General features: G+C 42.2%; 10 protein-coding genes and 1 long non-coding RNA gene across 39 annotated transcripts; 4 read left to right on the forward strand and 7 right to left on the reverse strand.

The window, feature by feature from the left end:
- Nucleotides 1-4,793: 4,793 nt before the first annotated feature.
- On the reverse strand, nucleotides 4,794-21,652 carry ZNF207 (zinc finger protein 207). Of its 12 annotated transcripts, XR_009963596.1 has the most exons (14): nucleotides 21,456-21,652; nucleotides 19,823-19,949; nucleotides 19,236-19,374; nucleotides 18,467-18,637; nucleotides 18,075-18,150; nucleotides 17,537-17,584; nucleotides 15,383-15,483; nucleotides 14,151-14,311; nucleotides 13,242-13,334; nucleotides 11,828-12,070; nucleotides 10,968-11,130; nucleotides 10,606-10,789; nucleotides 10,304-10,383; nucleotides 4,794-6,213 (listed from the first exon to the last, which is right to left on the reverse strand). XR_009963596.1 is itself a non-coding variant. In XM_062612682.1 (13 exons), the coding sequence occupies exons 1-12, from the start codon at nucleotides 21,494-21,496 to the stop codon at nucleotides 10,629-10,631; spliced, it is 1,524 nt and encodes a 507-aa protein (XP_062468666.1). In that variant the 5' UTR covers nucleotides 21,497-21,652; the 3' UTR covers nucleotides 10,039-10,383; nucleotides 10,606-10,628. The 12 variants fall into 12 exon arrangements, 11 of the variants coding, with proteins under 11 accessions (XP_062468666.1, XP_062468667.1, XP_062468664.1 ...); XM_062612682.1 differs by lacking the exon at nucleotides 4,794-6,213 and having other exon boundaries at nucleotides 10,039-10,383; XM_062612683.1 differs by lacking the exon at nucleotides 4,794-6,213 and having other exon boundaries at nucleotides 10,039-10,789; nucleotides 18,467-18,634.
- Nucleotides 21,653-22,316: 664 nt separating this feature from the next.
- On the forward strand, nucleotides 22,317-28,210 carry CUNH17orf75 (chromosome unknown C17orf75 homolog). The gene is made up of 10 exons (XM_062612701.1): nucleotides 22,317-22,544; nucleotides 22,810-22,890; nucleotides 23,512-23,637; nucleotides 24,049-24,189; nucleotides 24,378-24,435; nucleotides 24,710-24,829; nucleotides 25,329-25,393; nucleotides 25,507-25,643; nucleotides 26,168-26,271; nucleotides 26,758-28,210. Exons 1-10 carry the CDS (start codon nucleotides 22,411-22,413, stop codon nucleotides 26,965-26,967), a joined length of 1,176 nt encoding a protein of 391 aa, XP_062468685.1. The 5' UTR covers nucleotides 22,317-22,410; the 3' UTR covers nucleotides 26,968-28,210.
- Nucleotides 28,211-30,967: 2,757 nt separating this feature from the next.
- Nucleotides 30,968-98,144, reverse strand: RHBDL3 (rhomboid like 3). Of its 12 annotated transcripts, none has more exons than XR_009963597.1 (10): nucleotides 90,534-90,706; nucleotides 72,048-72,131; nucleotides 58,323-58,481; nucleotides 48,494-48,718; nucleotides 47,627-47,775; nucleotides 43,149-43,261; nucleotides 40,789-40,889; nucleotides 36,912-36,972; nucleotides 32,609-36,282; nucleotides 30,968-31,642 (listed from the first exon to the last, which is right to left on the reverse strand). XR_009963597.1 is itself a non-coding variant. In XM_062612698.1 (10 exons), the coding sequence occupies exons 3-10, from the start codon at nucleotides 72,048-72,050 to the stop codon at nucleotides 36,011-36,013; spliced, it is 1,083 nt and encodes a 360-aa protein (XP_062468682.1). In that variant the 5' UTR covers nucleotides 72,051-72,131; nucleotides 90,534-90,557; nucleotides 97,995-98,144; the 3' UTR covers nucleotides 32,263-36,010. The 12 variants fall into 12 exon arrangements, 9 of the variants coding, with proteins under 9 accessions (XP_062468682.1, XP_062468677.1, XP_062468684.1 ...); XR_009963599.1 differs by lacking the exon at nucleotides 30,968-31,642 and having other exon boundaries at nucleotides 32,263-32,792; nucleotides 35,896-36,282; XR_009963598.1 differs by lacking the exon at nucleotides 30,968-31,642 and having other exon boundaries at nucleotides 32,263-35,692; nucleotides 35,824-36,282.
- Nucleotides 98,145-100,652: 2,508 nt separating this feature from the next.
- On the reverse strand, nucleotides 100,653-126,643 carry RHOT1 (ras homolog family member T1). 5 transcript variants are annotated; one of them, XM_062612668.1, is made up of 21 exons: nucleotides 126,458-126,642; nucleotides 123,561-123,619; nucleotides 121,349-121,430; nucleotides 120,368-120,411; nucleotides 119,519-119,572; nucleotides 119,094-119,146; nucleotides 118,442-118,550; nucleotides 117,816-117,917; nucleotides 116,321-116,419; nucleotides 115,810-115,918; nucleotides 114,774-114,894; nucleotides 113,982-114,066; nucleotides 113,440-113,585; nucleotides 112,737-112,837; nucleotides 112,383-112,513; nucleotides 111,955-112,038; nucleotides 111,070-111,189; nucleotides 110,538-110,740; nucleotides 108,988-109,110; nucleotides 103,279-103,422; nucleotides 100,653-101,796 (listed from the first exon to the last, which is right to left on the reverse strand). In XM_062612668.1, exons 1-21 carry the CDS (start codon nucleotides 126,492-126,494, stop codon nucleotides 101,679-101,681), a joined length of 2,124 nt encoding a protein of 707 aa, XP_062468652.1. In that variant the 5' UTR covers nucleotides 126,495-126,642; the 3' UTR covers nucleotides 100,653-101,678. The 5 variants fall into 5 exon arrangements, with proteins under 5 accessions (XP_062468652.1, XP_062468653.1, XP_062468654.1 ...); XM_062612669.1 differs by lacking the exon at nucleotides 119,519-119,572 and having other exon boundaries at nucleotides 126,458-126,643; XM_062612670.1 differs by lacking the exon at nucleotides 103,279-103,422 and having other exon boundaries at nucleotides 126,458-126,641.
- A 624-nt stretch (nucleotides 126,644-127,267) lies between these two features.
- RNF135 (ring finger protein 135) lies at nucleotides 127,268-134,960 on the reverse strand. The gene is made up of 6 exons (XM_062612679.1): nucleotides 133,294-134,960; nucleotides 132,461-132,547; nucleotides 131,737-131,928; nucleotides 130,895-131,054; nucleotides 129,644-129,745; nucleotides 127,268-128,823 (listed from the first exon to the last, which is right to left on the reverse strand). Exons 1-6 carry the CDS (start codon nucleotides 133,930-133,932, stop codon nucleotides 128,288-128,290), a joined length of 1,716 nt encoding a protein of 571 aa, XP_062468663.1. The 5' UTR covers nucleotides 133,933-134,960; the 3' UTR covers nucleotides 127,268-128,287.
- A 154-nt stretch (nucleotides 134,961-135,114) lies between these two features.
- ADAP2 (ArfGAP with dual PH domains 2) lies at nucleotides 135,115-141,653 on the reverse strand. 2 transcript variants are annotated; one of them, XM_062612703.1, is made up of 10 exons: nucleotides 141,367-141,653; nucleotides 140,194-140,324; nucleotides 139,421-139,512; nucleotides 139,198-139,283; nucleotides 138,784-138,893; nucleotides 137,968-138,114; nucleotides 137,746-137,829; nucleotides 137,280-137,342; nucleotides 136,322-136,396; nucleotides 135,115-136,109 (listed from the first exon to the last, which is right to left on the reverse strand). In XM_062612703.1, the coding sequence occupies exons 1-10, from the start codon at nucleotides 141,458-141,460 to the stop codon at nucleotides 135,894-135,896; spliced, it is 1,098 nt and encodes a 365-aa protein (XP_062468687.1). In that variant the 5' UTR covers nucleotides 141,461-141,653; the 3' UTR covers nucleotides 135,115-135,893. The 2 variants fall into 2 exon arrangements, with proteins under 2 accessions (XP_062468687.1, XP_062468686.1); XM_062612702.1 differs by having other exon boundaries at nucleotides 136,322-136,399; nucleotides 141,367-141,650.
- A 2,352-nt stretch (nucleotides 141,654-144,005) lies between these two features.
- Nucleotides 144,006-161,292, reverse strand: ATAD5 (ATPase family AAA domain containing 5). Its single transcript, XM_062612663.1, has 23 exons — nucleotides 161,178-161,292; nucleotides 158,443-160,208; nucleotides 158,034-158,121; nucleotides 157,316-157,480; nucleotides 156,665-156,803; nucleotides 156,179-156,263; nucleotides 155,536-155,717; nucleotides 154,496-154,653; nucleotides 154,070-154,223; nucleotides 153,533-153,826; nucleotides 153,261-153,357; nucleotides 152,388-152,467; nucleotides 152,153-152,298; nucleotides 151,902-152,052; nucleotides 151,293-151,463; nucleotides 150,204-150,331; nucleotides 149,654-149,747; nucleotides 149,366-149,430; nucleotides 148,350-148,530; nucleotides 147,428-147,615; nucleotides 146,333-147,162; nucleotides 145,087-145,251; nucleotides 144,006-144,906 (listed from the first exon to the last, which is right to left on the reverse strand). Exons 1-23 carry the CDS (start codon nucleotides 161,241-161,243, stop codon nucleotides 144,828-144,830), a joined length of 5,472 nt encoding a protein of 1,823 aa, XP_062468647.1. The 5' UTR covers nucleotides 161,244-161,292; the 3' UTR covers nucleotides 144,006-144,827.
- Nucleotides 161,293-161,783: 491 nt separating this feature from the next.
- Nucleotides 161,784-176,297, forward strand: CRLF3 (cytokine receptor like factor 3). The gene is made up of 8 exons (XM_062612704.1): nucleotides 161,784-162,011; nucleotides 164,439-164,646; nucleotides 166,047-166,134; nucleotides 166,594-166,771; nucleotides 168,246-168,468; nucleotides 169,149-169,281; nucleotides 172,790-172,902; nucleotides 173,197-176,297. Exons 1-8 carry the CDS (start codon nucleotides 161,805-161,807, stop codon nucleotides 173,448-173,450), a joined length of 1,404 nt encoding a protein of 467 aa, XP_062468688.1. The 5' UTR covers nucleotides 161,784-161,804; the 3' UTR covers nucleotides 173,451-176,297.
- A 1,751-nt stretch (nucleotides 176,298-178,048) lies between these two features.
- On the reverse strand, nucleotides 178,049-203,584 carry SUZ12 (SUZ12 polycomb repressive complex 2 subunit). The gene is made up of 16 exons (XM_062612666.1): nucleotides 203,084-203,584; nucleotides 200,169-200,215; nucleotides 200,014-200,078; nucleotides 195,559-195,627; nucleotides 193,620-193,669; nucleotides 190,983-191,068; nucleotides 189,318-189,549; nucleotides 188,445-188,547; nucleotides 187,480-187,585; nucleotides 185,765-185,942; nucleotides 183,309-183,400; nucleotides 182,729-182,872; nucleotides 181,944-182,101; nucleotides 181,301-181,499; nucleotides 180,805-180,884; nucleotides 178,049-180,478 (listed from the first exon to the last, which is right to left on the reverse strand). Exons 1-16 carry the CDS (start codon nucleotides 203,403-203,405, stop codon nucleotides 180,133-180,135), a joined length of 2,277 nt encoding a protein of 758 aa, XP_062468650.1. The 5' UTR covers nucleotides 203,406-203,584; the 3' UTR covers nucleotides 178,049-180,132.
- A 741-nt stretch (nucleotides 203,585-204,325) lies between these two features.
- Nucleotides 204,326-212,591, forward strand: LOC134160546 (uncharacterized). The gene is made up of 2 exons (XR_009963593.1): nucleotides 204,326-207,638; nucleotides 211,990-212,591. It is a non-coding gene; the product is annotated as an uncharacterized LOC134160546 (long non-coding RNA).
- Nucleotides 212,592-214,940: 2,349 nt separating this feature from the next.
- On the forward strand, nucleotides 214,941-224,384 carry UTP6 (UTP6 small subunit processome component). 2 transcript variants are annotated; one of them, XM_062612648.1, is made up of 19 exons: nucleotides 214,941-215,098; nucleotides 215,198-215,282; nucleotides 215,854-215,895; nucleotides 215,983-216,075; nucleotides 216,702-216,749; nucleotides 217,579-217,642; nucleotides 218,180-218,298; nucleotides 218,892-218,969; nucleotides 219,343-219,424; nucleotides 219,900-219,981; nucleotides 220,604-220,785; nucleotides 221,400-221,479; nucleotides 222,169-222,246; nucleotides 222,416-222,595; nucleotides 222,682-222,762; nucleotides 222,946-223,055; nucleotides 223,142-223,208; nucleotides 223,498-223,570; nucleotides 224,114-224,384. In XM_062612648.1, exons 1-19 carry the CDS (start codon nucleotides 215,007-215,009, stop codon nucleotides 224,269-224,271), a joined length of 1,794 nt encoding a protein of 597 aa, XP_062468632.1. In that variant the 5' UTR covers nucleotides 214,941-215,006; the 3' UTR covers nucleotides 224,272-224,384. The 2 variants fall into 2 exon arrangements, with proteins under 2 accessions (XP_062468632.1, XP_062468633.1); XM_062612649.1 differs by lacking the exon at nucleotides 215,854-215,895.
- The last annotated feature ends 45,407 nt before the right edge of the window (nucleotides 224,385-269,791 follow it).

Genomic DNA, 269,791 nt, shown 5'->3' on the forward strand with positions numbered 1-269,791 from the left:
TGTTCCATGTATTCCTTATCAGAACTGGGAAAGAAGACTCCTGAACCACATTAGAGTGGACAGCTGGTGTAACGGTGCATCAGAAGTTGAGCTACAACTTAAGAACGTCCACCTGGATATGAAAGCTCTGATTCCTGTATTGTTTTGGTCCCATCTCAAAAGAAAATAAGCTTTATTCTAGGGAGAAGTACTATAATTAATTGCCATTAAAAGCTTCACAAAGAGATGATGTTCTACCAGAGCTCACATTAGGATCTACCATGGACAAATGCACTTTTTGTTGAAAAAATACTAAAAAACACCACTATTCTTTGGTTATCCCCACTGATCGCCAAGCTGGTGTACAAGTAGTGCAGGTCATCATCCAACCACTGCCAAAACTGAGACTTCACAAAGTAATTCAGCAGCCAAAGCAATCAGTTACTTATTCCAACTTAGTACAGAGCATTGCATTAAGCATCAACTAGGGCCGACCACAGAAGTTAAAAAGAAGATGCATACATTCTGTTAATAGGACAATGACCTCACAGCAAGGTATCCCTGTTTTTCATGCATATCTGCCGTTAAGATTTAGGAAATACAGGCAAACGGAAGTTATACAATTTTATTGTACAACTTGCCTTCTTTTTCTAGGGAGAAACACCTATGCAACATTATTCAAAAATTTGCATGTAGCTAGTTTTGCAAAGCAATTTAGTGTGAGTAACAGAACTGATGCAGAGAAGATGCCACAAGATGGGCTTCAAGTGTAATTATTCTAAAGCCTGGGAAGATACAATCCCCTTGAAAAGTTTTATGTTAGTAGGGTGAATTCTGCAGTGTCAGGTAACACTTCAAAATTCTAAACTAAGCAATACTGATGGAAGCATCAGGTCTCTCATGAAACCACTCTACGCAATTCAGATGTGCTGACAAACTGACGTGTCTGTTCAGCTGCCCCACTAGTGTGATCTTCCCAACACCTAGTTTCTATATAATTAGCCACTAATGATGTCAAAAGCCCCTCAAATTCACCATGTGGTAACATGCCCTTGAGAAGTGAATTATTACATCCATCTGTGAAAATATACTATGTACTACAGCACAGCAAGTTTTTATCTCCTGTGCTGATATGTAAGTATGAAGTACACAAAGCTTAACTAAAAACGTGCAGATATTCTGGAGAAGGCTGCATCTTTTAGCCAATCACAAATGATCTCTCCTATTTTCTAAGGTGTAAAACACTCCATAAAATAAACAAAAATTAAAAAAAAAAAAGCCAAAATTTCCAGGAATATGGAATAGGGCAGAAGAAAAACAAAAGAGGCAGAGCAGTAACTCTAGAGTAAGATAAAACAGCTGGGCAAAACCACATTTGCAAGAAGCCTCTGAAGTGCTGAAATGGACTAACAGAAAACAAAACAATAAAAGCAGAGAACAAGCAGATCCTGGCTTACCAGCCTAACAAAGTAAAACCTGTTGTTAGGAGACAGTATTAACAATGACTAAAGAAAATAAAAATTACTGCTATGGATTCTTACCAACACAAATGCTTATTCCCCAACACATCAAATACAGTATCCTATAACTGGTTCACTGGTAAAACAGCCTCTTTTTTTAATACGCATGTTACTGAAGAAGTAACTTCAACTTTAGATCTTCATGCTTTTCAGTAACACCAATGGCTATCTGTTAAGTTTCTGTATTAAGTTTTCCTTCTACGTGGTTGCAGATGTTACCAACAAGTGTAGTTAAAACCACTGCAGATATTAAAAAAAATAATCTAGCTGTTCACTCACTACTGGGAACAGTGGTAGATAACAGATACATTCACATTGCAGAGACCAAAATTCCCCTCATGTATTTAAGTGGTATCATTTGAACAAATTATTTCAAATAGGAACATCAGGTACTTACAGATTAAACTAACCTGTACTGGCAGTGCTGTGGAATTTTTCTTCTCTACCAGTAAGTAGCAAATGCTGAAATTCTGCTGCTAGTTAACAGAAACACAAATTGTATTAAACCAAGAAGTTTCACCCAGAATTTAGTTTTTCATTTAAAAAGCTGCCAAACTTCAATTACCACAATTTGTTGCTTAAGAAAAGCATATGAAGTAAAGGCAACCGTAAAACTACTTTCAATTTGCCCTTAATTTGCTGCCATAAGTTTAACAAGGTAATCCTGTTGCCTACCGCAAACAAAAGAAATCACAATACTTACATTGCCAGGTTCCTTCATTAAACAGTCTCAAAGTGTGTTTTCTTATTCTAGACTTTACAAATGAAAGAGCAAAATGTATTTTCTTCCACTAAAATTTAGGGGAAAGAAGCTGAAGAATTCAGTGCAAGTAACATATATGCAATTAATTCAAAGAAAAAAAAAAAGTAAAAAGCTCTGCATGACATCTTTATCTCAAAGGATTATGTAATTTCCTAAAATGGAAGACAGCTAATCAGCTACCTTTGGCTGTATGGGATTAATTTCTGATAATTCAAAGTGCTGTCGGCAACAACCATTTATACACATTGGCTATTAAGGGCAGCAGAAGCTGAAATTCTCCACACAGCCCCTTTCTGAATAGCACTTGAGAACACAGTTAAGGTTTAGACAAAAGAACTAAGACTTGAGGTGTCAGAAGTAAGAATCAGTAAAGTTACTGTGAACTTGCTCAAAAGGTGCAAGCGTAAACACCAACCCTCACAGCCAGTTCATACCATGGACTGACTCATCAGAATGCTATGAAAAAATGACTAAGGACAACATCCTGGATCCTGGGGTACAAGCCTCAAACTGTAGTTTCTTCTACTAGAGCCTTAATGAGACTGCACTCTGACAGTCAAGAGGCTGCATAAAGCTGCTGTTCACAGCGTGTAAGAAAACTCTCACAAAGGTTCTCCTAAAACTTCAAAAAAGAATCTCATACACATTACACTGTAGAATCACTTCAACTCTATCTTGATCCCTTGGAAGGCTGCCTCAAAGCTTTTGTTGAACTAGTATTTACCTACCCCCACCATTACAGGAAAATATGGTAGTCACCAATAGCAACATTTTACAGAACCTGGTCACTACCATCATTTCACTTGTCTGATTATTCTGACTCCAAATGTACAGACTTTTTAAAACATTATTCTGGAAGCAGCCTATTCCTCAGGCTACAATCTTCATTAGGCAAGGCACAGAACACATTATGAACTCATCACACAATTCTAAAACAAGCCAAAATCTCATGCGTTACACACTTTATTTGCCACATGTCCCCTTTGCTTCTCTCGTTAAAAACAGTGGGTGCAAATTCACTCAATTTAGCAGAGTATCAGTAATTCCTGCCCTTAAAAAAAACCAAACATTAAAGGTCATATACCTCTACTTAAGCTTTAACCCCACCCCAAGCTCCAAGACCAACTTCCATTAGTACCTATAAAAGTCACTAAAACACAGTCATCAATAGAAAAGAAATTCCACAACCAGTGAGATGTATGACTTCATGATACACAGACTGCTGCTATCCTGACAGCTGCAATACTGACATGTCAGTAAAAACACACCACTGGCCTTCAAAATAAAGAGATCTCTTTTACAGTGTCAATTTTTTTTGGTCAACTATCCCCCTCAGATCCACACAAGGAGGCAGGGAGGAAAACATCACTAACAGAACTTCACAAAAAGAGCAAAATGTGAACCATGTGCACTGGATGAGGATTCCACAAATTGTTTTCAAGATGTCAGGCCAGCTGGTCTAATAGCTGAAGAGATACCCCCAGCAAAGAGCACAGAGCCAATATGCCACTCTTGTGAATAGAAAGACTTCAGCACTTCATTGCACATGGCTCTTGAAGGACAAAACAAAAAGAAAAATAAAAAAAATCACATCGACTTGCTACAAATTTAGGGACAACCATTAGTGTGTGGTAACAGATCAGAGTAACATGAATGTAATCTGCTCAAGCTACCAACTCCCAAAGAGGGAACAAGACCAAAACCTGGTCCTGTCCAATCCTTTAGAGACTCATAAGAAAGGAGAGCAATGCAAAGGATGGAAGTGAAGCATGTGTGAAGTACCCGCCAGAAATAACAAATGATACTTGCAGTGCAGCAGGAAAACTCGAAGAGTCAAAACCCCTGTAATTCGTACAATGACACACTGTGGAGTTGTCTTAATGTCAAATGCATCTTTCCTAAGTAGGGAGCATGAAATTTGTCTTGGAATTGTCTATAAGCACCTTCAAGAAAAAAATATCCACAGCAATGTTGTGTGGAGTAATGCTGTTTTGCTCACAAATCATGCCAAAACACAAATAATTGGGTCATTTGCTCCTAAGTATTAGTACACAGAGCTTAAACACAGTGAAAACAGGAACTGCATCTGGAGACACTTCTTCCATGAGTTTATCAAACCTAGATATCATCAACAAAAACAGATCCTTGTCTCTGAACTGGAAACTTTTAGCTGTCACCAGGGTGTCAATTTATAAAATATAACCCAAGTGTGGATCCAAGTAGGGTACTCTACTGTACACAATATGCATCTGAATTTCAGCTTTCTGTGTTTGACAGCAAGCTGATTTATGAGAAGCCAGATAAAAACTACCTAATGCTGCATCAGTCTTAAACAGAAACTGATAACAAAGTTCAGTATCAGACATCTGAGATTTGCCTGTGTTTGAGTTTCCAAGAGATTCAGATAGTTAAAGCAAGAAGTACAAGCCATACAGCTTTTTTTGTTAGTTTCATTACACATTCTAGGGAGATAAGCACTAAGCCAGATGCTCCCACAGACTAAAAACGTGAAACAAATACTAGCTGCAGTAGTGTATTTTCACGTGGTGTTCTCATCTTCACTGTGATCAAGGGTAGCACCACAACAAGAATTAGAAAAGCAACACCACACTCAGTAATCATTTTGAAACCATTAACAGAGGACATGCCAGTTTTCCAGTCAGACTGGACTATTTGGGGGGGCTTCTATAGGAAAAATGCAAAGGGCAGAGCACAAACAGGAATGTGAAGTTCACTCTTGTAACTGTGAATCTCAACTCTGTCTTTTAATTAAAGTTACTGGAAATTCACACTGGGGTTGTTACTTAGCAGTCTATCCTCATCAAAAAACACTACACATTTTTAAAATACTTCAAAAAAAAAAAAAAACAAAGTTATAAAACCAGACCCCAAATTTGTTAGTTTCCTATTTCACTGCTGACAGGCTGCATGACCTCTATGGACAGAACTTGTTCTTCTGAAGCTGAAGCTGTCTTTAAGCAACTTCAAGCATTCAAAGCTAATACATCTGAATGAATGAGCAGCAACACTAAAGCTCATTTTTCTCAGCAAAGGGTAAAAGGTTTTGCTAGTCACTGTGTGAAAGAAGGAAGTTCACATAAGCATATATGGAAGCAAATTTTGAACATGCAATAAAATTTCACAAGGTTTCAAAAAAGCACAACTTTCTGTATTGCTGCAATAGACAAAATGTTGAGACATTTTGTGTGTTTGAGAGACTAAGGAAGAGATTTTTCCTGCAATTGATGAACTAAATCTGCACCATTTCTCATTTTTCTATTCTTCTTTACCAGCTTGAATCTCTTACTTCTTCACAGGGCTCTACATTAATATTTGTTCTGGTGCAGCTCGCATATGCAGCAGTATTAAACCTCCTCCAAACTGTATTCTGTAATTTAGACTACACAACTTTATGACTATAAATGTCACTTACTAGCTAAAACCTAAGTATTTTAAGTACTTTGACAGATATGTCTCCTCAAAAGAGGAAACATTAGTAATTGCTATTTACATGACACTAGTTCAGAGACTACACAAAGTCACATCACCAAACCCAAAACCAAATACCGCACAAATGCAATGCAGGGGAAGAGGGGGAGGGGGCAGTGTGGCTGAAGGACTACCTGAGCAGCTGCGAAGGAACCGTGCTCCGGAAAGAGAAAAGGTACCCAAACATCTTAAAACATGTTCCCTCCCCCTAAGACTCTTAAAAACACAATGATAATAAAAAGATAAATATTAATATAGAGCCCATCTACCAAAAGAGAATAAAAAAAACCTAAATTAAAATAAATTTAGGGGCCTTCACCAAACTTGCTGCAAGTTTGGGGACATAAATATCCAACAGCCATAAAGCTGTGAAAGCCCCCAGAATGAATAAAATAAATCCCACTTGCCTCAGACTGAACAGGGCAACACTGAGACTCTGCCTCAGCCTGTCCTATGGCAGGGCTATAGGAAGAAGAAAAATTTAAATTTTAGAAAAAACATGACCCAATTAAGTGAAAGACATGCATTCAAAGTCAACAGAATTCCAGTGATCAAGCTAACAAAATGATTGCTATAGCACCTATTTTGGTAGGCCCCAATTTACAGCCTGTAGCTATACCTGAATTGGACTAGTTTGCTTTGTATCTTGATCAATGGAACTAAAGTCAGTTGTCTTGGGGCACTTTTCCCATAACTGACAGTATTTACTGTACTAGTTCACAAAAAGTAGAGTTAAAGATCCCACCAGCCACTGGAAATGTTCACCCTCACCTTAGTACTTATGTAGAAGCTAGACCAGTACAATTATTAAGACATTTACTATTACATTTAAGTGTCTTTAATTACCACTTTAAATTGCAGCGCCAGCTCATGGACTGGTATATCAGAGTCCCAATTTAACTGAAGAGTCATAATGCCCTTCTTGCTCTTTATAAAACTGAAGTAACCTTGTTTGCAGAATTCTTTGATTCCTATCAAGTAACTGCAGGTTATACATTCTTTTCAATTTTATCCAAGTTTTCAGAAAATAAGTTATATGGTTCTATGTAAGTACTGTTCAAGAGCTCCGTATGCTAAAATAATTGAAGAAACCACAGAGGGCAGATGCAGCTAAATGTTTCTAGAAGCTTGTGTATATTCTCTCATGCATGCACAGAGCGAGGAGTAGTTATCCACTGAAATTATAACATATATCCCAGCCTCAAATTTATTATCAGCACCTAAAAATCTCCTCTGTAGAAGAATAAGAAGTCCTTTTTAGTCTATACCAGCCAGCTAAATCTTACAGATTTTATTTAAAGCAAACTTTGCCAAAGGCAGGAAGATATTCCACAGGAAGCACAGGACAGTCTTATCAAGACTTGGGAAAGCCCAGGCTTCAGAAGATTCCTTCAAGCCAGTATCACCCCTTTTGCTCTAAAACTCAGATGCGAGATCAACTTCTCATAATGATATTGAGAGACCATGCTTAAAATAATTTAGAACCTTTTAAACAAGTCCTGGATGCCATAAACTCAAAGTATTTTGCTAAATATTTTCCCACCTGAACATTTTCTTCCAGCCTGTTTTTTTGTAGTCAATGTTTGCATTACATTAAAATTTAAGGCTCGATCAAAGCCCACTTGCAAGTTTTAACTCTAATGTAATATCTGCCATGGCAAATTTTGGCAACAACTGAAAAATAGAGGTTTTCCCTATGAATTGTATCAACAGGGTCCTGCACCAGATATGACAGATGCTTTTCTGTAATCAGAAAGACTCCTGCAATTTCTTTCCATGGAGAGATTAACTAAAGCAAAAAACCTGTTTGCATGGCTGCATTACATCAGGGATTTTGCTGGCCCAATCATGTTGATTAAACTTTGTACTATAAATCAAGCCTTAGTTTTTATGCAAGCAATTACAACATTCCAATTAGCTTTCCCCTTTTGGGGAAAATGCACCATAAATCCAACCCTCTGAAGATTAAGAAGCAGTATCCAAAGAAATGAAGGCAGACACCAATAGACAACATATGCACTGAAATACCTGCCTGCTTACAGAAGAGCTCAAAAAAGAGACACAAGAGTAATTAAAGATAGCCACATTACAGCTCTTACAGCACAGGAATGACAGGAGCAGGAAAGTACATATCCACACAAAAAAGCATGGAGAAATCCTCCACCTGCTTGTTAAAGATTTATTAGAGTCCCATATAAATAATATGTGGCAGTACTTGGTTGAGGAATTATCATAACATTACTACAAAGGAAAGTTCAATCTTAAAACGCATCCAAGCTCTAAGTCTATGTAGTATTACTGGCCACAAAATGGTGCTATTATTGGAACAATAAGACATTCACTATTTAAAAGACAGGAATTCTTAATACAACTTGCAGAATATGCTGAGTTAACAGTACATGCAGTAAGGTTTTAAAGTATTTATCCCAGGAAAAGTAGGGGTCTGAAAACAACATACAGAAAGTTAAGGAAAGACACCAAGAGAAGGTATTTACTTTACTAGGGGCAGGAGGAGAAAACAGCCTTACAGCAGCAACGCGATCTTCAGAAAAATCAAGTTCTACAGGTTTAAAAGCAGAAGTTCAGATCAATTTATAATCTATTAATTTAATGTGTACTGTTACAAAAAGGATGAATGCAAGACATTGTAAAAATCTCTCCAGTGTTTTGTAACTGTCCTTATTAGAAAAATAGAAGAAAACTAGAGTATAAAAGCACTGCTTAAGCAAAACAGGTTTATCTGTTAGACTTCTGTATAAAGCAAGATGAAAAGCTAATGAAAGATCTGACATCAAGGCTCACTCAGCACATTCACAAGACAAATGCTGCACATCTGACAGGTGATCAGCAGACACCAGTGATCAGAGAGAACTGCTTCTCAATAGAGGCTTGGAGTTATGGTCTTAAAACTGCTAAACACTTCAGAAAGAGCACTTCAGAATTCTTAATAATTACACTAAGGCTATTCAGCTGCAATGGGACTGCAGCAAACGCTCTAGTGCTTTCATGAGCCATTCCATGACCCCAGATTTGAAACTGAGATGTACTATTATAATGTACCATTTTAGCTGCACTGTATTTCTGGATTATTAAGGGACAGTACAGATTTAAGACACATGAGGTACTTCAGTGCAGCTAAAACCCCCCAAGACTTGCAAGAAAAAGAGCCATAATGCTCCGTATTATAATTAAGTAAAAACTCCATCTACAAAACATCCATGAAACATTAACTGACACAAAAAAACTGATAATCTTCCTAACCTACCCTAGAAGAAGAGATATCCCCATAAGTTAAAGTGCACAGATAGGGCTTGAGGCTGGAACATGTATTTAAAGTTGACCTGCAAATGAAAAATTCACCACTCCTTTTTTGCCGCCTGCTGTGAAGAGACCAGGGAGCCTCTTGCTTTCCCTCCAAAAAGTCTGGCTCTATATTTTCATTCTCATCAGAAATACAACATACTAACATAATGATGTTACACATTCAGAGAATTACAACCATGACAGTAACTTATCACTCTACTCTTACAGAGGGGAAGACCTCTCCAGTAACTGTTCTTAGTACTGATTAAAAGGTCTGACACTTCTATTAAATGGCTCAAGAAACTCGGGCATCATCTGATCACAGTATGCAACTGATGGTTTATCTTTCAGACTGTTGAGAGCTGAAATTCTGAACATATGAAGTAAAAATATACCATATAACACATTACTCTTGTCCCTCTGTCTTTTATACACTGGGAACGTGAAGCTACTCTTTCTCTTTTGCAGGTCAACTTCAATACAGAAATTGGAAGTCACTCACCCATGTGACATGCACCTAAGCTTCTAGAAACCTTCATCTAAAAGGCTCCTGAAACTCATTTCTGTTTGCACATTAAAAAGAGTCAGCTGAAGAGTGAACTAACAAGACACACCTGGCACTAGGATGCATCTTAGAGCAATCACTTCTACATCCTACAAGTAAGTGCCAGGACTAGAAATCATTTAGAATTTATTAAGGACAAGAAAGCACAAATGAACAACCATATGCATTAAGAGAAGTTACAACCAAGACTTAAGATGTGCCTCCTGCAGCCTCATTTTTGAGGAGTCAGTTAATAAGTGTACAGGTCTTTGTCTACTAAGAAGTGCAGCTAAGGAGTGACTTAATTTTAGAACAAGGAATTCAGATTTTACTAAAACAGCACCAATAACTGCGTTCACTACACCAACAGCTACCATGGCATGCATCTGTACAAACCTTTCAGGCAGTTGTCCACAGCTGGTCATGAATAAAAAGGCATATAAATTTTTCTCTTCTTTTATTACAATGAAGTTTGTAACAATACAGAAAAGTCACACGACCTTAGTGGGTCAGTTTACTTAAACCCTGAAACAGGAGGAACTCTAAATACATTAAATATTGTTACAAGTTCAGACTTAAATGTACAAGTAGTTGGGAACAGTTACAGCCCTCACCAAACTATGTTGGGGACATGAAGTCCAACAGCACTTGAAGTGCTGTGAAGGCATCATTTCACAAATAGCAACATAATGTTACAGAACTTGCCTTTAAGGTGGTATGTTCATGTAATTCCAGCGCCTTCACAATTTAACGAACCATATTTACTATACTTCACTTCTAAAAACCTAGATGAAACATGAAAAAGAAGCCATACAGTATAAATTGCAACATCAGGAAAAGTTCCTGTTATTATTCCAAATAATTTTTTTCCCATGTAAAATAAGAATGTCCAATAGCTCCTTGCATGTGGGAAGATACTTATTTTTTTAAAGTCACAATGAAGCCTTAATTGACGGAAGCTCGGCTATATTAACAGCACAAGATGAGAAAAGGTTTAATCTCCAAACCTATTAGAGCGTGTGTAGTAGCATCAGTAGCGGCCACCCTGCGACATTACAGGAGGTCTCATTCCCATTGGAGGTCGAGGAGGTCCACTCTGGTAAGGGGGCACCATCGGAGGTCCCTGACCATATGGAGGCATCGCTCCAGGAAGATATCCTGGCATGCCCTGATGATGAGCACCATACTGACCTACAGACAGAACATTTAAGATGCAAAGAAGATTTTAATTAAATAAGGGGCAGAAGCTGCATTTTGTGAAAAGCTTCACCCACCTCCCCCTGACAGCAGATGTCACCGTAAGTTTTAGAAGAGTTTCTAGCATAGACAAATCTTTACAAGAAAACAAAGCTGGGAAACTTATGATTACCATGAGGTGGCATGGGAGGTCTCATTCCTTGTTGTTGTGGAGGAATTCCTGGCTGTGGTGGCATCATACCTCCAATTGGTCCAACTTGGGGATTACCCAAAGAAGCCTGTCCCGGTCGAGGAAGATTGCGCTGATACTTGGGCAACTGTGCCCTTCTCTCTTCCTAAAACCAGGAACAGACAACTGTAACAGACTGCAAGCCTAAAACTCCCCAAAAGCAAAGTAAATAAAAGTGTAACAAAGTAAATTACCAGCACTAAACTATTTCAACTAGGAGTTCAAAGACCGCTACTAGAACACTACACAGTAACATTTGGATTTTTCTCCCTTCCTTCCAAGTTACTGTATTATTACCAGCCAATCTAGCATTTCGCACACAAGCTCTCTTCCTTCCTCAGCTGAAGAAAGCCTTTTCCCTACAAGCTGAGACAAAAAAGCCAAACAAATCTAAAGATATATAAACAGAAACTAAGGTTCATTTGTTTAATCCATAAATTCCATATTTCTAACTGCTGTAATAGCACCGAACCACCTCAACTATTAAGTCTTCTGTCCTACACTCATTACCTATATCTATTTAACTTCACACTTAAGTCACAAGAGGAAAAAGTCGGTACTATATTTTGGGTTGAGTAATTTCTTGGCTAGATCTACAGCAAGAACACTGCAATATGCCAGTGAGCACCTTGCAGCTGAAGACGTTTTCTCAGTACATGGTTCTATGACATTAATTCTGCACAGCTTGTACTCTCACCATTAATAAAATACATATAACACAGACTACAGAAGAAAATGTATTAACCAGCCATATCAGCATAAATAGCATGTTCCAGTAAGACAATGAAAACATTTTAACTTACCAGTGATATATCCTCATCTGGATGGATCAACTTACTGGTTGCACTGGTGGTTGTGAGGGTAGCAGGCTTACTTGTTATCGATGTAGCTGGTTTAGCTGCAGTACTGTTTGTCGTGCTAGTGGTTGAGGCTGTAGACTGTGTGTAAGCAGGGAATGTAGGTTTTGGGGGTTCTGTTGTTGTTGCAGGTGTAGAATTCAAAGGTTTGAAATCAGTACCAACTGGACCTGGAACAGCTGCTGCAGCCTGTGAAACAGAGAGATCAGTATTTATTTCTCAAAGCACAAAAGACCTGAAGCGATGTCTGTTAGACCTCTGAAAACTTCCAGTGAGATATGTAATTATAACAAGTTCGACAAAAGTAAAGTTCAGCTTGATTGCATACTAGTGCAACTGAAAACATGACAAAATAAAACCCAGTATATACACATATACATAAATACACACTGGAAAGTCTAAGACTTGCAGGTCAAAACCCACAACTAGAAAAAAAAGAAACAATAACAAAAAGACCCCCCCCCACTATCAAATTTTTTACCTCAAATACCAATTTCTGTAAATGTCTAAATCTTTCCTGAATCACTGTTCTATTAAGAGGCTCTAAGGATAAATTCATTGTTCTCTCACTAAATGAGCATACTTTAGCAACCATTAGTGTACAGTACAGCTCAAAGTGTTAGTATTCATTAAAATTAGGTATTTAAGAAATGTTTGAATTAAATATTTAAGAAAGCTCTATTATGTCAGGGTTTTTAAGCGTTCTCTCTATAAAAACTCTGCAGTATGGTCACAAACTTACTACGTCTCTCTACAGATCTTTAATCTCACTTGGGAATGAATGATCTGCTGAAGACAGGTATGAGGTTCACTACAGATTCCAACATTTCACCTTTCCTACTTTTTCCTCAATAAAACTTAGACAAGTGTGCTTTACCAAGCTTTCTGTGGAGACACAGCAATCTCCAAAGCAAGCTTTAGTTATGAGAGAATGCTTTCGTTTCCAGTCACAATTATCTGACCGTTCCAATCAAAGTATGTCAACTTTATGCACATAACTCAAATTACAGAATTCCCTACATTATGATGTACCATAAACAACATACACTAAAAAAGCCTTCACCATGCATCAAGCTAATCACTGCCCACTAAAATGCATTTAACTGCTTTCATGCTTTTTTAACCCTTTAGAACCAGGATGTAACATTTCATTCTTTCATTCTAAGAAAAATTGGGCACTTTGACATTGCTTATTAAGATGTAACTCTCAATCCAGGACTCTGCAGTTTTACCAGCTAAACATAATCAGGAATATACCAAGAGATTATCTGAAGATGTTTAGTCAATTTTAGATTTTACAGAACGGTCCAAAGGGTTAAGTTGCAAAGCAATTTGTTTTTAACTGTGACTTCCTGCGTACTTGTGCTGTGCTAGGAAACAGAGCGTTAGAAGATGCTGACAGACTTTCTGAATTGGAGGAAGCTGCACTTGAGCTTGTGACAGGTGTCCCCATCTGTAGCATAAAAGAAAGGAAATAGTGAAAAGTCTCCAAACAAATGGGTGGAAAGTATCCAGATGAAAGGATATCTTATGCTAAGTCTTTTCTTACAAAAGGATTGTGGGTTTGCAAATAAGTATTTTCCCTGCAGAAGTCCAAAATGCAAACAGCACACTATGAAGGCTTCTGCAACACACTTGAAAGCAAGTAAAAACTTCAGGACTTACACACAACAAGTGCAATCAAAGCGTAGAGGTCACAAGCTACTCCCCACTTCCCTCCCCAAAACATTTAAATGAATTTTTGCTACCCTAACTTACTCCTAAACCTTTTAAAGTAAAAAAACTCCTAATTCAGGCAATGTTTAATCAATTTAACAAAGCTACAAAATATATTAGTCCATCTATGGGTAGACAGCCCATTATGAAAAGAACAGGAGAGAACAAGTCACGTCAAAATTTATACTTGGGAAATTTTAGGTAAAGTTCTATGTAACCAGGTTCCGGTAGCTGACTAACACAACCCTTTGCCCACCCAAAACACCCTTATAAATGACAAACTAAAGGGATTAGAGAAAGAAGTGTTTTGCCTACTCCTTTCTTCCCCACGTGCTTACAGAACTTCTGTTTGGTTTCATGGCTGTTGTAAGACAAACAAAAGAATCTTTTAAAATTTATTCAAGCACTACACTGAATTAAACTTTGAATCAAGACAAGCAAGAGACTTAACCAGTCATTTCTTGGGCCTCCTAAATAATAAAGGAGAGACACTGTTGACACAGTGGCAATTTGAAGACTATAACAACAGATTCCAGGCTGTGAGGTACCTTACCTGCCCTGCACTTGGGAAGAGTGGTTTAGTAACTGGAGGCTGGGGAGCAGGTGCAGATGCAGCAGGAGCTGGAGGCCTGTTAAGTATTCCTGGTGCTGTAACAGGCTGCGCTTGTGTCATTGGAGGCATCCCAGGACGAGGACCAACAGGCGGTGGCATACCTACAAACAACAAAGAATTGGAAACATCAGGCTGAAGGAGATTTGGAGAATTCTTTTCACAGTACTTTTTAGAACAAAGTCTACCCAAAGAAAATGTATTTTTAAGGCAATAGCAAAATAAAACATGACAAAGGGTAATGCCAGCAGTCACCTACTGACATCCATTCATAGGCAGTAACCTCAAACACTTCAGACAATACCGAAGTTTTGTTTTCAACTAGAGCTTCAGTGATGTTTACACAAAGAAGTTTAAATCAATGCAATTAATGCAGCTGCTGCTGACAACATACCATGCCTATGCTGCCAAGTGCAGGGATAAGACTGCCACAAAATGCAGCAGCTGCAGCCATTATGAACAGTATCACAACCATCATTGAAACACACATCAGCTTTGCTGTTGAGTCACAGTGCAACAGTGACACAAGGCTACTTTTGTAGATAACTACAATCACAATACATGCACTTTGTATGCACAGAGCCCTACGAGAAGTTCAAAGATTATAAATTAACAGCTCACATCATTTCCATCATGTTACTGTGCGGGATTACTAGGCTGTAACTAGTGAGAAATACAGGTGAATCGGCAAATCTCAAGCCACCACAGCATAGCTGCTGGTCAGGTGGAAGGAACACTGAGAACTTAAGGCTGCTTAAGAGCTATACAAGCTCAACTAACATCTCTTCTAGCTATGGCAAAAGGCCAAATTCCAGTTAGCTCCTTCACACAGGAGGTTCAGGACTTGAGTGTATTACCAACATTATTTCTCATTTCCCACAACATTTTCAATCATTACAATTTTCCAGCTGCAGCCATATTAAGAGGATGGAGAGCAGGCAACACAAAAGCCACAAGAAAGTGCAGTAAGAAAAATATATTCTGCTTTTTATCTTCACAGTGGCAATAAACACAATTTTTTTTTTAATCAAAACCTATAAACCAAGCCCTTCATCTGTGCACAAGAGTGGCTTCTGTGGCAATCAATTCACACCAAGGTAATAGCGTAAGTCTGTATATTCTTTATATAAATCCTAAATCTCAGTGAAAAGAAAGAAATACAATTTAGCTCTCACCATAGTACGAGTTTGACAGCCCCGACCTACCTGGTGGCATACCAGGCATAAGAGGTGGTATTCCTGGCCCAGGAGGCATCATTCCACCCATCGGCATCATCCTATTGAACAGAAAATAAGCACTGGTATGAACACTAATGATAAACTGTTAAGAAAACTGGCATATACCTGTATTAGATAGAAAATTTATGGTAGATACATCATTTCAAGAACCTCTCAACAGAAGAGATTCAAAACCAGCTCATTCCACAGTTAAAATGTTTTTCTTCAAGAATGACCATAAATACTGAAAATCTCCCAAGCACCTGAACTTACTGCAACTTCATTTCTCAAGCTTTTAGTATTCTATTTCCAGAATATGTCCCTCTTGACATCCATTTCAGACTATTGGTTTTATCAGTGTTCCAAGAACCTGATTTCAGTACACTCAGAAACACTGAAAGTAGAAACAGCAGCTAACTCCAACCACATTAAAATCGCTGTACATCTGCTATTGCTCCCTCCTGACACTGCAAGTCTATTCGTGGATATAGCACCCTCATTCTATATAAACATATTCTCATTCCTCTAGTGAACAGCAGACAACCCAAATGTGTAAAACTATACACAAAATACTGATAAAAGGAGAGCAGAGAGCACAGCGTAAGAAAGTCTGAGTTTCAATTACAGTAAATATTCCCTATACTAATGATAGAAAAGTGGACTTGTTTAACAAGTCCTTAGTATGGCATATTTTTCTTTCATATTAAAAACAGGCTTGGGTTTTCCTTCAGTTTTGGGGTTTTTCCTGCCTCTACCACAAAGGAAAAACATGACTGCTACTGCTGAACCCAGGACACAACCCCCACCTCCAATTTTGGTTTTTAGGTCTGGGGGTTTTTACTGATACCTGGAGGAAAAAAAAAAACGGTCTGTATTTCCTAACAAAGGTAGCATCTAGAAGACTCCTTTTATCTTATGTACTAAGCCACACTATAAATTAATAGATGTTCCCCATACATACAACCCTTACTATAAGCTAATTTCTTCTGCACAGGGCTGCGACAGTGTCTAAAACACTACGCTTTTAAACTGGCAAGTTATAGATGATTACGTACAACTCCTCTACAAGAAATACACCACGTGTAGCTTAAGTTTGATGAAAATTTCCAAGACACTAGACGCTGGATTAGGGAAAGAAATAAAGTAATGCTTAAATTAGCAATAGAAGCAGCCAAGTGCAGACCAAAATCCCGCTGAGAAGCAGTTTGTCTGATAAAGTCAAGCCACCTTCACCACTGCTGTTTCAAAATTGAAAAGATTGCCGTAACAGGTGAGCATTAATTCTGCAAAGCAAACTGGTGCCCGGGCTCTACTTTTAGTCTCATCTGCCACCGCTGAAAAGGAACCCCCAATGCAAAAAAAAGCAGTAATGATTGGTAACACAGCACCATCACCGCTTTATTAGGTCAATGGCTGGAGAAAGTAGTCAGTCTTGCCACCCACTTTGACAACTGTTAGATTCCCGCAAAAGCAATGGGTGCTCACTGCCTGCTGCCACCAGAAAGAGCACTGAGAATCTGCAGGAGTAGTGCTAGAACTCAAGTGTCACAGAATTTTTGGCAAGTTAATGTGTGTCTTTTCCTAGATGACACTACATTCACCTGAATGTTAATGAAGAGATTAAGGAGGCCAAGGCACCAGCAAGACTGAGATGATTCTGTTGTTTCTACGCAGAAAAGCTACAGTCACGATAACCATTCACATGATGGTCAACTATGTCATGGTATTTTAATTCAATGACTCTTAAAACAACATTTATGTCTCAGCAGAGAATAACCTTTCATCTCAGTGAGCTTTCAAACTTAGAAACAAAGTTCCTGCAGTATGCCCTACAGCATAAAGGATTAAGCACATGGAACTCAAGAGAGGCTGCAAGCCCTTAAGAGTGTATTCTGCTAATATTTTGTAGAATATGTTTCTCAGAGATTTGCAGTATTCATTTAGATGGAGCATAAAAACTTCACATAGTACATAACAGCAAAACCCAACCATTTTCCCCCAATTCTTAGGCAATATTCAGAGGTTTTCAGTAAGACAATTTCAAGCTTATCAAAAACATGACATAAAATGGCATAACGAATGTACCTAGAATTACATTAATGAGATGCTTACATGTTTCCACCACAAAATGACTGCATGTATTTTCTCTGTTGATGTAATCTGCGAAAATTTATGACAAAATCAAAAATCTAACTGTGATTTTCCAAACACATTGTGACAGGGGATGGTGTCAACCCCAAACAAGCATAAAAACCACAACATCTTACTTTTGCCCAAAATACAAGAAAAATATAAACCATCCAGTATCCTTATCCTGTTAGGTTAATGACTGGTAACCAGATTTACAACATACGCGCAACACACAAAAGAACAGTGTTTCACAGAAGGCTCTAAACCAACACACCAAGACCATACATGATTATACTACCACCCAATAAAGTTAGGAGAAAGGCAACATACTTTATACACAAACTCAGAGTTTGGCCATATTTTTAATGTTGGTTTACAGCCATCCACTTCTTTGGTTATCTTAAGGTTACAGTGCACAGAGATTCCTACGTGCATTTCTCTAATTATCTTTTATTTTTCTCAGTTTAAAAAGCACAGTTTGAACATGTAATTGTAATATTAAGTCTTTCTTGCTACTCACCCCGGTGGCATTCCAGGCATAACTGGAGGCATTCCAGGCATCATAGGTGGAACACCTGCCATTAATGGTGGTATACCTAAAAAGAAAACCACATTTTGAACAACTCCAGCAATACCCAGTCAGTAACAAATATCACTTAAGAAATTTAGATGGGATAAATGCTTTATAGGAAGCTCTACAAGACTGGGAGTTTCCTGGAATAGCACTGCTTACAAACAATGCAATATAAAATATTATCTGCAAATCTGATTTAGATTCCTTTTTCTCAGTCCTGCAAGAGTTTTCTTAGCAGTCTCCAAAGAACATGTGTTAAAATGGGCAGATTATCCTTCCAGCACACAAGCAGCAAGTGTTTCTACTCAGCTTTTCAGTGATTAGCTAAGACATCTCACCTGGAGGCATCCCTGGTGCACCTGGCACAGGAGGCAAACCTGGTTGTGCCATTGGGGGAATGTATCCCTGCTGGGGCTGAACTTGCTGGGGTTGAAATGAAGTTGAAGCTGCAGATTCATCATCTTCATATTCATCAGAGTCATCCTGTTGTTTCTTTTTCTGGCTCTCTGCTGAAGAATACAAATGACAGTCAAATAACGGTCAAACTGAAGGCAAATTGTATTCTATGAAATTCATTTTCTCTGGGTTATTCTAGTTGGAACAAAACAGTAAAATTCAAATCTTATGAGCATGTTCAAAAATTCATTGAATTACAAAGAAGAAAAATTATGTAAGCCTACCTATATGTTCAAACAATAAAGGGAAGGGAAATGACTCACACCATAATGACCCTCAACATACCTGGGGACCTTCATTCATGCTGTCCAGAATAAACCAAAGCAGTTCAAAGAAAGGTACACTTAAACAGCAAATAAGTATAAGTATTTGAGCATCATCAGGCTTGTAGCACCCTGCCCTTCAAAAATAAAATCACCACCTCCATATTCATTAGGTAATTGTCAGAGCTGCAAAGGCAAATGCAGCTACTTCTGAACAGGAAAGGAAAAACATCTCTCAACTTTCTATATGACTGGCAAATGTGTCAGAGAATGCACTAAATCCAACCCTTACTCTTCTGAGAGGTGAGACCTGTGTAACACAGCTAAGCTTAGTATCAGTAAGAAACAGACTAGGAAATACGAGGTAGCTAGCTAGATTGTACATTACCCTGAGTTTTTTGTTCAAGTAACCTCCTCCGTTCCTCCATATCTTTTTCTGGAATGCCCTCCATACCATAGATTTCCAGTTCAATGTCTGTTCTTCCAGGAATCGCATTTGGAACAGCATCTATTGTTTCCTTATGTACCTAAAGAAACAAAGAAAAAAATGTCCTCCTGACCACTATTCAAATAAATTGCACATGCTCATCAGCCAGCTTCAAGACAAACAGGAAGATCCTTCATGGGAAGGATCGCTCTGGCCAACCATGTTATTAGCGTGTACTTCCTCATCACTGTTAATTATTAGTTTCTAGAACTAGTTTATATAAACTTGTCTTCTGAACTAGTTTATATAAACTTGTCACCAATACAATTCCTTCACTCCTACACCCCCAAAATGACAGCAGAAACCTCTACTGCACACTTCATGACTGCTGACACAGCAGGACTCCTGCTCTGGAGACACACCATTGCTGTCTTTTTCTCATCGATTTCTAAGACTGGAAGCTCCAAACCCCCACCTTTATAAGTCCACTCTTAATTCCAATTCTAGATACTGTTAAGAAAAGCTCATGTAAGTCTAAAACTTCTTACCTGCATGCAATGGATAGCTAATCCAGGTCCTGTATACAGTTTCTTATGACATATATGGCATTTAAAGTGCTTTGCTTTTTGATGCTGTATAAGGATTTTTTCATCATCAAAATCCCTGTTACAATACCTATTGAAGACTGTTAAGGAAACATTTAATCCTGAAAGTGACCCTCTATCTAACACTAATTAGCATCACTATGATTAAATTAAAAAAAATAAACTCCACCCCAGGAAGCATCTCTGAGCATTCAAAGCATGACAAATATTTCATGGATGTCTGTAACCAGACATACCGTTGAATATTTCCCTCTTCAGATTGGTGCAAAACTGGTAAGACCTGTGCACGTAATCAGAATCATCATTTGACTCCATAATCTATTTGACAACATGCTTTTCAAGTCCGAGCTATTTCTAAGTGGACTCATTCCTTCTCTACATACCTATAGATTAAAATAAAATTGCTGAAGCACTAAAGGAGAAATAGACTTGAAATCTACAAAAGTGACACTAAATACTTAGAAATGCCTATTTAATAACAAGCATCAATAGCCAATGGTTGTAAAAGAGAACAAAGGTTTTCAGTAAAATTCCCTTCCTTCTCCAGCTATCCGACCATAAGTTCTTCTGATGCCGCATAATTTGCTGCAGACATTAAAGAATTCTGGTTTTAAACAGAAATATTTTAAGCAAAGGACTATGTGGACACCTATGCGACAGAAGAGTCAAAATGCAATTTCTGCAGGTCAGCATTAATATTTCAGCAAACACTTCACACGTATCTTACTACACAAGACAAATACACATTTGTTATTTACTGGCTGCTCCTCATTTACACAACATGTTCATCACCTCCACCAAAACCTTAAATATGTTAATATCTAAAATGGAAACAGAAATGCCTTCCAACATAAACTGGTAAAAGATCTCAAAGCTTAGAAATTCCTTTATTAAACAATTTTAGACTGGGCAGAAGCACCACCACCACCACCCCAGCCCCCACAACAAAAAGGAGATTGCAAAGGAGCGATCGAATGAAAATACACCAGTATTTTTAGATACCGAGAAATTATACATGACTCTGATGCAACAATTACAAATATAAAACCCCTCCACCCCCCAAAAAGGAGTTTTTACAAGTCTCTTACAACCACATCCGCCCCACTTCGGGTGTTTACGAGAGGCAGTTTTCTTCCGTTAAGATCCTTCCCACAGTGAAAAAAGACGGTTCTCCATTTCCCCCCCGACCCCAGCAACCCCGAGAGACCTGGCCACAGGAGAGCCAAGGTCAGAGGCCCGGGCGGCTGCGGCCTGCCCTGGCTTCATAGGTCGGACATGAGGCCGGGGCCGAGGCCTCAAGCAACGGAGGCGGGAGCGGGCGGACTAGGCCGCGGGGTGGGGAGCAGGGGAAGGACAAGGGCCAAGCTCCATCCCCGCGCTGAAGAGCTCGGAAATGAACCAAGACCAAGCACAGAATCAAACCGTAACAGGGGTAGCGAGAAAGCAAGCGCTCTAATCCGGCAGTAAGGAGCCGGGGGAAGAACGGGAAAAGTCGGCACAGAGACCCGACCGGGCCAGGCCGTTCCCCCACCCCGCTCCGCTCCCCACACCCGCCTCGTCCCACAGCGAAGGATACCAGCACCAAGGCTTCAGCTGCTTCTTCTTCTTACGGCCCATGGCGGCAGCGCCCCTCACCTACACGGAAAGAAAACAGCCGAACTTTTCCCTCCGGAGCCGCAACGCCCGCAACAACCCCTCACAGAAACGAGCGAGGCAGGCACAAAATGGCCGCCACGCTCCCTCCTGGCGCTACCGCCCCCGAGCTCCCAGCCTGCACCGCCGCGCTGAAGGCAGGGTGCCCGCTGACGCGCTCCCTCCTCCTCTCGGGTTGCCCCATGGCGTCTCGCGGTGGCGCCCGCCGCCATTTTATCGCAGGGGTGGCGCTGAGGGGGTTGTGGTTAATGTGGAGGAGAAACTGGCTTTTCCCTGCGGAATCAGGCGGGCTAGGAGCCGCTGCCTCCTAACGTGGCCGGGTTACACGGTGTTTTGGTGGCGGTTACGTGTGCCCACATAGCTGGCTCTTGGTAGGGAAGCCTAGGGGTGCGAGGGAGCCCAGCTCCTCGAGAACCCCTAGAACTGACGCGGAGCGCCCGCTGCCTGGCCAGGGGCTGGTACCCCAGCGCAGGTACATCCCGTTAGGATGCGTCAAGTATCCCCGCGGCTTCCTGCAGTGGCCCTGCCGCAGACTGGAGGCGAGAGCAGCCTGTTAGTCATGAGGCTGAGGTAACGAATGTGCTGTTTAACAGGAAAGCAGAGTAGGCTTTACAAACCAGGCAGCGCAGCTCAGCCTGCCAGCGGTGATGTGAGCAGGTCCAGCCACGCTCCTCGCCCCACTCGCCCTTCCTCCTCCTGCCGGGCCCGCTCGCTGCCTGCCCGCTGCCGTGGGTACACCCACTGCGGGGGGAGCAGCCGTCGCGGTGCCCCCGCCTCCTCCCGCACAGCCCAGCCTCCGCGGGGGAGAGCAGCGGGCGGCGAGCGGGTGGAGGCGGCGGCAGGGCCCGCGTTCCCCGCGGCACAGGCGGCGGCTCGGGATGCTGCCGGCGCTGCCGGACGGTGACGAGCGGGAGCTGGAGAGCAGCGAGGAGGGCGGCGGCGCGGGCGAGGAGCGCCGGCCGGAGCGGCACGGCAGCACCTACCACAGCCTCTACGGCTACCGGAGCTGCAGGTGAGGGTGTCGCTGGCCGCCGCCGAGGCCTGGCGGGGCGGGTGCGCGCTGGGGTTGCCCACGGGAGGCCGTTTGCGGGCCTTGTCAGTTCCCGGCTGCTTGAATTCGCGTTATTTCCCTCCCCGAAGGGATTGTTTTCATCCCTTAGTGTCCAGATACTCTGCCCCTTTAAAACGCCCTCGTGCCGTACCTTTCCTGCAGCCCCTATTCCCTGTTGTGTGTGTTAAGGCTGTAAAATGAATCAAAGGGATGGCTTGATTTTCAGATCCTCGCAGCAGGGAGCAGGCAGCGGGGATGGCAGTCCCAGCAGTGCTGCAGCACAGACACCCTCCAGCGAAGACTTCAGGTAAATCCCATCTGCAGAACAGCATAACCGCCTGTAACACCCCGGTTTTATGTCTTTGCTGTATTGCAAATAGTAAGCAAGTACATTGAAGTCACTTCAAAGGAGAAACCTCAGTGAAACCATGGTATTTCGTTTCTGGAATACCTAGGGATTGAACACTACAGAGCTCAAATAACATACTAAACACAAACTCATATTTGAATTTGAACTGTTTTCTTTCCTACTAATACTTGACATTTCTGTATTGACTTAAGTCTTCATGTAGATAAAAGATAATTAAAACGTATTAAGCAATCTTAAATGGACATCTTATCTTTCCAAAATCTCTGTAACGGGGTTGTTGCTCCATGTTATAACTGGGGAAACGTACGAAGAAAGAGTGACTTGTTCATAGCTGCTGAGAAGTTCAGCATCAGCTGACACCATGACTCCAGACTTCTGGTCTAGTGGCCAAACCACTGAATGGGTTTCTGATGGGCCAGAAGTCACAGAGTGAGTTACCTGTAAGCCAGAGAGCTCACAATAGTCCCCCTTATTGCAGCAGGGGGTTCTGTACTTGTTCAGAGAAACAGAACAGTAACATTTGCTTTTTACTAATGATTTGTTATTGTTTTTTTAAAGCCTCTCCTTGCTGGACACTAATTTACCAGCAGAAGCAGAGACTGAACTGCGCAATTTTATCTCTAAGCGTCTTACTAAAGGAGCTCTGTTTGAAGGAATGGGGAATGTAGCATCAGTGGGGCTGAGGTAAACTTCAAATGTTATTTGTGAATGGGAAACTGTAAGAACCACTCGCAGCATTGCACATCTTGCCATCTGCTGCTGCGCTTGGGTTTAATCCTGATTCCATGTCTGTTGATGCTGTTTATAACAACTTTATGCAATGGCTCTTCCATTATTTTTGAGAAAAATATTGTAGTAAATAATTTGCTCTTTGAATGCTAAAAAATACTACATGTTTATTGCTCCTTCCTTTTAAACTACTCTGACCACACCACAGAGGAAAAAAGTGAAAGTCTGAGAGCTCTGTATTTGATCATAGGAGCCACCAGTTCTACCCAGTGAAAATTGTTTCTGTAAATCATGTATGCCTGCTTTTTGCATATATTTATTGTGATGTATCTGTAACAAAATAATTCTTTTTTTTTTCCTACATAGCATACCAGAATATAAAGTTGGTTGTTATTACTGTCGTTTCCAACAAGAAAATATTCTAGAAATGGCAACACTAGAATCAGACATCACTGTTCCAGAATACGTGGTTTGTTTCTTAGGTGGCTCAGAGAAAGGTCTAGAACTATATCCTTACCTTTGACTTTATCTGCGTGGAGGGGGAGATGATGTAAAAATTATGTTCCCATTTGTCTGTTTCCTGCTTGAAATCAGCTCATTTGCGCACACCTTCCAGTAACTGAAAATAACAGCCATTACTGAAAGGGAAAAATGCAGGTCTTAAATGGTGCATCTCATTTTCCTTAAGAAGATACTTTCAGACTTGAGCTGGACAAATATATCCAAAGTCTGAAGATAAACCTTGATTTGGAGGTGAGGCCTAACTTTTTTTTTCTTGAAGTGGTGAAAATTACTACTTACACAACTTAATTATTACCATAATATTACAGTTTTGTCTATTTCCTAAAATGCCCTTCATTGCTGATCAAGTGTGCCTTAAAAAGTCAAACTCATTATTTTGGTTTACTGTGGTTTAAAATCAAGAAGATTCTGACATCCCAACATCTCAGGTTGAATAATTAGTAAGCTTCTATTTGTGTAGAAATCTAATTTGTAGCTAAAGTTTTTATGTTTCAACTTGTTACAGCAAAAATCTTTGGAGACCTACGTTAACCCCTACTTGAGAAGCTGGTTTGAGAATGCCGTATGCCCTATTCAGAGAGTGGTACAGCTCTTCCAGGAGAAACTTGCCTTTTTGTTGCATGCTGTAAGTGTATTCAAACTGCATCACTAAAAGAGGTTCAGAAGCAATCTCAGTGACTCTAGCACGTTTAAAATCTTTTTGCATTTGCTTTTCCAGCCAGGAGTAAATGAGGAACCATTCTTTCTCTTCTGTGTTTTTTTAATTCAGTGCAAGTACTTTTTCTCTGCTTTATTGCTAAGGAAGCACATACCAATTTCTTCTGTCATTTTTTATAGTTAAGTCATTTTAAATTATGTAGTACTGTGCAAGTTGAAATTAGAATGAGAAAATTAGAAACAGCATGAGAAAGCTGTCACTGCTATAATTCCTCTGAACCAAAAGGGATGTTACATTGTGGATGTGCCTCATGTAATTCACTGGGAACAGAAAATAAATTACTCCTAGCTCTAGTCCCTGAGTCTGAGGCAGCTTTAGATGGAATAGCTAATAGAGTATAACTGCTGCATGTCTTCTGAATGCAAAACCAGGTGCAATGACTGCAACTTCGATTTTTTCTTTTAAGGCTTTGAGTTATACTCCTGTAGAAGTAAAAAATGCAGATGAAAGAACAGAAAAAGACATCAGCAGGTAAAGATACTTTGAGACCAAGGAACCTGTGAGTAACTTGGCTTTTGTCTATGACAGCTTGCTGTCCAGGAGCTGTAAAGAAGCAAGCAGTTAACAAGAGCTTTTCTTGTCAGGTTTCTGGCTGCTGCCAGCCTCCAAGGACTTGTTCAGGAAGGCACCATGACCTCCTTGTGTATTGCCATGACTGAGGAACAGCACAAGTCAATGATTATAGACTGTAGTGGACCTCTGCCTCAACTGCATAATGCAGGTAAGATTACAGCTATGAATACTTCATGGTACTCACTCACTTGAATCTACCAGCTGCTGAGAGATGTGGATGTTAGAGGTAGATAAGGGTATTCAGAAGCTCAGAGGTTCATTCCCAGAAAGGTTGTATTCTGGCTGGAAATAAGAACAGCTCTTTTCCTGTGAAGTAGCAGTTTGTTTTACCAGACACACTGGAACTCTAGTTTGAAAATGGTTGATAATAAAATCCAGGGTGCATTTCACTTGTAGATCATTTAATTAAGACTTGTACACTTCTGGGAAGCTGCAAAACTTCCTATTGTATAGACAAATGTTCTTAAAAGGGATTCAACAATCAGAACAGACTTTCACGTAATCGCTGTAGCTGTGTTTGCTTTTCTTTCCATATGTAAGACTTATTTCCCAGCCCAGGTATACTATTATCAGTTGTTATGTGAGAGTGATTAAACCAGGTGAATGCAGCTACATAGTCTCTGTTGAGCTCATTTACCTTTTCTCATCTCTGTGTTTGTGAACCTGTAACAGGAAGCAACAGATTCTGTGAGGACTGGATGCATGCTTTTGTGAATGGTGCTGAAGGTGGAAATCCATTTCTCTTCCGCCAGATTTTGGAAAACTTTAAATTGAAGGTACGTGTTTGTGTATGTTGAAGACACCAGGGTTACTGAGGGAGCAAATACTCCTTATGCAACAAAGCTTTAGGTTATTTATGATCATTAAATGATTAACTCTGATGTTGAAGTTGAGGACTAGCTTACTGTAGTTGACAAGACCAGACTGTAAAGTAGCATTAAAGTTCCTTCAGTGAGTACTCCAAAGGTGTTTTCTCATATTTAAAATAAAGCCCATTTCTTAGGTGATCTGTTGCAATAGGAGAACCCTTGCTACAAGTTTGGACATACCAGGTTGTGATGACCACATGTTTTGCATTGTTACAATAACAATGGTAATAGGTACCAAAGAAAACTCTATTTTTACATTACTTTCGAGTAGTAGTATGAAATTCCTATTGGAAATGCTTTTGCTTCTTGTGCTATTCTTCCTCTTTTCCACATGATATTATGATTTATTTCCATGTAGAAGGATAAGAAAATGCTCTGTTACTCTTTTCCCAGGCTATACAAGACATTAACAACCTGAAGAGGTTTATCCGCCAGGCTGAAATGAACCACTATGCCTTGTTCAAGTGCTACCTGTTCCTGAGGAACTGTGGCAGTGGAGACATTCTTCTGAAGATTGTGAAAGTGGAACATGCAGAAATGCCAGAAGCCAGAAATGTAGTGACAGTCCTTGAGGAATTCATGAGAGAAACATCAGTGGCTTAAAACTATCCTAATTATTCTGTACTCGTTTGAGGGCATTGTATAAATCATTCATTTCTTCTGTGCAGCTTAGTTTCACTATTGCAGGATTTTTAATTTGTATTTAAAAGTATTACCTAAGTCAAATCTAAGTTGCCTTTTCTCTTCTTTAGAGAAAGCAGTATGAGCTTTTTTTTAATGTGTAGGTATCAGATCATACCAACTCCTGCAGTTTTCAGTGCTTACCAGATTTCCAAATGACTTGCTCCTTCTCTGAGGAAATCATGACATTTGGTTTTTACAGTCATTGCACAAAAAAAGCAATCCCTGACCTGATAAGCACTGTGGTATTTTAAGTATTTTAAGTATCTTTAAAACTGTGTCTAATCAGTAAGATCTGGACTTTTGTTTTAATATATAAAGAAGCACAAACATCTGGATAAATCTTACAAAATGAATTAATCATACTTGTTTATGTAAAAGAACACAGGTAACAAGTCTGTGGCTGGTTTCAATATTCTACTTTCAAATTGGCAGCTTGTTCTGCTGGCAGTAGATATACGAGTTGTTAACTGGTATGAAACAGAACTGCCTTAAGACTGAACAGAGCTTTAGGAGTCTGTGTGTGTATGTATGTATACATACACTGGCCAGATACGTTAAATCCCCAGGCTGTTTGATGAATCCCCTTCTTCACTCATTTCTGTTGTGATCAAGACCACCTTTGTGTGTTCTCAGTACTCATTGTGCATAAATATAAATACATGTTTTTCAATTGTGGAGAATTAACCCTGAACATTTTACAGATCAAATATTAACTTTATATCAATCGAAACTTCTTCAGGAACTCAAGTAAACTAAGTTGCCGCATGAATTATTCAGACTTTAAAACATTTCACTGTATTTCAGCAATGAATTCTTACCTACATCATAGGACATGTAGGCAGCAGAATACTTGAAGGAAGTCTTTGGCTACAGCTGGAATCAGAATTCCTGAGGCCTCTGAGTGACCACGTAAACAAGGACTATTTCTGCAGACGTCGTAGAAGCAAAACTCTCCATTGCTTTCCTTTGTAGTAGAAGGTGTTTGAACGCCTGACTTCAGACATTTGGACAACTCTCCCTCAAGCAGGAACAGTCCTGCTCATGCAGTTTGACTGTTCTGCCAGTGCTCTATGCTGTGATGACAGAAGTTGAGTGCTTTCCTGTGACACCCCTGTCTTGAACCTATAATAAGGTTTACAATAAACCACATTAAAATCCTCAATAGTGTGCCTACATTATATTATAAATTAGTATTGACCTTGATGTCTCCTGTTTAAAACCCTTTATTCACACAATGCAGAGGAGCTGCTACTGTCAGTGACAGCTGAGGTGACACATGACATATATGGGCAAGTCAGAGAAAAACACAAACGTAGTTTGAAAGAAAACAAACCCCCTTATTTGTAGGAGCTCTGTGAAGTAACATTTTTTTTCCTTGAGACTACTTTATGCATAAGTCTGTATAGCAGCGCTGCTCAAGAAAACGTGTCTCATTTATTGGTCTTAGACGTTTTTAACAAAGTTGGAGCACTGACTGTAGTAGTTGGTCTGTTCAGGAGCTTAGGGAAGAGCTCAGTGCTAAAATAAACACAACAAAAGAGAAGTTGGGTTGAAGAACAGGTAGCTATGATCTGGTAGGAGTATAGGAAATGGTTGCACTAGTCCTGTCCTATGCTGGGTGGAGGGTGAGGCCAGAGCTGCTTGGGACCCAGTGTTCTATGCTGAACTTCGTATTTACAGAGAGCAATGCTGTGGTGACAAACTGCTCCTGAGATGCAGCCACTATTGCTTTGCCCAGTCTTAAATCCCTGGAATTTTTCAAGAATAAACTGGCTGAAGTGCTGATCAACCTGCACTATCTTCTCACAGCTGACCCTGTCCCGAGCAGGATGTTGGACTAGAAATCATCTGAGGTTCTTTACAACCTGAATTATCCTGTGACCTGTACTACACTCACTTAAATAAGATTTGTTTTGTTTGCTAGGTAAATGATCATAAATCACTCATCAAAATCCAGGTATTTTCAACCATAACTGTAAAACTTTGCTTAGTCTTGTTGCAGCTTCTCCTCTCCAAGGTAGTGCATTGCTCAGTGTCAGTCCCACTGAATTTGTACTTCATTACATGTGGGCAGCTTCGGTCAGCTTTCTCTGTTGCAAGTTCTTTATCCTGAATTTTCTCAGCACTGCACATGGCTGGCATTATGAAAAACGTAACTTCTTTCTTTCTGCAGCCTTTGTTTAAACATCATCTCACTTCTGCCAGCTCTGCAGGGACTTTGCCATTCAGTTACCTGACTACTAAACTCAAGAAGCTCACAGGTACACACACACACTGAAATACACCCTAGTAGTTCATGAAGTTGCAGGTTTTTACTGGCATCATCCCATTACAAATTCTACTTTCAAAAACAAAACCAAAGGAAATTAAAGAAAAGCATAATAAATAATGCAGAAGCAGCTGGTTTAGCTGCATGAATACCTGGAGAGTATTACACACTTCCTCCTGCAATCAGCTATTCAAAGCTCAGGATGAAGCACACAAAAGGACACAAGATGCTGAGATGTGCACTTAATTTGCAAGCCTGAAAGATTTGTACTGTACATCTAAGGGTCTGATTTAAAACCCTTGAGGGGGGAACAACAGAAAAACAAAAACACCAACAAACAAATGAACAAACAAAAACGCTCAAAACACTCAAACCCAACCAAACCCAACCCTCCCCAGCCCTAGGAATGCAAGCTTAGATTTGACTCCTACAGACCTCTTGCAGTTTGAAAGAGCAGGAGCTGGTTTGTGTTTGGAGGTTTCTCCCCTCTTTGCTCCCAAGAGCAGTAGCATGTACAAACTAATCAGTATTTCACTTTCCAACATTTATGAGCAATGTTTACGATACAGAATATGATTTGAGCTACAGGAATAAAATGATAGTGTCTTTTATGAGTCTGTGTGATCAAGGATGAGTATCAAGGATTCAAGCTTTCGGCTCCTCTTCTGCCACAGAGATCCTCGAATTGACAGTATTTATGTCCTTTCTAAAGTTATTTTAGCCAGCAAGAAAAAGTTATAGTGCTAGCAGACAGTAACACATCCTGTTTTAACTGCCAAAACCCCACAAACCCACTTTACCTTCTTGCTGAAAGTCCTCAACTAGTGAATAAAGAAGTTTAAGTGTCTGGAAGCTCAGGTAAGTGCAGAAAACTAACATCAAGAGCTGAGTCCCACATGAGGTAGCAATGATCTACCTCCCCTTAGGAGAAACAAATCTGACAGCAACTACTGCTAGCTGCATCTTCATTTCTTTAAGTTTAATTCTAACCCAATGTTTGCCAACAAAAACACAACAGATTTTTCAAAATAAGCCTCCCATTCCATGCTAATGGAAGGATTTTTACTTCAGTTATCTCAAAATAACTGAATCAGTTGGAGGTTTGCTGCAGAACTTCCTGGATATCTTAGTCCCACTGCTGATTAAAGAGACAAGAATCTCAGTGTTGGCCCTGAGATTTAAAGACATTCAGTAGAGACTGATGTTAAAAAAAGAACAACCCTCCACCCCAAGAAAGCATTTTAAACAGTCTAATGTACTTGGTCACCAACTTCCCTACAGTTCTGAGGTCACTACTGCACTAACACAGCAGTTATCAAATGGCGAGAAAGACCTCAGTTTCTATACAGGTCCCAAGCCAGTTATCCTTGTTGTATCTCATGGAGAAATAAAGCAGCAGCCCACCCTACCCTTCATCTTTTAGACAAATACTTTTAGAAATACATAAAAAAGAATTATCAATGCCATTATTAAAAGATTACATTGCAAAGCTTGAAACCAATCACTCTTCTGTTAAATACTGAGTTAAGTGTAGACAAGCATACAAATTTGTCTTTGAAATGCTTCCTGGTTGGGTTTTGGCACATAGAACAGCTCCATTTTATATAAAACAAGAAAAAAAGAAACAGAAAACAAACAAACAAAAAAAAACACCAGCAAAAAAATTTAATGGATTCTGCGCTCAAATAATATTGTTACAACAAAAATATACAGAATGTGCACGATACAAAAATATTTGGAAACATACCATAGCCTCTTACCTTGCAAATATCATTTTGTTTTACTAGCCCTTAACGGGAAAGTATCATTTCTTCAGTATTTTAAGGCAGAAAATTACATTGCTTAGTGCTCTGTGTTTAACACTTGGCTGTGTCGGTAGCATTATAGTGTAAGCAGAAGAAAAGCTGCATAAATCTAGCTTTATTTGCAAACTAAACAGACACTGTGGGGGAGTCAGAAGACAGTCAGTGACTAACCTATCTATTAAACTTACTGGAAATTTAAGGTACTTTTGCTTCTTAAATCAGGCCTAGGGAATATTTTGTGCTTTGTGGTGTAAAGTACCCTGAAACATAATTTTTTCTGTATTACTACTGGCATTTCAGAAATACCTCATTAGAAAGCTTTTTCCAATTAAAAGCCAATGATCAATGGTGAAATTAAAAACACATTTACCTTTAACCAAGCTTGGTTTCTGCCTTATATGTGATTCTTTCTTTATAGAGCTGAAAAATGCACTGTTTTCCTTTATAACCAGCTCTCAGCATCAGTGATTGCGGAAGAAATTTTTGAGTCGTATCACAGAGCACTGCAGAGCAGCCACTGCTATAAAAGAAACACAACAGCAGCAATATTCAAAGAGGCTGAAACCCCAGAGGTGCTCGCCTTTGCTCTCCAGATCCCAGCTTACCTCCAGAGGTTGCCGGTGTTGAACTACATCCATATCCTCCAGTTCCACTTTGGGTAAAGCCAGTGGGTGGGGTTTCCAAAGCAGTTGAGCTGAGCTTGGATCTATGTAAACAGACTTTGAGCTCTTTACTCACTGAAGTAGGTGTGAAAGTCCCACTGAAGTGTGTGTGAAAGTCCTACCCACCATCCTGTGAGACTAAATATTGGCACAAAACAGCAGTAGTCTTGTGAGGTCAGCAGACAGCTGTCATTTTAGCACCAGCTCTAAATGTGTCAGATTCCACCCTTCATAGCCCAATTCAAATTGAAACTATCTCATCTGGGCAGTATAACCCATCAGAAGGAGCAAGGTCCTGGGAATCTCTCTGCTTTATTTCTAGTCTAGCAACCTCAGACAATAATAATTTCTCTGGCTTCCCCCTCTCCCATTGATAAAATACTTCCTACTGCTAAAGAAGCAAGTAGTGAAGAACCACAGTATGCCACCTAAGTGCTAAGATTTCTCATGGGACTGATGGGACTCCTCATGGGACTGATGGGAAAAGAGTGAGTTGTTGTTCTAAGAATTCCAAGTAAACTCAAAAGTAAATTCATCAGCATTTTACAGCTCCTCTATACCTCATTCAGAGATGGTTTCTGGTAACTTCCTTTCCCATCACTCCAAGCCTCCCCCTCCTCCTTACCAATGTGTGCAAAATTAATCTCTGCCTGACTCCAAGCATCTAGGAACCAAAAGTGCAATTGCAAGCCCCGTCTTGTGCTGTGCTGTGCCGCGCTGCCGGCAGATGTCCCTGAAGGAGCTCCACAGCCAGCACCCCGGCTCTCCCAGTCTGCTCTACTGCTCCCTGCACTCATCCTGAACCAGGGCTGCAATATTCTTACTAAAAGGGAAGTCCAGCACAGGTGTGTCCTCACTCAAGGACGCAAGCATAAAATAACTTCCTCTAACGTGCACTGTTCAAATCCATCTGTCGGTAACAGTCCTTGCCTTCTGTTCTAGCACTGCACATCCGTAAGGTTCAATAGATTCACATTTTCTCTGACTGATGTAAAATCCTGGCAGCAGCTGAAATAAGACCAAAAGAATCACCAAAACCAGACCCTCAGTGGACGGCTCCTTCAGGAACAAGTTGTTGACTGAGACAAGTTGGAACCACAAATGAGCAGGATGGAGAATATTACGTCTCTGATATAAGCCAGCAGCTTCAAGGACATCTGGAGGTAAAGGAAAAGCCTGGCTGCTATTAGCTCTCTGGTGCTGCAGCACCATGGCACTCCAAGTGCATTAGAAAACAACATAACTGGATTACCTGATACTCTGTAAAAACATATCAAGTTTTCACAGTGTCATCTTAGTGATGAAAGAAAGAAAATTATAAAAGCTTAAGCACTTTGTGCTGCTCCTGACTCCTTGAGCTGATAGGTTCTTAGCAGACAACAGGCTCTGTGTACAACTTGCTCTATGGGGGGAGGGGGGGGGAATTCAGCTCTGATGAGCAGGAATGTGAGAGGGTTTCATATCTTCACCCACAATACATCTAACACTGCTTTGAAGTCTGGCCTTTCTGATCCCCAGGGCTGCTTGTAGACTTGCTCAGATAGGATATAGGGACACAGAATTGAAGTCAGAAAGATGAACAGCAGTTTAAAAGAACAAGTTGTAAGCTCAACCTCAGAGCTGTTTTCAACCAGTTCATGCTAACTATGTTCATCTATGGATAGAGAAATAAAAAATGGTGCCTGGATTACCCTGCTCAGCTCTCTCCTACTCCTGAGCAGAGGCAAAGGTACGTTGGCCAAAGTCAGGCTGATAAAGAAGCTGGTGGCCCTTGAACTTGTAGCTTGCTGCTTCACCCTAGAGCACACCACTGCCAGGAAGAGAAATCTTTATGGAGGAGAAACTGCTGGGCACCAAGTAGCTTTCAGATGAGAAACCAAAAATACAAGTCAATTGGTGTATACTGCACACTGGTTGATTACAGGTAAAATACTCTGGGATTTGTTGTAATAGAAATTTTCTACCAACATTTTCAAAGTTTTCCCCAAACTTCCAAAGAATTCCCATTTCTGCTCACATCTGTTTTAAAGGCATTTGTAGCCAGAAGGCTTAGCAACAGGTGAGGAAAGGAATGTCCTCCTTACACGTTAACCATGCTCCTGTCAATATTGTCCTAGCTCTCCTGCTTGCCTGCTGCTCCCCAGGGAGATGATTTCCACTGCTACAGGACTCACAGGGCCAGCACCTGAAATGATGCACATGTAAACTCTCATGACTGCTTTGATCTGGACGCAAACTGCAGAGATGAAATGGCACAGGAACCAACCCCTTTCCCCAAAACAAACAGAACTGTGACCCTTATGGCCTCCTCTTGTTCCTTGATCTGATGACCCATGAACACTGTAGTACTACAGCAAAGGTGCGATTGCCCTCAGAGATCCCATTCCTGTGCACAAAGGTTTCTTTTGCAGGTAAGGCTTATTCCAGGCTGTAGAAATACTTATTTTCTGCCCCCTTACTTCCCCCAGGGCAACAGGAGTTGTACTATGCATACCCTGGGAGCAGAACTTCAACCTTCCAGACCAGAGATATTTCTCCAGTAAGAGGCAAAAAAGGGGGCAGCTGACAAACACTTGTGAATGCCCCCTCTAGAAGGAGGTTCCTCCTAGTTTGTGATATCTGGCAGCACTCATTGCACAACTGAGAGAATAAAGCCCATGATACAGAGACATTTTGCTACAGAGCAAATGCAACTGCTACAGTGCCTGTGAGATATGCTGTGGAAGGCTCTGGTGGCTGGTGCCTGGGCACCAGTATGCAAACAGCAAAAAGGAAGAGAGAAACTAGTCTAGAGAGACTCCTATGGCTGTTTTATCCAGGCCATTGAACTAGGTGGGTAAATGGGAGAGAAAAGGAGGGCATCCACAGTCCTGGACTGTAGTTTGGCAGCTCTCTAAAGTGAGATGAAAAATAACATAAGCACCTTACAGAGAAGAGTCCCTACAAGCACTGTTTGTGCCATGGAAGTTCCGGTCTGATCCTCAGATCCGGGCAGGCAATCCGGGCTGTGCTACAGACCAGACACAGATTGCTAAAACCTGGCTTGGCCAAAGTTAAAGAAAAAGGCATCATTGCAACTAACTGTTGCCTGGAGCCCCTGAACCGCTTTTATCAATTTCACAATAATCACTGCAACACAGTAACACCCTGTCCACTTCAGTGGGAAACCAGTGGTACGCACAACCTGATGTAACTCCAGTGACTTACGTGGACAGGTATGGTCCCAAATAGACTGTATGGCTGTAAAGACTAGCTTGTTCCTACCCTGCACTGCTATAGGTGATTCTGGTCCCACTTTTCTAGTAAGAGCCTGCTGGAAGAGTTGAGATCCTTGCTAGGAGCTCACTGCAGGCTAGGTGTTAGATCAATGTGTCCAGGAATAAAGTGAGAAGAAAACAGCACCTGATTGTCAGCTGATAAAAACACAATTGAACATTTGCCCTCCTTTTGCTCCATCCCAAAACAGAACCCCCAACTACACCCTCTGCCACAGCAGGCTGGGGAGGGGGGATAATGAATTAAAATCAGGTGAAACATGCACAGCAAAAGTCACCTCTGGCTGGGTGTCCACAACACTCTAAGATTCCCAAGGTTTATAGTGCAATTTCATTTGACCTGTAGTTGAAGATCAGTCTCCATCACTTTGGGTGATTGAGTTCTGCTGATTCCTTTGAAAGGTGCATAATACAGGTTTCACCATAGGCTAAAATATCTTAGAAAGCATTCAAGTAATTAGACAGTGGCACTGGTATGGCTGAACCGTCAAATGTGTCCACAGAAACCAAACCCAAACAGCCTTGTGGGTACAATGCGAGTCTCTCATGAGCAAATGTCTGCTTGCTTCCCTTTTAGTGTTCAGTAACATTGAGGAGATTCCTTCAACCACTGGCCGTAATTCCAGCACTGACCTGGAAAATACAAATATCTTGTACAAAATCCTGATGTGTGCTAACAAACCAAGTGCTCAGTGCCCAGGTGTAAGCTGCCCTATGGGAGCCCTGCCAGTGGAGCAGGGCCAGGCCAGCCAGTTTTACAGTACCTGCTAGACTTGTGAACAAACTGACCAGCCCATTCTTTCATGAGATCTTCAAGCATCTCCTCCAGCACACACCTGTGTTCGAAAGAATCATCCTCCCCTAAGTTAAATATAAAAATAGATCCTCCATCTTCATTCACTTAACATAGCTGACAGATGACTTCTGTTCTCAAGTTTCTGTCCCATGTTATCAAGGAGGGGGAGGTAGCTTTAGATCCAATAGGCTGTAGGCAAAAATGTTCCAGAAGATGGCAAACAAGACAAAAATGACATAAATAGAAAGGAAGATCCACCATAAAGTCTGATCTTGGAGTCTCTGCTCATAGTTCCTCAGGATGATGACACCAAGGGTGATTCCAACCATCACCCCTCCCAGGTGAGCCATGAAGCTGGGGTGTGGGCATGGGGGGTAAGCAGAGGGGTGGAATCGCAGCCACACAGCTCTTCCAAATTCAAAACTCACTGGAAGAAAGAAGGAAAAAGCAATTAATTATCTAGGTCCACCCCATCTTGCAGACAGCACTGCATCCCTGAAGAGATGGAGAGGGAGAAACTGACCTGTATGGTGAGCATAGGGAAGCTGGGAAGCTATGGCTATGTAAGGATTGTGGTGCATGCACATGAGGTCTGGGTTTGTGGGAGTGTAGACAGGAGGGGGAATAGTCCCCTTCCATAATTTACACGAAACCACAAAAAAAATAAGTTAAGACTTCGAAGACAATTGGCAAGATGCATTATACACACATTCTGTTGCCATCCCATTTGTGAAGTGCTCTAGGAAACCTAGGTATTATCATTGCAAAAGTACTCCTTGTTTGCAGATTCAAAGATAAGACCGTTTATGTCCCAGAGCTTCCCAAATGCCACAAGCAACAGTTGTTGGCTAACAACAAATCCTCATTTACAAATGCTTGCGTTGAAAGCCCAAACCTGCATTTGAGAGTGTTGTAGTTTCTGCTCTCAGAAGGTCCAGCTGCTGGTTCCTATCAAAACTGCTGCAAAAGTCAAACCCCTCTGAATCAGCATGAACTCTTCTGACAAGGACAAACAAACCAGGATTGTGTGTGTGCCAAGTATTGCATGATACTTACTACAGATCAAGGCAACAGCCATGCGCAGCAGTTTGAACTGGCACTTCATTCCTGACCAGTTCTGGAAAAGAGACAAGGGAAACAATGTGATGCTGCATGCAAACCTGGAGGAGTTTTATATCCAGAACTACAGTGGAAGAGCATCAAGGATAACCATTCCTGAAACAAACCCCTTTCACAGCCTTTGTCACCTGGCTGTGAACTCTCCAGTCACCACACCAAGCACAGATCTGTCAACGCCAGAGGACATAACCATAATGGATATATTGCAGATATGACCAAGTTATGGACAGTCCAGAGCTTCTTTTCCTGGCAGTCTTACTGACTTTCCTTGCCTGACATCCAACTGTGTGGCATGGTCCTTGGCTGGCCTTACCATTCTCTATTCTTCAGAAAGACTCATTTTTAAAATGTTAGCATAATGTTTCACCCTAAAGTCTGACTTCTGAAAATACCTGAATTTACCTACCCTGCAAAACCCTGTTGAATTAGACTGCATCAAATAAAATTATGTCAAGAAGTGGCACAGCTCATCATGATTCATGTGGAGGCACAACATTGTCCCTGTCAGGCAATTCCTCAGTGCATTCAAGACCTGCTGTGCTTTTCCAGGGCTACTGCCTGTACCTCAGGCTCCCTGAAATTCTGCAACTCAGCTATGCAGCAGAAACACACAAATAATAAAGACCTCAATAAAAGCATACTAAGGGAACAGTGCCATAAGAAAGCATGGATTTGGCCTCCTCTGCCTTCAGGCTTGGCCGTTAACCTATACAGTGGAATAAGAATCTCTGAATGATAGTCAGAAACCATGGGAGAAATGTTTAAATTCCTCCTTTTCCACTTGCACAGATTTCCAAACGGGAAATAGAGATCGTGTCCTGGGGAACTCAGAGGTATTATTATACACACTATAATTATTAAGTGTTTAAGTGAAATGCTGCCTGTTGGAGGTGGTGTGAGATAGCAAGCTAGCTAAGCTGCTTGTGAAAAACTCCCTGCTCATCACACTGAAGGAATAAAAAAATGCTTGTAAACTTTAATGGCACCCAGTGACTTTCAGCCTGCTGAATATTCTGCAATACATATTACATATCTTCAAGTTTTATGTGGGATCTGTCTGTAAATCACTTCTGTGACTGCAAAAATGCAATATCTACAAAATAAGTAACTCATTTTCTCTCTCCACAGAGACACCTAACCCAGTCAGAAGGCTCTGAACTCATGCTGATTAATGCTGTGCTGCTTCCATCAGTTTTCATTTCCATGTAACTATTCTGAAGTTCTCCCCTCACTCTTTTCCTTTGGGTGACACACTTTATTGCTTCCCCATTGGTTATTTTATGTATTTAATTCACAGAATCACAGAATGGTTTAGGTTGGAAAGGACCTTAAAGCTCATCCAGTTCCAACCCCCTGCCACAGGCAGGGACACCTTCCACTAGAGCAGGTTGCCCAAAGCCCCATCTAACCTGTCCTTTCTTTCCTAGCCATGCCACTGAAGGTCCAGCAATGGTGCACACCATCAGCATCCTGACATACCCTAAACGTGACATCAGAGAGCAAACCAGACCTTCCATGCTATCATATGCACTGCAGAGCAGGAGAATGAGCAAGACCAAAGGGATTCACATCTACTCAGTATATCCCAGACAAACTGTACCAGTATCTGAGCTTTTTCCAATATACTGCTATTGGTTTCACGTCCTTCCTGTTGTTCATTTTCCCATTCTATCTCCAGGGGAAGAAATGAGTGCACGGAGTGTCATGTTCTGGTGGGTATCTCTTAAAAAATATATATATTTACTTAAATACATATTTACCTATCTTGCATGAGGCAAGATTTAAAAATCAACCTCACTGCTCTGGGACCAGAAATGAATGGAGTGGATCATGGCTCCCAGGTCCGGAGGGAGCTCATTTTGCAGTCTCGGCTCAGATTCAAAAAGGCTCTGCTGTCTCCCACCCAGTCAAGCTTTTCCCCTTATTGCAGGCAACCTGTTGTGCTATGCCAGGAGTAGAAGCTGTGTGCTCTTGATTTCACTGCTGGCACTGTGCTGCCTTTTACTGTATGTCCACACTGCAGTGAAAAGTGTGGCCATAAGTTCTGTCAACCTTTCTTGCATTTCTGAGAAGGAATTAAGCTACAGTCCATGGCCACCCTCAAGTCCTGCTGTTCTGGTGAGAGCTGTGGCTATGGGCATCGTGCTGAAAGGAGCAGTTCCACAACGATAGGAATAGATTTTATTTGGATCCAGTTCATGGCTGCCTCTCATCTTCCCTCATGATCTTCCCTCCCCTCACAGCCGTCCACCCTCTCCTCTCCCTTCATCATCTTCCCTCATGGCTGTCCCTCATCTCCCCTCATGATCTTCGCTCACGGCCACTCCTCCTCTCCACTCATGATATCCCCTCATGGCCGTCACTCAGTTCTCCCCATGATCACCCCTTATGGCTGCCCCTCCTCTCCACTCATGATATCCCCTCATGGCCGTCACTCAACTTTCCTCATGATCACCCCTCACGGCTGCCCCTCCTCTCCCCTCCTGATCTTCCCTCATGGCTGCCCCTCCTCTCCCCTCATGATCTTCTCTCATGGACAGCACTCCTATGCCATCATGATGTCCACTCATGGCTGTCACTCATTTTCCCTCATGATCTTCCCTCATGGCCACCCCTCATCTTCCCTCATGGCCGCACCTCATGGCCGCCCCTCCAGTCCTCTCATGATCTCCCCTCATGGCCGCCACTCCTCTCCCCTCATGATCTTTCCTCATGGCCTCCCCTCATCTTCCCTCATGGCTGCACTTCATGGCCGCCTGTCATCTTCCCTTATGGCCGCACTTCATGGCTGACCCTCCTGTCCTCTCATGATCTCCCCTCATGGCTGCCGCTTCTCTCCCCTCAGGATCTTCCTTCATGGCTGCCCCTCCTCTCTCTTCATGATCTTCCCTAATGGACGGCCCTCCTCCCCTCTCATGATCTCCCCTCATGGCCGCCGCTCCTCTCCCCTCATGATCTCTCATGGATGCCCCTCCTATGCCATCATGATCTCCCCTCATGGCCGTCCCTCATTTTCCCTCAGGACCTCCTCTCATGGCCACCTCTCCTGTCCACTTATGATCTTCCATCATGGCTGCCCCTCATGATCTTGCTTAATGGCCGCCCCTCCTCGCCCCTCATGAGCTCCCTTCACGGCCGCCTCTCCTCTGCCCTCCTGATCTCCAAGATTTCTTTTTAAAAGGAGGAATGTTTTCATTCCTTTGGGTACCAGGAGGCACAAGGGAAGAGAAGATTCAAGGGACCCTCCTTCAACAGTCTTGTGTCTTCCCAGCGTGCTCAAAGCACCTGCTCAGGACTGTGCTCTACCAGCAAATGGCCAGCATGTCTTTCAGCATGAGGGAACAGCACATCTAGAGACTAAGGAAGCAGCGAGAGAGAAGAGGGGGAAAGAAAAGCAAAAACTCCACCAGAATGGAAAGGCAGTAGAAGTAATTTCAGATGAGAAGAGAGGCAGCAGATAATGAAGAAATATAGGTGCTAGGGTAGCAATTGCTAAGTAGATTTGGAGGAGACCAGTGAGTAGTGAAATAACAGGACCTCTGGCAACGTTTTGTCAGCCTCTGCAAGTAGAGATGATAGCTGCTAAGTCTTGGGCTACCAGCATCTTTGGCTTCTGGCAAGCTACCAGTCATCAGGGTACCAAGCCACCAACTGCAGTGTAACATTTCCAACCCAGGACCACACCACTGAGAAGACTCTTAACTGGGGCAAGCTCTGAATGACCAACAGCTGGGTCAGGCTCTACTGCCAAACCCTTTGGGCCACCAGACACGGCTCACTTCTGAAGAGGTTAGACAGACATTCTGGTACTCACCATGACTATGTTGGCCAAGTGGGCTGAGACAAGAGCATACACGCCTCCAGAGGAGCCCACCACAGGCGCAGTCATATCAGCTACTGACACTGCCAGGGACCCTGGGAGAAGGAACAAGGGCTTGTGACAACTGTCAGACAAATAAACACACTTTCTCCTGCTCTACATCCGTGCTACTGCCAGTTTAGTGCTAATTGCTGCAGGTCTCTGAAAGAGAAGGAGGGGGGAAATCAATTGGCTTGTGGAGCTAATTCAATCCTGTAAAACTGCCAAGACAGTCACTGATTCTTCTGCACCTACTTTAAAAGCAGCCAAGCAAGGTAGCATTTTCAAACCTATACTGCAGAAAAGCACTCACACCCTGGTTAAAACAACTAAGAAGCAGGAGACAGATGTCTATATCTTGTTCCTCACCTGATGATAAAATACAACTAGCTCCCAGCTGGCAAGACAAATATTTGCACTGTGAGAAAGAACTTGTTACTTGGCACAGGCCTCTGATCAAAGCACAGCCTGTTAGGTATGAAACTTTAGAGTAAAACTAGCTACAAATAACCTGGGTGGAGGCAGTAAACACAAGATAGCAAATGACAGGTCAATCACATAAAGGCCCCACAAAACTATAGTCCAAACATAGACACTGCTTCTCCTTATCCCAGTTGGAGGCTGGGATATGCTAAAGCTCCTTTCATTGCAAACCTGAAGAGTAATTTAAGAGATAGACAAAGGCAGACAAGGTAGGGAGAATGAAGGTCTTAGCGATAAGCAGGAAGGAGAAACAGATTCTGGGTCAAGAAAAGTGCTGAGGTTCTACCAGCCAGCTCTGCTCATAGCTCCCTCCTTTGCTTTATGGCCCTAAGACTTCTCAGCTCTTAAACACTGCCTCTAAGGAAAAAATTAATGAGAAGTTAAGAAAGAAGTAATGAGAACTTGGAGTTAAGTCCTCAGACACTGCACTGAGTCTTGCAATCTCAGCCTCAATGTGTCTTAGTAAAGCCAGATAAATGAAATTAAATGCATAAAAGCAGGGAGTGGCCATTGTGACCCATGTCAACATTTTACTGCTTCTTCCTGATTGTTTAGGAGCTGTGTTATCTTTACACTGACAGATCCTCAGCATAAGTATGCCTCTTCTGACACATGTCAAAGGACAAAGCATGTTTAATAATTGCCTAACAACTCAAACAGGTAAGTGTATCATGGGATGCTTTTCTGTGTGGGACTGTCTGGTCATATTTGTAGTTCCAACCTCCATTAAGAAAGGAAGTTTTCCCTTTCCATTGGCACTTTCTTCCACAATTTATAGATTATAAGGCATGAAAGGCTAATCTGTGAGGATGTGGCAGCTTGTCTGAGAAAAAAATGGGGTCATTTGTATAGCATAAATGAACCAGTAGTGGTGGGTGGGCTAGTGAGCCTCATTCAGGCACTGGCTACAAACTTCCAGAGCTCTGGGCATTCAGCCCAGCCTAACCCTTAGCAAAAGCTGCCTCTGCCTCTGTGAACCACGGCCACAGGCAACTCACAGTGCCCACCTGGGCTCAAGTGCAGCAGATTCAGTGCTCACCATACCTTGCACAGATGCGCTATGTGTATTTACATGTATACAAATGAAGCCTCAGGTTGGTAGGTGGATCTGTGTAGAAAAGTTTGTCTCGAAAGCTGCAGACTGGGGACCACTTTAGTTAGTGCTTACTAAAATAACAAGCTAGATGGTGGAGCTGGTCTGCTAACTCCTTTCTCTGCATTAAATAGTGTTGTGCTTGTACCATCCCTAGTCCTGTGTCCTAGTCTAATTATTCTTTCTGCAGTGTCTCTTCTGGAATGTAGGATTTATTAGTACCTGATGCTGCCCATTTTACAAAGGCTTTATCTGCTCATTATGGAAAATGATAAAATTATGTAGCTGGAAAAAAAACCACCATAAATCTTTAACTAAGGCAGTCAGTTGTTGTCAGAGTTCCCCTGTGAAGCTGTTGATTGTTCTCACACCCTCCTCCTGTTTTAATTAGATGTTGATCTATTGTCAGCTAACCTCCATCACCTCCAAACTGCTGGAAATGCCAAACACAAATAAAAGCAATACAGCACAACCTAAAATTCAATCAAAGCCCATGGTTTATGATTATATTAATTTCCAGATTCCTGCGCACTGCTCACAACCTACAACCAAATACTTCTTGCTTACTCAGGCTGCAGAAAGCTGTAGCATATTTCCCACTTCCAGCCTCCAAAACAATTTCAACACACAGATCAGTGGACTGCTCCTCTTCTGCACCCAAATGTCACAAAACATTTCCTACACAAAAGACCATTTTCAGATTACTTCTCCATCTGGGCCACCCAGAAGTGTCACCTACCTGCCACAACTCCAGCAACGTACACAAAACTGATTCGTGCAGCTCCATGCACCATTTCCAGGGGAACTCCAACCAAGAGCTGGAGGACAACGTTGAGTCCAAGGTGTTCTATCCTGTGGCAAGGAAAAACAACAGTTGTCCTCTTTGCTAAACTCTTTTGTCTCTCTTCTCGAGCCTCGAGACAAAGGTATCTTGGAAAGGAAATCAATGAGCACCTGCTTCATGGAAGTAGATTATAACACTGGGTAAAACCTGAAAAAAATCAGACTGAGAGCTGCAATGTTTCTTCCCTCCTTGCTGCTCATTGTCTTTCACATCCATCCAGGTCCATTCAGACAAAGACCTCACAGCAAGTTTAAGCCTTAGTGAGACTTCTTTTTTTACTTTTATTTTTTTTTAATTTTTATTTTATTTTTGTTGTTGTTTGAAGAAATCAAATGATTTGTCCACAAAAGCAGCAAGATGGCAGCAGAGCCTGGAACAGAAGCCCAGAACTTGACCTGGTCCTCCCTTCTCCCCTCCTAATAACACAGCCTTTCCCTGAACATATTGCGCTGCTATGATAGGGAACAGATATTAAGTCAAGAGCAAAGATAAACCTAATATCCAAGACAGCTGCCATTTCCTTGTGACACATAATGCTGCTTTACTGTTTGTGCTGCCTGACCACAACCCTTTTCTGATGTGCCTGCTTCAGTGTGGTCATGGTCAGAATGGGGAGCAGAGGGCCACAATGCAGAAAGCTGAGCTGAGACTGGACCTGTAGAAAACCCCACTGTGCACATTGTGCAGGACCACTTGCAGCCTAGAGGTAGAGTGTGACAGCTAAGATTAAATCTAAGCATATTTGTGCAGACTCCAGTGCAGCAGTTTTCTCCTGTGCTGAATCAATAGTTTGAAAACAAGATCTTTGTTGCTCTAATAAACAAAACTTAACTTAACAAAACTGTCCTGCTACTTTTCAAAGTTCTGTACAAATATTTACCTGTGCTTTTGCTATCTACAGGATCTTCCAGTGAGGTGACAAAAGCACCAGGCTGCTGAACAGTGCCCTTCTCAACATTGTGCTAGTGTCTGAGATATACCCTGGGCCCCCAGGGCTGTGACCTTGCTGAATGACAAGGTCACACTGGACCCAGTGTGGTAGACTGTTCTGTATGAAGAGTGCCTGAGTCTGCTTACAAAGTAGGGGACCTAAATGACAGAGTGATACCCTTAACAGAGAAGGGGCATCTTTTGGGGTAAAGAGTGCAAAGTAGCTAATGCACTTTTAAATCTACATCCCCCTTTATACAAGAAAAGAATTGCTCACAGCCAGCCACCAGCAATCTTTGGTTTAAGGTATATGGATTTTCACTGTTTTGATCTTACTTCATGTTACCATAGCAATTTCCCATATACATCAGAGATAAACACTATCAGAGAAAAATACTGATGGTGAGACGCAGTAATGACAGAACAGTCTTGTAAATGAGATTTTAAAGTTGGACCGGAAAGAACTGCTGGAAATGATACAGCAGGAAACACTCCTTTCTGCAGAGCTTAATAGGTTTGTTCTCACTGAATGACTCTCCAAGGATAAATTTCTCCCCTGCACGAGCCACTCAGCACTTCAATGTGTCATTATGGGAAACTGCTGCATGTAACTGAGGGGCTTTTTATTGCTTTGCTCAAGACTTGAAGCCACCAGGCATGGGCATATTCTGGCACTTGTTCTGATCCTGCATGTTCACAGCACTTAGGAACAAGCAGCAAAGGTCAAACTGAGATCACAGAAGAGTCAAAGCATCCAAGTGCCCTTTCACAGAGGGGAGGGCAGAAGCTTTGGCTGGCACATAGTCAACAAGGTGGCATCTGACACTTTCACACAAAGCACCGGGTCTTGTTTTTTCATGGGAACCTTTTGTAAGAACTTGGCAAAGTTTGTCCCAGACTCTGAAGTGACTGCTCTGATTCACAGCTCTTCTTAAAAGACTTTGCAGGAGCAATCCCATTCACTTCTCCTCCCCATCACACTAAAAGCTCTGAAGGCTCCACAGTCGATGAGCACCCATAAAATATAATTAGCCTTTGCCAGTGCTGAATGCGTCATTCTTGAAATGACAATTTCATTGATTTATTAAAGACTTTCTCCTTCCCTGGGACCAAACAAATGGGACTGAGCATCAATGCAAGTCATTAGTTATGGCAGTGTTACAAATGCCTGGGCCCCAGATAGTCAACGTCTGCTTTCCATGAAAGCAGAAGGGCAGAATTTACAACTTTGCCTTTTCAGCCCTGGACAAAGCTCCCTGCATCAGGACCAACACACAGCCCAGGCATTTCTGGCATCTTCCTAGAGGCACAGCCAGCCAAGCCTTAGCAACTGCTGTCTTCTTGGACGCCTTCTGGCTGTCACTTGCTCTTTGAAACCCAGACCCAATGCACTAAATTAAGGCGCATTCCACATTACCATTTTAATGTCTCAGCTGGAAGCAGGATAACAATAGAGCCCATGGCATTGTGTTAGCCTTTCATTTGAAAACAAGAGGAGAATGATGGGCTTCCACAAACAAATGTTATTACCTTTCCAAGATTTATCTGTTCTCTTGATATGAAAGCAGCTTAATACAGAGAAGTTAGCATTAAATGAACATTTAACATTAACTCCAGATACTGCAGATAAATCATGAGCTTTATTGTTCCAGCAGGACTCTCCATTGTTCTGAAAGCTACATAGCTAAAGAACTTGGAATCCATCACAAAGACAGTGAGTCTCCTGCACACCACCTTCCCCACTGGTCATCTCTGAGCCTGCCACAGATGTGAAATAAACATGAGCTATTTTTCAGGCAGTAAGTGTGAAGAATGCCAGAGTACTGCCTACCACAGGAAAGGAAAGGGTGATGAAGGTTGCCCAGGTTAGGAAAGCAGGCCACAATGATACAGGAAAACATTAAATGCTGAACAAATTGTCCTCATGCAGGTGCTCCTCTTCAGATGTATCCCAAAGCGATCTGCAGTTACCCAAGTGATACAGTAGAACATCACCATCACCAGAAGAAAACCCAGGTACAAATTAGCTAACTTTAGTTAAAAATGAAGTGTTTAATCCTTTTACAAGCCAGTTTTCCCCACATCCTCAGTGATGAAAATTTCCAATTCTTTTTTACCTAACCAGTCTCACATCTAAGCCCAATAGTCTCTACTGGCAGATTGAAACCTATATACAATGGACTCTGGAGGCGGATTTAGCACACAAAGCACAGATGTTGCCCTTCCAGAAGTTTCATCTGTAACTTTTTTCCTACTCTCCCCTCGGGAGGAGTCTGTTCTGCCCTACAGTTTTTAGTCAGAGATCTGGGGCACATCTTGTGCTCAAAGGCAATTACACACTGAGGCAGTTATTCCATGGCAGAGAAGAGACATCAGCATGTCTTCCATCAGAGACATGGAAAAGGGAAAAGATCAGCGTGATCTTTCTGGCCTTTCATAGAATATTGACTGATGGGAATATAGGCTTTCTATTTCAGAACAAAGGGTCTTTATCCAGTTTCAAACTATAAACTACTGCTAGAAAGCTTGTTTCTGTGGTTTTTCAATGACAGAATTAAAGAAAATTGCAATTATCTGCCAGGAATGTGTGAAGATAATGATCTGAGAAACCACGCAGAGGGTGGAGTGTTTTGTACAGGGATGAACTTTCCTGTGCCACTCACTCATCACCATGGCATCACAAACATCACACAATTAAGTCTCTGACTCTTGGGAGGACTAGCACAGTTGAGAAGCACAGTTAGAATCCCCATGCCTTATTTCCTCTTCCAAAGCCAGCTACATACCTCTCATGGAAAGAAGGAGGATTCATTTTACTGTGCACTTTCATTTTGCATTTTGCATTAGATGGACCATTCATTGTCTATCTGGTCAGTCAAGATTGGCAGCTCTTCAGGAACCCTGGTGTTGGTGCAGTGTGTACAAAACGGGAGTTCAGTCTTGACTTGGGCTTCTAGGCATTATCTCAGTCCCTACAGAAGGGACAACATCACCAAGTGATGACATATCAGAGGCACAGGGAATTTAATTGACTTTTCCAACCTCAGCTAGGAAGCCTAGCAACAATACACCATGTAGGTGTAAATACCAGTCCAACCTCTTTGCAGATTTATTCTACCACTTGCACAGGAGGGACACTGGGCTTCGACATGGTGAGTTTTAGGAAGCACACACTGGAAAGTGCACAGTAAGAGGAAGGTGTGGTCCCAGTACTGCTAGGGAGAAGAGCAGCATCGGTTAAGTTCCTTATGCTGCCTCCTCCCTTCAGAGAGCTGTGAAGGTTTGCCCCTCATTGCCCAGCACTCCAGAAGAGCTTTAGACTTTTATATACAATTCAGAATTGATTTTAAAACATTTATTTCTGAGCTGAATCTGCTGCTTTCTCCTCCCTCTCTCTGGGGAACCTGAGCTGTGGTGAATCTCTACAGTTTGTAAGTACTCACCCTGCATGCATGAATATGTAGGTTAGGTACCTCCAAGCCTGAGCACGGAGTTGAGGATGGTAAAGTAATGCATTCTTCAGGTATAAGGGATGGCTGACTTGTAGCACAAATCTGTCTAATACCACTCCGTTGTAAAGAAAAAAGGCAACCTAGAAAATCAGGGAGATTCCTGGGTTAGGAAATGCCTTCTCTCACTGAAAAGCACTACTTTGCAGCCCAAAAGCATGGAGAAAAAAATCAAATGTACAGTATTTTTCTCCCACTTGACAGCTTCACACAGCAGGAAAGTTCCCCGTTTGAGGAATCTGCAACACATTGGTATAACTCTATATGAAACTTTCTGTAACACACCAGCCACTGAGTCATAAGAACTCGGCACCCTACTGATCAGTGCCATATTATACCCTTCTCTGTGCTCGACTGCATTACCCAGCAGCTGTGCAAAGATCTCATTTTGGCAACAAATGAGTAGGTCAGAATATTTAATCCAGTTTTTCTTCTCTCCTTTTTCTCTCCATTCACAGAACAGAGGTAACCATATAGGAATTTTTCTTCTAATTCCATTACTTATATTACCAGTTTCCCTATAACTGTCCAGATTTTCACTCCTCAGAAAGTTTTGTTAGAGTTTCCCAAATTCTGTAGTTCCATATACAAATCGTTTCAGTGACTAATAACCATCCTTGGAGACACACAGGATCACAGTCTCCACTTACACACATATACAGATAAGCCAAAATGGCCATCAGCTTTGTGCTTCTCCTTGTCTGAGTCCAAATTAGTCCCAATCCAGCCCTTGTTCATGCCCCAGCAAAGCTTTTGGCAGTATGAGGTGGTTTTCCAGAGAGACTGCATGAAGGTACTTGCCTCTACAATAGTGATGGTTATCATGAACCAGGGTGGAGGGCAGAAGGTGTAGCTGTCATAGTACCACTTGCGGTCTATCTCTCGGGGCAAGGTTTCATATGCAACATGCCGGATGAGCCTCTGAGAAAGGCTCAGCCCTGTCTCCTCCAGCAGTGCCTTGCTGCACAGCCTCCGGTTCCCCTGCAGGATGGCTTGCCGGAAGCTGTTCGACCTTTTGTTGCTCATCTGGGTAAAAAGAAAAGGAAGAAACCATGAGGACAAAGCAAGGCCTGGCACAACCATCCTGGGAGATTACTGAAAGATCCAGGCAGACAGGAGAACCACCACTGGGCTGGTGCTTTAGGAACCACATATCAGGATGATTACAGGGTGACCTACACGGGGTGCAAGCAAACCAAGTACCAGGGTCTGCTATTAAGATGCCAATAAGTGAAGTTAGGACAGAGAGGAGGCTGCTGATGCACCTGGCTGAGCTCTGTAGCCCATTCTCCAATCTTCCATCTACTATCTTCACCATCAGTTATCATGATCCACACACACTCCTGTATTCTCCTTCCCTCAGCTCCCCCTGCTCTACAACACTTCCCTGCACTTGTCATCTCTTGGGGCAGAAAATTTATTGAATGTAGCAGCAGGTACACTCACAGCATCTAACCCTTGTTGGCAGGAATTAGCTCTGGGCAAAGAAAATTATCCCTTTGTGTAAAACAAAGCTGCATGAGCAACAGCAACAAACTAAACTGGTGTACAGGCTGCCCTACCTGCTGTAAACTTGCAAGAGGGAAGGATTTCTTCTTTTAAAACAGTTATCCTCAGAGGGGGCAGGTTTTGGGACGGTGCAGGCTTTGGAGGATACAGCCGATGTGTATGTGCATTATCGTCTTACATGCATAGAATGAGCTGTCTCTTTCTGAGCATACACTTTCTTAATTTGGATGCATAATTAAAGAAATGCATTTGCCAATCAGGCAGATGGGGTTTTCTGCCTTGCCTGCGGCAGGGAGGGAACAACAGGTCTGAGAGAGCTTGCTCCAAGATTGGGATAATTGCTAATTAGCCCTGATGACAAACAAACCTGCTGCATCGGAGTCACTGGCTGCACTGGCTGCATCCTTGGCAGGGAGGTTTAAAAAGGCTTACTATGCAGAAAGACCACTGTAGGGGTGCCTTTTACAGTAAAAGGCAGCAAAGCAAACGTAGCAGCCTGGTCCTCCTTCTGAATGAGCTGATAACTCATCTCGGAAACCACTGGCATCTTCAGCCTGCCAGAACCAAACAGGAGATGACGTCCAACAGCACTGCCTTACAGTTGTCTTGGATCACACTGATTTCAGCCAATATCCCAAAGCCAGCAAAGCCCAGAGCTTGTGCTCTCAGTGCCCAGCAGCTGGGTAATTGTTCCAAGCTGGACCAAGCTGCTTAAAACACAGTAATCACTGCAGGGAGCCACCTCCTGTTAATCACTGGAGGAAGGCAGAGGGGCATGCAGGGTGACAGCACTGTGACCCATTCTCCCAGCAGCTGCCCATCCCTCCTCAGCCTTCCCTTTGCAGCCTGTCCTTCCAGTGCAGAAATTCACCAATGTGAGCAACACTGACACCAACTGATCCATTGCCATTTTTTTTAACACTGGGAAAAAATCTGGTGTTGATCTTTTTCAGTTGTTTTAGTGAGGAAAAAAGGCTCACCCTAAAAGCTCTCTCCTTGGTATCTCTCCTTTGCTCTCTTGTTTCCTTTGCGCATTGATAAAACATTTGTAAAAGAAAATTTCTGGCAAAAGAAGCAGAAAAGGTAGAGAAGGAAAAAAACATCTGTCCACAAAAATCTTTCTTCCAGTTTTCTCAAGTCAGGTTCTGGAGGATGGAGTCCTGTCCCAGGATAGAGCATCTACTGGGTATCCAAATTCATCAGCTCTTTAGCAAAGAGGCAATAAGAAAACTGCCTGCAAGTTAAATGCAGCAGGTTGTGAACTGCTCCAGTCTTGCAGAACATACGGAGATATCCAGATAGCCCTGCAGAGAAGGACCTGGGGGTACTGGTTGATGAGAAACTGAACATGAGCCAGCTTCAGTGTGCACTTGCAGCCCAGAAAGCCAACCGTATCCTGGGCTGCATCAAAAGGCGCACAATCAGCAGGTCAAAAGAGGTGATCCTGCCCCTCTGCTCTCATGAGACCCCACTTGGAGCACTGTGTGAGGTTTTGGTGTCCTCAACATAAGAAGGACATGGAACTGTTGGATCAAGTCCAGAGGAGACCATGAGGACGATCAGGGGCTGGAGCACCTCCCGTATGAAGACAGGCTGAGAAAGATAGGAGGTACCATGCATGAAGAGAGATGGAGGATTAAGTCACTACTGCTGCTGTCACCAGCTCTTGATGAGAACACTATTCTGTTCCTCAGACTGACTTTGGAAGACTCAAATCTTCCCAAACAGAGTCTCTCATGTATGGTCACAGTTTGAATGACTGGATTTCAGAGTTCCACAATATTGGCATTTATGTGTCAAGTATTTAATCATCAACTGAAAGAACACTGGGCCCATTGTTGGCCTGCACATTATTGCAGCACCAGAAGCTCAGGGCAGTCCATCCCATTTCTCTTCATGTAATTGATCTGGGACTTCTTTATTGAGCATGATATTAAAACTTCATGCAGATGGGTACAGCAAACAGTATGTGGAGAGCCAAGGCAGCATTGGGGAATAACACATTCCCTCAGTCTTTCGTGCCTTCAAAAAGTTATTATGCAGAGAGAAAGAAATTTCCCTTGTAAAACAGCCAAACTGACATGACTGGTAACCATGTGCAGCCACCTCTGCCCTTTGGTATTACCACACCAAAACAAAACAAAGCTTACTGCTACAGCTCTGCTCTGAGGGTGGGTTTGATACATCTGCCAGAAAGGAAAGTTTTTCCTATTTAGATTATTTGAACCTGTCTTCAACATTGAAAATGTCAAACTTTAGGAGAAGAGTCCTTACCATATAGTGGGACTGTGCCAGACTTTGGTGAAGTACAAAGCCCTGCCTTTGTTCAGCACAGATACCACTATAGAACTAGTGTCAGATAATCTGCAACTTGCAATGGAAGCTGTCCATTCCCACTGGCAAGCCTGTTTCTCTGTGTTTCTTGGCCATCTGTACTACTGTTGCTGCCTCAGATAATCAATAGCCAAGTAAGTCATGTAGCATTTCCACATCTCCAGTTTCATGGCCTGTGTGGGGCACATAACCCTTTTTATGTTTTTTATTCAGCGTCACTTAGGAGGTTTTGAAAAACATGGATTTCTGCCCATTACATGCTGGCATCTTTGAGCATGCTCTACAGCTATTTTTAAACACATACAACACTGTGACAGGCAATACGTTCAGCTCTCCAGCTCTGATCTTCCAAGACACAGAACACTAAATCAGAAGTTAGCACAAGCTTTTTAAAAGCCTCTGTCAGCTCCAGTTTTATAACCCACTTTACTCACAAATGCAGCCTCTCCAATCAATTTTGCTTTCAAGATTCACATTTATTTCCTTCCCTCGCTCCCCACTTCTACAAAATGCTAATGTGGGTAAAGACAGCTCCTCATAACATGCATAACTCAGCATCGAGCTCATCTGCAACAGATGTTCATGTCCTCCGAGCCAACCTGGTGGCACTTTTAACAAACAGCATCAAATGGGAAAACAAAAAGCAAACACCAACATCCTGTTTTGTTCTGACCAAGCAGTGGTTTACTCTGGGGATTGGAGAAAAGTTAGAGGCAGGAGAGATCAAATGAATTATGATGGTTGCTGGCTGGGATTTTCCCTGCTCAAGGTTTTGTCTGGACCTCTCTGTTACATGTGCCAGGCTTAGACCTTCCAGCTCTTCCATTAGAAAAGGTAAAATACAGTCAGGTTTCAAGGTTAATTGCAAGAACCCGGCTTGCAGGACAAGATTAACATTGTGGTTCAAATATCATTGTGTGAAAACACAGCAAGCTTGAAACTTCAAACCCCCCAACACACATTCTACTTTCTATTGGTGCTGAGAAGGATTCTGCAACTGAAATTAATCCAGATTTAATCTTCTGAAGCATTGTTTTAAATACCTTAATAGCATTTCCAACTCGTATGTATTTTAGACACACACACAAAATAACCATTTCAGCTGACATCATGCTTCTCAAGTTTCAGCTGCACTTGACTGAACACAGCTGAGGAATCACGGTTAAGGATGGGAATTTCTATGCCAAGTTCCCTTTTAAGTGGCATAAGGATTATTTGCCAGACTAGTTCGCCCAGAAGAAAGTTCCTTCTGCTGCTGCTACACGTAGCCAGTATCTAATGGACTCGAATCAATGTATTAGCTGAACACACTCCAAAAATCAGCTCTTGCATCCCAGTTATCAAATTCCAAGATACTCATCTGGCCCTCTGACAGCTTTTTTTTTTCCCCTCAAGAGATACACATGGCTCTTGGAACGTCAAAAATCACCAGTTTCTTCCAAAATGGGAAGGAGAACAACATGAAGGCAGTGTGAGGCACATTTATCAGGAGGGGTATGCAGCTCCTGGCAATGCTCCCTGGAGTAACAACTTTGCACTTCAATACACTTTAACACACTGAGAGGCAAGAGATGGATAAGGACATGATCAAAAGGGCACTCCTTCTATTAAGAAAACCTCCTCCTTACAGTAGGATAATATTAGATCAAATACTGCAGTAAAAGTTTTCCAAGCCCTTTTAAATTAAATATTTATTATTATACCTCTGAATAAAAGCCAGGAAGAGAGCTCAGGACACAAGTTTCACTTTCAGCCAAGACAGTGAATCAGGGACAGAGGAAGCACTTAAAGGGGTGTCCTACTGGAAACTGAAGGACATCCCAGAGGACTCTAGATGGGAGTCCCCTTGATGTTTGGCAGAGGATCTGCCCTGGTTCAACAGCACAGCTAATTGGAAGCACATAAAACCTGCAGCTTTGCCTGCAAAGACTTTCCAGATTAGAAACAGTGAGAACAAAACTACAACCAGCAGACAAAACTACTAGAACTGAGGTTCTGGGTTATTTTGCAATAGCCTTTGAAGAGTAAAACACTAGAAATTTAGAAGAAGGATTTACCAGAAAGAGGAGATATTCATTTGGGCAAACTTTTCTCTTGCCTGGGGATTTCAAGGATTGGAGATTTCAGCTTTATTGTTTATCTTTCCAGTGGCTCAGGTAATAAGGAATTATATCCAGTTCCTACAAAGCCCTGTTCACCTCAGCGTTCTGTGCAGGCTGTCAGCTGGTGCAATAAAGGACATGCAAGTGGAATTTATAGCTACTTTATGGCTGTGCTACAAAGTACCTCCTAGTACCATTAAAAAAATATTAAGCAAACCATGGTTTAAGGGACTCCCTCCCCTCCAAGAATACACTATGTAACTTCTTAAAGCTCACCTTCATGAAGAGAACAGAGCCCTCCTGGTGCAGTCACACACACACTCACAAAGCCAAAAGATAAAACTCAACATTTTCTCTTTTGAAAAGTTCTCACTCTGTAGCTACAGCTCTTGCTTCATTGCTCCCCTCATTTCAGCTCAAGCCAGGCTGGAGGCAGTATTCCAAGCGAAAGTGTTACCATTGCAAGCACTGGCAAGAGTTACCTTTCAAAGCAGAAAGTATACCCATGAAATATCTGCAGGCAAATGCAGTGTCCTCACAAGGGACAGAACCAAGCCTTGCTTCTATCACTGAAGTGGCTAATAAGAACAAATGGCCTCCGGCCATGCAGTATTGAAGAATGTCTTAAGATGGAATGGATTTTGCTTTAGTCTCAGTATAAGCTGTGATTTACTTTTCTAGCAAAAGTTGCTTTATTAAACACAAGGTACTGTAAAACTTTTCCTTGTCCAGAGCAAGTTCCCTACCTGATTTTCACAGCAAGAGAATATAAGCTCTCACCACAGCTGAACTGGATCCATATTGCCCCCTCCATCAAGCAAAGTAACATCTTAGAAGCTAATATTGCACCCCTTCACTTCTACTCACATTGTCTGTCAAGAGGGTGAGGAAGGAGATCCAGCCTGTCCAAAGCAATAACGCACATTCTCAGGCAGAGAATACAAGGAACATTTAGCCAGAGAACAGGTAACTGAGTTTCTCCAGGGAATCACTGGTCTGCTCTTCAGCTCCGTTACAGTTCACAGGATATCATGTGAAGCAGTCCAAGAATGCCAGCAGCAAGTGCTGTTCAGCAAGGATCCCAGCAAATAACATCTTGGCTATATCACCTCCTGGCTCACCTCCTCTCTAAAAGCAGCAAAGTTAGTTAAACATCTTTGTTCATTATCTCCTCCTGTGGCTTATGCTGTTCAGAGCCAGAATTTCCACTGTGCATTTTTAGCATGTCTCTTCACACTCAGAAGAGCAACCAGACAACAGACATGCACAAGATGTCTCCACTTGTACAGGAAACACTTATTATTCTGCACTGTTTCAGACGCAGGATAAGCATCTGAAACTGCTTTCTGCCATTCTTACAAGCTCCAGTGTACAAACAGAAATGGATATGATTGCAGCATTGTGTTTTACAACTGCATGCAAGGAATCTCATACATATCTGATTTTTTTTCAGCCCTTTCTGTTTGCAGATCACACCAAGACTCTTCAGCTTCCCTAAATTTATTCATTACTTAAATTATTTACTGAAAGATTTCTAGGATCCATTCTCATCCTGTAAAATTTGTCATTCCAGGAATTTCAGTTGCTTTGCTGAGAACAGACATATGTTTTGTGTAGGTCTCCTGATTGAGGTAAGAAATCCTAGAATTATATTTCTGGTGCATCCAGAAGTTTATAACGTACTTTTGACATCAGAGGATAAAGCAGTCCTTTAGTTTAGCTAGGGGATCACAGTGTTTGAGAGAGCAGAGAGTGTTCTTGGTGGTCCTGATGCTGTTGGAGTACATGGGGGTGAGCATTTTTTTACTGCCTTCTCTGGGACATGCTGTAACTCGGAGGAAACAAAGTGTTAACACTATTGCTCTGTGCAGTTTGTGGCCTGTAATGCCTTCTGGAAATAATAATTTCACAGAGTTACAGCTGCTTCTGTGGTCACAAATAGCATCTCTCAACATCAGACTCTCTAGTAAGTAGCACCCTGCAGAAGAAATAGCATCACATTATGTCAATGTTCCAGGGAACCCATCAAAGATCAAGGGTTCTACAAGGCTGAAAAAAGAGCAGACTCTCCCTGCTCAATTTTTATCAACATTAGCAAAGCTGTGAGAAAAGCCGGAGAGAACAGCATATCTCAGGAACTGACCATTGAAGACCAGACTTCTCCTGATGTCCAGTGCTTAAACCCTGCTCTGGGCTGGGTTCTGCGAATCTGAGCCTGCTTGTACTGGTTTTAGCTGGAACACAGTTAATTTGTTTCATAGTAGCTTGAGCAGACGGCTCACAGGCTCCTTACATCCCCGTGTTTGGAAAGCAACCAAAAGAGCTGCTTGTGAGACACACAGAGGAGTCTGTTTCCTTCCACACCTCTGCTCTGTGCTTTGCATTATGACTGCGTTCTATTGCATCTCTGATACCCAACCCCACTCCTGCTTCAAGGCCTTTCCAGTGGCCAGAGCTTTATTAATGCCATTTTACCTCTCACTCAAAGTTTCAGTACCTTAAACACATTTGGGAGGCCATGAGATTCTCTGATCATGTCAGAGTACTTGTTCATGAATATTGATGGAGAAAAGGAAAACACACACACAAAGAGCCATGCCCGAAAAACCTCTGTGGATTCCATAAAAGGTCAGCCTTTCCCTTCCCCACATCCAGCACCATCATTTCTGGGAGCAGATCAATTCTTGCTAAGCTATGGAAACAGACAATTTAACCTGAGCAAAAAGCAGAGATGGCTGATGATCATCAAGCACAAGCATGCACTTCAACATCACCACACATAGCTTCAGGACTGACAGCTATAAAGTGAAGGAAATCACTAATTCCGCAGTGGTTCTGTGCCAACTGTTCTGTTTCTTTCCATTGGGAAGCTCAAAAGGCAGGTTTGGGAGCAGGAAACTAGGGAAAAGAGAAGGAGCCCTAGAAAGTTTGGATGTTGAAAATCAATAGCAACTAGAGGAGGAATCAGGAGATGCCATTTGTAAGTAGTTTAATGTTCTGGCATTAGCATTGCCTATCGATTAGAAAGTGCAAAAATATGCAGATGAGGATAGAAGAACAGAAAAATCAATGGCTTCTTTACAGGAGTCATTCAGTAGTAGTGAAGGAAATTTGCCATTTTGCAGAAATCACATCAGGTGGGTGTGAGCTGGCACCATCCCCTATTCCCCAAACGAGGAGGATGCCCAAACCTTCCACCTCCCACCTGCCTCTGCAGCTTGTGCTGCTCCCCAGCTCATGGAGCAAGGAAAGAGGAGAGGAAAAAGCTCAGGTCTGTTCCTGAGCCTGTTGCCAACACGTTGGCTGGCCCTAGGCCATCATTTCTGTAAAAAAAATTAGATGATACCTCTTCCTGCTAGCTAAGTGTTGTGCAGCTCAATTAGTGAATGCTGGCATGGTACTTTGAGTATACCAAACCGTAGAACAAGCAGCTGTTACTATAAATACCTTGACCACACTGTTTATTAAGCTGAAGCTGAGGGAAACCTCACAGTAGTTGTGATCTGCTTAATAGTGGCTACATCTGTTTTGCTGTGTACCTAAACACATGCAAGGGACTAATAAGACAGCTTGATTAGATACAGCAGATCTGTGTCACTGCATCACAGTAATTTCACCTTCACACTGCCCATGGCCTAAGTGAGGCTGTGACCTGGATCCTTGACAGCAGTGCCCTGTTATCACACTTTTCTGATTCATGTGAAGACAGGACATATGGAAGACACTTTCTTTCTATCCCCAAACCACATGTGTGAGTGACCATGACAAATGGAAGGATCAAATCCCCATGTTGACTGCAAGAACAGAGAGATGCAAGTAATTACACTCTGCATCAAGAACATATCCAGCTTTCCAGTGAAACCTTGGAGATGGCACTGACTTTGTCACACAGGTTTTTCTTACTGCTGGACTGAATCTGCTGGGATTCAGGTGTGGAATGCCAGAGCAAGAATAGGGCAAAGCCCCTGAAATGTCCACTGTTCAAGATACCTGTCTTGCAAACAGCATTTCTAGGCCACCCTAAGCATCTAACAATACATGTCTACATCTGTGTTGACTCGCCAAACTGCCTTGACAAGAAACAGAAAGATCCTTTCACTAATTGACTCATTAGCAGAGATAGAAGCATCAGCTCATGACTCACGCAGTCTGAGACATCTCACCTGGGATAAAATGAACATGACCTAGAAACACTTTATTCCTGTTGCTCTTGATGCCTACAGCAGTGCAATATGACTCCACCCAGCAAGTCAACACAAAGTTATCTATATATTTTTGTCTGGAAGTGGTGAAATCTCTAGATAACACAGGAGACATCCAGACTGACAGACCTCTGCTTGCAAACAAATGGGGCCTTACGACAGCTATGAACTGATACTGACAGCAAAAGCCTCTGAACAAGTAGCAGCCATTGCTTCATGTTGGTCTTCAAACAGCTCCCGCCATTTCTTCCCATGCAAACTTGTTTCCCTGGAAAACTCGGCAGCAACTTGACTCTTGGCTTGAGAGCTCAGTCACTACTGAATGCTTCAGCAAACCCATACAGAGTGTGATGCAGGGACACAGCAAACACCAGTGCCAATAGAGGAAGAAAGGGAGAGAGAGAAGGAGGGAGACAGTCCCTCAACAGCCAATGCTTTAAGCAGAACCAAGGACTGACAGGCTCTACCAGCCAGAGCACTCACCAGGTTGACGAAGTCCTGGTAGCAGATCCTCCCCTCGGAGTTGCTGTCTGCCAGGGCCAGCAGGACCTCCAGCTTGTGGGGGTCCAGCTCTGAGCCGTGCCTCTGGAGAAGGGAGCGGAACTTCTCAGTGCTGATGTAGCCGGTGTTGTCAGGATCAAACTGGGATAGGAGGGGAAAATGCCAGAATTAACTATTCCACATTACACACAACTCTGCCCTCCTATGCATTCATCACCTGCTGCAGACACACAGGGACCCAGGGGTTGCTCTAGGTTTTGTTGACATATTCCCCTGTAATAACCCCATATCCAGCTTCCTTTCACTGCCCAAAGCACCCTGCTGCAGAGAGGGGTGAACCAGGCACCTTCATCCATACCATCATGCCGTCTCCACCCAAGCTTCAGCTAAGTCTGCTCCCTTCAACTTCCTTCCCTCTGCATCATCATTTCTCTTGGCTGTTTTTCATATCCCTACCTGGGCTATCAAGCAAACCAGAGATGCAGTCTGTGAGATAATACGTGCTGAAAACAGTTTTACTCCTGTATTTCCTAACACAATTGTAACAGAAGAATATGCCATCCCTCCTCAAGCCCTTTCTGCACTCAGTGGTTCTTTCAGTCACCTTTCCAGGTGCCTTCAAATTGTTACATGCTTTCACTGCTGAAGAGCTCTCTATCTTAAGATGGATTGGAAAGAAAGTCTTTGAACAGGGAACAAACCAGATGAACATCACTTCAAACCAGAAGTGGCAAGGCAGCAACATGCCATTTTCAGAACATAAACCAAAGTCATTAACAGGAAAGTCCCAGGTGAGATTTGGAGTGAACCCCACTCTGAACAATAACATCACCATTTTCCCCTCAAACTGAGTGGTTAATCTAAAAATACCACTGACCAAAAGGAGACAGCTTTGCAAGGCTGCTCTAACTCACAACTGCTTCCAGCGGCCTCTGTCCCCCACTGAGCTCCCCAGGGCACTCTGTGAGGGGCTGCCAGCTCAGAGGCTGGCTCAGCCCCAGACCCAGCCAAGCCAGTGCTGGCCCCACGCCAAGCACATTGCTTTTGTGCTTTGAAAACCAGCAGAGGAAGCTGCCAGACCAGCCCGCACTGGATGTGGTACAGTCTGATCTCTGCCAGCACTCTGTTGCTGGGAGATTTGCCTTTGATTTCCCAAACTTGGCTGTGAGGACGCTGGTGCTCGCTGGCCTCCTTTTGTAGATAATGATATCAAGCTTGTTGGCTGGTTTGAATGGCTGTCAGGGGACAGGGTGGTCAGGAGGGAGTCTTTTCATGGAAACATTTGGGACATAAAAGGCCTTGGCAGAGCCAAAGAGGTCCTGACAGTCCTGGTTCTATCCTAACGGAGAACAAAAGCTGAACAGGCGCCGGGCCTCAGATCAGATGCAGCAGAGTAAAGGCTGCTTTGGCAAGGGAGGAGGTGAGAAGGGGGATGTGGCAGAGGCTGCAACCTGCCAGCAGCAGGGTTGGCACTGCTCTGCTGTTAAACACACCAGCCTCAGGCACGGGCAGCTTGTTTGGGGGGATGCAGTGCCCATGTGAGAGGATCTGGCTCTGTCCTCTTCCAGCCCGAGCACCTTTGTCCTGCTGCTCCTGGGGACTCTGCTACCACCGGCTGCTTTGTTGAGCCTAAGCTAAGGAGAAGAGGTCACAGTCCCTGGCTGGAGCAGAGCTGGTCTGCTGTTCTGTCCAAGCAGCAGCCCCTCGGTGAAGAAGCTGCTGGGGCAATTGGATTACACAAAACAAGATAAACCAAGTGACCTGTGGGCAGTCAGAGCTGGGCACTCTTCCCCAGCCTCAGCCGAGAGCTGTTCTGTCCTTGAAAGGTGGCCTGGATGTACCTTCCTGACAGCTGGCCCTCCGAGCCAAAGGTGGATTTCATCAGCTCTTTGCTGTTAAACAAGGGCTTAATATTAATCCCTGGGTAAGTTTAACTCCCCTACTCCAGCCCACTCTAAAGTTAACAGATCACATTCTAAAACCAACCACAAAATCAGAGCTTCTGCACTCAGGCTCAGCTCTGATGCTTTTTTTGGCTCTTGATGGGACTCCCAAGCCAGCCTGATTTGAAGTTTTGCAGTGCTCAATCCCAGAGGCACAGATACCCAGGAAATAAAGTATTATTAGCATAATACCTGAGATGACCTTTCTAAGGGGAATTTGCAGAAGCTGGGAGATGAGTCATTCAGTGAATGGATCTAACACCTGCAATCCCATAGATACTGCTGTGTTCACTCTTGTTTCCCTGAAAACAGTTGACCTAACAAACATCTTACTTAACTGCACCACTTTATCTTGACATTTAAGATGTTAGAATCTATCTTGTCCAGGACAAATCCATTTGCTCCCTGAGGGCTTAAATGCTTCCCTGCTTTGAGGGCTAGGTTCAGTGACTGAAGCATAGGATTCTCCCCATGTTGTGTGCTCATTGTTTTGTAGGAAAAACCAATGGCCACAGCCATAGGGAAGGTGGCTAATACTTATTCCTTCAAAGGGCAAGAAAAGACAGAGCTGAAGCACACAAGGGCTGCTGAGATCACAAACCACTTTTCTAGACTTTGTTCTGCTTTAAAGCATTCCAAAAAGAAACATTTTGTAACCAAGAACAAAAATTACACAGTCAGCTTCAAACCAGCCCAGAAGGACACACTGACTCCAGACTCACCACTGCTAGAGCTGATACAATCCCATCATTCAAGACTGTACTGTCCATACCTGCTGCTGGCTTTGCAAATGGACAGACAGCTGAAACCTGTCTGGTGGCTGCAAATGAGCCTCTGCTCCAAGGATGCTTCTTTCTCATACCAAAAGGCACCAGCATTCCTCCTTCAATTCACTGCCTTGCTGCTTGTCCCACCAAAATCAAAGCAGTAGCAGAAGGTAGCTAGTACTTTCAGAACTGTAAACAGGCCAGGGAACCTGTCCTCCTCTTTCATGTTAGCATGTACAATTTAGGGTTTGGCACTAAGTTAAAGGTACTAATTAGAAATGGGTTTGAATTAAAACAGTGGATCTGAACAGCATGAAAGAGTAAGAGAACAATGAACAAGTAACATCTGAACTAAAAAGGCCCGCCTCAGAGCAGGACTAGAGCACTGCTTCTACAACCTGTTTTACCCTAAACCCCAGCTGTGAGGGAGTTCTCTTATTTATGTTTAAATATTTTTTTTTTACCATATAAAATCTCATCTGTCATCACAACACTCAAAATCCACACCAACACCCCCAACTGCCTCACACCTTGTTTCTGGTATCACAGCTAGCCATAAAAAATCAAGGGGTTGAGCTAGTCCTGCAGAACACGTGTCCCCACACATGGCAAAACCAACATGCAATGGCACACTCAAAACACTTGGGTCCATCAGTTATAGAAGAGACAACTGACCTTTGCTAGACGCTTCATGTATTTATCCATGGTGATCTCACTGAGGGTCAGTTGTCCCACATGCCCAGCTGACCACCTCTGTGTCACCGTGAGGCCAGAGGCTGACTGGCAGCCAGCAGCGTGGCTGCGCTGAGCCTCACAGCTCCCCAGGCAAAGCCTCCCAGCAGCTAACTCAGCACAGTGCCTTCCTGCAGCAGCTACTTCTGCCTCTGCCCAGCTACTTGGGCTGACAAGCCCAACACAAGGGGTGCAGGGATGAAGAAAGCCATTTGCCCCCCCTCAGCCTCCAAGACAATAGGACACTAACGGCAATTTCATGCAAGGTTTCCTCTGCATTTCAATGACAATCATCCTTAACTCCCCTGATCCTCAGCTAGGCTCTTCAGCAAAAATGTAAATATGCTAATGACCACAGCAGCCATCTGACCCAGCATCTTAATTCCCTGTCCCAAATCAAGCTATTTTTGCCTATTTCTCTCTTATTTTAGAGCAGACACGCCATAAACTGAAGGTCCCCCAGTAAAACTACAGGACAAAAATAAGGGCAGGAGAGGCCTGCAAGCTCTGATGGAAATAGGAAATATGGTTAAGAAAAGAAAAGAAAATCTCAAATTGCTTCTCCTCTTTAATTAAAGACACATCAGCCACGGCTGAGTGAGCAAGTAGGGTGGAGGCTGGTGCTGCAGACAGACAATGGGTGTCTTGGGAAAACACAGACATCTCTCACAGTGCAGCCAGCTGCTCCTCTACTCCATGGCAAACAGCCCTCTGGGGCACCAGAGCAGCTGAACTGGGCACAACGTGAGGCTCCTTTAGCTGCCTGGAGGATTGCAGATGTTGCAGGAACAGAGAATTCGTTACCATCCATGGTTTCCTCACTGAGGGGCTTTGTCTTGGCATCACCCAAGCCATAACTTGTCTTCGCAATGGGCAAGGCTCCAAGCAACTTCATCTACTTTGGAAGTTGGCTTTGAGATGGATCAGTCCCTTGAAATCCCAGTCATCTATGGTCCTGTGGTATCATCACTCCTGGAAGAGCCTGGCGTGGCAGTCAGGCCTCCTGGCACTGTCCCAGCTCTGATCCAGACCAGGATAAAGATTCTGGAAATAAATTGCCCTGAGCTTTAGCTTCACCTCCTGCTGTACGGAAATGACAACTCCTGCCTTATTTCCCACCAGAAAGGAGCTATCAGTAGTTTGCCTGCGTCTGGTTCACGTGTAGGCCCTTTCCCACTGGAAACAGGGACTCAACTACATGCAAAAATCTCCAAGGCTTTAAAAAAACACTCTGAGCTTTGCTGGACTTGAACTCAGACCGTTAGATGGCATAGTCCATTGGCAAGCTTCGGAATCAACCAGGCCATCTCTAAGGGCCACGTTGTAGTTAAATCAAGAACCTCCAAGTCAATACATGGAGTTGACAGATTCCAAGATGAAGCTGTGAAAAGACATTTAAGATAGGCATTGAAAGTCTTCTCAAGATGGTCACACATTTTACTAGAACCCATTCATTCTCTCTCTTTCCTCAGTCTTTGGGGTCATGCTGTGAGATGATGTGTGGGTTTGGGTTTTGTTTTGTGCTTGCTTTTTTATTTTGCTTTTTAATAAAACAATGTGGCATCAGTATATGTAGCATTTGCTGGTTTGATGAAGATTAAAGGAATAACAAAACAGAGGAAGAAAGTCTGCCTTGCAATCCAAATGAGAGGGCAGAAAGCAGGGGCTGTTATAACAGGAGTTTCATCACAGCCTGGTGGTGATGATCTTCCAAGCAGTTTAATGATCCTGCTTTCTTCCAACAGTGAGAGATGCATGTGAGAGGAGAAACCCTAATCCAGAAGAGAGGAAAGCGAGTGAAAGTTAAGTGCATATCCCTCCACTTTGAAATCCAGCTCCTCATCACTGAACGTCACCTAATCTGAGTTGCCTGAACACCTATGGTAAACCATTAGTGCTGGCTCCAGTGATGCACACTCTCTTGCCCTGTAAATAATGAATTTATCCACCACTGCCTGGACAATATAAAGTGATTAAGTGCAGCAGTACTTTAGTCCATGTTGGATTGCTTTGACCTGAGGTGAACCCGAGGGCTGGAAACATCACCCAGCTCTCAAAAGCCAGATTGCATTTAAGCACACAGGATATACCCTCACTTATTCACCAACCAGGACCCCCAGACAAGGGCTGTATAGCACTGACAGAGTGTGACTCGATGAGGACTGCAATGGCAAAGGGCTATTAGAAAGCCATGAGGCCAAGCAGCACAGGGACAATATGAATGGAGCTGACCTTCTGCCAAGGTTTCATGTATAGAAGCATAGCAAATTTACAAAGCCCATGACAGCTGGACATCACACTAAACTCCTTGACTCCACAGAGGTTCAGACCCCTTGTCCAAGCCACCATAGGCCAAGCAAATCCTGCTTTTAGAGACTCCAGGAATTTGGGGCTTGCTAGGGAAGCCTATCTGTCATACTTGGCCACCTACCTAAATCCACATTTCTGTCTCTATACACTTTTTAATGCAACTCTCTCCCCTATCCTCCCCCTGCCTGTGGGTTTCTTGCTGCAAGTCCTTGCTAAGGCACTAAGAGAGGATAGAGCTAAGATGCACTCACAAAGCCTGTTAAGCTAGCTTCCAGTCCTCTGCTGCCTGGACAACCCACCACGCTGAGCCATCCCAATGTGTCTCTCCATATCAGCCTCCTGGCAGAATACCCACAGGAATCAGCTCCAGTCTCAACTGGGGAACTACTCACAGTGTTCAAGCCACCCAGAACTAAATTATTCAAAATATGCCACTGCACTGGCTTTGAAACCAAAGCTGCTCCCCAGAAAGAAGCCAGGGTAAATTGGAGCTCCATTACCAGCAGCACTGACAGGGAAGGAGATGCAGCACTGGAAGTGAGGGAGATAATGACCTGATTAAGGAGACAGCACGGATGGCAGGAGGTGCCCTCCATTATGCCACAAAGCTTAATGCAGAGAGACATGTTTATAGACTGAGCCTTCTTCAGCTCTGCTCCTTCCTGTTTTATTATTTATGCAAGTGCATTAAGACTAATGGGAAGAAGCTGAGGCACTCTAAAAAGCAGTGTTTGTTTTGGTTTTTAATGTGAAAATACAGTATTTAATCTTGACCCAACACTGGGCACCTTGCATGTTTCACTGGATAGGTGTCCTCAGCTGCAGCAACAGGCTGGGCAGGCTGTTCTGACAGCACCAGCCTATCCACACCTTCCTGAGATTGTGGACAAGATGAAGCCTACAAGTTATCAGTCCCCTAATGACTGCCATGACCAAACCCACTCTAACAGTTAAAACCTTTTCTTAAATCCTTAGGGAAAGAGGTTTAACACTTTTTCCAGATCTACGTGTCAGTACTGGCCCAGACATTGCTAACTGTACAAATGCCCCATCTCTTGCTCTCCCTTTTGAATTCCTCTAGTTTTTAGGGCTCCACAATCCCCCGAGGCAATGAGTTCTTCAGTCTAATTAAAGTAAAGCCCATTTTTCATCTGGATGGTATAAGGCATCAAATATCAAAAGCTGAAAACAGCAATATCCATATCAGCATGACACATGATATTCTCATTTACTACCACACAATTATCTTTTATGCCTTTTTAGTTATGTCTTATTGGAGACTCTCAAAACCCTGTATCAATATTAATTACATCTCTCAGGGCTTCTGCATTATGAGGGGACAATAATGAAAGTAAGCCTCTTCATTCAGAGCTGAAATGCGATACACTCTGGGTGGGATGCTGCATCTATTTGGACTAGCTAAGTCAATAGAAGGCATGGCATGGGCATGCACAGTCAACCTCCCAGGCAGGAGACAGACAGGCCTCAATCACTATTGCTACGAGGAAAACAAAAACCAAACAAACAGAAACCAACACTCAACAGTCAGAGTATTCAGCTGTATTCCAGGCCAAGTTCCTGCAGTCAGCTCCCTGCTTACCCCGTTGTTAACTAAACACACAAAAGCATTTTGGTAAAATTCACTGCTACTGACAAAGTCTCCTATCGCAGCAGTGTCTCTGCTCATACATGTGAGGCAGACGAGTCTTCTCATGCAAAACAGGGGTTTGGTCTGATGTTATCTGGAAAAAGTAGCACAGGTGATCCCATGGTGCTTGAAATGTTGAAATGTTTCGGGTCTGCATAGGGACGAAAGGCAGTGAATTATCTCTGTCGTACAATGATGATACACTTTCTGTCCCAGCAGTAACTCCGGAGAGTGGGACACAGCAGATGCTGAAGCGGGATGGTCTGAGTCAGCAGGTCAAGGTAACTTTCATCCAAAAGACCTTAAAAAGCCAGTACTTACACTGATTTTCTGCAAGTCTGGGAATGCTGGAGGAACATCAAGATCTGCTTTTTACCCTCCCTGCACCTTTGAATTGGCACTACAGCCCTTCGAAACATGGCTTAAAAACTCCTGTCCAAACATGGTGACAAGCACCCACACCACTCCCAAAACTTCAGGGCTGTGACAAGAATTTAACAGGACAAAGCAGGTCTGTTGGCTAAAAACAACCCACAGCAAACAAACAGATGACTGATATTGAGTAGTGCATAACTGAAGGAGGACCAGTATAACATCAATCAGAATAGGCTACAGAAAATAGATTATGTTCAGCTGATATTAGCTGGAAGAGGATATAAACTTGGTGCCAATCATAAGAAAAGATTGCTGCTATGACTGATTTCTGCAGAGCATCTGACATCACCAGACAACTCTGTGTTTGAGGCCTTATTGTGACACAAACTCAGGCTGTCACACATTCAACATGCTAAAGTCTGGCTATTTGACAGGTCTCAAAAATAACGTTAAGCCAGAGAGCCACCATCCCATGGAGATGCCACTAATGAGGTCCCCTGAGAATTCATTCTCACCCACAGAATTAGCATTAGTGACTTAGGAGAAAGTGTAACTTAAGTCTGCATCATGCTCACCAATGAGGTAAAGCAGCAAGTTACTAAACATGAGCTGGGTCTTTCGGTAAAGCTGGGTGCTTGCAAACAATACATATTACAGTAAAATAGGAAGCCAGATGGCCAGGAGCCAAGAATGCCAGTTTACAGGATGGGGACTGCCATCTTCAGAAGAAACTATTCTAAGGTGGGGGAAACCCCTTGCTTTGTTACACTGAGTAACAACTCAGTGCTCTCAACATAACACTGCCTTCAAAAAAGGAAATGTGAGCTGCAGGTTTGTAAATGAGGTGACGTTACCTCTTCCTTTGGCACTTTGTTACTCTGTAGTCTGACTGGCTCTACTACAGGCTCAATTCATTAGTTTATGAAAAGGAAGGTTAAGCAATGACTTGATCATTGTCCAGAGGAACCACAAAGGGAACAGGAATTTGGCAGCAGAGGATTCTCCCCTATGACAAAGGTATAATCACATCTGCGGGCTAGAGGTCAAAGCTGAGCAGCTTCAGATTAGAATAAGTTGATTATTTTTACTATTAACGAGTGAAATGTCTTGGTAACTTAACCAGAAGCTTCACAACTGTATTGTAGGTTTTCCTGGGAAATGAGATATGGTCAAGGTCAAGCAGAAAACCACTTACAAAATCTTATGGCCTTCATTATGAGACACCAGATGATCCCAACAGCTCCCTTCTGACCTGACTGCAAGTTATAAGGTCTCATTAAAAACTAAGCCAAACATATGCATTTAAAGCCCCAACTAACAACTGCCATAATATACATAACCTGAATAATCCCCCTATACTGGGAATTCAAATCATGCTTCTGGTTAGAACCACCACCACAGAGCAACACTCCTACTAAACAGACTGGGAAGCATAATTAACTTACACTGATTTTACATTCAGCTTTACTCAGTCAAGGGGACTAGAAGCTTTCCAAGCTAAACTGGAGCAGAAGACGTCAGCCTTGTGAAGAGGACACAGAGGTATCACATGATTCCTTACAACGCCTTGTAGGCACCTGGCATTACACTGCAAGGACATAACCGTCTCAAAGGTACTCCAGAGAAGCTGGTTCCAGATGGAGCCAGAGCTGGGAGTAGTAATTATTACTCATCTCTATCATTTAAACACTTGAGAGCAAGAGATTCTCGCTTGCATCTTTCCAGGGTTACAACTGCAGTAAGGAGCCAGACTGCTGGAACCTGTGGTAGTTCACACTGTTTCTTAGGAGATACATCCAAATCAGTCCTGGATGACACCCAGACTGCAGGTTCCCTGTACGGAGGACTGCAAGATCTGCAGCGTTTGCACTTTCACAGTGTCTGCTGTGTCAAATACACTTTGGTTTAAGGGTAAAAGAGATTTGTCCAAGTGCCAAAGATGCGCAACAACGAAACAGAGAAGTCCAGCTTCATTTTGACTTCTTGTATGCCCTTATTGGGCACGAGGTACAAACACAAGGCAAGGCACAGTGTGTCTATTCTCTTTGCAACAGACTTCAAGCAGACACAAAACGTGTCTGAAGTTTTAAAGCAAATCATGACTTAATAAAGATTCCACAACAGGAATGCAACTGCTCTTGCAGGTCACAAAATGCAGGGCCTCCTGCAAGGTGTAACGTCTCTGTAGGGCCCAAACGCAATGAACAGGGAATCACTTTTACTCACTCGCCAGCCTGACAACAAACTACCACAGCATGCTTTGAAACCCCTCTTTAAGAGTCTTACCATGGAAGAGTGTCATTTTCACAGCACTGACAAGCCCTCACAGAACCTGGCCCTGCCTGAGCCATACCAAGGGCTCCTGACTGCCTCAGGAGACAGCAGCAATGCTGCCTTCCAGCCTCCCACACAGCAGAGAGCTCGTCCTGTCAGTCAAACCTGCACTCACTCACAGAGCCCCTCTACTTCCCTGCCTCCACTTCATTTCTGCCTATTTTACTGAACTAATCAGCTCTCTCTTGTGTCCGGGATCACCCATGCTTTAGAGAGCTCCTGATCCCCCTAACAAGCCTGTCCACTCTTCCCAAGCTCTAATATTTCCCCTTTTCCTTGAACAGACTGGTTTGGATGCAGTTTAACCATTCCAAGCAGAAGCCCCCCATGGGCACCCACAGGCAAGCAGACCTCCCACTTAATTTTCCTGCCACACTGCAGCAGGGAGACCTGCTCCTTCAAAAGGCTGGGGTGATGTCTGCATGCTGCTGGCACAGGTGCAGGGGATCAAGTGAGCAGCAGGCTGGGAGATCTTTGGCAGAGGTCTGTGGTCCATATTTGCCATGTCTGCATCACAAACACAGGCTTGTGGCTGCACTGAGACTGAGAAACAAACCCTGGCTACTACAATTCACAAGCTCTATTTCCTTAAACACACACACAAGTGCACAGATGGCTTTCCAAAACTGGTATGACCCCATTGTAGATGATTAGAAGAAGGAAGCAGAGAAGGCACAGGCAACAACCACAATAAGGGAGCCAGAACAATTACAGAGTGCATGTCATGCTCTTCAGGAATGAGGAAATCAAAACAGCCTCCTGAAGAGTCACCTAAGAGCTGAAACCACTGCAAACAAAGGAGAAACGAGCCAGTAGGAGAGACAGAAAGACCAGACTGAAAAGGAATGTTAGGAAATGGCAATATTCCTATTCATGGGTCATGCCACATCTCTGGGAAGTGGGAAGAGAGTGGGAGAAAGAAAATCTTCTCACCTGCAGGTTAACTAGAGAGGCCAATCCACCCCAAAGAATCCCATCAGGCTTCCACTGGGATTAACCAGCCCATCCAGTGGGGCCAACCTCTAGGAGAGCATCCTCACAGAGCACACTGCAGACTGCTGTGCTTCGGATGATCACGGAGAAGGGAGTGCAAAGGCACAAAAGGAGGGCTGCGGAGGGGCAGGAGGAGAGGGCAGCCCAGCCTGGCTGAGAGGAAGCCCAGCTGAATGGGGAAAGGAAAGCGGGATGTGAATGAGCATGAGGTGATGAATGGTGGGGAGGGCATGGCAGTTTTACACAGGGCAGAGAGCAAAGGCAGACTGAATGGGTAAGGCTGAAAGATGCCGCTTGAATGGAGGGGGAGAGAGGGAGGAGAAATTAGACAGAGAGAGGGAGCTGAGCAGCACAAAGTGAAATAGTGCAGGCAGAATAGCTTCCCACATGGACTTGACAAGGCCTTAGAGAGAAAGACAAGTAACACAGTGTGAACTTTAATCCAGGAGCAGAAAAGCTGCCTGAAGCAGACAGTGTTACCATCATCTGCCCCTGTATAATCCCTCCACTATCAGGCACCTTCTTTGCTCCCAGCCAGCAAATTCTCATGAACCCAGAGCAAATCCAACAGCAGCCACCAAAGGCCAGATCACCCCAGCAAAGGGAGTTGTAGCAAAACTGAGCTAGTGACATGGAAACACCAAGATAATTGCAAGCAGCAGCCCAGGAGATGCAAGTGTAACACTGCCCTAAAGATGGGACAAGATACAATGGGTATGTATGACAGAGAAATAGTGGTTATTATTAGTGTTATTTGCAAGCCTTTCCTCCCATTTCTAAAGACAGGATGAACTTTTTACAAAACAAATCTTTTCCAAGCAAAAACGTGGAGATTTCAGTCATGCCAAGACTTTCTTGACAGTTTGCCTTAGTTTTGAACATTGATGATTTAGAAGAAGTTCCCTCAGATTCTACAAGGCCAAAACACAGGACATTACTGTTTTCAAAATGCTTCAGTAGATAATTAACATTTATGTTCATATTCAGATGGTTCAGCTCAAGTCAAATATTTTGCTCAAGAAGAAACAAAAAGCATTTTTCCTAGTCTTTGGGGAACTGCAAACAAAACCCTACATGTCATTATTCACCCACCTCCACCCTGTTCACAGCTGGGGTACATAAAGCATTTAGAAAGGACACATCATACTACTCAGTGACAGAGCTGAAAACTGAATACTCTCCCATCCCTTTTAGATGTGCAGGTTTAGACAGGCCAAGGTATCCGTTATCTTCATAGATCCATCAGTCACCCCCAACAGGATCCTGTGCCAATCCTATTTTCCCAACTGCAAAGCAAAAGGTCCAGTGACTCATTCCAAAAGGGGTAATGTAAGGCCTTAAATCATAGCCTTTTAGTTCATATTTGTCAGGAACAACCATTTAAAAGCTAATTGTGTCTGGAATCATGTTTTGCTTGCTCATAAATAGACCCCACAGTCATACAGGCTAAAATGAGAGGTCATAGAAAGCCAGTAGAAGGTAGGACACAACCCTCAAAAACAAACACCATGGAAAGGAAAATAAATTTAAATAGAAGACTTGATGCTACTTTCCCTTTTCATCAGGGAAGTCAAATATATCAGCTGGCTTCTAAAGTGTTGCTAGAGGAGCTACGAGGGGCTCATCTGTACCTCAGCCTGAGACTGTTCTGCTCCCTTGATTTTGGATGTTTCTTCCACAAGCAAACACAACAAATCAATGCAGTTAATTTCAGGCAAAAAAAAACGAGTGTCCTGGAGTCAGAGCACAGGCAGCAAATCATGTGAGAAAAGACATGAGGATTTCTCCCCTTTACTCCTCCCCCCTCAGTAGCAAAGGAATTCCTGAGAAATCTGGGCCAGATCATCAATCCCCCTCAGAGAGGTCCAAAAATATAGGGCAGGGATTTGGGATCAGGTCATTAGCAATCAGGTTTCTAGCACACAGTGCTTTTTTAAATGATAATTTGTTCTCTTTATGATTCACAGTGGTACCACCTCATAGAGAGCCCCACTTTAGGAGCTAGGAGAGGCAAAATAATTCACCCAAGAATGCAAGGGGCCTAAAATGCTGCTGTAGTTGAGATGAGCTGCCTGTGATCCAGCCACCACCATATTGCCACCTAATAACTTACTAGTGAAAACTGTTAATTGCCAAATATTAGAGTGGAGATTTTTAATCAGGGTTTAAGACAAAACAAAGGTCAAAGCACCTCCAAGAAGTACACCAAGCTTGGTGATACCCACAAACAAGAAAAGATGTCCAAGTGTGAGAGTCTTTCCTAGAAGCAGCAGTGAGCTGAAGAGATGGATGTGCCTTTGTGCAGACATGCACAGGCACACAGCAGCAGCAAAGGGATCGTAAGGGTCTACCAGAGCAGACAAGCTTTAACGTCGCAATTTCCCAGGCCAGTTGAGCCCATGAGGAACCATTACTGCAAAGAGAATACTGTCTTGCTTTTCCATCCGCCTGGCACGAGCAGATGATGTTACATATGGCACTGAGGGGAAGGGAAATAGGGTATGAATAATTTTCAATCCAGTGAAAGGAGTGCAAGCTCTGCAGCTGCTGCAGGGTGAGCACACCCTAACAACATCAGCTATTGCTTTGGGTCAAGAGATCATACCATTTCAGCCTGCTTCCTGACTTGTGCTTCATTCCAGCTGCTTTTCTCTGCCTTTAGTGCCTGCCTGCAGGAACAGCTATCTCTCTGGAAGAAATTAAAACACAGGGAGAAGTTACATGTGCCTGATGAAAGTGACAACACAAGGCAGGTCAATGCTTAGTCTAAAAGCATTCAAGCAGGGTCAACACCTGCTAAAAATAAAGACATAAATGCACAGATACACACAATACAGGAAAAGGATTTACTCTGATGGGACAGCAGGAGCTCAGTCATGCTTGGGCTTTCTTGAACCTGCATCCCTAGGAAACTGGCAGCTCTTACAACTGAATCAGACAGACTTGTGCTGCCAATGCTGGAAGCTGACAAGCCATCCCCCTTCCAGGACAGGCTCCTGGAGCACCCATACTGTTAGGAACCAAAACTGTCACATCCCACATCCCACACCCAGCCTGGGAACTCTCATTCTTTCTTGCTCCCCAAATCTATGTGTCCCCTATCAGGCAAACCCACTGCCACAGGCTGCTCAATCTTCTTATGCAAATGAACTCAGGGTAATTGGGACAGTTACAATGAGTCCCTGACAATGTTTGCTTTTGTGCACACCAGTAGTAAATATAGACTGAGCTGCTTACTAAGGATGGGGGGTGAGGGGAGAGCTGCACTAAGGGACAGCAGGAAGTAAGCATTTTTTAAATGCAAGAACGGTCTCAGAGGTGTGGAGCTGACGGGCAAAGGAGGAGCCAGATGCTACAAACATAAGTCTCAAAAACATTCATGGAAGCACAGCCATGAGCACATCTGTGGAGCTGTCCGCCTGCATTACAACCTTCATTCCAGGGACAGAAAACTTCCACAGCATTCATCCAGCTAAGGGTATCAGCTCACAGGATTCAGCCACCAGAGCAAAGACTGGACAGGGCACAAATACCCCACCCAGAGCCATTGGTGACAGTGTCCAGGCTGCCAGCATGCAGTGGCTGGCTCTGGCTCAGTCGCTCCTGCACTGACAGCTCTGCTTCTTGGTTATCTCAGCACGCTTCAGCCCATGAACCTCATAGATATGCTCTACTTTTGTTGTAGCCCATGCAGCAGCCGTGGAAGAAACCTAAACAAAAAGCAACGGCCCCCTGAAATCCTGTCATGCAAACAAGACTCTTCCCACCCATGGCCACAGGGACTGAATGGAGAGGGACCATCACCCCCCACCCAGCCCTGCCTGGTGGTCTTTTTGTCTCGTGACCTTCCCCACACAAACACAACCCCACAACAATCAGACAGGAGACACAATGCACCAGCGCCGGCTTTCCCAGCCCTTCAAGGCAAGCTGGGGAGGGAAGGGGGGAGAGCTGGGGGGAGCTGAAAGGAGCTGGGGGTGATGAACAGATAGGATGGGCAAGGAAATACCAAGCAGCATTTTAATTTTGACTTTTACAGTCCCATAAGCCAGGATAAAAATAAGTTTTAATGAAAGAAACAAAAGAAATGTTATCTCAAATGGCTTAAAGGGACATGGGAATACCAGCCACTGGGATTCTCATACCTAAATAAATAAATAAAGCCAACAATGCTTCTAAACCCTGCGGACATCTTTTAACATCCCCTCCAAGAGGCCCCCAAAACTGAGCCCTTTGGTGCAAACTCTGCTGACTTTACTGGGCTATCTTTGAGACTTAAAGTCTGAGATGGATTAAATATAAAGGTTTTCCTTCAGTCTGAGAGAACAGCTGTAGCTGAAGCATCACCACACATGGAAGAGTGTGCTATAGATTCAAAGCACAGCAAGTTTCTGCCAGTCTGTGATAACTATGGAACAAGAGAGCCATGACCTGGGCTACTGACAGCAAGGAATAAATGTGCCTCCAGGCCCGAGACTGTCCTCACAAGCTAACAGATGCCTTTTGGTTACTGCAGGACACATCTCCTTTGGGAAAGAGCAACGAGGGTCCCCCAGGACTTAGTTGCAAATCAGCAGACCAACAAAGCAAGGGGAAGCTCCTACCTTCTGAAATGCCAAGGGATTCTTCCCTGCTCCCTATGCATGTACAGGAAAGAATACACACTCCACAAGAAAGCAACCCAAATAAAGCAAAAAGAAATACCACCTCTCAGGACCTGGCTTCAGTGAGCTTACCAGGGCCCTCAGCTATGTTTCAGGGCACTGGAAATATATACTAAGTACCTTTACAAGGAAGGAGGCCGTGCTTTTGCCAAAATCTAAGATCTGAATGCCATAACATCCTGGCAGCTGAAGCAGTAGCAGAAAGCAGAGCTAGGGGAAAGCATTTGTGTGATTTACAGACACATTAGCCACCTAGGGAGCATGATACAGCAAGAAACAACATCTCAACTTCTGCTGCTAGCACCCCCCTAATGCTATTCTCATCATCCACATCCTCCATTAACACACTGTGACTGCACAGTGGAAAGCACCTGAGGAGCCAGGGATGAAACCACCTCTGTGGGATGATGCAGCTGATGGAGAGACAGAAAGTCTTGACAAAGGCCTTGTGCAGCAGCTGGGTGCAGGAGGCCTCTCCCAACCCCAGCATGCAGTGCACCAGGCCACATCTGGCCAGCAGGTCCCAGTGAGGGGGCATGGATGTGCAACTGACCCTTGTCTATGTCCTGACATAAACTGGAGTAACTGGAAGAGCAGCAGCACTGAGCCCACACAAAACTGGCAAACTTCCCGCGACAAGGATGCTGTCTCCTGTCAATCCAATCCAGTCTTAATCCTCTGTAGAAAGATCCCATCAGCACCGTGCTAAGAGGCAATCTTTCAACCAGATGTTAACAATAGTGAAGATGACAGAGAGACAGATGGAGAACAGATAGAACCAGGCTCTGTTCATCACGGAGTGACTTAGAGGAACAGGACAGGAGATACTACACAGGCAAGATGTTTAGCCTTGCTCAGCCTTGCAGCAAGGTGGTACACATAAGTATGCATGGGACAATGAATCTATTGCACCTGCAGGCAGCTGTAAGCCAGTGAGTGTCTCACTGCAAAGGAAGTAGCTGTGGCCAAGCTGTGGAGCTGCTTTGAGCTCTGCAGGATTTCTGTCCTATTTAGGATAGGCACAAACTTGCTGCTGGCTTGAGGATTTGCCCCCTGAGACTGGATATTTCCCCAGCATGGAGAGGAAAGCAGAGTCTTGCCTCAACTCATTCCACAAAGATTTCAGCAGAATTCCTCTTCAGAAGAGAGATTACTCAGGCAACAGCAGGATCTTCAGCACAGTTATCATGTGAGCTAGCAAAATAACTGTGCGACTGGAAGCTGGCCATCAGTCTCTTCACCCGTCAACCGAGGGAGGGAACACAGTCAAAAAGCAAGTGTCCAACTCCCATGGCCTCTTAATATTTCTATACTAGAAAACCTCACTGCATAGATAAATGTTTGTTGTATCAAGTAGGGAAGTAAAACAGACTGGGTTGCTTAGCTGAGATCAATTCCTGTCCAATTACATAAAATAATTAATTTTATTTTACATTAGTCTTTATTATGGCAATGAAAATTATATGGCCATTCTAACTGATTGGTGTTGCTCTTCCCAGGCCTTGTGGACCTGATCTCAAACAAGCTGAAGTGAGAATCCCTCCTACACCAAGGAAACAGGACAGTCCGGATAACTTCAACCTGTGGTGAGGGGCTGAAGAGGAAAGGGGGAATTTCTTGAGGTCTTTTTCAGCCCTACGCAACTTCCCATTCCTTCACCCCTGAGCCACATGAGCTGCGGTGCGCAGAGCTGTGTGCTGCACTGAGCCCAAGCAAAGAACCCCAGAGCTCTCTGATAGGGAGCTGGTGGTTGCAGTGGCCTGGACAAAGCATTCACAGAGCAATGCTGCCTTCCACAGCCCCAGAGAGTGACTGATACCCAAAGATGCCAAATACCTTCAGCTGCCACTGAATTCACTGCCATGAGATTTCCAAGAACCCTGGACATTATTTGAGACCAAGCCTCCAGAAGAAAAGCAGCTACTTTGCTTGAATACTTTGCCGGATGCCTTTCAAACAAAGAAAGAAAACAAAATAAACCACAGAAACCTCAAGGAAAAAGATCACTTGAGCCTTGATATTCCTTTCTAGTAGGCACAACTTTATGGTGTGTATCACAATATTCTCCCTGCATATTTGTTAGTGCCTCTTCATCCAGGCTTGCATAAGTGATGAAGAGCTGAGGTACTTGTCTCACAGAGCTAAAGGGAAAAGCAAGAAATGTTCTCATAGAGCCGCCTCTGAGTATCTGAGGGATCATCACAACCTCATGTGCTTGAAAACATGACATTTACAACACAAATGTTCTCCCATGGAAGGGGTGCACGTTTTGTGAGCTTCCTTTAATAAAACTCTCAGCAAAAGAACTGGAATATGCCCATGTCTTCATGCTTAAAGAAATACCATAAAATTGGGAGAAGTCCTTACCCCTCTGCAATCAGTAATGAAATTAGCCCAAAGGGGCCCAAAGGAAGCAAATGAGGCCTCTTCAGAGGGGCCAGGATTTCATCTCATGTTTAAAACCCCACAGTGGCAGTTCTGTACTCATTTTAATGACCCACCAAATCCTTTTAGTCCTCTACATCCCTCTATGAAAACCTAATAATGAAAAATTGTCTACTAAAACTTGGCTTTTCCTGAAAAATAATATCTGGACAGATCTCCAAAGACAGATATTCCTGTGGACACAGTGAATTTGGGCTGCAATGCTTTGTTTTCAGATATCATTGCAGTTCACATTTTCACAGCTTCCTTGGAATAACATTTGATATGGAAAAAGTGTAAGTGATACTCACAGACAAAAGAGTAGCCAACCCTCTGGAACCACAGGGCCTCGCTATTTGTATTGCTTTTGTAATAAATACAGCCTGAGCCACAGCATTCCAAGTAAGAGATCCTGAGGCAACTTCAACATTCAAGCAAACCATTGCCATGCAATATTAAATGCATTCATTTTTTATGAGCATCAAATTCTACCTATTAACAGATCGGCCATGCTCTGCAGCTACCAATTCACATACCCAGCCTGCAAGCTGCTGAGGGCAAATGGCCACAAGATACAGGAATACATTCCATCTGAAAAAGGAAACTAACATCCATCATAATTCAACTCAATGGTCACATTTTCTTTACAAGCAGCAGCAGAGTCCATGGCTGACAACCACACACCCCAGATGCAATGAAGCACTGAGCTCTCTACTTTGAGACTGCAACTGTGATGCCTGCAGTGTTCACCAAGTGAATCACATTCAAGTCCTGTGCAAAGAGGAAATTCCTTGGAATTACTTTTTCACCAAGTCACTAAACCCCACACTATTGTACATGGACTAAATTCAAAGGCCTGATCCTCATTGTGGAAGGCAGCTTATCTGAACACAGTTTATGTGAACATACATCAAAACCCTGGAACAGTTTCTCAGCCCTTTTGCCAAGCAAGGCCGTATTACCAGCTTTAATGTAACAGCACTTTTGATCTTATAGCAGCTAGAGTGGTGCTGGTACATCTATTATTCCTCCTGGAACAGAGCTGTGCTCCCATATCACACCTACAATTCACTCTTTTTGTGCATAGCTATCTAGAAAGAGATGTAAGAAAGAGCTTCTTAGCAGTACATACCCCTTGTGTCATCCCAGGGAGGTGAATGACCCTCTCTACTGCCCAATCCAGGACCAATTCCAGCTATGGCAAGGAGAAAGGCTTTTATTTTAAGCTTGTTGAAGAGGTAACTGGGTGCTGCAGACAGAAGGATGGACAAGGGGTAAAGTCTCCTGTAAACTGGTTCTCTTTTTTCTCTAGTGAGCACCATGCAGGTTGTCAGCAGTCTGGGGAATGAGAGGCAAACCCATAATCAAATAGATTCCATTCCTTTTATAGGTCTGAGCAGCCTGTCCCCCATTGTAACAGGATATGATCACTGATCTCCTTATTCCATGTTCCCACCTGTGAAACTAAATGAACTGATACTGGAGAATGAGCTTTGAAGTCCTTGAAGAGGAAGAGGTATTGCAGTGCTGAATAAGGCCAATTCCCTACAGCCAACAGCCACTGCAGTGATACAAGCAAAAACCCTAAGGTGCAGAATAATCAGGCTCTGAAGGAAACTAAAAACACAGAGAAAACATAAAAGAACCTGAACATGGAAAGTTAATGCTGCTTTGAACATTGACTGAGTAAAAATCCTTCCCCAGAGTGACAGAACTGCAGTCGGCAATCAGGAACTCTTGGTCTGGCATCCAGGCTGTTAGGTTAGACTCACAGCTCCCAAGAGGTCCCTCTGCAGGGCTTTACTCAGACCTATCTCACAGGCATCAGCTACAGCAGCTTTGCAGAAAGGAAGGGCAGGAGCTGTTGGTTAAGCAGTGGGGAAGAACCAAACACCACTTGTTTATTCACAGATCTTGCTGCTCTAACTTGTTGCTTGCATTAGATGTCACAGTGGTAAGTACCTGTTTAAGAAAAAAAAACAACGAAGAGGAACAGTAGGAAACCCACCCCCCTGCAACTAATCCAATTAAGACACAGGATAAAGTTGTAGAGGTTAATCAGATCTGAGCCACTGGGTCTGTCTTTGCTGCTGCTTAGTGACATATCTGGTGAGCAACACCAGCAAGACAAAGGCCAGGCAGAAACTCCCATGAGCCAGGAGACAAACGCTATTTCCCTGCTGCATCAGGCAGAAAAGAGAGAAGCACACTGCAGATCAGGACTGGGGGTGGTCTGCTGTGCTCAGTGCTTGGCTGTCCCATTAAGCCTTATTAGGTGCCAGGATGCTGTGGCTGATGGGCTGCATGAGACAGTCCTTGCAGCAAAGACCAAGGCTGGGCCTGCAGGGTGCTGCTGGGTTGATAACTTGGGAGAAAATTTACTCAGCAAGGAAAAATTCTGCCCATACATTGAGGGGAGCTCCTCCTGTCTTGGGTTTCAACAGCTTTAACTCTCTTCTTACCAAGGCTGCAGCAGGGCAGGTGAAGTCTGTCCCAGCCCAAAAGGCCACCCACACAGAGACCGCGTGGACTGTCTCAGGTAGGTTTTTCAGCACTGGGAGCCAGAAGAAAGCTGAGCTGGGGTTTGCAGTGAAACAGCTCCACCAGTGCTGGGGCACAGGATTCAGCGCTGGCATAGGAAACGTTGCTCCTGTCACACTGTATCAGCCAGCCTGCAGCCCAGCCTGAAGTCCTGACCTAAAGCTACCTTGCAGGCCGAGCATGCTGATTTCCCCAGCTCAAGATTTCCTCTACAATCAGATCTGCTTTGCCTCTCTCTCCTCCTCCCATTAAGGCAGAAAGAAGACAGAACAACTGAAACAAAAAGAGAAATGTTTCATAATCCAGTGACCATCATTTCTCCTCCTAGAGAGGAACTGGGTCTCTTGATACCCCTGTACCACACTGGGCTTTGCTAGGCTCCTTTGTAAATTGTTCTTCCTTCTTTGTAAATTCTTTACTCCAAGGACAGCAATTGCCACTGCGTTTCAGTTTCCCAAAGGAACTAAGATCCACAGCCCCCCAAATCAGAACTTTTGTCCTTCCTGGAGGAAGTTTCATCCTTTCTTTAAAGATACAGAGTTTTATAGCAATCAGCCATAAAATTTGTCAGGAGAAAAAACTACATTTTATACTCTGGACTTGAAACACAGAATATTTCAGATTAAAAATAGCTCCCTTTTTCACTGTCTGCCAGATCTGGGAGGGAGGTGAAAATCCACAGAGACTTGATTTGATGCATGAGAAAGTAGAATTCTATAGCAGGGAGTATGCACACACAGTTATTTGAGTTCTAATAATAGTTCTGCAATAATATTTAGCTTAGTGGAGAAAACAAAAGCTTTGGATAGACCCATGCTAGCTGGTACTCTGATACTGAGTACCATGGCAAGTCAAGTACATCCATCAGAGAGAGGGGAAAACTCTAAAATAAACAAACAGTTCTAATAAAACACTCATCACAGCACAGTTTTCCTTCCTTTAAGATGGTTTTTCTTTCAAATTTCAAATACCTGCTCCTGTATCAGCAATCATTGCAGGTACCTTGCCAAGATATGAGATGCTTTGTCTGAATGACCCAGGTGTGGGCATAGCCCTGATCAGCACACAATGCTCCCCCCCCCCCCCGAGCAGGTAGCTCCAGATCAGGCTCCCCCACTCCACAGTGGGACAATATCCAACCTTCCTCCCCAGCAGATGACAGGCCATCAACTGCCTGCAGCTTTCTGAGGAACTGTAGCTAGAACCTGTGCAAATCTAACATAGCAAAACCTGCAGTTTACTCCAGAGCACCCTATGTCCTGCAAAAGGGCCAGCTCTGCTCTTTGGGGTGATGAGTAACTGTCAGAAAAGAACAGCAAAGCAGCATCATGTGTCCCAGTGAGGAAAGGCTCCACACAAAGCTCCGCCATCAGCTAAATTAATAGAGCCTAGCACAGGAGAACAGGAATCGGCAGGCACAGCTTTGACTAACAGTATAGGCAGTTAAACATTCGGTATTAAAAGCTACTGAGTAATGCAGGAGCAGTGGGACAGAAGGAGGGATACACCTTGGAAAGTGAGAATAGCCAGTCATTCCCTCCCTCCAAATTGGTGTAGGATGACAGAGGCTGGATCACCTATACACTGTCAATAAGCATCTTGTCATTGGCAAGGAACACAACCCTGGGCACTCTAACATCCCTTCTCTGATGTCACCATCACAACAGGCACACATAGAGCATCCTCATCACAGGAGGCAGGTCCCGAACCTGCTAACATCAGGAAAACATGTTGGTGTTCCCACTAGGAAAGAGCTTATTCAGCTACATTCATGGGGAGCAGTAAGCAGAGAATGACCTCAGAAAGACTACAGCACTCACACTGCAGAGAGCATCTTTCCTTGAATGAACTGCTTTTGCTTGGGTTGGGTGTGCATAATTCAGGCTGGTTTAGACTACAAGAAACCATCCAATGCAGCTTTGTGTCAAACCTCCACCCACACATCGGCTACATAATTAATAAGGATGAAAGAGAACATTACTCCAAGCTGGTGTTCAGATTCTCAGTGATCAGTAAAGCTCCTTATATTCCATTTGGCCTTGGAAGTCAGCAAGAGGAATATACTTCATGCATCATAATCCATTAAATACAGGCTTGTAAGCCCATAATATCACTGTTCCTGCAAATGTGGAGTCATTTTTTGCATGAACCAGTTTATTTTGCAGTACGTCTAAAGTTAATTAGTTTTCACATTTTTATTACTCCACATGGTCAAGTAACAGCCTGGAGCTTCCAGTCATCTGGAACCATGACAGGTCCAGAAAATTCTCACTATGCCTTTCAGGACTATTTACTAGGGCCATAAATCAGGAGCTGGCAAACAACTTTGTGCCCAAGCTCCTTTTGGGCACCAGTACCAACACTAAAAGATCTCATAAATCAATACAGCAATGGCAGCTCTTAGCTCATGGGACTCAGAGGGAATAAGGCTGGAAGATGCTGTTTCAGACAAATGGGACAGTTCTTTGGGAGAGATCTCGTCAACTTGGGAGAAGTCACTTGGTGCACCTGTCTTGTTGAACAGGATTGTCCAGCATTTATACCCCCTCCACCAGAAGAGTTGTTTACTGTCATGCCCAACAGGTAAATGGCCATGAGAAATGGACCACTGTGCTCATTCATAAAAACACATGGCTTTAGCCTCTCCAAATGCTGTAGCAGACAATGAATGCAGGCAGGAACTTTCCACCAGGTGAAGAGCACACAAGCAAACCTGCACACTACAGCTTCTGGGATACAGGCTGACTGAAAAAAACTGCAATAGCAAAAGCCTCTGGTGGGGATGCCCAACACTAGAGAATCCTCTAAAAAGCCAAAATACAGTCTAGCTCATAGCACTCTAGAGGAGAGAACACCAGAACATTTAACATGTTGAAGGCACAAAAGCAATCCTGCACCCATACACATACACAAAAGTCAGAATCATAGAATCAGCTAGGTTGGAAAAGACCTTTAAGATCATCAAGTCCAACATGTACCCCAGGACTGCTAAGCCCACCACTAAACAATGTCACATCCCTAAACCATTCCCAGGGCTGGCAAGTGTGAAGTGTGATAAAGCAAAGGTGCAATTCAATAAAGATTCTTCAGACACTTCATTTAGGTTGGAAGGAAGTTATTGCTCCAGCCATGGTCTCCAGGCACAGCTCAGAGACCACAGATAGCAGCAGCAGGACCACCTCCCGTGCTCTTCACAGCAGTCACCCCCAAAAGGGCTGCCTAAATGCACAAAGTAATGCAAAATAAATGCTTCTGCAAACCCCAAATACTATTGTCAGAGGACACATGAAGGAAAACTGTTTGTGCCTTCCCTGCTGATGGGGAGGAGAACAACCCAGAGACATAAATCCAGTGATAACAAGACTGTACAAAAGCAACTCCTCAATTAGCAAAGAGGCAGTAGCTGAGAGAAGAGGCAACAGTTCAAATGGAAGAAGGAACCACAATAAACACTTTCAGTTTCCTCCCCAGTGCAAATGACAAGGCTAAAAAGCAACATCCTTCCATGGAGGCCACTACCTGAAGTGAGGAAAGATGCTTAAGGCCCACTTCCCATTATTTCTCAGCATGAAGGTAAAGAAATGTGTGAGAGGAGTGGCAGGAAGCCAGCAGAGGGAAACAGCACATGGCTGTGTTTCAGAGCCAAGGGGCAGAACTAAAGCCCCACTCTGCTCTCCAAATCCCTCAGGGCACATGCCATTCTGGTGCCAGCCCCAGCAAAACATCCAGTTGATATTAGACATATAATGAGTCAGGACAATTGTCACACTTGTTTTCAAGTGCTTTGCTAGACCAAGTCAGAGCAACAGGATCAAGTCCTCCAGTAGTTTTTGTGAAACTTTCTGTTTTTCAGCTTTTATAATATTGATCCTTTCTGTGCTAAGAGGTGAGTATGGCTACGTCTCACTGGCTGTAGGATGTCATCAACAAGCACTTCCACTAAAACACAAAAGGATGCTCACAAAGCAGGGTTACCATCACCACTGATACCTAGTTGTAAAGGATCACAGAGGCAAAGAGATGCTTCCTTAGGGAACATCGCCCTGAAGAAGTGCAGATCAGAGGTTTGACGATAGTCACAAAGAGCTTTGCCTCCAGCCTCATTTATTTTTTTCCTCATGCAACTTGGAAAACTCCAGAGTATAAGCTACCTACAGAGTATGACAAGTATCAAAGAACATGAAGAACAAGTCCTAGGGGTAAGATCGATCTTGCTTGTTTAACATTGGTTTTATACACTGTTCCTCTTTTCACCACAACACAGGGTCACTGCAGACAGCCGTTCCTAAGCAACAGGAGCCTATACTAAGAATACATACATCTCTGTCTTGCTAGTGCTGGGGGTTTCATTTTAAAGTTGAAGGAATTCAAGTTGCAAGTGAGACTTGGTGTGATCACAAACATCCAGGACTTTCACTACATATTTCACCAAGATACATCATCTCTGATGGCAGAATATGTCCAATATCACCATGAGCAGCTGAATGAGGAGGGATGCCACCACTCAGGAGACTGGGGGAGGAGAGGGAACGAAGTGAGTGTCCCAGGTGCTACAGTTTGAACAGGCTACAAGGTTTGAATCTCATAAAAGTCCTGACCATTCAGAGATGAGCTTTCCTCAGCAGCCGGTATGTACAACAGCGCAAGGAAACAGCCCATCATCTGAACTGCAACAACTTTGTCTCATGGTGTTGGTACCAAGCTGATTTCAGACCAACACACTGTACAATGCCTACTGAGGAGGCAGAAAGAGATCACAGCTTCCTTGGCTGCCGTCAAGCTGAAACACACCCACTGCTGCATTTAATTTGCAAACGTGCCCCAGTACATTTGCACTGACTGCAAATATCAGAAAGCAACAGCAACATGATACTTCCTACCACAGAGAAGAAACATTTATTTGCAGGTCTGATGCAGTGTAACTTTAAAAGTCCTGTAAATGTTACAGACATAACTGGTACTGGTGTAGAAAAGCACCTCCAAACTGTCTGCACTTGCTAAGCAGCTGGCTTGTTCCTCTGGAGACAGGATGATCTCTTCCCCTTCTCTGTCATAACGGAGCACACAGCCACAGAGGACAATGCACCAGCTGATTTGCAGAACAGCATCAATCCACCCTACGTTTACAGCTTCACCCCCCCCCCCTTTCTTTTTAAACATGCAGGCTTAAATGTTTTTATTGCTTCAGTGATTTTCTGTGTGCAAGACAGGATTTGGGAACAATGCATTAGCAAGGATCTATGTGTCTAAAAACCATCCTGCACATTGAGCTGAAAAGCAGAGCGGACGCTACCAAAGCCATCGCTGCAGCTGGGATCAGGGGGCAGCAGATACCACAGTGTGAATCCAGCCTGTTGTCCCTCGGAGCCAGCACTCCAACGTGCAGGTTTCAGGCAGCTCAGACGTGGAAGGTACACAAATGTGTAATGAGTAGGAAGCCTCCTGAGGCTTTTACAAATCTAGAGACATCAAGCTGCCAGTAACTCACGAGCTGTGTAAGACTGACTCAGCCTCCATGTGCTTTTTGGTGTGTTTGTTATGACTCCTTGAAGCATTTGAGGAGATGCTTGCTTCTACCAGCACCAGTTTACAGTGCTGTTTGTGCTACACTGCTGATGTCTGGTTCATACTGAAGGCTTCCTCTCCCAACTTTTTCCAGAAGGCAAAGCCAACAATCTGTGTACAGGTCAGTGGGATTGGACAGAGGAGCATCCAGGGAAAAGGGAAATGGGGGAGCTGATCCCAAACCTTTCATGCTGCAGGGAAGGTGTAAATATAATCTCAGACAACCTCAGAGACCTGCTACTGGTATTCAGTGTACAGAGGTATTAGAAGATTAAGGAGGAACTTAGGGAATTTTTGCTGTCATCCTTCAAGAGGCAGGAAGATCATTAATGACCTCCATGTGGCTTTTTCATGCTGAGCCATCACTCCAGGGTATCGTGGCTAAAAGCCAAATCTGGATATAAGCCTTGAAGTGCTGGGAGATTGCCATCCACTGTAACAACACTGGGGATAGACACAGGCTAATTGAAGCATGGTGAAAGACAGTACCCTGCAGAGGGAATACTGTTAGACATCTATTTGCTGCTCAGTGCCTCAGTTTCCCTTCTTGACTGAAAGAAAGATAAATTCCCCTCCCCTCTTTTCCAGGGGCTGCTGTATTTAAAAGATATTCTGGCAGAAGGCAGTGAGGGGTTGATAATCCAGACAGCATCAGTAAAACAATCTCCTTCAGCAAAACCAGATCATCTCTAAGCAGCCCATTCTACCCTTCAAGTCTGTCCACAGAGCAACGAATTTGAAGGGACTCTTTTTTTTTTTTTTTTCCCCAACCCCATAACCCGAAGTGGAAGAGTCAAAGGGTTAATGCTGCATGACAAAGGTCAGCCCAGTTTGGGGAGAGAGGAGAAAGGGAAGCATTGTGGCCACAGACAGCAGCTCCCTGCGACCAACGCCACTTGAGAAATGTAAAGTGATGGGGCTGCTCAGAAGAAAGGCCAGAGAGCTCTGCCTAAATCCCAGGGCTTTATTGCTCACAAAAGCCCAGCCCCCTGAGTCATTAATCGTGTGCTCCATGGCTGGGTGCCTCAAAGAGCAGCAGATGACACATGCCCAGCTGCTGCTGCCACCCCTCCGCAAGGTAGCGGGACAGAGGCAGGTGCACTCCCAGTGCCCTCTGCTCAAGACTAATCTATTCTTCCTCCTTGTCCTCTGCCTTTCATCTCCTCCAGCAGCCCACACTGACAAGTGTAAATGAGATTAGACTTCTAGGCGTGGGGCAGATGCTGAACCCCCTCTGTGCATTGCCAAGAGACCCTTGTAGCTTTTAAAGTGTCTTTCCACTTTACAATGTGCAGCGTGGTAGAGGGGGAGAAGGGGGCAAATTTCTTGTCACGCTCACAGAAATGTCGAATATAGCAGACAAGACAGACCCTGGTTTTAGGGCCTGGGTGCTAAACTGTTGTCACTGTGGACAGTCTTCCCACCAGCACCTCTGATTCTGCAGTTCACCTTAGGAGATGAAGTAACAAGTCTATGACTATTTCCTAATAACAGTTCCTATAGCCTCCTCTTTGCAGCACCCCACCACTTAAATGTGGACATATGTCCTGAGAAACACTACATTAAAAAGTCAGTGACAGTCCAAGATTCAGGCAAGGACTTGAAGTTTGCATACAAGCCTGTGCTCAACCCTCTGCCTGTATTGCTGCTCTCACTGCCATTGCTTTCTGTTCCTCACCTTGCAGCTTCTGCTCCTCCTGTTCCCAGTGACCCACGCAAACCAGTGGTAAGACACAAGCAAATTGCCAGAGAAAGTGGTAAAACCACTGCCCCAAGCTCAGAGACCTGCCTGACAAGGTGCTGCAGCCACAGCCAGCAGTGGTTAGACAGCAACAATAGCCAGGGAACCTTTCCACAGTGAAGTGATGTTTAGCTCCACAGTGCCCCAGTGAACAAACTGGAATGTCTTTTACAGTATGGGAAATAGCTCGTCCCACCTGTGTTAAAGGCTATCCAGAGAAAAGGGACACAGTTAACATAAAAGATCATTGACTTCAAAATAATTCCCTTTCCCAGTTACCATCAACCATCACAATAGCTGGCCTGATTTTATGGATTGTTTTGCAATTTAAGTCGTGCAAGAACCAGCCCTGGACTTAAGGCAGCTGCAAAGTCAGCATATTTTCAAGCATAATTTAATGTTTTATGAGACCATGGCAGAGCAGGTTCAGCTGCACCCACTGCTGGTAGTGTCAGCATCTGAACTCTTCCTGGCAAGTGCATGTCTGGTCCAGGATATCTCTACAACCTTGTTTCTGAGCTCAAGTTTTCCATTAGCTGCCTACACAGACTGGCTAACTTGGCATCTCTCTGCATTCCCAATAAACTCTGTTCATCTGCTGCCATCACACCCACATACAAGTCTCAGGAAGGAATCCAGGATTTCTAAAGCAGCTGCAACAAAAACACAGCCTGGATTGACAAGCAATAGCATCAAGGTGCTGAGCCAGTGAGGAGGGTCTTTTTGAGAGTTTTCTCTATGTCTATTTAAAACAAGTTTGTTGTCATGACTACAAACCGGGGTATGGGTGAGAAGAAGTGAGAACTCTGAGATGAGGGCTGATAATGTTAATTCACCCCTGAAATCTCTGCAGCCATGAGGATGGAAAAACAGAGAAGATGGTATCTTGGTATCTAACAAGGCTAAAAGCCACCTTCAGAAGGCAGGTCTGTCCTAATAATGAACATTTTCCTCCTAGATAGCCCCTTTACCAAGCACAACCAAGGCTGGATGATACTGATTAGCTGCAGTCATCTCTAAAGCAGGGGCACTGGAGACATGGAGGTGAAGATGGGCACCCAAAGCCCTAGAAAGGACAGAGCAAAGCAGGGAGAGCCCCTCAGGAAACTCATCTGCAGATGCACTCTAATGATCAGACAACTTGCCTTCAACAAGGACAACAAGATGTTCTTATGTTAGTGGGCAAGGCAAGGAACAAGGTATCTTATTAGCAGAGAGAAGTGTGAAACTGTCAGGACTTGCTCCTGGGATTGTGGCATTTTTAACTTTACCAGAAGATTAAGGGAAAAAAAGGGTTTTTTTGGCCAATGAAGAAAAAAAAAGAATAAGAAAACCCTAAGTGATTGTGGACAGATGGACAGAGGCAATGCCTTGCTCTGCTCAGAGCTTGGATTCCACAAGGAGACAGCATGGAGTGCTCAGCAATGGTGCAGTCTCTGCAGAAGGCAGCAGATGCGGAGCTAATGTGTGTGTGTGGGTGGAGGGTGTTTATGAGCACAATAAATAAATGTATGAATCCCTATAAAAGTTCCCATATAAAAGTGAGTTAGAGCTGCCCGAGGGCCACGTCCTCGTAATAAAAAACACATCTCCTAAGCACAGCATGAAGCAGCAGCTGTACTGTAACTGCTTGGCTGCAGCACTGAAAAGCTGCAAGTCTGCCTGCTCCAAAAGTTCGGGGTGAAGTGCTGACCCCACTAAATGCAGGAGGAATTTTGGTACTTACTTCAATGTAGTCAGGATTTTGCCCTGGGAAGGGCTTTTTGAACCTCAATGCCTAGGATGCATTTCTGGGTCTGACTTTCTGCCAAATATCTTTTACTACTCAAAAAGAAGCAATCTGCAATTGACTGGAGATCCTGGCTTGAGTCACTGACAATTCCCAGTGTGACAGATTAGAGTTAGATCAGAACAAACAAATTCTTTCAGAAAGCATTGTCAGTCACTCCTCTCCCCTGAAACAAATAAGCAAAAATCCAAGGGGGGGGAAGTGCTGACCCCTCCCTTGCACTGTTTGCTGTCATACTCCACCACCCTAGAAACAAGAGACTTGGAGACTCCCAGACTGTGAATTCCCAACTGCTCTAACACTTTCCCCAAAGCCTTCTCCCGCTCTCCTAGGACACAGTGAATGCAGGAGCCCGTGTGCCTCAGCAGGAGAGGGTGGCCAGCAAACTTCAGTCCCAGCCTAGGAGTTACAAATGCACAGGGCACATTAATCTCTGGCCACCCATTTTCACTCTAAGTAACCATAAGGCCAGGTCACATCTCCCAGGGAGAGCTGCAACTGTTCTGAGTTTCAAAACATGGGTTTAGTCTAGTTATTAAGCCAGTCCTCATGTTGCACATGGGTGCCAATCAGTGCTAAACAAAACGTTCCCCTCTCCTCTCGGTACAGAGCTGCTGGGAATAGCAACCTTGTTCCATGACAAACAACATCTTGCAATTCACTGCAGGGCTAATTGCATTGCATTGCTGACATAATGCTCAAGGAAGATATCAGCTCCTTGGCTTTGCCCATGGGCAACAAGGACGTTATTGATTTATTCAGGACTTACAACTAGTTGTCACAGGTTGTATTCTCTTTGATAATAAAGCCTTACAGACTAGGCTTAAATTTCAGCTGCAGCCTAATTGAAACATAGCTAATTATTGAAGGCCTGCCTTTTCAGCCCATTCCCTTGTTACTGGGCTAGTGTTCTGTAAATTCCAACAGTCAAATTCTTCCCTCCCTCAAAAAGAAAAAAAAAAGAAGGAAAAACCCTCCATCTACTATTCAAGCAAATCCAGTGGGAAATTACAGATTCCTCTCTTTGAGCCCGAGGTAGCTATCAGCCAAGAGCCCCATCCCACAAGGACTCAGTGACTTCAAAGGATGTTTGTGGAATAAGACTCCAAATTAAGGCCAACGTTTCAGATGGGAGAACTCAAAGTGGCTGAAAACATTCAGCCCAGACCACAAGCAATTTATTTTGCATCCACCTTTTTGAGTGGCAGTGAATTCAAATACACCACAGAACTTAGGCATGATCAACAGTTATAGTAACCTAATTCCCAGCTGCCAGCTTGCTTGACTATACAACAAATGGACTTCAGTCCAGACCCATGGATTCTTAGCCTGTCATGGCTAAGTGGCTATAAATGAGCACTCATCAGAACAAGCAGTCCAGTTATTAGCTGAATGATAACGGGACCCCCAGGGTACCAAGGACATCCTTTTGCAGAGACTGCATCATAGCTTTTGGCTCTGCAGTTCAGCCAGACACAGAAGCAAGATTATCGGCTCATAAAGCAGGGACAAAATGCTATCTGAACTTTAGCATTGCCAGGACGATGCCAGCATCAGAATAAGCTCCCTTACAGAAGGTGACATTTACACGCACACACAACAGCACAAAAGTTTATGACATCAAGAAGGCTCTGCAGTTTAGAAGCAAGTCAACCCCAAAAAAACTCTTCGGTTTATGATTGCTTCACATTTCAACCTGGCAGATGGAAGGAACACCACAAAGCAAACACGTCAGTTAAAGCAGCTAAAAGCATAATTTACAAACTAGAATTCCCAGTCCAAATTCGCAGCAGCTATAACTCAGAGCTCTACAGTGTTGTGCTGATTTCGGGTGACTACAGATCTGACCCAAGGCATTTACCTGATACAACCATAGCCTTTGGTATAGAAGCAGATATTTCGCTAATTCTGTGCAAGTTTAAAGCAGCATGTCCTCCCTGGGAGGATGCAACCCTCCAGCAGTCAGTTTAGTAGCTGAAATGGGGGGGGCATTTAAAAGAATACAGTGCTTGTTTTACAGGTCCTAGTTTGCCTGCCTCAATCAGTAGAAGATCTTTTAATCCACAGAGCAAGGATGGTACAACTGGGAGCAAACAGAGCACCTGCTGCATGCCCTCAGCTCAGCCCTTGTGCTAGAAGGGGTGCCCAGGCTGGGCCCATCTCTGACCCTGGCTACTCAGAAGAGAAATTGAGAGAAAGGCCCAAAGCAGTAGTGACTTGCCCACCAGCATCCTGGGAACTAGGAGCATGAAGCACATTACTTCTAGGCTGTATTCTAAAAGCAGGGAAATCTAGTACAGAGGAAATTAACTGGGGGTTGGAATCTTTGCTCACAAGACAGAGACAATACATCAGTTGTTCACATACCTGATCAAATAGGGCTTTCCAGTGCTGAGAGGCAATGCATAAGGGAGGAAAAAGAAGAAAAAGAAGGTATAAGAGCAACGACAACATTAACATGCAGTAAACTGTAGAAGTATATTCTAACACAGAGAAATAACCAAATGATTTAGTGCCATTTCCAGCATCCTTCTTCATCCCAGAATCACCTACCCTTCCGGGGGAGGAGGCAGGGGGAATCTACCAACCACAGGGAGAACAGTTTTCATTTACAAATCCAAATTAGGATGAACTCAGAACATTCATGTGTTAATTCTGTTTTCTCCCACTTTGCCTACTCGCAGGCAAGCAAGGAATAAAAGGCTTTTTTACTCACAGGGATCAAGAAAGCTTGGTGTATATTGAGGGGAGGGAGGAATTAGCAATGGGGTTTCAGATCACTTTCTGAGATCCTGCCTTGCTGGGTTGTCTGCTGCCTGCTCCTAACTCGGGTAGGGACTTGCTGCAAGGTCTCTGATAACCCACCAGTTCTTTGAACCTCACATGTGTACGTCTGAAAACCAGGTAATTCCTCTCAGGCAAAGTGGGAGAGTGTATGGCTGAAGAGAGCCCATTACAAGAATCTACCCCACACACTTCTGTTATAGCAGATCTGCCTTAACAGCTCTGTGCAGGAGGAAGCTGCATTTCAACACTGTTGATCATGTGAACAATCCACAAGTCCTTGTCACTTGGGAACAGAAAAAACAAGCTGGCGACCAGCTCCAATTTATGCTTTGCATAAAGACCAACATCAAGTCACCACCCAGACCCAGGCTTGCTGCCTCGCTGTCCCACAGCACAGAGGGGATTCCTAATGAATTTTTCTCGTCTCTCTTGGATTCGGGAGCCAGCTAAGAAGAGAACAACTTCCACAGGGCAACAGTGGGGTAACCACTGGCTTGGGGTCCTCAGAAAAAAATATGCACATTCCCATTCCCACATTCCCAGGCACCACAACACTTTGTTTCTGCCCCATTCACCCTGCCAGAGAGGCAAAATGAGTAAACCAACAAACACCAGACTGAGAGAAACAAATCTCTCTGTGCTATATGCAAAGCAGGACTCTGGTGAAAGTCTTATCTAGCCCTGGAAGAACATTTCCTTTCATATGGTAGGCAGATCTAAAGCAGAATTGACTGGAGAGACAGTGGGATATGAGGCCACTGAATTCCATTTAATCAGTTAAGTTGTTGGCTCCCCTCCTCCCCATGCCTCTATCCATTTATAAACTCCCATTTATCATCATAAATCAGCCCAGCACTTTAAACAGAACATTTGGGGACTGCCTGAATCCTGGCTTTGTGGAAGGCTGCTCCCAGAGCTTTAATGACATCACAGCTGAGCTGTTGCACACTGACAAGGCTGTGACAGCCAAACCGCCACTCTGTAACATTTCTGTTGTTAATAACACATAAAGAAGTGACCTTGAGTCAGTTCTTGCTGGCCAAGCCCAAGAGCTCACATCAAGCTTTCCAACGTAATAACAACAGAAACTCAACCCCCAGTGAGGTCTCAGGAGGGCACTCGGGTCCTAGCACAAAGCAGTTTGAATGTTCAGAGATGATGCTCTGTAGCCTGTTTCAGCAGGAAATCTTGGCCAAGGAGGAGAGCATTTACACCACTTCCTGCTCCTCACTTGCAGATGATATCCGATACCTCAGGTTTCTATCACATCATCTATTGCCAAGTCTCAGCAGCTTCCCATAACCGATGCAACTGCAGGCTCTAGCCCAATTTTGTTGATTGCAGAAAACAAGGTACCAGAGTCAAATAACAATGCAGATTCCAGCAAGACACTGCAAGCTGGGTCAGACCTGAGCTGTCCTACCTCAAGGTCAAGTAGCAAGTCAGTAGCAGAACTAGGATGAAAATCTAGATTTCACTGAGGAAAGCTCATGGTCTCTGTGCTGTCTCAGGAGCCCAGTCCTGCCAGGCACTCAGCACTTCAGCATCTCCTGTGCCCCTGGCAGGATTGAATTGCTAATGGCTGCAGTCATGTAGAGGCTGGAGTAACTCCAAGGGGTCCATGTGTATCACAGCAGGAAATCTTTCTTGTAGACCACCCAGACAACCACAGAAATTGTCAGAGAAAGAAAGGTCACAGTCTGAGGTAAGCAAGCACTGGGATTTGGAAACCTGGCCTGTGGAAAGCCACTCCTTCCAAGTGAAAGCTACACATACCCCAGGGTCAGGCATGCTTCTCTTAGGGCTGTCTGGCAGTGCTGTAGCAGATTTCAAACTGCATCACACGTTCTCTCCTGACTATACAGCGCTCAGGATACAGCCTAGGGAATGCAGCTCTGCCAGGCAATTGCACTTCCTCTGCTACCCTCTGGGAGGAAAATCCAACAGCATCCGAATTCTAGGTGATTCAGAAGGAAGGGCTGGGGGATGAAGAGCAGACACTGCCCCTAAGCAGCCCCAGTGTGGTAAAAGTAGAGGGAAAGGGGGATGCACCACTACTGGAAGCTTAGTTCACAAGTTTCCCTCTCAAACTGGTGCAAGACCTGAGACAGAGCCCTCTGCAGAAAGACATTTAGTATCACTGCTTCATGCCTTCATACGCAGAGGCAGACTCCGCACTTTCCTCTGCAGGCTGAGCAGTTTGCCTAGTCTTCAACCCAGCAGAGTTTGCTGGGAAGAAATGCTGCGAGCAGTAATAGAGTGCACCAGGACCGCAGGATCCGCTTACGTTCGCGCCCTCACAGACAGGTGCATAGCGAGCTGCTGCCTCCGGGACCGGCAGATGCAGAACTACCACCTCAGCTCTGCAGGCTTTGCTGCTCAGCCCGGCAGGAGCAGATTCAAAGCACGCAGGACCACATGGTGTCCTTCTAGGCTGGATGAGCAGAGGCAGAGACCGGTGCCAAGTTTTCCCACCCTCAGGTGCAATCAGAGCTCAGAGGGTGGAGGGAAGCATCAGCCCAGCCGCGTCGGGGAGAAAACTTCCTGGGCTGTTTGTTGCTCGGGGGCTGGAAGAAGGAACAGGCTCCCAAGAGCGTTTCGTATCTGTCACCCTCCGAGTGGCTGGCTCTCTGGAGAAGCTCTCTGTCCCTTGGAAGCGGCTCAAGCCGAGGCGTCAGCCCCTCTCCAGCCTCCAGGGACAGCTTCGTGCGCAGCCCCGCCGCCCCTGCCCAGCCGGCCGCCGCTCGCAGGGACCCAGCATCCCACCGAACGGACCCGCAGCCCGTCCGGGCCGCTGCCGCCAGAGCTCTCCGAGCTGGGGCAAGGAGAAAGGAGCTGCGTTCCCGGGGACGGAAACAGCCGCAGGCACCGGCGGCGGGAGGGCGGCGGGGACAGCGGCTTTCCCCGGCCCCAGAGGGTCACCAGCCCCATTCCTCCCCCCATTCCGGACTTCATCTATAAATAGCTCGAGCCGATTAACCCGGCCCTGGGGAAAGGTGGGCAGACACCGAGCAAAGGAAACTTACATCCTCTGCAGCCATAGGTAGGACATCCTCTGAGTCCAGCACCTCGATTTCTTCCGCCTCTGAGCTGGCAGCCACAGCAGGGGAAGAGCTGGCGTGAGGCTCCGGCAGCCTGTCTCCCATGCTTGGAAACGGTCCCCTTCCAGCCCCCGCCCCCCCCGCCCCCTTTCCCTTCTCCCCAGATCCTTAAAGAAATTAAACCTAGCTGCTGCTTGGCAAACTTTCAAGCGCAACCGAGCCTGCCTCCGTGACTCCCGCAGCCGGGAGGGGAGGAAATCCTCCATCCAGGGAACATCCAATTAGCGTTGGCAGCGCTGGCGGGCGGCATCCCGGCGGCCGGCTCCGGACGGGGCAGGTGACCCCTCCCCGGGCACGGCCGGCACCTCCCCCGAGCCCTGCGGCCGGCGGCCCGCCCTTCCCAGCGCGGGGGAGGCAGAGCCCGGAGCAGCAGCACGTCCGAGGATGCGGCGGGGGAGCCGCGGGTCGCCCCTGCCCTCCCGGAGCGACCCTCGCGGCAGGGCCCGGGCGAGCGGAACCGGCGGATCTCAGCCCGCTCTCCTCCGGTGCCGCGCTCTGGCACCTGCTATTGCGGTCCCGAGGGTCCCAGCGGGCTGGTGGCCAGACGTGTGGCGCTATCTGGGCCCTCTGAAGGTAACCTCTCTGTCCTGGAGAGCCCCACGGCTAGGGCCCATTGTGGGGTTTTAAGTGTTTTGCCATAATTATTTGTTCCTCTATGTCAAGGTGCGTATCTTGACCATCTGGAGCCTGGATTAGGAACTTGAGGAATGCCCTGACCGAAGGCAAAGATTCAGCAGTTTTAACTTCATCCAATGAAGTAGAGATGTAGCAGGTTGGCAAGGGGGAAGGGCAAGCGAGCCAGGCTGATCCATGCATTGCCAGTGCCTCTGCTTTCTGCTTCACCAACAGCCAACGCCAGACAGGGCCAGAGTCAGAGCAGACAGTCCAGCACCGCAGGGCACGTTTTCTTAATGCAGGAGCTCCAATACCAGATCAGACACACCTCAGCCACAAGGACAGAGCCAAGCTAGAAGTCTCTCTTTTCTCTACAAATTTGTTTGGAACAACAACAACAAAACCCCAACATCCAGCTAGAATACCACTAGAACAGGAACGGGATCTTCCGTCTGGCAGTACTGGAGCAGGCGGCAAAGATTGTCTCTCCTATCCACGGCTACCATGAGCTCCATACTGTGAATTACTTTTGATCCATATTAGATTTGTCCCACACAGTGATGGGGAAACACACAGGCCCATGCCCTTAGCCATTGGGCCCTAGCTTGTTAGTTGCTAAAAGATTTTTCTGCAAGAAAAAGGAAGCAGTGCTAAGTCCTTTCCATACACCCACACAAGCTACAGCCACCAAAGAAGAGCAGGTTTCCACATCTCAGCATCCTGCATGGCTGGCGCTAATTTAGGGTCAGGACCAGAGGCTAGAATATCATCCCACACAGCTCAGCAAGATCAACTAAAGGGAATGATATTCTCTGTTACCTGATCTGATCCCTTGGCCAAACCAGCAGAAGACCTCAATCCTGCAAATAATCCATATTTGGGGAACAAATAAAAGAGTTAAGATGATAATCTCATCCTGTAGTGCTGCTTGAGATGCCCCACCCTGAGCAAATATTAGGAAGGAATCTGTTATCTTCAAGGAGTGTTCAGGTAAAAGACTTCCCTCTGTTGATAGCTCTGTGCCAGCAGATCACAATCCGAGCTAGGAGATATTTTTTAAAGAAATGTCCCTTCCAGTAGTTTGAAGATTTTAGGTAAACTTTTTAAGCATGTGCAAGAAGTAAACTCCAGAACTTTGGACCTGAAGAGCAGAACTTTTCTACCCCAGAATTCAGGTGAATGACAACAAAATAAAAGCTCTTCAGGGGTCTCCAGTGCAACCGATGAACAAGAGGGCTTCTCTCCCCTTTTATGACCAACACTCATCAGTTAAACAGAGCAAACCTTCTTCGGGTTTAAAGGTGATTCCCTGAGCACAGCATTCACTTCTGTATTGTCTAGAGCCTGTCCAGCCTGCTCTCTCAAAGTGTAAAAACAGGCTACCAGATCTAGCACTTCTGAGAAGCACAAACCCACTGTACTCATACACCAGCACCACTGCCAAAACATTCCAGGCACTAAACAGCTATTATAAAAACAATCTCTTTTTGATTGAAAAACTAAACCTCATCAAAACTTCAAAACAGATGGATAAGCAAAAATATGCTATGCCAACAGAAAGAAACAGCAATCACTTAAAGATGTCTGTAGGGAGGAGGGAAGCGCATTTTTAAAGTGAAGGGAGATTAAATGAGCTGAATTTCAGGGGTAACAGGTTCCACCCAGTTGGGGACTGCCATGTCAAGAGCTCTGTATCACCTCTGATTCCAGATGCTAGTGGGAAAACGCTAACCATGAAGTCTAGTATAAATATAATATACGACAGGGAGAACTCCCAAAACCTTAACACCAAACTCCCACTAAGCTGGAAAACTGCTGCTAAATTACAAGTTCATTTTTCACCCTAAGGAATATTTTTCACTAGTGGTAATGATAGGGGTGTTGTTTTTTTTTTTTTTTCCCAGGGAAATATCTCTGCACATTGCACATATGAGCTAGTGCTGTGCTATAATTGCCACAGAAAGGAAATTAACAGTATTCTAATGAGGAGTTTTGTTACTGACAAATTATCATCTTCCAAGTCTGTGAGAGCCTCTTAATTTAGGCTGTCATTTTTCCCCACTGCATCCCCTGGTGACTGTACCTTGGAAAACAGTAATTGCTAGAGAAACTAGGGAACTGTGGGCCACCACAGGGCAGATGCAGACAGAACATACAAGGGCTTCAGAAGAAACGTAGGCAGAAGAACTTGAGATAATAAACCCCAATCCATTTTCACATTCAGTCATGGAGGCAACCTTTTATATGCCTAATGCTGTGAACAAAATGTAGATACACGTCCTTCCTGCACTGGAAGTGGCTATAAAGGTCAGCTCATGAATATGCAATAGAAAGCCCTCAAAGTAGGGACCCAGCCCACATCTGTTAGCTAAGCCTCCTGGAGCAAATCAAAACAGTTTGTTCAAGGGTCCTTTTTTCCACCCAAAGTAGCCCCAAAGGGCTTTTACAAAACTGCCCAGCTCTCATAATTGGAACTAAATGGAGCAACCTCCCCAGCTTGATTACTGTACTGGAGTCAGCCAGCAGCCAGCCCTGGAAGGCAACTGATGAGGCAAAACACAGTATTTTGGATCAGAAGCCAAAACCACTGCACCCAAACTCAACCCTAGCAAGAAATTAGTTGGGACTGGATCAAACCACACAGATTAACCCCTTCATACTCATGAAAATAGCAAACAAATCTTTAAGGACCACACATGGTATGAGATGTGTTTAAACTGTGCCCAAAAGGTAACAGCAGCAAAGTGCTCTCCCAGTATCAATGATACGTATCATGGCTGGGACAATGCAAGTTCAACTTCTAGGGTCAATATGAATTAGTCTGCATGTGCTGCCTTTTGGATTCTCCCTGATTCATGGATACTTTCCTTCCTGAAGAGAAGAAATTGTGGGAAAAAATAAGGTCCCATCTCTTCTCTGTTTTCTAACTTGCATTGAAAGACTGTCCTCCTAACCCTCCCTATTCCCCATGTTATACTTAGGACTTTTTCAAGCCCAGCACTGAAAAAGTAGACTCTAGTCTTTCCACCTCCAGCTCTCTGCTGCCCCAGTGGCTGCAATTGGTTGTAGTTAGATCTAATTGTCTTTTTGGTTGTAGCTGGGGAAGGAATTAAATCCACCATTAACCATTTTTTGGGCGGTTGTCTTAAGAGTGAGTTCTTCTATCAGGCCAGCCCTTACAGTGTCCAAAATGTGTTTCTGCACCTTTTTAACTGTCACCTGATGGGATCACAGGACACGGTGGTTCATTCCAAATGAATTGTTCTTAATGGAGACCAGTTAGTAACTCAAGGTTCATTTCTAACATAAAATAAGTCATGCTTACAGTTAACCCAGAACTGACAAGCTTTCAGGCAGTTAAAGCCAAGGGGTGAAGGATGCATCTCCAAGAAGAGGAATTGAGATCTTTGTCCTCTCAGTGACTTGACACCATGGCAAGGTGATCCACACATCAGACCAAACAGGAAGAGGAGACAGAGTCTCGTTTTGGAAAATAACAGTGAAAGTTGTTAGGAAACTGACGGGACTAGAGGAAATAAACCAATTCACTGTTAAGAGAGGCCAGTGATGGAGCTGACTGGGCTGCTCCTCCTCCCCGCCAACCAGCACTCAACAGCAAGAGCTCAATTTTTTGCATTTTTGTCTTTGTTTGCTCCACAAATAGAACACTTTTCCCTCCCAGTGGCTGTAATCCTCCCCGTGACTATAACCCTCACAGGATCCAGAGGGTGAACATGGCAACTCTTACCGAGGTGGCACAGCTACGCGGATTTCCACAGCGAACAGCATCCAGCTGCCCCGAGTTGGGTACCAGGACTTGTGTTCGCTTCCAGGTCTCAGACCAAGCAAATTCCTCTCTAAACCATTGGAGGAGGTCTAGTTTTACATGAGTTCGTAGCGGTCCAGTCTGCTCTGCACGCCGGCGGCCTTGTCGTGAGGGCGGCCAGCACCTCGCCTCAGGGCACGACCCGCCTCAGCGCTGCCGGCTGCACGCGCGTTACCTCAGGGGCGGACGGGCAAGCAGCGGCCGTGTGGGACGGCCCGGGGAGCGCACTGTGGCTCTCCCCTCCCGGGCCTCGAGCGCTGCTGAGCTGATGGAGCCTTTTCATACCGCGAACCCGCTGCGCACCAGACCCGGACTTGGACCCGGACCCGGACCCAGCACCGGCTCCCGCTGCTCGGCTCCGCGCCGCCAGCCCCGGCCCCGTCAGCCCGGCGGCAGCGCGGCCCCTGGCGGCCGCTCCCGCCTCACGGGGTGCTGCCCTCGTTTTCCCACAGAAACCTCTCCTCCAGTTGCGCGGTGGCTCCATTAACATGGAAATACCCACCGAACAACGACATGCTTCCGTAAAGGACAGCAGTCCTCAGCCCTGGCTTCAGCCCTGTGCACAAAACAGTTATACCGAGCCCGGAAATCATCCTATGTTTGGCTGGTGTCAAAGGTCCGCATCAGCACACCAAGGCCAGCGTGTCCTGCATGGCCAGCACAGGGAGGCGTGCTGCTGAGGGGCCCAGGGCACGGTAGCAGGTATTTAGGAGTGTTTTGGAGCTAAAAGCCACCGACTGGTTTAAACCAGCAGAAGCCCCCGGCCTCAGCCAGGCCAGGCCATGCTGCAGGGCCATCAGACTCTCAAAAGACACTTTAGCATCAGTACAATGTCAGTCTGAGATAAACCTGTGAGAAATGAAGTCCTGAAGTATCCTCTGGGGGTGTAGTGAGGGTGGGGTGGTGGGAATAACCAGCAGTGTTATGATCTATGAGGGTAGAATTATCCATTAGGAAAACAAAGTCTCAAGGCATGTAAATACCCAGTGTTCCCTGCTGGCTTTGATGTTAAAAGATCAACAGGCCCAGATGAACAACGATCCCTCCAGATTCAGTTACACTATCACAGTAGTCTTCCTTATTTCCTATAACCCCGTTTCCCTCTGCCAAGGCAGGTGTGTTGTACCTAAAGAAAACAAAACGACCACAAAAGGAGGGATCCATCAGCACCATCTATCGTGCACTTCTCAGCTTTCATGTGCCATTGCTGCATGGCACCAGAAACACACAAGGAGTACTGTAAAGGTAGGGAACCATTCAGTTATGCAGGTTATCAATTTGAAAGCTCTATATCACATGAATGCATTTATTTTCTGCATCATGGATGTCAGATCTAACAGAATAAAGAGTAGGAAATACTGTTCAGCTATCTGACAAAGCTCCCACAAGCACTATCCATGGTCACGCTCAGTAACTGGCACTTGTGAGACTGCGCCGTACACATTGAGTTCCAGGCTTGCTGGTACAAAACAGATAGTGACACAGTGGAGGGAGACCACTAGCAGGACTGGGATGGGTAGGGACCTGGAACAGGGAATGAGGAAAGAGGCTGACAGCAGCTCCTGTCCTGTTGTAAGAAAAGGTTAATGTGGAGGAATCTAATCTCTGCAGTCCCATTACCTAATGGGAGGAGGTTACACAGAAGGTCTCTAATGGTCATTTTCCCAGGGAACATGGTATACACATGTCTGCAGAAAAGTATTAGACTTCTTCAGAAACTTTTAGACAACTAATAGTTTGCTAGATAGAGTTAACAGTTTACTTTTGGGAGCTTTCTAATCTTCTGTTGACAGAACTTTCTCACCTCACTTTTCTGGAAGGTCAATGTAACGCACAGGCATCAGCTTTCCCAAAGAACCCAGAACTCTCTGCTTTCTTGTCCTGTTCTGTTTTGTCCCTGAGAGTAAACAAAGTTCATGGCTGAGTATGCATTTGTGTTTCTGCTTTAAACAGCAGAGAAGTCACTCCTGTCTTCTGCTATAAATCAGAAATAAACCTCTAATGGAGGCAGAACAGTCATAAGAAATCAAAGAAACTACATGGCCAAGACATTTAAGCTCCAACTACTGAAGGCACTGACAGTATTCTCTCTGATAAAGAACAAGGTTTCATAAGGACCATCCTTCAGGGCACTGGAAGGGGAAAAATAAACACAAACACAGTACACAGTTATTTTATTGAAATACTTGAAAAGGCCAGCAATGGAAAAATAGGTTTGTCATGAGGAATTAATGTTTGATTTACTTGATATTAAAAAAAGCTGTGTCTATAGGTAATTCTAGTCAGTTACAGAATGCACTGTGATCCATGCAACTAATATACTACAGTAGAATAGGCACTGTGTACTATTTTAGTTTTGTCTTATACACAGCTTCCAACAGGTATGATTGACAGATGTAAGAAATTAAACAGCAACACTTTTTGAATTATAAACATTTATAATATACAAATTTGCTCATCTGATCTGTAGGGGTTATAAAACACATTGTGGACAATGAAAACACAAATTGCACACAGCGTTATGAATTCGATCTGGAAGGTCTTGAAGTTTCATGTTTTTCCCTTTAAAAGCAAAATCAGACTGAATGTGTCACTGGTCACGTAACATACAAAGTCATTGGCCAGGACAGCAACAGGGGCTCTCCTGAAATTATACGTAGTCAGTGGGGAAATTTGTTCATCAGTTAAAAAGAACAGAGAAGAATGAAAATCACAAATTCTACCTGGTATAGCTTGTAGTCCAAAAAAATAAAGTCACTTCAGATGAATGTGAAATAAATAAGCAATCCTTGAGGAAGTATGATCCTTGAGTTGAGCCTACTCAATTTCAACTATACAACTAGTATGTCACCATGGTGAAACATTCAAGAACAGTATTCTGAATTGCCTTTTGGGAAGCAATGTCTTACTGCTTTAATATGTACAGGTTATTTACAACAAATTCCCTTTCGGCCTCACAAGTTAAGCCATTTGAGCTGGCTGTTAAGATGCAATTCTTTTTTTTTCACACATTATGCAATACTGTAGTTAGAGCTATAATTTAAAATAATCTTATGCATGAATTACAAATATTAACAAAGTAACTCTGCATATATAAATATTTCTAGCAGAATTTAAAGCATTCAGAATGTACATAAAAGTGGGGGGTTTTATTTGGTAGGGCCAGATGTGCTTCTTATCAGATCATCGCTGCTTTAATAATGCTTTGTACATAGCAAACCCCAAAACTGCAAAGACAGTAGCACCAAAACTTGCTCGGAGCCAGAATGTAGAGCTCTTGAGGTCTGCTTGCGTCACATGCCTGAAATTTAACACACATAAAAAAACAGGTTAATTCCATGACAAGAATTCATCAGACAACTTGTGCTAAACTACTCTGCTTTTGGAAATTCATCACTACACTTGTCACAGGCAAGCAGGTTACAACTCAGCCTTCTGAGGCCTTACACAGCCATTTTACTTTTCTTAAAGGCTTAGGATTTGATCTGCAGCCCTGATCACATCAGTAGATCTCACTAAAGTCAGAGAGCTCACACAGCTGAAGAGAAATGCAGGAGCAGATCATTAGTCATGAATGGGGGGAGGACAGTGTGTCTTCTTTGAGAGCACCAGCAAGCATTTGGAAAAGGAAAACAAAAACAGCCAGCAAATAATTAATAACCCATAGCAAGAACTCTGTCCAGCAAAATAGCCTTTAAATGTTGACTTTGTATAGTTCTGCTTTTCATGAAAAACTTCCCAGTCCTATTGGATATCCACTTATTCTTCTTCCCCTCAGAAAAGTTTACTGACAAGTAGCAAGTAATATTTTTCCAAAAGCTAGAATCAAAAGGACCATTTGTAAATCCCTTTCTTCCCAGTACAGTTGCAAGAACAGCAATAGAAAGTCATCCAATACCAAGCTGAAAGTAAGAGAAAGTGCTAGTGAATCAAGCAGTGACAATGGCATCAACAGAAAAAGACGAGATGTAACAACAGTATGAAGTGACTGTATGACATAAAAAGCCACATCTTGCATGACAGTAGACAGCCAATGACACAACTCTCCCAAATACTGCAAGAAGTCTGTGAGCATGCTCAGTTAAACACGGCTAGCCATCCTCACAAGTAGTCTCAAGTATGACAGCTTACCATAAAGCAGGAGCTACCGTTTAAAACAAGTTACCATAAATGCCGTAATTCAAAGCATAAGAAGTTCCTAAACAATAGTGAAGGTTTTTTCATTGTTTGTTTTTGTTTAAGATAGAACTTTGAACAGAACTTCACTAGCCTGAGTATTTTAGCCTGTATTAATCATCACAGGTTATTCGGTGAAAGCTGCAGGAGTATTAAGTATAAGGAGCATACAGAAATCCTAAGCATACACAGTGCACGAGAGTTCATATAGTGTGAACTGCAGAGTTATAGCGTACAAGCTGTTTAATAAAGCAGGAATTGTTACTTGCTATCAAAATACACAAAATCAGTTTAGGGTATTCTTTAGTAGATGTTTGCAGGAGCAATATAAGCCATATAGATCATCAGTGTACTGTCATATCACATGCTGAAGAACAGCCTCTTTGGTATACAAACAGCAAATCACAGCTGGTCTCTAAGAAATCCTCATCTTATTTAAGAATACCTTGCTAGGTTATGGAACAGCTCAAATTCATTATATCCTGCAAGCATTAGTTCTTCTATAGCTAGTTTTGACAAACTCTCTGCAAACTAGGTGTCAAGTGGTTTGCTGAGAGGAAGAAAGGGAAAGGCAATGGCAAGGTCACCTTAGTTTGGCTGTTGTTACCTGTCTTCAAGTAAACGTGGACCAAGAGATGACTCCATGAAGATGGAATCTTCTATAGAGTTGACGGCGTGCACCTGCTGCATAATACTGCTCTCCTCGTCTGCTAACAGCATGGCCCCCAACTCATCTATGTAGGCTCTTAACCTTTTTACACACATGCACAGTTTGCAGTTCATAGCATGGCTCAACAACAGCAGTGTCTCAAATATGCTCAAATAACAAAGCCCAGAGAACTTGTCATTTTTAGCCATCTAGCTCCTGATTTGCGTGCAGTTGTTAAAAACTTACAAATAAACGGGGTTTGTACTTCTGATGAGCTGAGTAAAATAAATGATTTTATGTATCTAAATGCCATTGCTTTAAGGACAAAAAACTGATTAAGGAACTGAATCTCTTCCCACTCCATCCCCAAAGCCTCAACTTCCATGTGTCCACAGATCCTGCAATACTCCAGCATCATACACATGAGCTAGAGTACCTGTGCTAAACACACTGGAATGACTCCAACACATCAGCCCTAAAACTGACAAGATCCCATTAATGTCAAGAATTCAATTAAAGACTGCATTTTATCACTACACCTAATGAGTGGTTTTTTTTAGTAAAAGACTATAACCCCCTTGTCTACAGATCTGTAAAGGATAAAACTTATCTATGTAAAATTAATCGCTTGTATGTAACATGATTTTAACAAGCTCTGTTGGGTGTTTGTATAACTAACAACTCTTAGGTTTAATTTGGTTAATTCAAACACCCAACGATTTGTATAATTTAAATACATCCCTTTAAATGTGCAAATCACTGTTAAAGCTGCAAATGAATGCTTTTGCGTTGCCTCACAAAGCATTAGCTCTCACATCTACATTTTCTGATTCCTGTCTATTATTTGCCTTGTTTTAAGTTTTGCACATGCCTGTATTTAATATATGCAAGAAACTTGCTGAGCATGCTTCACCCTTTAAAAAACAATTAAGATATTCTCAGACATGATAAAAATCCTCTTTTCATGTCTAAAGGGAGAGTAAATTGACTCTGATCCCTTTTCTAAGCCTAACAGAATCCTTCATTTAACTAAAGGAAATAAATCAAGGCAGGGATTTGTCTTTTAACCTCAAGGAAATCTATTGACTTCAGTAAGAAATCATTAGGGCCCTCTGAACATAACCCAAAAATCCAAAGGCCAAAAATGCTTACTGAAATCCAGAGCATTAAGAATGTCTAATTGCTTTACACCTTTGAAAAAAAATCCACTGTTTCTTCCTGAAATGTTCCTTATGCTGCCATAAGTCCATTTTCTGCAATTTTGATCCCTAATATTGTTTAGCCGCCATTAAGGGGGGGGGGGAAATAGCATCTGTCTGAAATGATAAAGCAAATCAATGTTTGTTTCCAACACATGAAGGTGGCTGTAATGCAGAAAACATTTCTCAATACAGACTGAAAAATTCTACCTCTTCAATAAGTAATGTCCTAATTTTATTTCAGTGTAGTAGAGCTATAAAACTAATTTTCACCAGTGGCAGGAATTATTACCGCCTTGCTAATATGAGAATAACTCTGAGTTAGAAAAACTATCCTCTCCAAGGGTAAAATATGCATATGGATGTGCACATATACACATATAGAGTAGCAGTTAGGACTCCAGAAATGAAGCTGGTTTTGAAGCTCTTGCTTGTTAGTAATACTAACTCGCTTTCAAACTTCCCAAATAGTTTGGGGTGTGTATTTAACCATACAATTAGTTCCACACATTTAATAAGCAAGCCTAAACATTTTGCCTTTAGCATAAAACTCAGATTTTAATGCATGTTTTGGAAAAAAAAGACATTTTTTTCAACCTACCCTGAACAGCATGTCAAGTACCTGCTCACTGGCTGAATAACATCTTTGAGATCTGCACGGTCTTCCTCTTAAGAGGCTTTAACAACTCACAAGAAGTTTATAACATGCACTTACCAAGAGGTTAACTGAGCATGCCTGTCATGGTTACACACAGAAAATTGCTGAGTTATGGGCCAATACTGACACTTTCCCCTACGTCAGCAGCAGGAGAATCCCAAGTCTGGGAAGGTTTAACCTGAACTACAGAAGTTCAAAACCATTCCTTTATTAACTGAAACAGCTTCTTAAAAAGCACAGTGGTGAGGCCAACAGGCTTGTCACATGGCTACTCACACCAACATTAGAAGCATGTTACTGCAGCCAGTAAGCAGCAGCAGAAACCTGCTCCACAGACAATAGGTTCTAACAAAATACAAGCAACTGAATTCCAAACCATCGTGTTAACATGCACAAGCTGCTGCAGCTTCCCTTCAGGCATGGGTTTTCCTCGGATGCAAACCAACCCCAGCAGTTAAAGAGTTTTCCCCCATGCATTTGTCATCTAAAATGTGAAAAGCTCCAAGTGCATCTTATTATCTGCAAAGCCTAAAAAGAATGTACAATGCCAATTCAATATATTCTATTTGGAAAGATGCAGCTTTGCAAGTTTCTACTTAATATGGGGCATCAAACAGTTTAGAGAAGGAGGAAAAAGGTAAGTAAAATACAGTTATACTGTTCCAATTTGGGGATGTGCAAGGATAGGGATAGATTCTGCCATTAGATTTAATGGCAGTATACTGTATTTTGGAGAAATACTTGCATATATGATACACAGTAAAAAATAAATCCCGGGTTATTGTCTTAAAGCCTTCCCACTATTACAGGAAAATGAAACTATTGTTTTAATTTCATAGAAGGAAAGTTTTCATAGAAAAAGGAATCATCTTACAAATAATTTTTGAATCATCCATTTTTTATATGCAAGTAGAACTTCACTTGTATTCCACAATATTTAATAACCTTAGATGGGAGAAAAACATGCTCTGAGAATTCTCCCTCAGCCAAACCCCCAATTCTCATGCATTAGAACCATTTTACTTTGAAATTAACTTAGCTTAGACAGAAAAATGCCACTACTGTACAAGCAAAAGGCAACAGGTGAATGATTTAAAACCAAGAAAGCAGAAAAACACACTTAAAATGGATGCTCCACAGTTAAATAAAAAAGCAGCCAAAAAATCCAAGCTCATCATTAAAGAAAGCATTAGAATGACACCAGCAGAAACCTTGCTTTTAAAAAGAGGTAAAACAATGTAGTAAAAAGAGATTAAGTGCCAGCCAGACAAATACAAATGAACACCTAAAGGAAAGAACAAATTAAAAATATAAAAATACTACAGGATAGTAACAAGTCTCATACATGCATGTCTAGTGCTTTGAATGCAGTGCCTTTTTCTCTAGGAATGAACAAAGCGTGATCCTGGGTAGTTCAAACCAACAATCCCGTTCCTGCACAATAAACACTTCTAAACTGAGCTTCATTGTGTGTTGTATTTGCCTCTCTGACACAAACCCTTGTGAGAGTCTCCAACTTTCGTCCATGGAGAAACTGAAGGTGGGCCTGAATAGGTTTTTCAGTTGCATAGAGGCAGTGTTCTTCCTTTAATTACTAAGGTTGGAATAGTCAAATATGATACAAATGCTTTGCCTTGGTAACAGTGTTTAAGCATTATTTAGCAACAAATAATATAGGAAAGGGTCCAATGTGAGAAATTTCAGTTTACCTATTTCCACTGTGTAAAGCTTCAGCATAGGAAGGGATCAGAAAAATAAAGTACTCTTGAGAAACCTCCTTCACCCATCAGTTATCTAACTTTTGCCCAACTATCTGACCTAATGGTAACCACATGTAAAGGCAAAATAAGAGAAGTTCTATAAACTAACTACAATAGAAACCCCTTCTTGATTCAGATGCTTTCTTTAATCTAATCACAAATCATTAGAGTAAAAATGCATATAAGGAGCTTACAGTTTTAAACAGGAAACCCATCTCCACCCTCCTAAGTCTACAATTAGCAGCTATTCCCTTGCGTTTACAGGTCTCTTGGCTTTATTAGATGCAGTTTTGCAGTAGTTCACGCACTGAGTTTCAGAAAGGAAATGCCTCTGAGGAGCTGACTAGGAAGAGAGTTGGTGAGATGAAGTGAACATGCTGGAAACCTGCAACAAACCCCTAGGGGGTGACTACAGACAAAGGGATTCTAGCAAATAATCCTTCCTTTTTGTAGGGTCAGTGGAAAAGTCTGTGAGGAATTCTCTTTACCTTGAATTACAGATGGTTTTTAGGCAGTAGTAGGTTCCTATGTTTATTCCACACTACCTAGTGACAAGGTGTGGAATAACAGCATCCCCAGACTTCTTATTAAAAGATTTTAATACCTTGAGTGTTTGACAGTATTTCAGATGAACAAAGTACAATGTCAGAAAAGCCACAACCGCATAGAAGAGAGAAACAAGCCATGAGAGCTAATGCAGCAACCCATAACTATTCAAAAAAATGGAGATGTGTTAGAGGTGATTTCAGCCTCAATAGCAAAGAGTTGGGATTTTCTAGTGGTGACTGCTGAATGAAGTTTTAGAGTGACAATATGCAAAGTTGTTGCTGTTGCAAGGATTATTTTCCTAAGGGATGACTGCTGTAGAAGAGATGCAGCATGATCAGTCTCACTCATTCACAGTCTTTTCCTAAGCTAATGAGTTTTTCAACCTTCTCTGAATTCTCACTCTGTCGTTAACACTTTTAGCTTGGATTAAAGTGGTATTTCACAAGGATGCTCAGTACTGTAGGTGGGTATATTAAGCAGGCCTCCTATGTGTAACTTGCATTTAAAGGAGACAACCACTCTTATCTGGAGCAGCTACATATGAAAGCAGTAAAAACTAGTAACACACATGGACCAGCAGCATGTCAGGATGTTCGGTTAGAACATCAAATAAACACGTTTATCAGAGTTGCCTCCAAGAATCACATCTATCGTACAAGCCCCCAAGAAGGCCATGAATGATGACATCACTGTGCTACTAAAATTGTTCGGTTTGAACTCCCATTCACTGGGGTGTGATGAAAGTGCTGAGGTGTTAGTAAATCAATGTGTGTGTCAAAAACTGCCTGCAGTAGACACAGGACAAGGTACAGCACTGTTTTCAACGCTGAAAACCAGTTTGTTTTCCGCAAAGCATCTGCAAATGCAAATGTTTAACCATTTACCACTTCTTACATGTTGCATTCTATTCAGGGAGGAATTGGATGTTAAAAGATCTACTTTTTTTAAGTTTTACACAAAATACCCACTCTTTGTGTAAACTAAGCATAGCACACACAGAGAAATTCTATGAATTCCCAAATATCAAACTAGTAATTATAAACACGTAGTCTGTTATATGATGCTGCTACAAGACAAGCTGTGCCTTTATGAAAATACCTGTGTAACTGATAGCTAAGAGGCACTACCTCTAGTCAATACTAAACAAACCTATAATGTCTCAAGTGAGACACATTACAAACTTACAGACACTACTTAATGTCCTTTACCAGTTGGCTAAAAACACAGTCCTAATTCCTCCAGAGTATTTTTACAATCACTTTAATGCCTGAGTCAACTACCACACTGGTAATATTTCAAAGAAATCACTGGGCTAAGCTTGAAAGACCAAAAGTAGCTTTGAGTTAAACAAAGTTTGACAATTCTGTGACAATTCTTAATGTAAGTATCTACCTATGGAGTAGATATGGAGTGAGAAATCTGCGGTATATAAGGTTACCACTCTTTCAAAAACCCTTTATTTTAAAAGCACACCTGGTACCTAGTAAATAAAGTTAAGGACCTGTTAAGAACTGCAGTGAAGAGTTTGTTCTTTACAGATTGCAGCAAGTCTGAGTTGAGGAAGTTCTGACAGATGCAAAATGTACACCTGTTGCAGGCGCACATACAGCGTAACCGGGCATGGCTGCGAAAACACACAGAAGGACAGGAATTGAAATCTTGCTCATCAAATCAGGTGCACATTAGGACTGTGCCACAACCAAGAGAGATTCAGGAATAAAAAGGTACATTTGAATGAGTAAGGAGAGGAAGGAAAAAAAAAAATACACTGGGGAAGCAAGGGTACAACTACAGCTGTGCAGAGTTTTAAGGTCAGATGTTCTACGTCTTGGACATTTTGGCATTACCACCATACACAGATCTTAATAGTAAAGCACAAACATGAATGAAAATGTTGGCTGAATTTATTTGAGTTTGTAAGGTATGCCTATATGTTTGTATGTCTGCACAGCAATAGGTAACACCCCATTTTCAAAGGAAAGTAAGCCACATTTTCTACCAGTCTGAATGCACACTTTACGAAGTGACAGTTGCCTCTACTTTTCCCACCCTAACACATACACATGCTTGAAAACTAAGGGAGAAGCAGGAATATCGATATGACAGACATTTGGTCAGTGCGACACTTTAGTGGTTTCCCATTATTCCAGCACTACAAAATAAATATAAGAGAACAAAAACAAAACAAAAGCTTTACAAATCTAATACAATAAATTGTTTCAAATATTCAGAAAATAAATCCTATTATTTTGAGTGAAAGTGACATTATTTCTGTGTAATTTAAGGCAAATGTCAGCTGTCATACTAGACTCCATCTGCTGTAATATTTATGTAATCCGTCACCATATTAAAAGCTCCACCCACCAAAAAGAGATGCAAAGTGAGCTTAGCAACAACGAGATGTGAAGAAGAAAGTGAGCTTAAATATCTTATTGCATCTGAAGCTCAAAAGGTGTTTATACAGAAATTCTATTAAAAAAATATATAAGATCTATTAGATTAATGAACTGAAGCACAAAGTAATCACTGAACCATAGAATGGTTTGGGTTGGAAGGGACCTTAAAGCTCAACCAGTTCCAACGACCTGTCACAGGCAGAGACACCTTCCACTCTAAGCCCCATCCAACCTGGCCTTGCACACTGCCAGGAGCAGGGCTAGCAACAAGCTCAAGTTGAACTATACAAGGAATATGGTACAACATTCACAAGTATCTCAAAAATACCAAGACATGAATACTGAGATACTGAGTTATGCATCCGTAATAAGGACTGAACAGAACCCTACATATTCATTGGAATTTGCAACATGAGCTGGATGAAATAGTGTATTCTTTAAAAAATACCTTACACCAATAGCTGATACTGATTTATATGTTGGATATATACCAACTTGCTCAATTTGAAGTAATTTGAGGATTCTACTCAGGTCACTTCTGTCTCTCTGTTGCTAAATCTCAGTGAGGCAGTTCCATCCTCATGGCTAACAATGACATGCAGTGGTATTGTGCGTGACTCATGCAACATGAAGAACGTAACAGTTAAGTACTTACGGATACATTGCCATAGTTGTCAGTTTAACAAAGATATCCTTACTCGGCACATCAATAGTGTTACAAGTAAAGGCTTGAGGTGGAGGCATTTTGTGTTTTTTGCAGAATTCAGCAGGAGAAATACTATATTCCTGTCTAACTTCATGCAAGTCGGACTTTGCAGCTACCACCAAGCATGGTATTCTGCTATCCATGAAGTGCTGCTGCAAGTTTAAAAGAAAAGACACAGTATATGAAACATGGCAACCTGGAATAGCCTGAATTGAACTGGTTGCAGCAGCATTAAGATATTTTCATTTCACTGAAGTCAGGCTTTTCTAGAAGCAGAATATTTTAAATAGACAACTAAACATTAGCTTTGAATAATTAAAACTACACTTTTAAATCATGAGCCATATTTAACCAGCATTCCTAAATAAAGTGTCTTTTAAGCACCAGAACTTGTGTATAGGATCAGTAACTGACACTGAATATTTTGTCAGTGAGAAGATACATAAATGTGAAGGCTTGTTTATATATAAACTGTACAAACCTTAAAAATCCTGGCACAGTACTCAAAGGACTTAGGGTTACTGACATCATATACCAGGCAGACGACATCGCATATGGTCTCATCATCAGTTAAAAAGTCAGCATCACTGACATCATGTAGCTGGGAAAAACAGATGGTCAGAGAGGGAGAAAAGCTTTGTCATTATGCAGTTAAAGGAATTTTGTAACTTTCTTTTTCTCATAATTTTTATGGCTCATTTTTATATATTCTTAGAACTAATGGACAGACAATAGGCAGAATTAATGATAAAGAAATAGTAGGAATTTACCACACAGACAGCATATGTGATCTGTTAACATCGTATCTGCAGGCAATGATAACATCAGCATAAAAGTTAACATTTACTTTAACACAAAGTCATAGATTCCCACGGAAACTACATTCATCCTACAGAGGAAAACCTCAGAGCAGAGGACCAGATCTTGGAAAACAAAGAAAGATACCCTATTTCCATAAAGAAAAACTACATCGGAACAAGCTTTAAAGAACATACTTCACTCACAGAAGATTAACTTTAGCCACCCTAACCACCCTATGTGACAGATTCTTCTTTACTGAATAGGAGGCCTGCTTGCTGATAACTTATCACATGTTATAATTTGATGCCCTGCAGGATAAGCCTAATGGGCTGGATTCTTTACCTCTTAGGTCAAGGTTTCAAAAACAACAGGTCCAGGTTAGAGCATTAGCAACATGTTAAACCAGAAGTTATTTGAGCTGAGAAAGGGAGGGGAAGAGTGGAACACAAACACACACAGGTTTATGGAGACCATTAAAACAGAAATTTGTTTGCAGAAGGCTCCCAGTACTTCACTGAATTTTAACATTACAAGCCTTATGCAAACAATAATGAAGCTACCTTACCAGCAAGTATTTTTCCTGTCCATATACATAGACTGTATGAATGGCGTAGTAAGATTTGTGTTCTGCACGTATTTGCCTCTGTCTCTGCAAAGGCAGAATTTCATGTTAAGACCACAGCAACTTCTTCCCTTTAAGTCAGATCTGAACAGCTGTTTTACTGCATTTATTAGTGAATGAAAATTACTGCAATCTTTGGTTTATATGCACAGCTATAATCTGTGATGTACAATTACTGCATGCAACAGCCATTTGTCTATTTGCTTCAAACCCCAAAACCAATCAGAACAAAACCCACCCTCCCCAATAATTCTGTATTCCCCCATACAATTCTCCAAACTCAGTAATAATCAGTAAAGCCCTAAGATCAATTGGGTTTGCTGTCTAACTCAAAAGCATATATAGGTGAATATAAGCAAAAGGTTTCTCACAAATAGATTTCTTCCAAGAAGAGCCTGAAGAACTCCACTTTTCCCACAGCCTTTCATTCCAACAACATTGCATAGGAAGACATTTCTCTGAGTCTGTTTTTTCTGCAGGTCTATCTTTTTATCTCTTGTCACTTTTGAAAAACACACATACATTATTCACCAGATGTACATGAGAACATGAAATAACTGCCTACTTGCATTAAAATGCATGCAAAACCATCTCGCACAAATATTAAATCAAAGATTTGACTTGAGCAGAAAATTAAAGAGAATAAAAGCCCATTATTTTAAACTATTTACTCTTGAGCAGATTCCTAAATTTAAATTTCTACGCTGTAACAGATTTTTTATTACCTGTAATTGCTGATGCTTGAGATTCTTGTTCTGCAAGTATGGAGTAGCCCAAATAACCCAGGTACTCCAGGCAACGCTGTACATCTAAGTACGTGGTCAGTCTTGTAGAGGGAACAAAAAGAAGTTTCTAAATTGCTAGCGTCTGTGATACCAATTCCTACAGTACTGAAACAACTTTCCCCTCCTATCTCCAGGCTGACATGACAGAAGCATTCCTGGCACTATGCAGTACTGAAGGACAAAAGCACTCTGAAGGTAAACGGTGGCAGCTTTACCAGGCTTAATAGTCTGGAGAACACTATGAAAGCACCCTTGCTGAGGCTGACCAACCTATACCGTACTGTTTTCCCCCCTCAGCAAATAATGCTTTCCTCATTTTCCATAGGAAAAAACCCTCAGTGTTCGAACACAATTATTCATACCAGCTCTAAAGATTAGAACAACAGAAGTAAATATTTCAACAAGTTTCAGAGAAATTTCCACATTCTGAAGAGACACTTCTTCAGAGTTAGCACTAAATACTGGCCAAATCCTGAACAGGCTATAACAATTGAAGATTAGGCCACTGGATGGCTGCAGAAACTTGACTACTTGCGTCAATTTCCAACTATTAAACTTTCAATCTTTCTACTAGATTTTTAAGAAGAATCTACAGACACATTATCATGCCTAAAGTTCTCAACTGCTAAAACATCATACTTACGTCCACTGAGAGAGAAACCCTTGGTATGTAATCCACCCCCTTTCATTTGTACAAACAGTGTTGTTAACATCAGGTCCCCATGGCATATAAGGGAAGACTTTGAACAAATCTTTCAATTCATCAGGAGACAAAGCACAGTCTCTATCCTGAAAACAAGCATACAAAATCAGACCTAAACCACTTCACTGATGTCTATTCTAAACAGATATTTTCTTGCTGTATGCTCACAAGATTCAAGGAACTGGCTATAAAATACCCTAAGCTGCTTTCTTTTTAATCATCATTCTTTTCTTGGGTTTAAGTAGGACTAAATATATAAGCTAGTTAAAAACAAATGGTAGTACTTCTGTAACTGCCAACTCTGCTTGTAGACAGAAATACAAGCAGCTGGATAGTTCTGACTGCATAGTTTAAGCCAGAGACAGTTTCTGAATGAAATGGCATGACAAAAACAACTTTGCTAGTAAAATTGCTAGCAAAATTGCTAGCAAACTAAGGCTCTTAAGTAGAAGGGGACACATGCACTCAAATTAAAAGCTTACCAAATCATGCTTATCAAAAATACTCTGAAGAAACAAGTATGCATGATGATTTAATTCTGTTGTGCAGTCCTGAGGAATCTTTAGCCTGTTCATTGAAAACAAAACACACAAACAAAACAAATACAAGAAGTGTGAAGTGTTTTTATGAAATATGGAATACTAAAACTCAAAATACAGACTTTTTAATAACACCATTTAGCATCTGACCTTTACACTTAGCTTTAATAATTTATCTTTAAAGAGAAAAAACCATATACTTTTTATTAAGAATTCTAAAATTATGAATGTCTTTATATGACATGATATATTGCTATCTAGTTACCAGCGTTTTCTTTGGTTGGTTTGGTTTTTGTGGTTGGTTTTAAGTTTTCTTAATTGAAAATTATGACTTATATTTTTTAAAAGAAGCCACAGAATTGGTCAATCTCAACTTCTTAATCTGAGGATTTACAAAGAATCTCAAGTGCTATGAAAAAACTGACAAGCTTTTTCTAGTCTGTTGCCATATACAATAAGCAACTGCTCCAATTTACATTCCAGTTTTCTATTAAGTCTCTCTCGACATGTTTCTTACAAAGAGAGAGCAGCGCATGATTTGGCACAAGAGACAGGAGTTCTTCCTTCGTCATTTTCAGTCACATGCAGATTTTGGCTGGTAGGTCATAAAGTAAGGCAGATATTGATGTAACAATGTGTTATATAAACACACTACATAACCCTTTCCTCCTGCCAACACAGGAGGCAGCACAAATTAAATGCATGCAAGTTAAAAAAAAGTAAAGTGATACATACGGAGGAAACAAGTACTCTGGTGTAAGCTCTAAGTCATCATCATACCCAAAGCGACGTAAAACAGTCCAAGTTGTTTCATGCCTTCCTCGCTGAATGAAAAGTGTGTGTAGAAAAAGAAAACCTAAAAATCAAATGATGAAATCTTAAGGCCCTGAAATGCTTTATCTGCTACAAGTATTTTTAATGGAATCAATATCAGACTGAAAACAAAAAGCTTGAAACAGGCATTCAGATTTTAAACCTCCTGGGTGACATTAGAGCATTTTCTACACAGACTGAAGGTTTCAGAAGTCATCTTATTTGCAAACTGTCCTCCAAAGAACTGTTTCCTTAAAAGAAGCCACTTGGTTTTCTGTTGTTGCTTCTTTTAGGATTAGTGTTTTAGAAGTTTTTAGCTGTATGAAAATAAAGACAATATTTTCAACAATTTAAAGTAGGAAGCCTGGACGGTAGTCTCATGGCCTTTTGTCTCCCTGTATCAAAATAACAGGGCAGGATTTTAATTTAGGACTTTCCAGAGCTTAATGAACACTGATTTAACCATTTAGTAAGTCAATGCCTTAAGATTCCCACTCCTCACAATGTCTCCCAAGTTCTATTACATATGTAAGCTCCACAAGGAAAGCTGTGGAGCTCAGATAGAAAACCTTTTTTCTCCTTCCCTTTCTGCCATATGCTCTGAGCCAATCTGTCCAACATAGGTGTTAAAATGTTAACAGACATCACACCTCGCTGACAAGTGTTGCAGCCAGCGAGCCCAGAGACAGGACACAGATTTATCTAGCAGATAATGGCTTTTGAACCAGTATACTTGTCTGGACTCCAAGCTCTGTAACTGTAAGTAAGAAATACCCTATTTTATTCACCCCATTATTCCTCAGTTTAATCATCCTTTGGGATCATACTGCCACTGCAGCCAGCTCTTGTAGCGTAAACAAATCAAGACAGAGATCATATTCCAAAAGAGCAGCTTTTTATGTAAGAATGACTATCAACTGTATAAAGATACATCTTTTAAGAGTGAAGTAAGGCTTACCTTTTAATGTTAATCCATTATCTGCAACTCCATCACTTAGGTTTTTCCTGACTACATTCTTTACATCTTCTAAAGCCTGAGGTGCCAGTGGTGTATTAAAACAAATTCTCTAACAAAACCCAAAAAGAGCGTGTTAGAACCACTGGCTATTAAGCTGGACAAACAGCATGTCCTGTATGAAATACAGCCTTAAACATTCTGATAGCAAATGACAATCCAAATTTTTAGTGAAATCAAAGGTCTACAAGCTTTATTTTAAGTGCAAGCATTGAGGCTTGTACATTGTTGAGGCTTGTTTTAAGTTTTGCTGTTGAATTAAAACTTGAACAATGGTTAGACATTAAACTAACACCATTTCCACTTTTACAGATCCATTCTTCTACAGTGCACTTGAGACTTAATATTTAGACCTGATTCACCTTACCACTATTCCTTCAAAACCAATCCCTTTGTTTTTCTAGAATTACACAGTTCAACTATCAAGCATGGCGAAAAGCTAAGGAAGAGTTACCTGAAAGAAGTTGAGCTCTGCATCATTCAGAGTGCCATCATTATCCTGATCAGAAATCCTAAAAATGCGAGTGAGTGCTTTAATACAGGCAGGTTTCATCTACGGAATGAAAGAAAGTTCAGTATCTTTCTAGGCTTGAACATAAAAAGATTACACTGAATGACATCAAGCAGCTCAATTACACTAAAACAAACACTGGTCTTCAGTTTATTTTTTTAGAACAGACACATTCATACACAAAAATAAAAAGCAAGAGGAGACAAAATCCTGATCTAGCAAATTTATACCCATAAATTTAACGCAATTAATCCATGTTAAATGTCCTTCTATTCAATTACTAGAAGACTCCAAGCTCTTCACAAGCTGAAGGTGGCACTATATAGTTATTAAAAAAAATAATAATCAGTTCCCTAAATTCAGCCTTGTTGTTACAGAAAGCTTTAAAAACCAACTGATTCCACCCCCAACATTTTTTGGAGGGGGAGGAAGGCCTTTGAATCCCAGTGCCTTGCAAATATAAATGACTCTAGAACTACAGCCAACTCTCTCTAAGCAAGCACACTATCTCTATTCACCACTACAACTATGGCTTCAGAAGGTTTCAAACACCAAATAGTGAAAACCTTCACAGGGCTCATTCATCTATCAGGCAAAGCACTGATCATATGGACTATCTCTATCACAGAGGAATTGCTAGGATACCTTCCAAGTGAAGGAAACCAGACACTGGTAACTCTCTCCCAACAACTATAGTGATGATGGACTCTTCTCTTCACAGAGGTCACACAGATTGCATAGTGATTGGTTTTGGAAAACCAAAGAGATTTCAGCACAACAATTTTATCACAACATTACTAACTCATAAAGGTGATTCTGATGGAAGAAATCAAAACAGAGTTATTATCTGGTTCTCTACTTAAAGTATGACTGAAGCAACCTTCCTACTGTCCAATACTACACAGTGGTTATGTTTAGAGATTTTATCTGTATTTGCCCACGAAATTAACGTTTGGTTTGCTAAGCTAACTACCTGCAAGGCTTAACAACCAGCCACATCACTTGTTTATTATCTCTTCAAAGTCTCACACAAGATGCTTAGAAAAGTTCTTTCCCTTAAATCAGGCCAAGTCTGGAGTATTTTCCCTGAAATAAATGGGGTTACTATGAAATGCACATCCACAGATGAACTGAACGCATTATTTGCTCACATTACATCTGGCTTAAAGCCAATCCCAAAGCTTCTCATTTTACTTCACAGTTCACAGGGGCAACAGAAAACTGTCTTCACTGCTTTGAATAAAGAGGAAAGACAGATCAGATTAATACACCACCAATAAACCTGGCTCTGGCATATAATGCTTGACATTTGGGGTGTGGTTTTGGTAATAGAACACACCAAGAAATGCAAAATTCACTGAAAAGAACAGGAAAGTGATTAACTTCAGCCTTCCCCCTCCCAACCTTTTATTTGTTCTTTGAACCTATGTATAAATACCTCTTTCTCCTCTGGACAATAAAGAGGACCTGTAGGATGTAGAACAGCTTTCTGTGCATAATAAAATAGCTCAGATATATTCTTCAAGTTTTTGGCTGAACACTGAAAGAGAAATCCTTGTATCGATTAGCTTGTGCCTTGGCTGCTTGGCAACTTCTGACATTTAAGCAAGCATCAAACTTTTAATGATCTAGTAAAGATCTAGCCCCCTCTTGTGGGTGCAGGGCTGTTTGGAAACAAGACATCTAGCCCGTGTCCTGTTCAGTAATTACCAAAGGTCTCACTACAAGAATAGAATATTAATTCTATTTTTGATACTCTGCAGACATCTGTCTACCTTATTATATTATAATAATAATATATTATTAAATTTAAAACACTTGCTAAAGGCATGGATGTGAGAAGGCTCTAAAGATTAGAAGAATTTGAGAGTAACATTTGATTATCCAATAGTGTACTTTCTCTACAGAAAAATAACATATAAACTCACCAGGATTATTTAAATTTGAAATATTTTATTTTGAACAAAAATAAATAAAATCACCTTTTCTATTAAAAGTTGCCACACATGCTTGGCAAGAACGTATTCTTTGTTACTCATTCTAACTTCAGAAAGACTTGCATACCTCTACACATGTTTCTATCTCTGTATATTGATTCATAATGGGAAGGATAGTTTCCATACTGCTATATTCCACTAGATCAGACTTGTTTCCAACTAATATAAGAGGCAGCCTGAAACCAAAAATAAAACCCGTTAAGAGCTTTAAAGACAGAGGGATAAAAAGATCCATCTCAATTTAGCATTCCACCTCCCACCAGGAGCCCTTATATTATTTTCATGATGTAATTAAACACCACTGCAGCCGATAGGCAAAATTAAATGACAGCAGTTTTAAGTAAATGGTTTTGATACACACGTCAGACAAATGTTCTTCTAGTTGATACTACAACAAAAACCACACAGTGAAATGCAAAAGTAACTGATCAGATTGTTATACAAAACCAGCAGCAGTAGAAAAAAGAGACCATATAGCCAAAACTAGCTAGACCATAACAAACACACACACCTGGTAAAAGCTGCCCATGAAACTGAAAATAAATAGCATTGCTGGCATATGTAACAGACCTACATACGTTAAATCTCTTGTTGCTTGGACTTCTTACATAAACTTTAAGTTTAATTTGATTTTCTCAAACAATTAACATCCTCAACACTGTCCATTGACACCCATCGATGTGCAGCCTAATTCACACTTCTCATCTTTACTTATGCACCTGCTATCTTTGTCTGTCCTTTCATTGATGAGAGGAATCCATCGACTTGTTACCTAAAGTGGGATTAAAAACAAACATGAAAAACACATTTTCAAACCTAATCTGACTGATCTGTGCACAAGTTTGACTATAACTGCTACTGCTCCTTTCCCAAGAAGGCACATATTTACCCACAAAAGAGAAACAAATTAAAACTGGAGAAACTGGAGCTGATTAATGAGCAACTTTCCCAGATGACTGAAAGGACTGAAAACCCAGATGCTGAAATGGACCAGAAGCAATCATACGTCTGTACATTCTCTTAACAACTTCATCCCAAACACCACCTTCCACATTTTAAAAGTGCAGTACAGTTTTTATCTTGGCAACTATTAACAGCGCATGTTACATCTCAAACAATAACTGGATAAAATGTGTTACTGTACCTTATCAATAGAATTCTTGTTGTTAACAGCATATACTATACAAATCACGTTTGCCTAAAATGAAAACAAAGGAAAGGGATGGAATTCCACTGTTTAGGATCTCTAGAGCAACAGAGACATTAAGAACCATATGTAACAACATCAGAGTAAGAACAGTTCCACCATCAGCCAAACACTGTCTCTGGCTTGTGTAAGCTATTTGTAGCCTGTAAAACAGCTTAAACCAAACAATACGTATGTTGAGAAGTGCCAAAAAGCCTCTCTTGCAGCATGACATTCACAGCTTATGCCTACAAAGAGACCTATACTACCAAGAAATCTAAACTGAAGAATCCCAGTTTGCAGCCCCCACTCAAGTACTGAACTAAATGCCAGAAATGGAATACAACATCGTGACAGACCTTACAGCAAATGTACAAAGGTGCTCAGAAAGAAGTTAAAATAGGAAACAGAAGGAATGAGAAAATTATCAAAAATCCCATGCTATTCATAAATGCAATAGTACCATATGACAGAAGGAAGCAAAATGGAGCTGTCCAGGGTAGGACTGTTTCTTCACAAAATCTGTCAATCCCTTCATCTACTGATTGAAAGGTATTTATTGAGGTTCTGTCCTTTTATTTGGAAGAGCCAAAGCTAAAGCTCAATTCACCAACACAGTGGCAGTACCTACTTTTCTTCAACAGAGGAAAGTTTACACAGGGCACAAAACAAAATGCCAAGAAAGAAAAAGCAAGAGGGGTTTTTTCCTTCAGTTCAAACTGAAGCCCTTCTAATGCAGAGAACCTACAAGGAAAGACTTCTCCAAAAGCAGAGACTATTTTCTAGTAAACATGAAAATACACTTACCTGTGATATTTCATGGTAAAGCTGCTCATCACTTTGCTCAGCTTCTGCATTCAACAGAATAAGCCATTCATTACTACTTCACATTTTCACTAACAAAACTGAGTAACTTACAGAACTCAGGTGGTGTATTTCACAATGCTGTCAGAGCCTTGTGAAAGCTCTTCTTACTTAAACATCTTTTGGTAAAATGCACTCCAGAGTGCTTCTGCTGTAACAACAATGAACTGATCCATTAACTCACAGTCTGTTGCACACAACTCAGATAAACTGAAGCTTAAGTCCAACAGAAAAACCTAACGTGTTATTTGTTTCAAATAAGCAAACACACCAAAGATACTTCCTCAGCAATAGTGAAAGAAAGAAGACAGGAAGGTGTCTCCTAACATGGCCTAATTCTTGGCTTCTATTATAAATGGCAGAAGGGTTTTGGTAGCTGTGGAACAGCTGCATATATTTCTGATAGTATATGAACCTCGATATTGTGCCTATTTATTTGTTCAGTCAGGTCAGGGAGATTATAATGTATCAAAAAAGAAAATACAAAATAAGAAACTGACACAAAAGGATAAGGTGTCCAAACTCAGGAATTCAGAGAGACGTAGAACGTCAGGTACATAAAGTCTCCTATGCTTTAGTAAATTCTTCACTTGAAAGAAAGAAAGATAGTTTTGAACTCTGAAATTACCCACCTCTGTCTGAACCTGTAAATATGTCTGTCACATAAAGAACACTAATTTCACTGGAATATTGCTACAACTATCGCTCATGGAAGTACCAAGAGCAGTTAACGTCAGACTTTGAATCAATAGGAGCAGCCATCACCATCTGATTTAATTTTATCCCATGAGTTTCTACTTCAGTCTAGTGGTTTCCTACATGTTAGTTTTGGTCCCATATCTGTATGACTGTTAAAGAGGCTACAGAGTTAGATAAACAACTGCATATTAAACTAGTCACACTACAGTGTTGTGTAGTCCTCACCTGAATAATCCACTATGTGGGTTGGCACTCTTTCAGGAGTGACATCAGCTGGAATGGTGATTTCTTCAGCTCGTGGTGGAACCTTGGGTTGGAAAGAAACAGGAAGAAAAGGCCTTTAAAGATAATCCAGAAAATCCAGATGGTCAAAAAAACTTGCATACTATAATAAACCTGCCAATCAGTCAGCTTGAAATAGAGCAACTTAGCAGAAGCTTTGTTTCTTTTTGTCACTGCTACTTTCTCATTCTTTGCCTACTTACTAAGGAAATTCCTGCATACTTTGCAAGAAAGCAATGTTGTTATGAGATTCAGTGAATGCTTCAGTAAAACTCAGATCCACTATAGCCAACCACTATAAAGAACAGCTATCATAGTGCAATCTGTGAACAAAACCTGAATTACAATTCACTTGAAACAAAAATGTCATAGAAATAAAACTTCTAAAATTTGGGGGAATGATCAAATTCAACCAATTGCTTTAAAGGACTACAAATTCCTTACTAGGAGAGTAACACTGGCATTAACAATGCTATTATTGCCAAATTGTATACTGTTTAACCTATGTTTAAACATTTAAATTTTTGCACTAGATATCCTGATCCTACTATTGCTACAATCAGTAGAAGAACTACCCCATAAAATCAAGATGTGCCAAAAAAGCCTGAGACAAAACACAGTCTCAATTTTTATACAGTCATAACCTGACAACTTCCTTACTTCTGACAGAGTGCTAACATTAAGTTCAGAGGAGCCTGCATACTAATAAAAATAATGATACTAATAAAGCGTGTGCTCTGCAAGATACTGTAACCTAGCTGTGACTGCTGGCCAATCTCCCAGAGAATACAATTCTATATTCAAGTAGAATCAAGTTAAACCTGATTTTAATGAACCTAATGCCCTTTACCTGACACTGAACTTCCATAATGCTTTGTTTTCTTTTAGTAAAAAAGGAAAAAAAGAAAAGGTGATCACCAGAAGAACAGCTTTGTGTAAAGCTTCAAGCTCTACCTGTATCTCATCACGAACACCTACTGATAATACCTGGTATATTAAACACTATTTCAAAGTCTGAAATGTCTGTTATACACCCCCACAGCTCTGATCTGCATGACTGACTTGCAGGAACTGTACATCTCTTTCAGCAGTTTATAAAGGATGCAGTACAAAGTTATTTCTGTAATTTCAGGCAGATTTGGTGTCACATATAGATTATGCTTTTTCTCTCAAGAGGAATTTAGAGGAATATTCTACATTATACTGCAGGAAGAAACAGAGAAGCAAATAGAGGCCAGCAATTCACTAAATACATCAACAACCAACCTGCCAACAGAACAGCAGTTTAAGAACAAACAGAAATTGGAGCTCCTTTTTACCTGCAAGGTTGGAGTCTAAATTCAATTACATGAGCAATCAAATGTTGACTCATGAGCTGCGGTAACCCACTGATTTGCATTAAACACAGCGCAGTGTAGATTCACAGAGAGCACATGATGTCTATTTTAAGACTTGTGATCAGAAGAAATAAACATTCATGTTTATATGTAAAAAGCTTAACTATTTATAGCAGCTGCAGTTCTTTTTATGGCATAAAGGGAACTATGTGCTGCTTTTTTCTAAAAGGATAAAAGGTAGAAGTAGCTTTACTTTTACTCTGGACGAAAGCAGTAAGTTTTCAGCGGTTTTTGCTTCAAAAGCATCAGTAAAGCATTCTTCAAAAATAAAAGCAAAGGCAATGCCTCATTTACAAAAAATGGCTAAATTGTAGATACACAATGTGACTTGTTAATCCCTCATTCTCATTCATTTTGCAATCTACTTGCTCTTTTAAAACAACACAAAAGAGGGTCTTGCCTTTTTCAGCACCTTCCCATTTATGAATCTCTAATGTTAAAATATGCTGTCAGTTATGTCCAGTTTCAACTGCTTAAAAAAAACCTAACATTGCTCAGAAATTAATAAAATACTTTAATTAACCATGTGAAAAACAGGAAAGGAATTTAGATACAATTTAAATTCCTAATCTTCATAGAGAGGTATATTTAAACCAACCTACATCACTCTTCCAGAAGTCATCTTTGCAGTCTGAGACTTTATTCTTTCTAAATAGGAAACATTATTTTAAAGCAGAGCCTATTAACTTACTCTTTGAACAAAATAATACAACAACACGATAGAAATAAAACTTAGCAAACAACAAAGGATGCTCTACCTCTTCTGGAAATTCTTCACTGACTAGAGACATAATTAGTGACGTCTTCCCAACTCTGGCTGCAAAAGCATTAGAAACAGAGATTAGATAATTTGGTTTTGTTACACTCAGCAGTTGCATCCCATCTTAAAATGACAAGTATTTTTAAAACACTTTCCAACTGACTATGTTGAAGGCTTTTCATCTGTTGTTTAAACATACTAAATATAGATGATAGCAATTCTCTCCCAATTCTTTTACCGTAAAACGTTAGGATCCATTTCTGCATTTCATCCAGATGGGAATCAAATCCTACTCTTTCTTACATAAAAGAATTAGCAGTGTTTAACCTTAATACAGAACACTTAAGCAAACAAACAAAAATTCAAAACAAATTAGAAATGCTTTAATATGATTTTAATAAATAGAAAAAAAGAAAGCACACAAAAATGAATTTAGGAATTAAATATTTTCATAGTACTCTTGATATGATGGCCCTGCTTCAGTCCTGAACTACCAAGGATAAGAGCTGGACAAGAAGACATGGCTCTATCATTACGGACAAAGTCTCCACGAACTATTCTGACTGCTTTGAAAGTGCAAGTGCATAATCTCTTTGATACACAGGAGCTGGACCTAGAGCATTTTTTCTAGCATGCATGTTTTACCAACCAAGACATTCCTCACAATCAGTCAGAGCCTGTATCACTGCTCCTACTCAAACCAAAATGAAATGTCACCAATTGACAGAAGCTGTTTTGCTGATACCACTTCATTTACACTTGTCTATTTATTGTACATAATTCTGAATAGGAAAGAGAAGATTAAATTGCACGTCTGTTTTCGTGTAGAAAATAATAGTACTGAACTGACGATTCAGTCAAAGTACGTTCAACTTATCCAAGTCTATTTTTGGTATAGTAACCAAGAGCCTTCTGACATCCAGAAATAAAAGCCTCTCTTTGTCACAGTAAGTTAAACAGTAGCTACTACAAAACTATGTAAAGCAAAGAAAACACTACCCTAGAAAGAAAGACTTTTGTTTTCCCTGAGGAGAATAGTTGTTCATTTTCCCTGGTGGTATTGGCTGGAGAGCAGCGAGATGCAGGCTTCTTAACAGCAACGTGGTTGTGTTTTCATCAGTGATACTCATACGAGCTAAAACTGCAATTTACACTGCCACATGCCCTCTTACATCAACTACATCTTAAGTTTCACCCTGACAGAATCAACAGCTTTAAAAGCTCTCCTACTTCTTTTAGACCATGCAGCATACAATAATTTACTGAACATATTCCAAAAATTTTTTGCCATTAAAAATTGATGTTTGCTCCCTGGATACTAGGAGTAAAACAACCTTAAACCTAAAATGTAGACACTGGGCATTAAAAGGGCTGTGTTTTGGAACAGGCTTATGACAGGTCTTCATATATTTCAGAATCTGAGCCTGATGGTCTACTGTTATCATCTAACAAGAATTAGACGGTCTGGATAAACCTGTGGTTCAATAATAAAAAAAATAGATAGAAAACAGCACTGACAGCATCACTGACGCCTTACCAGTTTGTAAAACAAATTTCTCCCTTCTGTGTGTTACACATCCATCAAAAACATACTACAAAAATGCTCAGAGTCTCTGATGTGTGCCATGTACTACACATTGCTGTACTGAAGAGACCTGTATGTTTGATATTTTCAGTTGGACATACTGTGAATCTATTTGCCACATCGAAGTACCTGTTACACCTGTCCTTAAACCACTATACAGAGCCAGTTCCGTTGCCAAAGGCAGAAAAGGAAAATTAGGCACATATTCTGAAGAGGAATTCAAAGGTATATTCAAATGCACAAATACATTTCTAAATAAACTGAGTCTTGCAAAACTAGCCACAAACAAGCTTAATGAGTTAACTCCTTCTGCACAGTACCATCTCCTGAAGATTCCTCTCTGAAGAAGTCATAGAGGATCTTTCTAGGCAGTAGGGACAGAGCCAACCTGCACTATAAAACAGCTGCATAAACTGTACTATAAAAATATATGGGGCATTCAGTTCTCAGGAAAGCCGTTAGCAGTACTACACTCTTAATGTAATTCGGTAATTTTACTAATAACACTTGGTAATTACTCTGCATTCTTTTCTCGTGAGGAGCTTACACGCACTTTACAAACTAACAAAACAGAACCTCCTTGCTGCCATTTACATCGGTGAGAAGCTGCGCCTTTGAAAGCCAGCCAGTTATTTAGGTACCTAAGCCTGAACTTCAGGACACCGTTTTAGGTACATCTGAAAAAACACAGACCCACTGTAACTCTGTCATGCACCGAAGTACGCGCTGCTTATTCAAGGTCATACAGTAAGTTCGTGGCAGAAGCAGAAATCTGGACTCCCTGGCTCTCCCACAAACCCACAACACCCAGCTGATAACGGCTGGAGCACAGCTGGCCACTGATGTCCAAACTCATTAACACGTTTAAGTTTGGTTTCCATAAAAACCCAACCAAACCACAGGGCAGGAATTTCATCCCAGTTTCATCTCCAGGGACGTCCAAGCAGCACAACTCCGCAAGCTGACTTCCACGCTGCCCGCTCAGCAGCCAGCGAAGGGATGTGAGCAGCCGGCAGCTCCCGGCCAACCCCTACACGCAGGCTCCCGGGCCAGTCGGCGCGTCCCTGCCGCCGCGGTACCCGGGCACGGAGCACCAGAGCCCGACCTCTGACAGCCACGCAGGGCCGGGGCTTCGCTCCGCGCCCGGGCGGGCCAAGGCGAATGATCCCGGGCAGGGTGCGATACCCGCCGCTCCGCAGCACCAGAGCGCTCTGACAGCCGGAGGCGCGGCGGCTCCCCCTCAGCCCAGCGGTCCCCGCCCTGCCCCACAGCCTCGGCCCCCGCCCTGCCCCGGCCCCTCCTGCACTCACGCTCTCCCACCAGCAGGATCCTCACGTCCTTCTTCATGGCCCCGCTGCCTGGCCCCGCCGCGGGGCGGCTCACATCGGGCTCGGCGGGGCGACCGGAGCCGCTGCGGCCTGGGCTCCCCTCACGCCGCGGAGCGGGGGCAGGCTACGGCGGCGGGCGAGGGACACACCAGGGAGCGGCGGGCCCGCGCGCCTGCGTGCAGCTGCGCGGGGAGCCCGCGGCCGCGCGCCGCCCTGAGGCGGCGGAAGGGCGCCGCTTCCCTCAGGGCAGAGCCGGGCGCGGGTCCCCGCGGAGGGGAGCGCTGCTCCGCGCTTCCCTGGCACCATCGCTCCTTAACGGGTTTCTGCCGCTAAGGAGCAGATTTCGTGCACCGTGATGAAACGGTGCTGGCTGCAGTGCTGCGCCGGCCACGTCAGTGCGTCCGACACACGGGAACGCGTCAAGAGTGAGGCAATGCATCCCCTTTCAAAGTGCGGGGTAGTTTATGGGCCAAACAGGAACAAATTGCTGCTCCTGGCGCAGCTCGTACGTGGAAAGTGAGAGGTGCCCAGTGAGCCCATTGTGCTGGCGCTGTTCTGGTTCCAGATGGAGAAAAAGCCACCTCGGTGCTACAAGAGGCAGCGGCATGAGCAATGCATTACACTGATGGCAGAGCTACCCCCTGGTCCTGCAGAAGCTGATACAAACACCTCCGGGACCTCATCAATGTGTATTTAGTCCAGAGTGCTTTCAGAGTGTTCAGGGACAGCAAAGGAGGGTAATCTTGAAGATTAGCAGTAGTTCTGTCAATGACTTAAAAAGACTTGGTTAAATGAGCTAGTTGAATCCCAACATGCTTTATTCACATTAAAATCCTTATTTGGTTCTGGAATGCTGAATTTCTTCTGAAAAAGCTTTTGCTTCCTGGGAACTGTTCTCAGTTTGCCTGCATGAAGCAGTGGTCCTCTCAGTTCAACTGCCAGGAGGTTTTGCAGGATCTCCCTACAGCTAGGAAGGTGTGACAAACCAGGGCAGAAATGGTGTATGCTGGCAAGGAAACTCATAGAACCTCTTGATTCCTTGGGCTTTCTGGCAAGAAAAGGTTGTGCTTTCCATGACACTGCTGGTTGCTGGCTCTGTAAAAGTGCAGTAACGTGATTTATTAGGTGGTACAAACACATTTGGAAACATCTGCTTCAATGGTGGTGTACTCATTCCTGTGGTCACACTGCCACCAGGACTGACAACCTTTTGGCCTGAGCAGGGCTAAAAAATAATGCTAATGAGACAATGTTGTTCTGGGACACCTCCCTGGAATGTCAGGTCCTCAAATACAAAGCGTGTTTCCTGGAATTTAGTACCTACCGCTAAAGAGAAAGATTTTCATGCATGAGATCAATAGCAGTCTTTCCTTTCAGCATTCCTTACTCAATCAGATCTTTCTGAAGAAAGCACACTTGACAGAATGCCATAGCATTGTCTGTTCTCCTGTAATTTATTTGGATCAATGTAGGAAAACAAAGTCCATGGGAAGAGCTTATCCTCAGCTTCAGAGCTTCCTTAGTGCATTCCTTCCTAGAAATACCCTGGGAGTACTTAAAGCCGCTTAAGAAATCCACTCGGGTCCCACAGGGATGGTTACTACTTTTAGCATACATTGGAACTGTTTTGATGAAGTATCGTTAGATCTGAGCACAGCATGAAGAAGAACAGAGCAGAGAATGGATCAGTTGCTAATTCCCAGTAAAACCTTGGTGGCTACACACTCCTTAGTAAATTCCTGTGCTAAACATTGAAGCCTGTAGAGAAGCTCTGCAGTAAGAGGCAAAACTGCCACTTTTCTGAACAGGTTTTTATGTCCCATTTGTGTGACTTATAGTTAAAGATCCATTTATTTCTAGGCCATATAGCCAGAAAGCAGGGTAAAGAGGATTTGAGGTACTGATTTCAAAAGTATGCAAAAGCATTTCTTTGTCAGTGATGGAGTAAAATGACACGGTCTTCTTCTGTAGCTCCAGAAAAACGCCAACCTTCAGTGGTTTATCGTTGTGTAATAACGTTTCTTGATTCCTGTGCCATGCTGACAGCTGCTTTCTGGGACCTAGCCATTCCACACACCAGGAATGCTCCGTTCTTCCTAGTTTTTCCCTTTTACCAATCATTTTATGAGCAACTCCAACAGCCCATCCATCACTGTCTTTGGTAATTACTTCCCAGTAGTGGCACCCAGTAGAGAAGCTCTGTGAACACATCACTTGGCTGATGCAGAATCTATTGGGTGATGGTCCATAGTCAGTTGGGTGGCTGGAAACCATGACTTTTCTGTTCTGGGCTGTGATTGCTAAGCGCTCATAGACTCTTCTGAGATCAAAAGTCACATCATCTGCCCCTAGAAGAGAGAAAGGAAAATATTCTCAGTTACAGGCAACAGGAAGGCAGATCCCCTCTATTTACATGCATTCTAAATGGCAGTGGATGTGGCTCCCTATTCAAGAACAGAAATGAAAACCAATAATTATACAATACACATTAATCAAAGTTCAATACTGCAAACCAGCAAGAACCATCATCCAAATACTAACAACTCTATCCTGAGCATACTGAAACATTTAACGGGCACAATTGTGTAAACATCCATGATAGACTCATCCACTCCAGTGGGAGGGTGGAGGTACTACTCACAGTCTCATAAAAAGATGACCCTTTTGCCAATAATAAATGGGATGCTTAATAAAACTTACAGTCATCTTTTTACTGAGACATGTTCTTGCATATTTTATCTGCAAAACTATTTGTTTTGTGTTTTAAGCTACAGCTGCACTACTGTGTGTTGACTGTAAAAACATTTCTGTAAAAATGATGCAGAATTCAGACAACTGGAATCATTACAGCTTAACACAGTAAAGAGCAGTAAGGTGCAGTAACTGCCTGTGTTACCAACTCAGACTCTGCAGCGAGCATAATCTACAACACAGCTTATATACCTCCAGGAAGCAAGTTTCTTATCCTTTTTATCTTGCATATGCAGGCAGGTATAATATTGCCTTATGCTACAGTCACTGATTCATTTGTGGCAACCTCATTGTTTTCCTGTGCTTCAGGTGAACAGCAGATCTGCTGTTTATAAGAACAATTTTCTTTAGCAAATCCACAGTCTCACAGTCACTTGAATATTGTTATGGAACAGTCATGCTGACTTGCATACTTACACTGGGAAAAACGGCTTGAATTCACTGGTTCTGGACTTTTAACTGCAGACTCTGGAGATAAGGAGCAGGCACTTGTCTCTTGACCCAAGTCTGGTGGTTCCACTATACATGGAAAAAACTGAAGTGTTAAGGCACTTCTTCAAAATGTAAATAGGAAATATTCATGCTTCTAAAGGAAAATAAATAGCTAGATAATGGTCAAAGTACAAAACAAAGAGTTGCTTTTTTGATTCTATAAAATAACTATAGACTATTTTTATCCATAATCAACAAAACACTGTACACTGCTATCCTGAGTGTGGTCAGAATGGAGTAGTCAGAAGAGTTAGATGGGCAAAGCAGTTGGATTTTCCTATGCATATAAGCCAGTTTCTGTCATAGAAGTTTTAAGTGTTCATTTATTTCTGAGTATCATGCATTTCTTGTGTTACTTGCATGTGCAAAGTCATTATTTAACTCTGACTGAAAAGCCTGACATTCAGCCCTAAAACTTCAAAGGCTATTTCTCATTTTCTGTGACATTATAGTGTATATTCACAAGACTCATTTGCAGAGCTTTTCTGGTATAGTTACATAATACATTGGCTTCATCATGAAAGCTGTCCTCAAGAGTTCCTTCCCGACAGCTCTGCCCTCTGATTCCTCAGGTTTGCTACTAAAAAATGATTGTGGAGCAAAGCTGTAAACTCAGTTGCTGAAATGATTGAGATAAGAAAAATGCTGAGTTAAAAATATGAATAAGAATCTGTGGGGTTTTTTTGAGGACCAGTGCTTGGAAAAGGCAGGGAGTATTGGAAAGGGTAGGAAGGGGAGGATTGCCCCTTGGTGGCAGTGGGATTTTAGATCAGTCTTGAGTTGCTCTCAGAAACACTTGGTGGTCTTTCTCCAGCAGAAGATAGTGCTGGGAGGAGAGCTCCATAGCAAAGGCCACACCTGATGTAGAGCTTTGCTTAGTCACAGCTTTCTGTGGGAGGGAATTTTGTGTCTGCTTTTAGCAAAGACTTTGCTGTTACATTACTCTATGTTTAGAAAAAAAATATTTAAATAGATTATGTCTCATTCTCTACTTCTGATCTGCATGTCAGTCAGTTCTCTCCTTTTGGGCTCCCATGAAAGTATAAAGTAATGATGCTGTCTCCAAAGCTGCAAGGGGTTTTATAATAATCACACAGATGCAGAGCTGCTTTCTCTGAAGGACCCTACTAGATCCACTCCCTCTAAGAAAGAGATTTCAAACTAAGGAAAACTCACCTGGTGTTAACTGCTCAGGGTATTTCTCCAAAAGCAAAATTTCCAACTTTCTCTTAAGAACTTCCACAGCACTTTTGACAACATTCAGTTTCTCATCAAGTGTAATTTTATCCATTATTGAAGGCAAGTCTCTGTACCTATGTCTCTCTGGTAGGGTGCTCTAGTAATGACATAAAAGAATCAAGGGGAAGGTGTAAACAATAGCAGTTATTTCATCTAGCATATCAGGTTATACTATAAAGCCAGAGTGGAAGAACAGCAGTTACCCCTCAAAAATCTTATTCTTTGTATCAAGAGCTTCCTTTATGGTATAATTATCTGAGAACTAACCTGAAATCTTACAGAAAATAAGAAAGGATAGTTTATTCTTAATGAAAAATGAAATACTCTGTTTTCCCCAAGAAAACTAAGAATGGAACTAATTTTTCTTATATATATATATATATATGTTTTACAACTTCCTTAAATATACATATGTGTACACAAACTTTCTCTTGTTAAACCTTCTTCTTGTTCCAGAATGCAAACCAAAAGTTTTAACATGTATTAGTATGAGATCTAGGATAAATTACCTACAAAAGGATAAGCCTTATTTGCCTAAATTTAGGAATTGTAGAAATTCATATCTGAGCTTTTTCTCTTAGCCTGCATTTACAGCCTCCAAAAAGAAACAGGCCTTCTGAATATCTCACTCCAAACTCTCCCTGGTAACAGCAATGTCTGTGGATCACTGTCTCGACTGAGAATAGTGTAGTGGGGACCTGGAAGTGCTCTGTACATATTCAGCTATCCAAGACATTTAGCCTAAGTTTCTACTCATATTCTGCCACTCCATAACTTACTGTTTCAGCTGTGATGTCTGCGAGCCTGTTCACTTCAATGCAGAGCTGCTGAATAGTCTCTTCAATTTTCTCTTCAGCTGCTTTTTGCTCTTGTTCAATGAACACCAGTGTGTGTCTCTCCTGTCTTTCAACATATTCCTTCATGCAACTGAAATCTCTTGTAATCTGGTTTTTGATCTGAGATGTATATTCCTGAATGGCAGAAAACATGGGAGTTCATTGTTTCATTAGGACAGAAGTGTGGAATATGAGAAACTACTGCCCCACCTAACATGCTCTTTGACTGACCCTTGCAGAGGAGAAACAGCCACCTTTATTCAAAGGAATAAGGTATATTTGACACTATCCTGCACTACCTGAAATCAGATTTTGGGCATGTTAAGGATTTTTACTATTTTATGGCCAGCGGTCTTGGCTAGACAGCTCCTAAAAATCACCATTCCCTCTTTATGATTTGCATTTTGCATCTAACAGCACTGGAAACATTCAGCTTACTCCTGGGGTAGGCAGGAAAAGGCAACATGCACAATTCCAGCAGCCTTTGTGCTAGCCAAAGCAGCAGTTAATGCAGCTGGTGCCACTGCTCATCCTCATCAATAACAACAGAGGTGTGACAGCAAAAGAAGGACTGAAAGACTGGGCTGAAAGACTGCAATGGAGTCAGCCTCTCCAGGAGGCAGTGGAAACAAAAGCTAACTGCAGGTAATGAATGTACAATGTGTACCTTTGTTTTACTGAGCTCTTCTCTCAAGAGGTGGATGGTCTCTATAGTCACTTCCATTTCCTTCGAGATGTCCTGTATCTCTTCCTCCTTTAAAGTGACACATTGGACCATTTATCCATATACCCCTCTCAAAGAAAGCATGTCTATGTTAAGCAGCAGGATAAAAAAAATCCCTACATCATAGTTAATCACTGGACTGGTTGAGGGGTCTGAAGACACAACTAATTCTGAGGGGAAATCGTAACAATGAAGTCAATATGCAACAGTCACCAATGACATGTTCAAATATAATTAAGCTTCAGACTGCAGAGACTGAAGATTACATTTTATATACATATGTGCTAAAATAATGAGAGTCAACAGGTTTTTCTCATCTCTTTCAAGTTTGGGAGTTATTTCAAGCAGAGATCTAGGTAATGAACCAGTCCCATTTTGTGCCATTCAGCTGGGTGGAGCTGTAGCACTGTATAATAATGTTATGTGTTCTTTCGGCAGTCTCCAATGCTATGCTGATGCAATAACTAACACCCAGCACAGTTAACTATTACTATGGTACATCAGCTGAACACACACAGCTATCAGTTCTTTCAGTTCAGCTCTGCAGTCCTCAGTGTATCAGATGCCGCCCAGACACTGCTTTAGCTAAACCCGTCTGCTCAACATACACGATATTGTTACGACAGCGCTAATATTAGCACAGGAAATGCAAAGCATCCGGGGTGGAGAGCAAAAAGATAAAGTTCCCTGAGTCGTGGCCATGTCCCCATGTTCACGACACCATGGGTTGTCCCAGAGTGTCCCGGGGAGGAGCCCCGCTCTGCCTCTGTCCCTACCTTATCCCTATGTCGGCTTCCCGCCGAGCTCTGGTCGTTGCAGGCGACAGCTGCGGAGAGCTTCGGTTCATTCTGTGCTTCCAACTCTTCTTCCTTTACCTCTTGCTGGACCAGGTTCACCAAAGCGGCCAGCTCCCGGTTGGGCCGCAGGTCCTTCAGCTCGAAGCCATTCCGGCAGAGCGGGCAGACTGCGCGCTGCTTCCCCTTGCAGTACTGGAGGACGCAGGGCCGGCAGAAGCTGTGGCCGCAGCCCGCGAGCCGCACCGGGTCCGCGAAGTGCTGCAGGCAGCAGGCGCAGCTCAGCTCCACCGCGCGCAGCAGCCGGCCCAGGGGCACCGCGGCAGCCATGGCCCGGCGCGGGGCGGAGCGCAGCCGAGCGGCGCTGACTTTCGATTTCCCCGGCTCCTCTTCCCGTGCTCCGGGAGAGCGCCGGGAGGGCGGGCTCTGCCCCGGTACCTGCTGCGCTGGAGACCTCTGGGTTCCACCGGGACCGGGCACCCCCGCTCCAGCCAGGAAACCCGGTGCCAGCCCAGCTCCTCCTCTGCCGGCAGCCTGGTCCGAGGATTCAGGTTGACTGCAGACATGAACTGTAGCCATGACTGTAGCCATGCACTGCAGAGCGGTCCATGACCCGGCCATGACTTTTACTGACTCTCAAAAAAAGTTGCTGTTATCTGCACAATTTCATTTTCACAGGGAAGTTCCCGGTTTTGTAACCATCAGAGTTGCTGACAGGGCTGGTCTGGGGAGCAAGCAACATGGCACAGCACCACTTGCAGAGCCCCATCTGTGTGAAGTTTAGCTACTGGATGGCCAGAGCTATCGTGAGGTCATCCTGGGTTAGTCAGTTCATCTCAAAATGACAGTAAACCTACATTAAAGCAAACGAAGACATTGTTCCTCATACAAGCGAGGAGGTGCGTTCCTATTCATTTTGAGGGCTGCAGGATTAGGCTGTTGAAAAGATTTGCTGAACCAGCATGTGAACTAGAATGAATCATGTTGCACAGGGAGAGAGGGAATACAGGGAGGTTCATGGGATCATATCCACGGGCAAAACTGCTGCAGATTGCTCAGAGTTGGGGGGCGATGAGCTCACTGAGACAGGCAGAATGGTGATCCCACTTAAGCTATTCTTCTGCACTATTGGGGGGTGGGGGGGCAGGGGGGGGAGAAGAGAGAGGGAAACAAAACCAAACCCAAAGAGTTAATCTTGCTAATCCCTGCAAGTATTAGCACTTCCTCGTTTCTGCAGAAGAGAACTATTCCGGGTATCTAAGACTGGCTGGCAATTGTCAGCAAAAGATGGAAAACCAGAAACTTAGTCTGCAAGACTTCCTCTTGATTTGCAAACTAAGGCTATTTGAAAAGAAGAATTAAGTATCTGAATGACTGGCTGCTTGGTAGAACCAAATCTCAGACTTTGTATTGAGGAAGAAAATACTTAGTGTACCCTATCAGTGCACATCTTCATCAGTTCCTGCACAGAATGGATGTGAATGGTACCTGATCAAGAAGTACCCTCCACTTCAGTGCTCGTCCTCATTCATCAAGTGTCTCCAAGCAAGTCATTGGAGATAACACTTTCAAAACCAGTTTCTGCTTTTCAATTCTCAGACTAATCAAGCTCATTAAGCTTCAGCTGTTTTTTAGGTGCTGAGGCAGATCAGCATATGTTCATCCTGTGCTCATCTGGGTTTGCTGGGCACTATGTGGAAATATTTGGTATTCACATGTTGGATTTGCAAATCATTAAAAAGTCAAGCAATAGAGATTGTTGAAAGCAAGGAGCAATGAATGTTTGTCATTAGAGCGAGTCCATTACAGTACATCCACAATTCTTGAGTTTTATTTTTTACAGTGCTGAAAATGCAACACTGTAAAAGACACTGAACCCACTTGGTTGAAAACCGCTATGTTCCTGTCTGGAACAGCCAGATGGAATGCAGCTGCCTGAATCTGCTCCTCCCTGAGAAGTACATCCAGTGACTCCAGTATGAATTGGTATCTAAAATCTATCCAACAGATCCCGCTGCATCATCCTTATAGGAGACAGTGCCTTTGTCCCTCGGTCACTATGTACCCATGTGACCAATGACCCCCCGTCACTGGCAGGATACATGCCACTGCCTGGATTGTCAGGTATGTCCTTCAGGATGTACAGGAGTCCTTCTGACATCAGATCAAGGCAAGAAAAGGAGGAGCTGACGTAACAGCACCTGCAGGAGTCCTCAAGGAAATGCATGCCAGTCCTGGGGTCGGACTTTCTCCATTGACTTGGTGTTTTTTTCCATGAGACAACACTGGATGATTCATCCCCGTCAGGCTGGGAAGTCCTCCTCTGCTCAAAAGCAGCAGAGGGTAGGAAGAAAGAAGGCACTTCAAGTGAGGTTCTGCAGGGGCACAGATCATTTCTGAATAACTGCACTCCCCCTTATCCATTTCTCTGTTGCCACCCTTCCTGTGCCTGTGGTTTTTGAAGAAGCAGCCCCTTGTACTAGAGTCACTAGGGCCTGGAGCACCATCCTTGCCAACAGAAAGAGGCCACAGAGCAACGCCAGAGCCCAAGAAGTGCAGTTCACCAGAACTCAGTGCTAGTCTTAACCAGTCAAAGGCTGGGCAATGACTCCATTTAAGGCATCTATCCACTCCCTCTGCTCTCTTTCGTTCTCGCATATAAACACGAACTCTCTCATTGGTGTGACCACAGTGATCGCTGGTTTCTTCTTCACCCGGACTCCCCGGGGCACACCAGCTCGCACTTCATATCCCTCATCCATGGTTCCAATTAAAACCTGGCCCTGTGCAAATGCATCCTGGAAAGACAGAAGCAGAAGACAGCCATTAGCTCCAGCAGACACTGTGCTATCCAAACAGCTCAGCTTCAAAGAGATCTACTGACAACGGAGATGAGCTCTTGAGACTGAGCCTGCTTCAGTCTTTTGCAGCCCGTGGAAAAACTGGATGAGAACAGACCCTTCCCTCCTGACCCACCTTCATGTGGAATAGCAAAGAACACTCCTCTTACCAGTGGTTTTTTAAAGTACATCAGGTTCCTTTCTTGTGAATCCAGGCAGAACCAGCGCACCTTAAAGGGCTCCTTCTGCTGCAAGGAGATGGTACAAGTTCTTTAAAGACCAAGTCCCACAGGGGAGTTCCACCTATTCAAGGCAGATCCCTGGAGTGCTTAAATGTCTCAGAGACTTTCAGTTTAATTCATCCCCATAATGGGTAATGGGTGAGTCACTGCTGTGTGCAGCCCTCATCCCACCTTCTCCCTGGGTTCACACTAGAGATGTGCATTTAGTGACAATCATTTGGGTAAGACAGGCAAGTTTGTTTCTACCAGTGATCAAATTACAGAGATTAAGAAAGTTGCAGCAAATGGATCCATTGAAAGCACTGCAGAGAATGATTCCTGGGCCAGTGGTGCTAATGTGCAATCACTGTTCAAACAAGACCTCAGATCTTCATCTTCTCCTTCACCATGCCTGAAATCTCCCCCTCCTGTTCCAAGAGGTAGTGGCCCAAATACTTTCCTACAAAACCCCAAACCAAACCACAGGCTTCACTGTGGAGGATTTCTCAATCACACTTTGCTGCTATAGGCAGATGTGATTTATGTGCTACAGACTTTAAGAGAAACGGGGAAGTAGGGGAGTCAGCATGTGATGTTCTGTTCTAGCAGGAGCTGCAGTTAGCAGATAACAGCAATCCATTCTGTGTTGCACCACAGGACTTTGCATGTCCACTGCCAGCTAATCCATCTTGCTTATTCTTCAAAGAGGATTCCCCTTCCTAGTCTTATTTTCCACACAAAATAAAACATGATCCCCAAGAACATGACAGGCTTGAATATAAAGTCTTTTATCAACCCAGGAAGCGTACAGTCACTCAGCAAATCATTTACTAGCAAACATCACAGAATTATCAAATACTCTCCACCTGGAATAATCTTGTTTGTGTACTGCTAAGTATGTGCTTACTTTTGGTCCCGTTTTCTCCATGTATCCTTCCTTGACATAATTTCTTGTGATCCTGGGTATGAGCTGGAAGAATACAAACACAAAAAAGTCTATGTCTATCCCAGCCCAAACCAGGACAGCATGTCTCATTCAAGCTTGCTTTGCTGTTCTGTTTCTGTCAAAACTAATCACCGTCAATTTTGGCTTTTGGGGTCTGGGTTTTTTTTTGGCTGCTCAGTAAAGAGAAGTCTGAAATAAGAAGGAACATAAGATTTTTGAAAGATTACACTTTATAAGGACCACATAGAGACTTTTAGGCCTTAAAAGTTGACAATGGTTTTGCATGTTATGCAGCGTGCCCTTTCTTTCTCCCTCTTCTGGCCATTCCAAGACCCATACTCTGCTGTTTGAGCACCTGACTGACAGTAGTGAGAAAATGTTTCCCTGTGCTATGTTTACATAGCTTCAAGCCCTGTTCAGTTCTCACCTCAGGCTCAGGGACATTTGGGAAGGTTGTCCTGAGATAATGGTAACGTGCTGCCCGAATGGCATTGAACCAGTCAACAATCTCCTAGGGAAAACAGCAAACACAAACATAAAGACAAGAAAAGCAAGTAGGAGTGCTGCCTCCCTAAAATGTTTTTCTCCTTTCTTATAGCCTCTGTGCAAGGATGTACTTTTGTACCACAAAAACCTTTGTGGTACTCACCTTTCCACTTTCGTGATAGACAAAAAGGTTCCTTCTTTGACCATCTGTGTTGTATGTGATCTGCAGCCCATGAGCGTGTTGGATTTTATCTGTCTGGAACATTGCATTCAGATTCTCAATGCTGATAATGGCTTTTGGACCTCCAAACTGTGAAATGAAAAACATCATATTAAAGTGCTCTCAGAGAAGGTAATGGAGGACAGATTTAGCTGTATGAGAACTAGCTCATACATGTATGAAGAAAAAGCAGACATCCTAAAATACCTGAATATTGGATATGCCCAAAATATTAAGCCTTAATTATGTGCTACATAAAATCACTTTCAAAGAGTGATTCCCTTGCCTTGACAAATGCTGAGCTGCTATTTGAGAGGGATGTGTCTGAACTGCAAGAGGTGGGTCTATCTATCTCCAGCCTCAGAGCTGGAGAACAATTAGCTACACCCCCTGCCAAAGGGAGACACATTGAGGATGGTGCTGCAGTAGTTGATGAGAGAATATTTTGGTAACAGCTGCTAACAGATCTCTTCTTCATCTTGCTGTTCAAGTGCCAGTATCCATTTCCTTTGTTCACTAAGCAAAAGGAGGCTGCATTGTGAAGATAAAGGATGAGGAAAAGCGCTGAATCTAAAAGAGCAATTGCTTAAGATAGCACATATGTTAATGGGAAGACATCTGGGCTCCTGCAAACACAGGCTGGCCTTGCTTGCAAAACTAGAGACAAAGCTATTTATGCTGGGCTTTGCTGGTGAAGAGCAGGGTTTGAGGATGGATGTTGACCAGCTACCTGCAACAAACTCTGACTGAGGAACTCACTTCTTTGGTGTAGTACTTCATCACTCCTTCCCTTGCTGATAGGAGAAATCGTCTCTTACGGAAGTGCCTGTTTTCCCGTCCACGCTTCCAGAGGAATCCTTCCCGGCTGCCTGCATATCGGACCAAGGTAAGCGTCAGAGAAGGGCAGCACAACAGCAGGTCTGTTTATCTAAGTGGGGAGGTGGCACAGAGTATCAAGTCTCTTCTCCAGCTGAGAATTTTTACCTCATATGAAAAAAATCAGTGGAGAACGAGAGAACTCATCTGAATACACCCTTGCACTTGTCTGGGTGCCTGCACATCCAAGAGTTCAAACACGACAAGCCAACCTTAAAGATCTTCACAGCTGCACACAGAACACTGCACTGCTGGCTTTAACACTAACACCTTTTCCCTGACAATCCTAACTTTTACCTGCAGAACAAGGATCTTGGCAGACTCGGGTGGCAACAAATTCCTCACGCTCATATTTAGCTCTAATCCATTGTTCTTTTAAAACCCTGAAAGAGGAAAACATGGATAAAGCTGATCTGCCTCTACTCTTATTTTTTCACCAGTCAACCAAAGAGACCTGTAGAGGGAAGCAGTAGTTCAATAGCTGTGAAAGACTGCAACAATGAACACCCCATCTACTTACAAGCAATCACAGAACTGGGGGATGTAATAGTAAGGAGGGACTTTTGCCTCATATTTAGTTTTGGCACAGAGGTTCCCATGTTTCTTCATAAACTGAAACACAAAACAAGGTATGGTTAGGTAAGCAACTATAAAATCAATACCATGTCATTAATATAAAACGAGACTTGTGTTAAAGGGAGCACTACACTTTTTTGCTCAGTGTTGCCATAACAGTGCATCTCTACATACATCTACAAATTCCCTTTGGCACGATAGATTGCACTTTTTAGGTGGGAGCCTTTTTCAGTATTGACAGTTCTGAACCAGATGGGAAGAAACAAGGGATTGCAGTTGTTGATTAAAAGAACAAAAGAAAATAAGGAGATAAATTAGTTATGATCTCCCTGTGCCTTATTCTCCTAGACATCGACCGTGATTATATTATTAACACAATTCAATTGAAAGATGGGAGGCTGAGCCAATATTTAAGAAGAGTACGTTGATTTCTGAATAGAACATAGTATCTGGAAATATCTGTGGGCTTCTAAACCACAGTGAGGAGTTACTGTGTGCTGTAGAAAAATATACGCTGCAGGTTGTCAGAAACCAAAATTCACCAATGCAATTTGATCGAGTAAGTCATTAAAAACCCCCTAAAGTTACCGATGGAGTTAACTTGACCCTGTGTGGCTTTGTTCCTCTGTCCATGGTGGACAACAGGAATTGCAAGGTAAAGGAGGGTATGATGAAATGTGGAGGAAAGCAAGTGAATTACCACTTTTTCCTCTGTACCTCTATCAGATCGTTCTCCCAGAAATCAAGCCGAAGGGATTTGACCTTGCTGATCTGAGGAAGATTGCGATGGATTCCAGAACAGTTCAAACAAATGAATATTCCAAGTTTGTAAGAAGCCCACTCTGGATCTAGACACAAACAGGAAGAATGAACTGATACATGAGAAAAGACACAGCCACTGGCAAGGGTGAAAAAGCTTATGTGGTGCACAGCCCAGGCTTCACACATAGTACATCAAATCCCATGCTATTGTTTGTGGCTGTCGCTTCACTGTGTTCAGCGCAACAGCACCTGCCTTCCCCAGCACCCCTGCATTTGTAGGCTCTGTCAAGGATTATTTGCTTGAAAATGAATGCGACTGTGCAGGCAGCCGAGGAGCCACAGAAAAGCTCAGCTATTAGTTCTACACGAAGCTGCTGTTGCTGAATTAACAACGGAAGGATGTTGCAGACATTGAGTGCTACTGAGTACAACTGAGTACAACCACTTAGTGCAAGGACTTGTGTCTGCTGCCTCCCCTGATGCTGAGGCATCCGAGTGCTCTGGCAAACCCATTTCCTTGGACAGCTGCACCTTCATTATGCCAGCCTCTTCTTTCCCCTTATCACATTAAGCAGAAGCTCCTTGTTGTCTTCTTCCAGCTGCTGTAAGCTACTGATTTACTTCTCACTTTGAGGAGGGTGACTCCCACCTCTACCAAGCGCAGGGTGCCGGCCCGCAGCGGGCTTTCCAGCAGGCCTTCGGGAGCCCTTCTCCACACCAGCCCCACTGCCCAGCCATTCCCATGGAGCTGGAAAACCACCTCATGCACTGCCTACAAATAACCCTGGCGAAGCTGCCGCTGCACCGAGGCCGCTTCCTGCCCCTCGCTGTCCCCCGCCGGGCTGAGGGGAGCCATGTCCCGTACCCCCAGAGCACGGCCGCCCCTCAGGTCCCGCCGATGCGGCCACCTGCGAGGCGGGACCCCGCCGGCTTCCCGTGCTATGCGAAGTGAGGGGACGACAGCCCCGCTGTGGGGAGCCGGCTCGCGGGGTGGTCTGCCCGGGTGAACGGGCATTGCCCGGCCGGCGGCACGGCCAGGGCAGCCCGCGGGCCGCTCGCTTGTCGCCACTTTCCTGTCAGGAACACGGAGGGAAGGGCGGCGGGGCGCTGCCGGAGGAGCCCCCTCACCTGGCATCCCGCAGTCGGCGCAGCGGCTGTTCCCGGTGCCGGCAGCCCTCTGCAGCTCCAGCAGCACCGTCTTGTTGCTGTCGCGGTCCATCATCACCGCTCGGTGCCCGGCGCAGCCCCGGCAGAATGAGGAACTGGGGCGCGGCCCCGGCCAGGCGCTGCCGGGCCGAGCCGCCCCTTCGGGCCGCCTCCTGCGGCGGGTGGAGGTGGGAGAACGGCGGGGCCCGGCCCGGCGCCAAGGCCCGCGGCGGCAACGGCTCCGGAGGAGCTGCGCGGCACCGAAGGGGCGAGGAGGGAAACGCTGCGAGGGTGCAGCGCTCGGGGCTGCAAATGTGAGTGAAATGTGCCCCGTTCGAGGTAAAGCCGGGGCCCAACAGCCCGTGACTTGGTACTCGGTTTAGCTAAGGGAGGAAAAAGACAAAAGTGAAAAAGTAAGGATTTCCAAAGTTAATTAAATCAGAAATAGTGTAAGAGATATTCAAACATTTCTCATTTTACTAGTTTCAGATAAAAATTTGCATAGTTAACTTGCATTACTTTATGGCACTGTATTATGCAGTTCTTCGGTAAAGTTTAGGTATAATCTGGTAAACCCACAGTGTAGTGTGCAGATGACACAATTCTATACCAGAGATGTATTATCACTTGAAAGCACTGACATGTTTTTTCCATCTTTTTAGGTACTGAAGAGCATTGTACCTTTGATCCATTTTTAAATAGTGTGAAGCCATGAAATAAACAGCAGCAGAGTATCTGAGGAGTTGAGTTGTTCACCTACCTACATAAAGGGTAAGTGCTGGAAAGAGAGTTTAAGAACTGTTTTATACTCCAATGTAGAAATAGGTTTCATTTTCCCCAGAGATCATTGTTGTGCAAGCCATACAACACAGGTCTTTTGCTAGCTGTTGTGGTGCCCTTACAAGTCCTGTCAAATAAAAAAGAGAAATCTCTGACATTTGCACAGTGGTTACTTATATTCAAGACAACATAGAAACACACCAAAAACCCCCTCAGCTGTTGGTCAGTAGCCCCACTGTGGCACACTCACAAGCTGAGCTTCAGTGTCTTTCTGCACGTCCTTCCCAGGCTCAGCCGTCAAGATTCAGTCCTCATAAAAGCCCTCAAACAGGGCAAGAAGTGATAATCTTGCTTGGAAAGGGATCCTTCCATCCCACTTTATAGTATTAACACAGAATATGCTTGCAAGAACATGCCAAAGCTTAACTGCTCTTTTTCTGTATTACTCATGGGATTGTAGAATAACATCACCTTCATTTATGTTCTAGAAAGCAATAGTGGAATGATAGTAAAAAGAAAGCTTGAAACTTGACTGAGATGTCAACAAGAACATGTTTGCTGTTCTTAAATTATTGTACACTTAGTAATAAGGACTGCTTAAATAGGGTGCAGAGTCATTGTGAAACTCCAGGTTTTTTTTTTACTTCTGGTTTCACTGAATTCTGTTTCTCAGTTTGCAGACACGGGGTTGTGTCTTTTTCCTTTCTGGGTAGCTGCAGTCGTTTGCAAGATGCCCAACGCTGATTTTTAGCTTTTTTTATTACACTTTCATACCATGGAAGCAATTGTTGTCATACTCAGGGAGCATAAAGTACCTAGCAGGGCCCAAAGCATCAAAGGTGGGTGACTTCGGCAGCACTGGAATGGATCTTGTGAAGCATTTCCTTTTCAGCTGAGTTAATCAAAACCAGCCCCAGATCTCTCTTCCTCAAGAGCAACTTGTCCTTCCCAGAAACCTGTGTTGTTCCAGCAGGCAAAAGGTTGCAAGGCTGGTAGTGTATCAGAGTTCAAATAAATCCTCACAAGTGGATTATGCTTCATTCAAACCACCTTGAGTTGTCTTTATGTGGTAATTGCAAACAAGTATCTTATCAAGAAATGAAAGACTTGAATTCCACCTTACCTTTTGGATACCACAGCCTGGCAGTTCTATCAAAACCCCCAAAACCTAGGGCAGGTATTAGAACCAGGGAGCTGACTTCAAAAGGAGGTCTCCCATGGTTTTCTCCTTTATGGCTTTTAAATTACCCATGAATTTCCTAAAATAGTAATACTTTCTAAGGCTTATTTCCAGTTTATGCAGGTCCCCACTGTAATGTAGTTAGATGGAGACTGTCTTTATAAAGCAGTTAGCAGGTATATTTTACTTCTTTTATTTAAGAAATTAAAAAATTATTTATGTACTTTTACAAAAATGGACAGGAGTTGCTTAGACCATTGGCACATCAATACAGCCCAGGCAGATTTTAACACCTGAAAATTCAGATCGAGCTATGGAAAGAGTAAGTTATAAAGATGATTATCTACAGTGTGAAAGCTTGAAATAATTTAATGTTTTCATAAGTATTTCTCATTCTTGATCATCTTTAAGACATTAAAAATATAAAATAAGAACAGAATGTACTAGACCTTATTATTACAGACATTGAGGTAAGGGGAGTAAAACTGCATAGCACCAGCCTGACTCAGGTTGAGGAAGAGGAACAGTCCAACTGCAATAGAAAGGCAGAAAAGTACATGGTTGAAGTATCTCCAGTTAAAAACCCCATAAACATCATTTTATGAACTGAAAACTTTAAGTTTCAGGAGTCTTACATTTCATACAACAGAAATATCCAGAATTGTAGCAAAGTCTCACAAATTTATTGTTGTACAAAACAGGTTCAATCACAAATAATCAGGCTGAAGTCTTGTCAAGTACAAAATGAAGGATAAAAATAGGACACAATATACAAGACTAGAAGTAGTTAAATATTACTGAAACCAAAGTAACACTGGAATAACTGTTATTTACAAAATCTAATCTCTGAGACCGTCTTGAGCTACAGTAATAATTCCTCTACCCCTGTAGGAGATTAACATGCAGATCTGACAGGTGGAAATAATGAAATTAATGTATACAAAGATATGTACATTTAGGCACAGTGCTTTGTAAAGACTTTGATACCCAGTCCTTATTACAAAGACTTCGTTTTAGTCAGTTACACTTCTGACAGGCTTGTCACATCCTCTCCCTGCTCCCTCCCACCCCAGGTTATTTAACATTTCGCTGCAAATTCAGACAGAAACAAGCTTATTTTAATAAAACGGTTTCTTCTGAGAGAAGCAACTTTGCTGTGGAAGTAGTGGCGGTCGGTTGTTACAAATGGACTTCTTGCCATGTGATACACAGAGAAAGAGAGTGTGAAGGAGTCCCCGTTGACTAGTTTGTGCATTTCCCATTATAAATGCACTGGACAAGCACCAAACAAGGCCACATTTCCGTGTAGAGAGCAGTATCATGACAATAGATATATACATTATTTTAAATACTTATAGAAATTTAATATACAAATGGCTCTGAATATACAATAAAATAATGTGGTAAAAAAAAAAAAAGTTAAAAATCAAACTATGGTGACAATACCACCATTAGGCACGAAGTATTCCTGGTGTTTGCTATTTTAAGGGAAGTCCAAAGACAGACCATTTATCATTTGTCTGGGTATTTCGAGATGAATCCCTTCAAGATAATGCAAGAACCTAGAAAAAGAAAAGTGACTATAAGGGGACAAAGTTATTTCCAATTACAAGGCAACATCATTTAGAGAGACAAAGGTTCACCTTTCCTGTCTAGAATTATTTGACAAGGTATTTTATTATTAAAATTCTTACTACTTTGTAAATGGAAATGCAGCAAGATTTAGGAAACCCAAAACTTACCTTCTTTTAGTCTTCCCTTGCTCTTTTAGCTTCTCAGACCTACAGATACTGCGAAGAGTGGGGAGGTATTCCAGTATGCTGGCTTGCTTATTACCCAGGTTTAAAGGACTTCTGGAAAATACTGTTCTGACGACTGCCAGCCTCTTCTCTGCTTTTCTGTGAATGCTAAAAAGAAGAGTGAAGCTTTACTGTTTCTTGTTCAAGAACGTACAGTCCCTATTTTGTTCCCTTAGGATCAAATCCACTGGTTTAAAACTGCTAAACATACAGATGTCCAAAACTGCATCCCAATGGATCAGATCCTGCAACTTCTGATCTTGTGCTGCTTACACAGCATCACAACGCTGCACTTTGAGAGAAACATGAGTGACAGTAGTTTGCTTGGCCAATGCTCTTAGCTTAATTATGAGTCTAATCCAGGGAGGTCTTTACAATCTCGTGATGTAGGTGAGATTTAGTACATCCATCAGACAACGTGATCAAAAGCATCTGTGGTCTTCCCAGATAAGAAGTGGTGTGTGAATGGTATTTGCCAGAATGTCACTATCAGATCCAACGTACAACTCATGATATACTGGCCCAAATCTGGCCACAGGTTAAATGGTTAGATCCATTTTGATACTGCTTCCCTAGGTACTGACTTACAGAAGTATAAATCTAACCTATTTTCCTTTTCAGACACTTGAATATGTTTTATATGCCTATTATGCAATTTCACATGACTACTTATGTTAAAACCAATCTTTCCTATCCACACTTGCTAGTAGCAAGTCTTTTATAATATATTAAAGGTTACTCTTTGTTAGCATAAGTTATTACAAAAAAAATGCAGTAATTTTACTCTGACTTTTGTTAGGTCTTCACCAAGGAATCGCCATGCATTTAACAGCCTCAGTATGACCAGGCATGGGATGAAGATCTGCATATGTTGTACTTGCAGGATCCATTTCAGTTCATCTGTCTTGAAAAAGCCATTCATCTGGGGGCTCATTTTTAAAGTAAATGGACTAGATTAAGGCTACAACCTTATAGTCATGCTGTTCAAACAAAAAAAGTCACCTTTTGCAGAGACTGCCATGCAATTTAAGCTTAGACAAGCCAAGTGAATACGTTCAAGCACTGTAAGGCATACTGACAACTTTCATAGTGGTATGAATGTGTGTAGAAGTACCCAAAACACTCTTAAAGACTGAAATGCTCTTCTTGACAATTAAATTATGTTCCAGAAATATTAGCAAAGTCTTACCTTGAATCAGCCGACTGACAGAAGGATACACAATTTCTTGTGTTTGAAATAGGCAAAGTAAGTCCCTCCAGCTGATCATTTTCAGGTGTTTTACTGGTACTCAAAGAGGATTGCAAGTTTTGTGAAATGCTAACAGAACATTTGTTAAAACTGAGTGCTTCAATAGCTGCCATTATTTCACTACAGCTCTGGGAACTCCACCAATCAGTATTTTCTATACTGAACTCATCAAAAAGACCATTTTTGATTTTGCCATTTGTCCAATTAAATCCTTCATCTGTAGAAAACTCCAGTGGTTCCTTGGTGTTAGTGTTCACACAGCAATCCAAGAAAGACATGGTCTCCACAAATTCAGTCAGTGCATTCAGACACTGAGAAACAAGAGCAGAGCTTTTCCCATTTGCTGAGGTTTTAGTTTGCATTTCTTTTTCTTCTTTATTCATCAACGATTTTGATTCCTCTTCATTCACTTCAGCACATGACACAGGACTATCTGATGGCAAAGTTATGAATTCAGCTGAATAGTTCAGTTCGGTATCAAATAAGTCACTATCATCCAATATTTCAAGCCTTTTCTGTCTCTTTGTCTTCTCAGACTTTCTTACAGGGCTTTTTCCAGAGCAATACCTGTTAGTGGACCTGTTTTTTGAAGAAACTACGGTAGCCCTTTCAAGTACAGAGCCAGGGGCTTCAGACTGGTTTGAAAGAACTTGCACGGGTAAGGGAAGAATAAATTCAAGATTACTATACATAAAATCCACTTTCTTCATCTGGAATTCTGTGAGAAGCTGCATCCATTTGTTCCATGTGTCCATGGTTGTGATTTTGTGCTGTAAAAATAATAATAATAATGAAAATTTATTAATACATTAGACTATATATATATTAAACTATTATTACAAAAAATCTCATATTCCTGGCTTTGTGTTTATGAGGCAAGAGACTGATTTGCTTGCAAGAGACTGCCCCAGTTCAGATTTTTGCTTAACAAGAGAATCCCCTAATTTCTACAAAGAGATTTGCTTCTAAGATATTATTCATAGTGATGCTTACACTCAATTATTCAAAGTATTAGATAGTCAACTACAAATATACCATAAGAAATGTAAACAAGTCTTCTGAAGGCATCAGGATATTCTTAAGGCCAAGCAACGTCTCTACACAGCCTGTATCACATTTTGGAAGTTCCTGAGGATGTGCATCAGCTTGAGAAAAGTCCATCTTGGAATCAGTAGTCTTTTCAGAACAAATTACATGATCTGCATTATTTGTCTCCTCTCCTCCTGCACAAAGATAACATGCTTTACTTGGAAAGAAACAACTGCATCATGAAATTGATTCTTCCCCTCTTTGTCTCAATTCCTTTTATAAAGGATACTTTAACTGCTGCCTCTTGCTGCAACTCTGAGTGAATACAGCAACTGGAATTGGTTATCCCCATTCATCATCCACACTTTTAAGTGTCACCAGTCTGCTGTCTCTCTTCTTTGCAAGTAACCACTTGAAATAGTCTGTTCTTCCTTCTACGCCCCACTTGTCTCTTTCTGTTGCTCAACTCACACTGTCTCACACACAGACGCCTGCTGGGGATGCTCTTCCTCTACCCTTTGCCACCAAGTTCTTTCCCTTGCTGCCTGTTTGCTAACTGTCCAATCCTTACCTTTTTTCAGTTCTGCTTCCTCTAGGTGAATTACTTACGAGCTCAGCTGCAGAACTCAGCTAAAGAACTGCAAACTCTGAGTCGAAGGGAAAGTACTAACAGCTCTCTGCTTTGCCCAACTTTTGCTACTCAGAAGAGGAAATAGAGATAATAAAGTACCATAATGATGAGTAACAAACAGGTGCAATAGAAAAATCAAACTTACAGTTTGAAGCAGCTAAATAATCCCCCCAAACCCTACAAAATGTTTAGGGGTCTTCTAGAAAGTTACCATCTATTTCTATGTGTCTGAGAATGGTTTGATTTAATCAAATTCACGTTAAGATGGAGATTTTCAGAAAACTTAAATCAACCTACCATGACATGCCAAAGGTTTGTCTTTCAAGCATCCACCTCCACTTCTAACCCAAAACTGCAAGTAGAGAACACTTTGTCTGATATCACAGTTATTTGTGGCTAACAGGGCAGCCAAGTCTTTCACATCTGTTCGCAGATTCTCAGCCAGACACAGGGCTTGAAGGTAGCTCACAGCATTTATCTGAACAAAAATTAGACAAAGGCCACTGAAAGCAACTCCTACCAATCAGACTGCAGTAAGTCACACAGAAGCAAATTATTTATGCTTGCAATATACTTTTCCTTTAACAGACAAGATTAGCTCATTAGATTATAGCTACATTAAAACCTCTATAGAAAAGCAGAATATTCCACTAATCTAAAGAGTCCATGTCAGTGAATTAGGTTCAATTTAGAAATTCAACTCATTAAAACCAAACCAAACACACATATTCTGCTTATGTTCCACAAACCTTGTTTCTCATCACCATTAAATGGGTTCTAGTGAACTATATGCACTCCAAAGGGTTTTATTTTTCTCGTAGCTCTGCAATAGTCTGGTAACCCAAAAGATTTTTCAATTTCACATTAAAAACATTCCCATTCTCAAGGGTTAGTTCCTTCTGATTCTTATTTATTTAGATTTTGTACATACTACAGAGCTGCAAGTAAAACTGTTTGCTATACAGCATACCAGTGCTTACATTAAAGGAATAACACTTCTAAAATAGGTGCTATACTTTTAAATGAATGAACCAATACTGGCATAGTCAGCCTTCAGATCAAAACTATTAGATATACCATCTATGAAATGATTTACTACATTCCTACAAACTAAATTAAGTGATGTCCTTCTTGTAATTCTCTGAATTACTCAATGGGTAAGAAAATCTTCCATGCTCATAAAAAAAATTCTACATGTAAACATCCATCCATCCATCTTCTGATGAAACAGACACAGTACATCAGATAAATATAAACCTACACCAACATTTAAATGTCAAATTACATGTCTGCATTTCTGAACACAGACTTACCAAGGAAGGGGTTCTAAAGTTGATCTCTTCAAAATAGCCATCAAACATTAAGCTGAATGTGGGATCTATACAGGAAAATAGCGGTGAACTGTCATGACATTATGTTCAAAAGTAATTATTTTCTCTATCCATTAGAGCAGCCAATATCTTTATTCAAATACTCACTTTATAGTCTCCGCTCACTTAATTCTACATTTAGGAGCTGCATTCAACCATCACCATTTAAACCACTTCATTAAAGGGACTCTTTTGTCTGCAAAGCCTAATTACTGTAACAAACATACTCACCATTGGTAGTAAGAATTACAGGTCTCTTTGCTGTTGCCATGAATGTCTTTATTGCACTTAGAAATCCTGCATCTTCATCAAATATTATATCTACCTATAGAAAACAAAGGAAGCGCAAAACATCAGCAGCTTGAACATAGCTACACGCTGTGAATTTAATGGGGGCTTAGATACTGTAATTACTGGGGTGTTGATGGTGACTTTGAAAGGGTCTCAGTGCATGTACATAGTGTAAAATTATAAACCAACACTTTTCACATAATCAAAGGAATTAAATCTGTAGGATCTAAACTGTTCCAACAGTGAACAACTGTTGATAGGTGTCAGTTTCTTTATCTCATACAATAACTTTGTCAAATAATGATCCATGTTTAGGAGGGTTCTCGTGGTGATGAAATCATTAAACACTGAATTCATTTTTAAGAAGCTGGTAATGCTCACACTTGAATCTCCTTAGAAGTCTCAAGGAGGAAGGGAAAATTAAGTGAAATTCTTTAAACATAAGGAAACAACATACTCCTCACATCAGTACATTTCATGTGAATTTTACCTCTTCAAAGAGAATGAGAGATGTTGCACTTTTTCTGTTGTGTTCTCCTCCTTCTACTTCTTTGTTTATTGACTTAATTTGAGCACCTTTCTTTTCTTCAAGTGAATTCTGAGTATTTCCTGCAGATGCTGAAGAATTGAGCAGGAAGTCAAGGAGGACTGAAACCATCCAATGTGCATTGTAGACACTGGTTTTGAAAACACCCTTAAGTGTTAAGCTGCTTAAAAAAATCCACTCTGACGTAAAACCCCAGAAATCTGACCTACACCCCTTTCTGATGTCTTGTTTAAAAAAATATTGCAACAAATTTGCTGTGAATTCAACCATGTTTGGTGAAGGGCTAACTATTTGTAAAATCAAGCCTGCACTTCACCTGTTTGTGACCTGTGACATCTCAGCGCCATGGAGCAGATATAGGTCCTTCAAGACTACTCTTCAAGACAAGGACTAGGCTCAACTACACCACTTCAATCCAGCACAAACAAACACTGGTTGTCGAAATACATTATTTCCTTTCAAAAAGCTTCTCTTTAAGACTTCCTGATCCCATGAAACATTTGGAAATGCACTTCTCGATGTTGAGAGACTCAGAGATTTCAATGTGCCCTTCTATGTATCAAAACCCAGTCTGCAATCAAACTGTTATTGGCTTCACAGGACCTCTTAATTCTGTAGCAGTAATTTTTATACATATATATGTATCTACATTTATATACACAAATAGATACATACCACCTAGTACAAAAAAAGAAAAAACCCAAAACTCAACAAAACCCCCCAAAAAACCCAAACCCTAAAACCAAACAACCAAATTAAGGCAAATCTAGTGAACTTCAGATAGTCTGTACCCTAGTTAACTCTCCTGTAACAGAGAAATGACCACTTCCTATGTAGTTAAGTGTATGTGAGATGCATTAAGTAACTCTTGCTGGCAGTTAACAGTAGAATAAGTGTACTCTATTTTCTCCACACAGCTCCAGGTACACAGTAGTACAGTGCAGCATTTCCCTCTCCAGAGGAAGATTATCATTATCTATCATTAAATATTAACTATCTAATAATTAACTAGAATTTAATAGCAATATTTACCTTGATTTTTTTCTTGAGATGTCCCTGCTCCATCACTACTTTTATGTTTGGAAGAAATCTTGAAATAGTTTGCAAGTGTTTTAGGGGGCAAGTTCCGTTTTAATCCTGCTCCTCTGGGGGACAGTGGAGGTTTTCTTGGCGAAACAACTTTCTTTGGAGAATACATTTTTTCTGCAAGATATGTTTTATGTTAAACCTAAACTGGAAGTGTAACCTCAAACTTCTGCTTCTCAGGCAAATTTAGAGCAAATACCTGGTTTTTCTTTTTTTTCTAGTACAGGACAGGTTTACTGTGCTGGTTTCTACTTATTTTACTCTTCTCCTGTCACAAGGAATGCTTCTGTTTAGCTTTCTATTCACATGCTATAGCACTTACGACAGCGCTACAGAAATAGCTGAAGATAATTGAGAGTCAGTCATTTTGATGAAATCACTATTTAATTACCTGACTGGGTTTAAACCACGACATTTGGTATGGAGTTGTGTTAACCAGCAGAGCCAAAACCCAGCAAACCCCCAGACCAACCAACCTTCCATCCCAAAACAAATAGCAAACACAGCTCCCCACCCCAATCAACCAAAAACCCCAGACAGAACCATGAAACCTACTTGGCGACTTGGCACTGCTACAACTGTTAAAAAAGCAAGGCTTATGTGCATTAATGCCTTTTTTGTCCACTTGATGAGACTGAGTAGCTTCTTTTAGTTGTGACAGTATCTGTCTCCCGCTACGCTGGCAAGAGGCATTGACTTCAAATATCTGCAATGGGATTTCATTTACATTTTAAAAACATCTTGGACATCTTGTACTACAAATGCTTTCATATCACTAGTTACAAGTAAGAAAAATGGCCACGAACCTTAAAACCCAGCTCCTGAGCACAAGCATACACTGCAGCGGTTTTCCCCACTCCCGGTGGGCCTGTTATCAGAACTGTATTGCAGAGGCTCGTCTCTTCCTCAGCGTCAGATTTATTATCTTTAAAGTCAAGGCTGTCCAAAGAATCTGTAGATTTAAAACAAAAGAAAGGATTCACGTAATGTTTGTGCCAACTTCAACAAAGAGAATCTATGTATATTTAATTCCATCAGCACCTTCATGCTCTTTGTCCTTCTCCCCTTTCTGATTTCTTTTTTCTTCCCAATCGGCTCTTTTCTTCCATTCTTTTAGCCAACTATAAGAGGAAGGAACATAACAGAAAATAACTACTGCTGAATAAAGTGAACCAAATTCAGATGGAACAGAACATAAAGCTGAGAAACATCAGCCACTTGTTATCCCCCTCAGAAACCTATCACTCCTTTCAGATTTAAAAAGTTCAAGATTTGTTTGATTCTTTTGTAAAAGAGGATTTCCTCTTTATCTTGTGTCCTGGTATAAAACCAAGTCACTTGGCAAACTAGTTAAATTGTGGAAAACGCTTTATCATTCGTAGTTTTGTGTTGTTTGTCAGATGGATCTTTAATAGCTTAAACACATACAGAAAATTTAACTGAAAAAGGATTGTATTAGATGGACTTGAGTGCTAAATTACTGTCAAAATCAAAGGCAGTGCATCAAGATCAGGACCAGACATGCCTGTAGGGAAGTACAGACAAGCACTGGTAAGCTGCTCTTTCACTCATAGCGCGCAGGCTTGAATAACCTGACAAAACAATAATTTTTACTAAGTACTTCATTCCATCCCACAGCCTGATGTAGCATTTCATGTGTGGTTTTGTTTTGTACCATATCACACAAGCTACCAAGGTATGCGTGCAAGAGAAGCTATGACCAAAGAAGATCATTCACGCCAAGTGACAGTTCGTTTCTGCAGCTTCCTGGAAGTAAAGCAAAACAAAGGCCACACACCCCGTAAGTGTTATTCAAGCACAGCCTAGAAGACTTGACTTCACTTCTTTGAGCATCATTAAGTAATATGATGTTCTGAGTTATTTTAAGAATGGATCCATGCTCCCACTTCTGACCTGTGTAGCCTTTCAATTTCTTTCTTGTTCCCTACGAGTTCACTGGAATCTTGAGGCTGGTATTTTTCTGTCCAGAGCATGTCTTCCTTCTCAGCTCCTACAGGAGAAGTATCATCCTTTCTTAAACAATTCTTCATACAAAAGAGTTGATCAAGTTCAGTAGAATATTAAGACCAGGTAAGATTTTTGCACTACAGGGGAAAGCCGAGATACATCCTATATACATTCCCTCAAGGCAAAGAGAATGAAAACCAGACAGAAAACGCAGTTACCTGAAAGTGAATTTGGTGCCGACAAATACTCAGTGTCTTCTATCATAACATCTGGTTTCTGGGGCTTGCTTTTTCCCGAACGCATGGCTTGTTCTGTCTCTCCTTGTTTTTCTCCAGAGGTGTGAGAAAAACGTTTCTCAGAAACTCCTGATGTTATTTCCGCCTCTGAACCTTCAACTTGTTTTCTTCTTTTTGATTTGTGCTCTTCTGTTCCTTTCCTTTTCCTCTTGGTTTCCTTCCAATTGTCAGAATGTTTCTGATTTACCTCAGAATTTGCAGTGCCAGCTTTGCTTTCTAAGGGAAAAATAAATACATAAATAAAAACACACCCTTTTACAATTTCAAGCTCTCTCCATTACAACCAAATAGGGGGGTTTTAAGCCATATTTAAAAAATTTGGTCAAAATGGCCTAAAATGTGAGGACCAACTTATTTCCAACAGCATTCCTTCACTGACACATCTCTGGAAATTCCAAATGCCTTTTTATGCCAGGGAGAGTCAGTGCGAGCTTGTTCTTCCCCAGGCAGATCACTAACCGTGTGCGCTGCTTTCAGAGCCCAGCCGTTCCCTCTGCCTCTTCAGAAACCTGTAGAAGTATTTTCTCACAGGAAATTGGGAATTAGAAGACATGATCTCATCCAGTAACTCTTTCCTGACTCTATCAGGAAAAACTGGTCGGTGGCCAGAAAGCTGCAATACACACACACACACACACTTATATAAATTATTACACAGAATAACGCAGACAGTTTTGCATAAGTTAAATTGGTAGCTCTTGATAAAACTAGAGATTAACAGAAAGCCTTGAGAATTATCTAACATTACAATGCACACACAAATATCGAAGACTGAAACAGACTCAAACTACAGGAGTTTTTAAAAGCAACAGAAGTCCTAACAAGTAACAGAACAATTCAATTTTATATTCACTTTTAACACTAGCCCTCATTTAAAGTACTAACCTCAGGTGCAGAACAGTTTCCAGTTAGTTTTGAATTCACAGTGGAGAATTCACCAAGCGAGAAATTGATTTTTGTGACATTGGTGACTTCAGTGTTCAGATTCCTTAGCACAGTTAATAAAGGACACAATGGTGATTGCAATTTCCACATTGGACAACCTACAAAAGAACCCCCACCAAGAACAAAACAAGAGGAAACTTTTATTAACAAAAGGGAGATGAAGTCACAGACAAAACCATCCTATAGTAAGAGTAAATGCTTTTAACCACAGCTTTATCATGTCAAAGCCAAGCTTATTTAACTTATACTGCATCAACTTTTTATCTTTATTAACTCTACCTCCCATGAGAAGAACAAATTTGCACATTTTCACACACATTTCCCAGTGAGTTGCTCCTGGGCTCTGCTTGCTCTAAGTAACAACCCTCGCCCTCACCCGGTCTCTGTAGGACAGGTGCTCACCAAGGAGTTTGTTTTGCTAATTGGTTGGTTTGCAAATACAAACTGGTAAGTGCTATTCTACCTTTTGCTCTTCTGCCATGCCCTTCCATAAGGATATTGTAGCACACTCCCTCCCTTAGGGCAAGTAATGGTCTTTACTCTTTCGAGAAGCATTTTGCCTTTGTCAGAAAGAATGGTTTCTGCCCCAATTGGGGCTTTGAGCACCCTGGCCTAGTGGGAGGTGTTCCTGCCCATCACAGGGGTTTGGAATTGGATGATCTTAAGGTCCTTTCTAACCCAAATCATTCTCTGATTCTATTCCCCAAATAAATCCTAAGAAGTCTGCATCCTCACCCATAAATGCATACATTACTTTAGCATCAATTTAACTTGTAAGTTGTATATTTAAAATCATTGCACTGGAAGCTTGTAAGTTTTGCTTTCTTACTGTGACACAAAACAAGAAGAAACTACTAGTTCATGCTCTCACATTAGTGAGTTTTGCTTTTCAAGTTCTTTTCTGCCCAGATTCAATAGATTTTATTATAAAGCACTATAAACACTATAAAAGTTATTATATAAGTTGAACAAAAGCTTACAGTCATCCTTCTGCTGTACATGGACCACAGGCTTGAAACATGAACTTGCAAGTGAGTATGCTTCCATTGCTGCTGCTTTCTTTGCAATCTGTCTTTTCAGGGACTCTGGCAATCCGCTCATCAAGAATTCACGTTTTGCTCTGAACTGATCATCATCTTGAGAGTTTTCAGATGCATCTTGGCTTTAATGAAAATGGAAATTCAACCCCAAAGCATTTGAAATACCAGCCACATAAGGCTTACAACAGAATTTAATCACATTCACTTCTACACAAGTTAGAAACAGTCTGGGAGAACTACTAGAATTAATTTAACTGTAGCAAGTTTGCATTTAATTTTAAATTTTCTGTTACAGATTTTGATAAAAAATGACTTTGGTTTTGTATTTTACATGCAGCTTAGGATTTCTTTTTAACCAGTCATCATCTCGATTTTCAACCATCTAAAACGGCTCAATAATGGTTGAGGAACCCTCAAAACCCCCCAAAATTTTACAAGCAGTTTAACATATTGGTCACTCTAAACCCATAAACATTTATATCACATTTCCACAAGTGTATTTAAATCTGTAAAACAAGAGAATGTTAAAAGTAATCTTCAAATACTTTTTGATTCTTAAGCAACTGCAATCTTGCCAACTGACCTGCTCTCATCAAAGATCACAACTGGTTCACCTGCAGGGTTCTGAGCATTTCTGCCTAGGAAAGAAGGCGGATATCCCAGTTTTCCTTTAAAAAGGCGAAAGGAAAAATCATTATTACATTAATGCTAATGTAGGATTCTAACCTTGCTTCTAACATTAGGGAATCTCCTGTTCTTAAGGGAAACCTAAATATTTTAACAAATTCAGTATGGTTTTATTTCTAGTTATTCCACCACTATAGATGTTGGGTTTTGTAACATTAAAAAGCAAAACCCACCACCTTAAATTAGAAGACAACACAACATGATACCACATTAGCAGGTTTTCAAACAGTTTTCCCTCCTAGCATACAAATGAAAGGTATATAATGGAATATTACACAAAAAGTCACAAGAAAAGAAGAATGCACTGCAAAGGCAGCTTTAGAAAATACAGTTATAATAGTAGCTGTAATCAAAATTAAATACATGCAGTAAAAACATTTACCATTTGAGTTCTTTGCAACCTTCACGTTTCTAGGCTTTTTCCCCAAAACATCATTTAAGCTCCGAAGATTCTTTTGCTTCACATTCTGCACTGTAGTAGTGTCACAACTCAGGCTTGAATCTAAAATTTTTACTGATTCCTAGAGGGAAGGCAAATAAAATATGAAACACAACTTTTCCTCCTTTATTAATAAGACAACTTAGTGGATCAGTAGTGAGGAAACTGCAGAAACTGTTAGAACGCTTCAAAGTTAGCAAACACAATTTGAAGATCATAATTTCACTACTGTTGTCTACACAGAAGTAGTATATAGGATAGGATGCCCAATAAATAGAGGGCAGAACTACTCTCATTTAGAAGTCTAAACCATACACATCTATTTCAAATGTGGTGCTGCTCATTAGGAAAGAGAAACAGTCACTTCCAAAGCCTGACTATCTGCTGCATGTTACAGATCTGCATTGAAACAAGCATTCCGGTCTATGCCTAGCAGTTACTTTACTATTTGACAGTCACCATACCACTACACAGTATCTACCTTGTTTGATTCTTTAAAAGAAGCATTTGCAAGATAAGGAACATTTTTGTTGCCTAAATGAATCACCAAAACATCAAAAGAATGGGGTTCCCCTACAGAATACTCAGGCTTACTTCACTGTCTTCTGATTTTTTCTTTTCAGCAAGAGCTCGCTGCCGAGACGAGCGCCTCACAGGAGCTGGGAAGTCTTCATTAACCTTTGATCTATTATGCTGAATAGCCTTTGCCTTCTCTATCAGTCGCTTTGCTTTGGATAGGTTTTTCGAAGTAGAGCTCATCTGTTAACAATGAACAATTGCAATTCATAGCAATGTATTTGGCATTTCACATATTCATATAGTTTTTCACATTCATAAAGATATCATTTTACTCAAATTTTACTGGTATAAAAAGAAAATGAAAGAACTGAGAGGAGGAGCAAACCAGGATCATACAAATACTTTTCAAAAGGGAACAAGAGCCCTACATGTTCTGCCCACAGAACAAAAGAAATATGGGCATAAGTACAAGCTGTTCTGCTGTGCCCAAACACTGTGACCCATCCTGAGAACCTGCAGAGCAGGAGAACGCTACTTTATTGGATTTTTCTGTTACAAAAAAGTAGATTTACACAAATAAAACCCATTTTAAAAATCTAAGGTACATTAACCATACAAGAATGCTTATGTCAAATCCTAGCATAAATCACAGTAACACTCTCTTTCCATAGGGCATCTGAGAACTGTCATATTGCATAACATAAGACTATTGCACAATACCGAATATGAACACAATGACATACATATAATAAATGATATAAAATACTAAACCACAAACTGTTACATAAATTACCTTCATATTTTTGGAGTTAAACTCTTCATTTTTCGTTGCTTCAGCTTTATTTGATTTTGTAGTCGCACTGATACGTGTGAATTTCATTCTAATTAGGGAAAAAAGTATTATGAAAGTATTATGTTTTAGTAAAGGGAAATGCTACTCTCAATTTCATTTTCAAAAGCTTTCAAAAATACAGTGCTGTAAACAGAAGGCTAGGGTTTTTGGGGGTTTTTTTTTGGCTTTGGTTGGTCTTTTTAATGTCTTTAGTGCAACACATTTATAGAGTCAGCTTTGGTTCTCCTGTATTATTCACCTGTATTCATGCACCAGGTATGCCTTCCAGTCAACCTAAAGTTATGTTTTACTCTTAAACTATTTGCAGGAAAACAAAGTACAAAGGTAGAATATACTGCTAAATGTTTACCTGATTGGGCTGCTTCCATCAAAGGGCATGGTAATCACCTCGGCTTTATACAAGTTACTTTTCTTCAAGGATTGCTTTCTTGCCTTTGGAGTTGAGGTTAGTAAAAGACAGCCACTTGATTCCTCTTCAGAAAAGGTATCCTTAATGTGGGGTTTTTTGGGTGTAACATTTTTTGATGTTTTGATTTGCTTCTGCCTTAAACTCCTCCTTAACTCATTCACTTCTGGACTCGATGAAATTCTTACATCTAAGGTGTTTTCCTTAGTGAGAACATTAGCACCTGAATCCTCATCTTTGTAACAGCTGCTAGTATCAGAGACATTAGTTTCCTTAGTTTCTGAAGCCTTCCTTCTTCTGTTTCCTTTTTTCTGATTCTTTCTGGGGCTTTTGGGTTTAGTTCCATTGTTTTTAGGACTAGAATCTTCTGGTACTCTGCTTTCTAATCCTTTATTTGAAGCAATGTCATCTTCAGGTCCTTCTTTTTCTTTTGCAGACTTTCCAATGGCTTGCTTTTGTTTTCCAGGTGCCTTTTTAATGCCACTTTTTACTACATCTGACGTCGGTTGTCTGAACACCTTCATAAACTGATGCCTTTCTTCCAGACTACATTTTGGCTTTAAAGAATCTGACCCCGCAGTCTCTAGTACAGCTAACTCCAGTTCTTCTTCCTCAATAACTACATTAGATCTTCTTTTCTGAGTAACCTGCTCAGTTTGCTCACCATCCAAGAGGGGTGGGCTACTTTCTTTCTCCCCTACACATCCTTTCTGCTTCAAGAAAATGGAAGCTATTTTTCTAGAGCCTTTCTGCTCCTTATGCAATGGAGCTAATCTGGGGGGAATGGAATGAACTTGGGCAAGGACAGTTACTGTTCTAAGTGGCAGCTGTTGAGATTCCTCACACCTTTCTGGGTCACTAACAGCATCACTTTTGTCCACTTCATTTGCTGTAGCAGGATTGTCTGTGGTTGGCTTTGTGTCTTCTTCAGTGTGATCTATGTTATCCTCTCCCTGACTCTTCAAGAAGTCCTCAAATGACACTGTTATTATACTGTTATTTACCGGTGACGTCGTGTCATCAAAACTGGAAGCACTAATAACAACGTCATGCTCTGCTATTGTAGGAGATACCAGCTTTTTCTTATCTTCAGTTCCCTTTTTACACTTTTCATTCGTCTGGTTTTCAGATGGAAAACTTTCAGCCAAATCCATATTTACTTTGTGATTCCTTTTGCTCGATTTTCTTACCCTATTTTTTCTTCCACTTATTTCAGAAGCAGCTTTCTTTGCGTTTTTTCTGTACGTAACAGCATTTGAGAAGTTCTCCATTTGCACATGATCTTCTAGTTCTCTTGCACCTTTTTGGTCAACTAAGGTACACGTAGCTGTAAAATCACCGCTGTCTTGTTTCAGTCCTGTTGTTTCTCTGCTGCCATCACTACTCATTTCTATTCCATGTTTATCCTCAGATCCTTTCATCTCCTTTAGCTTATTATTTAAATTAACTCTCTTCCCTTTCCTCTTCCTCTTTAAAGGTGGTTTAAAAGGTGACTTACACTCTTCATCATCAGCATCAAATGGTGCTGTATTTTCTCCCGCTACAAGTGGCAATGTGGATTTCTCATCTACAGCTGTCTTCTTAAAGTAATCCAATATGTTGTTGGGTTTTGGCGGCGACAGCACTTTATCCACTGGTTTTGCTAAAGGTGAAAAGTATCTCGTGATTGTCTCCACAGAAGTATCTTCCTCGCGCCGTTTCTTGCATGGCTGTGGAAAAGTTCACCATGAATCTTAGTTTTCAAAGAGATAACTCAGTGCGGTGATATAAAGCAGCACAGGACCTATGGTCTGCATTAGTGACACTAGTACTTTCCCAAAGGATAAGCCTCTCATGTCAGTGCGCTAAGACTGTGCGCGCATCAACTCACCCCCATGTTTTCAACAGCCACCTAACCTTGAAACAACGATTCTGCCCTTTCATGAATAAAAACCCTGTTCTGGAACTCTGAGGCCACCAAAACTGGAAGCGACCACAAGGTCTCCAGACCTGCACATATCTCACAGTACCGGAGTTCAGAAACTGGCAATTCAGGTGATCGACCTGGTGGTTACCTTGAGATGTTCACCAGAGCATGTCACAGAGGATTCCAACATCCCTTAAAGACGTACGGTCCCACTGTAAGCCTCTGGTGTACCTTAAGGAGAAACTCCACCTTCTGAAACACTTAAAGGGAATGAATACAGAAGAATTCGTATCTCTTATCATAATTTAGAGTGTGGCACTGGCACAGGGTGCCCAGAGAAGCTGTGGCTGCCCCATCCCTGGCAGTGCTCAAGGCCAGGTTGGACACAGGGGCTTGGAGCGAGCTGCTCTAGTGGAAGGTGTCCCTGCCCGTGGCAGGGGTTGGAACCCTAAGGTCCCTTCCTACCCAAACCGCTCTGTGACCCTGTGATGTGCCCGACTCCACCAAAGATGACTCACAAAGGCCTCTTTAACTCTCCTACTTCATTAAACCCCGATGTCTCCTGAGATCCCATCACTTCATCCGCTACCACCGCTCACAGAGCTGCCGGTGCCCGCCTGCGGAGCCCCCCAGAGACAGCTCCTGACAGCCCGGCCCGCGCTGACGGTGCCGGGGCAGGGGAGCGCCCTCCCCCCGTTACAGCCGCGCACCACAAAGGGGCTCCCCCCGCCCCCCATCCCCGTCCCGCCTTCCCCTCCGCGTCCCCCCGCACCTGAGCGTCGCCGTCTCTGCCGGGGAGGGGGGCGGCCGCCGCGGGCACGGCGACCCTGCCCACCATGCCCCGTGCGCGCGGGAGCGGGGCCTCAGCCGCGGCGGGGGGGGGCGGCGCTGGCGCTGGCCATGGGGGCGGGGGCCGCCTGTCAGGAGCGGGCCCGGGCGGGCAGAAAAGCGCGCGCGGGACGGGATTCGGAGCTCCGCGGCGCACCACGTGACCCGCCCGCCTCGCCCAACGGCCGCTCGAGAGCCCGCGTCACGTGAGGGAGGCGAGCGGGTCCCCGCCCCGCCCCTTTTCCCTTCTCCCCGCCCACCCCGGGGGAATGGGGGGCAGGTCACGTGCCCGCAGAGCCACGCCCACACCTCCGCCTCGCTGTCAGTCCGGTTTTCGCGCCGCGGCGCGGAGAGGGGCGGGGCTGGTGACGTCAGGCGGGTTGGGCACGGGGCGCGAAGAGGGACAGTATTGGCCGCGGCGCGCTGTGTCCGCCCGGCGCCCTGTGGCAGCGCGCGCCTCGCTGTGCGCCATGTCACCCGCGCCCCCTCGCAGGCCGGTGCTGCCGCCGCCGCCCGCCCCGCCGGCTCCCCGCTGCGCTCGCAGCTCCGCCCCGCGGAGCACGGCGCCCGGATGTGCGGCCCTTCCGGCGGCGAGGCCCGCCCGCCGCCCCGCCCCGCCCCGCGGGGTGCCTCACCGCCGTGGCTGCCCATGGAGGCCGACGCGGAGGCCGAGGTGCGGTTCCTCTTGCAAGAGGCGCGGGAGAGCATCGAGGCGGCGCGGAGCTACCGGCGGGAGCTGGAGCAGCGGCTGCGGGGGCTGCACCAGGCGCGGAAGCAGGTGGAGAGGCGGGACGGGACGGGACGGGGCTGCCCGGGCGAGCGGTGGCCCCGGGGCTCTCCGGCAGTGCTCACCGCGGGGCGGCCGCGGTCAGTGAGCCTGCCCCGGGCAGCGGCGGGGCCGCTTCTCTCCCGGCGGGTTTATCCGTGTCTGCAGGGTGCCGGAGCTCGGCTCGGGCGTGCAGGGAAGGAGGAGGGCGGGGGCTGGGGCGGGCGGTGCTGCCTTGGCCGCCGCTTGTCGCCTCGGTGGGTGCTGGTGGCGGAGGGGGGGACACGGGGATGGGCAGATACAGAAAGTGTCGGGAAGAAGCGGTGCGTGTGTTTGCTGACCGGAGCCTGGCTTAATGGGGTCATGGGGAGGCGTTTAGGCAAGAATAAAGGTGCTTTAAATGAACTGTTTTCTAAGGCAGCTGGGATGCTCGCCTGTACTGTAAAGGGAGCACCATGCCTGTCTTCTCACATCTGAAGGACACCCGTCTAGGCAAGTTGCTCTAATCGGTCACTATCGTGAGCTCTGCTGTGCCCATGCACCAAGCCCCATGGCTCACGTACTCTGTGGGTCACGTCTCAGTGTTGCCAGCATTCCAGGTTAGCTGGTTTTTCTGCAGCTGTGCACTGGAACCACAGGAGGGTTCTCATTGGGACTGGTAACCCACCCACCCACCCCATGCTGGAGATGTGTGGTGAGATAGGCTAATGTGGGCAGGGAGATTGCAGGGAGCCAGTGGAAGGCTGGCTTCTCTGCTGAGACATCCTCCAGGGGTTGTAGTTTCTGTAGACTAGAGCCAATGCCTGACTATCTTCAGTTTCAGTTCTGCAAGGGGTAAATAAACCCCAAACCTAACTCAGAAGATGTATTTGTGGTGACCTGATAACTTTTCTGAAGCAGATTTCTTTAGCATAGAGATCTGCTATAAATCTGCCAGGGTAGTGTCCTGCTGCCGAGTGAATGTGTGCGATCGCTACACATCAAATTAGTCATCTTGCAAACCACAAGCTACTTAAGAAAATGATTTGGTCATGACTGTCTTTAATCCAAACCTTGTCGTCTCGGAGTGTTTCCTGATAATCAAAATGCACTGGGAGGGAGCCAGTTTGCCTCTCTGCAGTGGCTGGGAGTGGTTATTTAGCTTAGCTTGCTTTCCTTTTAATCCTTGGTGGAATTGCTTTGCTCGTGTGCATGTTTCTGTTTTCCCTCTTCCCATCCTCATGACCACGTGCTATTTTGTCTGCGAAGAATCAGCCAGGCAACACGTCCAAGAATTGCCGGTGTGCAGAAGTGCTGGATGTCCTTGACTGGGGTTCAGATAGCGGAAGCTTTATTATTTGGGGGCTGGTGGGCTGATGTAATAGGGAAGGCGGCAAACTTCACACTGCTCTGTGTGCTCAGGGACTTGCATTTCCTCTTCTGCATAGCCAGTGCTATGTGTAAGCCTGCGGCTGGCTTGTTGAGCTTGTGTGTGCATGCAGTGGAGGTAGTGGGCTCAGAGAAGTGCCTGTTCTCTCTCCTTCCACCCCACCCCTTCATGGAGCTAAATACTTCCTTTTTCTCCTAAGCACTGAAATAACAAGAGAAGGGAAACCGAGCTGTGTGGCAGCTGCGGAGCTTCATGACTATTACTTGAAGAGGAAATTTGTTTTACCTAACCAGAGAGCTTCCTGTGTCGGTTGTCTGTACTTCTAAAGATCTAGAAATTACGTGTAAGGCCATGCGCATGTTGCAGCGTTTCCTTGTGTCTGTGGCTTAGAAGAGTTGTTCACTGGGAGATGTTTACTTCTGGCTGTTGCATCTTTAGCTCAGGGGTGTTCGTATGCGTTTTCTTCCCTGAAAGTCAGATTCAGCAAGTTTGCAACCATTTTAATAGGCACTTGTAGAAACTTTGTGGTCTGGCTCTTCCCGAATCAAACCACCCTTGCTGTGCACCCTGCCCTGTGACCCTGGAGCACAGACAAATCCAAGGTGGCTATTTGGAAAAGAAAATGTAAAGCAAGCAGTTTACAAGGATTTAAAAAGTGCAGTAAAGTGACAGGACCTGGGAAAGTGCTTCTAGGTCTTCTAAAAGCCTGGTGTCTTCTTTCCAATGAGGATTACCTGCGTATGATGGCAGAGTGGGGTTTGAACAGGATTGCAGCAGTTTTGGAGGGTGGGAGGGTGAAGACCTACTTTGGACTTTTCTGACAAGAAGAATTCCTTGATTGAAGTACACAGTTTGTGTTTGGCTTAGTTAGTATGCTCTTCCCCTTGTCCAGGCTAGTACATGTACCAAAAATGACTACACTGGTTTAACTGCCAATGGTCCTTTTTTAAGGCTGACTTCACACACAGCCTTTCTCCAGCAGACGCAGATGAGGTTGTTTAGAAAAACAGAAGATGTGCGTGGCCTTTGCCTCTATCCTGAATCCTTCTTTCCTGTTAACCTGAATTTAGATCAGAGAAAGTGCAACATTGACCAGAGATGTACTTGAGCAACATTTTAATGATTTGAAAGGGACCCTGAAGAAGCTGTTGGACGAGCGCCTGATGTCACTGCTGCAGGAAGTGGATGCTATAGAACAAGAGAGCATCAAACCCTTGGATGAATGCCAGAAGTTAATAGAGCATGGGGTTAGTACGGCTGATGATCTGCTCCGGGAAGGTAAGGCAGCACCTAAGCAGTTACCTTCCCTGCTAAGTGTGGTTACGTTCACTGTTGATGAGAAACATGAAAGATGAAATGGCCACTGTACGGGGGGAAAAAAGTCTCCAGAAAGTCTGAGGATGAGGCAGACAGTAATGGACATGTGGAATATTACCATAAAGGCCAGTTTGTGCCTTGCTGATGCTAAATACCTAGCCAGAAAAGAATGTCACTCTTGCCTGTTTTCCCCACACTGGAGAACCTACTGGGAGCATGTCTGAGCCATGAGTATGTTGGCAGTTTCCTTGCATTGTTCTCATGTCTCAACTTTAACTTTCTTTCAACATGATTTCAGTTTTGTGAACTAAAGGGCACTGAGCAGTCTCACATGAGGAGGAAATGTACCAGCTTCCACTCAGACATGGGCTCTGTGCTGGAAGAGCAGGCTGTGGGAGCGCTGTGCTCCTGTCCACTGCAGTAGTGGCAGCATTTAAGAACTAATCTGGTTGTTTTCCTAGCACCACAACCTCTGGGACAGCTGAGAGTCACCTTGTTCTTGTTTTAAATGTCACGTTACTGAATCACAGGGTGTTTGCCTGTGTTTTGTACGAGTTTCTATCAGATCTCAGGAGAGCCTGACTAGCTGTGCACTTTTATCTCGTGGGTTCCCTCTGTAGCAGTAGTGTTGCTAAGTCATCAAACCAAGCAGGCATTGCGTCTGAGTCAGAGAGGAGTTAAACCTCCATGGTTATTAAGCCTCCTGCTGCCAATTATGATGTGTGCTTTTCTTCAGAGATCTGTAGCATTTGTAATCCTCCATTTGGAAAAGGACTGAGCTTGCTTGTGTTGTAAATTACCCTCAAGTCATCAGATAGGAGAAGGGACCATAAATCTCTGTAAGCTGAAGTGTGGGATGCTACTTTATATGGAAAGCCTATGAAAACATTTATATTTATCTCTACACTTTAATGCATGGATGATGTCCTTTGTTCTGATAATAGTCACATTTAAATTGTAGCAAACAGAAGAATGCTTGAAGTGATTTTTTGCTTTTAAGCTCCTGCTATTTTATTTTCTGATGGGTGAAGGTGCTTTGCTTTTTTCTTCCCTTAAAGCAGCTGGAGGAGGGGATTAATAATCCTCATTTTTGGCATCTGAGCCCGGTTCTGCTACCGTGTGAGACCTGAGGCAAATTGTTACATCTGTTATGGGTGTGTCTACAGGAAGCTTTGAGAGCTTCAAAAGATGTTGGATAGGCTTTATATTGTTAACTATAATTGTGTTTTCTAGCTTAGAGTCTAGCAGAAGTGCTGAGAATGCTTCATGTGTAATTGGTCGGTCGTGTCAGAACTGGTTACTCTTTGAAGCAAAAAATGCCTGTCTTGGACGTTGTCTCATTAGGAATATTTTTATTCCAGGAGAGAGTGCGGTCCATGGAGACGTGGGACAGCAGAATGAGAAACTTTGCATCTTTACAAAAAAAGCTTTACATATTCAGCTAGATAGGTAAGATACTGACACACCGAGGTGATCCGAGGCAGTGGCACATGTGCCCTTCTTGTGCAGGGGATCTTTTCTCCTTTGAAACAAAAGCCTTCTGCTCTGTTGCCTTAAAAGACTCATTTGAGGTGTTACTGTCCTGTTTGTTTCATAGACTTTGATGGGCCTGGCAATCACAGAATGGAGTAGTATTCAACCTCCATATGTTCTGTAGAAATATAGGCTGTTTATTTGTGAACGATGAAACCGCTCCTTGTGGAACAGCCTGTATTTCAGAGTATTTACTGAGAAACAGTCTGGTTAGGGCTGAAACACAATGTTTTCTGAGTCTTTTCAGTTTGAAATGCACATGCCAATTTCTGCAGCTGTTCTCTCCCTGCAAATCTGCACAAACTCGAGTGTATGGATGAAATATGAATTTGTAGCAGCAGGCCCCTTCCATTACAACAAACTTTCCTTTCTCAGCTTACCAGAAGTGCCCCCCTTGGTTGACGTGCCTTGTTTATCTGCCCAGTTGGATGACTGCCTTCTTACTATATTGAAAAATCAAATATTCAGACATGGAACTGTGGCATCTCGCCCGCCTGTACAGCTGGAGGAATTTGTTGAGAAGCCTGGAGGTATTTTAGTCCGATGGTGTAAGGTGAGTAAAATATCCTCAGTGAAAATCATTCGGAATTCAGTTATGTTGAAAGATGCTGAAAAAGCCACTTTGATTCTGTATTCTCTGCTGCCTTTGAAAGAATAATCAACTCCAGTGTGTAGTTAGAAACTTTAGAAGAGATTTTTGTGGTGGTGGCCTCATTTAAAGGCAAGATTATCTAGTGATGTTGTGGTTGGCACTGGGGTTTGTGCCTGCTTGGCAGGGACACTTGTGTGCGAGACTCTTGCTGTTGGGCTCTACCTGCTCCTATCTGTGGGCAGAAAGGGCTGACACACCAGTGCACCTCTCCCTCGCAGTCTGCTTCCCTGAGTGTGGAAAGTCAGGAAGGACAGCTGAAGGCACTGCTACCCCATGCTTAAGCAAGTGCCAGGTGTTGAACAAGCAGGAAACAACTCCTTCATATACCCTTCCCACTAAAGAAACACCAGGGTGTGATCTATCTGTGATCATGATGTACAAACAAGGCCAAGAAATCCTGGTGTGTGTGTTTCTGACAGGTGATTCACAAGTAGCCGTTTGTGCTGTGGAAGCAAGCGCTTTGTCTGTGTGGCAATAACAGACTGAACTTCTTTTGCTGGGGTGATGCTTTTGTTCCCTTTGAAGACTCTTTAGCAGACTCAGGATGAGGATGATGCTGGGCCTGTTCTGTTATGTTTTTACCCCTACGCATGTTTGTGTTTTTAGGGTGGTTCAGTAGATAGAAAATATTTTAATACAGGCATTAGCCAGTCAAGTAGCTTTTCTTTTCAACACCCGAAAATTATTTTTGGGTAAATGACTGCTGTGCTCTGTTGTGGTTTAGTTGTTGTTGGACAGCTCTGCGCTCCTTGGCAGCATTGTACAAGCTTGTTCTAGCAACAGCCAGCAGTTGGTCAGCCACCCTTACCTTGTGAAGGACGTGGACTGAGACTGTAAAGCCGTGTCACATGTGGTCTGATTTGCTGTGCTATAGAGGAGTTTGCTGAAGTTGGCCATCTCCATCGGAGAGTAGAGCCGTGGAGGGTTGGTTTTTGGGGGGAGGATATGGCGATGATAATCTCTTTGGACTTAAAGATGTCAAAGAATTGGAAATGATTTCTTGGAACAGTTTATGAAGGATAATAGTGGGTTTCCCTTGCTGTCAAAAACTGGCACTGAATGTCTTCTGCAAATTTGCCTTCAGCTTTTGGCTGAAGGATCTTGTTATATCGCTGCTAGATTGAAAAGCCTTCTGTTAAATGCTACTTCTCTACATACTTTTAAACTGTAATTGAATAATTCTTACAGTTGTCTTTGTATTAGTTAGTTGAGACTGATCCTATTTTCTGTAAGACATGCTTTCTGCTCCTTAATACCTTGTGACCCTGAGTCGCCTTTGATGGCTTCCTGCAGCACTAGCTGTATATGTGCCACTTCAGGGGCAAAAGGAGAGAAAAGAGGGGGTCCTTTATTAATGCAATAAATGTTTCTGTAGGTGGATGAGGACTTCATACCGCAAGATTACCGACTGCAGTATCGGAAGGGTACTGCCACTCACTTTGAAGATGTGTATATTGGCTCGGAGACAGAGTTTGTGGTGCTGCACATTGACCCCAATGTTGATTACCAGTTCAGGGTCTGTGCCCGAAGAGATGGGCGGCAGGAGTGGAGCCCGTGGAGTATTCCTCAGATCGGCTCTACCACGCTAGTGCCCCATGGTACTATTTCCTTGATGTCCATCTTGGTCTAAAGCCTGTGTCATCAGTGCAGCACTCCTAAAGCTCTGTAGTTGCATGACTTAAGGAGCTGCTTTTTGTATGGTGGTGGGGTGTCCTTAGCTATTGTGTGTGTGTGTATAAGGTATGATGAACTATCCTTTTATCCTACCATTTAGCCTTTGCTTCCTAGTGTGAGGGATAGGTAGTGAGCCTTTGCAGCAGGTAGCTCATTGCTTAGCCTTGGAAAGCATCAGTGAGCCAGAAGCAAAGCATTTTCTTTTCTTTCTCTCTCACCCCTACCTAAGCATGTTTTGATGGCTGCAGTCTCACAACAAGCTTTTGTCTTGGAGAGATAAAACCCCACATTTTGTCTTCACGCGGATTCGGGCAGTGGGTAATGAAGGTTTTCCTTTGCCTACTATATGGCTTCAGGGAGCACAGCAAAGAGTGAACTTCTGCTGAACTCTGTGAGCTGGGAAATACTTTTTGTAATTGCAAATCATTTGAAAAGAAATCTCTCCATGAGAGGCACCAAATCAGCCCCTGTGCTTACCATAGCTTAAGCTTTGTATGAAGTGATTGAGTGGCCATTGCGACTGACTTGATTCTGCACAGACAGTAGGGAGTTGAGGTTCATGTTTCTCATGCCTTTATTCTTTTCCCTGTTTTCTCCTTTGAAGAATGGACAACTGGTTTGGAGGGATACAGCCTGAGCAGTCGGAGAAACATTGCACTGCGAAATGATGCCGAGTCATGTGGTGTGCTCTACTCCAAAGCTCCTACTTATTTCTGTGGGCAAACATTAACATTCAGGCAAGTACTTTCTGGGGAGCTGTTGTCTGGTGCGTCTCCTGTGAGCTGTTACATCTGAAGTGTATGTAAACCTGAGTCATGGTGTGTGTGTGAGTTTATATCAGCTCAGCCCCAGCCAAGGTAGTGTGTCTGTGTGAAGTCTGAACTTCCCTCTCTTTATACTTCCTGTCTCTTTAGGAAAACACCTGATGTTTTTGTAGGACCTACATCTATCTAAAACAGCAAGAAGTGAACTCCAGAGGGATGCTAAAATATAGCCCATGCTGAGCAAATCTGTGGAATGTTGAGCTTCCCTGAGTTTTGAAGCAGCTGTTGCTGGCTGGTCAGATGTCAGTGGAGGTTTGCCACTGGTTCTTTTTAACCTTGTGTCAGTGGGTACTTTCCTTCCCAGACTGTCCACAAGCTCTGAAGGCTTTGAATTTAAAAACATTTTATGTGCAGTTGGGACAGATAAGGATGACAGTCTGGCACTGATGTCCTTAAAATCTGAGGTAAATAGTGCTGATCAAACTACTGCTTGAAACTGGCATTAGAATATCCTGAGTGGAGAAGGGATCTGGTGAAGTTCAGTTTGACACAGAACGTGATTTAAAAACCTCAGCAGCTTTGCTGCCTGAGATGCTGCTGTTTAATGGGGTACGAGGAATGTCCTTGTGGCTATGTTAGTTGTAATTACAGACCTCAGAGCCTCTGAAGCTCTATCCCATCTTTCTCTGGTTAAATAAAACTACTTGCTGTACAGTAGGCAACCCTCAAAGGCAATTTAAGGGGGCTGTTAATGGTATTTTTGTAACTTATTCCATGGTGGTTTATTTTTCCTTTCCTGGTAATGAATTGTCTTGGGATGGTTGTAGTATGAGGGTGTATTTGGTTGCCTGTCTGAGATGGGATAAAAGGATCTAAAGTTTCTATTTGAAATCTGTTGCTGGATTTGACATTTCTTGGCTCAGAAATGCCCGTGAAATTAAAGGCAGAGCTTTGAGGTTTCCCTTGGTTCTGTTTCAGACCAATGCCTTTTATCTTTTTTTATTGGTAGCACATGTAAATCTTTTGCCGTATATTTGGGTAATGTGGACTCCTCTCGAAGAGGGGATTGTTTCAGGATGGCAGAGCAGTGAGAAGCACATGTCCACAAGAACTATAATGACACAATCTTGAGACTGAAGATGACCTCAAGTATTGGTTGTGTTCCTCATCCAAGAGTAGCTTCTTGTTTGCAAGTGTGAGGTTTTGCACTACAGGGAGGTGTAGTACTTGGTGTTTGGCTTTCTCCATCTGTTGAAGCAAAAAGTGTATTCACAGGGGGGTAAGTGGCTTTTCAGAGCAAACCAAGCAAGCAAGGTTCATGTTACAGATGATGTTTGTAAAGCAGCTTTGTCTTCTTGTGTGTTCAGGACGTGGGCAGCTCATCAGTGAAAAGTGAAGCTGTGCTGAACACAATGCTTTGTATCCGCTTCTTCAAGATAGACTGCTTCAGTTGTCCTCTGAGGGTGGGGCATTTGGACAAGTTGTAGGAAAACATCATTGCTTTAAGTCAAGGCTCATCCTGTTTCTTTGCAGCCTTCAGGGAGCTGCCCTTAGGAAAGGGAATGAATCTCCACAGTGACCTGCTCTGCAGCTCTCTCTGAAGCTTTTGCTTGTAGCGCGGAGCCACGCTTATTCTGGCCAGGCTGGTGACTGGGATCATCCAGCAGCAGCCCTTGTGAAGATCACACTGACCCGACCCAGCTCTACTGAGAGCTAATGCAAAGAAAGTGTGTGTGTGTGTGTGTGTGTGTGTGTGTGTGTGTGTGATCACCCCCAGGTTTACTTCTCTGTGCCCTGAGACAAATGGAAACTGGTGGTGGCTGAACTGGTTCGGGGTCTGTGTGCTGCAGTGGCAGAGGCAAGGTTTTGCTTCGCAGCATGGGAAGCGGTGAGAAGGGATTTGAACAGTGTAATGTTCTCCTGAGCATTGTTCTACCACACAGTGTGGATACAGATTGATGTGATAGAATTCCTACTTTTTAATGGGTTTATAGTTATGCTTTTCAGGTCATTCTTGTGACTGTACAAACACTTATTTCCACCCCAAAACTCAAGAAAGGCTCCTTTAACTAGGGATGGAGTGAATTAGTGTTCACGTTAGGCACAAAGTTGACAGCTCAGTAGCTGATTACGAAGCCTCCCCAACAACTCAGGCAGAGTTTAAAATCTAGAGTAAAGTACCAAAATGAATTTGAAATCTCCCTTAAAGTTGTTTTGGGCAAATGCTGTGGATCACTTTCAAAGTGAAAGCTTCTTGGATTTTCATTTTTCCCCACTGCTTTTTAGTACAAGGCTTTTGCTATCCCAGTGATGTTCCCAGGGGACTGAAGAACCTAATGGAGTGCAAAAGTAAAACATGGTTCCAATTTTATCTTCCCTGTTTGCCTTGAAAGAGTTAACCCATTGTGTCCCAGCCTGCTGCCCAGTTTAATTTCCAGCTCTGAAAAGCTTCTGCTGAAGTTTTCCTTCATAACCACGATCGGTGCTGTTCTCTCCAGCTGTAATGACATAACCAGTTTTACTTTCTAGAAAGGACCATCTGAGTTTCCCGAGTCACTCATCTCTCTGCTATGATTTAGCACCTTAGGGAGACAGCAGTACAAGAGAAATGACTCAAACACGGAAGAGCCCTTTAGTGTACAAAGTGCAGCCCCATTCTGCTGCTAAGGCCCAAAGGGAGCTGCATCCCAGGGCACTTGCACAGCCTGTGTTCAGAAATTCTTTCCCAGGACCAAAATCCAAAGTGCAGCTGAGCAGAAGCCAGGCTTGTAAATGCTCTTCTCGACACTGGCTGTAGTACACAGTTCATAGAATCATAGGATCACAGAATAGTTAGGGTTGGAAAGGACCTTAAGATCATCTAGTTCCAACCCCCTGCCATGGCCAGGGACACCTCACACTAAACCATGTCATACATGTACACAGTTGCCTCAAGCTGATTTAGTAAACCCAACCAACAACAAAAACTTCCCAAACTCAGTAACCCACCACCACCAGAACACATCAACCTTCCACCTTACCCCTTTGCAGCGGGGCTGAAACACCCCTGTTTCAGTCACACTATTAAATACTTGCTGGAACAACAGCTGGCTTACCCTTATATGTGGTGCTGCCCAGCAGTCTGGTGTAGATGATGGTAGATTGCAGTTTTGTGCTTAGCGGTTGTTTTAAGACAACTGGAAGTTGTTCCAGATGACTCTAAGCTGCAACAGTGGAGAATTTTATTAAACAGCAATGAAGGTTTGCAGGAAGCAGATTGATGTTTTGTTCAGGTTAATAGTGAAGAGTGTTGCTCAGTGGAGCTGTTGGGAAAGCTGGTAGGACCAGTTCAATTGGTAGGACTTCAATAGGGATCTCCCCAGGAGGGTGGGTGAACCTGCTGAAAGCCCAGGAGCATGCACAGAGGTCTGGTGCGGCAGGGTCTGACTGGGTTTCATTGTATGTTTTGATTCAAAGTTTGACTTGACTTTTTGCTTGGTAGAATTGAAACCGTGGGACAGCCAGACAGACGAGACAGCCTGGGAGTGTGTGTGGAGCAGCAGAACGGCTGCGATTCCCTGCAGCGGGATAAAGCCGTGTGCATTAGCACAAACGGTGAGTGAATTGTGTAATGAAGAATGTGGTACTTCGTATTTCCCCAAACCTGTGGCCCCTGCTTACTTGCATCCCTGGATCACATACAAGCAACTTCATCCAGCTTTTACATACATATTGCTTGTGCAGTTAAAGTCTTTGGTGAGATTACTGAAGCCTGTTTGATGTCACAAAGAGGAACAGGGCAGGGTTATTTTCCTTTCCTACTTGCCTGCAAAAAGCAGGGAGACACAGTATTACATGTTAGCACATACACAAAGGGAGCAGTGATGTTTGCTATCTGGACTGTTTCAGGGGCAGTGTTTGTAAATGGGAAAGAGATGACAAACCAGCTGCCTGCTGTTACTTCTGGATCGACAGTGACGTTTGACATGGAAGTGGTGCACTTGGGGACTTCCAGCAACGAGGGAGGAAACTTCAAGCTCCGAGTAACCATTAGCTCCAACAACAGAGAAGTGGTCTTTGACTGGGTACTTGATCAGTGCTGTGGCTCTTTGTACTTTGGATGTTCGTTTTCATACCCAGGCTGGAAAGTTTTGGTGTTCTAGCAGCGAGTAAAGGGATTTTTGTTCTTGCTGTAATGTGTAATGTTAAAACCTGGGTTTCCAGTTGTTTGGCGTCAACAAGCTGTTAACAAAACCCTGTCCTTGTACTACTTGAACTCCACTATATTGTACTTCCTACTGGATTGATTCATTTAAACAAGTAATTGTGAAACATTGGATTTGTTACTCTGGAAAAAAAGTTAGAAACAGGCATTTGCATAGGCAGATTAATTTAAGCAGTCCACCAGCCCTTTCCCTTTTCTCCTCCAGACTTGATTTTTGTCAGTATTTCATTGTACTCTAGTCTCAGGGTACGTGTGTTGTGTAGAATTAACTCTGCTTAATGCTGCTGTTCTGTGAAGTAAGCCTGTAACCATTTAGGGGGTGAAGGGGTGGTAATGGACCAAAGTTTTATTTATACCACTCAAAACAAGCACAGTATTTAGAGCAGCGATGTCCTGCTATGCTTCCTTGTGCACAATGCTGCCTTAATTGTATGAAGGGACAGTGGGTTCTGCATGCAACAGCCCTTTCTTCCACGCACGGTACTGTTCATTCCTCCAGAGCAAGGACTTCTGAGCCATAATGTGTGTTTAAATATGTAGCCAGTCTGTTAATGTCTCACTTAAGTGCCTTATTCCCAGATATTTCTTGAACTGTTGTTCACTTGGAATATATTTTTCTAGAGTAGTTCATGGTGATGCTAACATCAGCTTGATGTGGATGCTCGCTTCAGACTAGACCAGTACCTAGTGTAGGAACGTTATCCTTATCTGCTCTCAATGTCTTCTCTAGTTGAAGCTACCATCAGAGCAAGTCTTAGCAATTCAGCACTGAGGCATGATGTGCAGATTGGCAGCTGTGATTCCTCACAGAGTCCCTCTAAGACTTGGAGCCAGCCTTCTTTCTATTGTCCAACAACAGACACCGTGGAAGTGCTGTTCTGATGTGCAGGATTCCTAGAAATCCCAGACAGCTGCCTGGGAATAACTCATGTTTGGGTGCAATAGTGCAGGTTGATGATCTGAGCTGCCCCAGCAAGTTGGAGTTCCTGCTGGAGATCCACCTTGGGAGATAATGGAGATGGGTGCTGAGTATGGGCTTCAGCCAGACCCTGCTGTCACAGATCTAACTTGTGGCAGTCAGAATGGAACAGAGGATGGTAATTTACTCTCTCCTCCATGTAATAGGATGGAATAAGAAACTATGATTGATGAATTGACTTTGAATTCAGACGTTACATGAAGTTACTACTATTTCCCCTAAGGAGCAACTAAGATTCAGAATGAGTCTAGCAAAGAGAGCCTATTCCTTGTCAACAGATTGCAGTACTACTGCATTTAAATCCTGTTTCCAAGTAACACTCACTGGGGGTCATCTTACCTCAAGTTCAATTAAAATTAAATATATTTTAGTAGGTTAGAATAGTGATATTTTTATGCAACCTGGACAATCACTCTGGCCTTTCAGTGTCACCACACTTCATTAGCTTTCTACACTAGCATAAAAAGCCTGAATTTACATTGGATGAGCGTGCCCCATACTCATGTTCTCAGTACAAAAAGATCACTCATCCTGCTGCATTTTTTCCCCAGGGGTACAAGAACTTGAGAATAGGGGTTAGTATTTATACCAGTTACAGGAAAGCAAATCATGAGTAGAGATCCAGACAGATGCAAAGAGCTCACACAGGACAGAATGAGGTTAGAATTTCCTTTAAGACACAAAGTGAGGAAGACTGGGCACCTGCAGGTAAGATTATCCAGTGTTAGCAACAAAAAGCCTGCAGTACTATCAGTTCTTCAAGCTTAACTATTTCACTATTGGGAAGTACAATACCAGCTGAGCCTGTACTTTCAGGGGGAAGAGTTACCCTGCGAGGACTATTTTCAACTACTTTTAAAATACAGTTCTTTTCCTGTAGCCAGGATCAAACAGTACCAGTCCTGTTCAGAGAGGGTCAGGGTGGCACTCCAGCTTGCAGCCGACCTAAATCTTGCTCCACTTATTAAGGCTGGTAATTTTACTTCCTGCTGGTAATGTTACTTATTTCAGGTGTCAGGTACTAGTTGTAACTTAGTACTTTTACCATATGAAAGCTAAAATAGTGAATATCTACACTTGGGAGGTACCAGCAGGTCAGGTACCTTTTTGTCTGTGTTTGGAGGAGCATCAGACTTGATTCTGCAGGATATTTACTTGCATATTAGAAAATAAAGCTTAAGCCTTGAATTCAGGTACTTCCAGAGGTGGTAACACTGTGACAGTTCATTCAGAATATATACATGAAGCAGCCCGAGGTGACTGTGAAGGGCTGGAAGAGGCCCCTGCTGCTCCCCTGGGGAGCAGAGGATGGCAATAGAAATAGTTTCTCTGACTTCAGTCTTTAGCTGTTGTGTGTTCACCAAGGGCAGCTGCCAATAGGAGCTGGTTTGGGGTTTCTCTTGGGGTTGTTGTTGTTTAACATAGCACAAGCCTAACTGTCCAAACTGCAGATCAGGTACTGCTCAGCCACCCCTTAGTGCTGCACCTTTTAAACCTGTGAGGGGTAGAGAGTCTCAGGGCAAGAGACCTGAGTAATAAAGTACAAAGTACATAAAGAAGCGAAAGAGGCTTGAATGAGAAGGGGTGAGATTCTGTTCTTCCACAGCAGAGTTCAGCTAGACGGAAAACTTGCCCCTTCCTTTACTTTTCCCCCCTCTAGCCCTTGGAGCCCTGCAAGGAGCAGAATGCTGTGTGTAAAATGCAGTCCTGAAAGGTGTTCTCTTAAGCTGGTGCATTCACTTACCTCAACCAAGGATTCTGCGTCAAGTGAAAGTTGAGTTTTTTTAAATAAAGTTTTATCCCTCAGTGGTGTGGGGTCTGGCTCATTATTTATGGGGTATAAACCTGAGCGTTGCTGCATTCTAATAGTTTAGGCACATGGATTCTGTAGCACTGCAGGCAGCATTAAAGAGAATTTCTCACTTTGTTCCAGGTTTTTCACTGTGTATTTCCCTTTCAGCTGCAGTTCAGCTCTTGACTGGCAGTTTTTGCAGCACTAACTTCCATCGTAGCTCATTTTTCTCTTATTTTACACTGTTCTATTACTTATATGCTGTTTTATATACATATATATACACACACACACACTTATTACCGTTCCATTAATTAATACTGTTGTATTAAATGGTGCAACTCTCATACAATAGCAGGTTTTGGCCACTGGTACTGAGCAAGCAGCAGAGCTATTCAATCCCCTTTAGATAAAAATCAGTGTTGAACTAAGGCACAGTTCTGCTTTACCCACAGCCTCTGCCACTTTGGTCTCTCCTAAAAGAAAAATAACTTGTGAAACCAGTAAGGTTTCTCTCATAAAGACACTATTCATATAAAGACTTTTCTTCAATAAGGTGCTTTCTCCTGCAGAGTGCACCTTCAGCTCAAACCCAGCAACCTGGGAGCAGTACTTACCAACTTCATCCGGAGCGCGTGTGTCCTCAGCTGTCAGTCACACAGCATCAGATTTATAAGCAGCAGGACACCTTTGCTCAAGCACTGGTCAACGATGGCACCAAACTGCTCTGTAAATTGAGAAATACTTCACTATGAACAACATTCCATGCTCAGAGGTAGAATTAAACTGCTGGTTTGGGGTAGTGGGGGTTGGTGGTTAGTGGAGTACTCACAACAGTTCAAGCTATCAGCAGCTGCCAGGCCATGGATCTTTACCCCACCCTCCACTTAACTCAAGGACTACACTGAGGACACATTCACAGCAACATACACTTAAGGTTAACAAATCCATCTAACAGTTTTGAATATCATATTTAATGCACTGAATTAAATATTCAAGTCAGATGTTAAGTTCCAGCCCGGGGTTCACAGACCTGTTGTGTGAAGATGATCACCAAACACAGAACATCATTAAAATCTGCCATGACCATATTAAAGGCAGGATTAGAAGAACCTTGCCAATTTCACAGACAAAAGCATACCTGAGAAGTGTGGCCTGAAGTCAAGTTCACAGACTGTCATAGCCTGTATTCCAGTACCTGAATTATTTCTTACATGGAAAAAGGTTTTCAGTGGTTGCTGTTGAACAGTCACCATTTGGCAACAGAGTGCAATTCCTGACTCATTTTGTTCTGTTTGTGTCCATCCTGTACCACCCCAGAGAAGCACCATTTTAAACTGATACCAATTTAAACTTAACCCAGTATCTTGTACATTGTTTGAAGCATTACCCACTTGCATGTAAAACACACAAGTCTTGACACATCACAAGTGACGTTTCATTGTCAGTTACGTGAATTACAGCTCTCAACAGCTTGCAGGTAGAGCTCAGGTATTCAGCTCTGCCCCCAAGGCAGGAGAATGAAAGGTTTGATAATCTCACTGAAAACCTGGCAATTTATGGAGACACCTTAAATATAACAAAAAGACTGGACAGAACGTTAAGATTGTAACATCTGGCAAAGGAAGAACCGGTTTCACATTTTAGAAGGCATGCAGAAGAGAAGGTTAATACAAGGTGCTGCTTGTGGCCTTTCTGCATGCACACACAATGACTGGACAACCATCATGGCAGATTTTATATTACTGAACTTTATGTACAAAAGCCTCTTTCAAATAAAACATTTAATGTAAAAACAATGTTTCATTTCAACAACTGAACTGGTTTTGCTTCTTGTTCTGGGGTTTTACTTTTACATCTCCTGTACCATTCCAATTCTTTTCAACCAGCTTACATGGCATCTTCAAACTCTTATCAAAGGTACATATAGAAAAGGCATCTTTATAAATAGAAAACAAAGGGACTTTTTCAGCTTTTATTATAAATTGACATGACATACAAAGTTTACTGGACAGAAGTAATTTCATTACTATTTTTGGGGGGATCACCAACTTTTTGTGCAAACAATGCTAGCCTTCTTTTAAGCATTAAGAGCATAACTGCTTAAGAAATGACATAAGCAATAATTCTAGAACTACATCTCCCCTAAAATAATCTATTTTTTTTTTTACATATGTGCACAGCTTTAGCAAATTAAAGCCAGAGAGAAATGCTCGATGGACGATCCAGAGGCGTACTTGGAGTTTGCTAAAACTCAAGAGAGCTGGCAAATTCAAGAAGGTTGTAATGAAAGCTGCAGTTTCCCTCTTTCTTATTTTGTACACAAAAATCAGTGACTAAGAACTTAATACTGGATGACAAATCACATCCACACCATTAGTTAAATAGTCTCACAGTTAAAACACATCTTAAGGACCATCAAAATCAGTATTTACATTTTATAAATTTATGAAGACACCATTAGAAAGCTTATTTACCCCTTCAACAACCAGGGAACTGCATCTCATGGTGATGGAATGAAATAAAAAATTAAAAATACCTGTATTTACAGCAGCATTGTTCCTTTATAAATAAAGAATATGAAAAATGCAATATTTTAAAGGATAATAAAAAATTGAGGTGATGTCACTCAACCACAGTGCTTGCTGGAATAAACCCTTCGGTGCTGATACTGTACCAGTAGTGAAACCACTTTCCATTGGAAAAAATCTGTAAACGTATGCATAAAATGTGTTAACAGCAGTGCAAAACTGCTCAAATATAGTTTAGTCAGCATCTTAGTATCTGTATTGAATACAATACATCACAGAATACTTACATAAGAAGTGCAACACATTTTCTGGTCCAATTTTACAGTGCATTTTTCCCTCAAGAGTGGCATCTTGAAAGCCAAAGCTAAACCTTATGGCCTGGACTTGCAGTCTGTGCTCAGGCAAACAGCAGGCATGAACTTCAGAGGAAGTTAATCCATGTAATGCCTACGTACTGATTATGGACTCTGGGCTTTAGCATGGCACACTATGATGTGGAACCCTGGTCAAAAGGGTTTTACACATCAAATCATTTGTGTAGCTGTGTAAATGTGTAATAAAAATATAAAGGAGCTAATGTTCAAGTTTAAAATGGTACACTGGGCGATCAATACATCAGAATTATCCACGAAAACCAAACTGCTGGTAACCTCAAAAAGCCAAGGTGGGACTTCACTGTGTCTGTAACAGGAAAAGCCAAGATCTCTCCAAACAGGCACAAGACAAAGGAAGTGCTAAAGTTCACCAACTTTGATAGTTTTAGTGTAAGGAAACATTACTTTGTTATTTATGACCAATTGATAAATGATTTCAAATACAAGGATCAAGGTTAAACTTTAAATAGTGAGACCTTGTTTTCACAAAAAGCTAAGTGGAGAATTTCTACAGAAGTAAAGCAGTACCTGTATCCCAATCCCCCTTCCCCGCTGTTCCACAACTTCATGGTAGGAAAAACAGCCAGATACAGATGCAAAAATCTTAATATAAAAACGGTTTTACATATATTTAAATTATGTAAATTCCATAAAGTTCTTAAGACACTAATTACTAAAATTACAAAAAGATTTTCATATTGCTCTTCATGCTCAAACTCTTAGAATATTGTCATTACATCACCAAAACCGATATACATGTAGTACTTGCATAATTAACTGAATAGAAACCCTGTTAAAACAATATCCTTGTTGAAATCATTTATTTCCATCCAGCAGTGCCTGTTTGGAATCTCTGTATTTCTGTGTGTAGTTCTTTATCAAGCTCATACACCCTAGAATGTCACTTCAATGCTTGTCCGTTGAATGGCAATTGACTTCTGACTTCAGAGCTTCTGTTTCTTGCTCTGTTTTGTGACACCTGAGATGCCATCCATTTCCGAAATCCTCTCTCTCAGATTATTTTCACTATATCCATTTGTCGTCCCACTTTGTTCCTCAGAAGATTCCTCATCCGCTGGGGAGGCCGATTCTCCTTTCTCCAACTTCTGCTGCATCTCTCGGAGCCTGGCAACAGCTTTGTCTATGGACATGATGCTGATGAGGTTAAAGTCATGCATGCTGACCAGATGGAGCATAAAGTTTCGACACAAGTTCTTCTTAATTATTTTCTGTCCGTAGTTTTCCACAAACAGCATACAGGCATGATTCATTTGATTGTCAGCAATAAACCTGCCAGACCAGAAAGCCAGTGTTACGCAAGTAGAGCGCTTTCAGACACGAAAAGATGCCCTATGACATTGTTTATCAATATAACTACACTGACCCTCTATTTCAGTCTCAACATCTACAGTGTTTTTTCTCTCCACAGGCACAGGGCTATGGGGTACAAGAACAATTAAGAACTACAAACACTGTAATCTTGTTACTAAATTATCCTTTACTGACCTTTTCCTAAACAACTGAACTGAATTTTAAGTACTTAGTGAACTGCAGTGCAAAATGGTCAACCAATTCTATATAATTTATCTGTATCAAAACTAAGCACAGTAACATACCCGTGCTTCATAACATGAAGATTCCATAGTTTCATCACTTCTTTCTCGCCTTCGTTAACATCAGAAAATTCTTCAATTTGCTGGAGAAAGGACAAAAGACACAAACACACCCATCAGAACTGCATGTCTGCTGACAAGGAGCCAAGGCACACCTAAAATTCAACTTCTGCCACCTATACATCAGAATGTACACTTATTTACTTCCATAATCTATGCACACCCCACTGTGCGCTCCTGTGATACCAGCATCTCCTCTGTGAAGGAGAAAACCAGCCAAGACAATGAGAACTCGTTGGGGCAGGTGACTGAGCTGGCTTTGCAACTACAGGCATACTTGAAAATACCAAGAATTTCTATCATCAGTGGCTCAGCATCACAAGATTCTCTTAAAGCTCATTTTCATAATACATCCCTGCTTGTTCCCTACAACAACTGCAGACCAGCTTTTAAAAACCACAATCCATTTAAAGTAATTAGGTATAAATGGAATAATTACAGTAATGGTTTTCTCCCGCAGCCATTCGGGGTCCTTTTCATCCTCACTGTCTACTTCCATCTCTTGTGGACGCAGAGGTAAACACGTGTCACTGTGGAAATACAGCCGGTTGTGCCCGCTGCTGTACGTTCGCTGCTGCTCTACTTCTCCATCTTCAGACTCAAGGAACTCAGACATACTTGCTTTCGTACGCTTTGGCCTGGCAGAAGGTAGAACAAGTGACTGCTTTCAACCATTATGTAAAGTATGAAATTACTAAGAACTGTAATTGGTTAATACCAGTTCTTTTTCTAAGCTTCAGCTTGCAAAACTGTCATGGGAGAGGAAACTGCCAGCAATGAAATAAACCCCATTAAACACCCAACACTCTGCTCCAACCCACACTCCATCTTTTGGGGAAGAGACGTCTTAGGACAAGGCAATTAAAAAGATAGGTACCTCAACTGAAAAGATGTAGAAAAATCACAAGCAAAGTTATTATCCTTCAATTAGTTTATTTAGTTGTAAAACACTGCACTTAAGAACAGTGATATTTAACACAGTCCATGTGGACCTACACGTTCACAAATCCCTGGGTTTCAAAACTCCAGTCCACACGTTGTATTACACGAATACAGATGGACCTTGCTTTCCACCTCCCTACCTGCAAACCAGTATGTGTGTGATAGGAGTTCTTTTGACTGGTCCGTTGCGACTGAAGGCAAACCCAGGCTGGCGATGGATATCCTGGGGATTTCCTGCATAGGAGCCATCATAGCACTCATTGATGGAAACATCTATTCTAGCACCTTTTGGGTGATACTAAAACAGATAATTGCAAAGGTACTTAGTGAACAGGAATGAGAATACATCAGGCAGTTTATACAAGTAGCTTTTTTCAATTCTGAATACTTTAAATGTCACCCTATCAGTAACCCAACACAGCTCTAGTCTCCTTTTACAACACCCAAATAACTTTAACCTCTAGAAACAAATTATACTAAAGCTTCCTGGCTCTGTACCATTTTATTGTTTTATATAAAAAAATTCAGAACAGAACTAATTATAATATTAAGGAAAATATCAGCAGAAAATTGATAACCCTAGAAATTAGAGCCTTTCTGGATTTCCTAAAGCTTGGAGACGCTCCCAACCAAATGGAGATGACATTGCTGTCTGCATCACATAAAAGCACATCAATGCACAAACAGCAGCTATAGTCAGAATTCATCCTCCAGTGATTGGCATTATTTTTGTATATACATATATTAATACAATCAAACCCACAATTTCTCTTCCCCATGTAGCACGCAAACATCCACAGGAAGCTGCACTTAACCTATAGATACAGTCCTACAACTGAACAGGCTTGCAACAGAATCACTGCATATGTCATATCTGTGACAGACTGTGTAGTGTTTCACACAGCTGAAGTATGAAGTTACTTACAACATAATTAAAGATAAACCTGCTGTGGCAAAGCTTGAGATGTTTCAGTAAACTATAGAGCTTCCGACAGTTCAGTGTGCACCACGGGCAGTGCAAGTCATCCCGGGCTTCAGTCTGCTGCCTCGTGTTGTTGTTATAGAGGAACTGATGCAAACAAAGCAATAGGCAGTTATTAGCATCAAATGCATTTCACTGATTCACTTCCCAACCCCCAAACCAAAACTGGACTTAGTTTCAGGAGACCTCTACAGTAAGTTCTTGGGAACACTACACCAGCTCAGTGTACTCAAACTCTGGTATCTCAAGAATTTCTCCCCCACAGGGAGACCACCTGTCCCCCTCCAGATGTCTAACAAGAGATGTCCTTTGTATTTTGGAACAGCAGATGTGCCCCCAGGAAGATTAGTTTTCAAAAACACTTCCTGTAAGAAATAGTATGTGGAATGGTTCCTAATATGTGAATCTGAGACCCCTGAAGGCATCCACTGAAAGGGCAGATGGAAATTTCCATTGGAAATGAGCATTTTAATCCCATGAAGTGTTTAGATTCTAGTTCCCCCCTAATGCTTATTTTCAATACCTGGTAAAATATTCTCAACTTTTGTCGAGGTTCATTTAAAACATCTCTCTCTTTTCTTGTTTGAAGGTCTGTTGGCAGCGATTCTTTCACAGCTGAAAACACACAGAGACATACGTTTCTTTGGTGAAAAGGGAAAATAAAGAAGTTATTCTACCCAAGTATGGAAGTTCTGAGCAGGGCACACTGCTGCTTAAGGAAACTGGTTACTCCAGTGTACTTTGACCTAAGCAGCTCCTATCAGCAACCAGGAAGTCTTGACACTCAGTTTCCTCCACCAACCTACAGGCAAACCCACCACATCTGAACACCAGATGTAGCTCAGTTTTGAAGAACCCTTCAGGTAACTTAAACACTCAGGTAACAAGCAGCATTTTTCTTACCCCATTCACACAGAGAATTCTTTAGGTATAGCTAAAAGCAGTGGCTGGGAAATAAAAAAAAACCAAAACACTGCTTTTCCATGGCTGCATTGCAAATACAGCTCAAGTTCAATGTCAGAAGTTTGCCAAGTAACACAACAGACAACAGTGTGAAATGCAAGTATCACACAAAATATGTAACTGAAACTTTAACCCTTAACTCTTACCCCTCAAACACTTCCTGTTTGGAATGGCAGTGCTCAGTTGCCTCTGAGCCTCTTCCATGTACTTTAATCTCAGTAAGATTATTTGATCCTATACAATTAACAAGAAACCCCACACATCAAAGGAGGTTTAGAAACCTAACCTCAGGAGAAACCAAATAATGACACCTACTTGCTTCTGAGTGGTGAAAAGCTGGCAAAACAACTATCATCTCTACTGACACAAGACATTTTAGAAGATGTGCTTATTTCATATGTAATATTTTGGAGAACAAGAGAAATTTCATCCTCTCTCTGTATGAAAAAGTGGAGGCCTCACACTTCAGCCTGCACCACATCAGAGCAATTAGAATTCCACAGATCAGTTACTTTGAGTAGTTTGTAATTACAGTAAAGCTTAAGCTGCCACATTTAGAAAGTCTTTGATGTTTTTATTCCACTGCTCTGCCCTGGGAATAATGCCAAAGTAAAATGACAACACCAAATTCACACACCCTTGGGAAAGAGGCACTGGATCTTCCTCATTTACTATCAGAACCTCTGATAGAAGTTTCCTACTACTTTCAGTCACCTCTTTTCTTGGTATTCAGAGACTGAAAACAGCATAACCATCAAACAGTCCATAACACTGCACAATACATTCCTGTATGCTGGAAGGTGGTTCCTGCTGTAACTTTACCATCTGACTAAAATACTTATCTTCTGATTCAAGAAAAAATAGGTTCCATCAGTTCATCAGCAATACAGCCGTGCCACATCCCTAAAGCCTCTGTATCTATTATGTAGCTAACTAACACAAAGTGTTAGTTATCTGCATTTGAGTCAGTTAACATGTTGCCATTTCTTTTGCAAGTCTGAGCACAAAACCTGCCTAACAAATTACAATATAGGTCTCCAAGAAACTAAAATACCAGGAGGCCTGGAACGAGGAAGTAAAGAGAAAACAGAGTAACTTTTACAGTGAAAGTTCAAGTACTTCCCTGCTTCTGTTGCCTTTCTTCTATTGGAAATACTTCCATGTTTGTGTGTGGTCATCCATTCATCCTAAATACCTGCAATCCCTGAGCTCAGTTAAAACACCCCAGGGACTAAGCCTGGAGACACTTCTGTAATAGGGACCTAGAAGTTTCCTTAACCACACAGTCCCAGTCTATTGACAAGCCTGGGACTACTGACTACTCTGAAGTGAATCGGGTGCCAGTTGGGCCTAGGTATGTTCATAGGTATTTAAACAGCAGGACCAGCCTGTTGTCCTCTGTACAGTTTAAGTTTTCCAGCTGTCCCAGGGCCTTACCTGCCAACACAACATTCCAAGCTGAAGTTATAAACAACCTGGAGCAAGACAAAAGAAAGATCGTATCCAGGCCAGCTCCCCTGCCACTAATTCAGATTAAATATGACAGAAAACTGCTATTAAAGAAAAAGGACACAATGGTCAAAGGTGCCTTTTCTATCTAGTATCAAAAGTATTGAGTAGTAGCTTTTTTAAGCTAAGCTGTGGGATAACAAGGAAGAAACACAGTAATAAATTTGAAATTAAGCAACTGAACTAAACTGAACAGTAATTAAAATGAGTAGAGCAAAGCAGACAATCCTGTAAGTCCTACTCACAGATTCCACCCCATTCTATTTCACACCAGGCTTTATGAGTGTTGTCTATAATCACCTCAATGTTGTCATGACTTCAAAGATGCCACTTTTTAGCTTTTAAACTTACCTTAAAAATGTTCAAAATGCAGAATACAAAGCCCATTAATTTCTGCTTTTTCATATATAAGATTACCTGAAGTAGCTGCATCTGTGCTTCAGGCTTTCTGACTCACTGAAGTGCTACACAAATCATTATTCAGCAGCAAACCCAAAGTTTGCTTACCTATAGTCTGAGTAGGTTTAACAGAATTGGGCTTGTTTTCTTGAGGGAGGCTTTCAGAATTCCGTGTTGCAAGAGGCTTGGCTATAGGAGCTGTAGACTTATCATTTGTGTCTCCTGTCCAACGAAGAGTAAACTGAAGTGTAGGTCCCTGAGAAAATGTTTCAAATGGAGGCAATCTCTGAGGGGGAAATCAAAAGTAAAACAGCAGAATTGGTGTCTTCCCATGTACAAACCCAAGTACAAGAATACACAGAATGGGGACATGTAATTTTTTAATCACCTGAAGTCCTTGTGCTCTCAACATAAGCATACACACTTAGACATACTAAAAAAACAAGGAAAGAAAAGCTGAAGATGATGACTGTGCAGTTTCCTGCATCATTACCCACCAGCCTGCTGCCCACGGACTCCTCTTTCTACTCACACCTACTCCTAATTCCGGGGCCCAGCACTGTATATTAATACACAAACTTTAAAAACTGTACCACTACCACTGTCTGCTGTAGAAATGCCATTGTTATATTCTTCTGTGGTTATGTTCTTATATTCCACTCAGTTACCAAGTTAATAATAATGAAGAAATAGAAGTAACCTGAGTGAAGTACAAACTCCTATTATTAAGTATCACACCCTAAATTTATCAATGAGATTACCGAATTCCATCTTAAAAGCTCTTTATTATATTTAAAGTCTCATTAGTTTACAAAAATGCTACTGCAAAGATAGAAAGCCAATAGCAATGTGCTTATCAGATCTGGGTGATAAACACATTGGCCATGACTATTGTCTCTTCTCTTTGGAGTATGAAAACCCTCTCTTATTCTCCCAACAACTGACAGTAATCGTATCCCTGTATGAATTGAGCAAAGTTAAAGCAATTTAGATATATATATATATATTTAGTATTACATGTGGAGGATCTCTTCCTAGGATCTCCCTAAGAGCCACTTCTAGTTTTCTGTTTCAATTTCTGGCTCACAGTTTAACAGAATCGGAAGCAATATACCAGGTAAAGGCTGAACAGGACACTAGAGCTTTTAGCTATGGTTTTTGATCCACTTTGGATCATCTCTTTTTTATTTTTCAAAATTATACAATCATGTTAATACACAACTACTCTGCAACCACAAAGAATTTTCATATTCTTCTCAGTCACTACAACCAATACTCCCCCAGAACACAGGAGCATGTGACTGGGTAAGTACATTAAATCACCTGCATTCACTACATCACGTTCATTCATCTCAGTCAACGATTTCTCTGTGCACACCCCCTTCCCTTCATCACTAAATTTAATCAGCATTCTCTTAAGGTGTGTACAAGATCACACCTATGACAGCTCTGGTTTCCTCTTTCTTTCCTCAAAATATTCTGCTTCTGTAATTTGTTCCTTTTGATTTGTCCAACTTGAATTTTTTACAGTAATAAACACTGAATTTGCGTGATTTTATAAGACAAATTCACAAGTCATTGAAAGAGACAGCTGCCACACCTACAGAAGCTAACACTGCTTGTATTAATGATCATAGCCAAAGCCTTCCTAAACTGAGAGCTAAATTAAAACTTATACCCATACATCCTGAAGAAGTACAATTTCCTGTTCAATTTGATCCTCTTTCAGGGGAACAATCACTGACTGCATTTTGAATTGTGTTCCACCTTAATTCAGAGCATTTTAAGGCGACAGGTCTTTCTGTCACTAAAACAATCCATACCTTCCCATCAAGTATTGTTTCCCATGTTGCTCTTTTCTTGCTAATGGGACACTCTTCCATTTCCTGCATGGCCACTTCATATTCCCCATCCAGAAGCTGCAAGCGTCTGTCAAGGCAAACCATGTATTATGAGTAAAGTAGCTCAATTTTATTGTTTGCTTATTAAAATGTAGAATATATTTCACAGTATTAAGTTTCCATGAACCTAAAAAGGCAGATTTTCAGGCAAATTTATTTGGCATTTCAGTGCAAACCTACAGGTGAACACCATCCATAATGAAAAAGCTGCCTAATGTCAAACACTTGACAAAAAAGCCTCCATCCAAGCAATTCCAAGAGACGTAGGAAAGCTACTGTTAATGCACGATTAATACTGTGATGGGAATCTTCCCGAGAAAACAATAAATGAAAAACAGAATGACACCCCCCCCAGATCATCTCATTTTTTCCTGCTTTAGCAATAACTGTTCTGTTCCAGCAGACCAATATGATTTTAACTACTTGTTTGATTTCACCATAGTGATGGACAACTGATCTCTTCTTTACATGCTAGCAGAATAATATCTGTGACTGCACCAGCAGGAATCTGGGCATGGAGAAAATGATGCCACCAGATAGAATGTAAGCAGTAGCATATTCCAGAGACTGTTTTACTTGTTAATTACACTGTGACTGATCTGCAACAGAACCAAGGAATTACATCTGTCAAAAACCTGAGGAGAAAATCTGATGCGTAAGTTCATAAAAGGGAATTATTTACAGGTGTCACTAAACAGGTCTAAGTATAAAATGCGCCTTATGAAACCTGTAGAGTTTTTATTTAAGACAACAATCCTAAACTCTTATTGTAAATACCAGCTAAAAATGCAGCCAAGGACAGCCAACACTGAAAACAAAGCACAGATTTAAGACTAAACAAATTCCTAACTATTAACAGAAACAGTATTTGTTTTAGATAATATTACCTGTTTTTATCAAATACAGTCATTTGTGCTACAAATGTCTTTTCCCCATCTTCACGATTTGAAGAATTTCTTTTTCTTCTAGCTGGAAGCTCCTCATTGACATCTGTACACAACAAATATGGTATTCCATTATTATAGAAACACAAATTCAAAAGATCAAACAGCTTCTGTGCAACTGTAGAATACAAGTGACTTGATAATGTCAGATGTGCCATACAACAGAAAAGGACACAGTATTTAATAAACACCTCAATGGCAACAGAAGGAGCACTTAGCTTAACAGTTATCATATTTTTGGTATGTTCATCTATGTTTAGGGTTTATTCTTACTACTCTGTCAGCATAAATGATTCGGTATTTGATCTTCCTCCTCTTGTAGCTATAAACAAGTGAGAAAGTTTTCCATTCTACATGCACTCTCCGAGGCTAGAACACATCATGTCTTGATAAGATTAAGAAAAACAACAACAAATTTCTAAAAGCTGTTTTCTTTATTGGCTAGTCAGTTTTGATGAGACACCATGCCAGCACCTACAGCTGAGTCAGTCATCAGTGTTGCCGGAGGTTTAATGATATTCACAGTGACCACAGGGCTCTCTTACATTACCCACCCTCCCAACAGCATTGCCTCGCACCTTCACCATGAAATATTAGTAAAAATTGGTCTTAAACTTACACAAAAATAGAAGCATAGTTTCTAGCTGCCAACTCTATTTTATCTCCATCGTGAAAAAGACTGAAAACAAGTGAAAGCCAATTCCTCATCTTATTACTGGCCCTTCTCAGGATATGACCTATGCTGCACACCAAGACAACTGAATATATGCCTGCAAGAGAAACGTTTGTAAAAGCATATATAAAGACTCAAGTTACCAATGTTTTCATTAGTTTCGCCGTTTATCAGTCCATTAAACTCTCTTCTTCCTGGGCGAGTTACTCTGAATAACAATGAGTAAGACTTCACCATATGGCTGTTGCTTGGTTCAAATTCATTGCTGGAAACTGCAAGCGATGGGAAGTTGCCCGGTTTTATTTGGCTGAGGTCTGGGTTTAAAGGCACCTGCTTTTTACCTGTAGGAACCTGTCTTATCGGACAACTGACATCCTGCAGGAAAGAAAGCAAGCTAAGGTTTAGGTTTTTAGAATACAAAGGAGAGATATTAAGTATTAAAATTTACACCATTTCTGGTTTGTACTCATCCTGCCATCTTTTTGAAAACAAGCCTTGTAACAGATGTAAATTAAAAAATCTGGAGTAACAATCCCAGGTTTTAAATGTAAAACCACAGATTTGAATGTGTAAATAAAACTGGCATTTTATAACCACTTCTGGCAGCAGCCATCTTTCTCTAAGTGATTAAATTAACACTAACATGAGGCACTCAGAAAGATTGCAGAGCAGCCATTAATACTAATTTAATTCTGTTTACCTAAAGAAATTAAATGTTTTGGTTATATATATATATTTCAAGGGCTTCCTAGCTTCTCCTTCCAATATTACAAAGTGCACTTTGTAATATCTGGGAGATAAAGAACCACTTACCTAGGATTTATTATATTCAGTATCTCTTAAATAGATCATTGAACACTGTGTAGTATTGGAAAAACAAGCAAAATGGCCTAAGTATGCAACTTGCAGGAAAGCATTTCAAATAACCATCAGCACCTCCTGCTTTTATCATATATACCCATACCCTAGCAAGTAACAAAATTGGCTAGAAACAGTATTAACTCTTAAAAATGTGTTAAAAAAGCTTAACGTTCTCAGGGGAAATATAGAAAGTTCTGACTGCAATCTTTCCCTTTTTGGTTAAAAATTACAGCATGTGTTACTGAGCCTCCCATATTCCCCTAGCTGTGAAGATAATTTGCCAACTGGTGTGAAACAAACACAGCTAAAACAGCAAGCAAATTTAAAGATGCCTTGAAAAATTGTTTATGATTCATAGAAGCTAAAATCTGCAATAAACGAGATGATCGATGTAAAAAACATAGGTACAGAAAAAGCAAGGAAAAAGGCAGGAATTGGCAGATGACTGAAGAATTCAAAACAACTTATTCCTTTTAATTCAAAAGTGAAAAAGGCATAGAATACAAGGGACAGACTATTCGATGATTTTTGTGATTGCGTGGTTTACTGTAGCCTCTGGACATAGCAACAGAATTAATAGTTTAATGATTTGATGCAAAAAATTGAAGTAAAAATAGAGGTGGCTGAAATTCACAATGAGCAAGTCGGACATCCAAGCAAGCGGAATCCAATGAACAAAGCTGAATCCTTTCTTAAAACTTCCAGTTCTTCCTCATAAAGTAGAGCAACACCCATATATATATATGTATGTATGTATATCTGCTTCTTAAGAATCCCTTATCCAGTCAATAGAAAACAATTTTAAGAACTAATTTATTTTAGACTAAATCTCAACAGAAGCATCATTTCACCATTACCTTGTTGCATGGCAATGTTCATTACATATTCCAGAATCAGGTAATCATTTTGCTTTAATGTATATTAGTTGTTTGTCAAATCATCTTTACCTTTCGTTTCTTGTGGCACACTTTCACGAGCAGTACTTCCAGGGTTACAGAATTTTGTTCATTCTCTGAGTTTTGTGATGGCTTATCTAAACAGAAAAATATTTTCAGTTTTGAAAGAGGTGAAGATCTATCTAGTGGTGTAAATCCACCTGCACATGGTGTAAATCTATTTTTAAACCATAGGTACCTTAGGCACAAAGCCCTCCAGCCAAATTCTAAGATGTAATTCTCCCCAGACTTAGTGCAAATTCCCACTTGAGAACATATGCTACCTACCTGTTCTAACATTAGCAGATTTAAAAGCATAGTTGATCACCAATGTCAAAGCTTGCTACCTTTGGTATTGCCAAAACTGGTTTATAGCAGAGAAAAAGGGTACTGGTAGATTTCAGGCAAGTCAGAATACACTAGTTACACATGAGTCACATTAGTTCCTGTATTTTCTTTCCTTTGCAGTTTGCAAACCTAGAATTTGGTTTGCATCAAAACTTTACATCCAGATGCTATCAGATAGAGAAAAAAAAACCCAAAATAATAATAAATACCCCTTAAATATTATGCAAGGTTAAGTATATAGAGAATAGCTGTTAAAGGACTCTTGAACCTGAAAAAAAGTCTTAGAAAGTAAGACCTGCCTTCACGGTCTCAGCAGTAGGATCAGCAATACCAGTTAAGAATTGTCTCACAAAATAAATGTCATTGTATTGTAAGAGAACATTTAATAACATGGATATATGTTTATCTGAAAATGTGACCTCGTATGGAAGAAATACAAAGATAAAATCCAATTACACATATGGTTAAAGAACAGTTTCCAGAAGAAATGCTGACACACAATGATTAGCCCAAACTGAATGAGTCCATAAGAAATTATTTTTGCTCTTTTTGAATCTTAGAAGTATCAGTGTGGGCTTAATTTAAAAAGCACAATGGCGTCACCTTAGTCCATCTCACATGGAGGGAGGGGTAACCAAAACCACACTTCAGTTTCAAGAGTTTCTAGAGTAATTTTTATTCAGACAAGTGACCGAGTTAATTGCACTAGCTTAATTTAAATATTTCCTGTTCTTAATATTCACTACAGCATACATTGCTTATTTTAGTGATATACTTTTCTATGGTACAAATGACCATCAGGCTCTATTTGTGGTATTCTCTTGAAATGAAAGGTGCAGAGTCACGCAACTTGGATATTTAGTATTAAATATATTTATATTTATATTTATATAAATATATTTATATATATATATAAAAATATTATATAAAGCATCAAATATTGAAAAATCTACTACAGCCCATGTCTGTGTAATATCACAATGTAGTAGTAAAGCAGTAAGAATCCCAGACTGGTTTGGGTTGGAAGGAACCTTAAAGCTCATTCAGTTCCAAACCCTTGCCACGGGCAGGGACACCTCCCACTAGAGCAGGCTGCTCAAAGAAAAAGAAGGTCTATTGGCAAAATGTATGGAACAACCACCCTATCCACTGGGTATTTTAAAACTCAACAGCATATCCTTCCCTCCCTCTTTGTTCTATACTTCCCTATTCTTAGCATTAGCTGCCCCAAAAATCTTTTCTGGTTTCCCAGCTTAAATACTGAAGGTAACATATAACATGAAGCTCTTGAGAGCAGAGACAAGATGAATACTATCCATTCAGACCAGCAGTATTGTGAAGATCCAGAATGTTCCTAATCTACAGATTTTAAGAACTTTCTCAGACTAACATTACAGTTTAATACAGAAATGATTCTGAAATCTAAACACTTGCAACTCTAACTTTTAAATACCTTACTGAATAGATCTGGTTAAGCATAAGATACTTTGAGGGTAGCAGCATCCAGAAAAAGGTACAGAACCTGTTACATGAATTGTATTAGCTTGTACATCCAAAGACTAATTTGCCATTCAGAATATTTTTAACTGAAAAATTAGCAACGCTACTTCATTTTAATAGACAATCATCTATTTTTTTCCTAGGGATGTAAGAAGACAGTGAGTTTACAGCACAAAGCATGTCACCACTGCTTCCATTAAAGCAACAGAAGCCATCATTCTCTTCTGTGAAGTCCAATATTCCAATTTTGAGAGGCAAAGCCTTACGCGCAGAAAAGATACAACTAAATGACTGCAAGTAACACCACCACCATTTCCATTGCTTTTATAACCACTGACATGGCCTTTGCCTCATTTCTAGTCTCTACTTGACAAAATTTATTCTCACACTTCTGTTTTAAATTAAAACCAACTAAATTTTCTAACTACTTCAAGCCTGGGGTTTGGGGGTTTTTAAAGCTATTTCAAACACCCCAAAGACACACTCCCATGGAATTACTTTCTTCAGGAATTCCTCAAGGCCTATTTCAGTTTGAATGGATGATGACTTCAAGTATTTCTCAATCACTGTTTTGATTAAAACCCCTGAAGTTCATCTGCTTAACATCATAATTACTCTCCAACATATTTCAAGTGCTACTGAAAGTATTATAACTAATGGGACAGCCTGAGCTTAACTAACTTAAAATCTGTGTCCAAACAGCCAATATTAAAAATATTCAACTATTCCCTTCGCAGATCTACACTAATTTCAAAGGTTCTATACAAAGTAACAGTACAATGAAGGAATTAGCAAACATACCATTTTTATGGAAGAACCCAGTAAACGTAAGTTGCAAATGAGCAGATAAGCTAAACAGAAAAACAAGAAAGGAAATGTTAGAACAAATGAGTATTTTCTTCTCACAGCAGCTGCTCCATTCACTGATGTTCAGGACAGACCTAGACAAGAGACAGAACTATAATGATGTGGTCCTTTTTTCTAACTTGCAAATTGCCTGGATACAGCAACTGCAATTGATGCAAAGTCGTAGACCAGTTTTCTCTTAAAGAGACTGACTGTCTCTGCGTACTCTGGGACTTGATACATAATTAAAATCAGAGGTTTAAACCCCACAGTAGCAGGGAATTGTCAACACGAGCTCTTGCCTTCACAGGCAGGCAGATACATTTCCCAGACATTCTTCAGCAACAGAGAAGAATTTTGGTGTAAACTTTCTAGAACTTCACCCTGAACCATGCGCTTGATAATGAATTTTTTTCAACAAGTACTTTCAGTTTGATGAGGAGAATCTTTACAATGGGGAAGCTACTGCCTTAGAAAAAAGATTGCAAGTCATATCAAGTCCACATCATCCGTGACATACACAATCAAAATATTAACTGCATCTGGTTTGTTTCGCAGCACCGCAGCTCAGAGCCTCAAGTATTCTCAAGAGTATTCCGCTGACTGCAGACGCATTTCATTTCAAATTGTTAAATTCAGAACACATCACAGCTTAAAGCAAGTATTCATACACCTAGAGTACAATGGGTTTCAAAACCACTTAAGTGTTTCTGAAGTACACAGTATTAAACAAGGTATCATCTGTTACACTATAACTCCAGATACAACTTTGATCACCTTCACTGACTTCTCAGAAAGATAAAACCTGAGATTCAACACTTATTTTTAAACACAAACATATCCAAGAGCAAGGACAGGATTAGTCAAAGTGCCAATAGCTTCAGGATTCAAAAGACTGTGTCTACAGCAACTTGCATCATTCATCCAGATTATTTTTCCAGACCAATTCTAGACTAAAGTACAATTTTAATAGTTTTAAAAGCAGAAAAAACACCACACAAATCAATACTCTACTTTATTTCAACATGATCCTTATCCTTAAAACAAAGATATTTACCTAGCAAGTACCCACAATATATGCAATAAAAGATAATCAAGAAAAATAAATGTACAACTTCTTAGAACACAAAATTTATGTTTTTTGACGCTAAACTGTATCTAGCATGGCTGCCTCTGAAGTATTCTATTTGCAAACACTATGGAAAAAGAACACCTGGTTAAAAGCCAAGCAAGCACCACAAAAACCAATTTCAACAGGTCTTCACACATTGCAGCAACTTAGGCGAGTCTTTAAAATGTCCAGAATGCTTTACATTTCACCATCCATTCAGCACATTAAAGGGTTTTGGCTAATCATCTACAGTTTTTGTACCAAAAGAGAACACAAAGCCAACCTGCAGGACCAAAATTGATCCCTGACTGAACAGCAGACTAGCTTATTCTGAAAGTCTGAGAACTGATAGGTTAATTTCCATCATATACACTGTCACAAGGACTTTCAGGCTTTAACTTATACAGAAAGGATGCACTTTAAAAAAAACCTGTTATGGTTATCATCTATCACACTCATCACAAACATTCTGTATATTACATCACTTATCAGCGAACATGCTTTTCATACCCTTTTATTTAAGCAGTAGGAAAAGCTACTCGCGGCAAATACCTATTTGAGGCTTCTATACGCATTTTAAGAAACAGCATGACAAATACTGAAAGCTTTTCTTGATACTGTTTTTCTTGAAGTTTTTAAGTGACCAATGCACAGACACCCATTTTAAGATTTCAGAAGCAACATTTCAAACAGTAAGTACCTTGCTTCTAATAATTACTCTTATCACTTTATCAGAGACTTTTGATTTAGCACATGCACACAAATACATATGCAGGACAGTACCTGTGAGATTCTTGTTCTCCCTTCATTTTTTCTACTTTTGATAACATGTCATCTACTTTAAATGTTTTCCTGTGAAGAAAAGCAGAAAGAATAGTTTCACACAGCCACTACTTCCATCATATGTAACAAGAAAATTTGACTTGGCTTTTAATCTAGAACTGTCTATACAATGTTAGCTTTCTGTTCAGAAAGCACCCTTTATATACATAGTAGCACACCCATGTTGCAGGGACACAGCTGCAATACAGCTTCTCAAGCTGCATCAAAAGAATACAAAGAATTAAAACCATGACCATGCCTAACCACATTTCACCTTTGGTCAAAGAAAGTCTTCTTGCTTTAGTGACACTTAACACCTACTAGGAATTTAAGTGCCAACTCTTCAGTCATTACTATTTTAAACTTGATAATAATGAAAAACACTTAAATCCTCATCTGACCAAACCACCTAACTATAAGATAAAGCCTTTCTCCACAAAGTTATGTTAAATAGATGTGATACAAAAATCAACGAATTCTGAAGCTACTTCTAGAGCACACTCACGGGAAACAATGTCACAGAGAATAATCGTTTCAAATTATTTCTCTCCATAATTCTGACATCAGTCTGTTCACGCCCGTATGTTCAGCCTGTTCTACCATACATACAATTTATTGTTCATTACTAAATAAAGTTCACTCATGAACAGAAGTTGTTCAGTGGTTTCCACAACAGCCTTTTTTCTTTAAAGGCAAATAAATGCTTGGACCTAGATGGCAAAAAAATTGCACTAGAGTGACAACGGCAGAGCTGTGAGGGCATCCTTCCATTACATTTATGCCTCAGAAAAATGAAGAAAGAAGAATATAAACTGTTGCCAAATGCTGGATTTTTTGTGAAGGGAACAACGATGACACAGTCTGGGGATGTGGGAAGCATCATCTACAGAAATATCCTGACTGAAGAAACACTGATGTCATACACTGTCCACATGCAGCATGAAATACATCTGAATGACTAAGTTACCATTCGCATGGTGACTAATAGTAGCCCTGGACATGAAACACAAGTACAGGGCTACAGCCAGATAACAAGGACAAAAATCATTATGATTTGTGTAGTAAACAATCACTGATTCAGAGGTTTACTCAGCCTAAGGTTCAGAGATGACAGATTCAAGAGCTGACTCACCTACACTAAAATGTGGGATTATTAAAATGCACATTGCAAGGCTCAGCTTTGAAGCAAGAGATGTTAAAAAGAGGAATTTCTGGAAAGTTTCAGATTCTAAGGTAAAACGGAAATTAAAAATCTCTGCATTCACTTTGTCCAAGCTCATCAAAACCAGCCACTGCTCTGCAGAACAGTAAGTAGCCTTCTTCAGACTAGAGAATTGCTTAAAAGAGCTCTACAGCAAATTTATGTCATGACTGGAATATGAGCCAGAAACCAGCTAAGAGACAAACATGTTTCAGGAATGGGGGAAAGTTTAACAATCTTTCATAAGATATACCAGTATCTGACACAGCCTGCATTTAATATTTGTGAGCATTATTGATCCAAAAAGAACAATGACACCACCTTTCCTAATTTCAAACTCAGGTTAGTCAACACAAGAAGAGAGTCCTCCTAAAACAAGATCTCTCAGAAAAAAATAAAAATTGCAACAAAATAACCACATTAAATCCAAATTGTTGCCTTTAATTTTAAGAAAACTTCAAAATGACAGAAATTTCCTCTAAACTACTATTTTTATGTTCCCACGTATATCAGACAAAACAAAGTTATTGTAATAACCATCTCTAACACCCAGGGTTTTTAAGACAGCTTTTGCTTACGCTACAAGTATGTGCATCTTGCACATTCCTTTCTCCACCCACTCTTATTCCAGTCAAGCACACTAATAATTAGCAAAGTATTAAAAGTCACATCCCAGCATACCATTATCCTGTCAATAAATAAATTATTCATTGCATGGAAATAATTTTTTATTAAGAGTTAGGAACTTATTTCCACTGCCATCATTTGGCCTAACAATACAGTAACACCTGAAGACAGACCTATAGGCTGAAAGCCCATTTCAGTTCTCCATCAAGGATCACTTGACCAAAGCGTATCACCTCTCCAATGATAAGCAGCAACTTCAATACCTTTTTAGCCCAAGTTGACGCATGCATATTAACTTACTGCCTACCAATGCTTCTCTATACTCTACGCATTCTAGTCTTTAGAAACACTTTCTCAAGTATTAAACATACAGATCAACATCAATGGATAATTTCTTGGTAAAAATGCAGCTTTACTTCCCTACCTCCACGTGATAAAATCTGTCATTTTTCTCAGACTACTGTAGAGATAGAGATAAAAGATGCGGAGCTATAATTACTCTTGTCATAGGTTAAGTTCTATAAAGCTTGGAGGTAAATTTTTTATACTTTATGTATGTATGATGCTGGTTACGGAAATGGCAATTAAAACAATGATCAGCATTTAAAAATGGCCAAGTTAACAAGTTCCAGGGAGAATAAAGATACATGTATAGTCATGGCCCACATAAGCAGGCTAACAATGATGCAGTTCCAAAAGATACTTGTTTGCAACAAGAACTCTACTAATACACTTTCACTATACTGAAGCCAGGTAAGTATTTTTTTTCCTAGTATAAGCCTATAGAAGATCCTTCTACTCCAATTTGGATATTCAAAGTCCCCTTTTCCACCAGAATAACATCACCACATACCTTAATTATTTCTATTGAATAAAGAATGACAGTTAAGGTCTTGCACATACTTGAAAGTGTTTACCAGCGCAGATCAGCTAACAACTACCCTGCTAACCTCCCTCTGGAAGTTCAGTTGAGACTGTTTTGCCCCTACATCTAAGTAGTCTAAACTAACTTTAAACTACAACTATTGCGGTTTTAACCAGGCTGAAAGAGAAGGACCACAGTACTGAGACAGTATGGAAATGTGGGAGAGGGGAACAATACACTTCACAAGTATTTTCTGGGGTTTTTAATCCCTCCAATTATGCTACCTCATTTCTGATGCATTCATTTGTTCTTATAAAGGAAACATACTGAAGTGTTTTACTTAAATCTTCCTAGACCTAATTACCAGAATGATTTCAATATTGTCAGAATTAGTGAGAGAAATGGCTATTAATGTCTGTTATTAGAACACTACCTACCTAGAATCCCAGTTCTAAAACAAAGTGTTAAGGGAACTAGAAAAAAATCATTATTTTTCAGACAGAAATGACTTGTGCAGCTGAATCTGAACAGGAATTTGGAACAGTGGACAACACAATGTACATGCAAAAGTACTGTTTCTTGTCTCCCAGCAACTAGAGCAGATATCCAAAGAAACGGATTCAGGTAGAACATACGCATTTCAATCAACTAGAAGTTAATATAAGCTATAAACAAAAACTTGCTGTTGCACAATTCTAGTTAAGGTAAAAACAAAACAAAACCCAAACCAACCTGAACATTATTCCTTAAAATTTAGCTCTGAGTTATTTTAAAATAAGCAAAACACTCACTTTGGCAACTTTTGAAAGAAAAAGTAAGCAGCAAGTTCAAGTTTAAAAAAAGATAAGGCTTATCATTATTTGTCCTAAGTACATGAAGATGTATGTTCTGAATTTAGTTTGAAGGAAAAGTGATATTGGCACTAATAGCTAATGGCAAGAACATTAAATAACACCCAAGAATGCCAAATAAGAGCTATATTTAAATAAAAAACCATGCAAATTCTATCACTCAACATATCATTCAGAGACTATCTTCCTTAGATACAAAATTTAAATTAGAATTGTCTGCATAATCAGATTTTATTGCTATTCATTAAGCATTCATGATTAAGTATTTCTGTCCCACAGCAACTGTTCCAAGGCATTAAGAACTTCAGTGTTAAAATATTATTTTTAAGTAAGTGTTCAGGCTACAGAAAAATCCAAACTAACAAATGATTTTCAGTGAAGAGGAAGTAACCGAAAGGACTTTGCAATTCTGCTAATAAATAGCACACACCACACACTTTTCACTCTGCAGTATTTATGTATGTTAATATCAAAACCAATAGTTCTGTGTTTTTTTCCTAAAATAAAATGTTTCATGTGATTATGATCAAGCACCATTGATTACAACAGCTCGGGTTGGTTTTTTAAGAAGTTCTCAATGAAAACAGAAAACCAACAGGACAATTACTAAGGATTCTATAGATACTTCTCCACATTTGAGTACTCCCACTACCAATAGGAGTCACAAGCATGAAGTCACACACACCCTACACATTGCAGAAAACTTCTTAGGTCTCAGAATCAATTGTGAAATGATGTATACATTTTTTAAGCTCTTCAAAAATAAAAGGTCATGCCTGATACACCACATGAAAAGAGGACGTCGTCCTCCACTATTTTTTGGACTTCTACTGGGTTGACATTTCAGGATTACTTTTCAGAAACAATGTTACCTTTTGATATTTGTTCGGGAGTTTCTGTGGGACATGTAAGTGAGGGTCCTGTGCAAAAATATTGGCTGTAGGGGGAAAACAAAGAAAAGGGTTATGCTTTAATTAAAATTTCCTACAAGTCCAAAGTAAAGGAGCGATAAAGACCAATTACTCACTGCTATTAGATTCCGGGTACGTAGAAATCTGTATATCTGTGTTGGTTCTAAGAAAAAGAAATACGTGTTATCCAACATACCTTCTACCTCCAGAAAGAGCCTTACATTGATATAAAAATATCTTCTTTAGCATGTTTTTTGCTCTTTAAAATAATTATCACATAAGTCACTGTTTAAATGAAGAACCACAATGTCCAAATAACTCCAAGTTAACAAGTGAAAAGTTACTCTACCTACTGTACAACACAAAGCAAGTTCTTGTTTAAGCTACCATAAATCAGTAGTCACAACTATGACTGCTCTTGCTTTCCACAAAGTATGTTTCTTACAGGCTTTTTATCATAAAAAACCTCAACCTATTACAACCTATTACCAAATAGGTAAATTTTCTTCACAAAGTTAAGGAGCATGTGTGATACAATACCAAAATAGTAGACTGGATTTACATAGTCAATTTGGTATCTGATTGTTTTATCCTTCTGGAAAGTACCAAGGTCACTTGCACAAGGTACCAAAATAAGAACAGAGACTGTCAGTTGACTACAAGACATTACACATCATTCTACAAGAAGAAATTCATTTCCAAAACCTTTTTACATTCATAGGATCAGAAAAAACGTTGATTCTGGTATAGCAACCACTGCTTCAAAGAGCAATCAGAAGGAAGATAATACAGCTGTGTGCAGTATAGACACAAAAGGGCAGCATCGTTTGAAATAGGTGAAACAACCAAAGTTCAAAAGATCTAGACTTGCCTACAGAAAAGAGGAGCTTCCGTTTAGTTTCAACCAATTCAGTTAAATCAGGACAAAAAAAAAGGTTTTTGTCTGGATCAGGTTATATCTAACGAGAATTCCAATCTAAACTGAAATACACCCTTTTTACACTGAAATAAAAGCCTGTTTCATTAGGTTATGCCAGCAAGAAATTAGGAAATGACTTGATAAAACACATTAAATGATGAGAAACAGAATGAAGAACACCTTGATTCCTGTGCTACAGCTGTTAACACTGCCTCCATTTCCCATATAAAGAAAAACAAACAACTATTTTTTAAGAAATAAAAAACTTTTTATTTTCAGATGACTGCAAAACAGTTATTTCAAACAGCTGGAAACCTTATTTTAGTTTATGGAATTCTGTGATTAAAAGTGAAGGAGGACAGCATTTTATACCTTTTATCACTTTTTAAAGATACTATTCAGCCTTATGAACACTTACGAATGTTAAGACCCCAAAGAATCTATTATTAGAGAGACATATTATTATTAGAGAACGAAATCCTAGAATTCTCAGTATTTCCTTTCAGAAGCCTGATGAAAACCAGTAAAATTCTGCTTAATGCAAATGATTGTAATGAAATCTGTGTTTTTCACATCAAGATGAAAGATGGAAAAGAAAGAAATTAAGCAACGTGCACTTTGCTAGAAAGTGAAAATGTAAAGTAGTCACAACTTTTAAAGCAGTATCTCGGGGGGTTTTAGTCTCCAAAAAAGCATGACACGATTAGAATTCAGACAGGTATGAAAACATTAAATTACACTCACAAGGATGTAATTTAATTTAAAGACAGCACACTGCTGCTTCAAATTTAGCTTTCCCAAGTAGAAAAGCTCTGAAACACACATTTCATCCTGCAAGCAGACATGTTTCTCAAGTGCTTATTATTCAGCAAAAGCTTAAAACGAATCCTTATCTTTTTCTAGCATATGACCTTGAAAAGGGGCAAAAACACGAAGGAAGAATGTGATTCGATACTACATTTGTTAGGATTTTTTAATCCATTATGTACTTATTGCAGTTTTCCCATAAAATTCACACTGTGGAGCTAACACACCACGATACATTTACAATGTTAACTTATTCCTGATCACTACCTGCACAGATCTGACAGACTGAGGCATGGGCAAGGGAATTTTTTCCCCTGCATCTTGGACGCGGACACTGAACAAACCTCTTAGAACTCATTTGCTACTTGACCTATTTGCAGTACTGTATTTACTGAACACAGAGCTTTGTTAACAGGGCTGATTCAAAGGACCCCACGTTAGTAAGGATTTTACAGACCACCAAAAACTCCAATGCTTTCTCAAACACTGTCACTGTCTATAGCAAGTGAGCATAAGCGGTGACAGCACAAATCCTAAAACAGGATCATGTATTTAATATGGCATTAAAAATTTCCTTCAAATCCTAGCAATTGCACAGAAATCTTTCAGTACAATGTAAGTCTACTGCTACACTGTGCTTTCGAAGCAGATTTCCATAAACAACTTTCTGGTGCATCCAAGGGGATTCTCCTCTTATCTGGCACTGCCACAGGGTGATGTGTGGGTCGCAAAGGTCAATTTCCAATATGAAATCTCAACTAAGGGACAATTATGGCCAGACAAAGAAAAACCAAGTACAGTGAAGTCTTAATCACATCCTGCCCCTGAAAGGGGTTCCAATGGTAGTCGCCAAAGGGGAAGAAGAGCCTCCAGGTTCTCAACTCCCCTGTGCCTCCAAGGGCTGTTAGAGGAGGGAAGGGAGCCAGCAGCCACCCCGAAAGCCTGATGGGAGCTACTACTGAGCAACCAAGTTCATCGGCTGGGCGCAGACACAACCCGCCCTCCGCTCGGCGGGCCCCGGCCCGGGGCGCCTCTCACCGCCCTGCCCCACACCGGCCCCCGAACCTCACGCTTCCGCCCGAGCCCCGGCGGGCCCCCGCCTCCCCGGCCGAGCCCCTTCCTCCCCCAGCCCCGCTCCCCTTCGCCCTCCTCCCCGGTCCCAGCTCCCTCCCTCCCCCGACCATGTTTACCCCCGGAAGCCCCTACTCTCCACAGCCCTCCCCTCCTCCTCCCGCCCTTTCTGCGGCGGCCCCAGCCGGTCCCGCCGGCTCGGGCCCCCACTTCCTCCCCCGGCCCGGTACTCACTCTCGAAGGCCTGAAGAAAGAGCTCGTGGTCGGCCTGGATCTGCTCCATCTTCGGCTTCTTCACGGGGGGCAGCGCCGCCGCCGCTGCCGCCGCCGCCGATGAGGCCGAGGAACCGCCCGAGTAGCCGCTTCCTCCGCCGCCACCGCCGCCGCCTGCGGCACCACCGGATTTGCCGCCGGGAGCCGCCGCCGCAGCCGCAGCGGAGCCCCCGAACCCCCCGCCGCCGCCGCCGCCTCCGCCGCCACCTCCTCCTCCTCCGGCGGCGCCGCCAGCGGAGCCCGAGCTGGGCCCCGCACCTCCACCGTGCTTCTGAGGAGCCATGGGCCTGGCCCCCGAGAGGGCCCCGGCAGGACGGAGACCGAGCGGGGAGGGAGGGGGCGGCTGGGGCGGGTGGGGTGAGGCGGGGGGAGGGGAAGCGCCGAGCTCCAACTCCTCCAAGTCTCCGCTCCGCTCTCCTCAGCGCTACGACCAGCCGAACCCGACGACCACGACACGCCCGCCTCCCCTACTCTCCCATTGGCTCCGAAGATGGCGCCGCACCGCCCCATTGGCCGGCGCGGGGCCCGCCCCCGCGTGACGCACGGATGGTTCTGGAAGAGTTTGGTTGGTCGGTGCGCTCCGCCGCTTGGCGCTTCTCCCCTCCCCCGCCTTTGAACTGAATTCGCGGGAAAGGGCCGCTCGCCCTCCGGCGCGGGGCATGCTGGGTAGAGCGGGCCGCCCCTCACCGCCGCGCCGCGCCGCGCCGCGCCGGCTCTGCCCTCGCACCCCTCAGGCGCTTCACCCGCAGATCCGCGGCTCTGTCCCGCAGCCTCCGCGGCCGCACAAGTTGTTGGTCGGGAAGCCGTCCCCTGCGCGGCGGGGCCGCTGAGGGGATGCCAGCTGAAGCTGGGGTTTGGTCGTTGAAAGAGCCAAAATAGTGGGAATAGAAGCATAAATCGGTTTTGTGGTATAAAAATATATTATATTGGGTCGGACGGGAGGTCCTGCCAGTGTCCCGTAGCTTTGACCTTGATGAAGCATGAGGTTTCCTCAGGACAGCACAAGAAACCACTCACAGGTGCAGGGAGACTTGAAGGCTGAGGTAAAATGTCTCTGTCCAGTCTTATTCTCACCTTTCTCAGCTTAATGACAACCTCAGAGCCCTCGTGGAAGTGAAAGTTGTGCCACTGTGGCCACCTTCAGCATCCTGACAGCTGCCCTCGTGTGGCCGGGCACATGCGCAGCATCAGGCGGTCGTGTGCTCTTGGGCTGCCTCACTGTGTGTGATGAAACATAGTAGAGTCCAAGTGCAGTGGGGAAATTCAGACCTGGCTTTAGTTAATCAAGTCCTTACCAGTGGTGTGAGAAACTCAGTCCATAAAAGGCTTTGACAGCCATCCCATTTGATTTGCTTCCTTTCGTTAAACTTGAAGAGTAATTGTACAAGGTAAGGTAAAAATTGCCTACGTGTGAAACGGCCTCGAGTTATGGTACCAGATACAACTGTGATGCTGGCACTATACCATCTCCTAATTCCTAGTGTTAACCAAAATTAACTTATGAAGAGGAAAACCGTATGTCAAAGCCATGCTGTAAATGTGCCTTCCATTATCAACAGAGGGGGCTTCTAATGGGATGTCTCAATTGTCTGTTATTAACCTTCTTCTATTTTAAGAAAATGTATGTATATACACCCTATGTAAGTAAGATATATCAGTAAGATAAGTAAGTCTTTATCAGCTACTATTCCCCTCCCAGTTTGTTTTTTTACAAATCCTTAATATTTATACTTATTTGATATCTGAAACGTTAATGTTATTTTTCAGTTACATCCCCTTTTAGTGCTGCATCATTTACCTTTCATGTTCCCTTTGAAAAGATCTTTTCTTTCCTTAAGCTTTTTTTTTTCTTTAAATGACTCTTCTTTCCTTCCATTTTTATCAGACACTGATGTTTTAGATGCCACCTTTTCTGTAATTAGTTTCAACCTTAATTTCCTTACATTTTTAGGAATTCATCTTTGTCACAGTTCACCTACATTCTATTTGTTCTTCCCTCCAAATAGAAACTTATTTCTAACATATCCTGTTACACAATTTGATCCTGTTTATCATAATTCTGCTTATCATATCCTGCTTATCATAATAATGTCTCTGCTTAGTATTCCAGTTTCTTGATCTTTTATCTTCTACTCAATTTCTCTACAGCATCTCATTTGTTGTGGCTGAATATTTCTTTAGTGGTTGATGCACTGTATGGTTCTAAGGACCTTACATGTAGGTTCTTCACTTATACCCAGGGACTTCCTGGGATGCATTGGAACAATCTTCTGAACTGAGACTAGATAGCAACAGCACACCAAATGAAGAGCATCTTTACATGATCGGGAGTTGATCTTGAGGTCAGTGATAGCCTGTGTCAAGTGACAGAAGGTAAAAAATATCATATTATGTGTGAGAAAGGCTCCTAAATGTTTTATAGCAGCAATTTTGTCATTGGAAGGTGTTCATTGCCTAAAATCTATAACTGTTACCTCCCTACTGTTTACAAGCCGCTGCTGCTTCTGGTGGCTCATCCTTCTAAATTTCAAAACCAGGAGGAGGAGCCAGAGGGCAACCTTCCAAGGAGGAGTAAGCAAGATAATTAGGCAATTAATCTCTGGCATTGGAGTGGGATCTGCTTGTGAACAGAGGAATTTAAGGTTGAGATTCTAGCCTTGAATGGGACAGGACGGTGCCACACACACCCACACACACTGTGTGCGTATGAGCCCACTGGAAGCATAGGACTGACTGTCAAATAGGGGAGTTTTGACACTGTGAGCCTGTTTTCCTTATCTGGTAGAGAGACTTGTAATTTTTTTAAGCTATTTGTTTAGATCTGCTGCCCTGGGCTGTTCAGGTGTACTTAAAGAGTGTAGACCATTGATGAGATACGTTCAGCTGAAAAAGCCTTAACAACTTTGAGATGTCACATTTGGGGCTTCATAGTGCATATGGCTAAAAAGAGCACAGGGCATAACACAGCAAGTAACTTCTACTTATTTTGCACAGAAGCAAGAAAATATATATTCCTTTCTAGAAAGACAAAAATCATTATGGTTTCTTCAGAAGAAATGAGCTGAGGCATGAAAATGTTATGTCCTTGACCTGCCTGTTAATAGAGTCCCTATGTACTTTATACATGCATTTATTAAAAAGTAATATCTTGTATCTATATACACGAGGTAACAGTAATAAGTTGGCCATAGGTAGCAAATGACAGGGTGCATGCAAAGCCAATGAAAATGTGTTTCTAATAAAGTATCTAAAAAAGACAAGCAGTGAAGTACAGTGTACCTGACTGAAATTCCTAGCAACTCATAAAATTTACAAAGTAAAAGATGATGACAAGTAGTGTATTTTTTTTTTTTTTGCTATAAATATATAAAAATCACATAATGCAAAAAAACAGTTTAATATGATAAATGGAAGAAACAACCACTTGCAAACCAAGCCTGGAACAAACCCCTGGCAGCGAAAGCAGAAGTAGCTGACAAAGGTGCCTTTATGATATGTCAGATTTATGTCTCAAGATGGCCAATCCGTTCTTGTTTTCATGTGCTGTTGGTGGGATTTGTGTTTGATATTCAAAAGATCAGATTTGCTTCCTGCAAATTGAAAGCATATGCTACTTCTGGATCCCTTTTTCCTAAGGGATTTTTGCAGCCGGTATGTACCCAGTGTTCCTGTCATCTTGACAGGCTAAACTGCAACAAGTTTTACCTCTTCAGATATGTATGAAGAAGTGCATAATATACATGCATAAATAGCACTTCCTGAAATGTTTCTTCATTTCATAGTTACATGCATTTCTTGGTTGCCTGTAGTACCTCTATAACCACAGCTACTTTCCAGCTTCCAGTCCTCCGAATTACTCTCAGCACAGGAGTATTTACAAAGTAAATCCTTTTTTTTAGAGGGGAAATAAGTACCTGTATACTTGGAGCTCAGTCTAAAGGAAAGTTCTATCAGTATTACACTGTTTTCCTCACCTTTAAACACAGGTCTGTCTATACAGATTGTTAGTAGCTAACCAAAGACTACTACACATCTAGCTTAGCTTCTGAGAACTTAAATATAACTTTGGAACAAAAAAGTAATGCTGACTAGGTGAATATGACCTCTTGGTCAATCTTTTTTAAAAGCTGCTTACAGATTGAGGCCACTACGACAGCCAGTGTCACTATTTATCAGGGAGTGCTATTGTATCACGTTGGGAAGGAGCTGAAGTGTGCTATTCAGGGTGCTGCTGAGCATAACAACCTCACAGCCAGTGTTCTGGGTAGCTGTGGTTCTTTATTTTGGCCTCAAGCTAGCAAGCACGTTCAGTGGGATTCAAGGGCATCTGGCATGGAAGAGACCTGCACTTCTATGGTTACACCCAAACTTTATTTCTTTCTTTTTTCATGCTTCCAGGTTCTCCTTCACACTCTCTGTCCAGACCACCAAACCCAGGTATTCCATGAGAGGAGTGAGAATACACAAATGCTGTAGAACCGAGACAAATAAAACTACTTCATGTATAGATGGGAAGGTATGGATCCCACAGCTCTATCACTGTACTCCAAATGCAGATGCAATTTCCTTCGCTTACACAAATAAACTTCACTAGATGCTGAGTTAATTTCATCTGCAAGAGTTATTAATTCATTTTTTCAGTTAATATTCTTTACTTTCAGCCTGATTTGATGTCAATCAGCAGTAACACGCTATGGAAATTATTAGATAAGGTACTTTTCCCTCCCTACTTGGAAAGCAGAAGTCAACTCCCACTTTGTGTTTTCCCAGTCTCTTATAAACAGAGGCTACATAATATTGCAGCTGGAGAAAGGGAGTAGCTGCAGCTTCCCGGGTAAAGGTGTGAGAGCAGGTCGGAGGAGTACTGAGTATATTTAGGATGGCAGGATCATATTGCTGTTGGGGTGGTAGCTCTCTGTTTCCGTTTGGTTTTCTGCATGTTAATATCTAGTGCTGCCCTGCTTTTATAAGCAAAGAACTAAGAAAAGAGAAAATAAACTTTAAGTGAACAACTGTACTGAAGCATGGCAAAGGGAAGAGCTAAGATCTTGCATAGCAATGAAAGCATTTTGATGTATAGCTGTGAATGCAGTATGTGTGGGAGATTGACAGTGCAGCCACTTGTGATTCTCATTCTTGTGTTTGGCTGGGGACTGCTTTTGTACAGAGCTGTTCAAATGTATTCCAGGAGCACAGCACTCAAGGAACTTGGCCCTCAGGGAACCTTAATGCACCCATAATGCTCAGCTTTCAGCCAGCAGGTTGCTTATGTGTCTTGAGTTAGTGTAGAGAGTGAAAACTGAGTGCACAGGATGGTTTGCACCAGAGTCACCTATCTTCTGCATTCACATGGTGAACAACAAGTAATAATTATTAGTTTTTATTGCTTAGTAGAAATGTGTGCTCATGAGTTTTTTCCTGGAGTTCTTTGAGTGATGTTTTAATATATTTTTAATTACTCTTCTACAATGAAATTTATTTACTGATTTTCAGTAATGATTTATTTTTGCTTGGTGGCTTTTTAGCAGTAGTGTTTGTCTTCAGTGTTTAGACAGTGGATGGAAAATAGCAGAATTGTTTTGAAAGTGTTATGAAAAGCCTAGGCCCAATATATTGATTTGGTCTAGAAAGGTAGGACATCTCTTAGGATGATTTAACTGCAAGCCCAGAAATGTACTAACAGTAAAAGCATTTATTACAGAAAAAGACATCTCATACAAGGAACTAAAAATAAGGTTTGTAAGGTAAAATCAGTAAGTTCTGGATAACAGCCACTTAGTTTTAAAGGCAAAGTTTAAAACAAGATCTTTATTCATATAAGATTAGATCAAAATCAAGGGAAGTGTCTGCTGAATAAAAGCAAGGCAGTGCTATTTCCCTTTGTTGAAACCTGAATAAATTCCATGTAGCACCAAAGACTCTATAGGTGGGAAAAGGGCTCGTGGAGTCTTTGTGCAGAAGAAGGACTGGTGTTGCTCAGGAAGCTCACACAGCACTCGGAAGAGACCTGATCTGGCTTAATGGTTGGTCTGTGCCCTTCATTATGAATGTCTTCATCACATTTGTAATTGTTTGAAGAAATGAAGGGGCTTGAGGTGAACTGTAGAACAGTTCTTGTCCCTTTTGTCCTCAGAGAAACTGGATCTTTGCCATGAGCCCCCTTTTTAAACGTGAGCTTCAGAAAACTCCAGCTTTTAATATGTTAATCCAGAGTTGTTGGACTTTTTAACAGAAAATCTGTAGACCTCCTATATAATAAACTCACAAAACCCCCACCCACACTACAATGTATTTAATGTGTGATTCCAAACAAAACACACAAAAAGCTATGCCAAATCTTGACATTTAAATGCTTAATACATGGAAATAGAATAGGAATCACACTAGATCATGCTGTATTTTCAGAGACATAGCATATGTGGTACTTACTGAAAAACTAATAATTCTAAGTGAACTTTCAGGAATTGTGTTCCCTAAACTGAGTCCTGGAAACTGCCACAGATACAGCAACTGAAACACTTCCAATGGAAACTCAAGTATTAAACTCAGAAATGCAGGTTAAAGAGAAACTGTTGGGAAGATGTGAGAATTAAGTCAGTTGCAGGTGTAAATAGAAGTTTCTCACCAAAGGGGTCTGTTGGCAGTGTAAGAATAAAAGCTTCAATCAATCAGAAAGAAAAATATGGGGAGGATCAAAGAATATGTCAATAAATAGTAAAATGAAACCTCACATTAATTAGCTTGCAGATTAATTTCAACTTTAAATAAGGGGTAAGTTTTGACAGCGACTGATTCTCTCTTTTGTGGCTAAACCAAGTACAGGTTAACAAGATAAGGAGCTTGAATTTTATCATCAGCAATTACATAAATGATAAGATCAGGGCAGAGACTGTTTTCCCAGTGTTTTCCATTTAGGCATATGAAAGTCACACACAGGAGAGCTTATCTAAGTGTCATATGCAAGTTACCACATTATCTGTGGGTTTATATGCTAGAGGTTGCTTCAGAAGGCTTTGACAAGAGTTTATCTTGTTTTCAGAATGCTGCTTGGGATATATGATTCTGCACACGATAATCTAAATTATCCTTACTCCCGAAGCAGTTTTACTGGTTGTTGCCATGACCGTGTACTTTTATCATGCTAAGCGCATCTCCACAGAAGGAGGTAAGAAACATAGCAGGAGGCAAATTGTGAGCAATCCTAGTCCCACTTTTTGGAAGGAGAAATAAATCTGTATATGGCATATTTTATGCTCTTTGGCATGTCAGTTTAATTGATGCTGGAACTGACATCTCTGTGTTTAAAAGATATGACACTTTGCTCTGAGGAAGTTCTATCTTTAGCTGCCTTGTTACTTACAATATTGGTAGGTCATCCAAGGCCATGCCACAGTTACACTGCTTTTCATACCTAGACAGGTTAGTGAGATAAATAAAGATTAGCAGGACTCTGCTCTCCAGAGCTTTGGCAACAATCCTAAGTACAAATGTACATGCAGAAAATAATATTGAATTAAAGTTACTTAAGCAATGCATTTGACAATTTAAGAGGATGTAGGAAATGACTGATATAGTTTTAAATAGTTGAAATGTGACTGATATTCCACTGGATTATGAATTGACAACTAGAATATGATGACTGACCAGTTATAACTGCCCTGCTGCATTTAGACAGACTGACAACTACTTACTAACCAGCCAAATGACAAAATTGAATTAAAAGGCATACTTATAGCCACTACTGTACAAGCCTCTGGAGGCCCTGGATAAACATATGGATCTTGTAGTGAGTACCAGATGTGAACTGGCATGGAAGCAATTCCCCCTCACTGAAAATGCCCCATGTATAGATGTTCAGACTTGGGGGCAGTTGAAAAGAAGCTGAATGCCTCAAAATGAGTAGGAGGAAAAATCTGATTCATAAAAATTCCAAGTTCAGAGCCAAAGCAAAGAAGAATGTAAAGGTCTTGTCTTTTTCAAGAGACTATATGTAAGAGTAAATTGTCAGATAATAGTTCTGTTAAGGCATTGAATGAAAATGGTTTGGGATTTTTTAACCAATAATAGTTGAGGAAAAGATAAGTGAATGAAATTCCAGGAATCATTCAGCTCTAATGCTGCAAGAGTAATGCAATGCATTGACAAAGACAAGCATCTGTCTGCCAGAATGATGAAAATAACATTGATGTAGGATGGGTACATGTACCAGTGTTAATGTAGGTATGGAGGAGCCCAACTGACCAGCTCTATAGTCTCCAATATAAGTTTTTGGAGGCTCGGGGTGAAACTGCAGTGATGATGCACTGTTGATGGAGATTGACTGCTGGTTTTGGCAGAAGTGAAACCAAATCATCATGTAAATTGTTTTAGTAACAAAACTAGGGAAGTTAATATAGCCCTAAGTTTGTGTTAGGCTATTTTATAGAGTAAATTCCAAGCTGCTTTATTATCAGTTGTGTTCATATATTTTTAAACTAAAGCCCCACATGCTCAGAAAATGCTTTGAGGGCTTTGTTAACAACGTGTCCCTAAGGCTGAACCCCTGCCTTGGCTTAGCAGAAGTTTCCCTGTTATTTTCATGAGCTCAGAACACCACTCTTGTTTAAAAGGCATCTTCATATAGTGCAAGCTAACTGTGAAATACTGTACGTCTGGTGGCATCTTCTAAAGAGTTGTAATTGTTTATGCATTCAGGTAGTAAACCTGCTGAAATAAACAAGATACATCTATATCAATAACTTAAATATTTTTAATATTTAATTAAATATTAAATATGCCCATTAACCATCATGCATTTTAATATAGATAAGACTTAAAGCAAGAACACTGTTGTTATTCCTAGTTCACAGTATATCCATTGCTTGCAGACTATAATCTAGAAACATTAAGCTGTGACAGCCTGCCAGAACTTCTCCTGCAAATGATGGAGTTTCTCTAAAGACGCTTCGTAAAAGCAGCAGCAGCAAACAGAGTGACCCTACAGGTGCAAACTGCAGCAGCTCTCCCTCCAGTCTTCCCAATAAGGTTTGTTGAAACTCTCTGTATCTCAACGTCTTTATTGGTAATGGATACCGCCCTTAATTTGCACTGATGCATTTGGAATGTCAGCTTCCAAAACAAGGCACATGGGAGGCATTTAAAGTAGATTTTTTGAAAGGAAAATGAACAAAGAGCATGTCAGGTTCCATTTTGATTTGCATGACAAATCCTTCATGCAGTGTTCTGGTGGGTCGGGCTGGGCTTGCCTGCCACTCACTGCGTTTGTCACTTTGGTTTGAACACTTCTGACAGTCCGTTATGTTAATTGTTCTAAGGATTGTTTTGCTGGGGAGGAAGAAAAGGAAAGGCATTTGTATTTTTGTGCTTGTTCCATTTACAGGAAAGGAGGGATTTCTGAAGGAACACACAATGTTTTCAGTCTGTTTGTGATCTATTTGATTTGTAAATAATCCTATGAAGTCATCAGCAAGTTCAGTACTTTAAATCTTACTGTTACACACTTTATGCCTGTGGTTTTGAGTGGGAAATACTGGGCCCCTAAACTGGAAACTTGGGGAGTCTATTGTTTTGGTGCACACCATTCTTTCTTCCTTTGAGTCCCGCAGTGATGGGTCCTGCAGAGTGGTTTGTGCTGTGCCTATATGCTTCTATGGGATGATATTGTGGTGCTTTGACAAGTGCTAACAAGGGATTTAATGCCCTCAGAGGCATTGCTGGGCACACATTGTTACCCGTGTGGGGGTAGTTTGTGGACAGCTCTCACATGTGTCAAAGACCTGTTGGTAGATATGTCCATACAGCTGAATTCTCCCAGCAGCACTACTCAAGGTGGAGGTTGCTGTTGCCCTTTGAGGTACACAGACTTCTCTATCATCTGTGTTAATAAAACAGCCATGGCTTGTTTGTTTGGTGGTGGGGTTCCCAACTCACTGGGAGTTGATCACAAAACAGTATTTTCAGACTGACAGAATGATCAACCAGTACGTTTCAGAAGACTTGTTCATGTTTGTATCTCACAGTTGCTGGTTTTCAGCCGAAGGAGACATCAGTGTTTAAAGAATGAGAAGAGCAAGAAGACAGAAATAGAATTTCCTGGATGTTTCCCGGTAATGACTGATATCAACCTTTTAAGCTTTGAATTCCTGCACTGCACATGGTCTGCTTGTGTAACTGTTGTGATCTAAGTGCACTGAGACAAATAAGCTCTAAACAGAGAATGCTTTTACAGTAGAAAATCATGCAGTCAGATGCAGAAATACCCACATAACTGAAGTTAAGCCATCAACTGTAGCAATTCCAATCACATTCTTGCTTAGTGATTCAGTATGCTAATGTAGCTTTTCAGGCCCAGTGTACTCCTGTAGTACTATTTTAGTAGCCTGTTGAATTACTCAAGAATCTGCTTGAGCTGGTCAATCTCCAAAAAAAGAAACCAAATATGTTTAAGAACTTTTTCTGATGATGATGAATAACATTCTACACTACCGTTTTGGGAAGGATTACCTGTTGTGCTGCTTTACTAGAAGCTGAACTTCAGGGAGGTAAACTCACTGACATTTAGGCCCCAGGACGTTGAAGGCGCTGGCTCACACGTGAAGCTGGCATATGTCAGGATGGCTGTTCTGATCCCTGCTCTGTCTGTCCTTACTGTGGGGAGTTCCTCCTTCTGCTGCAAGGATGGCTCTGGGGCACTAACTGAGTTTTGCCAATTCTAGTGTGAATATTCTAAGTGTATAAAGTTGGTAGTAAATGGATAGTATATAAAGGCGACAGGCTAGCATTGTGATGTGCAGACCCACGGGTTATGGCAGTGCAGCGTAGGACATGGAAGCCTCCAGGGTGGACAGTGGCATTGGGAACTGCTGTTGTTCCTGCACAGTGGTTAAGGGGTCCCTCTGCTCCAGGCAGCTGTGGTTCAGAACTGCCCCAGCCACCATGCTCTGGACGCAGCAGACTGCAGCTCTTGGTCTTGTGGCTGGATGGTGACTCTCCATTTCCTGTTCAATCACTTCTGGGAAAACAGTGTCAACTGTTTCCTGTCAGAGTGAAAAGCTGCTAAACCTCTCCCACTAAGAATTCACTTGTGTTTTAATTGGTGCCTAATGTTGACAAGAACCATTATGAATCCAAGTCATGGCAGGTGAAAAAAAAATGACTATTCTTGGTTGTTCTTATGTTTTGTCTTATGGGTGTTTAACAGAAGTCAGTTGCTCACGTTCTCGCTCTGTCCTCAGCACCATGCTTGAAGCCATTTTACTATCAGAAAAGGGAAGGATCACCCACAGCTTTTTTGGCTCTTAGATATAAAAAGTGCCACGCCAGAAGTCCTCTTGCTCATGTGCTTGCTGTCTGAGAAACAGCTGCTGCCCCTTCCTCCGTGAGGGAGCGATCCTCACCACAGGAACATCATCCTGATGTCTGATCTCACTCTCCCCTCTGTCATTTTAAAGCCATTCCCCCTTGTCCTGTCCCTAGATGCCCCTGTCAAAAGCCCTTCTCCAGCTTGTTATCAGCCCCTTTAGGCACTGGAAGCTGCTCTAAGGTCTCCCAGAGCTTGCTTTTCTCAGCTTGTCTCCATAGCAGAGGTATTCCAGCCCTCGGAGCATCTTTGTGGCCTCCTCTGGACTCAATGTTGTTGTTAATCCCAGAATTAAAGTCCCGTGGAGCCTGGAGGAGCGGTTTATCCCGGTAGGAATCCCACCCGAAGCCATGTGCCCGCCTCCGTTGGGGCCGACACCACACACGCTGCTCACCGCCCGGACCTGGACCCGGCGAAAGGCCGGCGCAGCCAGCAGGGGGCGGCAGAGCGGCGCGGGCCAGCCCCGGAAGGCCGGCAGTGGCGGCGGTGTGGGCGCACGCGTGAGGCCCGGGTGGTGCCGGAGCCATGGCGGAGCGTGTGGAGCAGCGGCTGGAGGACCGCATCCCGGAGCTGGAGCAGCTGGAGCGGGTCGGGCTCTTCACGCGGAAGGAGATCAGGTGAGCTGGAAGGCGGCGGCACCGCCTGCACGGGGAACGGTAGCGAGCGCTGCCGGGGCGGCCGGGCTGGATGCGTTCGCTGATGGCCCCTTCCCGCAGGGCCGTCCTGAGGAAGGCCTCGGCTCTGGAGTACAAGATACAGCGGCGAGCGCTGCGGAAAGAGGACTTCATTAGTTACATTCAGGTAGGCTTTGCTGATAGCGGGGCGTGCGAACCCGCCGTGGAGATCCAGCTCAGTTAGAAGTGAAGGGGTCTTGCAGTTACCCACGTAGGAAACGGGGCCCTGGTGTTCCCTTGGAAGTCGTTTATTAGCACAGGCGCTTAATCAGGACACACTAGAGTATGCAGCGCAGCCAGTTTGGGACGAGGGACTCTTTCTTATTGTGGCCTTTCCCTATAGTTTCTTTTCTCTGCAGGGATGCAGAAATCCCAGTTCCCTGATGTGATGTGCAGATTGCAGTTCAGTGTAATTAATTTCTTGAAGTGTTACAAGTTTGGCTTGTGCATTGTGACTCGATGAGTATGAGATGCTAATAGCTCAAGTCAGAAATGCCATGCGCAGTAGAAGTACTGAGTTTCAGTCAGCCTTAGAAATGTAGTGATCCGGCCAAAAACTTGTAACTTTAGCTTTCCTGGATGGAATTTTATTGCCCACTTGATTAGCTATAAAAATCTTGATCTGTAGTTTTTTGCTTATTCTTATGCATTTCCTCATTTGCTTTTAAATGTTTTGGGTTTTTTCCTCCCCATTCTAGTATGAAGTTAATCTGCTGGAGCTGATCAAGAAGCGAAGAGCAGTAAGTTTGTCAGTTATTCACTGTGCAAAATCCTTTATGTCAAATTTGCTATTGCAGTAAAACTAATATTTCCGTTTTGCCTCCTAGCGCATTGGGTATTCGTTTAAGAAGGATGAAATTGAGAACTCTATTCTGCACAGAGTCCATTGCCTCTTCAAGCGTGCTACAGGAAAATGGAAAGTAAGTTTGTTTATTTGTATTGATAGATTGAAAAATGCCTTTTTGGTGTGTAAAATGATCACCTTGTTATTGCCACCAATATTTGCAGTAATATAGAACGTAGCAGAAAAACTAAGTGGATGTTTGGTCTTGCAGTTCGCAGTGCCCTAGAAGGAGATAATTTGTTTGGGATAAACATTTTTCATATATAAACAAAATTTTATCATTCCCAAGTCATTATTTCTCAACTGTCTAGAGCACGTACTGCAGTGTGACTTTGGTCTGTCTGCTTGTAAGGACTAGGAAACGGAATGAGGAAAAACTTTCAGCTGCTTCAGGAAAAGCTTGTCTTGATACATGTGTGTCTCAGGACACGTTACAGTGAGCTCTGTATTGGGTTCAGTGTAACATAGATTTGATTGGAGAGGCTTAGAGGCAGTGTCTTGAGATGAGGAGGTTGTTTGCTTGGGATGTTCTGGAGGAATTTGAAGATCTGTGGGGAAAAAAAGGGATTTGACATTCAGAATTCCTTCTATCTGTACGCCAAGTCATCAGACCAAGGGCATATTGTTTGCTTGTCAATGTGCAACTGATTTTGTGCTTGCCTTATTGTAAGGTTGATTCTCTCCCCCTTGCATTTCCAACAGGAAGATATCCAGCTTTGGCTTTCACATGTTGCATTTTGCAAACAGTGGGTGAGTTTTCAAAATGCTGATTTTATCTGTGAAGTGCTGGACTGGTTCTTAATCAGGTGCCTGGAACTTGAATTACATGACAGGGGTACAGACTTTACTGCCACATGCTGTAATACTGAAATAATTTTGACAGTAGTGTTGGAGCTGCCTGGGTTTTTCACTGGTGTAAGTGTAGAATTTGACTTGGAATGAATTAGTATGAAACATGCTTGCAGGTGACAGGGGTGAAGCTGAGTGCATTGAATCTGGAATACTGTTTGGTTTGGGAGAAGCTGAATATTGGATTTGTATTTGGATATACTTTTAATATTGGATATACCTTTGCTGGAATGACTGGGTCACCTGTCCATGAATTGTGATTTTGTTCCAAACATTTCTTACATTTCTTATATGCGGAAAAGTATAATTCTCGCAATTCAGTACTTTGTAAACTTACCTGTGCAAGTCTTCAGGTTATGATTAACATTCTGTCATTGTCTGTCCTGTGCTGAAGAAGGTGACCCTGTCCGAGTAATGCCAAGCGGCCAAAGTAAGAAGTGCAGTCTTTTACCTCAAAACTAGTCAGTGAGACTGTATGTTTGTGGCTTAGGGCACATTGGTGTTGGCTATGTAGTTGATAAAGGTTTGAGTTAACTGTGCTGATCAAGCCTGCTAACATTTGAAAGCTGGTCAGTATTGAACAAAAATGAAAACTTGCTACTGAAGATAAAGTGGTCGAGAAGTGTCTTTTCCAGTACAGTTGCATTACAACTTGTAACCTTTCATAATGAAACTTTGGTGCTGGTGGTTGGATGGTACTAGAGTGAGTAAAACAAAACTTCTTTTACAGAATGCAAAACATGAGCTTAGTAAGGTGTTCTCTTCCCTGCTGGCCATTCACCCCAATAAACCAGGTAAAATGAAACAAGTGCTGCATAAATGTCTCAATATAGATGGTATGGTGCTGGTTTAAATTCTCATAGGGCTTAGTTAAAGCTGCTAGGGTAAAACTTCCTGCTCTGCTTTCTTTGCCTTGCTGCAGTTTCAGAGAAAAGGGCTCTGATAGGTGTTGTACTGAGCAATCAAAAAGGGATGTGAAGTAGGAGGCTTCAAGGTCTGAATGACCATTTCCCAGCTAGACTGAGGTCTAGCTAAATATTTTGGAGGTGGGAGATGCTGAATACTCAAGACTGCTTTTTGGGTTTTGAAGACATCATTATAAATCACTGGATCTGTAGCTATTCAAGAGTAAACTTCCTGTATCTGCCTCGCTGCTTAGATCTGTCCTTTAATTTGGTTTTACATAGGAGGTAATCAGTCTTAGTCTGTAGCTAAGCTTATGGGGTGGGTGCATCAAACAAAACCAAGCTGGAGAGCAGCTTCAAAAGAGGTTCTCATGACCAGCCACTTGCTTTGCCTTAGAATGAATTAATTTGTATTACCTATTGCAGCACTGTGGATTATGGCAGCAAAATGGGAAATGGAGACACGACTCTCATCAGAAAGTGCAAGGCACTTGTTCCTTCGTGCTCTGCGCTTCCACCCAGAGTGCCCAAAACTTTACCAAGAGGTGAGTTCTGGTTTTCTTCTACGACCAGTTGTTTGATTAATCAGGGCAAGCGAGTCCAGCATATCTGAGATCATTCTGAGAAAACTGGAAAAAGCTTGTTCCCTCATCACTTGGGAATGTTGTCAAAAAAAAGGATAAACCAAAGCAACTAACCCCAAACTTTGTACTGGTACCAATTTTTAGTTTAGCAAATCCTACGTTTATGTACGCAAAGTGAGGGGCTTACACTGATTAAAGATAAATGTGTCAAATTCCGTTCTTAAAGTGCTGTAAGGTCTGCTAGGAGTTCTCTAGATTAGATCTGCCATCCCCAGCCTTTGCTAGGGAACGTGGGGGTTTCTGGGGGGAAGTTAAGGTTTAAAGAATGACTAAAAAGTGTTAGTTTCTGCATGTGGGAAATTTCAGAATAAATCTGTAGGGCAGATATGTAGATGCACAGACCTTCAAAAACTGGGGCTCTCGGACATATGTGGGGTGTTGACAAAGTCTGATATGTAGCTCCTCAGAGTCTGCTTTACCCCATTTTTAGGCTCAGATGGTTTATGATTTATTACCACCCCCACAATCATTTGATTTTATTCTCTCTCTTGCAGTATTTCAGAATGGAGCTGATGAATGCTGAAAAACAGAGGAAGGAAAAGAAAGTATTTGAACAAGCAAAGATGAACTTGGTAGGTTCACAGGTGAATGTGCAGTTCTAAGGAATCTGTATTAATGGCTTCTTTGACAACAGCTCAAGGAAAGCTTTTGTTCCTGTATTGTGCCTTTGTTAAGCGTTTTAAGTATTTGCTGATGCTCAGCTCAAATACTTCATACAGTGATTTTTCTTTACACTTATAAAGTCTTTTGTTACATTCCACAGTTGGAAAGTTATTAGTAATTTCTGAAAAAGAATAGTTAAATGTACTATCTTGTACTTCTTCACAGTTATGCAAATTAGATCAAGAAAAACATTAATATCTGCTGATGTTTTTTCCGTGTTTGCAAAAAATGGTAACTGAGAGGAAACCAATTTTTTCAATGATGTTATGCTTGATATTACAGGGGGAATTCAGTTATTCTGAAGAGATTCTCAATGGGGAAATGGCTCGCATAATCTTCAGGGATGCTGCTGAGAAAATTAAAGGTGATTTAATGTTTCTTATTCATTAGGAAAATTGTCACCTTTAACTCAGCTCTCTAGTGGGTCATACAGATAGACTTAGCTCCAGTGTACGCACTAAGATACATTTTCAAATATCCTGTTTCTTCAGCAGAACCTAGATAATGCCAAGATATAAATTAACAGTGCTGATAGTTCTGATTTTCAAAGCTTTTCTGCAGGCTTTTGGGCTGAAGTGACATAGATGCTGGGCTTAGAGCCTCCAAACTTGTTTGTTTAAAAACACCAAGGGGAGGGCAGTTCAGAATTACACCTTTTTTGCTTTGTTGTTTACTGCACATTAGATCACAACTAATCAGCACTTACGACAAAGAAGTAAGAATTCAGACTAAAAATAAACCAGGTTATTTAAATTAACCAGGCTTGGTAAAATTTCATAATTCTATGGAATAATAATAATAATTTGATACTATTTTTTGTTGTTCCTCTTGAAATGCAGGTGCTGAGTTCCATCTGGCTGTGCTTTCCATTGCAAAGCTCTTTGATTTTACCCAAGATTTGCAAAAAGAAATCCTGGAAAGGTGAGGTTTGGCTTTGTACTGTGGGTATTTTTATTTCATTTTGTTTGTTTTTTTTAAGAAACACTTCTCATAACTCCTCCAATTGATAGTGGGTTGACAGGTTAACAACTGAAAGCTGTTCCTTTAGAGAAATAGAATGTTAAGGCCTCTAGGAAATGCTTTAACAAAAACAAAACATGAGGCAAGCATGCTTGTTAGAAAAGGATGCTTGTGTATAACTTCAGAAGGGCTTTGAGAAGCTGCTAAGAAAAACGTAGATAAAATATAGTTGTCACTGAATAACTACTGCAGTCCTTTTCTGTGAATTGATTGCAGGAACTGTGGATTTTCCTAATGTACTTTGTGGTTCTCCTGCATCTTCAGTATCTCCACTTGTTCCTCTCTTGAAAGATCTCTCTCAAAAGCTTCCTGTCCAGTTTATTCTATTACTGGAGAACATCCATATTAAATAATACCCCAAAATAGGCTTATATTTTGTCTGTCTCTTATGGGAAGCTAAAATGTTTTTTTCCTCTGGCATTTGGTTACTTAGAAATCAAAGACATTTCTATACAAATACAACAGCCCCTCTAAGCAAAAGAAGAATGGTGGTTGAGGGCTGTTACAGACAAGGTGTGTTTAGTTTGCAGACCAGGTATGCTGATGATCCTCTTACATGGGACTACATGGCCCGTCGTGAGCTGGAGATGGAATCCAAGCAATCCACAAAACAAACCACAAAGCAGATGAAAATAACTGAAATGACCCAGAGAGAGGAACGGTGCTCTGCAGTCTTTGAAGAGGCAGTGGGAGCAGTGCCAACAGGTGAGAAGTTCTGACTGCATTTTAACATGTTTTCCTGTTACTTGAGTGTACTCTATACTGAATCTGCCCTCCTTTAGTTTAAAACCATTACCCCTTGTCCTGTTGCAACAGGACCTGCTAAAAAGTCTGTCCCCATCTTTCTTATAAGCTTTAAGTACCGAAAGACTGCAACAGGGTGTCCCCAGAGCCTTCTCTTCTCCAGGCTGACAGCCCCAACCCTCAGCTTCTCACAGGAGAGGGGCTCCATTCCTCTGATAATACTTCTGGCCCTAAAGTCAGGCAGACAAAGAAGGATTTTTCTCAGCTGCCTGTGAGCGTCCTCTCTCTTGCAGAGATGCATTGAGAACTACAGGCAAAGGGTGCACTGAGCATCAGTTGTGACAGCCATGTGCTGAAGCCTCAGCTCTTTAGAAGGAGTTACTGTCTGCAGCTTACACTAGGAAGCCATTTAAAAATGTTCATGTTTTGGATGTGGGGTCTCTCTTTTAAAATGTTGTATTATAAAAGTTGGCATTAACACTTAGTGCTTGGATTCTCTGTATTCCTTTTAGATAAATATTTGTGCTTACTCTTGTGATTCTGTAAAGTGTGACATTATGTCTTTGATTCTCCAGAGGAGATGTGGAAATGCTACATCACTTTTTGCTTAGAGAGATACAACAGAAAAACCAACAGTCAAGGATTAAAGCAAAAGGTAATAGCTTATTAGGACATTATAGTAACAGATCATCCCTATTTTGACTGACTTCTGTAATCTGTCAGACAAAGCAGAGGTATTTTGACATTTTATCAGAAATACCCATGGCCATCATTAAAAAGCATTTAGTCCCCATCGGAGGGGATCACTTCTATTGTCAGGCTCACATGTGGCCTGCCTGAACATGAATAACCTGATATAAACCGGCCTTGTCAGTAAAGTACAGTGACCTCTTTGGGTGAAAGTTAAGAGTGCAGATGTGTCCGTGTTCGCTGAAAGTCCTGCGAATCTGTGTTGTTCAGAGAAGAGGATGAATTAAAAGGACTCCTGCAAATGAGTCCAAGCTAAGTTAGGTGCTGGCATGTGAACGCCTTAATTACACATCAGTGCTTTTGTGCGACTCAGTGCATTAACTAATGATCTTGGGCAGTTTGGTTCCCTTTTAATACGGTAAAAGAACATTGCTATGTTGTTCTTTCACTCCTTAAGGAAGAGATGTAATTCAAATGCTCAGACATCCCCCTTATCTTAGAATGTATGCAGATACCTAAAGCATTAGATACATAACTTACTGTATTTCAGTGATGTGTTGATACATAAAATCTGCTGGGCTTCTTGTAATGGTGGGATCTGGTGTATGCAGGAATCATCTATGTTTACTTTGTTTTCTTCTCTGTTGGTTCTAGAGGCTGGAGAGGACACTGAGTGTGTTCAGCAAAGCCCACGAGTCCAGTTTGCTGCCAGAAGCTCTCTATAAGCAGTGGGTAAGAGCAGACAGAAAAATAGCTTGTGAGATTGTCCTGCATTGCTTACATCCCTGTCTTTACCATGTTGAGTAGATAGAAAGGTGGGCAGTATTGCATTCAAGACCTTGCTTTTTAACAAGGTATTGAAAATGTCTTGTGGTGATCAGCTGTATCTGCTGGGTTATAGGTTCAACTACTACTGGAGTCCAGCCAGTTTGAGAAGGCCACAGAGGTGGCAGCAGCTGCAACTAAGCGCTTCAGCCAGTCAGTGGAAACTTGGCGGATGAGGCTGCAGGTGCTGATCCAGCTGAAGTGTGACGATGTGACCCAGTGTTTTGAAGAAGCTGTTAAGCACATGAAATCTCAGGTCTGTGCTGGTTTTATTGACTTACCATGTATTAGTCTTGGGCCAGAAACCTCTGATACTTGATTCCCCTCCTGCTTACGTTTCAGGGTGCTTTGCCATTATGGACCCTCTGGGTGGAATGGAGTGAAGGCACAAACAGCAAGGAGGACACAGAAGCCCTCTATCAGGTACTTAGCTAATAGAAGTCTACTTTTTATGTCAGTGTGTAAATAATTGGGAACAGTGGGTGTGGATGGAACACGTAACAAATTATAGAATTTCAACTAAAAGCTATGTATGTTACCAAAAAACAGCTGGACATAGGCTTATAAGCCTTTTAATTGTAGCTTTTTTTCCTTTTAAACTTGCAGAGATCCTTACAGGCCACAACTCCTGCAGAATCTGCCACTATGAAAGAAATGTATCTTGACTGGACTTACAGAAATGGCGGTTATAAGAAAGTGAAAAAAGTCTTTACCAGGTGACAAATAAAATCTTCAAACCTGAATGTTCTAGCGCAGGTGTTAAAAGGCTTGAATTCTAAAATTACTTGTGTTTCTACTTCAGCCTGTGTGAAAATCGGCCATTTTCACTTGGCTTCTTCAAGAAGATGATCCAAATAGAAAAGGAGCAAGTAAGTATCTAATTAATGGCTTGTACTTGTAAAATACGTGTCTGATGTTGGATTTAAATAGGAAATAGGAGTGCTTGAGTCATGTCATTAGTTTGTGATCAGTTCATATTTGTCTTCTGAAGTTGATTCATAGCATTGAACACAAAGCCAAGTTCCATGGTAACTAATCTTTGGCAGTGTGCGTGTGCGCGTGTAATTACCGTGACTCTTTTTCTTTGTACGAGTCTAATCAAGCTGCAGATTCACTTCTGTACAAAATAAATGGCCTTTTAAAACCTTCCTTTGTTAGGAATCCTGCAAAATGCTCCATCTGAGAGAATACTATGAACGTGCCTTGAGAGAGTTTGGTTCAACAGGTTCTGGTAAGGGGGTTTTATTTATTTATTTATTCATTCCTTGCTGCTGCTTTTATTTCCCTTCATTTCAAAAGTTAGCTGCTTGTTCTGCCCTTGTGATTAATGCTGTGCAGAGTGGAGCCTATCACTTCTGTGCCATTAAGAGAATGACACTCTGCAGTGACCCTTCACTTTCAGCCCAGGGTTGCTGTTCACAGTGGGGATGGCTTCAGCAGAACTAACCAAACAGTTTTGACTCTGGCTGGCAGGGAGATGATATCACTTTGAGTTTGGGTTTGCAAACACTATGGGGCTGTGTTTTTCTAATCAAGATTTCTGCAGTATTCCTTTTAAGAAAGTAAACAGTTATTGCAGCATTATTTTTAAGACATCACTGTTGCACTGAAAATAGGACCCAGGCTTTGGTCCTCATGGGCAGGGGGCTGTAGTTTCCCAAAGTAAACCTCATTGCATTAACATCAAGGACACTTACAGAACGTTTCTAGGTCAGGTTTGGTATGTTTGTTCATACCAATCAAAACATAACCAGAACTTCTTTTTCTATTAAAGATCTCTGGCTGGATTATATCAAAGAGGAGTTAAATCATCCCCAAGGCAAACCAGAAAACTGTGGGAGCATTCACTGGCGAGCTATGAAGATGTTGCAGGGGGACCTGGTGGAAGACTTTGTCTCCAAATATACTTTACTGCAAACTGGACATTTATGAAAATTATGAAACATTATGAATAGCTACAACATGACAGTGTACATTTTTTTAACAACTTTGTACAAAAATAAATATGTTCCAGGATCTCATTAAAATGTAACTTTACATTCTTACACATGTGAAAAAATAATCTGTCCCATTGCAGTTGTTTCTGGTGTTGCTTTTGCCAGGGGCAAGTTCAAGTGCACACTTAGAGGAGAAAACAAAGGTGCCTCTGAGGGTGTTCTTCATTGAGAGTTCAGAGAGCAAACTCTTCCTCCTGCCTAAACCTTCAGCTGGAACAGTCACAAGGCATCAGATTTTACATTGCAAAGCTTAATGTGCAGAAAAGTCCAACCCAAACCCACGGAAACTGCACCTGTGGGAGATCTTTGTATCTTACTTAGTTGAATAATGGGAAGTGGAACACTCGAGAAGTGATCTCTAAAATCACAGCGGTGTTTCTGAGCCTTGAAGTCACCTGTAATCATCTTTTCAAAAGGCCATCTTCTATCTCTCTACTATTTCTCAGATGCCTTGTGTCTGGTATCCTACTTTCCCCAACTCCTTCCCCAGTAATCACTGCTTTTATATCCTGTCTGTCCTTTATTATTCCTTCCCTTGAACCACTTGTCTTCCTTCTTCAGTTGCACAACAATTTTAAGTGCAAAATGTGGGTTTGGAGGAATTTTTTCCGGTTGGGTGGTGTTTTTTTGTTTGAAATCCAACAAAGCTGATAACCACCACTTCTGAAAGCGGACTCTTGACATGGGCTGGTTCCTTAGGAGCTTTGCCACTCCACTACCTGCAGCACCCTCGTTGAGCTATGTCTGTTCTTAAGGGCATGTCTGGCTGAGGCCCGTTGGTGCAGTACCCACCGCCGGCTGCTTTCTCTGCGCATGAGGCCTGCAGGAGGGGGTTATCTTTTGCCAAGATTAAAAAGCACGGAGCCTGCAGAAGCATCGATGTTTTACCCACACCTTTGTGAGAGCGAAGCCGCTTTCTTACAGCTCCTGAGTATTCCTCCGCCTTTTTTCTCCGGTTGTTTTGCCCTCTGGTCAGGCTTTTCCTCGCTGCACACCGTCTCCAGTAGCAATGCAGTTCTGCACCGTGTGTCCGAGCTGCACAGGAGCGGGGCGCGGGAGGCCGTAGCGCTGCACACCGACCCTGACGGGATGGGGCTCCCGCGGCGCCTCATTTCCAGCCGCCATCGAAGGCTCGGTCAGCCGGTGTCGAGGCGCAGCCATCCGCTGTCGCCGGCCGCGGCCTGAAGCTGCTGATGGGACCGACGGGCGCCGCCGGCTCGGCCGGTGTCGGGGGGGGGGGGGGGGTTGGGGCGGGGGGGGGAGGGGCGGGGCGGGCTGGCTTCCTTCGCAAGCCTCGGGCGGGCAGCCGGACTCGCCGGTGCGGGCTTCTCGACGTCCGCGGTGCTCTCCCGTTGTTCGCGGCGGGGATCCCTGTCAGGTCCCTCCTGGCGGCGGGTCCGGCCTCGGCAGGGGCTGTCCTCCAGCGAGTCCGCCTTTGCTGCGGTGGGGATAACGCACCCTTCCCCGCCTCCCCCTCAGGGGACCGGAGAGGTCTTAACCTTGTGCTCTTCAGCTGCGCGGGCGCCATTTTTAGCCCCTCAGGAGGCTGCGGGAGGATCGGTCTCTGTCCCGTCTCCTTGGCCCATTGGCTCCCGTAAGGTGGGATTCGTAGTCTTTGGTGCTTGTACCCATTCCACTCCTTGTGTATTATTGCCTTTGTAACTTACACAGCGTGCTGCTGTTGGCAGATGGGTGCATTTTGGGTCAGATTTGGGACCCGCTCCCAAAATGGCAGCGCGGTCGTGGGTGTGAGGGAGGAGGCTGCGCTTGGGGTAAGTGATGGCAGCAGCGTTGAGCCATCCTTCTGCAGGTTTGCTTTCTGAATGGAAAGCCTTTTAAAACCCGGTTTAAACCCTCTGATTCATCAGGGGAACAAACAGCAAGGCTCAAGGGCTCGGAAACATTTAAATGGTGTAGAAGTTCACGAGCCTGGGAGGAATCAAAGGTGCTACTGGATTCCTTTCAACTGTGTTGTAGGTGATGGCTGGTGCCATTGAGTCTGAAAGCTTTGAGGAGGAAGGGCTGCTAAATGAGAGAGAAACCATAACCTGGAAGCCCAGAAAAGATAAGCCTAAAATAACAGGGCAAAACAAAGCAGGTGGGTAATTAAACTTACACTGTGCTTGAGGAAATATACCTAAAAGAGCATGTGTGAAGCTTCTTGGTGATGCATGGGAAATGCCTCTTCAGTTACTTCACTAAATAATTTGCATGTAAATAATCGATGTATGCCTAGGTGTAAGAATGATTAATACTGCCAAAAAAACTTTGTATATATTACAAATAAACCCACAACCAAAACCCAAGACAACCACAAAATCCAAACCAAAACCAGAGCTGTGTTTTTGTTTTAACTGCCAGAAGGTGAAGGTGGTGAAACAAGGCTGCTGGTTCCTTTGCCCTATTTTAAAGAGTTATATTTCAACAAGAGTCTGTGGAAAATCCTGACTTAGGCTACTGTTGATGCAGTACGTCCAGTGTTCCCGAGCAGCACTGTGATGATATTCCATATGTAAGAAACTTCATATATTACATTAGTCAAAAAGTGCATTTATATACCTGTCTGAATTACTGCATGCTAAGCATTTAATTGTTCCTGTTTAATTGCTTTTTCTGTTGGTTTTAGAACATTTGCTGAAGAGTATTCCAGGTGTTCTTGATCGTGAGTCTGAAGAAGGTGAATTCTCTGACACCTCTCACAATGAAAGTGATACCGATGGCTCTCCTGCTCGTGTTGGTCATACACATTCTGACCTGGAAGACTTGGATGGAGAAGGGTCCAGTATGTCCATGGCTGTAACCTATCCAGAGCTGCAAACTGCTGCTGTGCACGAGGTGGAAGACTGGGATAAAGAGATGGAGGATTGTAATCCTTATGGTAAGTACAAATTTACTGGTGCTTCATTTTGAGTTTTCAATAGTATGTGATCAGCGGAAGGCTCTTTGCAGGAGAATGGTTTAAATAGCACCATATGTTCTATTTTGGCAAGCAACCTTTCTTCTTGTTGGCCTCATGGATTTGTAATGCATAATTTTGGTGTCAAATACAGGATTTAAAGGCAGTGTTGTGAAATTAGCTTGAAACTCTTGCTTAAGTGGTTGAATTCTTAGTGGAATGTGAAGAAGAATTAATTATATGTGCGTATTGAGTTTCTCTGGAGAAGGTAGGTCTCAGTAGTATATCTTTGTTATTCTGAAGCAAAAGAGAAGGCTGCATTGAGGAATCTTTTTTTTTTTTTGTGTAAAAGGAATTCTTCCTTGAAGATATTCCATCCAGACTCTACACCGTAACGTACCTCTGCAGCATGGATTTCTTTGGGGGGAAGCAGTACAAGTACTTAGTCTCTTGAGTTTGGCTTCTTGTTGCTTTTGCTGTAGGCTTGGGGAGTTTTTTAGGGTGTTTGTTTGTTTGCTTTTACTGTTTCTTGAAGCTTGATCCTCTTAAGTGGTTGTGCCTGTGATCAGTCCCGTGCACAAAGGTGGCATTGGATGGAAGCAGTTTCATCCGTATCTTTAGGGCTGTATTAATCCTTCCATTTGTGAACTGTTTTATGGTGACTCATGTTGAACTGGGCGTCTCAATCTTTCATTTGCCAAGCTGTGTTTCAGGATAGAGCAAGTGAATGGAGTTTAGCCAGCAGTGGCTGATAACCCGCTGTGAGTTTGTTGGTGCAGAATAGTACCATTTCCATTTTCTTCTCATTAATGTGTATCTTTTGTGATTAATACAAACACTCTTTTCTTTACTCAGGAACTATCAATTCTCAGTTTATTTTAAGTCCATAAATGGCTGTTGTGTTCAAGTTCCATTGTTTGATAACAGAAGGAAGTGGGAAAGTTTTTGCAGCCTTCCTTTAAAATCATTCTGATTTTAGAATGGAAACAGCAGTAGTTTTTCTGGATAATCTGTGAAAAAGACTATTTCTTTTTCAGATGTTTCCCTCTGTTCCATCCTGGGCTTTCCTTGTAATCTTTCATCTGCTCAAATTTGTGGATTTTTTTGGTTTTTTGTTGTTGTTTTGTTTTTTTTTTTACTGCAATTATCACAAGTTCTCTTACTTCCCTTTATTTAACTAACTCATCCCTGCCTGTAGCTTGTGCTCTCAAATTGTCACAAACTAAGGCAGCTGTGATGATGGGATTCAGGTGCTCCTGAGGGATAATGAGTACAAGTGCCTGAGCTGTTAACTGCCACAGATGAAACTGTCCTTGGTTGGCCATTTCATGGGTTTTTACAAGCTTTTAAAAACTGTTTTCTTTGATGGCTTGTTTGACAGTGCTGCTGGAAGGTGGGCACATGGATTTACTGTGCTTGGGCCTCTGCTGCCCCACACTTCGGGCTCTTCATTTGCTCAGTCCTTTTCAGTGTCTGCTGGCTGGAAATCATTTGCTTCTGTTGAAGGACTTTACCCTATTTTTGTGCTAAGTTGGTTATTTGGCTTAATTCTAGCAGAGTGGAAATGTTATTCACAGTTAGCTTTTACAGAACCCCACTCTTCCATGCTGCCTAGTGACCCAGTTCTTAAAGGGTTTGGAGGGCTCCTAATAGGGATGTGGTGATGGAGACAGCAGGAGGGAGGAGGGTAAATAAAAGTAGTTATATTGTGAGCCTTTTATTCCTGGAGAAAATGTAGAACTGCATGCACTGTAAGAGCTGCGTTGGATGTTCTGAAACCAGGTATAACACTGAGCTTTTGGGAAAACTGTCTCTGTGGAAAGAGTTTTCCTTAAAATGAAGATGTTGCCAAATTCAGCTGTTCGCTTTGTTTGTAGGTCTAATTCATGAGTGCTGGCAGATCAAATTGAAATGGTTTACTGCAAGGTGCTGTAGGCCTGCAAAATAATCTGCTGCACTACATCACCAGTTCTCTTCATTATCTCCCATGCTTTAAATCTTTTCTTTGATCTTCTTTAGATGCTGGCGATTTCCACTGTGGAAGCTTTCAGGAAAATAATCCTTTGGCCTCGTACTCATGGCAAGAGGATTCGGTTTACATCCCAGGCTGTCACCATGCAGCTTCTCTTGCTTTTACGCCACCATTTAGAATGACTGAGACTGGCCAGTTTGATGATGCTGATGAATGAGGTTGTCCGTGATCAGAACTAAGTTTGGCTTCTGAGTTGGATTATGTTCTTCACTGATTGAGTCATGTCAAGTTCCTTTGGCTTGCTTGCAGAGTTCTGCATAAGGCCAGAAATGAACTCGCCATCTCTGAAGTTTTGCTTAGACTGCGTCCGAGCTGTTTATAAATTGACCACACTTGACCTCTGGAAATGAGAGTGTGGGTGCTAGCTGTAAGGAGTCAGTGCATTTCTGGACTTTTGTTTGTTATATATATGTATCTGTGTTGTTGCTAATTAATTTCTTGAGAGGAAGCACTTAAAATCTTCAGTTTCTCTGCCAGTCTTTGTTAATTTTGACATACTGATCCCTGTGTGTCTATGTAACTTTTTTCCATTTGATGCTGTCAAATGGTTTGGATGGCTGATGGCTTTAAAACCTTTTCCTCATTGCAGTTTCTCTGTTGTGTTTCTGTGTTGCAGTTTGTGATTCCCTATCTACAGCTGGTGTTAACAAAACAAACCATAACAAATACAGGCTGAGTTGGGTTTATTTTTATGTATTCCAGTATAAAGGAGTGACATATACGTGATACATGTGTGGACAAATGGTAGGGACTGCTGCATCCAGTAGAAATGCTGGGTGCTTGAGACTGTCTCCCAGCAAAGATTTCTCCACATCAGACCTTCTTTATATGGGGGTATTATCCAGTCTTACAGTTGTCTTTATAACCTTCTCATGTGATATTAGACATGTAATGAAAAAGAATGAAAAAGAAAATACCTACACTTACGTAGTGTCTTCCAGTATGTAATCTTTGTCCTGCAAGCAGTAGTGCATTAAGGTTCCTGATACTGCCACTATGTTTTGTTTGAATGAAGAGATGGGAACACAAGATGTGTCCATAAAGTCTCTAAGACAATAGCTGGGACTAGATCTATATCCTTTCTGCCTTTGCTCTGGTGTTAAAAGAAACATTCTCAAATGAAATGTGAAAGTGGATTGAGTGGCTGGTCACCTGAGTAACAGTAATGTTCAGCTAATGGTCATGTTTCATTACTCGCTTCTCTCTCAAGAACTTCTTGATGGCTTTGACACAGACTGATGCTGGAGCACAGCACCCATGTTTGTTTAGTCTCAGGTCAGGAGTTAATATTTACCAGTGTATGAGTCCAAAATAATTTACACATCTGTTTGGAAGGGGCAAGTGAATGACAGTGATACTTGTTTAATCTTTTCCTAGAGAGCAGATGAGGGCAAGATCTTGGAAGAGTCTTCTGGTATCTTGCGGTTTCTGGTTATGTTTTAGTACCTAACAAAGAGTGGAAGCCTGGTGTAGAGGTTGCAGGAAATGTTTGTGTTTTGTGGGCTACTGGCTCTCAGAGAGTGCAGCTCTTCGAGTCTTGCATTAGTTAAAACATGCACTTGACCCTGGAATAGAAGTGAGAATTGGCTGTGCCGAGTTTATCAGGTTTGGGTATGTAGTGGCTTCTTTTCTCTATCTGGAAAAACAAACTATGAACATGACTATAATAGACTCGTCAACTAGAGTAAAATTGTTGATTTGCATTTATAAATGCAATATTAATAAATATAGATGGAGCATGGATTACTGTTGAAGTAACAACACACCAGTAAATTCTAGAAGTTCCTCTGGAAAAGCACGGGTTGCTTTCTGAGCCTTCTGGGCTCCAGCTGCAGATGTCAATGCCTAACGCTACCCTGCAGAGGGCAGCAGAAAATTGTCTACCCCGCTCAGCATCTTCTCGTCTGGCACTCAGTTTCATCAGCAAGTGTGAGATCCCCGGGCTGGATTTCTAATGTTAATAGCAGTTTAGATCCGTGTTCTGCATAGCCCTGTTGTTCCCCGGTGATACTGATTCATGGCCCTGATTAGTTTCTCTTTTTTTTTATTTCACTCTGAAGTTATACTTACTGGACTGAAATATTTCTCCCATGGCTGAGAAAGAACATCACTTGTCTTCAGGCTTAATATGTTTTTCTTACTGTGCTTGTGGGAGATGTCCCACTGTATTTAATAAAGATGAAACTAAAAGGATTCTGTGGAAGCAAACCTGTCTTTTTTAGGAATTGTTTTAAAAGGATAACCAAAAAAGTCTTTATAACATCAATCAGGATTATTTTCTTCCTGTGTGGTTCCAAAATTCCATCAGTACCGAAATCTTCACACCATTTTGTTGCACTCTATAAATGAAGTTTGTTTTCTCAGCCTGTAATTGCAATTGCAATTAGCCTTGTCTATCTCCACTGTGGTGTTATTAGAGGAGAAATTGTCTGGAATGGCTGCTCCCTGAGCTGTTTGTATTTTACATGATTGTAAACTTCAAAGGTTTGTTTTTAGTTTCCCTTTAAGGTTAAAACTGACACCACCCCCACCAGCTTTGTTAAAAACCCACGAGGATTTTACAGCAGAGATGCATTGCAATCCCTGAGGATGTGTTGGCAAACGTAACTTCCTTGGTCCTGGCCCTGCTTGTTAGAGTAAGGGGCTTAATGTTAAACTTGATCTGAATACTAATCCCATAACTTCAGTGGGATTAGAAAACCAGATGCACGCTTCTCAGACAGCATTTCCCTGGAAGGATTTGAAACCAAGCTCACGGATTCCAATATTTCTGCGCTACAGTGTGTTTCAAATTTCATTGTGAGTCTTGCATTGAGCTTGTTTTGTGTTGACCCAAGCACGCCATTCTCGGCAAGAACACGTTGCAGTTAAACCCAACAGAAGGTAACACATGAGCCAGCAATTCAAGCCGAGAGTGTCAGCCCTTTGGCCTTCTCAAATTATTGGAGGAAGAGAGTTCTGTTACAGGACCAAGATGGTAGATATCTTACACATACAAGAAACACATTAGCAATGTATAAATCGGTTGGGAAATTTATCAGAGGTGTTAGAGATTCCTCAGTTTAAATGCATATACATCTCTAACAGGATTTTTGCCCTTCTGTACCTACAGTACAAGACAGCCTTCAAAGGATAGAAGGCTTTACTGCATGTTAATGTGCTTGCTGGGTTTATATTTTGAGGGGAGGCTTAGTATTGTGGCATAGTAGTGTGTCACTGTAGTGATAGGACAAGGGGTAGTGGGTTAAAACTTAAACAGGGGAAGTTTAGATTGGATATAAGGAAGAAGTTCTTTACTGTAAGGGTGGTGAGGCACTGGAATAGGGTGCCCAGGGAGGCTGTGAATGCTCCATCCCTGGAAGTGTTCAAGGCCAGGTTGGACAGAGCCTTGGGTAACATGGTTTAGTGTGAGGTGTCCCTGCCCATGGCAGGGGGGTTGGAACTGGATGATCTTAAGGTCCTTTCCGGCCCTAACTATTCTATGATTCTATAAAACAATGACTTAGTGTGGGTACAACTCTGAAGCTGCCCTTACTTTTCTTCTCACTTCTCTGTTTTACAGGTAGAGGTGATCATACAGCCTGTTCATAAAGTACTGCAAATACTCTTGAGCAAGAAATCTTTTCTAAATAGTGAGGTGTTAGAAACCAACAAAACCCCAAAAGAGTTTTTGCATTTTCTTTGAAAAGGCCAGGAAATAATAATAAAAAAATGTTTGGGTGCATCTGTTGTTTCCTTTTAGACCTATAGGGAATGATTTGCAAGAGGAAATAATTGAGGGAAATGTGTTCATATTTCCTGTTGATAAGGTGCAGCATTTAATTCATACATCAGATTGAGACAGTGTTTATTGCTCTTACATAACCATAAAATCCAGCCCATTTCAGAGCCTTTTAAAGACACTACTGCTTGACTTACTTTCTCCCATCTTGTAACTAGTGTGCTTTTGCTCTTAAGCTGAGAAAGTGCCTCTGGTGTTCAGGGGACTCTCTGGATAATTTCACAGGCTAAGGGAAAAATGTGGATGGCATCTCATCCTGACCCATCTGCTTCTTCCAAGGACACCAGTATAAATCCCATTGTAACAAAGGTCATTTTGTGAAGCTAGTGGGTAAGAATCTGTAGGCACAGGAAAGGAACTTGTGATACTTACCCTCTGTGGTTCTGTGATGCAAATGTAGACATTGGAAATCTGAGCATTAGAGGATAAAACTGTGGTGGAGTTACTAGTCCTGGGAGTAGCAGCTGCTCATAGTGCAGCTTCCTGGCTTGGCAAAAGAAACCTACTAAAAAAAGCTGCAGAGCACACAGCCCTAATAACTGGTTTAGTGATGGAAACAGCTTCCTTGAAGCATTTGGAATAGCTTCTCAGCTGGTATGGACTCTTGCAGCTCACTACTCAAGCAAAAGATCCATCCCTGTGTATCCCTTTATGCAGTGCCTGTGTCATCTCTGAACTGAAGTTCATTTTCAGTGTGTCATTCTTGCTGTGGATTTTAGTTCTGAATATAATGGGCTTTCTTTACATTCGTTATAACTTTATTGACTTTCACAGAGAGGCAAAAACACGAGTGTGGCTCAGTGTCTCTTTCTTTGCAGGTTGTTTTTTTTTTAATCCCCCATTGGCAATAGGTAATGTCAGGACACATAGCTGAAATCAGCCTAGGAAAGTTGATATTTTTTAATTAACTCTTCTTACAATTCAAGTCATCTTCAAGTCTTCTAACTTCTTATAATTCAGCAGCTCTTCTTTCTATGGCCTGAATTAATCAAACCTTTTCTGATCTGCCTGCAACTTCTGCATTTAGACCTGGAAAATCTTTCCGTTGTATGTTGCAGTAATTTAAGACTGAGTTGTGTACACAAGTTGTATGTATTTGTTTATAAGCCTGAGGTCTCAGTATATTATTTTATTTCTGTCAATGGGAAATGCCAGTTAATTCTATTCAGTCCTTTTTGAGCTATTGGTTCCTGGTAAAATTTACATTGAGTGTCAGTCTGTGAGATGTGGAGTACCAGAGAATCCTGGTTCTCATAGTGCTGCTTTGAAGTTTTAATCAATGTGTAGGTATTGTGGACTGGGGTTCTGACAGTAAGCAGGTTATTCAGTGTTTTTATCTCTATCTCAAGAACTACTCCAGAGCTTTTATGTTCTCACTGAGGAGTTCCTTCAGTTACTTAACACATACTAGAAAATATTTTGTTGAGTTTTAATTATTTCATTGCAGATAAAGTCATATCATTTCATCTGTAATCTTTGACCAGACACAAACATAGGTTTGTGAGTGAATGTGCAGTGTTATAATATAGTACTGGCTGGCTACAGTTGGCTGGTAGTTGTGTAACTCCGTCTCCAGTGTTAGATGCTCAAATGCTTCTGGGGAAATTGGTAAGTGTGACAGTGTGATTAAACAGGACCTACACTCTACAGCAGAGAGTACAACCTTCCTTTATGTAAGTGGAATTCCAGAGGGTAGGAAAAAGTAGTTCATCTGAGTGGGTCTTCCCAGTGGTGACAGTAGTATGGTAGGATTGGAGCAGCAAAGTCAGAGAAGCAGCTGATACTGCCAACAGAAGCATAGGCAGAAAATCAAAATAATGTATTAGGGGTTGTCTTAGTAACGTTTAGGAGGAGTGGGGACAGACTGGAACCTTGGTCAGTGCTGGATCTGAATTAAGTTCTAGCCTGGGTAGCCTGAAAGCCAGTGCTCTTTGAAGCCAATTTGTATTGAGGTATTTGGAAGGAGCTGCTGGTGTCTTATGTGGATTCTCTGTAGGGAACTGGGGACTGAACCAAGTTGCTCCAAAAGCATCCTTTTTGTCAGGAGAGAAGCAGGTTATGTGTTTGGTCTAGTTTTGATATACCTGCAAGTGGGCAATATTGGAAAACTGAGGAACCGCATCTGATCCATAACAACGTATTTAGTGGAAGTAAAATGTCTGTAGAGGACAAAAACTAGGAACGTTTAGATTTTATGCTGTGCGGAGCTATTGGATTTGTCTGCTGAAGCCAGCAAGATTTCTGTAAGTCCAGTTACTGTAATTACTGCATTTACACTGGGTTTCATATAAAAAAAAAATCTGATATTGCATTGCAATTCAGAACCCCTCTTAAAATTCCCCTGGGGAGAAGGGGAAGAGTGTGTGTGGGAAATTAATATAGCTGCTATTTTAAACTGTTAATGGGTATGTGTCATAGATCACATTGGTCATGTAGCCTAACCCTCTGTCCTCAAGGATACAGCCAAGGAATTCTTGTGGCAGAAGAAATGCTTCTTCCATATTGGTTTAACACATCTTGTAACCTCTTGCTTCACAGAAAAAAGTAGAGCTCAAAATACAGGTTTCATAATTAAGTATAAGCACATGAGGTGATGTGCAAAGTTGTATATGCATTGTTGATCTGCTGAAACAAGCCCTTGTCCATGGCAAGCCTGAGGAGCTCCATGTGGGGGAGCAGGTCTGGTTCAGGAATCTCAGTTGCTGCTTTCTGCTTATGACAGGAGAAGAACATGTAAGGGAAGACTGCAAATTTTGTTTCAGCTGTGGTTAGTTCATGATATCACAAACTGCAGCAGGGCAAGTGGTAAGCTGAAATGAATGCACAAAGGTGGAGCCTGTAAATACCCACAGTGCTAGTTCAGAAACCACCATTGTTTTGTCTGCTGTCACTACTGTGTTTGCTAGAAACTTAGACCTCTTCTTGTTCTCAGTGTCACTGCCTTCAGTGTTACTGCCTATCAGTACCTTCAGTTCTGTATTCTTTAAACAGGCCATTATTTTCCCGGTCTGTAACAGCTTTTACCTTCTGTTTCATTCAGTTTCAGCTTTTCTGCATTTTTCATACTTGATTGATTTGGCCTCTAACTCTGCTGCTTGTAGTTTGCCAGAAGTCTGGTCTGTTCAGTGGTATTTGTCAGATGTTACAGATAAAACCACTTGGATAAATGTTTCTTGGGCAGAGACTGCCCGTCTACTAGATAAGAACTACATTTAGTTCTATTATCTGCACTTCTGTTAATAGGTGTATTGGATTTAATTTGGTCTTAAGGAGAGAAGGCAAACTTCTTCAGACAGACGTGGGATTTGGTTTAAGGACAGGCTTTCTTATGTGGTCTATAAAGTGCATTGTAGCCCTATAGGAATACTTTGTGTGTCTGGTTCCTGCCTGCAATTTTCAATGCTAATGATCGTGCTTCTAATTATGTATTGTGGTAAATTCTCAGATGAAAGAATAGGGAGTTTTATCATCTATCCCATTAAGTGCAGCAGGGTTTCTGTTGTGCAAAGGTGTGACTGCCTAAACCCAAACCTAATACTGACAGTGAGAGGGAAGCCCTTCTCAGGTACACAGGCTGTGCAAGGCACCTTCCATCCCTCTGCACCCTGTAACTGGTTAAAGGATGTATCGACTTCTTAAATCAGCCATGTCTTTGTCATTTACTTCAAGTGAAGTTCCTTCTGAAAAGGGAGTTAATGTGGATATCTTGCCAGCGTGTAGAAGTGTGGCTGTTTGGTATGATAGGACTGGGGAAACAGGTAACACCCAGCCTTTGTGATCCTGACTGCCTGTAAACAAAAGGGCTAAGTTCACTATGCTGTTAATGGACTTAACTGCTCCATAATTGAGACTCCAGGTACTTGGGAAGCAACCTCTTTTGTTACATATCCTTTCAAATTTGGCTTAGTTATTCTTAGCTATTGGTATTGGATCTTGCTGAGGCTTCAGTGCTTGCTTCTGCCACAATTCAGTCCTCAAGGCTTAACAATAGGATTTTTCTGGTTTCAGGGCTTGCCTCTATGGTGTGTGTTTCATTTTCTTCTTGAATTTCCCGTTTTGGATGTATTCTTTTCCTTTTTTGCCTTTTTTTTTGTACCTAGTGGCTGCTTCTGCCTGGGGTTAAATTTTTAGGTTTTGTTTCTACCTGTTGAAGTAGTTCAGCTGTAGCACCAACAATGGATGCTAACTAAAGAAAAGAAAAAATTTGTTTTCTATTATGGTAGCTTCCACCTTGTGTAATGACTTGAAGATTGTATAAACAGTGAGTGTAAGAAGAGGCTGAAATAGGTCAATATGGGAGAACACAGTGTGCAGGAGCTGTGCTCTGTTTTACAACTGGAACATGCTTCAAGGTTGACTTCATTCCCTTGTCTTTAATTGGAGCCTCACCTAATAGAGCTGAGAGCTTTCCCTTCTCTAGTTTATAGTGCCTTGTATCCTTTTTTGCTGTACTTGCTATGTTACCACAGACATGATACTGTGAGAGGGATATTTATTTTTAGCACTTCTTCCCATGGTTAATCCATGCAGGTTCTGTTTGACCGTACAATGCTATTTTAATGATGTAGGAACAGCTGTTTTCTCCATGTCTTATCAAATATCCTCCATGTTCTAATAATAACAGGGAGGTTTCTTTATTCCTGGCTATTCCAAGTTCCCACCAGAGGGATCTCATTGCATCTCTTCATGGGGCTGCAATCTAGGAATGGGCACTTGTGGCTGGCTAGATAAGATTCTTTGCTGTAAAAATTCAGTCTGATTGAGGATTTAGCATTTATTTTACCTTGAGTCTATCATTACATCTAGGATGACATTTAGGGCTGAGTTTTTTTGTTGTTTTTTTTTAACACCCCAGTGGTTTTAACTATCTTCTTGTTGCTTTGGTAAAATGACAAGTATATCAATGTGCTTTGCTGTCAGCTGCTGTAGGAATGATTTCATTAGACTGACTTCTGTTTTCATTAGCGCTACCATTGACTCTTTTAATGCTGCTGTTTACAGTTCTTATTTTGTGATCTTTTTCGTATGTATTTTCTCTCATCCTTTTTGTTGCCTATTTGTTGGCACAGAACTGATACTGTAGCAATTGGAGGTCTCTGAATGGCATCTGTCAAAATATGGCATCTGCACCACTGTTAAATGGTGTCTTTTATTTCTTTTTCTGTTGAGTAAGATGCATGTGACTTAACTTGTCCTTCGGGTGGTCTAGTGATGCCATGTTGAGTGAGAGAACATGACGTACCTGACCTCTCAGCTCCATGGTCCCACCAACAAGCAGGGTAGCATGAGCTAGTGCTCTACTAGACAATGAATACTCCAGGACAAAATCCTACAGATCATGACAGTGTTGGCATAGCTTGATAGACCAGAACAAAGAATGTGACATATCCCAAATTCCTTCTGACCTCATATTTTCACTGCTGATATTTTTGACTGGGGGGTTTTAAATCATTACACACTTAAGGTCTGCCAGAGATATGTGTTTTCACTGGAGAGTCTCTTCTGGGTAAGAGTTGTCCTAATTATCTTGAGAAAGTTCTGGATTTCTGAAATAGTTGCTTGTTTTCAAGCTCTCTTTCAGCCAGCTGTATATAAGAGAGGAATGCAGGTTATTCTTAGACATGGAAACTTATTCTGCTACTGAAGTGCCTCATCAAATTCACTAGTAGCATGTCTTTTCTTGCTTAGCAGTCTTCTCTTCAGCCGTGAATTCCAGAAAGCCTTTTGCAGGTGGATTTCTTTCTGATCTAATGTTCTACTGTAGCTCAGAGCCAGCTTTAGTCATTAACCTATCCATGCAGCTACATACTTTTAAAATAACTTGGCTATTGAGCAGCATTTGGGAGACACAGTTTCAGCTACTCTTAACTTAGGAGTTAGTTCCCTCAGAACATTGCCTCTTCTGTCTTCTGAAAACTGAACATTTGCAAACACTTTGGTTGATTTAAAAAAAGAAAAAAGTAGTTGTCAAGGGCAGTAACAGCAGAAGTAGAACCCATTTAGCAAATTGTCAAGGCAGATCTGAAAATTACATTTGGAAGGTAGCTATGTTGTGAGTGCTTCAAAGGCCATTGCTAATAAACATGACTAGTTTCATGTATTGAGGATATGGGCCTGCTGGAAAAAAATGGCTTGAATGCCAGTCTGTGATTGTCCAAATTAAATATCTATTAAAATCAATAATGAACATTACAAGGTTCCTATGGTTACCAAAGCTTCCTTAGTGCCAGGGCTGCAGTACATTTCACTTCAAAGAAGAATCAATTTTTTTCCCCTTCTTTCAGTATAATCAAATAGAACTTTCGAAACTGCTTTTAATTTGCATGCATTAGTTGGTGGAACTTGTTGCCACGAGGATTTGTTAAAGCTGGCAAATATAGCTGTTCCAGATGCTTTTCATAACATCTTTGAATGAAATCTCATTAAATCACAGTTCTTCAGCTCTCTACTGTAGGGCAGAGGTGGCCATCCCTTGGCTGGGAGGACAAGTACAACTCTCAGCGACCCACCGAATGTGGGTGAAACTCTAACAGATACTACAGCGTGTTATTAAGTGTGTAGTCACACAGTTGTGTTTGCATGAGTGACTTATGCTCGCTTGTTCTTGAAACTGGTCTTGCACTTCTGAATACTTCTACTGTAAAGTACAGCCTTGACTAGTAAATAGAAAGGTTAAGAAGGAATGACTCTTATGGTCAAGATATGTGGATATTGTTTCCACTAAAGCTGCAGGTGCTGCCACCATTGGCTGATTGTTGCAGGATGGAAAATCCAACCTGCTACTTGTAATGTGAAGGGATGGACATAAGCCCCATGGTGAGATCCTATTAGACAATTCCTGTGCAGGTTTCCTCACTGAGCTCAGTCAATGCTGATGTTAGCAAGGTTATAAAAACAATACAGTGAAACTGAGGAAATAAACTAAGGGATTTTGTTCTGGCATCTGGCCTGCACTGACAGCACATCTGCTTAGCAAAGGTCAAAGATCAGGTGCTCCTGACATTGCTTACTGTTGTTAGGAATTGTTCCCTTTATATCAAGCACAAAAGAGTGTATGTTTAGGCATTTCCCAGTGCGTCCTCTAGGGTTATTGTGCAAAGATGACTCTTGTTTGGACCATACATTTTCTGCATACAATCAAAACTTCTTTATCCAATGCAGAGCTGCTTCTTATGGTTTAAACCTGTTTTTAACATGCACATTTGTGACTGTGTAAATCCCTAATGGAGGGAAAGTATTCGCTACATTAAGTCTGTTTGCTTTAGAGCTGCAGAGATTTGTCCTTCCGGAAGACAGTCTGACAGGATATGTGATTCCCGGTGACATGATTCTCTGTAATCTTCCTCGCGGTACTGGCTGATGTGGGTTAGGCTGATACAGCTAGAGGGATGTGTAGTGATGCCTCCTGCCATGCTGCCTCCATGAGGAGGAGGGTCTCTAATGGACCTCTGGCCAGATTCATCAATTTGTGTGTACTCTGGGAATGCCTGAGGAAAGATGAAAAGCAAGTGATGAGGTAATATTGACTGCAAACTTCTGCTGCAGCTTGGCTATGTTTATAAAATCTCCTACCCCATATGAAACTACTTGTTTATTTCAGATGAAATATATAGGTGGTGACTATACTAACCTTCCTGAGGTTTATGAGGAGTTAATGGAAGACTTTTCTTGTAAGCCTTTGATACCTGTAGATCCATCTGCTCTGTAAGAGCCTTTATGCACTTTGCATGCTGTTGAGTTGCAGTAAGAAAAATCCATCTAATTTTGTACACAGAAGAAAGGGATTGAAATTGCCACAGTAACCATATCCCATTTTTCGTATTAAAAAAGCAGGGAACTAGTTATTTAGATCCTGCAAACAGTTCTGAAACAATTGAAAGCCCTCACAGACCTGCCCCATTCAGTCAGGATAGCTCTGTGTGAAAAAAAAAGATTCCATGTGCACCTTTACAATCATACTTTACAAGAATGTACTTGGGTACATCACGGCATGTTTCTGAGTGAGCTTGTTCACCAGTACTAGCGTGTTTCACAGTTCAGTTTCTGGTGCTTTTGAATATGCTGCCTGCACACATTCTGAGGCTTGGCAGCATGGTGTGGTTGGAACAAATGCACTGGATTGCCAGGGGAGCAGCTGTGCCTGTGCTGTGCAGGTTGGCTCTTTCCCAGCCTTCAGCCTGACAATTTCAGTCAAGTTTTAGTGGGCTCCTGGGGCTTCCCCAGTTTCTGTTCAAGCAGAGTCTGGCACCAGTCTTCCCAAGTCCATAGCAATGAAAAGCTCTATTTTTAGCTTCTGATTGTGGAGAAATGTAGTGACAGGAAAGAAACAAACTGGTCAGGTGAGTGCTAAAATAGCAGGAAGGGGCTATCTTTAGAAAAAGTCTGTAACCTGCCTTTTGTCCTGTCAAATTAGGAAGTGCAAAGTATAGCAGCCGTGGCTCAGACTTCTCTGTAATCTTTTCCAGGTTTTGACACATTGACAGTTTCAATTGAGAGTGTTTTGTTTAATTCCTTTTGCCTTTGCACCTGAGAGTGTGCACAGGCCTATGCAGGTTTTGACAGCAATCCTGCAGGGGGTTGTTTTGAAATACAATTGTTGGTCATTTAAAAAATGAAGTAAATATTATGAAGGCTTTTAATTTTCATTCCTCTTCGGGAAGTTTCCAGATCCCCTCTTACAGAAGTTATTTTCAGCAGTTTCTTGGGTTTCAAACCCCTCTTCTTGTAGAATATATGATAAAACTGTAACAGTCGTCACTTTGCAGTGATCATGGGCTAGTGGTCTCATCTGTTTGAAGTAAAAGAAGCTGTTGTGAGTGTCTCTCAATGTTAGTTTTTTAACAGCAGCTGTTGGAACAGTTGGTAAAGGTTGAAGCACTGTCATTTAAATGGTACAGAGGCTGGGTTTTGGTAATGAGAAAGGTAGTCAGTACCTTTCTGTGTATCCTTCAAGGAGTTATGAGTATTATTCCTCCATGCAGTAGGTGGAGACAAAGACCTGATGAATTTTATAATGTCTCAGACTGATTTTATTAGGTATGCTTGGTCTCTTCTGGCTTTTGGTCTTACTAAATTCCTTTATAAAAGTAGCAACTGTCAAACAATGCTGTTCCAAGGGCTGTTGATCATGTTTACATCAAGTGTCACACTTCTTTTCCTGGCTATTATCGATAAATTGGTTCTTCCAAATATAAGGTCTGATTTGGAGATGGAGGAGATACCTTGTGAAACCTTCCTTGTGCAAGTTCAGATCTGTCTTAGGCCCCAAAAATTCAGAAGTCAAAGCATGCCCAGCACTGACTTCAAGTTTGAACGTATCCAGAAATTCCCAGTGGTGTAGGAGTTGGATCTCTGTGCAGGTGGGAGGATTGAGGTGTGTTCTGCCACTGTTTATAGGGTGAATTTGTGTGTGCGGAGGTTTATATAAATCCTGTGTGTGTTCACAGGTTGGTGTTTGTGTGCTTACAGAATGTTTGGCAGCACACAGAATATGGCCTTGGCATCTTGCCTCTGCCTGAATTTATCTGAAACCTGGGTGTAATGTGTAGTAGTGAGAACACTTTATGGTGTAATCCATAAAGTTGGAGAGATGGTTTATTAGCTTTTCAGAAGGAAAACAGTTTCTCAGATCCATTGGTTGACTGCTTCAAGTAAGAAATAATCTGTAGATATATTTTTGTTCTTCTCTCCTTGATACCATTTATACCGGCCTGGTAGATGCTGCTTTGATAGAGGAAGTCTCTGCCATATGCATAATACACATGAACTGAAGTTGATTGAAATAGTCATGGATTTCCAGATACAGAGATGGATTTCCAGATATATAACAGTGCCTGGGATATTTCTTCTGTTCTGTTGAATGCAAAGCAGGTTGCCTTTGTAGAGAAGGCTTTGTCACATTTGTCCCTCATGCTCAGCTAAGGTTACACTTAATGTTAACCCCTGTGATATCAGCAGATGATGAAGGGATTCCCTCACTCCCTGATCCCAGACTGGTTTGTTGAAACTTTCTATGCTTCTTAAGGAGCAGAGTTTACCTAGTGAGGTGTGTTCATGACTGTGCAGATGCAAGAATGTGGAGTTTAACTTCGCAAGGGGGAAGTGGAGAGGAGCCCACATGTTGAGGTAGATCAGATGACCTGAGCTCAGAAGCCATTTAAGCAGACCCTTTAAGAATGGATTTCTTGCTGCTTTGAGGCTTGAGAAGAATTGCTATCAAGTGCCCTCTGTTCCTCATCTGCCTGTGAGGAAGAATGTTTGCCTTTTGAAAAGTGGTACTTGGGATTAAATTTAAAGCAGGAGAATGAGCTTTTCTCTGTTTAGTTCCTCATTATGCCACATAGCTTTGTGCATATGGGACATACCTTTTAATTTCTCTGGACTCCTTGGCTGGAATCCTGACATCTCCTCTATCTCATGCAGAAGAGTTGTGTGTGGCCTGATTTTTAACTCGTGGGTAGTATATGCTATAGATGGTCAAAATGTATGTTGTTACTAAATACAGCTCGAATGAAAAGGCAACGAGCAGAGTAGTTTTCCAGAATCAAGGCAACACAGGCTTTCAGGGTAGCTGATAAAGATGTGCAGAGCCAAAGCCTGCTGCAGTATCATTTCTGTTGTGGTGATGTGGGTGTTTTGCCCGGCATCTATCTGAATAAATCAAAATATCCTCCAGTAAACAGTAGTGGGAAACCCGAGGATGACATACAAATGGTGGGTGTATGGTTGTTGCCACTAGGGATGCACAGAGCCTGTCTTTCCAGTGTCATTCAAGTAAAGGCAGAGGGGAATACTGAATTAGAAAGTCTGAACATCTCAACATTGCTTTAACTCTGAATGACAAAACAGCACCTGGCTCTTCTTCAGTTTTGACCTACTGAGTTAATCACAAGGATTGAACAGAAATCCTGACTTGAGCAATAAATGATGACAGTGAGTGAACATACAGTCAAGGAACAGTGTTACTGCTTGGCTCAGGGATTACTTTTATTGGTCTCAAAGTTATGGTTCATCAGTTTTTTTTTTGTATGCTTCTTTAAGAGCATAATGTAGTTTAGAATGTCAAGTTCTGTGTAATAAACTGACTTAGATCATTAACAGACATAAACTATTATATTCCTGAGGCTTGTGGCACTACTCTCTGTAAATCCAGCACAATGCATCTGCCACTAGGAATGCTGCCAGGGCTGAGAGCACGGGAGGAACCGTGCTTTTGATGTACCCATCTGAACCTTGCTAGATTGAGGAAAGATTTTGAAGAGCCCAGAGCTGAATGGGGATGGTTAAAGTGATGACCATTCTCTGGCTCTATCTCCCTGCATCTATTCTTCGACCACCAGATGCTAATTGAAAGATGAGCTCTCTAAATGAGTTTGTATAAAAGCACCTATATTCAGTGCTCTTCTGGGCTGTGGCAGTACTTAAGATGTTATATGAAGCAGGGATGTTTGTAGTTTTTGGATTGAGCAAAATCCCTCCACTGTACTCCATCTATTTGCTGAGGCTTCCTTTCCATTTTTCCTTTGCTCTGAAGGAGAATAGGTGGGGTCTGTAGCACATCTTTGCCTGGAACTGTGATCTTCCACTCCAAAGAGAACTTGTGAATTCTTGCACTGGGTTATACACCAGGGAAGCTGGGGAGAGGTGGGTTTGGTGAGGTGTGAATCTGATCATAGGCTACATGGACTTTGCAGACTCCCTGTGGTACAGGGAGTGCTCAGTCCTGCTGAGCACTGCCAGGGCAGTCAGAGCATTGCCTGGGTACAAAATCTCTTGAACAGGTGAATTTAAGGGGGTGTCTAGCTGTATTTTGGACAGATCTTGCCTCTAATCCATTGGCGCGTTTAATTAATGTGAGAGAATAAGCTGCCTTTTGTGTATCCTTTCATTCTGCTTGTTGTCTTTGTGCAGATTCAGTGCTTGGCTGGCTTCTGAGACCCCATACAAAGGTATAAATCCTGGGGTTTGAATGCCTGTGCACTGGAGAACAGACATTCACAAGTTATTTAGCTGAACGTACAGCTTTATGTAGGGCTTTCCAATTCAAGCTGGCAGCCTGAAAAGACAGTACATCACTGCTTGAAAGCGTCTTAACTAAACTTAGGGAAGAAATCTTTAGCAATACATTGTTTGAAATGTGTAAAATAAACCTAATTAATTTATCCCTCCACTTCCAAACACAATAATACAAGATAAGAACTTGTGTTTGCTTTGGTTTGAGTTTTTTTTTTTGTCCCTTATGGGTAAAGGTAGCTTTTATAATAAGTTTTCTGGAATCGGGAAAATAATGGCAACTCTGCTCTTTACATGTACTTATTCGTGATTCTAAAATTAATTGTTTGAGTCTTAACAGAAATTACAACTAAAAAGTCAAAAATACAACAGATGTAATGAAACGCCATCTACAGAATTTAAATGACGTTCCTCCGCGGTGTTAAATATTTCATACAAAACCATAGAAATGGATCAATATAAATGCCATCCAATTTATTGTTTTTCCATATATGAATTTCCCTTATGTTCCTCTAGAAAGGCATGTACATAATTTATACATTGTATTATTCATATTCTGTATCAATAGCAAGCATAACTGCTGAGGAAGAAAGCCCCCAGCAAGTTGGTATATTTGGTTATCTTGTCACTTGTTAAAAAATGCCCTTGGAAGTGGAAGGATAAGGAATGGTTTGCTGCATTTAATTGCATTTTTAAGGATGGCATGTGGATAATACCTGGTGGGCTTGAAAAATGAATCAGTTGTAGCCACAAATATTACGTGCTGATGGCTGGGGCTGAGAGGTATGACCCGAACACAGAGCTGAGACGCTGGGATGGACACAGCCTTTCATCCCAGTGTGTAGTTAAATGTTGCTGTTGGCTTTGCTGTTTCTGCTGGCTTACACTTAAAGGATGCAGGCTGCTCTGAAAGAAAGAATGAACTGTCTCAAGTGGCTGGAGGGAGACTTCTTTGAAAGTTACTGGATTTTTTGAGGCAATAATTACGTGGGCAAATGCAGTAACTTTGAAGGAAGTAAATTTTATTTGTGTTCATTGTTTTATTACTAAAGGGTCAAATCCTCAGAGATCCTGAGGATTAAGTGATTTTTGATAAAATGTTCTTTTGTAGATTCAACATGAAGCTGCCTTGGGTTTTCTCCTCCAGAGAGGCCTAAGATTTGGCTCTGTCTTTGACAACTGTAGTTTGGCTCAAATTATTTATCAAGCTGCTTTGTAATGTCTGACTCTAGCGTACGTAATGTTTGCCTAAAAAGTGTGTGTTGGTAATGAAAGACCTTGCTTGAGGTCTCTGCTATTAAATCTTTGCTGAGGGGCAGGGAGAGACTGGGAGGTTTTTGGTGAAGTTAATAAAATGTGTGGATTACTGAAGTGCTGATGAGTGAGGTTCTATTGTCGGCAGCAGCATTCCTGCCTTAGCTGAAACCCAGATGGAAAGCTGCACTCTCCAACTGCGGAAAATGGTTTATGTAGCTGGTTTGCTGTAGTATGTTGCTGAGGTTGCAGCAAAGTGAATCTTACCAACGTCTTGAAGTGTAATTAACTCTGTTGTTGGATGTAAATATTTGAATACTGCTCATTCAGTCTCTACAGGGGCCTGTTTAAACCACTTCTTGCCAAAGAGCTCGAAGGCCAGTAGGAATGTGTGTGCATTAATAAACTCCTCTTTGTCCTGGACTTGATCCAGAGCTTATACAGGGCAAATGGGAAGATCTCATCCTATCTGATGTATTTACAGTAGAGCTCAGAGCACTTGATCAAGGCTTCATTGTGCTGTCACTGTGCCTGGGGTTTAGTTTAGATATGAAACAGAGTGCAGGATGTGGACACAACAGGGAAAAGGATCCAGACCACTGGAAGGGCTGAGGGATTAAAAACAAATAATATTAATCAGAGGAAAAAGTGGACTCTTATGCTTATATGTTGCATAAAAACAATGGCTCTTTTTAAGGTATGGAGCTTCCATTTTTTGTTCCCAAGCATCAGCTTAAATGCTCAGAAGTAATGTTGGTCGAACCAAAACTCTCAGGGAAATAAGGTTATTTTTTGTTGCAATCATTGTCTTTTTTGTGGGTGAAAAAATGTGCTTTCTGCCAAAAGGTTTGTCTGTTTTTAAAAAGAAAAGACTATTTTCTGAGATCTGAAATACTTCTTTCAGAATAGAGTGTGCTTCTGTTAGGAAATGTTAAATTGCTCCCAAGGCGTTTCGTGTTGTATTCTCTGACTGAGCTCCCTCGTACACCTATTTTCATCCTGTTCTCATGTCTGAAGACTTTAGCCCTGCCTGCTTAAGCAAGTAGAACTGTGGCAGGGTAAGAATGCAGCCATTCAGTAGCAGATTGTCAGCTTCATGGGCTCAGGCTACAGCTCCCCAAGATACACTGGCAGCATTTCCAAATGAAAATATCTCTTCTGCCAAAGGGGATTTTTCTGTTTGATGGCAGTTTGGATTTTCCCCAGCAATGCCTTTCTGTCTGTCTCCAGTGAGCGCTGCTCCTGGGCAGCTTCTGCAGCCATGAACCTGAGCAGGATTCTGCAGTAACTGCACAATGGGGGAAGCAGCAGAGCCCAGACAGTGCTGGGAACTGGGAATCACGCTTTCATTGTATTTCTGCCTTGCTCCAGTAATGTTCTTGGAAATTCAGTTCAGCCTGTGCTGATGTTTACCCCTCTGTAAAATAAGCTGTAATAATGACACTTGGCTCCTGTGGATGTTACCCATTTTATTATTTTCTGTCAGAGTACCTTAGATCTTAAACCACTGATTATTCCTGTTAATGGTATTATCCACCTCAGTCTTCAGCTCACTGGCAAAGCTGCAGGCAGAGGTAAGCAGCATGTTGGAGATGTTTGCCTGTAGCTTTGAAACTGCTTATGAATTAACTTTTTGTTTTCTAAGGATGTGTGCTCTATATCTGCAATGAAAACAAACACTGAGATCAAAGAGTAAATAAATGTTCACTCTGAAGAATTACAGTGTAAAAAGTCAAAGTGGACAAGAGGTGGGAAATAGTAAGTCTTATTCTCGCTTGCAGATTGACAACTAAGGCACAGAGACAAGACAGGGCTAACTTGCTCAGTGATACAGAGTGGAGATAACAGAGTGCAGTTCCAGGTCATTCATCCCAGCACAACAGTGTCTTTCCTCTGTAGCCTTGACGAAAACAAACCTTACCTTTAAACCCTTTTTAGTTCCGTAATAGAGGGTTAAGTGGGGAGAGAGGAGGAAAAATGAGAATTTGTGTTAGCTTTAGTTTAGTGTGTAGGGATAGACTTCCGTCGTGTTCTCCATCAGATTGTCATGGAGAAGTAGCTAGCTTGGCTGGAGATGAATAGTTGTATGTGTTCAGGTAGTTACTGTATCGTGCCCATAGGAGGCTTTGTGAAAGCAGTCTGAGTACACTAATCCTCGTGGAAAATCCTAGGATTAGGCTGATGATTTAACAATGTGCCAGTGCCCCTTCCAGTGTGTGCACGACTGAAGATGAGAGGGTGCATCTCTTCATTTTGCATATACAGTGTTTGTGAGTTTAAACATTTGGGCAACTTGTCAAATAACTGCTGTTGACGTAAACCGTTCCTGTGCATCAGCAGCAAAGAGAATGGGAGAGATCAGTTCATTTTTAGCACTTCATGTCATGTCAAGAAAAACAGAAATTGCTCATCCCATAAGGGAAGGAAGCTTTGCTTTAATGAGTGGCGGTTGGTTGGTACACTAGCAAACATGTCTTTCATCTCCTTCCAAGGTGTCACTGGATTCCAGGTACACAACGTGCTCTTGAGTTGCATAACTATACACTCCAACTCATTAATAATGTATTTTTTTGCAGCTATGCTCCTTCACTCGTAACTCTGGTGTGAGATAACTTGCTGCCAGAACTTTGAGCACAGATTTAGTCAAGACTCACAAACCGAGGCTCTAAGCACACAGCTGTGGTGGTGCATGTGAGTCTTGGATTGTCTGGTCAGCCTTGCAGTGTCTCTAGGAGACTTACCAGTCAAACTACTACATGTTTGGTTGCTCTCTATTATTACTTTGGTGACAGTGAATTGTCTTTGTTTCCAGTTGAAGGAAAAGTTTTGCTAAACAGATTTGGCTTAAGTCTGATCCAGAAAGGTGCTGAGTCCAAGGGTGTTGCCCTTAAGAGCCCATTGGGTCATCATCTAATGCAAAGTTTTGACCCTGGTGAGTTGGTCTTCTCAGTAGATTGTTACCTGTGTCATGCTAAAGCCTAGGAACTGACAATACAGCTTTATCAGCCCTGTAGAAATGAAAGTATTAAAGAGCTGTCCTTTCTTAAACAGACCAGACTGATTTAGTCTGGGAGGAAAGGATGTTGCTTGCAACACAGTGAATGCTGCAAGTGTTGGAAACGGTGACTTAGTGATGCTGTTTTGTTTTATAACTCTGATGTCTTATGGAGACAGCAGCTAAGTGGAACAATGGTGGAAGAGGGAAGGATGACTGTAGCTCAGCAGTGTGGGCAAGATGAAAAGATGCTCCAAGGGGAATAGTATCTGGAGAATAGTCTATGGCATGGGAGACCCTGGATACAGATCATGCTTTCTGGGGCATGTGCAGTGGAAATCTCTCTCTAGGGGTTCAGTGCAAGATAAACTCAGCTGAGAATCTGGTGTGGAGCTACTTCATTTTTCTCTGTCTTACTAATTTTTCACTAGGTGCAAAGCATTACAAATAACATTTTATGGGACTGAGATGGAAAGGTTGTTTTTTGTATTAAATTATATACCTAACTTTTTCAAGTTCATGCATAAATTCAGCATCAGACTGAAGATAACTGCTTTTTTCCCATAGTAGCATTTTCGGGACAATATGTGCAAAAAGATTAATGCTTTCAGAGACACTATGAAGAATTCTCCTGTGAGGGTTTCTTAAGGTTATGCTGACTTCTGAGAATGCAACTCCTGGATTAAGAATGAGGGCCTCTGAAGTAGGAGTTTTCTATAGGAGTGACTCACAAAGCTTTCTGGAGACATTTTTCCTTGTAGTAAGTGTGAGTCTTCCCTGCGTACTCTGATCTATGTGGCTCCACAGCATGAATGTGTTTGAGATCCTCTGACAGCGTCACCAAATTAACGTAGGTGCAGACCTGGTAAATACTAAAAAAACTCTAAAACCCCAACAAAACCATACCACGACACTGTTGTAGTTCACAATCTTGTGGAATGTTTTATGGGACTAATGTGGATTACATGGCTACATGCCTTTTTCTTCCTGCTTCTCCTTGTAGAAACTGGACCATTAGACTGTGATCTGAGCCTGATGCAGGGCAACCCAGAGCCCAATATTACCTTAATCCATCAACAGCTGTAGTCTGGGACACAGTGGGTCACTTCTTGACTGTGGAAATCTATCCATTTTCTTCTCTGTTCTTAAAATTAAATAAAACAAAGGATATTGGTAACTCTGTGCCGCTGCAGAGGTGAGGTTTGCACTGCCACAACACTGTGAAAAGCTCCATGGAAAGCTTTTTGGTATTGAGTGTTGCTTTTCTCAGTGCTAATAAAATCAGGTATTCAGGACCCTGCAAGTTGCAGTGTGATTTGAGTCTGAATTAAGGGGAAGACTGTCTGTACCACCCCAGCAGTCTAACAGGATAGTAAAGCAAATGTAAATGTAATGTCTTTTTAAGCTCCTTTGCTCAGCTAAATGATGGAAGGGGCTGGTTTGTGTAGAAAGGGCTCTGGCCCTTTGAATTTTCAGCTCTTCCGAGTTTGCAATTTTTCCTTTTCACGTGAAATTGCATTTTCTGAATACACATGAAAAATGGCAGAGGAGCAGACACAGATCTGCTTGTGCTGGCAAACTGTTTCTTCTTTTAAATTACATTCTCTAGCCTGCTTCTGCAAGGGTGTGAATCTTTTTTCAATCATACTCATCTGGCAGCAGCTTCATCAGAGTAAAGTATTCATCTGTGTTTTTAGATGGTGAAAACTTGCTCCTTGCTCTGATTAAGGAAGTATTGCCCTTTTCTGTTTGACATGCACTTACTATCACGTCAAGAAGAATGGAGGAGCACTGATGTCTTTGCTCTGCTTTTGAGGCTCATTGCCATGCTCTGCAGTTCAGGATCACCCATGCATAAGCAAGAAACTTGTAGAGGCTGCAGAGCCTCAAATGCTGCTTCCTGAAGTTTTGCTTGTGCTTGAGCATGCTCCTGATTCAATGCTTGGCGCATGTTTGTGGTAGAGCTGCTGACCTCCAAGCACAGGGTAAGTCACTTGAAAGAGTTCATCACAGCCTTGTCCTGTTTACAGTGGGGCCTGTGTTACCAACAGCTTAGCCATGGCCAGCTGTGGTGATGCTGTTCTCAAATGGCCACAGATGGATCCTAACCTTTCATCTCTGAGATGCAAGTTTTCATTCTGTGTTTTCTACCCATAGTTTCAGTACCTCAGGAGATGCTTTGGAGAGATTTCTGAGGAATCCTTAGTTGACCCAGGTAGCTGATGTTCCTGTTTTCAGTCTGAGCCCTTCACAAAGTGCAAATGGGCACTCCATTATCTCAATGAGATGAAGTGACATCAGCTTTCAAGAACTTGTGTTCAAGTTACCTCTCTATTCAGCTGAAGCTCCAGCTTCTTTCTTCTACCTATTTTTAAATTACTCTGCATTTATAACTGTTTTGATGACTCTCACATCCTGTTGTAAACTGCTGTGAAACTCCCCTTCATAGGAGGTTGCAACTCAGCTTTTTTCAGGTACTGCATAGTTTTAAAAAATGCTTTGGCCGGTGCAGCTGTGTAAACCAGGATTTCTGCCTCTGCATCTTAACAGAGTTCCTTTATTTATTGCTAATTCTGGGCACATAACATAAATATACCGTTGCTTTTAGTGAGATGGGGACTTTGTGTTTCAGATTGACACAGGCTTCTCTCATGGCCCCTCGAGGTCCTGCCGTTTTGTAAACAACTCCATTTCAGCCTGCACTTCTTTGTAAAATGAAAATAAATCAGTTTCCCACCTGGTTTTGTTTATGAGGTTTGTTGAAATTCCCAGGAGACTGCACATGGCTGGTCAGAAACACACTGTCAGGTGGCCCAGGCTTGTCCAGTAAGTTACTGTTGTTTGTTGTGGTGTTGGTGTTATTACTATTATTAATTTATTTATTTTCATTATTTTCCTTTAGGGTCATGGGGGGATGGGGACACTGAAGAGAGATTTAATGCAACTGGCAAGGAGATTTACTTTTCTTCTACTATGACAGCTCACATTTTCCTCTATGTTCTTCCAAAACTGTGTTCGAAGTTCTGTTTTGGACTAATCAAGATTTGGTAGCTACAGCAAAGCTCACCCATCATGCGAGATGCCAAATGCTTTCAAATTCATTGATCTCAGTGGAGCAGGAGGGAGCTGAGCCATCAGCACTAGCAGTTCAGTTCAGTTAAACATTTTCAGGCTTTAAAATGGGCTATTAATCTTGGCTCTGGCAGAGCACCTGAGGATGTCAGCGGTGTGTGATACGTCCCATAAAGCGCAACTTCTAGGAATCCTTTTTTTTCATGTGCAGGACGCATCAAGGCTCATGTTCTGTTTGCATTTAGTCTGACGATGGCTCAGAATGTGTTAGTTACAGCATATTTCTTTGCTCACAAAGATTTTGTGAGCACACAGCCAGTTTCTGGGCTAATGTGATTACCTTGAATGAAAATACAGCTGGGCTCTTAGGTGCAGAGTTGTTCCAAGCTTTTTATAGGAGATATTTGTTTTGAAATAAAAAGAAACTTTAGAGCAAAGTCTTCATCTTCATACACCATAATTTCATCTGGTTTCATATAAAAACTTGCAACCCTTGTTAATCTGCCTGACTTTGAGGTGAGAAGATGGCAGGGATGCAGTGTCCTTTGCTTGCTCTTGTCTGGCAAACCAAAACGCCACCAGAGCTTGTGGATCCTGGGCAATAAATGACCCTGTAATAACAAAGGGCTGTGACATGGAATGTGCACAAGGAGGTTGTTTTTCAAATCAGCACACTGTACTTTCTAAGGGTTTCAGCAATGTTATAATAATGAGAACTGTGCTTTTTAGAGCTCTGCACGTTCCCAGTGCACATGAAGCACATTTGGCTGTTGTTGGGATGTGCTGATTTGTAAGAAGTGTAGTTGCTCTACAATTACTTATCTTCAGGCTTGTGCCAAGGATTAACCCATGGGTTAAGGCCAAAGCATCCTGGTCTGTTGCCCGTTAAAGTCAGTAGAGAGACTTGCATCGACTTCAGCAGCTTCTGGATCAGAGCTGAGAATCATGATCTGAGTGCAGCTCTTAGCCTCTTTTGGGTTTGCACTGTGACCTGGAGGAATATCACTTTCCTCCCACTTAACTTGACTTTGAGCAAAGCTGTTACTGTCTCAGTGCCTCACCAAGAAAAGGGGGCTTAAAAACTCATTAGTATTTCGAAAGCTGTCATTCTAGAGAGGGGCTGTGGAAGCAGAGCGGTAAATCCTGCTCTATTGGAGCTGTCCAAATATTATTGCTTGTACTGAAAGAAAGCTCTTAACTGAGAGCTGGTGTTCAGAAGCCAGGATGGCCCAAGAGCCATTGCTACAGCACTCACCTTCTGCTAGGAATGGGGAGCTTCAGGCTTCTAATTTAACTGTTTGTGTCTGGAGGAACAGGTTTGTCTCTGATGGGTATTCTTGTCCCTCTTTAAATGATGTTGCATTGTGTTCAAGGTAGGTCCAGTGTAGAGAACCCTGGAAAGCCTTTTTTAGATTTAAAAACAGATGTCACAGCCTAGTCTCTGTAGGAGTCCCCATTTATCAGTCATTCTGTCACAGTGAAAACACAGTTTATCCTGCCTGCAGATGCATAAAGCTATGTATATAAAACTGGGAGCAATTAGAGCTTTCATTGGCTTGATTCACAAACTCTTAAAAATGTGCAGATTATTTTTCATCAGTTCCTGTTGGTCTTTGGTTCAAGCCCTTCCCTGGTTAAGTGCTTCTCAAGGTAATGTTCTGTGAGAAGATCTTATTCACATTCATTGCAACTTGGACTTTTATTGCAGCTTTTCAGCTGCAAATTCAAAACAGAAATGAATAGGAAAATACATCAGGATGATGTGAATTTGTTACTACAGAATATTTGTGTCTTTTCATCTAAAGCTGGTGCACAGCCATATATCCTTCATAGAATAAAAGTGAAGCAGAAACCTTAAGGCTTCTTTGGCAAATTTTGGAGTAATTTACTTGTAGTCATAGTTTGACATTTGAGGCTTGGAGCAGCTGCATTTCCAGCAGCTCCCACTGGTGGTTAAGCTTCTTTTTAAGAGCTTTTACTGCTTTCAGATAACTGTTAAATGATCCAACCTTGCTCTGTTCCTATTGAATTGGACCTACCTATAAGACAGTATGCTGGAAGTGATTTGTCTGTTCAGAGCAGCTTCGTATTAGCATGCTTGTATGAAGGAAAAGGGGAAAAGAACTTCCTTCCCTTTGAAATCCTCCAGACTTAGTTCAACAGTTCTGCCTTGTGGCCAGATGTATTTTGTCTCGGGTGTTCCTTGCTGCACATCAGGACTATACAGATCTCACGATCTTTGGAGGTGGAGGATGTACTTGTTAGCCCATTAGGAGCATTGCAGCACAGAATGAGATCACTGAATGCCAGAAACAGGATGTAGGCAAGAGCTTCAGTTCCTGCCAACAGCATTGGTTTCCCCAGACACCCTTTGGTTATTGAACTGCCATTAAACCAGCCAGGTGTACTCATGGGCATCCTGACTGACATGCACTGGCACTCCTTTGGAGCTTTTAGCAACACCAAATTATCCGAGAAAGCTGCTCAAGAAGATCCACATTCTTAAAGAATCAATCAAAAAACCAAACCCCAAAACCAACAAACAGACCCAACAAACCAGCACTGTCGATGAGAGCTCAAATGAGATAGATATTTGGTCAGCTGGATATGTAAAGACCAGTGTCTCACATGTGCTTCCATCTGCAGGACAGGCTGTGGTGTGGAGTGCAGCATTTAGCCAGATGTTTGACCTGTGGTTTGTGCATGGAAACATTTGAGCATGTGAGTAAGGTTCATTTTGCACTGGGACCACTTAAACTTGAAATTTCCAATGATAAATTGAAGAATACTTCTTTTTAAGTTGCAGCTTGGTAATGGGAGTTAGGATTTATAAACCCTGCCAAATTCAATAAACTTGTGTTACAGCCTTTTAAAATTGTTATATCGAGCACTGCTTATAAAGAGCCATCTTCCTTCTATTCTTTCATAATTTATTCAGTGTTTTCTTAACTGGCCCATCAGCAGAACAGTAAAAATGCCACTGAGTAAACTTTGTTTAATGGTGACCAGTTTTTGTCTATGTTACAATAATGTCTGTGGGAAGAAACAATTACCTTGTGATTTGCTGTCAAAGCGGTAAGTGCATTTTCTTTCCAGTTCATTTAGAAAGGACATCACTTTCAAGCTTTCTCTTGTTCTCTTTGTGGGGTTGCTTCCTCTTCTGCACATTTGGATTTTTTTTACGATGCACACCGCAAAGGTCTGGTTCAGTTCTGAATCCAGGCTTCATAAACGGAGCCTGTGCTATTCCATGTGCAGTGTTGGTCCTCAGTGCTGCATTATCAGTACAGCTCAGACTTATTGCTTGGATGTTTACTGACCCCCCCGAAAGCAAAGCTTCCAGTGTCAGTGTTAATGCTAATTTTCTACTAGGTTTGCTGTATGAACCAACTTGGGTTGCTGTTTGTTTTATTACATTTCCATCCACAGTTCCAGTACAGAGACTCTCAAAGATCTGTTTTAATGACCTGCCTTCTTTTCATACCTGTCTCAGGGATGGAAGCATTTGTGGGGTTTTGGGCACTGCATATTGCAAGAATTTATCATCATTATTGTAGTAATGCAAGAAGGCAGTTGGAAATAGTTATTATGGCCTGAAAGCTCTCAAGTGCCTCACAATTATTCCTGTTACTGGGTGATGTTTGTGAGGATGGGAAGGTTCAGAAGGACTCTCAGAATCGCTAGTAGAAGTCGGAAAGATCCTCTCTCCTTAAAGAGGAGAGGAGCACATCTTGCTGCCCAGCACCACATGCAGAGACTGTTGCTGAAGATTCAAATACATTAACAGAAAGTAGCTCTCAGAGTTGTTTGGAAAGGGACTGTCAGGATTTTGGTGTGCCACCAAGCTATGGATATCTGTAAGCAACATAGAACCTCTTGATTTTTATTATCTAATCTAAGATGCACTTCCTGTACCTTTGGCAGAGCTTTCATCCTCAGAAATGCCTCCCAGTCTCAGTTCCCCTATTGTACACTGAAAGGATGGAAAGCTAAATTGACCCCAGGGATTCAGGGTATTTCCAGCCTGAAGATTAGGCTGCTGAACATTCTTAGGTTATGAATAGACTAAAATCTATCTTTCAGGCTCTAGGCGAAGGGTTGAGGCATAATTGGAGTAGTTGGTTCCATATATCACATTACTCTGCTTGGATGCCAGAATTCTGTTACAAAACCCATATTTGAAATTCATAAGTTTATCTGCACTCTTCTCCAGTGTGCTGGCCATTAACCACTGTAGGGATTAAACAGCTACCATTATGGAAACAGCATCATGTTTATAACAGATTGCTTCCTTATAGCCCACCTGCTGCTCTCAGTAATTTGAAAGCACTGTAAGTTACATCTCAAAAGTTGTATTTTGGAAGATGATGGGGGTTTAAATAAAAGGTTTCACATTACCAGGCCTTAAATAGCTACCTAGAGAGGCAGTGTCTAGCATCTGGGCTGTTACTGGATTACCTTAAGTCTCTTAATCAGCAAGGGAGCCCCCAAACTGAATGGTGATAGGAGTAAAACCTGACACTAAATGGACAGCAATGTCAGAAAGCCTTGTGAGCAGCTCCCAGAGGAGTAGGATGAATAAATACATCTTTAGGGAAAGAAAACCAAAGTTGCTGTGTAGGATAGAAAAGCACATTCCCTGCAGTGGTTCCTCCTGTTTTTTTGTGTTTTTTTTTTTCTTGGGGGTTAGCTGTGTTGTTTTCCTCACACAGTTTTTGAATGCCTCCAAACCAGATCTTTTGGTTCTATAAATTGATGTAGCTCCTTTGGTTTCAATAGGGTTATGTTGATTTACTCCAGCTGAAGATCTGCTGTGAGAGTCTATTCTCATACTGCTGGAGTTAGCAAGTTCAAGCCCACATTTTGAGTACTTCATGCATGCACAAGAAATTAATCATGGCAACGATGTGTGCAAAGTATGTGTGAACATTTTTCCATGGGTCAATCTCCAAACCCCTGCCTCTGCTATCTCCATTTAATGTTGATCCTGTCTCTTCTCTCAGTTGTGCAGGTTTTACACTGGCTTAAGTTCACTGACTTCAATAGGTTTGCTGCTGGTTAACACCTGCCTGTAAAAGTAATGTTAAATCATGCCTGTAATGTTGCATCTTCTGTCTCCATGTGAAGCATCGTATCCCCAAGGCTCCTAGTTTGGAATTATCATCCCATTCCATTTAATGTAGTAATGAGTGATGAACTGTACAACTCCCATCCAACACCTACTAAAGAACCACATTTCACAGTGACTTCTGTGGACATTGGCTCAAGCTCAGATATCTTCAGGAGTGATTTAGCATTGCCTGTTGCTAACTTCATCTGGCTCTATGCATTGTTTTGTCCATTGGCTGAGACGTGGTGGGCTTGGAAGAGAGAGGACCTTGCTTAAACATTAGTATTTCTTTTTCATAATGTCCTGAACTATCATGCCGACAGGGCAGGGAGCTGTATCTAGCAGCTGATATGGACAGAAAGAAGATGCCATCATCTCCTTTTGCCTGAAGTTATCAGTGACTGTCTTGAGCAGCATCAGAGTCCTGAGGAGAACCTGGCTGGTGTGTTTCCTGGCTAGGATTATCGAATGCACCTGTTGTGGGACAGCACCTCAGTGCCAGTGCAGACTGGTTCTTAATTCCCTCCACCCTTTCCTATTTCTGTTTAATTCCCAGCATAGTACTTCGTAGTTCTGATCTGCAGTAAGTTGGATGTGTTGGAGAAAGGCAAAGAGCCTCTGGCAGCATGGTGGGGATTTGCCTTTCAAGGGAATGTATGAGCAAAGGAGGTCTCTTCTTCCACCTGTCCTTGCATGACACAGAGAGAGAGAGACCTTCAGGAAGTCTGGAACTTCTTTCCTGCGCTGTATTTCACTTCTGCTTTCTCTGTAGCAAGGCTTGGCAGGGGTTACTTCACCTCATTTAACAGCCTGGCTCCAGGAGGTGCTAATTCCTGGGCAGCTTCCTTTGACTTTCGAGTAGAAGAGAGACCTGTGTTCAGATAAAACGCAGAAGGAACCTCACAACCTGGCAGGTGGAAAGTCCCAAAGAGAGAAAGTGGAGCTGCCAAATAAATGCTTGGCTTCCTTGAAATGCTCCACAACGGAGTGTTTGGTTCAGTTCTGATACCTGAGGTATTTTAAGCTGACGTGGTTGGATTTAAACCTGCCTGCTGTATGCACATTTGCATGTTTGCAATGCACACAGCTGCATGTTTGCACACCGAGCTACCCTGGCCAGCTGCTGAAGCCTCCACAGCTATATTGATTTATTTCTTCTGTTGGCTGCTGAATAATGTGTGCCAAATGCAGAACTTGGATCTGCTTTATGAAACTCATATAAACCAATGTAAGTGCCCTGTAAAAAGGGCATGCTTTTCTTTCGGCTAGAGGAAGATTCATGTCCTGTATTTATGCACTAGTCTGCATGGTGTCATGTCTGAGTTCAAACTGAGGGACCTGTTCATGTGAATAAACAGGTTAACAGTTTTACTCCAAATGGATTGAAAAGTATAAAATCTTTTAAAGTCAAGTAGATATGAGAATAAAGAATAGAAGCATGAAAAGCAGAGCTGTACATATGGTTTGTAGTCAAGAGTCCTCTCCATTCCATCAGTAATGGGAATAACATGAGCTGAAATCACTGTGGTTCCAGAGAAGTGCTTTTAGCCTGTGATTTCTATACAATAGCAAGCTGCACACCTAGTGAAGAATTAAAATAGCAATACTTGACCTACGTTAGATCATTAGTTGAAGATTTGTGTATGCAGGGACTGTGACTGTTCCATCTCTATGCAAACAAGTCTCAGTAACTTCATTCCTGGTGTTGCAAAGTTAAATTCCATTTTCTGCAGTCCTAACCATAGTGTGTCATCTTCACCGGGGAAGTTCTCTATATGCCTTTTCTTTTAACTAAAGCCCGTATGATTATGCTTAAGAACAACCCTAATACCATTGTGTAAATAGTCTTTTCTTCCTCTCATGGGTAAATACTCTTCCTGCCATCTTATTGCCACCTCAGTCATGTGGTCTTGGAATTTCCTAATCCTGGCTATGAGGCTGCAGCTGCAGTTCAGAGAGTTCAATTTAATTCTCTTTTGGAGACCTCTCCTAAGAACTGAGTTGTGTATTTGCTCCTTCAGATGTCTGAAATGTATTTAGAAAGACAAGAGTTTTGATCCCTCTAACCGAAGCTGTTTGAAACTGTGTAAGGGATATCTGTACCGGAGTTAATATCCTGTAAAAACGTGCTTGTGTCAGATCTCTGACATGTGTGAGCGGCTCTGCCCTCCGGTGGGCAGAAGGAGAACTCGGCTGCATGCCCCATCCCAGCGCCGCCAGTGCATCAGAAACGTTGTTTTCATTCCAGGGTCGCTTTTTGGGGCAGCAGAATCTTGAGTCCTGGTTTTGTCTGGAGTTAAACACGTCTTCACTGCAGCATGAAGCAATCACGGCAACCTTGCGGTTTGCTACAGCAGTTTCTTTGCTTGGATCTTGGTCCTATTTTTGGTTCCTTTTTATTTTCTGTTTTTTTTTGCCTTTCCCCATCTCCTCTGAGGCAGGGCACCCTGCCTGCTCTCACCAACTCAGCCTTACCTCTGTACAGCAGTTTCTCAGAGCCAGTGCCATGCTCCCTGGCATACTTAGTGCTCTTTGAAAGAAGTGATGTCGCAACATGCGGATGTGCATCACTGTTGAGGTGCACTGAGCTCAAAGTGATATGTACAGTGTATCAAAGCACACTTGTTTCTGCTCGCAGCATATTAATACGATTTATTTTCAGTTCTAATAAGCCACTTAACCAAGTCATTTTAACCTGCCTCCATCTGCCCTTGCTTTTCCCCTGATTAGTAGCAATTTATTTCTTCTCTCATCCCTTATGACTTTTTGGGAGGTGCCAGAGAAACTCTGAATAAATCTCTTATTTCGCTAAAACCGTGATTAAAACTAGCATTAGCTAATGTTCTAGCCCAGGTGAGCAGTACCATCTATCTGTACTGGCGCTACTGCTGATGGCCAGAGGGTGAGGGGAGGATCCACCAAGGAGGGATCTATGGTTTTTTCCATCATCCTGCCAAGCTTCCTCCAAAAGAGCCAAGATAGCTGACATGAGCAGAGGCTTGACCTGCAGGCAGCACTGCCAAGTAATGCGGGCAATGTGTTTTACACAGGGGTGTGCTAACCTCTGCATTTTTCCCGAGCTAGATCATTCCCACAAAACCAGCTCTCTCCCCTCTCAAATGCAGAGAGCGCAGGAGAGAGCTTGGTTTGCAGGCTCCGATTTGATCAAACACGCCCAGCAGAAGACAGAATGGAATTGCAGCTTTGCAGCTTCCCAATGTGTCTGTTCCCTTTCCAGCCACATAAATCAGGGCTGGTAGATGACTCTTCCTTCTCAGAGGTGCTCCAGTTGCCTGTGATAAATCTCGTGTGGCAGGAGGAACGCGCTGTGTCAGTGTGTCATTAGAGTTGATAATTCACAGATCAGACTCAACAGAAATATTTATTGCCTGGATTTACTTGTCATAAAATTGCCTTAAAATATGAGTGGAAAAAAAAAAAGAGGCAAAAAAAAAAAAAGAAAATGCATTACAGGATTAACAAAATAAAGAGTCTTTTGGAATTGGTATTTTATAACCTCTCTTTATGTAGGTAGATACAGTTTCTTTTAAATGGGTTTATAGTTCATTGATTTATGTTTATACCTTAACCCAGAAGGATGCTCTCAGGAATTCCTCCTTGTGGCAGCGGAAGTGAATGACTCTGACTCTGAGGAGGAGATCGTTAATGTTCTCAGTATCCCTTCTTATGATGCTGATGGCTTTTTGTGGGGCTGTATCAAAGTCCAGATTTTAACAGCAAATATATTTTTGAATTTGACAATGCTTTATAATAAAAAGAATGAAGAAATTCTGCAATAATGAAGATGGAGAGTCATAAATCCTAATCATAAGGATTTTTAGTGGCTGGTTTTGAATCTTGAATTTATTTTTGTATTAGGTATTCATATTATTATTAATATCTAATTTAGGAAGATCCTTCTGGAGAATCAACTGCCAGAGCTTTATTCAGGATATTTCAAAAGATCCATTTATTTACAATCTTCAATTCAGCTCTTAAGACGAGGTATGTCAGAGATGCCATACACTGGGAATTAGGCAGCACAGTTAATGTGATCACTGGAGTGTATATAAAAATGTATGTAAGGCTTAGCTAACACCAGCAGTACCTTTTTATCTCCAAGGTGTCCTCTCAAGTACACTGTGTTGTATGAAGTGCCTGTGAGGAGCTGGAGCTCAGCTCCTTTATAAGAATAAGCCTTATGTCAAGTACCCCATTGGCACAGGGACCCTGAGTTTGGTTTTATATCCTGAGGCACAGCTCTTGTGTGACTCTAGGTGAGTTGTTTCATCTTTCTGTGCCTCACATCTGCGTGGCATTTACCAGGGGGTAAAGACATCATTTTCATAGCTGCGTGGTGTGAAGAGGCTGAGAAAACTGGAGAGTCACAGGTGCAGTGAGGAGTAATTTAAAGGGTTTTGGCAGAGAGGTGAACTAGAGCTCATCCTCAAGGCCACTTTTGTTCAGCCAGTGCAGGTGGAGGCTAATATCCTGGCTCAGCATCCTGAGCTATGTGGATGTGGAGAGGTTTGGGGTTTTGGATCTTTTTTTTGTTGTTAACTCAGTGTTCAAACAAGCAAATAAACCTGCTGGGGTTTGACTCCCCTCTCTGGTTCTTTTTCCTGAAACAAACCTTTTGGTATATCAGTTCACTGAAGTCCTTCTTTTAATATGTAGCTAGAAAAATAATTAGCTACATTTTTAAACATGTAATTTCTAAGCAAATATTGGCAACTTTTAATAGCTCAGTAAAGCAGGACTTTTTCTGTTAGTGTTCAGTGAAGTACTGTGCAATCATTTGCTGGGAAGCGGAGGGTGTATTGAGTACATGCATCAGGAAAGTTCAGCCCAAATCAAAGCCAGAAAGAGATTCTTCCACAAATGACTGGATTGCACCCAAAGTGGGTGGTTGGTGCTCTCCATCCCAGTCTGGCCTAACTGGGAAGCGGCAGGTTCTGCTTCCTTGGGGATATCGGGCAGTGTCAGGCTGGCACAAGATCACCTCGCCCAATTGTTCCAGTCTCTGTTTGTGGAACTGCATGTGCTACATCTTGATAGGAAGCCTGGAGGATGTTTGTTATTCTCCTTGGGATGGCAGAATATTTCAAAGTATTCCAGAGTGAACCTGCTGTGAAATGCTTTTCTTGATCTGTGTGATTTATCTTCTGTTCAGTTACATCTCTTACGGTAAATCTGGTGAATAACTAAGATGTTCTTTCCCCTTCAACGTTTTCCTTCATTCTGTTCAGGATGGAAACAGATGGCCAAGGGACTGCTAAAAAGCACAACTTACCTCAGGCACTTTGGCTCGTATTTTCTCCTATCAAGCCATTTTCTTATTGTTCTGATGGCTTTTCCTCAGCATCTCCTTGGCCAAAGGGTTTAACTGTGTCAGTCATGCCAGGCTTTTAACATTTAAACAGCTAGTATTTAAGTTAAGGGTCTTCTTACACTCCCAGCTTCTCTCTCCATTTTCCACTATTTTGTTTGAAACAGCGATGAACTATTTCAGCAGAAATGCTGAGCCAAATTCTTTACTGATATAAAACAGAGTTGGGGAACTTTATAATGGCAAAGACCTGGATCATTTGATCTTACCTGTCTGTGCAGAAACCACAGGCTTTTTAAAAGTGAACTGGGAAATGAGGTCCAGGAGAGGCTGATGAGTTGTTACAGTCACACACGAAGTTGGTACTATAGTAAAGAACAAAACCAATGTGTATGCCCTCTCCTGCCTCCTGTGATGCTTACAAGATGATAACTGAACTCTGCAGTTTCTTCAGCTAAGGAAAGTCTCAAAGACCATTCTGGGTAGAGTAATGCCTCACAGGGCAGCAGCAGAGATTGTTTTCCCTGTTTTATGCAGACTTAAGATGTGAAGGTCTTGATCTGTTCTTTCTCACTTTGACTTTTATTCGTAAACTGGGGTGGCTGATCAGTAATGAGACCAAAGCGGAACCCAGGGGCATGCTGATGTGGTGCAGAGGAACAGAGTGCATCCTTACCATACGTTTCTCATTAGCCTGGTTACACATCTGCAGAGAGGTGACAGTGTAGGAGGGTGGCTCCCTGTGAGCTCAGTCTCTTCAGCCCTGGCAGTCCAGGATCTTGTTCTTGCAGTGCCCCTCCTGGAGAAGCTCTCCAGAGCAGCAAAGGGAACTGGGAGAACAAAGTTGCCAACTACCAGGACTTCAGTGCTCAAAACCTGTAGATAGAGGGTTTGCACATCTCCTGCATCCCTTCTGGTTGAACTGTGGGTTGCTGAGGTGCTGCTCGTATGTGTCTCATTCTGCTAAGTCAGTCCTCATATTGTTTTCTAGAAAGCATTACAGAATGGAGTTTACAGGTAGGCATGGTTTGCTTTTCTTGTGTGCTGTGGTTTGTCCCTCTCCCCTTCTTCCATCCAGCCATTTACGCAGTATTATTCATTAGAAACTTGAGCATCTCCATCCTGAGGAAAGGGAAAAAAAGCAGCTTGTATTGAGCCAAAACTTACTCATCCTATCCTGTTTTTCTGCCTTCTAAGAAAAATGTATATGGTCTAATCATAATTCCCAAGTGACCCATAAGCTGGGTCTAGCTGTGGTAATCAGAGCCTTGTGCTGGAGGCTGTCTGTCAGAGAGGGTTCTTAGAACAATTGATGCAGCAGACATCTGTCTCAGCTGAACTCTGCTTGTACCTCTTGGAAGAAAGTGAGCCTTCATTTGTATACATAGCATGGGAACAGGAGACACTCCACGATTCCGGTGCCATCTTTCTCTAATGAGCTATCATGATATTTCATTAAAATAACATGCACACTTTCAACTGTCACATCTCTGCGGAAGGTGCTGCTTTAGCAGCTGGAGGAAAAAATGCTTCACTGCACAGGATGCAGTTCTTGAGCAGTTCATGGGTCTGGGGCTGAGTGGCAAGTGGGGATAAATTAGTGAGGGACAGAAAGATTTTTTGCCTGTGTAATTAGGGCTGTTTAAAATTTAAAGCTATAAAACCCCTGTCCGCTCATCTTTCAGAGAGATCTTTTGTGATGGTTTTGGAAACAAGTCATACTCAAACCCTTCCACAAAGATGATACTTCTGGCATTACAGCGTTTCCAATAAATATCAAGCCCTTGAGTCAAACACCCAGAGGCCATCATGAGATTGAAGAGCACACAAACAGAGGATTGTTCAGATTTGCTGATGCTGCTGGCATTGCCAAGGGGGCATTTCGTTGTTCTTTGCTCATGTGATTGAAAGTAATGAGAAAATTCAGAATGAGACAAATTAGGAGGCAGCTCCTATGAAAGGACCTTCCCCAGCGCCGCTGAGCAGAGTTCACATGTGGCCACAATGGGGCCTGTCACCAGATGGGCAAATGCATCCTAAATACTTGATAGGAGTAGTAAGGGGATGTAAGGTGATACTGGAGGAACTGGGGGGGAGGGGGGAGGGGAGAGAAGAAAAGGTAATTTTGAAAAACTGGAGCCCCCCAGTTACCTTTATGATTTAAATATCAAAGTCCCAATTGTATAAGCATGAATTGCCTATTTTTCTCAATAAATTGTCCCCACACTCAGCTCACTCATGTGCCAGTGAATTGAAAAGTGCATCATCCTGTGCAGCCAGATAATGTTTCCCACCTCCAAATATATTACACTATTTAAATGCGACAGCATTTTTGTGAACAATGTGTGTATCAATATAAAATGAATCATATTCTTCTGGAGCCTTTATTTAACACCTCCTTTGCTCAGCTTTTGAAGTATATCTTTGTCTATTCTTAGTAGCCGGTCCTTTTATACAAAGAGTCCTTTTACTGTATCAATAAAATAGTTCAAATATCTGTCTAAAGACCTTCAGTATGTCAGAAAATCAGGTGTATGAAACATCGGATTTCCTTTTTTGAAGACAGTATAACTCTCTTCTGGACTAAAAAGAGAAGGTTGGAAAAACTCTGCTAGGAACCGTTATGGTTCCATTTCCAAGTGGGTATATACCAAAGTACTATTGCTCCCATTCTGTGGGTGAATGACCTGTTATAAATACTTACGTATGAATACAGCAGCTGATGTGCACTCAGAGGTGACCAACTGGAGCTGACACCAAAGGTTTTGGGGACTGGAATGTGTTGGGTGCCCCTTGGCCTCACAGTGTGGTGGAGGTGGCAGGACTTGATGGTAAGGTGGACACGTGTATGTGCTGGAGGGGCTGCTGTGATTCTGAAGTGGAAAGGTTGGACTTTGGTTCCTCATGCACTTGGAGGGGGCAGGTGGCTATGTACTTCTTCCTGCATAAAGCATCTGCAATGTGATGCCATGTCTGTGTTGGCATGAAAGTGTTAAACTGATTCTTTTCATTAGTAAAGTAATAGTGTTCTCTCCTTGGAGTTTCTTCTCGTAATACAAATGTAACATTACTCTCTGCCCTTTAAATCTAGGGCTGCTCAGGTCCTACTGAGGTGTTCTGTGCACTTAAAAATAGATTGAATCCAAAGTTAGGTGCATGGCTCACACATCTCCGACTCCTTTTCCTTGTTTTGTTTTCAGTGTTGGTTTTTTTCCAGTCTGACTGATTTCAGTGCCCTGTGCTTATCATAACATACATGGTGTGAGGTTCGGGCACAGCAACCTGAATATTTCAAACTTCAGTCTGGTTCCCTTGTTTTGCCCTTCTCAGCCATGGCACTGGAGCCTGGTAGCCATGGCAACTCCCTTATCTGTGTTGAGAAATAAACACTAAAAATTGCTTTTTTTTTACTATTTATATATAAAAATGCAGAAGCAAATAAAACCTGCAGTATATGACTCACTTCATATTTTAAAGTCTCTACTACTTCTGTTATATGTGGAACCAAATCATCTGAGAAAATGAAAACAAACTCTGCTCCTTTTCCAGGGATTCCACTGGCAATGTGCACGGAAAGGCTTGGGCTGCATTCAGACAGAAAAACCTCTTGGTTTCTGTCCCCCAAAGAGGTGAGAGTGACTCCCAGAGAGCCTCAGCTGGGGTGTGGGCTGGATGTGAGTGGCAGAGACACTCCAAAAGAGCCAGATCTGGCAGAAAGCTTAGACTGAACTTTGCTGGTTTTCATGTCCTTGTTAATCAGACTTTATCCCACAGAGGGGCCTGTGTTTTCCATACCTCTGTATCAGCTCTCCTCTTTAGAATAGGCTGAGCAATGCACCTGCTCTCAGTTCATTGAACATAAACCTTTCCCAGATGGAATTGCTGCAGGTCTAGAAATCTCCGTTTAATTACTGCACCTCAATATCTTGAGACTAGGGTGTAATTCAGTGATTCCTTGTAAAGCAAATCAGTGTTTTCATTTCAATTCCCACATTAAAGACCCTGCAAATGGCTTATTAAAGGTTTTCTTTACATTCATTATATGAGATATGGCTGCACAAGTGTATCCAGCTTTTACTGCCTGAGTGCCACAGATGTATGTTAAAGATGATGTGCCATCAGTTCCTCGTATTGCCACATACTCTAAAGACCGCTGGGATCAGCTACTGGGAAAGTGACTCAGTCTCAAGGAATATCTCCTCTAAGATCTACATTTATTTTCCAGTAACTAGGCTCCAGCTGTTGCTAGACTTGTCTGCCTGTTCTACATAAGGATCTTTCTAGCATGTCTTTCAGGCTAATTCATTCTTTCCTCCACCTACCTAGCTAGGGTGGTATGTGCTGCTGGGAGAGGTAGTATCTTTTATTGGACCAGCTGGTATAATTGCTGGGAAAAGACACAAGTTTTTGGCTGCTACCACATCTATCCGTTTCTCACTATTTGCTGAGTGTGTTCTTTTAATTTCATGAATATCAGCTTCCATGAGAAAAAATGGAAAGCAGAGGTTTTCATTGATGACATATGAATGGCTGGAGTTGGCAATATTGTATTTTAAATGCAGACAATATGCTGCTTCATTTTACATGTCTGAGGTTGTTTCTCTTTGTGGGTTGGATGAATGCAGCTCCTAGGATTTCAGTGAAAACGTTTTTGCATGTGAATTCTTTGAGTATATGCCAACATAGGATTAAAATGCTCTCGTTTACAACATTCCTACTCAACCTTATTTGCTAGAACAGTCACACAGAGCAAATACAAAAAGAATCATGTGGGCTCAATAGGAAGAAAATGATGTGAAAATGTTTCTATTCACAGAAATACTTGTTTTGGAGTAGCTCTATTTCAGTCTCGCTTCTGTGTTCTGTACACGATAATGTGTGCATTTATTTTCCAGTAGGGCTCCTCCACGTGCTGTTACGTTGCTCACTGTCACTCCTTCTGTATCTCTGATTCACTAATAAAGTGTTTTTTGTTCTTCTCTTCCTCTCCCTGCATTTCCAGCCTTGCTGAGTGGTTGCAGCTTTGCTCTCTCTCTGCAGCATGTGTTGGTGAGCAGCGGTTTCTGCTGTGATCTTTTTAGGTTTCCTTTTCAGTTGTTGACATTGTTTTGAGTGGCAGAGTGGCTCTGGAGCTCACTCCATGGCCATCCCTCTTTCAACAGGCAGTGCTCCAAATTAGGGACCCTGGTATCCAACTGGGACAATTTCTAGGTGTGACGTTGAAGGATAAATTAGGAGCATCTGTTATGCCAGAAATGGGCTGGCTGTATATAGTCTGATTAAGCAAAGGGGGCTCAGGAACTTGTGGAATTGCCTGAGAATTGCAAGGAAAGGCAGGCAGCGGTATTCACATTTATGTATGTGCATTTAGACACAGACACCTTTGCAAATATGTGAACTTAACGAGGTGTTTGAATTGTTTTTGGCTTGTTGTGTATGAAGGGAGAAACAAGCCACAGAAAAGTACCTGTTGGCTTTTGTACTGTTTTAGTAATTGTCTGCTGTTTAAAAAAGAGCAGGTTTCTGTTTGAGCAGCAAGAACTTCCCAGCAAACATGGATTTGATTCTCAGGGCAGTGTCAAGACCTGTTCCACAGGCTGTGGCACAGTCCAGGGAAGTGGGCAGCCTTTGGCATCAGAGCTCAGGAGTGCAACCCAAGCACTGACCCAGAACCTAGCACTTGTCCAGTTTGCTCTGTCTGAACGTGACCTTGGCCTCTGAAAACTTCTACTTCAGCTCAGGGTGTTGCTGTTTTATTTGAGCTTCTTCCTTCGGGCAGATGGGAGTTTACATTTCTCTGCAGAGATCCCTGATGTGAGTGAGAGCTCAGACGAGCTGCAGAAGGCTCAGCACTGCTCACAGCAGTTGTGAGTGTGTTAAAAACTGTGCAGAGAGAGGAAAAATTGCTGTGATTCTGTCAAAGCTTCTTTGGCAGTTCTGGAAAAATCTTTGCTCTTCCTGAGCAGCATCTCAGGTCCATTCTCCCAGGGCAGAAGTGCAAAGATGGAAATTCTTGCTTAAACCTCACTCACTTCTTATGAGTACCTTGTCCCTGATATGTGCGATTTCATGCCCTTATGTGGAATCTGCTTGTCACTGATGCTGACGGATGCAGGATAAAGTGCACTTTCCTTTGACTGTGCCAAGTGGCTATGCAGCAGCGTGCTGCTGGAAAAGCTAGTGATGGATTCTGTGCAGAGCCAGGGTTGTCTGAGGGAGAGCTGTTCTTGGAAGTATCAGTTTAAAGGGTGTGTGTACTGCTGCCGTAGTGTGCCATTAGGGATGTGATAGTGGAGCAATACTGAGTGAGGTGGACATGCTGAGCCCGTTCCTCCTGTCTGCTTGGGGTTTTTAAGTCCAGAGTGCTTGTTTAAATGATCTCTGTTGTAAATGGGACTACACATATTTAGTTGCCGAGTTCAGTGGCTCTGCAGTCAGGTCTGACGTCAGGGCACACAGGTTTTAGCTGTAGCAGCTAATCCTTGCTACTGAATAATGGGTGACTTTATATAGCAAATATGTTACAATGTCTGAGGTCAGTGGTTGAGAATGAGGAGCCAGAAAGAAGTTTTGTCACGTTTCAATACTTGCTGTAACAAGCCAAGCAGCGAGAGCCACATCTGAGCACCCGTTACAGATCATGTACCTCAGCACTCAGTCTGGTGTGAGAGTTACTGGTGTCAAAGTTCACAGTAAAAGGACCTCTAGGGAGCAGGCAGATACAGGAATTCGGCCAGTAGATGTTGCCCTTCCATTTCTGGTTTTAAATAATATGTTCACTTACTTCTGTAGTCTTCTAGTAATGGCTATTCTTCTCCTTTAATAATTTTCCTGTTTGCCACAGTGCTGCTGTTTCCAGCCTGAAGATTGCAGACAGATGGGTGCAGGCAGTATTCAACCTTTACCTTAGTTTGAAATGTCATGGGAAAAACAATCCCTGTTTCTATGTGCTGGTTTTCACATATGCAGTTGCA

This window comes from Pezoporus occidentalis, unplaced genomic scaffold (genome assembly GCF_034315485.1).
Source record: "Pezoporus occidentalis ecotype Australia unplaced genomic scaffold, CSIRO_AGI_Poc_V1 ctg160, whole genome shotgun sequence".
Lineage (NCBI taxonomy): Eukaryota > Metazoa > Chordata > Aves > Psittaciformes > Psittacidae > Pezoporus > Pezoporus occidentalis.

Coding starts and splice junctions, on each gene's coding strand:
- ZNF207 (XM_062612682.1), bottom strand. CDS start 21,496: ATGGGCCGTAAGAAGAAGAAGCAGCTGAAGCCTTGGTGCTG. Junction 19,375..19,822: donor TAGCTATCCATTGCATGCAG/GTAAGAAGTTTT, acceptor TTGTTTCTTTAG/GTACATAAGGAAACAATAGA. Junction 14,312..15,382: donor GCTGTCAAACTCGTACTATG/GTGAGAGCTAAA, acceptor TGTTGTTTGTAG/GTATGCCACCGCCTGTTGGT.
- CUNH17orf75 (XM_062612701.1), top strand. CDS start 22,411: ATGCTGCCGGCGCTGCCGGACGGTGACGAGCGGGAGCTGGAGAGCAGC. Junction 25,394..25,506: donor ACAGAAAAAGACATCAGCAG/GTAAAGATACTT, acceptor TTTTCTTGTCAG/GTTTCTGGCTGCTGCCAGCC. Junction 26,272..26,757: donor TGGAAAACTTTAAATTGAAG/GTACGTGTTTGT, acceptor CTCTTTTCCCAG/GCTATACAAGACATTAACAA.
- RHBDL3 (XM_062612692.1), bottom strand. CDS start 90,704: ATGAAGAAGGATGCTGGAAATGGCACTAAATCATTTGGTTATTTCTCT. Junction 47,776..48,493: donor TAACCATCACTATTGTAGAG/GCAAGTACCTTC, acceptor CTGATTTTCTAG/GTTGCCTTTTTTCTTTACAA. Junction 43,262..47,626: donor TACATATTCATGCATGCAGG/GTGAGTACTTAC, acceptor TCCTTGCCACAG/GATAGAACACCTTGGACTCA.
- RHOT1 (XM_062612668.1), bottom strand. CDS start 126,494: ATGAAGAAGGACGTGAGGATCCTGCTGGTGGGAGAGC. Junction 114,067..114,773: donor CCAGAGTACTTGTTTCCTCC/GTATGTATCACT, acceptor TTCAATGAACAG/GCTAAAGATTCCTCAGGACT. Junction 112,514..112,736: donor TCAAGCATCAGCAATTACAG/GTAATAAAAAAT, acceptor GTTTTTCAAAAG/TGACAAGAGATAAAAAGATA.
- RNF135 (XM_062612679.1), bottom strand. CDS start 133,932: ATGGCCGGGTCATGGACCGCTCTGCAGTGCATGGCTACAGTCATGGCT. Junction 131,929..132,460: donor AAGAGCTCAGTAAAACAAAG/GTACACATTGTA, acceptor TCTGCCATTCAG/GAATATACATCTCAGATCAA. Junction 131,055..131,736: donor CAGACATCACAGCTGAAACA/GTAAGTTATGGA, acceptor TGTCATTACTAG/AGCACCCTACCAGAGAGACA.
- ADAP2 (XM_062612702.1), bottom strand. CDS start 141,460: ATGATGGACCGCGACAGCAACAAGACGGTGCTGCTGGAGCTGCAGAGG. Junction 137,830..137,967: donor TCTATCACGAAAGTGGAAAG/GTGAGTACCACA, acceptor TGTTTTCCCTAG/GAGATTGTTGACTGGTTCAA. Junction 137,343..137,745: donor CAAATGTCCCTGAGCCTGAG/GTGAGAACTGAA, acceptor GTATTCTTCCAG/CTCATACCCAGGATCACAAG.
- ATAD5 (XM_062612663.1), bottom strand. CDS start 161,243: ATGGTGGGCAGGGTCGCCGTGCCCGCGGCGGCCGCCCCCCTCCCCGGC. Junction 148,531..149,365: donor ACTTTAGAACCCCTTCCTTG/GTAAGTCTGTGT, acceptor ATTTTTGTTCAG/ATAAATGCTGTGAGCTACCT. Junction 145,252..146,332: donor TGTCAGTCGGCTGATTCAAG/GTAAGACTTTGC, acceptor TCTTCTTTTTAG/CATTCACAGAAAAGCAGAGA.
- CRLF3 (XM_062612704.1), top strand. CDS start 161,805: ATGTGCGGCCCTTCCGGCGGCGAGGCCCGCCCGCCGCCCCGCCCCGCC. Junction 166,135..166,593: donor TTACATATTCAGCTAGATAG/GTAAGATACTGA, acceptor TTCCTTTCTCAG/CTTACCAGAAGTGCCCCCCT. Junction 172,903..173,196: donor CGTGTGCATTAGCACAAACG/GTGAGTGAATTG, acceptor GGACTGTTTCAG/GGGCAGTGTTTGTAAATGGG.
- SUZ12 (XM_062612666.1), bottom strand. CDS start 203,405: ATGGCTCCTCAGAAGCACGGTGGAGGTGCGGGGCCCAGCTCGGGCTCC. Junction 200,079..200,168: donor GTACCCGGAATCTAATAGCA/GTGAGTAATTGG, acceptor TTCCCCCTACAG/CCAATATTTTTGCACAGGAC. Junction 195,628..200,013: donor TCCCGAACAAATATCAAAAG/GTAACATTGTTT, acceptor TTTTCTTCACAG/GAAAACATTTAAAGTAGATG.
- UTP6 (XM_062612648.1), top strand. CDS start 215,007: ATGGCGGAGCGTGTGGAGCAGCGGCTGGAGGACCGCATCCCGGAGCTG. Junction 216,750..217,578: donor TTGCATTTTGCAAACAGTGG/GTGAGTTTTCAA, acceptor CTTCTTTTACAG/AATGCAAAACATGAGCTTAG. Junction 217,643..218,179: donor CATTCACCCCAATAAACCAG/GTAAAATGAAAC, acceptor TACCTATTGCAG/CACTGTGGATTATGGCAGCA.